The sequence below is a fragment of the Adiantum capillus-veneris genome, chromosome 12, assembly GCF_014529385.1.
Source record: "Adiantum capillus-veneris isolate H3 chromosome 12, ASM1452938v2, whole genome shotgun sequence".
NCBI lineage: Eukaryota > Viridiplantae > Streptophyta > Polypodiopsida > Polypodiales > Pteridaceae > Adiantum > Adiantum capillus-veneris.
This window is the reverse complement of record NC_140942.1, coordinates 155399244-155687601: the sequence shown is the minus strand read 5'-3', so window position 1 is coordinate 155687601 and position 288358 is coordinate 155399244. Positions and strand designations below refer to the sequence as shown.

Sequence of the window (288358 nt, the reverse complement as noted above, 5' to 3'; positions counted from 1 at the left end):
AGTGAATATAGCAGATGGCTCTTCTTGATGTCCAACCATGGTGGAGGATTATAGTTTGAAAATAGGCCAGGTGCTCCATGAGGAACTTCGAATTCAAAATGGATTTACTCCATCCATTGCCAAACCAAAACATACACAATGAGGTTATTCTTTAAATGCAGGTCATTGTTCCTCTATGTGCTTCCATTCCAGAGAATCAGCACGCACCCACATCACATCTATTTGTGGATCTAATGTTTTGACTCCATGTCATCAAAGTTGCTATAGACTTGTACCTGAACATACTATTTATCCTTGGAATGATTGGAATGTGTCTTCTCTATACCTATTTGAACCGCATTTGGAACATTGTTCCAAATACTGGTACTCATTTTGAAAGAGTACACAATCATTAGAATATGCATGGACTTTATTACAATCCATCCCCAAGTTTGTAAGCAATTGTTTGGTGGTAGGTCGGGTAGGGGGTATGTGATTGCCTTCTGGTAAAATCTACTCATTGAGCAATCTGTCAAAACCATTTCAACAATTTAAACAAGAACTTTGGCTTTTCAGTTAAATTAGTATGACATATATATATTTACCCAAAAAGCCCTGACACACTTGTGTCAAACCATCCATAAATAGATTGTAGGTTAAGCATTGCCAAAGCTCTACAAAGAATATAAATTTGGCTCCACTGTAAAGCTGCATGCGGGCAAGCCTTTTTATCATCTCTCCTTCCTCTTCATCATTCTCATGCCGTCATTGTGTATAGGGTGATCGAGGTTGAGAGGTAGCATTGCCTTGATTTTTGGTGCTTTCTCCATCTTGGCTTTCAGTGATGGGGTCCATGTCGAAGAACACATCCAACGTCTATTCCATTTCAACTTCTTGAAAAGTAGCATTGATGGTTGATGGGGTAGACTCCACTGTTTCATTCAATATTTTCCTCCTCTATTGAATCCGTGTTGAGATTGGAGCGATATCGATATCAAATATTTGACCTATTCTCTCTTGAGCATGATATTGATAATGCAGATCTTGTAGCTATTCTACGGGAAAAAGGCCGTTGTTGCATATATGCTGATCACAGATCTTTTGTTTTCAAAAGATTTGATGCTTACATAAAGTACAAGGCCATTACATCCTATCGTCCATAATTAATATAAAGATTGCAAAATAAATTAACAAGTAATAGTGAGTGCACACGGCTTGACTGTTATTAGAGCGTATAACATGAGCTAACAAATAAATTTGAACAAACGGCTAGCTAGACCTAGGCGGAACAATGAACAACCATAAACATCTTGGCACGGCTAATCATAATGGCCAAACCAAAAGCCACTAGCCCTAATGGACCAAACCATAAGCATCTTTGTATGGCTAATCCTAATGGGCCAAACCATTTTTTGATAGCCCTAATCCACCAAACAAACATCGTCTTTGCATGTCTAGCCCTAATTAGCCAAACCAAAAGCAGATAACAACGTAACTTAACAACCTCACATATTCTAGCCATGCTCGATTTCTGCACACCTGAATCTAGAGGTGCACGGAGATCAAGACCACAGGGTAATACTTTTGTCTTTATTAGTCAATGTCTATATTCATGGGTGCGATATAAGTACACACCCACTCTACATGACAGTGCATGTAGATCGATGAAACATGTCATCAAATATCTAATATCTAACCAACCCAAATGATTTTCTCATATTAAACTGATCATTTCATATGGGATAATAAACGGGAACAAGGGTTAGAATATAGACATGTGCTTACGGATCTATCTCAACACGGGGCCAATGGTAAAGGGGCCCAAATGAGAGATGGTTTGCCAAAGAGCAAGGTTAACTAATGAAGATTAAAAGACCTTAGGGTTAGCTTCATTAAAGACCTCCAATGGTTAGTGTTAAAAGTCCTTTTGACCTTAAGCAAGCTAGGGTTGTGCTTGAGGTGAGAACCTTAGGCAAGATAGGTTTCAAACTCGACCACCGAACACTTCGATCATCAACCAACTGCTTTGTCGGCTACCACACATTGCTTTAAACCTCAAATTGGAGCATCAGACAGCTCCTCAGTGGGGGCACCTATTAGCAACAAGCTAACACGGATACCATTTTTCGGAGCTCCCATGTAAAAACACTTGTTATTTTTTATAAATGGGGAATATTGTAACTCCTATTTCTTGAGTAAACCTTGTAATAGTCGAGCCGGGGCTAGAAGCTTCCAAATTGTATCAACCTGTCATTACCTATCTTTAGTTAGAGCTCCCAGATTATTAGTTTTGACCACCAAAAACCTTGGCTAAGGTATAAAAGCCAATTTTTGGTTAGTTATTTGTAAGTTTTGGATAATGAAATACACATCGTGAACTAACGACGCTCACTTCTCTCCTTCTTGCGCTTCCTACTCTCTCCCTGGTTGTCACATTGCAGTTGCGTTTATTGCATTCCAACCATAGGTAAGATCTCTACGCATTGACGTAAATACATCACAGTATTTTGTAGCTTTTGGCGTCGCCGACCCGCGGCATAATTTCATCATACGTAGGAAATTACACTTCAAAATAAAAAACAAAACATAGGTGGGGTACTGGGGCATCATTGCTAAGCATTTAGATGCATTCTGGGTCAAAAACGACTAGGCAAAAAATCCATTGCTGTTAATAATCACGATTTTGGCACTTGACCTAAAGTGGGGTTTGCAAACATAAGCATGTGTTCTTAGGTCTTGTAAACTTTCGTAGAAGTTTCGTTACGTTTGGATGTCATTTGATGCTGTAACGGATGTGATTTGTTTGCCGATGAGCGATTGGCTTTTCGTGATTTCAGTCACTTGGGTGTAGCTTGAGTTAGATGTGAGTTGTTAGTTGTTTTTCGAGAGATTGACAACCTCTTGTAGCCTCTATGCACTAGTTGAGTCAGCTTCGTCCCATGGATTGACAATTTAATCGTGGTTCTTGCTAAAACTGCAATAAGATAGGATAGTGAGGTTAGACTACCGTCCCACGTTTGGCGCCGCTGTCGGGGATCGAAGAGACCTAAACTAGGAAAAAACACGAGCGTCTTGTGAAATTATCCTTTAACTTCCTCTAGGATCTCCTAGAGTAAAAAGTTTCTTTTTAGAAACCGCATAGCTTAAGATTGTTATCTTTTGCTGTGTAGAGGTAGCTTGGAAGTAATCGTACTTGTCGAGTGCCTTTAGGATCTTAAGATTGTAGAACTAGATTAGGATTTTGAGAATAGTTGATAGACGAGACAAGTCTTAGGATCAATGCTCAAGAAACCATAAAAAACAAGAAAACGAGTGTTTGTGAACACTTTCCACAACCCCATTGCATGAGAACCTAAGAGTAGGGTAAGTAGGATCCGAGGTGGATTTCAGAACATTGCTCTCTCCGAAAGAATCATTGTGAGTTGTTATTTGAAGTGTAGAATTTTAGGTCTACGGCTAGAAATAGCACGAAAAGACTCCAAACAACTCAATACGACTGGAGAGTATGCTTAAAAGTTGTATGCACCAGTGGGTAAGTTCAAGGACACTTTGAGGTAAAAATTGTAAGAGTTGACCAAAACTTAGATTATTTGCTTTTTCTTGACAATTTAGGCCAAATTAAGTTTTGACTTGATTCATAGGCTTAAAATAACTCATGAAATGATTGTCCATGGAAAAAGTGCAAAAAATGATTCATTTCAAGCCTGAAGTAAATAATAGTGATTATTTAATTTCAGCCCAAATTTGACTAAGGTTGATACAATGACTCACTGCATGTGTACAAACAACTTTTGTAAAGGCACATTGGATTTGGATCATAAAACTGGCAAAAAACTGGGTAAAAAGTAAAGTTTGTATTGACTTTCTGAAACTTGAGTGCAAATTGGAAAAAAAATTGTCCAAACTCAATGAAATTTGATTTATAGGCTTGTATTGATGTGATAAACATGTGTACATGCTCACTTGACCAAAAAGATGCAAAAAGTTGCCAGTTGTAAATAATCACGATTATTTACATCTATCCCATTTTTTCAACTTTTTTGACCAAGTTAGCATACCACTAGTTTTACCACGTTGTAATAAGCCCACAAACCAAATTTGGTACGATTTGGATCATTGGATTGAAAATTGTGACCAAATTTGCAAAGTCAGCCTACGGATAGAAAACTGATTACCATTTGACCAAAAATAGTCCAAACTTGATGAAACTTGGCTAGAGATCTTAAGTTGAAGTGCTTAACAGATTTATGTCAAGATTGGGGAAAAACTTGCAAAAAATTAGCCAGAGTAAATAATCGTGATTATTTTCATCTGCTTCAAAATTGGTATTCTTGCACATTTGGGCATACCACAAGGTCAAGCATATCAAGTAGACCACACAAATCAATTTTGGTGAAATTTGGATCACAAAAGTGAGACTTAAGCCAGATTCTTGAAATCAGAGTCTGCGAACATGAAACAGTTGATAAACTTGAATAGATTTTGTCCAAACTTGTTGCAACTTGTCCAAGGACCTAACAGGTTGTACACTTGGCAGATCAAGCCAAAAAGTATTAAAAATTGACAAAAGTAAATAATCATGATTATTTACTACTGCTACACAGCGCCACCTATTATAACTTTTGAGCTTGTGCAATGTTAGACCAACATAATACAAGGCCACCAGGAAAGTTTGGGTTCAATCGGATCCAAATTGGTACATGCTCACTCAGTTTTTGAGTTGCAGATTAGTCCTTTGATTTTTGCCAAAGTCCAGTTTGAAAATCTCAACTGCTGACTAAATTAGCTCTATTTGAAGATATACACATAGACCAATCATAATAGCTAGAAAAAACTATACTGTCTTTATAGAAGAATAGCTACCTTGATCAAATTTGTACAGGAATCGGGTTGTAGACAAGGAATTGGTAGCTCTGACAGAAAGTGAAATCCAGTCAAGTGGAAGAAATTGACAACAAGTCAATCCAAAGGTAAGTACTCTATCCAGGGCATCATAAGTCTTTATGAACCTTAGATCTGGTCGTGTACTAGGAAATCAAGGCATACTTGGAGTAACCTCCAGTAGAGTATCCACTGAAGAGAGCGTGAATCAAGGCAATTCCTTGCACACGATTCTTGACGAAGTCTCAGACACTTTTTTAGATTCAACATCTGAAATGTCTTCCTATTTGACTCACTCAAAAACTGGAATGACAATGCGCTATAAGCATATACTCTCTTTTTATAAGACTAATCACCATGGAGCTCAGGTTTACCTGGATCCTAACGAAGAGTATGTCATTCGCATTGATGACCATGGTATTGAGTTTGAAGAAGAGATTAGGGTAAACAAACAAGGAAAAATGTACATGGATAGAAACGAAACTCAGTATTTACAAGTCGAAGACCCTGACATGATAGACAAATGGGGTTTAGAAGTAAATACCATAATTCCAGATCTGGCAGCAAAAGAAGGACCACCAACTTTAGAATTCAAGGGATACGATCAAGTTGATTTGAAGCCTTTGAAACGGCTTAGTACTGATAATCCTAGGATCGGAGTCTATTGTTGGGAGGATAGAAATATCAAAGATCTTCTGTGGACTTTACATGCCAAATCAGGACACTAACAGCCATGGAGATCATCTATATCTTCAAGATCAAGGATAAGGGATCAACAGACCTACCAACCTACCTGTTTAGGGATTGTTATAACAACAAATTTGTTATGATGACTCATGAGGAGGTAGAACAAACCAAATACCAAGGGTATTCATAAGGGATTGGATATTGGGACAAGGACCAGAAACAATTCCAAGAGATGAACACCATGAGATATCATCTGGGAGTAATGTTAAGAAACCAGATACCACCTCATCACGAAGAAAACCGGGTGACACTAAAGCCAGTCCAGGGCCACATAAGTCACTATTTACAACAGACTGGTTTGAAGGACTAGGAAAAAGACCAACTGCTAGGAGACCGGGAGTTGAACCAAATAGACGTGTCAGGCTAGCTGATTTTTAGAAATGGGTCAGAAAATATAGTGGATCAGGGGATCCATATGACCACTTAGCAAGCTTTAAGCAAGTGCTAAGAGCGAAACTCATATTTGATTTCCATACTTAATTCGAGGGGTTTGGAATGACATTAGAAGGAAAAGCATTGACATGGTTCCAAAACATTCCACCAAGGTCAATCATGGACTTAAACACATTAGCTCAAGGATTTGTAGCTGCTTGTTCCAAAACGGGGATCAAACACAATACGGTAGCTCAAATCTACAGCTTTAAACAGAAACATAGTGAGTCTGTTAGGGATTGTGCAACTCGAATGAAACAATATATTGCCAGATGCCCAGGGCTAGGGATACCTGCAGAAGAATGACTAGTGTCATTGTTTCTAGAGGGACTGCTAAACAAAGAACTTCATGCTATACTCTATAGCAAGAAGCACACAACCCTAGAAGAGTGTGTGTCAAATGCTATTGACTTAGGAGACAATTATGATATTTTCAATGAAGAAGATGTTCCTAAGGATAACCAAAGTGAGAAAACAACATCCACTAAACCAGCTCAAGTGGGGACAGCTGCTGCAGCACCACTTTCAGCCATAGAAGACATGCTCAAAAGGATGAATGACATGATGAATAACATGCAAAAAGCACCTATAAGGGGACCAGGACAAGGGATACCTCAATAGGGACAACCAAATAGATCATAGATATGGTGTGCAATTGAGGAATGGACCAACCATGAGACTATTGAGTGCTATTTCCGACCAAAGTATGATGGGAAGGTTCAGTACGTGCCGATGAGGCCACAAGGACAAACCATGTACAAATACCAGCCTAACATGGCACCAACTCAAAGACCACCAATGGGTATGGAAAGACCTCAACCTGTGTTGGGTCAACAACCTCCTTATCCAGGACATAATATAGTACCTGTAAAGTACATGCATTCAAAAGGAGTCATAGATGAACAAAGACTAGTGCCTGTTACACCCTATGCTGAGCCTAGTCCATCTACAGTAATGGTAGAAGGAGACTGGTATAATTCACATCCACCACCAAGGACTAGTGCCTGTTACACCCTATGCTGAGCCTAGTCCATCTACAGTAATGGTAGAAGGAGATTGGTATAATTCACATCCACCACCAATCGAAGAACCTGTGACTTATGCTCCACCAGAGCTTGCACCAATGTATATGTAGATAATCAAGGTGTTAGACCTCCTATGGTAAGACCCATGGTTAAGCCAAGAACGGGAAACTGTCATAACTGTGGTGCATATGATCATTGGAAAAATGAATGCCCAGAGTCTGACAAGAACCTTAAGCCGGTTGAAGCTTATTGCATACAATGTTGCAAAAAGAGAGGACACTTTTTGGAAGATTGTCCAAAAAATCCTTTAAACAAGGGTAAAGCAGTAGTAAACGTAGTCCAAGTGATACCTAGTAGCTCATCTGAGAGTGAACCTATTGTTCCAATCAAGGTAATCACTAGAGCCTAGGCTAAGAAAGAGAAACATAACTCCTCTGATGATTTAGAGAATACAAAAATTGCTTCTCAAAAGACCAAAAGAAGCAGAAGCAAAAGATATGAGATGAGAAAACAGAAACAACGAGCTGAAGTCAAGGAGAAATCAAAACAACTATTCCAGGAAAAGGTGAAAGAAACTAGAAGAGAAGTCAAGGAAACAATCGTAAAATATGGAGGATCAATTTTGGTTGATAAAAATTTTGAGCCTATTAATGCAGCCTTGGAAGCCTACCAAGAGGGACTTAAGGTAGGCCAAAACATGAAAAACAAATGGAAAAACTATCCTTCTCCAGACATGGAAGCAGCTAAGCTTGAAGCTTATTAAAACTTGGTAAGAATCACGCAAGAAATGATGGAAAAACAAAAACCCAAGCTATAAAGTATGGAAAAACCTAAGGAGCTTGTAGTAAGAGACACTAAATAAAATCCAAAGTGGTGGTAGAACCCCACCTTGAAACAAAGGAGCCAGAACTTATAGTGCCAGACAACGAAGATGCCTTAGATGGAATTCCATTCGTAGAGGAAGACTGGCCAGGACACTTATGGAAAAAGTAAGAGAGGTCAACGATGGGAGCCTAACTCTAAAGTCAACTCTTATAGAGAAAGTTTGGTTAGACAACCTACCTCGTGAAATGGATGAAGATGAATCCATAGTGTGCAAGACACTCAAGTAAAAACAACGGAACAGACCCTAGAAGTAGACAACATTCATTCAATCATGTCTACACCCATCCAATGCACTGTTACCTTGGGAGGACTGTTAAAACTCAGACCATATTTACGGAATGATCTACAAAAAACCCTAGAGAAGGTGGGGATAATGGGGCTAGTCGCAAAAAAATTAGAAAAATTGAAAAACGAAATGGACAACAAAGAGATTCGATCTGTTCCAATGAACTAAGTTGGAGAATTTTCGAAGGGGAAGAAGGAAACACAACCCTTCCAATGAGATATAATGACATTGAAACCATGACAATACTGGATAGTGGGGTAGGCATAGCCATAGCCACAAAAGCCGTATGGGAATCCTGGGAACAACCAGCCATTAGACAAACTCGAATGAAATTGCAATTGGCTGACAGACACATTGAAAGACCATTAGGGTTGCTTGAAAAAGTGATAGTCAATTCATGTGGGATTGAATATCAACACACTTTTGCCATAGTAGACTTTGGAAAAAAAACTCAATTACAAAATCATATTGGGAAGACCTTCCATGTGATAGGTACAACTTATCCAAGATTGGGGAAACAACTATCTGTACTTGAAGCAAGTGGGATCTATAACAAGGGTTAATTTAAAAGATCACACTTATAGAGATGTCATGAAAACGCCCATACAAGAGTTTGATTCAGTCTCCTCGGTTGAAACTAAGCTTCCATCATGGTTGAACAAAGACACTCCTATTTGGATGTGTGGATCTTCAGAAGATGGGAGTTTAAAACGAGAAGAATGTATTTTAGAAAGGGATTGCACCGATGAAGCCTATGTGCCTGAACCCTTTCTAGAGCATTTGTTTGAGCCATTTGAGTGGACTCAAATTTTAGCGGCAATGGATGTATGTGTGAATACCTCAATGCCTACTCTATTTTGCAATGAAGACGACTATGACATAATCCTCATCCAAATGATTTCAATCCTCCACATTGAAGATGAAATTGAGGAACCCAAGGACTTGATGAAATCTCAACAAGTCTTTTCACGATGCAACAGATGAGTTAGATGAACACTCAGCTACCTTAGAAGATTCGGGGACAAAAAAAGAACATATGAGAGCTAAGCTACTTCTGAAAGGAGGGGAGGTTGACTTTCCTAACCAGAAACTACGAAGACAAAAATGGTATAGACGAAAAAGGGACACCAAAAATATGAAAGCTAGACCTATGCCATAAGTCTCCAGTAGAACACAGTTCCCGATGTAGATAGATACACATGATTGTGGCAAGGACAAAATCTATGGCAGGTATCCTTCAAACAAAAACCCAGAAATGTCCAAAACATCAAGAAAAACGAGGAAGGATACTCAAGCAAAAAACAAGAAAAGAAGTCAACCATGACACGAGTTGAGCGGGAAAAGAAGTATCAAGAGTTGAAAAAAGCTCTAAAAGAGATATATACAACCGAAATGGAAACCATAGAAGAGGATGGGAGAGATGTAATGAGTGTTCCATCCCATCACAAAAAATATACTCTCCAAGATCAAAAAATCATAGTCGAACAACCTGTTAGAGAACTACAAAAAGAGGGTGAGTCCTACGAAGGGCCCGAAAACGCGAAAAAGATAGATTTGGCTGAGCCAGGAGAAGAGCAGAGGCTTGCCTACATTGCAAATGACCTAACAGAAGAAGAAGAAGAGCTTTTGTTAAACTTGCTAAAAGAATACCGAGATATCTTCGCTTGGTCTTACAAGGATCTCAAGGGTGTTGATCTAGAAATCTGTCAACATACCATACCCATGAGAGATGATGCAAAACCAAGTAGGCAAAGGCCATACACATATAATGAAACATTTGCCAAGAAAATTAAAGAAGAGATTGAAAAACTACAGAAAATTGAATTCATTTATGAAATTGAACACACAGATTGGGTGTCTCCAACTGGTAGTACCCAAGAAGAATGGAAAATTACGAGTGTGTGTCAATCTCAAAAAAGTGAATGCAGCTACCATTAGAGACAACTTTCCTCTTCCAATCACTGAGCATGTGCTAGAACGAGTTGCAGGTAAAGAAGCTTACAGATTCTTAGATGACTTTTTGGGATACAATAAACTTTTGGTTGACCCAAAAGATCATCATAAAACTGCTTTTGCAACGGAATGGGGTATTTTTGCCTATCGGGTTATGCCATTTGGGTTAACTAATGCTCCTGCCACCTTTCAGAGATTGATGAGCCATGCTTTTAAAGAATATCTTAGGAAATTCTTGGAAGTATACATGGATGATCTATGCATACATTCACCAACCCGAGCTGATCATTTTGAACACCTCAAAACGGTATTTGAAAAATTTAGACTTTATAGGATTTGGCTAAATCCTGAAAAGTGCACATTCATGGGTAGACAAGGAAAAATTCTTGGACATATAGTGTCAAAAATGGCATAGCTACGGATATGGATAAAATTCATGTCATTGCTGATTTGCCTAGACCAACAACAGTCAAGGGGTTTCAAGCCTTCATGGGGCATTGTGGATATTACAGATGGTTCATTTACATGTACACTATAATTGCAAAACCCATGTATAGCTTGATTACACACTTTGAGTGGATTGAAGCATGTGAAGAATCCTTCATGAAGCTTAAGCAAGCTCTCACTTCAGCTTCAATATTGAAAGCACCAGATGTTAAGTATGGATCCTGATTTACCCTTGTAATTTTTTGTGGTAAAAGCGCACATTTGTAAGGCCCCCATTATGAGGAGAAGCCATCGTGCGTGAAGGAAAATCACTCACCGGAAACCAAAATTTTCACGGACAAGAATCAGGGGCAACTTTAGAGGCCTCGGGGACGGAGGTCCCCAAGACTTTTTTTTTCGCCGGAATATTCTTTTTCGCCGGAATATTATGGCCGGCCGGCGGTCGGAAAGTGGTCGGAAAACAACCGGTCAGTTGGCCGGTGGCCGGTAGTCAATGGCCGATGGCCGGTGGTCGGAAGTCAATGGCCGGTGGCCGGTGGTCGGAAGTCAATGGCCGGTGGCTGGTGGCCGAATTCAAAAGCGGACTTGTCTTCTCAAGGGCGGCCACACATGGACGGATTGGAGGGTCCGATTTGGACTTATTCGCACAAGGGCGGCTACACATGGCTATCTCTCATAAGAGAGGGCAGCCCTTTTGGCCTATAAAAGGAGGCCATTTCTACACACATTTCATAGTGTGAAGTTGATGCAACAAGGTGAGTGTGAGGTGGTGAGAGTGAAGCAAGGCGGGAGCTCTATTAAGGGTTTAATCCCTTTGTAAACTACTTCTTCTTTTGAAGTGCTAAAGCCATTGAGTGGCTGCTTTCCCGTGGACGTAGCCCACATTGGGAGAACCACGTATATCGTGTGTACTCTCTCTCTCTCTCTCTCTCTCTCTCTCTCTCTCTCTCTTTACTCTATAATCTCTTGTGTGTGAAATCTATCTCTCTCCATTAAGTAATCTACTCAAATATCTATTTAGCTACGTCTTATTTCCTAACACCAGATTGGGATAAGATATTCCACATACATGTAGATGCTTTCAATTTTGTTATTGGTTGTATATTAGCTCAACCAGGAGACGGGAAAATTGATTTTCCTATTTCTTATGCTAGCCAACAGTTGAACATGGCAGAAAAGAATTATACCACCACCGAAAGGGAAGGATTAGGAATGATCTATGCTGTAAAAAAGTATAGACATTACCTACTAGCAAACAAATTTGTGTTCTTCGTGGACTACCAAGCTTTATTGTACTTGGTCAACAAGCAATGCAACACAGGAAGAATAGTGAGATGGTTTATCATTCTTTTGGAATTTGATTTCATTGTGGTTGTAAAAAAGGGCACCACTCATCAAAGAGCAGATCATTTGTCAAGGATTGTTTCAGGGGAATCACCTAAAGGAGTAGATGATGATCTACCAGATGCGTATTTGTTTTTCGTGAAAATGATACCTCGATGGTCAAAAAATATGGTGTCATTGATGACCATAGCTCAAGTGGATTCACAAATACGGCTTCCTGTTACAGTCGGATTAATAGAGCAATCGGCTATGTATCAATTACTAGCTGGTAGGCTATACAAAAGAAACCAAGATGGAATAGTGATCTTATGCATTAATCTTGAAGAGAAAAACCAATACCTAAGTCAAGCACATACTACCATAGTAGGACTTCACTTTGCGAAAGACCAAACTATGTAAAGGATCTTGAGACTTGGAGTATTCTAGCCAAACTATGAGGAGTGATGTTCGCTCTTTTGTAAAGGATTGTCCTCAATGTAGAAAACAAACACCCATACCTCATGTAATATTGTTTCAAATGTCACGTGTTCCTAAGTGGAGTAACTATCTAGTCACTTACTTATCGAGCCGAACATTTTATGAGGATATGAGTAAACACCGTCAAAGATCAATTGAAACAGAAGCAAGAGACTATGCTCTTATTGGAAACCAATTGTATCGGAGAGGTAAGGATCAACATTTGCATCTTTGTGCAAATGAAGAAGGATATATTCCGATCATAGAAAAAGCACATGCTGGATTAGCTGGAGGTCACTTTTCTAGTGAGACCACCGCAAGAGCAATCTTAATGGTAGGCATATGGTGGCCAACACTTTTTGCAGATGCCAACGAATATGTTCAAATGTGTGATTCTTGTCAACGAGCAAAAATGCCAACATGAGTAGATAGCATGCCCTTAAGACCAATGATGGGAGCTAGAGCTTTCGCAAAATGGGGTATAGACTTTTTTGGGCCAATACAGCCACCTGCTTGTAGAACCCAAGCTCAATATATTATTGTAGCTACGGACTATTTGACCAAGTGGGCCGAGGCTAAAGCAACTCAAAAGAATGATGCCAGAATCACTGCCGCATTTTTATATGAGTATGTGTTCACAAGATATGGACTGCCAATAGAAATTGTCAGTGATAGAGGAACTCATTTCCTCAATGAGGTGATCGAGTATTTGCTTAATGAATTTATGTTCATCCATAACAAATGAGCTCCCTATCATCCACAAGCAAACGGACAAGCTGAGCATACGAATAAAATTCTCAGCTCGGTATTGACTAAAGTGGTTAGTTCAAGAAGAACAGACTAAAAAATGAATCTCCATGCTGCTCTATGGGCTTATCGAGTTTCATTCAAAGTAGCTTTAAATGCTACACACTTTAACCTTGTTTATGGTTTTGATGCTATACTGCCAATAGAATTTCTATTGCCGACACTAAGGGTAGCAAAGGATCTTGAGTGGAATCGACATGAATTGTCAGAAAGACTTGAAGATTCAAAGAAGCTAGATGAGCAAAGGCAAATAGTTGTAGCTCACATCTACGCACAAAAGCAAAAACAAAAATAGTTTTTTGACTCCCATCTAATTACAAAAATCTTCAAAAAAGGGGACTTAGTTCTAGTATATTCCCTTAAGCAACACATTCCCAAGTTTAAGAAAAAGGGAAACGGACCGTTTATTATTGAAGATGTATCTCCAAGTGGAGTAGTTAAGCTATCCACCCTAGATGGTGAACTAATGGCTAATTGGATTAGTGGATGTCGATTAAAGAAGTACAATTTGTCTCTAACCAATGAACTGCTAGAAAGAATGCATGCAGCCAAGCAAAGGAAGATAAAACGACAACAGGTTATTGATGAAGCCCAAGAAGAAGCTCGGCTTTGGGTACTCAAAAGGAAAGGTGCTCTCAAGAATCAACATATACCTATTCCTTCAACACCCTGGAAATAGAAGATCGACAATGGGAGTTGCAGAAAGATGCAGTTTCAACAAATGATGAATGGTTAGATGGAATGGAACTTCGCATCAAAGTGCTGCTCAACAACCATAGCACAAATACATTGGTCGATACAGGAGATAGAGTAGATGCAGTCAGTTATTCCACGTACAAGAAGGCTACAAGTCAGTCTTTGACAGCAAGAATAACGACTATCAAGGGATGCAACAAGAACCCAACACCAACATTGGGAGTAGTCAACTTGAATGTGATAGTACATGGATGTTCATGTCCTCATAAGTTTGTATGCTTACCATATGAACACATGAATGAGACGATGATTCTTGGAATTCCATGGATGTGGATATACAAGGCAGTACCAGATTGGGATACGAATCAGCTCAAGTTATCACCTAAAGGCGGACAACTCATTGTTCCAATTGCACCAAGCAAGGAAGAATGGAAAGGAAGCAATTATTAGAGCAAACTATGAGGTTATCAATCTTCTCCATCCTATCGACAAGCAAATACTACAAGTAGCATGCAAGGAGTCAGGAAAATTTGTGTACCAAAAGCACATCTTAAGGACAAACCAATTCAAATCTGGGTGCCCAAAACATCATCAACAATACCAAAGACGGTTCCAAAGGTCAACACAGAGACGAGCATCGCCGAGCAGAGAACCTAAGACGAAATGGATTTGGAAAAAAACAGAGCACTTATCTTCTTCGCAAACGGGAAAACCAATCAAGCAATGGAGAGTTAAGTCTTAGAAACCTAAACCACACCATTCTGACCAAGACAAACCAAGGTATCAATGGCGAGTAAAATCTCGACAATAGTCATTACTGCTACCTAAAGCTCAGGAAATCAGCGTGCTAAAGCATCCTGATGGTGCAATCAAGCAAAGAGCACACAAGCTACAAAATTTTCTCTTTGGAAGACAGCAACAACAAGCCTTGACATCAGAAACCCTTGAGTTAATCACTCAAGACCTAGCTCTTGCACAACATAATGGTTTGAACGAAAAAACCTCCTAAAGAGAGAAAAAATGCCCCGGCGGTCCTAGTGTGTTCACACACATCACTACCACATGTATATGGTAACATCTGCAACCCTAATTTCAACAATTGGTATCAGAGCAGGTTGCGTCCTCCCGGGCATAGTCGCCAACTGGTCCAGTACACGCCTGCTCACTTTCTCCAATTTCAGTGCGCTTTGGCGGGCGTTCACAGGTTGACAAATACTTTGGGAGAACTCAAAGAGCTCAGTCTGCTCAGATTTTTGATTTGGACTCATTTCGGCCTCCGTTTCCACTACAGGCAGTTCTGCACAAGTTATTTCATCATTTTGTGCAGAATTTCTATTAGTGCTGTTTTCTGCATAACAGGTGCCTTATAGTTTTCTACGGTTTGTGCTATATAGCATGTGTTGTTCCCGCTCCTTTTCTCCTATTTTCGGGCAGTTTTCACATCAGGTGCAGCATTTACCATGGCTGACAACAACAACACAGATGTGTTCAAGATGTTTGCTGCTGAGGACAAGTTGGATGGGGACAACTACCCTATGTGGGCTTATATGATGCAACATGTTCTTGTGTCAAAGGGTGTCTAGAACATTGTGTAGGGCATTGATGTACGTCCTGGTTCTCAGGATGTAGGCGATGTTGAGGATGTTGCAGGTCTTGCTGCAAGGATCGCTGCTGTTACAGTTGTTTTGCCTACGGTAGAACAAGCTCGTTGGGATGTTAAGGATGTGCAGGCTCATGCATTGATTGCGTTGTCTGTGAAGCGCACCATTGTTCCTCACATCCGTTCAGCAAAATCTGCAAAACAGGCTTGGGATATTCTAGCAGGTCTTTATGCAAGTCGCAATGAGACTAAAATTGCTTTGCTGCGTAAAGAGCTGGAGTCGAAGATTATGAATGAGGAAGATGATATGGAAACTTTCCTTGCTAGTGTCAAGGATATCAATGAGCAGCTTATTTCTGTAGGTGAAGTCATTTCAGACAGTTCCCTTAAGCAGACTGTTCTTGAAGCCTTACCAGATTCCTACCAGAATTTTGCTAGTACTTGGAGACTAATGACCCAAGGAAATCCTGAAGTTGTCAAGTTTGATGCATTATGCACATTGCTGTTGCAAGAGTCACTTTCTAGAAAAAACAGGACTAGGCAGCGTGCAGTTGAACAGGCCTTTATTGCTTCTCAAAGAAAGGGTGTTAACAGTAATGCAACCACTTCTTAAGGTTCTGCTACGAGTGGCAAAAATTCTGTTCCTAATGCTTCTGCTGACAACACTTCGTCTGGCAATTCTGGTGATAAGGGAAAAAAGAAGATGCATTGCCATTATTGTAAAGCTAATGATCACTTGATCAAGTCGTGTCCTAAGTTGAAGGCCAAAGACGCTAAGAAGAAAGAGGGTGGTTCCATTGCAAATGATGGTTCCACTACGAATGCAACCATTGTTGAGTCTTCTGTGCAAGGAGACTGTAATGCTGATGTTGATGCAGAATGGGCTTTTAGCACAGAGTGCACTTACAATCCTGCTGTCCATGATGCATGCTTGTAAGTTGCTGCAGATTCACATGTGTGGTATTTCGACAGTGGTGCTACAAAGCACATTACCTCACATCGTGAATTGTTTACCTCTCTCGAGTCTGTCCCTCATGGGAATTTAGTCACTTGTGCCAACAACGCCTCTTATCCAGTTCAGGGAGTTGGAAAGTTTGTGCTCACTGCTGCTATGGTAGTTCCTTCACACTTGTTGATGCACTTTATGTACCTGGGATCAAGAAGAATCTCTTGTCTGTATCCGCACTTGCTAGACTTGGACTTGTAGTCAAATTTGTGGATGACAGATGTACAGTTCATGATCTCAATTTTTGTGATGAAATTGTTGCATCTGGCCTTTTGTGCCATGGCTTGTATAAGCTCACTTTGTATGACAAGCGTGGACAAAATTTTGCAAATGCTGTTGCAGATTCAAGGGCTATTTCAGATGCAAAACTTTGGCATGCATGTTTTGATCATCTGAATTTTGCCAGTTTGCTGCGTTTGCAGAAATCTGATATGGTTGCTTCTTTTCCGCCTCTTGAAGCACCTGTCAAACATGTTTGTGAAGGCTGTATTTTGGGAAAGATGCAGCATTCTAAGTTTCCAAAGGATGGTTCAGTTCGGGCCACATGCAGGTTGCAGCTTGTGCATAGTGATGTTTGTGGGCCCATGCAAACTCCGTCCTTGGGCAATTACCTGTACTTTGTGAATTTCATTGATGATTACTCCAGGCATGCATGGGTATTTCCGCTTAAAGCGAAGTCCAAAGTTTTTATGTGCTTCAAACAATTTCTGGCTATGGCTGAAAATGTCTCGAAATGTACTATGGGCACCCTCCGTTCCGATCGAGGGGGGGAGTATATGTCTCATGAATTTAATGCATTTCTAGCTAATCATGGAATAGAACACCAATGTACAGTGCCTTATACACCTCAGCAAAATGGTGTTGTTGAGAGGAAAAACAGGTCACTTACGGAAATGGCATGATGTATGGTCAAAAGTCAAGCTTTGCCGCATTCTTTTTGGCTTGAGGCCATCATGTGTGCCACTTATGTACTTAACAGGTGTCCTACGAAAGATTTGCAGTCTATTACTCCATATGAAGCATGGCATGATAGAAAGCCTTCTATTGAGCACATGCGTGTTTTTGGCTGTTTGGCATATACTTTGGTGCCACAAGTGCAACGCAGAAAATTGGATGATAAGGCTGTCAAATGTATTTTTGTTGGTTATAGTGCTGAAAGCAAAGGTTACAGGTTGTATCATCCGCAAACAAAACGTATTCTGGTTTCTCGGGATGTAGTGTTTGTGGAAGATTCTGTTCAGCCCTTGCTGTCATATACGAGAGACAGTAATGTAAGCTCATAGGACATTTATGACACTTTGTTGCCTCTTTTCAGTAGTGGAAATACGAATGTAAGTTCCAATGAGGCAAATGTACAGCCTCTGGGGGTTTCTGAAAATGTTCTAGATCAGCCTATTACTGATGCAGATGTACATGATGTACTTGATGAGGAAAGGGCTGAAAATGAGTAGGCTAGAGGTATGCCAAAATGGCTGGTGTACATTTTGCGTGACAGTAAATTGGATGCACCTTTGTGTAGTCGTACTCGTTCAGGATCTCGCCATGCATCTTATGCCTCGGATTGCTATGCTTTGGCTGTGTCTAACTTACATGATGTTGAGGAGCCTCTGTCTTTTGATGAAGCACAGAATTCAGAAAATTGGATGGCTGCCATGCAATCAGAATATGATGCACTTATAGAAAAGGACACATGGACTTTATGTGATTTGCCTCCTGGAAAAAAGGCCATTGGTACGAAGTGGGTTTACAAGTTGAAACGCAAGCCGGATGGTGAGATTGATCGCCATAAGGCTCGACTTGTTGCAAAGGGTTATGCACATCAAAAACACATAGATTATGAAGAGACTTTTGCTCCCACTTATCATATGACTACTGTGCATTTCTATGTGCATTGGCATCTCATTTTGGTTGGGATGTACATCAATCAGATATTGTTACTGCTTTCTTGAATGGTGACATATTTGAGGAAGTTTATGTAACGAAGCCTCACTGTTTTTTCATAAAAGGACAAGAGGACAAAGTGTGCAAATCTAACAAGGCTTTGTATGGGTTGAAGCAATCTCCTCGTGCTTGGTATGAGAAAGCTGACACTCATTTGGTCAAACAAGGCTTTCGTAACAGTCCAACAGAAAGCACATTGTATGTAAAGCGTGAGGGTGATGTACTTCTCATTGTGGTTCTTTATGTCGATGATTTGCTGATCACTTGACCAAATGAGAGACATATTGCTGAATTTAAGGCTGATTTGAATGCTACTTTCAAGATGAAAGATTTGGGTCTGTTGCATCATTACTTGGGTATACAGTTTAAGCAGTGTGATGGTGGTATTGCCTTGTGTCAAAAAAGTTACATAGAGACATTGCTATGTAAGTTTGGACTTGAGGATTGCAAACCTATTGCCACTACCATGAAAATAGGTTTGAAGTTGAGTCTACATGATGCTGGCGATCCTGCTGATGTCACTCTTTACCAAACTGCTGTTGGCTGCCTCATTTATGTATGCAACACGAGGCCAGATGTTCAGTTTGCAATCTCACAGGTCAGCAGATTTATGCATAGCTCGAGGTCTAAGCATTGGCAGGCTGTCAAGAGAATTTTCCTCTACCTTAGTGGCACTTTACATCTTGGCTTGTTTTATCCCAAGGGGGGATCATTGCCGCCAGACTTACATGCTTTTTCGGACTCAGATTGGGCTGGTTGTTTTGACACGCGAGTGTCCACAAGTGGTTTTTGTTTCATGCTTGGCAGTTCATGTATATCATGGTTGAGCAAGAAGCAACCGACTGTGCCCACTTCGAGTTGTGAGGCTGAGTACAGGGTAGTCTTCACAGCTACGGTTGAGTGTGTATGGCTCAGACGCCTTATGGCTGATTTGGTTGTTGGACACGACACTGCCAACACTATCTACTTTGACAGTCAGAGCGCATTAGCAGTTGCGAGGAACCCAATTTTTCATGCTCGCACAAAGCACATTGAGGTGCATTACCACTATGTCAGGGAGAGGCTCTCAGCAGGAGAGATCAGCTTGGCTTATGTACCAACACAGGACAACCTTGCAGATCTTTTCACAAAGGCATTGTCTCGTGAGAAGCTTGAAGCTTTCCGCAAAGCTTTGGGCTTACTCCCCTTTGTGGACTGATCATGTCCTCAGGGCATGGCACTTCCCTTTACTCATGTGCCAGCTCTCGTGCACCGCATCACTCCAGGGGGGATTTGTTACCATATATGAGCTTTTGTCCACGATCAAAGAAGATGGAACCGCGCAAATCTCCGACCCACAAGGGAATAAGGTTGAAGTAGTGATTACCCAGGAGATAGTGGCAGAAGCACTCAGACTGCCAATAGAAGGAATGGCAATGAGGGCAAGAGATAGAAAGACGACTGGAACTTTCACCAAGGAAACCGCCGCGGCCACATTTGTCGACCTCATTCATAAATAGGTGGAAGGGCCCGCAAGGTTGTACCACCAACCCTTCACTTCCTTGCCAAAAGACGCCGAGGTATACGACAAGAGATAGAAAGCCGCGGCCACATGTGTCGACCTCATTCATAAACAGGTGGAAGAGCCCGCAAGGTTGTACCAACCCTTCACTTCTTTGCCAAAAGACGCCGAGGTATACGACACCAAATCATGCGGTTGCCACGACCTTTACACAAGTTCTCAAATCAACAACCAGGCAACCAATTGACCATGCACAATATGTTTTGTCCACATTGAAAGGGACAAAGAAACAAGGGAAAATCACACACCTGGGAGCACCAAAGGTTTTGACCAGAATCGCCTACCATGCTATTGGCATGGCCGACAACGTGCCACCTGCCCCATATCAAAATACTTGGATAGTGTCAGCACACCCTTCCCCTCGAGCTAGAAGATCTACCAAGAGAACATACCAGTCAGATGAAGAGTCTACCGAGAGCTCGCCAGAACGGCATAGTAGTGAAAGCTCAGATAATGAGGAAAAAAGAGCATGACAGGAAGAGATGAAGAGAAAAGCCGTGGTAGCACACCAGGAGGAGCCTGTACAAAAAAACAATCCTGCTTTGAAAGAGAAAAGCACTCTTACAAACACAACTACCAATCACAAGGCAAGGACCCAACAAGATGGGTACCTATTGAGCTTAAAGGTGCAAGAACAAAACATCATACCAGGAAACATGCAGAAGATCCCACAGAACTACTTTAAAAGATGTATCAAGAAGAAGAAGCTTTAAAGCTAAAAGAAGCCCAAGAAGCTGAAGAGAAAGCTAAAGAGGCAGCAGAGTAGCAAAAGCAAGCAGTGGAAGCAACGGAACAAGAAGAAGCACAACATGATCAAGGTGATGTATCTCCATACCTTCTTCACCTGCTTCAGAATAGAGTGATCACCCCATGCCAAGTCCACCACCGTCACCAACAAGAAAAGCCATAGAAGCTGAACACACAAAAGAGGAATGGCTGAAACAAAGAGAAGTAGCTGAACCGGCACAGTAGGCAGTTGAATCTACACAAGGGCAACACAAAGAGCAAGAGCTCAAAAGGATAGCGAGTCCTGAACCAAAGGACAACACAAAGTTTGAGGGACCAAGAGAACAAAAGATTGGGGAACACCCTCTACCTCAACACAGTAAGAGAAGGCTGAGGCATCCACGAAGCCTCAGGATGACAAAACGACAAAAGATCAGCCACATCCACAATGGCAACAACAACCAACAGCCATGACGCTACCAAAGGATACACAAGAATCTGCAAAAACATCAAGTTAGCTGGCACAAAACAAAGATTGGAAATCAAATGACGAAGTGATGTTGCAAGTTAATGAGTATGCTAAGCAAAAACAGGACATGACTGAGCGACTTCTCTCAGCAGCACTTAGTCGTAGCACAAGGGCCAAAGAATTAGAAATGGTGATTGACGCACTCCAAGGGGAGTTAGACGACCACTAAATGTCATCACCGATCTACAAAGGCAAGTGCAAGAGTTGAAAGCAGAAGCTGAACAACATCAACTCGCAAGGGATAAGCAACAGAAAGAGATGGAGGAGTTTGGTGAATCGCTTACGAAATTGTCAGATGCATGCAAAGCAAAGCATGAACAACTGACTGAAGTCACAAATGCACTTCTAACTACAACCCTGTCTGTTTAGAAGATTCAGGTTCAGTTAGATGTAGCCAATGCCTCCCTACAATACTCAGAGCAAAGAATAAATGATCAGGCAATTTTCCTATGGCAAATTAGAGAAAATCCCGTAGTGGCCTCAATCAAAGGCACATACGAGTCTACAAGGTATTAGAGAAGAAAAATAAAGACCTCAAGCTGGAGCTTAAATTGGAGCAATCTCAACACAGAGACCTAGCTTTGATGCGGGTCCAGAGAGAAGACGAGCTACTGAAAGAAATAGCAGAACTTAAAAGAGTCAACCAGCTAGAGAGGGACGGCCAAAAACCCAAGAGGAGGCAGGAACTTCTGAGCAACTACATATAGAGATCCCCTGAGTTACTTTCACTGAGATGGAGACACAACCAACTGAAGAGCTAGGTGGTGAGGAGGAATTTCAAGTACATATAACCGAAACGGATACAGTCCCAATGGTCCAACTCTCAAAGGCTGAGGAAGATGCACTGACAGAGAAGATTACACAAGAGGTAGATGAGCAGTGGAAGGTAGCAATGGATTGGGAGCTAAAAGTCCTTCATTCCATCAATGTTATACAACTCACACCCAATCAAATCAATGCGCAATGGCACCAACAATCCCTACCTTACCCTCTGATGAAGGTGGAGTTGCTCCAGGTAAAGGAAAGGCTGTACAAAGACATGCAAGAAGACGACGCAGATCAAGACCACCCAAAGTGGAGGCTGAGCTGGCTTAACAAGAATCCAAGGTATTTGATTGTGTTCACAAGAGAACTTGCAGCCCTACAAAAGGATCCTACCTTCTGTCATGTACCAAGAGAAAGGACTTGGCAAGCACATGAGGCACTAATAAAGAAGCGGCCAACTTGGCTGAATTACCCCAAATTGCTTGCTGTAGAAAAGGGACCGTCGACTAAAGAGTACATGGTGAAACCCCTAACGAGCGCCATGTCCTTCAAAATTCTACCAGATTTATAATGTGTGATGTTATATAAAATCTACCGAATGCTGCTCACCTGCATTAAGTCTTCCATGAGCTAGAGCAAGTAGGCACCCCTTGGATGTCATTCCTCGAGGGTAATAAAGGATTATGCTACGATCTTAGTGGTCAACCTTCCGAAGAAATCCTCTATGGCTTCCACACTAGATGCATGTTTTTACCTTCTCACAATATGCTGGCATTCGAGGAAGCGTTCTACACAGGGTTCTTCACTTGGCGAACAAAAATATTTGGGCCAGTGATCAGCAACCTCACATCAAGGTTTGTAGGCTACTCAGTGGTGGAGCTGAAAAACAGAGTCACTATGCAGTTCTTGCAAGTGCCAGATAAAGAGAGAAAGATCAGATACCAAAAGGCACTAAATGCGCTTAAAAACCGCCTTGCCAGCCCATCAACCCGAAGACTACTTTAGCCCATAAAGCTGTGTCAAGGGACGACACATGCAAGGAGGGGGGGAATGTTAGCAGAAAGCTAACACGGATATCATTTTTCGGAGCTCCCATGTAAAAACACTTATTATTTTTGATAAATTGAGAATATTGTAATTCCTATTTTTCGAGTAAACCTTGTAATAGTTGAGCCGGGGCTACAAGCTTCCAGATTGTATCAACCTATCATTACCTATCTTTAGTTAGAGCTCCTCGATTATTAGTTTTGACCACCAAAAACCATAGCTAAGGTATAAAAGCCAATTTATGTAAGTTATTTGTAAGTTTTGAATAATGAAATACATAGTATGAGCTAACGGCGCTCACTTCTCTCCTTCTTGCGCTTCCTACTCCCTCCCTAGTTGACACATTACAATCGTGTTTGTTGCATTACAACCCCAGGTAAGAGCTCTACGCAAGTGAAATAGCTAACTAAGCATAGGCGGGGTACTGGGGCATCATTGCTAAGCATTTAGGTGCATTCTGGGTCGAAAACGACTAGGTCAAAAATTCACTGCTGTTAATAATCGCTATTTTGGCACTTGACCTAAGGTGGGGTTTGAGACCATAAGCATGTGTGCTTAGGTCTTGTAAAATTTTCCTAGAAGTTTCGTTATGTTTGGATGTCATTTGATGCTGTAACGGATGTGATTTGTTTGCCGATGAGCGATTGGCTTTTGGTGATTTCAGTCACTTGAGTGTAGCTTGAGTTAGATGCGAGTTGTTAGTTGTTTTCTGAGAGATTGACAACCTCTTGTAGCCTCTATGCACTAGTTGAGTCAGCTTCATCCCATGGATTGACAATTTAATTGTGGTTATCGCTAAAACTGTAATAAGATAGGATAGTGGGGTTAGACTACCGTCCCACAGCACCAAACAATGGAGAGGGGAAAAGAGGAACACACCCAGCACACAACACGATGCCTCACTATAGCCCAGGGTATACACAATGCCCCAATCCACTAGAGTTCACCTTCAAAACTCAACACTATCCGCAAGCAAACCACCGCCTCCACACGACCATACGCACACATGCTTTGCAATACACCAAACAGATCCAATCATTCCACTCTACCCAATTCACAGCCTTCCACATGCACACAACCTCTCTTTATCTCTCTTTGCATGACAAACTTCAGGGGGGCACACACACCGACACACGCCCAGAAACACACACACACAAGCAGAGAAGAGAAGGGGGATGATGCCAAGAGACAACAATGATGGTTTCCTTGCATATACACATGTACAACCAATTCTTTGAGCGGGCACAACCCTCGGCCAAAAAAAACCTAATGGCAAAAGCTCCAAGAGAAAAAAGTAGCATTGCCCAAAAAGTCTAATGGCAAAAAAGCCCCTAAAAATTCATGTTCATCCCCTTTCATACAGGGGGCTACGTCCAAAAAAAGAAAAAATGTGAGCTTCCTCATCTCGTGCGCTCAACTTTGAGCTCATTTTAGAATTCTCCTTGCATTGCATACACTTGGTTCACTTCTTTTTGGAAACACTTGCATGGGGGACACCGCCCTTGTCTTTTGTCTGCCCGGCTCAGTCGCCGACTTACTCCTTGAACTTGCCCTTTGGGCCCGTTTGGCTCTCTCTCTCTCTCTCTCTCTCTCTCTCTCTCTCTCTCTCTCTCTCTCTCTCTCTCTCTCTCTCTCTCTCTCTCTCTCTCTCTCTCTCCCCACTGGCATGGGACTACCCTCTTTCTCCCTCTCTGCAACTGTCGCGGGACACATCCCTCCCCGAGCACTATCGATATCGCTAGTGGGGGGAGGGGGGGGGGGGGGGGGGGGGGGGGGGGGGGGGTGACTTTACTCTTCAAAAGGGGACCCCTTAGGGGCCGCGAGAGCGAACCCTTGCGGGTGTGCCACATCTTCACTGCAAAAGCACCCCCAATGAACCACCGGCCATCGGATTCTGCCAACACGCCACCCTTACCAGCCAAAATCGATGCCTAGGCTGTCCCGCGCCACTGCCCGCAGCGCCACTGCAGGCCCGCCATGTCTACCATGAGAGCAAGCTCTCTCTCTCTCTCTCTCTCTCTCTCTCTCTCTCTCTCTCTCTGCCTCATGATTGGAGTGAAAATTGGATCAAACTTTTGCACAAAGGGGGAGATGTAAACAATGTAAACAACTATCGCACTATAATGGTTGGTTCTTTGATGGCAAAGTTATTTGGATGTATCATGGAGATGAAGATAAGTGAATGGGCTGAAAAGAACGGAAAACGTGCGCTAGGCCAAGCAAGTTTTCGAAAGCTTCATAGCACTATTGATCACCTTGTCACTCTTCGAGTTCTTATGGAAGTGTCTCGATTGAAAGGAAAAAAGTTGTATTGTTGCTTTGTGGATTTCAAGAAAGCTTTTGACATGGTACCGCGAGGAAATCTTTGGAGACGTATGCAAAGCCTTCAAGTACCGAGAGAATTTATGCATGCAGTCTTTCGCATCTACCAAAAAGTGATATGTCGACTACGTATGGGAGATGGAATTTCAGAATTTTTTGCAAGCACCATTGGTGTCAAACAAGGATTCCCACTTTCCCCAACTGGGATACTCATTGATGAATTGGCATGCATGGTTCTTGATTTTATGCAACAAGAAGGCATAGAAGAGGTTAATATCGGAAATGCGGTGATCATGCGTTTGCTTTATGCCGATGATGTAGTGCTCTTGGCGAAGATGCACAAAAGCTTATGAGTGTCATGGAACGCTTTTGCCTACGTAGCGGGCTGATCATGAATGGATCCAAAACCAAGGTTATGGTTGTAAAGACCATCAATGATGAAAATCCATGCATTGCGTACAACAATGAGCAACTTGAAGTGGTAGATAGCTTCGAGTACCTTGGCCTTGAGGTTCCATCCAATCATAGATGGAAGGATTGCGCAATGCGTCGCTTGGAAGCCAGAAAGAGGGCTTATTATGCATTTGAGAACATGTGCAATGCTGGATAGATCAAGTGTTGGGCTCTCAAAAAGTACCTCTTTGACACATTGGTGACACCGATGCTTCTTTATGGAGTAGAGGTGTGGGGTGGTAGAATCGGGAAGTCTACTTGGAAAGAGTTTGAGAATGTCCAAAAGCGTTTTCTCACCAACTTTCTCCAAGTCAAGACACAAACACCCTACATGCTCTTACTTCTTGAGTCCGGATCGCTTCCCATTGAGGTCTTGCAAAGGGTTGTGGAGTACATGCTTAAGACACAACATAGCCCCTTGTATTGCCTTCCTAGAATCGCATATGAAGCAAGTCAAAAGGTCCAAAAGACATGCAAGAGCAAAATACTAAGTTCGGGGTGGATGCTTGACATCAAGAAATGGTTTGGAAGATGAGATGCATGTCACTTGGTCAAGGATGCGTCGATCGACTCCCAAGTTAATGAGGCCTTCTTACAACGCCAATGTATCACGGCTTGGGAGAAATCTAGAGGTTCTCGCTTCAGCCATTACACCACATACATTGCCCCAAACTACAAATCTCTCTTCTTCTCCGAACGCGGTAACCGAACCCATCCCTACATCCTTGAGCCCATCCCATTGAGCGCAATCTGCATGATTGCCTCCATTCTTCTTAGCTCCCATTCTCTACGTTGTGAGACAAGACGTTGGGGCACTGGCAAGGAGTCTCATCGACTTTGCACCTTATGCCCTCGTCAAGTGCAAGAGAGTGAGACACTACTTGAGTGCTCAGCTTTTGACCACTTTAGGTCCTCTTTTCCCCATATATTCAGCCATGAGCTCTCCCTACATACCTTCCTCTCCCAGGCACGATGTAGACTCTCTATTGCGACGCTCATTGCAACCATTTTTGAGCATCGACAGTCACTTATGACTTCCACTCACACCACATGACATGTTCATTTGGTCCCATAGGTCATATTTGACCTCCAAGGACAATAATAGAACTATCCATCTCTCTCTCTCTCTCTCTCTCTCTCTCTCTCTCTCTACGCATTGATGTAAAGACAGAATTTTTCTGTGTAATGGAAGGCTTTGCTGTAACAGCATCTCAGAACTGAAAAAACTGTCAAAACTTTGCGTTTTTGTTGCCGACTTGAAGGCAATGTCAGACAAAACTCGCAAGGGTGGGAAAGCCACACTCGCCATGGAGAATGATGCAAAATCTCCAAGGAATTTGGATGCTAATCCAACCACATCGTCTACAACAACGGAAGCAATGATCATGGCTTACTTGATCTCGTTACAAGAAACCGTCAACAAGCAAGGTGAAGAGTTGCGCGCACTTGCAATGGAGAATGGTACTTTAAGAGTTCTCATTGTGGAGAATGAGCACCTCAAGAAGGTTCTTGAAATGCAAACAACGCGCTTGATGCATCTTGAGAATGAAGTTCAAGAATGTAAACGCTCTCTTGTGGACATGAATGTAGTGAAAGAGCGCTTGAGCAAAGTTGAGAGTGATCATGTATTGAAAGAGGAAACGATAGATACAATACGACATGATGTATGTGAGATGAGAAATGCATCCAAATCATGGGCTGATATATGTAAGGATAATGTGGTTTCTACATCTCCTATCACGCAAGCCGTTGTCCAAGCAAAGAATGTAGAGAATGTGGACACTCAAGAATTGCAAGAACGACAAAAACGCTCAAAGAACATCGTCATTCGTGGAATCAAGGAGGAAAGCATGGAAACACCCCAATCTCTTGCGGTTGCTATTGAAGAGTTTTTTGCTACACACTTTGGCATGTCAGGAATCATGGCTTATGGTGCACATCGAGTTGGAAAACAAGGAGTCCCTCGCTCGGGAGAAAGACCTATTGTATGTACCATGGCTGATGAGGTAAAGAGAAAGATCATCCTTGACAATGGTTGGATCTACCTCAAAGGAACGGGTTGTAATGTATATGAGGATCGCACTCTTATGCAACAAAATGTACGTCGCAAAGCATACGAGGAAAGAAGCAAGAAGGTTAAGGTATCATCTCAAGAAGAAAAGGCACTTGAGGAGGATGCAAGTCCACCCAACAAATAGGGACACATGATCTATGAGACCAACTCACGCTTGCGAATAAGCTTTTGGAATTGTAACGGGTATCCATGGAATGCGGGAATTGGCATTGATGAGCTTACCAATGACTCCGATGTGATACTTCTTGTCGAAACATGGGAGCATGATGCGCAACGAATTCTTGGATTTGACAAATACGATGTACATTCTTTGATGTGGGCCAAAAATGCAAAGCAACGAAGAGGCCAAGGAGGCATAGCATGTATGACCAAAAAGGGTTTGAAAGATGTTTCCATTGTCAAAGAAGATAAGTATAAACGCTACTTATGGCTGAAAATCAGCCCACCAAATGGTCAAGTCATGTTTGTGGCCGGCTGCTACATTCCTCACTATGACTCCAACTTTTATGCTCGCTTGAATATGGATAGAGATCAGCCCTTTGTTGAACTAGAGGAAGACATTGCTTATTACAAGGATCAAGGTGAAGTCATTGTTTTTGGAGACATGAATGCTCGCACAAATATGTTACAACACGACACACAACAAGTCGACATGCCGCATGTATCAAGAAGAGTGGATGACTCATACATGTATAATCGAAGTTCTAATGATGCAAAAGAAGTGGATCACTATGGAAAGTCACTTCTACATATGTGCAATAATACCGGAATGCTCATTGCAAATGGTGTATCTCTATGGCAAGGCACCAATGACTTTACATGTAGAAAGCACAATGGTGCTAGCGTGATTGACTATATGTTGTTCTCAGAAGCCACTCTAGAATGCATACAAAGCTTTACACTTGGTGAATGGAATCCGGAATCGGATCATAGGATGTTATGTATTGACCTCAAGTGTGGTAAACGGCCCGAGCATGTAGCCTCCAATCATGATGTGAATCATTTGTACCTACGTCTAGACTTCAAACGAGCACTTATATATGCTGATATGGTGGACCAAATGTTAAGCATGATAGAGCATCAAGGGAGCCCAACATTAGAATGCAAGTGGAAAGTTTTCAAAGAAGTAATTTTCTCTTGTGCGAAGGAATGCTTTTCGGCGAAACACATGTCTTGCAAAAGGTCTAAGAAGGGTAGCACCAAGAAGAAATGGTTTGACATGGAATGTAGTCAAGCCCGAAAACACTTGCTAAGATTGGATGCAATCAAAGACAAGGAAGTTTACTTGGAATGTTCACACACATACAAAGCACTTGTTCAAAAGAAGAGGAGAAGGTGGGAAGTCGAAAAACAACTTCTTTTAGCACAAGAGAAAGCACATGCATGTGGCAAGTTTTGGCAAAATCTAAAAGGCAAGCGCGTTGAGAGCTTTGGTGACTTGACTCTTGAGGATATGTATATGCATTGTAAGAACCTCTATGAGCAACCCAATGTTGATAAGATGGAGGGTTGTAGCTCCCTTCCATTTATGTCTCCCTTCTTTACCATTGAAGATGTATGCCGCGCGCTTGAGAAACTTGCTACTCGCAAGGCAGGTGACCTTCAAGGTGTCAAGGCTGAAATGATTAAATGGACAAGCAAGAAAACACGATATTGGATATGCGATATGTTTAACCTTGCACTTCAGTATGGCATGCCTCATGATTGGAGTGCAAATTGGATCAAACCTTTGCACAAAGGAGGAGATGTAAACAATGTGAACAACTATCGCACTATAATGGTTGGTTCTTTGATGGCAAAGTTATTTGGATGTATCATGGAGATGAAGATAAGTGAATGGGCTGAAAAGAATGGCAAACGTGCGCTTGGCCAAGCAGGTTTTCGAAAGCATCATAGCACTATTGATCACCTTGTCACTCTTCGAGTTCTTATGGAAGCGTCTCGATTGAAAGGAAAAAAGTTGTATTGTTGCTTTGTGGATTTCAAGAAAGCTTTTGACATGGTACCGCGAGGAAATCTTTGGAGACGTATGCAAAGCCTTCAAGTGCCGAGAGAATTTATGCATGCAGTCTTTCGCATCTACCAAAAAGTGATATGTCGATTACGTATGGGAGATGGAATTTCAGAATTTTTTGCAAGCACTATTGGTGTCAAACAAGGATGCCCACTTTCCCCAACCCTCTTTGGGCTACTCATTGATGAATTGGAATACATGGTTCTTGATTTTATGCAGCAAGAAGGCATAGAAGAGGTTAAGATTGGAAATGCGGTGATCATGCTTCTGCTTTATGCCGATGATGTAGTGCTCTTGGCACATACCTTAGAAGATGCACAAAAGCTTATGAGTGTCTTGGAACGCTTTTGCCTACATAGCGGGCTGATCGTGAATGGATCCAAAACCAAGGTTATGCTTGTAAAGACCCTCAATGACGAAAATCCATGCATTGTATACAACAATGAGAAACTTGAAGTGGTAGATCACTTCAAGTACCTTGGCCTTGAGGTTCCATCCAATCATAAATGGAAGGATTGTGCAATGCGTCGCTTGGAAGCCGGAAAGAGGGCTTATTATGCATTTGAGAACATGTGCAATGCAGGAGAGATCAAGTGTTGGACTCTCAAAAAGTACCTCTTTGACACATTGGTGACACCGGTGCTTCTTTATGGAGTGGAGGTGTGGGGTGGAAGCATCGGGAAGTCTACTTGGAAAGAGTTTGAGAATGTCCAAAAGCGTTTTCTCACCAACTTTCTCCAAGTCAAGACACAAACACCCTACATGCTCTTACTTCTTGAGTCCGGATCGCTTCCCATTGAGGTCTTGGGCATGGAAAGGGTTGTGGAGTACATGCGTAAGACACAACGTAGCCCTTTGCATCGACTTCCTAGAATCGCATATGAAGCAAGTCAAAAGGTTCAAAAGACATGCAAGAGCAAAATACTAAGTTCGGGGTGGATGCTTGATATCAAGAAATGGTTTGGAAGATGGGATGCATGTCACTTGGTGAAGGATGCGTCGATCGACTCCCAAGTTAATGAGGCCTTCTTACAACGCCAATGTATCATGGCTTGGGAGAAATCTGGAGGTTCTCGCTTCAGCCATTACACCACACACGTTGCCCCAAACTACAAATCTCTCTTCTTCTCGGAACGAGGTAACCGAACCCCTTCCTACATCCTTGAGCCCATCCCGTTGAGTGCGATCCGCACCATTGCCTCCATTCGTCTTAGCTCCCATTCTCTACGCTGCGAGACAGGACGTTGGGGCACTGGCGAGGAGTGTCATCGACTTTGCACCTTATGCCCTCGTCAAGTGCGAGAGAGTGAGTACCACACACTACTTGAGTGCTCAGCTTTTGACCACATTAGGTCCTCTTTTCCCCATATATTCAGCCATGAGCTCTCCCTACATACCTTCCTCTCCCAACCACGATGTGGACTCTCTATTGCGACGCTCATTTCAGCCATTTTTGAGCATCGAGAGTCACTTATGAACTCCACTCACACCACGTGACATGTTCATTTGGTCCCATAGGTCATATTTGACCTCCCAGGACGATAATAGAACTATCTATCTATCTATCTATCTCTCTCTCTCCCCCCCCCCCCCCCCCCCTTGTATACTCCCTAATGGGTCATGGACCAAGCTACATACCCCGCGTCCAAGACCACTAGCCTGCATGTGGGTTTTATCCGGCCTGCCACGTGGCCCCCTCTGGGGCATTCACCCCAGCCTCCAAAAACCTCTCTTAAAAATATTCAAAAAATACCTCCCAAACTCATTTTCTTTCCCTACTTGCCCTGCCTGCCAATTGTCACCTGTGATCCAACCTCCGAGCCATAAATCGTAGGCAAAAAAGCACATGATTGTCTTCGCCCTCCTCCAACTTTGCCACACTTCGAGATTCCCCAAGACCCTGTACCAAGGCCGCAAAACCGCTAAACCTTATCTGCAACCAATCTTGAGCAACCACACCCGACCTTCCAACTGCTATAACTTTCCGCTCTGGGTTTCGTTTGACAAGCAATCAATTCTTGTTAGCTCCATACACTGCATGGCACCTTTTTGAACTTTGTCATGGCCCAAAAAATTTCAGATGGCTCGACTCCCCATGCGATCAAGTGGGCACCATTGCCAAAACTTCAAATGGCCATATCCTACAGTCCATAGGTCTGATCTGCAATCTGAAAAGATGGGTATGATCCATAACTCAAGCACTACGTCCCTATATATTGACATTCCCTTGGGCCACCTGTCCCCAACTGCCCTATCCGGCTTGGATCTGCAATGCACTACACCTTCAAACTCAAATATCTTGGGCTCCATAGATCTGTTTGATGAGCCTTCTGGACCTGCTCCTTCAACACTTCAAGCTTTACATATCTAGGCCCAAAGACTGCACCTTAAACCTCCTTCATCTGCCTCCCAAATTAGTCCCTTCTGGAGCCTTTCTTGGCCTATAAACCGCATCAACCATACATATCCGATGCTACCTGTCTGCCCATGATCTTCATAGTTGCTCTAGCCCTTTGCCATGCATCTGCTAGCCTACACATACCTGCCCATGCCATCTTCTATGGTCGACCAACTTTGGATGCACCAACACCCATCATTCTATGCTAGATTATCTTTCCATTGTGCACTAAGCAATATACTCTCTGTTGTGTGTGTCTTGAGCTTCTTCATCTTCTCCAAGCTATGTGTCTTTCCCTACAACCCTAAATCCAATAGGGCACCCAAAAAAGATGCAATGTGAATGGTGTAATGACGGCATTTTCCATTCATTGGTTTGTATCACAAACTTTAGAATGAGCATGGGAAATCTGAGCCCTGCCTTAGGAAAACATTTGCATATGACATGGAAGGGAGAGGAGGGATCAATGGTGGGTGGCAGATTGTGGATGTATGGAACCCCCCCCCCCCCCCCCCCCCCCCCCCCCCCCTCACTTTTGATTAAATTAGATAGATGTTTTGTAAGGACCCTTTGATTTTTATTACAATAGGTGTTTTGTAAGATTTTCTTTTAAGAAACCCAATTTGTGACACGTAAAAGTCCTCTCCATGCTTGAAATTTTTAAGCTACATAAAGAAATAGTAGATATGAATATCTTCCATGTAAGCTTATATCCTTATGAACTAGAATCTAAGACCCTCACTAGAATAACCCAGACAAGATATCTAGCCTGCTTGTGTGACCTTGAGAAACTCATAATATGTGCTGCAAATTATTACCTAAACACGAGCATGGTTACATACACCCAACCATCCAATGGCTCAAATCTGCTCATCTTCCCACCATCATTGATCCCTCCTATCATTTCATTTATAGACAAGGGTGGTCATATGAGGGTAGTTTCATGGAGTTTAGCCCCTACTTACCTTGTCACTATCTTGCATAGGTTTGAGCAAGAGAATCTACGGACCAAATTAGGTGATATGGAGGGATTGCTCATGAGGTGAGCTAGAGTGAAGTAGCTTTGTGGCTAAGGTGAAGTAAAACATACACTAGGGTAGCGTATACACCCGCCCATTCCCAATGGACAAGTGATGCATGATTGCATGCTGGTAAGGCTTTCCCATGGGAGTTATGTTCAACCTCGGGTGATGTGAGGCCATTGAACTAGGATTGGCCTCGGCTATGAATTGGGTTTAAGATACTTTTAAGGTAGGGGTGACATTTTTTCCCCCTTTGATGAATTTGAAAGTCCCAAGTTCCTAAAAATCTAGCATTTATCCCCCCACAACACCCTATGTTAGGTAGAGTCGCGATCCCACCTCTCACATTATCTTCTTCTCTATCCACCCCTCTCTATGTAACTTTTTCAATTAGGGCGGAGTTATTTTTAAAGGGTGAGGATAGAGAGTCAGCTATCTTTTTTGAATTTGAATTTCACCATTAAAGGTTAAGGACAAAGTTGTCGAGTATCATTATAGACATCCTTCCCTGGGCAATCTACCTATAGAATCTGCTCGCACAAGCAAAGTTGTTGTTGGAAATAGGGTTGCAGAGAAACACACACAGCTTGGAGAAGACGAAGGAAGCTCAAGGCACACAATAGAGAGTGTGTTACTTAGTGTGCAATGGAAAGATAGATAGCCCTAGAGTGATGGGCGTATATACAATGCACGGGGGAAAAAACCTCCTAAAGAGGGAAAAAATGCCCCGGCGGTCCTAGTGTGTTCACACACATCACTACCACATGTACATGGTAACAAATCCCCCCTGGAGTGATGCGGTGAACGAGAGCTGGCACATGAGTAAAGGCAAGTGCCATGCCCTGAGAACAGGATCAGTCCACAAAGGGGAGTAAGCCCAAATCTTTGCGGAAAGCTTCAAGCTTCTCACGAGACAATGCCTTTGTGAAAAGATCTGCAAGGTTGTCCTGTGTTGGCACATAAGCCAAGCTGATCTCTCCTGCTGAGAGGCTCTCCTGCTGAGAGCCTCTCCTGCTGAGAGCCTCTCCCTGACATAGTGGTAATGCACCTCAATGTGCTTTGTGCGAGCATGAAAAATTGGGTTCCTCGCAACTGCCAATGCGCTCTGATTGTCAGTGTAGATAGTGTTGGCAGTGTCCTGTCCAACACCCAAATCAACCATAAGGCGTCTGAGCCATACACACTCAATCGTAGCTGTGAAGACTGCCCTGTACTCAGCCTCACAACTCGAAGTGGCCACGGTAGGTTGCTTCTTGCTCAACCATGATATACATGAACTGCCAAGCATGAAACAAAAACTACTTGTGGACACTCGCGTGTCAAAACAACCAGCCCAATCTGAGTCCGAAAAAGCATGTAAGTCTGGCGGCAATGATCCCCCCTTGGGATAAAACAAGCCAAGATGTAAAGTGCCACTAAGGTAGCGGAAAATCCTCTTGACAGCCTGCCAATGCTTAGACCGTGGGCTATGCATAAATCTGCTGACCTGTGAGACTGCAAACTGAATATCTTGCCTCGTGTTGCATACATAAATGAGGCAGCCAACAGCAGTTTGGTAAAGAGTGACATCAGCAGGATCGCCAGCATGATGTAGACTTAACTTCAAACTTGTTTCCATGGGAGTGGCAATAGGTTTGCAATCCTCAAGTCCAAACTTACATAGCAATGTCTCTATGTAACTTTTCTGACACAAGGCAATACCACCATCACACTGCTTAAACTGTATACCCAAGTAATGATGCAACAGCCCCAAATCTTTCATCTTGAAAGTAGCATTCAAATCAGCCTTAAATTCAGCAATATGTCTCTCATTTGGTCCAGTGATCAGCAAATCATCAACATAAAGAACCACGATGAGAAATACATCACCCTCACGCTTTACATACAATGTGCCTTCTGTTGGACTGTTACGAAAGCCTTGTTTGACCAAATGAGTGTCAGCTTTCTCATACCAAGCACGAGGAGATTGGTTCAACCCATACAAAGCCTTGTTACATTTGCACACTTTGTCCTCTTGTCCTTTTATGACAAAACCGCGAGGCTGCGTTACATAAACTTCCTCAAATATGTCACCATTCAAGAAAGCAGTAACAATGTCTGATTGATGTACATCCCAACCAAAATGAGCTGCCAATGCACATAGAAAACGCACAGTAGTCATACGACAAGTGGGAGCAAAAGTCTCCTCGACATAATCTATGCCTTTTTGCTGTGCATAACCCTTTGCAACAAGTCGAGCCTTATGGTGACCGATCTCACCATCCGGCTTGCGTTTCAACTTGTAAACCCACTTCGTACCAATGGCCTTTTTGCCAGGAGGCAAATCACATAAAGTCCATGTGTCATTTTCTATAAATGCATCATATTCTGATTGCATGGCAGCCATCCAATTTTCTGAATTCTGTGCTTCATCAAAAGACAGAGGCTCCTCAACATCATGTAAACTAGACACAGCCAAAGCACAACAATCTGATGCATAAGATGCATGGCGAGAGCCTGAACGAGTATGACTAGAAAAAGGTGCATCCAATTTACTGTCACGCAAAGTGTGCACCAGCCATTCTGGCATACCTCTAGCTTGCTCATTTTCAGCCCTTTCCCCATCATGTACATCATGTACATCTGCATCAGTAATAGGTTGATCTGTAACATTTTCAGAAACCCCCATAGGCTGTACATTTGTCTCATTGGAACTTACATTCGTAATTCCACCACTGAAAAGAGGCAACAAAGTGTCATAAATGTCCTGTGAGCTTACATTACTGTCTCTAGTACATGACAGCAAGGGCTGAACAGAATCTTCCACAAACACTACATCCCGAGAAACCAGAATACGTTTTGTTTATGGATGATACAACCTGTAACCTTTTCTTTCATCACTATAACCAACAAAAATACATTTGACAGCCTTATCATCCAATTTTTTGCGTTGCACTTGTGGCACCAAAGCATATGCCAAACAGCCAAAAACACGCATGTGCTGAATAGAAGGTTTTCTATCATGCCATGCTTCATATGGAGTAATAGACTGCAAAGCTTTCATAGGACACCTGTTAAGTACATAAGTGGCACACATAATGGCCTCAAGCCAAAAGGAATGCGGAAAAGCTTGACTTTTGACCATACATCGTGCCATTTCCACAGTGACCTGTTTTTCCTCTCAGCAACACCATTTTGCTGAGGTGTATAAAGCACTGTACATTGGTGTTTATCCCACGACTAGCCATAAATGCATTAAATTCATGAGACATATACTCCCCCCCTCGATCGGAACGGAGGGTGCCCATAGTACATTTCGAGACATTTTCAGCCATAGCCAGAAATTGTTTGAAGCACATAAAAACTTCGGACTTCGCTTTAAGTGGAAATACCCATGCATGCCTGGAGTAATCATCAATGAAAGTCATGAAGTACAGGTAATTGCCCAAGGACGGAGTTTGCATGGGCCCACAAACATCACTATGCACAAGCTGCAACCTGCATGTGGCCCGAACTGAACCATCCTTTGGAAATTTAGAACGATGCATGTTACCCAAAATACAGCCTTCACAAACATGTTTGACAGGTTCTTCAAGAGGCGGCAAAGAAGCAACCATATCAGATTTCTGCAAACGCAGCAAACTGGCAAAATTCAGATGACCAAAACGTGCATGCCAAAGTTTTGCATCTCAAATAGCCCTTGAATATGCAACAACATTTGCAAAACTTTGTCCACACTTATTATACAAAGTGAGCTTATACAGGCCACGGCACAAAAGGCCAGATGCAACAATTTCATCACCAAAACTGAGATCATGAACTATACATCTGTCATCCACAAATTTGACTACAAGTCCAAGTCTAGTAAGTGCGGATACAGACAAGAGATTCTTCTTGATCCCAGGTACATAAAGTGAATTAACGAGTGTGAAGGAACTGCCATTAGCAGCAGTGAGCACAATGTTTCCAACTCCCTGAACTGGATAAGAGGCGTTGTTGGCACAAGTGACTGAATTCCCATGAGGGACAAACTCAAGAGAGGTAAACAATTCACGATGTGAGCTAATGTGCTTTGTAGCACCACTATCGAAATACCACACATGTGAATCTGCAGCAACTGACAAGCATGCATCATGGACAACAGGATTATAAGTGCACTCTGCGCTAAAAGCCCATTCTACATCAACATTAGCAACACAGTCTCCTTTCATAGAAGACTCAACAATGGCTGCATTTGTAGTGGAACCAGCATTTGCAATGGAACCACCCTCTTTCTTCTTAGCCTCTTTGGCCTTCAACTTAGCACATGACTTGATCAAGTGATCATTTGCTTTACAATAATGGCAACGCATCTTCTTTTTGCCCTTATCACCAGAATTGCCAGACGAAGTACTGCCAGCAGAAGCATTAGGAACAGAATTTTTGCCACTCGGAGCAGAACCATAAGAAGTGGCTGCATTACTGTTACCACCCTTTCTTTGAGAAGCAATAAAAGCCTGTTCAACTGCACGCTACCTAGTCCTGTTTTTTCTGGAAAGTGAATCTTGCAACAGCAATGTGCATAATGCATCAAACTTGACAACTTCTGGATTTCCTTGGGTCATAAGTCTCCAAGTACTAACAAAAGTCTGGTAAGAATCTGGTAAGGCATCAAGAACAGTCTGCACAAGGGAACTGTCTGAAATGACTTCACCTGCAGAAATAAGTTGCTCATTGATATCCTTGACACTAGCAAGGAAAGTGTCCATATCATCTTCCTCATGCATAATCTTTGACTCCAGCTCTTTACGCAGCAAAGCAATTTTAACCTCATTGCGGCTTGCATAACGACCTGCTAAAATATCCCAAGCCTGTTTTGCAGATTTTGCTGAATGGATGTGAGGAACAATGGTGCGCTTCACAGACAACGCAATCAATGCATGAGCCTGCGCATCCTTAACATCCCAACAAGCTTGTTCTGCCGTAGGCAAAACAACTCTAACAGCTGCAATCCTTGCAGCAAGACCTGCAACATCCTCAACATCGCCTACATCCTCAGAACCAGGACGTACATCAATGCCCTACACAATGTTCCAGACACCCTTTGACACAAGAACATGTTGCATCATATAAGCCCACATAGGGTAGTTGTCCCCATCTAACCTGTCCTCAGCAGCAAACATCTTGAACACATCTGTGTTGTTGTTGTCAGCCATGGTAAATGCTGCACCTGATGTGAAAACTGCCCGAAAATAGGAGAAACGGAGCGGGAACAACCTGTGCTATATAGCACAAACCGTAGAAGACTATAAGGCACCTGTTATGCAGAAAACGGCACTGACAGAAATTCTGCACAAAATGACGAAATAGCCTGTGTAGTACTGCTTGTAGTGGAAACAGAGGCCGAAATGAGCCCAAATCAAAATTCTGAGCAGACCGAACTCTTTGAGCTCTCCCAAAATATTTGTCGACCTGCGAACGCTTGCCAAAGCTCACTGAAATCGGAGAAAGTGAGCAGGCGTGTGCTGGAGCAGCTGGCGACTAAGCCCGGGAGGACGTGACCAGCTCTGATACCAATTGTTGGAATTAGGGTTGCATAGAAACACACACAACTTGGAGAAGACGAAGGAAGCTCAAGGCACACAATAGAGAGTGTGTTACTTAGTGTGCAATGGAAAGATAGATAGCCCTAGAGTGATGGGCGTATATACAATGCACGGGGGAAAAAACCTCCTAAAGAGGGAAAAAATGCCCCGGCGGTCCTAGTGTGTTCACACACATCACTACCACATGTATATGGTAACAGTTGTATTGATTTTTATTTGAGAAATAGGTAATTTGCAAGTGATGGACAAATTACTCATAGAGGCTAAAAGGGATAAGGTGTATAATACAATGTAGAATTCATCCTAATAATATAATTAAGAAATTACACCTTGTTGAGTGGTTTGCATAGCTAGGAGGCCCTTCTGAGATACAATCTAACATTTTTACTTATGAATATTTAGCTGGTAGAGTGATAGGTAATGACATATTTTCTAATGTTTTACTTTTTTAGATGTCGTTACATACTGTACCACTATGTGTGACATGGTATAGATGCCCTTCCCATAATTTGCTTCACTTTATTTATGATTGCCATTCATTATGCTTACTACTATTGTCTTTTTGGTTTTTGCAAACAGGCTACCTTCTCTGCACCAATGGTGGAGCCACCTCCATCGACTAGACCCTCGACGTCAATAGTGCTCACCACTACTCACACAGCTTCACACGTACACTCACTCTCATATGGTATTAATAATTACGAGATACTATTTGAAATTGAATTCACAAATTGTATGTTGTTGTGTTTTATGTAGGTTGACCACTCTTTGGAACTCCGCATAGCCCCATAGAGGAGCTCACACGAGAGTTGATCACAGTGCAACAGAGGGTTAGAAAGTTGGGGTAAGCAATCAGAGAGACTCAATCAGCTTTGGGGGACTCTACCACTGAGCAGCACATTGCCTACTTTTGAGCAGATCACTTTGCACATTGCCATGCCTACCTTAACTGCTCTCCTAGCATACAAAAAATATAGCCATCGATACCACTATACCCTTACATGCTTGACTGGGTAGGTGGGAGCATCTTATGGGTGTATTCGCTACATTGGGAGACCACACTGAGTGTTGCATTTCCATAGAATTTTGTGATGATGGAGGCTTCTACAGCTTGGGTTTCATCCACTGCTTCCACCTTTACTGCCTCGTCCACCATAGCATGCCAAAAAATCCTCACCGCCCTTATTAGAGGTCAAACAGTAGACTGACGAGGCAATCATTGAAGTGCTGCTAGAGATGGGGTATGAGAGGAGAAGGCATTGCAGATGGCAAAGTTTATGGGTTCAGTGGAGCCAGGGGTTACAGAGGCAGAGAAGGTGAGACGAGAGTGCTTTCGACAGTCGGACATACTCATAGAGCGGTCTAGAGAGCGAGCACTAAGGAGGCCACCCGATGGTTCCTCATTCTCCACAGAGGTAGACTTTGCAGACCTAGCACTTGTTGTAGAGCTCCAAGCAGTAGAGGAAGTATATGCAATTTTTTTGATTTGGGAGATGGGATGGTAGGTCCATCGCATGCTAGCCAACCAAGAGATGGTTCTTGCTCAAATTCAATTCCAATGCAACAAAGCTCGAGTAGATGTTGGAGAGTCTTCAATTGCAGATGAGTCCTATGTCGAGCTAATTGCAGCAACTAGTAGTCAACACACCATAGCACAGAGAGTGGTGTAGGGTCCCCACACTAGGATGCAGTTGTCACCGAACATAGACAATGTAGATTGAGATTCTGATTAACACTGATGTACTTGTATATATTTAAGTGTTTGTTGGATTTTTTATGGATTGTAGTTGCCATGTTATAATTTATATAGTCCACTTTTATCACACTTTTCGTATGCTTGAAGCCGATCTCTCCTTCCTTGCTTAGGAGAGAGAGAGAGAGAGAGAGAGAGAGAGAGAGAGAGAGAGAGAGAGAGAGAGAGAGAGAGAGAGAGAGAGAGAGAGAGAGAGAGAGAGAGAGAGAGAGAGAGAGAGTTTGCATCAAATCCCCCTCGTATCCCCTTCCAAAGTTTTGCGACCATCCATTTCCGTCTCATTGGTGTGGCACTACCTTGGGAGGTGCACTATGTAAGCATGTTAATGTACCACGTGAGTTCAGCAAGAGGGGTAATGCAAAAATTTTAGGCAGTTTGTCAGAGTTACATTAAAATAAGGGGGTTTTCTATTCCAGTTTGAAAAAAAAAACCTAAAATAGGGATCATTTATTCATTCAAACATGTTAAAAAATGGAAATTTTAATTACCCCACGAATGCACATTCTATAGGGGAGTACTGAATAGTGAACCCCCCAAGGATGCTACACAATCTCCAATTTTTTGCCATAGGGCTCACTAAATTGTGTTTTACCTTCAATATTCAACACTAGCAATGACAAGAGACATGCACGTCAAATTAATTAAAATTTGGTAAACATGGACACCCTAATCCATCGACTATAAGTACACCATCATCAAAATACATCAACCATAATGTCTCGTTTAAGTGATCACCATAAACTATTATTTACAGGTATACAATCATAAAGATAAATCTAGCAATCTCTCTCTCACTCAACCTTGGCAAAGATGAAGAGAGAAGGAAGGGAATCAAGGGAAGTAGATAGGAAGTAAGGGCAACAAAGGGGACATCTCAGTAATGGCTCTCTCTCTCTCTCTCTCTCTCTCTCTCTCTCTCTCTCTCGACTTTGGCAAGTGGGAAGCTAACATATGTGGAAGCTCTCAAGGTAGTCATGGTCGTTTAGAATCTTGGGAAAAACAACCAAGGTTAATTCTATCATTCTCGACCATATTTTTGGGAGATTTAATCTCTCATAGGTTCGGGATTGTGCCAGCAGTGCCATTAACGACAACCTTTGTAATTAGATTTTATGTTGGCTAAGCTTGTTGATAAGAGGCATTCCAGGTGTCATTTTTAAGTCTCCCAAGAGTCGTTCGAGTCCTTATTCTTGTGTGTGGCTTATCTCGTCTCATTTTTTCCCTGTAGCAAGCAGCCCAGTGCTGGCCTGGCTCACCTTGTGAACCCATTATGCCCAACACCATCACATTATTGAAATTGTATTGCTTGCATTAGTGGATTGTCCACTTTTATCATGTATGATATGTAGTAACTTGTTGCACCAAGTGCATTCAAGATGAATTGAATATTAATGTTTCCATCCCATAGTGTTGCCTTATCCGTGTACACATTCTTTACAAGTCATTTCAGGTACAATGTTCCAGTTGATACCATGCCATTAATTTCCAAAGTGTATTCCTTTAAAGATAATTGTAATCTCTATAGCCAATGTTCAAAATCCATGTCATTTTTTGTGGCAAGCATGTGAAGGTTGTTTTTAATGTGTTTAAAAGGTTTATTATTTTAAGTTTGATTATGGTGGTCATTGGCAGTGAATCAATGGTAGTGGGTCTCAAAATGATTATGAAAGGCACAAAAAATATTGAAAGACTGAAGCGACTACAAATGCAATAATGGTGCTATCTGTGTCACGATCAAATAGAGAAGCTTTTTCAACTCATAAAAGAGCATGTTCATGATATTGAGTTCCATGGCTTTGGAACTTTGTGACAAAGAAGCAATCTTTCTTTTTTTGGCATAATGTCAAATATTAGACATCAAGGAGGGAAGACGCTGATTGAGACAAGCCTCAAGAGGTCATTCAATGGAAACAATGCTATGAGAAAGGCTTCTATTGTTAGGGTGAAGGCCAAGACCTTCCTGGGTTTCAATGGGAAATAGGTAAGGGTGACAGCATTTTATAGTACAACCCATGGAAGGCCCTACACAATGTTTTGGACCATGGACTTGATGGAATATCCAAAAATCAAAAGGCAAAAGTGTGGGAAACCTTGGATGCAGGCTCCTCTTACCTATGATAAAACTCATTGGGAAAAGAATGACCACTCCAACTTCAAGAAAAAGATCAAAAAATTTAACCAAGCTATGACAAATGCTTGGAACTCAAAGCAATTCACGCACTATATGGTAATAATTATTAATTAAGATTCTACTAATTTAGTTTAACACTTTTGCATAAAATTCTAATTGAATTCTCTTTTCTATATTATACACAATTAAACTTCTTGACCTTCTCAATGAATTTATCAACTTATGTATCAAATACTACAAATGTACATGGTGTGTAGTCCACAAACCTAGAATTTACTAGTTGTAATAAGGAGATGTCATATGCATGTAGAAAATTTGCCTTATTGTTAGGAGATTCACCACCTCATGTTGTATGTGGTTAATTCATCCCCTTAATGCTTCTATTCCTTGATTGGTCACTAGACTCGAGAAGCTGCCTATCATCAACAACTCTTGACCGCCCATTTCAAGAAGCCGCCCCCAATACCTTGGTCGCCCAATTCAAGAAGCAAAACCTTATTCTTGGTAGGAAAACTTCAAAAAAACCCTTTGCCAGAATGTACCTATAAAAGCTTCATTTAAATCCCTTCCACCTAGGATCGTCAAAAACTCCTCAAGCTCCACAATTCCCATTGATCGAGGATCTCGTCGATCTACATGTCTCATTTGAAATATATTGTGAACCCAAAATAATTTGCCAATTGCTATTGCCACTAGGGACAAGGGAGTTCAAACTCCATACAAAAATTCAAATTTTTCGTAGATCAATTGCTCAATCGATTGCCAAATCTCAATCGTGCCTGGGTACTACACTTTTAAACTGGAAGTCATCATCAACCATCGAGCTAAGTACAACTTAATTTATTTATTTTCTTTATATTCTCATTATTCTGCATAGCAATCATTTACACCAGTATATATAACCATTTCAAAAAATATATATATATATATACATACACACACACACACACACACACACATATATATAAATAGAAAAAAAGAGAGAGGGAAAAAAGAAATCACACCATCATGGCCCATCTTCCGTAGCCACCTACTATTTCTAAATAGCTCGTAAATTTTCATCAATCACTTGCATATGAATGCATTTGAAGGTAGAAAATAGAAGATAAGTTGTTGCACGTTGCCCACATTGAATCTCCACCTGCTCCAAAGAAAAATAAAATTAGCAAAAAAGCTTTCACGTTTAAAGATTTGGCACTAAGGATGCTAGCACAGTACTAGCATGAGTTAATCAACTAGACAACTACTTCCATGATGAAGACTTCCTCGAGTGTGACATCGTCAAGTGTGCATCAAATCACCTTATCAGTAGCAATGCACTATGGTGGAATGCCACCAAACAACATGATAGAAGACCTCGCACGTGGCATGTATTCAAGAAGTTTCTTTTACCCTATTTCTTACCCACACAATACAAAGCTTAAGCACGTCGCCAATGGGACTTAATTTTCCAAGGTAGAAATGAAGATGTACAAGCTTACACTGACCGTTTTTGGAATTGTCTCATTCAGCTTCAAGCTATCGAACATGTTAGTCGCAGAAACTAAAGCATAAGTATATATATGGGTTAACACTGCAAATTGGTGCTGAAGTGGACGTGTTTGAACCAGATTTGCTGTCAAAAGCCATGAATTTGGCACTCAATGCGGAGAAAAAGAAATGTGTACATCAACTTCACGTTGATCAATCTACTAAGCCTTAACCGTGACAAGAAATTTCCTTCCTCTCCTAACTTTGATTGGAACAAAATCCAAAGTCATACTTTCTTTAAGAGACGTAGATTTGACAACTCTGCTATCTCTTCTCAACATCATGGCAACAATAACAACCACATGCAACAGAGAAGCAACCAAAATCCTTCCAACAGTTAATGCGCAATGCTTTCAGTTTGGTCACTATGCAGATAAGTACACAAACAACCTTGCTGAGAGCAATGGTCATCCCAATGGCCAACCTAATGGAGTTGCACGCAACCACAACCAAAGACCATTCAACAACAACCGCCCAAATGGTGCACAACTTAGCCTCATCGAAGATGTTAATCCCAACGACAATGAAGTTGAGGTAAATTATGGTGAGGGCTACGATCATGAGTATGATGCCAATGAAGTATTCTCCAAGTATTCCTATATCTCCACACACTCTACTCAAAGTGAAAGGCATAGTTAAAGGGGGAAGGCATCACAATTATCTTAGATGATGGTAGTAGCCATTATTTCATCTCTACATGATTGGCACAACAACTTTCTCTTTCACAAATCTCTTCACGCCACAAGATAAAATTTTTCTTTAATGATCAACATTTCAACTGTAAAACTCAAATCAATGGTGAAGTTTGCATTGGTGAATTTTCTCATACACGTACATTTATAGTTGCACCAGTGCATGGTATTGATATGATTTTGGGGATGCCTTTTTGACATGAATTTAATCCACCAATCAATTACAAAACATGTACTTTAAATCTTATCCATGAAAACAAATCCTACTCCATCCAAGAAATCCTAGAACATAAAAACATTTTGCTACTCTCTCATGCTCAAGCCAAACGAGCAATTCTAAGGCAAACAAAAACATATCTAGTGCTTGTAAACCAACTCTCTGCTCAAACCGAAACTTCTCAAGACTTTTCACATGAATTTCTCTCACAATTTAAACATTGTTTCATGCACAATCTTCCTCCTGGAATACCACCATGATGCCCTAAAGACCATAAAATTGATATTATCTCGGGTAGTGAACCTCCTTGCAGAGCACCATATCGTGTGAACCCAACTGCACACAAGGAAATACAAAATTAAATCATAGAATTACTTGACTAGGGACTTATTAAACCTAGTAGTTTACCATATGGAGCTCCAGTTCTTCTTGTTTACAAGAAAAATGGAACCTTTCGTATGTGTATTGACTATAGAGGTCTAAACAAGATCACCATCAAGAATAGATTTCTTATTCCTAGAGTGGATGATCTACTGGACAAACTGAAAGGGGGCAAACATTTTCAGCAAAATTGACCTTAAATTGGGGTATCACCAAGTTAAAATGTTTGAAGAAGATGTTTACAAAATTCCATTCAGAACACAAACGGAACACTATGAATTTCTTGTCATACCATTTGGTCCGACAAATGCACCAGCTACTTTCACCCATATGATGAGCCGAATTTTTATTGACCATCAAAACTTCATTATGGTTTTTTCTAATGATATTCTTGTGTTTAGCAAATCTAAACAAGAACATAGGGAACATTTAACACGTGTCTTTGACCTTCTTTCACAAAACCACCTATACCTGAATCCCAAAAAGAGTTATTTTTCCAATCTAACATTACATATTTGGGATATATTGTATCGGGAAAGGGAATACACGTAGATCCCAAGAATATTGAAGTTATTCAATCATAGCCTAACGAGCTACTTTCTTTCATTGGTCTATGCAATTATTACAGGAAGTTTGTTCATAATTTTGTTTACAAATCTCATTACTTGACTCTCTTATTAAAGAAAAACACCCCATATGCATGGACTCACTTACAAGAAAACTCATTCCTTTTGAGGACCCCTACCTACACATCATATATATGAGGAACCACCCACACTTGTAGATCAAGAAGAGAAACTCATCCTTGACCAAATAGTTGATCATGAGACCACCACTACATGCACTGGCATGGTTTATAATTTTTATCTTTTGACTTTTAAAGGTCACCTAGAGAAGATGCTAAATGGATGCCTGAAATTTTTTTCGACACTTCCCAGATCTTTTCCACACATTTCATCACTCACGGTCTAGTTGATTCTCTGTTGAGCAACTGAGGACCATTTCTATCCCTGGAGGGAGGGATGTTACGAGATTGGGCACCCTCCTGTTGTATGTGGTTAATTACAGTTGGGATAGCTAGCATGTAATGGATAATTATTGTGATGTCTTTATATTTTTACTAATGGTGAGTTGATGACATGTAGATTGGGACTCTGGGAGTTGAGGAGATGGCATTGGCAATAAATTATTCTCGACCATTTTCATTTGCATAGTGTTATAGTTTATTTTTCCAATAAGCCACTATGGCTCCTTGTAAATAATAAGTGAGAACTCACCCTTAAGAGGGTCATGCAATAAGTGGTAGCCACCACACAAAAACTAAAGTTGAACTAAGTGTAAAGAGGGGCCTACAATTTTTGGCACCAATAAGCAATAACAAATATTAAATACCAAACTCCACAAGAGATGCTGTGGAGTTTGGAGCTACAATCTTTAGGCCATTGATTTGCAAAATTCCTCTCTCTCTCTCTCTCTCATACTATGCTATGATGTGTACTCTCTAATCTTGCAGACGTCATATTCCCCTTATGATATTTCAATATCAAGTCTATACTTTGTGTGTGTGTATGTGTGTGGTGTTATAATCTAGGTGTGTTACTTGGGTTTTGGGAGAGATGGTTAGAGGTTGATAGGTAAGTGTGTGAGTAGATTGGAAGTGTGGAAGCAGTTGTTGTCCCCTTCTCCTCCCAACACTTATTTACAGATTCACATGGTTCTCTCCTTTGTAAAATCTATCTTTTTTCCTTTAAAAATCCCCATATTGTAAACTTGTGTGCCATCATATAGTATCCTTTAATGAATACCAAGGGTCCACAAACTCTTTTCCATGCTCTGTCTACTCTCTACAAGAATGGCAAAGCGGTAGTCCTCTCCCAAATCAAAGAGAGTTCATATATCATGAAACGGTACAAACTTCTTATCGTTTATCATGTAGGTAGGTAATTTTGCTATGCATAGCAAGGAATGAAGCTCATCCTCGGAGATATCAATGGAACCCTCTACATTTGTGATGTTATTTTTACCACATCCAAAATCTCCTTGCTTTGGATTTATTTCCTCACTAAATCCTCAATCGTTTCTTCAAACTCTATATCATTTTCATCTTTTGTTATTTGTTGCAAGGGTTTGGACTCTCTCTCTTCTTTTGGAAGAAGACTCAGAATAACCAAAGTATCCAATGTCTTCACTCACAAGATTGCAACTCTGTTTGCCATGCCACTGACAAGGGTTATGTACCACCTTCCAATCATCTAGGAAGGTTCCCTACTTTTGAACTCGCTGCTCTTTGTTAAAGTTTCATGCCAGAAAATTGTACAAAGGTTCCAACCTTGTGCTCGTTTGTAAGGTCTATGTATACCTTCTAAAGATACGAGATTACTAATATTCAAGAAAGCTATCCAAGTGAAATGGAACATTGAAGATTTCTCTGACATGGGAAATCTTTGATAACCAATTCACTTGGTAAATTAGGACCATCAATCTATCATCACGTCTCTTCAGCATTCAAATGTCTATGCTTCCAGACCCCTCATGCCAAAAGGTTATCCTAGAAAAGAAGAAACTCTTTTTTAGTACTATCCTACCTAGTTATCTCACAATCCCTCATTTATCACAAACATATACTATAAAAGGTTCTCTTTATTTCATCAACACTTAACTATTCCAATAGTTCATTGCTCGTTCATTGTCAGCAACTTTAGTATACATGAAGGGCCATCCGTTAACACTAAAATCATGTAAGGAGGACACTGCCCTATTAGTGGAGAACATTATCCTTGTTGGTGTGATTTGGTACATGGTTCCCTTTTTATGAAATTTTAGTATGCATGGAGGCTCCACGATGCATACTAAAATCATGCAAAGAGGACGCCATGCTACTATCGGTGGACACTGGTCTCTATTGATTTGATTTGTTGTATGTAAGAAAGTTTTAGTTTACACAAGGGCCTTTGGCTAATAAAAAATTTGAGAGGAAACTTAATGACAAACAATATAAAAATACTACACACCTTCATGTCCTCTTAGCATCTTCTTTAGATACTCTAGCTCAAAATTTGAAGAAAAAATATGTAGAGTAGATGAGAAGGACGCTCAAAGGATCTTTGATATTTATATAGTCCCTCATTATGCTCCTCAAATTGTAGGTCAAACGATCAAGTCCAACGGCTAGTTTTTGTCTCAATTTGAGTGCCCATGCAAATCATCGTCGTCCAGGTATTTGTTTAAATCTATATGACAAGGAAGACGTCTTTGAATTTTAAGGAAGGCATTCACCATTTTGTTTAGTTTTTCATTAGTTTTGCTTATCTAGTCACCATTTCAACCAGATTTTTTTGAGGCGATGCGTATAATACTCTCCCAATCATCTCAAGGCAATGCTCCAACACACATCGAGTCAACTCAACTTGTTTGGTAAGAATTGATTATTTTCATTCAACTTTTCCTCACGTGAATTGAAGTATGATGAATGGCCCTCAACGTACACTTTTTCTTGCATGTGGGATACCTTTTGTTCAATACACCCTTTCTTTTTGGTGATGTTGTCCTTGCACAATTTATACACAACTTTTATACACAAGGGACAACCTCTATAGAACACAATAATTTTTTCTTGGTGTCGCTCTTGCACAAATTTGGCTTACTCGGATGGATCTTCAAGTACACTATTTTAGTGCGCAGGGGACACCCTCTATACAACACATTTTTTAACTTGATATCATTCTTGCATGGAATTAGGCTAGGTGGATGGCTTTTCGACTGCACTATTTTTGCATACTGGGGAAATTACTACCCAACTTAATCTTTACCCACACAAAAGGAAACCACCTAAGAAGGATACAAAAGATTATTCAGAAAAATTAAGTGACACTAGATCCTAATCAAGCATGTTCCAAAGAAGAGAAGGTTTTCTTAGATAGTGACTTGCATTGAGGGAGATTAAAAGAGCACAGAAGGTACTGAGCATGGCAATCCCTAAGGTTCTTTCTCAAAGATTTTGTAGACAGGTTGCAAAGCAATTGAAAATAGGTATGAAATGGACAAGGAATGCCTCGGATTGCATGCAAGAGGCTGCTAAAGATTTCTTAATCGATCTCTTCCAAAATGCATGTACATTTGTGTAACTTACTCCCATAGGGTTACTCTTTTGGATAAATACACCATTATCCTGATGAGGCTAAGGTACAAGTTTAGCAAAATTCTTGAATGAGTGCTACATCAATATGAGAATACCTTTAATATCTTTAACATATCTCTAAATATAAAATACAAAGACCATAATGTAGTAATTGAAAAGGTCACAAAGAAGGATGAGGAGGATCTGAAGAAGGAAACGGAAGAGATGAAGATTGATAGGGAGCAGGTGGAAACCAAGGACCTGAGGGAGATTGAAGCCAAACTCCCATCATTGTTGGGATCCGGAAATGGCAACCCTAGTGGCTTAATGATGGCTTCTTTTCTTAATAATGACATCCACCAAAGGAAAGACAATGTGGATCTACATGCTGAGTGTGTTAGCATTCTTCAAGAATGGAAAAGGAAAATCAATTACAATATATCATTCTGCCATCTTTAAGGCTAAAAGTTGATAATTAAACTTCGTATCTTTTTGTAGATTGTTGATGTATAACTATGATCTAGATATCCACTGAAGGTGGTGGTTTTTACCGTCTCCCACTTTTTGAGGATTGATTCATCTGTCAATGAACTCAAGAAATGGTTCTCTAATGTTGATGTCGAGACCTTTGAGCTATCTCCTTGAGAAAACATAAAGTGAATACATGAAAGGGGAACCTTTCCAAGTTTTGCAGCCATAAGCAAGCACTGCCCTTGCTTCCATATGCAACACTTTTGTTGGGTGTGAACTTTTACGCATATCCCTCAAAATTGCTTTTCTGTTTTCCATTCTAATGCCATTTTTGGGAAAAAATTACCCTTTTGTAGCATAAACAAGTAAAAAGACCTTGAAAAATCCCTTCATTTGTGGAATTCTTTTTTAGCTCAAATTTCATATCAAACATCAGTTTTCCACTTGTCATAATCTCTTGACACATCTATGATGATCACACATGTTACTTCCTATTTTTGCTAGTTTCTACGATGGTAAAAACACTCACTTGCATTCAAAAGCCACCATATGCATGATGTAGAATCACAAAACACTAATAGTTCCACATCCAAGGCTCCAACTACCCAGTAAAGTATGTTCACATGAGCACTATTGCCAACAAACACACCTACATTATGTAGATCGTGGCATCCATGCCCTGAATCTAAACCCATGAGACACATCATCTTACATTATGTGTGCCATAGAATGACAAGGCTGAAAAGCCAACAACACTTCTTGTTCACCTCGAGGGGGGGGGGGGGGGGGGGGGGGGGGGGGGGGGGGGGTTCATCCATGTTTTGGTGGTTCTAAAAACCCGCTTCTTTTCTTTTTCCCAATGATATTTAGACCTTTTTTCCCAAAGATGCATGGGTGAAGCATGGGAAGAGGGGGGGAAATCGCCCGTATTTTGGTAGTTCTGAAAATTTACTTCTTTGTTTTTGGCGAGTGGAATAGATCTAGGGTGGATGTTTAGTTGGCTGCTTTAACCTTAGCTCAAGGAAAACTGATCACTCAATCATTTGCCCAATTTTGATCTCTTGAGAGCATCCTTCCCTTTCTCGATCATGATTAAAACAATGATATGGTTTCTTTGTTCTCCCCTCTTGAGGCACCATTGAAACATGTACATGAAGGGTGCACTCTGAGAAAACTAAATCATTTCTTAAGGATGATCTTGTGTAGACTACTCACTCAATGCAACTTGTCCATAGTGGCATTTGTGGTCTTATGCATACTCCATCCTTTGGGAATCATTTGTATTTAATGACTTTTATGGATGATTACTCCAAGAATGCATGAGTGTATGCACTTAAGGTCGTAAATGTATCTGGATCTTGGGAATCATTTGTATTCAATGACGTTTATTGATAATTACTCCAAGTATGTACAAGTGTATTTGCTTAAGGCTGAAAATGTATCTAACTGTATTATAGGCACCATTCATTTTTTTATCAAGGAGTGGAGTTTATGTCAAAGAATTCAATTCATTTTGGCAAGGCAAGAGATTAAACATCAATATGTAGTACTATACATCCCTCAACAAGATGAAGTTGTTGGGAGGAAAAATAGATGACTTATGGAGATGGCATAATGTATGGCCAAACGCTAAGATTTTTCACTTACATTTTTTCTTGAGGCTATCATGCGTGCTAATTTTTTAATGGTGGTAGTACGAATGTAATTCCTCATGACGCTCTTGAAAATGAGCAAGGAAGAGGCATACCAAGATGGCAAGTGCAAACCTTGTGTCATGGTAAATTTGGTGCACCTCTATCTAATCGTACGCGTTCAGGTTCTGAACGTGCCTCTATGCATTTCATTGTTATGATTTGGTTGTGCTTAGTATGTGATGAGAAAGAAACTTCATTTGATGAAGCACAAAATTCAAACATTGATTGGCTATAATGCAATTCAAGTATGATGCTATCGTGAAGTATGATGTTATTGTGAAGAATGTCCTATGGTCTTTGTGTACTTTGCCTCTTGGAAAAAAGTTCATTAGTACTAAGTGGGTTTTCAAGTTAAGATGTAAGACAACAGTTCTGAGAAAGCATTGAACTCATCTTTTGAAGCGTGCACTATGATACCTAATGGGGTTATCAGGTTCAGCCAAAATAAGGATTTGAACAATTATGTGATGAATGTGAAATTTTGTCCAAAGATAGCTCTACAAAGCTTGGAGGCTTGCCTTTGCTAAATCAATTGTGATTTTCAAGGCCTGTGGGAATGGGCTTCTGTAGCACTTAACATTAGAAACACAATCAGCCACTTCACAGCGATGGAAAAAGGCTTTTCTGTGGCAGAGAGTGCCTTCGAGAAAACAGCTCATGATCTTATCATCAAAGGAGGTGTTTGGGGGGCTTCCTACGTTGTGTATGCCATGCCATGGATGTCGAAGTTCTTCCTAAATGAACAAGTTATGGATTTTTGTCCTCCATGGGTTATGCTAGAAAGCCTCCTTCTTTGCCTTTAGGATCATGTGCACTCGATTACCTCTGTGTTGGGCCGATTGTTGTTCGTACCAAGGCTGCAATGCGTTGGATGTAAAGATATGCAAATTGTGGAATATGAGCAAACCTATTCTCAAATATTTGGATCTCAACATGGTACGCTTTGGAGATTTTTGACAAGAGAAGGCGTTTTCTTCCTTCTCCAACGCATATTACAAATGTCACAGAATCAAACACTATGCGAGAAACTGCCCAGAGGTAGTGATTGTCAACAAACCGATGGTCAAATCCACTTGGAGGCGTGTCTCTAGAGATGTCTAGATCCTCACGAATGTAAGTAGGTCAAAGAAGGATGAAAATGATCATGTTATGGCTGAGGACAAAGTTATTGAGGATGATGGTCATCCTCAAGTAGAAAAACAGGAGGGAACCACTAAGCCAATTCAACCTTCACTCTAGGGTCTGACCGCCGATGAAACCTTCAACCTTGACTTCATATGAGAATCCACTCAGGAATAAAAAATAGATCTTCTTAGCACCTGGTTGATGTATTAGGTTCTCATAACGATACCAGTCAAATAAAAAAGAAGAAAAAATTGAAGAAGTGAACCCCGTGTTGGCTAAATAGGTAATTTTCTTCATGGTTGCTAGCTCCTTGTAAAAGTCAGGCACTTTTAGTCCTTGGATCCCCATGGCAAGGTAACTTTTCATGGGCTAACTTTGTATCTTTTTTGTTTCTCTTGATACAAATATCCCACATAATGTGGAAAATAAAAATATGTAAGCCCGATGGTAGTGTTAATCTCTGTAATGCTATACTTGTGGAAAAAAGGTATGGTCAAGAGAAGGGCATTGATTCTTATGAGACTTTGGCTCCCACTTGTCACATGACTAACATTCATAGCATTTATGCATTGGTAGATCATAATTGTTGGATATGTGCAACAATTGGATGTAAGGACTACATTGTTTTATTGATAATTTTCTTGAAAATGTAGGTAGGTATGTGGATTTGTTAAAAAAGCAAAGGAAAACAAGGTGTGTGGTCTTAAGAGGGCTTTGTATGGTTTGAAGCGAAAAGAATCATGGTCACTTGGCTCCACATGGTCTTCACGATAGTGCACCTGAGAGCACTTTGTCTGTCACACTATGGAAATTATTTTTATCATTGTTCTCGCGAATGATGATGATAGGTTACTCACCAGACCAAATGAGGGGCATATAGTTGACTTTAAGGGTAAATTTGAATGCCTCTTTTGAAATGTTAGATCTTTGCTTTGTGTAAAATAAATACATTGAGACATTGTTGCGTAGAGTCGGCCTTGAAGGTTTCAAGCCTAATGCTATACTTATGGAGATAGGTTCGAAGATTACTCTTGATAATGCTTAACCCTACTTTGATGTCACTCTCTTTTGCTAAGATATTGGTGGCTTGATTTATGTATTCATTATCAAGCTAGATGTTTAGTATGCAGTCCTGCAAGTAAGTAGATTTGTGCATAGCCCAGGCTGTATGCATTAGAAGGCAATTAATCGAACCTTTCACAACTTGAACCTCTACATCTTTGGTTGTTTTATCCAAAGAGATGATCATTTCCACCATGGTTACATGCTTTTTCATAATCCAATTGGGCAGGTTTTTATGACACCTTTCATGCTCAACATCCCACAGGCATCTTGGTTGAGCAAGAAGTAGCGTACATTGGCCACTTCTAGTTGTGAGGCTGAGAACATGGTATCTTTCACAACTACTGCTGAGTGTGTTTTGCTCAAACACGTATTGAATTACTTGGGTAGGACAACTCTCTGCTTTGGCAAAGGCAAGGCACCATGTGTTCCATACATGGACAAAGCACATTGAGGGAATTATCATTGTATCAGAGTGAGCCTCTTTGCTGCAAGAAAGGGTAGCTCAGCTTATGTGCCTATGCAACACAACCATGCTAATTTTTTCACAAAGGCCCTACCTCTTGAGAAGCTTCATGCTTTTGTAAAGCTTTGAGCTTACTCCCCTTTGTGGATTGATCACATAGGGTTTTTCATTTCCCTATCACTAGAATGGTGCCATGACACTTTTATGTCCTTGGACACTTTTGTGTCTTGTTAAGTGACCATTTTGCTTGAATTATTTGAAGAGTATGAAAATGAATTTCTAGGTTCTATATATTCACAAAGTTGCCTTATGAGTTAAAAAAAACTTGACATTTTTTTGGGAATATCGATCTTACCATTAACCATACTCTTGCATAACATTTTTGAACCTAAACAGCGTAAAAAAACGATTCTTGTTTTTTGTTTTCTCTCAAAATTTTGCAACCATGCTACTCTAAACTTCATGTTTGTGAGGTTTAGATTGCTCTAGGATAAGCCTTTATAGTTCTCAACATGTTTTGATGCTTCTAGGGAGAACTAAGTGTTAAAATTGAAAGTTATGACCAACTTACAAGAATTTCATAATTTTGTTTTTTGGCCAAAATTAGCACTTTTATGATTTTTTGGATGGCTTTCTTGATATCCAGATGCAGTTTTGATTGTGTAAGTGGCATGTATAACATAAATCTAATCTTCCTTGAGTTTTGGGGGACATAATACGCTATATAGCATAGTATATGATAATGATTGAGTTTTTTGATTGTTGGAGAATGCAAGATATTTTAGTGTAGCAAGTATAGCTTTCTCAATATTGCTAGTTTCTTAGGCCAATTGTGTGTATTTTGTAGGTAGTAACCATATCTAATCATAAACTACAAATTTGGCTAGATATTAAGTAGTTTCTATAGGATTCTAGAGGTCATAATGTTCAACCAAGTTTTGTCATGTTTGTTGTCCCCAAGGTTCCACACGTAGTAAGAGATTCATTATTTTTTTGACATGCTCCATGGCTCCTTTTGAATCCAAAGACCCAAAGAAAACTAAGAAAACGTGTATATAGTATCAGTATTGAGCGTGACTATAAAAACTTTGATGATAGGTCCGCAAAATGCAACTTTTTTGTACCTATTTTCTTTGCCCAAAAAAAATAATAGTGAAGCAAAAGAAACCATATATTTTAATCACCAACCCATTGAAGTTAACGGGGCATTTTATCTCATGTCCTACAAAAATCCCCACTCTTATTTATATGCAATCAATCGTAAGATGATAAATGCACTGGTCCATCAACTTTGGAGGCTTGTTGTGACCAGGAGATGATAAATTTTACAAGTTTCTCATTTTAGTCATATGTAGTAGTCCTTGAACTTAAGCTCATGAAAGGATTTTCCAAAATGAGCGGATCTACTTGTTACCATATACATGTGGTAGTGATGCGTGTGAACACACTAGGACCGCTGGGGCATTTTTTCCCTCTTTAGGAGGTTTTTCCCCCCGTGCATTGTATATACGCCCATCACTCTAGGGCTATCAATCTTTCCATTGCACACTAAGTAACACACTCTTAATGTGTGTGCCTTGAGTTTCCTTCTTCTTCTCCAAGTTGTGTGCGTTTCTCTGCAACCCTAATTCCAACAATTGGTATCAGAGCAGGTTGCGTCCTCCCGGGCTTAGTCGCCAACAGCTTCAGCACACGTTTGCTCACTTTCTCCGATTTTAGTAAGATTTGGCGAGCATTCGCAGGTCGACAAGAATTTTGGTTGAGTTCCTAGAGCTAAGTCTACTCAGATTTCTGATTCGGGCTCATTTCGGCCTCCGTTTCCACTATATGCAGTACTGCACATGCTATTTCGTCATTTAGTGCAGAATTTTTGTCAGTGCCTTTTTTGCATAACAGATGCCTTACATGCTTCTACGGCTTGTGCTATATAGCACGTGTTGTTCCCGCTTCATTTCTCCTCTTTTGGGACAGTTTTCACATCAAGTGCAGCATTTACCATGGTTGATAACAATACAGATGCGTTCAGGATGTTTGCTGCTGAGGACAGATTGGATGGGGAGAATTACCTTATGTGGGCTTACATGATACAACATGTTCTTGTGTCAAAGGGGACTAGTCTGGAATATTGTGCAAGGCATTGATGTATGTCCTGGTTCTGAGGATGTAGGCGATGTTGAGGATGTTGCAGGTCTTGCTGCAAGGATTGCTGCTATTAAAGTTGTTTCGCCAACGGTAGAACAAGCTCGTTGGGATGTAAACGATGCACATGCTCATGCATTGATTGCATTGTCTGTGAAGCGCACCGTTACTCCTCACATTCGTTCAACAAAATCTGTAAAACAGGCTTGGGATATTCTAGCAGGTCTTTATGCAAGCCGCAATGAGGCTAAAATTGCTTTGCTGCGTAAAGAGTTGGAATCGAAGATTATGCATAAGGAAGATGATATGGACACTTTTCTTGCTGGTGTCAAGGATATCAATGAGCAACTTATTTCTGCAGGTGAAGTCATTTCAGACAGTTCCCTTGTGCAGACTGTTCTTGATGCCTTACCAGATTCTTACCAGACTTTTTCCAGTACTTGGAGACTTATGACCCAAGGAAATCCTAAAGTTGTCAAGTTTGATGCATTATGCACATTGCTGTTGCAAGAGTCACTTTCCAGAAAAAACAGGATTAGGCAGCGTGAAGTTGAACAAGCTTTTATTGCTTCTTAAAGAAAGGGTGGTGACAACAATGCAGCCACTTCTTATGGTTCTGCTGCGAGTGGCAAAACTACTATTTCTAATGCTTCTGCTGGCAGCAATTCGTCTGGAAATTCTGGTGATAAGGGCTAAAGAAAGACGCGTTGCCATTATTGTAAAGCTAATGATCACTTGATCAAGCAATGTCCTAAGTTGAAGGCCAAAGAGGCTTAGAAGAAAGGGGTGGTTCCACTGCAAATGCTTGTTCGACTACAAATGCAGCCATTGTTGAGTCTTCTGTGAACGGAGACTATGATATTGATGTTGATGCAGAATGGGCTTTTAGTGCAGAGTGCACTTACAATCCTACTGTCCATGATGCATGCATGTCAGTTGGTTGTTGCAGATTCACATGTGTGGTATTTCAATAGTGGTGCTACAAAGCACATTACCTCACATCGTGAATTTTTCACCTCTCTTGAGTCTGTCCCTCATGGGAATTCAATGACTTGTGCCAACAATGCCTCTTATCTAGTTCAGGGGGTTGGAAAGATTATACTTACTACTACAAATGGCAGTTCTTTCACACTTGTTGATGCAATTTATGTACCTGGGATCGAGAAGAATCTTTTGTCTGTATCTGCACTTGCTAGACTTGGACTTGTAGTCAAATTTGTGGATGGAAGATGTACAGTTCATGATCTCAGTTTTGATGATGAAATTGTTGCATCTTGCCTTTTGTTCCGTGGGCTGTATAAGCTCACTTTGTATGACAAGTGTGGACAAAATTTTGCAAATGCAGCTGCAGATTCAAGGGCTATTTCAGATGCAAAACTTTGGCATGCACGTTTTGGTCATCTGAATTTTGCCAGTTTGCTGCGTTTGCAAAAATCTGATATGGTTGCTTCTTTGCCGCCTCTTGAAGCACCTGTCAAACATGTTTGTGAAGGCTGTATTTTGGGTAAGATGCAGCGTTCAAAGTTTCCAAAGGATGGTTCAGTTAGAGCCACATGTAGGTTGCAGCTTGTGCATAGTGATGTTTGTGGGCCCATGCAAACTCCGTCCTTGGGCAATTACCTTTACTTCGTTACTTTCATTGATGATTACTCCACGCATGCATGGGTATTTTTGCTTAAAGCGAAGTCCGAAGTTTTTATGTGCTTCAAACAATTTTTGGCTATGCCTGAAAATGTCTCGAAATGTACTATGGGCACCCTCTGTTCTGATCGAGGCGGGGAGTATATGTCTCATGGATTTAATGCATTTCTGGCTAGTCGTGGGATAAAACACCAATGTACAATGCCTTATACGCCTCAACAAAATGGTGTTGCTGAGAGGAAAAACGGGTCACTTACGGAAATGGCACGATGTATGGTCAAAAGTCAAGCTTTGCCGCATTTGTTTTGGCTTGAGCCCATCATGTGTATCACTTATGTACTTAACAGGTGTCCTACGAAAGCTTTGCAGTCTAGTACTCAATATGAAGCCTAGCATGATAGAAAGCCTTCTATTGAGCACATGCGTGTTTTTGGCTGTTTGGGCCACAAACACAGCGCAGAAAATTGGATGATAAGGCTATCAAATGTATTTTTGTTGGTTATAGTGTTGAAAGCAAAGGTTACAGGTTGAATCATCCGCAAATAAGGCGTATTCTAGTTTCACGGGATGTAGTGTTTGTGGAAGATTCTATTCAACCCTTACTGTCATGTATTAGAGACAGTGATGTAAGCTCACAGGACATTTATGACACTTTGTTGCCTCTTTTCAGTGGTGGAAGTTCAAATGTAAATTCCAATGAGGCAAATGTACAACCTATGGGGGTTTCCAAAAATATTATAGATCAGCCTATTACTGATGCAGATGTACATGATGTACTTGATGAGAAAAGGGCTAAAAATGAGCAGGCTAGAGGTACGCCAAAATGGTTGGTGCATACATTGCGTGACAGTAATTTGGATGCACCTTTGTCTAGTTGTACTCGTTCAGGCTCTGGCCATGCATCTTATGCATCAGATTTTTATGCTTTGGCTGTGTCTAGCTTACATGATGTTGAGGAACCTCTGTCTTTTGATGAAGCACAGAATTCAAAAAATTGGATGCTGCCATGCAATCAGAATATGATGCACTTATAGAAAATGACACATAGACTTTATGTATTTGCCTCCTGGCAAAAAGGCCATTCGTACAAAGTGGGTTTACAAGTTGAAACCCAAGCTGGATGGTGAGATCGATCGCCATAAGGCTCGACTTGTTGCAAAGGGTTATGCACAACAAAAAGGCATAGATTATGAAGAGACTTTTGGTCCCACTTGTCGTATGACTACTGTGCATTTTCTATGTGCATTGGCAGTTCATTTTGGTTGGGATGTACATCAATCAGACATTGTTACTGCTTTCTTGAATGGTGATATATTTGAGGAAGTTTATGTAACGCAGCCTCACGGTTTTGTCAAGAAAGGACAAGAGGACAAAGTGTGCAGATGTAAGAAGGCTTTGTATGGGTTGAATCAATCTCCTCGTGCTTGGTATGAGAAAGCTAACACTCATTTGGCAAACAAAACTTTCGTAATAGTTCAACAGAAAGCACATTGTATGTAAAGTGTGAGGGTGATGTACTTCTCATTGTGGTTCTTTATTTAGATGATTTGCTGATCATTGGACCAAATGAGAGACATATTGTTGAATTTAAGGCTGATTTGAATGCTACTTTCAAGATGAAAGATTTGGGGTTGTTCCATCATTATTTGGGCATACAGTTTAAGCAGTCTAATGGTGGTATTTCTTTATGTCAGAAAAGTTACATAAAGACAATGCTATGTAAGTTTGGACTTGAGGATTGCAAACCTATTGCCACTCCCATGGAAACAGGTTTGAAGTTGAGTCTAGATGATGCTAGCGATCCTGCTGATGTCACTCTTTATCAAACTGTTGTTGGCTGGCCCATTTATGTATGCAACATGAGGCCAGATATTCAGTTTGCAGTCTCATAGGTCAGCAGATTTATGCATAGACCAGGGTCTAAGCATTGGCAGGATGTCAAGAGGATTTTCCACTACCTTAGTGGCACTTTACATCTTGGCTTGTTTTATCCCAAGGGGGGATCATTGTCGCCAAACTTACATGCTTTTTTGGACTCAGATTGGGCTGGTTGTTTTGACACGCGAGTGTCCATAAGTGGTTTTTGTTTCATACTTGGCAGTTCATGTATATCATGGTTGAGCAAGAAGCAACCTACTGTGGCCACTTCTAGTTGTGAGGCTGAGTACAGGGCAGTCTTCACAGCTACGGTTGAGTGTGTATGGCTCAGACGCCTTATGGCTGATTTGGGTGTTGGACAGGACACTGCCAACACTATCTACACTGACAGTCAGAGTGCATTTGCAATTGCGAGAAACCCAGTTTTTCATGCTTGCACAAAGCACATTGAGGTGCATTACCACTATGTCAAAGAGAGGCTCTCAGCAGGAGAGATCAGCTTGGCTTATGTGCCAACACAGGACAACCTTGCAGATCTTTTCACAAAGGCATTGTCTCGTGAGAAGCTTGAAGCTTTCCGCAAAGCTTTGGGCTTACTCCCCTTTATGGACTGATCATGTCCTCAGGACATAGCACTTCCCTTTACTCATGTGCCAGCTCTCGTTGACCGCATCGCTCTAGGGGGGATTTGTTACCATATACATGTGGTAGTGATGTGTGTGAACACACTAGGACCGTCGGAGCATTTTTTTCCTGTTTAGGAGGTTTTTTCCCCCATGCATTGTATATACGCCCATCACTCTAGGGCTATCAATCTTTCCATTGGACACTAAGTAACACACTCTTAGTTGTGTGCCTTGAGCTTCCTTTGTCTTCTCCAAGCTGTGTGTGTTTCTCTGCAACCCTAGTTCTAACAATACTATGGTTTGGGATTTTTTTTTTCCAAAACCCTGAAAGGACACTTTTATGTCCTGTTAGGTTACCAAATTAGTGTCTATATATGAGCGCCAACTTTCAAGGGGATTTTATCATATTATGGTCTCCATAGACTTTTGTGCTTATAATAGTTAAGAATTGAACCCATAACGAACACTCTCACAAAATTCTATGCAATGCTATGAACCTAGATACCCTAAGCTTGGGAAAAAAATGCAGTGACTCTAGCACAAAAAAAAGACTACTTCTTTATTCTTTACTACATATTTTACAAGCTTAACCTAATAGGGTAGGAGATACCATCTGAAATTAAATTTTCAAAAAAAGGGAATCAAGTGAGATTTGGGGAGTAAGCATAGCTTGCAAGTGTTGTGCAATGACGCGAAGGTGTAGGGACTGGTCGCCTATTGACCATTTTCGTTAATCATGGGTGACCGACGGAGGACCGGAGCCCTGATTATAGGAATGGTTAGTAGGCGACCATACCCGATCAACAATGGTCGAGGGGAGGGGGGCCAATCATTATAAGGAGGTCAGTCGCACAGTCTCAATCATGGTGCTGAGTTTAAGGCGCCAATGATTGGCTGCAACATTACCGTTACGCATGCTGCACCTCACCTACCATTACCCCGAATCCTTTGCTGTAGCCTCCTTTGAAACTGTGTAGCTCCTCTTCTCTATCATGGTCGTCTAGATCTCCCTAGCTCCAATGCTCGGTCTATGAGAATGCCAGATTGTCTCTCTCTCAAACATGTCAGAGAGAACAAGAGAGAGAGAGAGAGAGAGAGAGAGAGAGAGAGAGAGAGAGAGAGACTTGCTCTGGCATGGTTTCTCTCTCAAACATGTGAGAGAGATGGTCTCTCTCTCTCTCTCTCTCTCTCTCTCTCTCTCTCTCTCTCTCATCCTGTCTCCGGACACAGACAATGGAGACAATGCTGTTAGGCCTGCTCTGCAGCACACGATCATTTTTACACATTCGTCCATGCATTCGAACATGTTTTTTATGTAAGCTAAAGTTGCAACATGTTACATAGACATTCCAAATGATTGCAATACGAGTTATTGAAGCTAGACGCTACATACATCTCACTTATTTTGCAAATTGCTATCAATAAACACAACCTTAAATTTTTTTTTGTCAATGTCCGCAAGAAAATGCTGAATTCCGCAAGAAAGTTTAAACCTCAATTACATGCTTGTTTGGTGACTAGTTCATGTGTTTGACGTATGTTACTTGATTTGAAAGATTTTACCCAAGATTCAATCACTAATTGAACACTTTTAATCATCGTTATGCACTAAAATAATATCAACTCTTGTGAGTGAGCCTCGAAACACCAAGATATGCCTCCAATCAACATTCGCAAGCACATGATTTCTTTACAACAGTTTGATATAGTTTTTCCTTCTTTAGTACTCGTCATTGTTTATTATAAAGGACTCATAAATATGAGAAATCCAAAAATGCTCAATTTTCTTCATGTGATCTCAACCACATCATGAAAAACACCTCAAAATTTTGTTTCCACGTTCAAAATTTTCATAGGATCACTTAGTTTCTCAGGACACTTGAATGCCCAATTACAAACTAGTGTTAGGGAATGGGCATCTCGATAGCTTTGAGAAGGAGGTTTGGTTACAAGACACTTTAGTTTCTCAAGACACTTGAATGCCCAATTACAAAAATAGTGTTAAGAAACTGGGCACCTCACATCTCATTAGCTTTCAAAATGAGGTTTACATGATGGTGAATCTAAAGAATGTAAAGTCATGATTTCCCAGAGTAGATCGAAGAACAAGATAATAAGACATAGACCAAATAGACACCATAGATTTTGCTACCAAAAAGAAGATTACGAGGACAAAAGTTCATTAAGGTGTTGATGGAAGTAGAGGGCAAGCAAAGACATATTGCACATGTGAGTTGCAGTGAGTTTTTATGCTTGTGCTCAAAGTAGTGAGAGGCTGTGAACACTGAGATCAAATAGCCAGTGAGAGTGATATACCAAAGTAGAGACACATAGGTAGAGAGCCAGGGCAGCAGGTTGTGGGTCACTTACTAGTAGTTCTTTAACTGAAACATCAGAAAATCCTTGTGGTACCTTTGCATCTTCTTCTCTGCCTGCTGATCCTAGCTGGATTGTGCAATGGTTTCAGGACTCTCAACAAGTAGATTTTCGCTAGGTCCTGCCCGTTGGCGATGGCTATGGTAGCAGCTACTCTCCTTGGGTAAAAAGGGCCAACATAACCCTCAGAGAGGGCAACCAAATTATATGGAATTTTCAAAAGTCATTTGTCCTAAGCTCCAGGCTTGGGTGAATCATGAGGCATGACACCGAGTGAGACAAACATGTCTTCATCTACTCCATAGAGCATCACAGCAGCCACTAACACCAAGGTTTAGAGGACCTCGAGAAGCAAATGCACCCCGTGTTTAGGACTCAAGGAGAAGGGACCAACTGGAGCATGGCGATAGCTTGGAGAGAGCCTGAAGCTGAAGTGCTGGAGGATTAAAGCAACAGTGACCTTTGCTTCCATCAAGGCAAATTGCTGGCCAATGCAGATACGAGGGCCGCTGCCAAATGGCATGAAGGCTGATGGGTTCTTGCAAGCCTGAGACACCCCTTCAGCAAACCTCTCAGGTCGGAACTCATCGGCATCTGCACCCCACATGTCCTTGTCCATGTGTATAAATGGGCACGCAATGACAATTCCCATCCCCTGTGGCAATACAGTTCCGTCGTCCAATCTCACATCGTTGTGTAACTTCCGACGGCCAAGCTCCGGCAGAATTGGGTAGAGCCGCAATGTCTCATTCAGGATCATGCCTACCTGCCCAACACATCCAAAACCGACACAAGTCAAAGTTTGTCCTCCGGATATCAAGAGAAAAAAGATAAAACAAAACACAGACAAGCGCTTACAAGTTTAAGCTTGTTAAGATCATCTGCCTTTGGTGTACCTTGCTTTCCACACACTTCAAAAACTTCTTGCCTGGCTTTCTCTTGCCAATCTTGATGCAGTGATAGCTGCACCATTGTCCATGCAAGCAAATGTGCTGTTGTCTCATGGCCAGCAAAAAAGAAGGTTTTGCACTCATCAACCACTTGTTGTATCGTGAGGCGGGGTCCTCTCTTTCCAAGTTTCCCTTCTTCTTCCATGGCACTCAGGACGTACCCTAGTAAATCAGTCCCATATGGAAAATTAGAATTTGTGTCTGTATTAGTATTTACTGCTGTAGTCTTTCTCAGATCTATGATTTCACTGAGCTCCTCATTGTTCTGCTTGTCCATAGCCCACATTTTGCGATTTTCAGAAGTAGGAAGGTATCTGCTCACGTCAACATCAATGAAAAATTGCTACTGCATGAGAGTTCGAAAGTAATTAAACCTCCCTAAAAAGAGTGGAGTCATTATTTATTAAACCCACACAAAAGCAATTCCTTCACATCTTTATGAACCAAGAACTTAGAAAACGCTCTTAAAGGTTACTTGCTATTACTCATCTCAAAAGATATGGGAAGGTTCTTCAGACTGTTATTCATTTTACATGATAAAGTACAAGTTCTCTTGCTCAGTAAGTACTGCAGCACTCATTCACAAGCTGTCACAGTTATCAGTGCATTGACTATAGTCCTTAAGCCGGTGTCCTTGAAGCTACCCACAACAGTTGGTGGTGATAAATGCAGCATCATTGAAAGAATTTTACCCACCGATTGCTCCAAAATTGATGCTATGCCTACAATGCAACCCCCATCAATTGATGCTATGCCTACAGTGCAGCCCCCTTAATGATGCATTTAGTTTGTAAGCAGCTCAAGGGCTGGGAAGAAGAATTTATGTTAATTAAAACTCCTTTGAGGAGAGCAGGTGGTGACAATCCGTGGAATTTCCACCAATTACTCCCATTTTCTCAGTCTTTGCAATTCAAATACTTTGGATCAAAGAAAATTGGAGCCTCGCCCACACACACTCATTGAGGATGGCATACTTATGCAAGTAGACTCTAGCATGCCAAGGACAATCACCGATACTCCAAAGCCATGCACAGCTCTCCAATTAGCATCTGCAACCATGTTACCTCACGTTGCCACTGTAACACTTGAACCTGCTGGTAGCTTGCACATAAGATAGACTATCAGCCCAATCTACATCAGCTTGCACCTTCAAATTCCCATCCAAAGGCATAACAATAGGCTTACAATCAGCCATACCATACTTGACAACATATCCAATGCATATTGCCTTTGTGAAAGCCATATGCCCTCTCTCATGCGTATAATTTAACGCCCAAGAAATAGTATAGCTCTCCCAAATCCTTCATGTCAAACTCGGCTTTAATAGGCTCTTTAGATGCTCAACTTCAGCGCCAACAACAATCAAATCATAGACATACACACATATGGCAGTCCCTGCCTCATTCTCCTGCACATACAAAGAACCAATGGTTTTTAAGTGTGCTACAATCCTCTCATGCCAAGCTTTGAGTGCTTGATTGAGCCCATAAATTGCTTTCCTCAACTCACATACATAAGAGAAGAAATACGGGTTATCAAGGAAGGTGAGGAGAAGAAGTCATGGGCCGCGGTCATCCCCGCAACACAAAAGAAAGTAGAGGAGGCCGAAAAATGGATTGAGTTGCCAAGAAAGGGAAAGGTAAGGAAGCTCCTTGTACACCCACTCTTATTAACATGACCCTCGAAGAGGAACAAAGGAGGAAGATGCGGGCTCTACATGTGAGGGTAACCGGCCTCAAGGACATAAACAATGTGGAAAAAGAGGTCACAAGCCTCACATCCATGATGGGGGTGGACAAGCCTTAACACACAAAGGCATGGAGAGTGGGCAAGAAGAGTGATAGCTTGGGAAAAGCTCTCATACTACACTTCCCCTCCTTGGAAGAGAAGAAGGAATTCTTGAGAAAGGGGCCTACTCTCAAGAAGACGGGTATTTTCCTCGGTGATGATTTCACTCTCTCACAGCTTGCGCATATGAGAGGTAATGTCAGAGATTACGGCGGCAAGGGAGAAGGGAGAGATGGCCTTTTAAAGAGATGGTCGGGTGGTGATTGTAGAGCGACGCTCTACATGACGGTGTGAGACCTATGGGACCACATTGAAGATGGCTACTTGGAATTCTAATGGATCTATGAGGTTGGACGTTGGTGCCTTTGAGGACAGTTTCAGAGACAGGGACATTGTTTTCTGCTCAGAGACTCATCAGGCCCCTAGACAGCTTATGCCACATGTGGTGGGATACAGATGGGAGACAGACCACAGGACAGTCGCGAGATCCGAGCATGGGAGTAGAGGTTCAGGAGGAGTAGCAGTGCTATTTAGGGAGGAGTTACAGCCACTACCAGTGTGACATAAAAACGCGTTTCATGCAAATGAAACCCTGAAACCTAGGAGACTTTTTGCCGAAACGCATGAAACGGACAGACATTTTTTATTAAATGTTTAAAATTGGGGCTTTTTTTCCAGAAACCCAACGCTGTCCATAGCGAAGTGCGTATTGCTGCCGCTAGCTTATGTATTAGAACTCAGTTTTCATTGGACAGGATTGCTATTATGGAGTCTGGACACATTTTGATGTGGTTTCATTGCTTGTTTTGATTTTAGGCTTCGGTTTTATGCATTGGTTTTTCATTGAAGTTTGAGGTCTAGCTCCAGTTAACAGATGATTGTGGTCCCTAAAACTTATGGTTTGTGACATTGTATTAAGTTTGAACTTTGTTCAATAGAAGTACTTTGCTACATGAATCAATGATGCATCAGTTATGATTCATGAAACTAGTGGTTGTGTTTTAACTTTCATCCATACTGAACATCTCTTTGATCGTGCTCGCTTGAAGTCGCTTCTAAGCAGTGAGCACTGAGCACGTCTCTCTCTCTCTCTCTCTCTCTCTCTCTCTCTCTCTCTCTCTCTCTCTCTCTCTCTCTCGTGGACATTAAAGTCTAGAGTCATGTGTGCTACATTGTGTACATATTTATCATATTTTATTAATATATAATTTACTTCGTTTATGAAACCTGTTTCATTTTTTTGATGCTATGAAACGAAACGTTTCAAAACCTCGAAACCCCGAAACGACCGAAACCACGAAACGTTTCATGTCACACTGATCTCTGAGCAGAAAACAATGGCCCATTACTACATATTGTACGGAAGGTGATCATGCTAGATACATGTGGATAAGGCTGAGAGCTGACACAAGCCGATTTCTATACATTACAATATGTTACTTCCCCCCCAGTACGTCAGTATATGCTGCATCCAAAGGACAGTCGCCTTTCTCTATACTAGATGATGATACATGGGAGTTTTCTAGGGATGGTGATATCATCCTCCTAGGGGATTTCAATGCCCGAACGGGAAACTCTCAAACACTCTTCTACGACACTTAAAATGAGATGCTTTGAGAGCAAGATGTGGGTGAATTGGGGCTTGACAGATGCTCACATGACAGAGAGAAAACGGAGTATGCGAGATACCTCACGGAGATGACTGTTGGGTTAAAGGCCTAAATAACCCCTTTTATACATTTTTATACTTTTTATACATATTGAACCTGGACACATTTTTTAAAAGTCACTTATAATAAAAGTGGGAAAACCCAAAACTGACTTATTGAGTTTTTTCCAAAAACATGAGCTCTCTTTCTCTCCCTCTTCGTTTTGCTAGCGCTTCCCTTCTGCATCACAGTGCCTCTGCTTCAAGCCTCAAGGCCTGCACATCTTTGCATGCTCTATCACTTGCAAACACCGCCACGCTCATCAACTGGTATCAGAGCCAAATTAGGGTTTCAGAAGCTTTGCGCAGGTGGCTGGACAGCAGGCAAAAGGCTTCTCTCGCGTCAAATTTCCGCTTTCATCGCGAAGCCCCTTGCTTCCGGTGTCACCTAGGGTGATTAGGGTTCCCAAAACAACCTAAAACAGGCTGAAATTAGGTCAAAACAGGTAAAAACCAGAAAATTACAGGTCAAAACAGCAAAACGCAGGTGTTCTAAGTCGATTCCCGTAAATGCCCCTTGCTTTTCCCACTCAAAACAGGTCCATTTGATGCAAATTGATGCGCCAAAACAGTAAATTTGCAGAAAATTCAGAATTGGACTGTTTTTATGTACACAAATTGAGGTTTATGTACGTCTTTTGTGGGATTATGTAAGTACGCATTGGGGATACTTGTTAATTGCTGAAATTTTCAGCACATTGTATGCAACGTGCGGTACATTGTGATCACTGGAAATTTTCAGATTTTGTGTAGACACTATCTGCTGCATTTGTATTTGTGCAAATGGCCTCTACTTCTTCGTCGTCTGATGCCAAGAGCTTGATGGAAATCGTTCCATCAAGCGATTTGACGATACAAGTTTCGACCTATGGCAAGACAGGATGCAGGAGATTTTGTTCCTCAAGGATTGTGAGGACGCCCTTTTGGTTGTAAAGCCTGAGGATATGCCGGATAAGGATTGGGCCAAGCTCAACAAGAGGGCAAAGGCCTACATCAAAATGGTTGTGACCGATGACATTCTGGTGGACATAAAGGGCTTGGACAATGCACATGCAATTTGGCATAAGTTGAAGGCCACTTATGAGAATGCCACCCTTGTGAATCAGGTGCATTTGATACGCAAACTAGTGAACATGATGCTTGACGAAGCCAAGTCGGCTTCTGAGCACTTAAGTGCTTTCACCAGAGTTATAAGTCAGCTACAGGATACTGGGCTTCAACCTTTTGATGACAAGTTGAAAGCCATATTTTTTGTTGATGACTTTGCCAGACTCTTGGGAAACGCTTGTGGTTTCTTTGAGTAATAGCCCCAACCTCACATATGATGGAGTGCGAGGCTCCATCTTAAATGAGGAAATTAGACGCAAGTCTAGTGGTGGGGAAGGTGGCAGTTCTGCTTACAATGCGAGAGGCAGAAGTCAAAAGCAAAATACAGGTACCAAGACTCAAAACAGGAGCAAAAGCAAGTCTAGGGATAAGGATGTGACTTGTTATCAGTGTGGCAGAAAAGGCCATAAGAAGCTAGATTGCAGGTATTTCAAGAAAGAGCAGGAAAGAAAGAAGGAATCACAGGAGAAGAAGAAGACAGAGGATAAGAAAGGGGAAAAATCAGCAGGTACCTCCTCCAAGGATTCGGAGACTGTCAATGTATCCTCTAGTGTGGTTACACAAAGTTATCCGACAGTGAAGAGATCTTGGTTGCAGCTTCATGCCCCTCATATTTTGTTGTAGCAAATGCAGAAGACATGCTTATCTCACGTAGAGATGTCATTGATGCATTGCTAAGTGCAAATGATGGCCTTACACAGTTTTGGATAGTAGACTCGGGTGTCTCATTTCATGTGACTCCATCTGTGGAGTGTTTTGCTTCTTATCATGCAGGCAAGTATGGCAAGGTTTACCTTGGGGATAACCATGCTTGTGACATTGAAGGAATGGGCACTGTGCGCTTGGCATTAATCAATGGCCAAGAGTTTATGCTTAAAGATGTCAAGTATGTACCAGGCATCAAGAAGAGTCTATTGTCTGTTGGCCAGATGGATGCACAGGGTTATACAACGATTTTTGCTGGGGGTTCATGGAAGTTGCTTAAGGGATCAATGCTAATTGTCAAGGGATGCAAGAGTGGTACATTGTACTATTTACATGGCAAAGCTTTGCCTGGCAAGTTTCTTGCAGTGGCTGAAGTTGCTTCTCATTTGGAGTTGTGGCACAAAAGACTTGGCCATATGAGCCAGAAGGGACTTGATGTGCTCTCCTCTTTGAAGAGGGTTGATGTAAAGGGCACCAAGTTAGATTTCTGTAATGACTGTTTGTATGGTAAACAAAAGAAGTCTTCTTATTATTCTGGTGTCTCGTGCAAAGCTAATGCTCTTGATTTAATTCACTCCGATGTATGTACAATGCCTGTTAAGTCTTTTGGTGGTGCATTATACTTTGTTACATTCATTGATGATTGCACTAGGAAAGGCTGGGCATATTTGTTAAAGAATAAGAGTGAGACATTTAATGCATTTAAGAGGTTTCATGCTTTTGTGACCACGCAAAAGGGTAGTAAGCTTAAATGTCTGAGATCTTGTAGCAGGGCTACAGTCACTTCACAGGACAGGCAGTTGGACAGTTAGCTACAGTTGGTCTGGTTCACACTGGACGGACCCTTTGGGCTCGGAGTGACACGTGGTAGGGTACCTACGGTGGTCTAGTGGACATCATGGCCAGGTCACCACCACCACTCAGTTTGGAGATAGACTTAGCTGGCTGGACATTTATGGGCCGTTGGTGGCTCTTATGGTTGTACATATGAGTAGTCGTGTTTTGGGGGCAGTTCTATCTTATCTTGCACGTAGTCGTCTAGAGGAGGTCTTACACAGAGCACTGCTTTACCATCCCTGCACATCTGAGCCTCGACACCCCATTTGTACCTGTGAGTCCTGGGCTGGAGCGGAGTGTGCTGCCACGCCAGAGTCTGTACATGGTTCTTTGAGCTAGTCGAGTCCACATGTTCTGGTCCACTGTTGTGTCTCTGTTGTTATCCATTGTTTCTGTGTTGTTATCCGTTGTTTCTGTGTTTCATTCTGTTTGAGAGAGTTTTCATTTGTTTGAGTGAGATTGTCACGCACATTGCACTGAGGGGCACCCACACTGTAGAGAGCACGACGCATTATCCGCGCTACAGGTGCTCTCATTTTGGCGATCACGGTGGGACCTCAACTGAAGTCTCACTCTGTTGAGTAGCTGGTTTCTTCGCTTCGCCTGTGCAGTCTAAGTCTCTCGCCTTGCTGGTCTGGTCCCCTCTCGCCCTGGTCCAACTTTCCCTCGTCTCTGGTCTAGACCCCCTCGACCCTGGTCTAGCTGGTCTAGTCACTTGTCTGGTCTAGACCCTTGTCTAGTCCTCCTCGTCCCTGGTCCAGCTGGTCTACACACTCGTCTGGTCTAGTAGAGTCTAGACCAGTCTTCAGCTAGTTCAAGGTTTTCTTGCCCAAAGCTTGGTTGGTTTGGAGGTCACTGTATGACACATAAAAGGAGGTCAGTTGAGCGTCAAAGCCCACTACTGAGCCCTCTGAAGTACTATCACAGAAGACGACCTTTGACACCTTGTAGAAATCCTTCAACCTCATCACATATACCTCCACATATCACATCACCCATTCCTTCATCAGGTTCCCCATCTTCGCGATCACCTTCTCCAGAAAAGCTCTCTCCTATTCTTCTACAACAAGCTATTGTGCAACAGACTCAGCAAGGAATCATGGAGCCACTAGCTAGTGTTTTGGCCAAGGTGAACATCAAGTTCCCTACATTCAAAGGGCTGTCTTCAGAAGATGCTGACGACCATGCAAGAAGATTTGTATCTCTCTGTAGGGGACGTGGGCTGAACAGAGAAGATGCTTACTTGGTACTATTTCCATCCACCCTGGATGGCCTAGCAGATAAATGGTACATCCAATTTGCAGAGAACCATTTTGCAACTTGGGCAGCCTTAAGACAGCAGTTCTGTGCAGCTTTCAGGCCAGGTGACTACCAGGAGAAGGTGTTGGATGAGTTGGCCAACATGGTGCTCAAACCTGAGGAGACTTTTGCGGAGCTTATGACGAAAACTAAGTCGCTGGTGGCCAAGCTTCCCCAACAACCCGGTGAATTCATGGTTAAAAAGTGGGTGGAGAAGGTGCTTCCCAAAACTTATCAGCAAAAACTCCGAGAGAGTCTCCGACCCGACGCCACTCTCGACGAGTTCATCACAGCTGCTACTAGAATAGAGGGAGCTAGGAAGCTCTTCAACAACTCTCCTCAAATAGATACTCCCTCTGTGTTCTCGGAAGGTAGTCCTACTGATCCTTTAACTTCTTTACGTAGGGAACTGGAAGCCCTAAAGCTACAACGAGCTCTTCAAGAGGAGAGGTCCTTCTCTCTTAGACAAGAGAAGCCTACACATAATGAGGCATTGGAACAAATTAAGCGCGAGTTAGAAGAGCTCAAGTGTCAGCAAGAGACTAAGGCTATGGTTTGGTGTAGCTCATGCCGCTCTCCAAGGCACCCACCACAGGAATGCCCCCTTCGGTTTTATTGCCACTTCTGTGAAAAAGCTGGACATGAGGATAAGGATTGTTACTACCTCAAGGGATTGCGTCAAATACAACAAAATCTTGGTCCTTCTCTCCAACAAGGGCTAGCACCTGCATCCAACATGGTCTCACCCTACGGCCATCAAAACCAGTTGCCTCCTCTGCTGACAACACCCCCTATGCAGCAAGGTATGCACAACAACTTTGCACCCCACAATTTTTATCATGCCAGTACTCCCTCAGTTCCCCAAAGTTTCTACACCTCAACCTCAAATTCCATGCAGCAACCACCTCGTCCCCCGTTTCGTCCTTCCAATCGGCCCATACTCTGCTACAGATGCGGAGAATATGGGCATTATCAGAGCAAGTGTCCTTTACCCGAGGGGTCCCCTCCTTGTCGTCATTGCCCTGATTCGAAGGATCACTACAGTAAAGATTGTCCCAAGCAAAGGGCATCCACGTCTTCAGGCTCGACTCAGAACCAGCCCGAATTCACCTTTCCGAAGATAAATTTGATTACTCTGAACACCGTGCCTCAACCTTCACCTGCTACTCATGTGGTTAAGCCTCTGCAAGTGGAGGAGCCTGCTGGTGTCCTTACTCGGGCACAAAGAGCAGCTCTTGGTCTCAATCTACCCACAGGTCCACCTCGCCAGTCTCCACTTCCTCACTCTGGTCTACCTGACCCAAAGGACAAGTCCTTCCCATTTGCTCAGAGCAATCCAACTTCCTTGTTATCTGACATTGATGGAGCCTTCTTAGAAGCAGTGGCTGACTTGGAACAGATTAAGGTCACAAAAGGAGCCCAGTTCGAAGGCGCCAAGCCTACATCAGAAGCCATCTTGAAAAATACTTTTCAGCAGGTGTCACTATACGACATGCTAAGGCTTGATGCAACACTTAGAAGTGACACCCTGTTAGTCATTCAGTCTCTGTACCCGGGGGCTGGGCCTAGTGGCGGGCACCTCCCTGTACAACCCTCAAAGTCCTATTTGATTTCCTATCCATTTGCTCCCCTCACCGATTATAAAAGTCCTCGCCTCACTGTATCTATTCTTGGGCACCAGCTATCCGGCGTCATCGTTGATGGAGGATCTGGAATCGATTTGATGCCCGAATTCACTATGATGGCCTTAGGTCTAAAGCCTACCCGACCTGCTCCTTTCATTGTTACATTGGCTGATCAGAGAACAGTCTACCCAGTGGGCATAGTCGACAAGGTGCCTCTGAAGGTACAAGATTTCCCTTTTAACTTGGATTTTGTGGTAGTTAATCTTCCCCTGGTAGAGGGAGGTTATCCCTTGTTGATTGGTAGGCCATGGCTGCGACATACGAAAGCACTTCACAATTGGGGAACCGACGCCATGTGGATACATACTCCTGGCTCTCCAATGCAACAAATTCGTCTCGAAGGAGGTATGGATCCGGTCGTTCAGCATAGCTCTTTGTCAGTAGAGTCCAACCCTGACTTGGAGCAGCCGGTCCCTCCCGGTGGGTCCGATGAAGACTTACTGCAGTGGTTAGAAGCCACCTCTTCGATGCAATGCTATGTAGTCTCTCTTCAACCTTTGCCAACAGATTCACCCTATCCCCCTGATCCTACATCTGAAGCTACACCTGAGACCAAGAATCCCAGTCAACCAAGTGAGCCAGAACCAAGTGGACCAGTCTCAAGTGAGTCAGAACCAAGTGGACCAGTCTCTGGTGCCCATCCTTCAGAGGGTCCCTTGATGGAAACCGTCGGCCTGGGTGAGCCTATAACCCACCATAGAAGGGGAAAAAAGTCTCCCTTGCAAGAGTTGGCCAACACCCCAGCTCCCTCCTTAGCCTCTACTCCATCTGACTCTCCACCCATGCCGGAGCACTTTGAGGTATCTGAGGATTTACCATTTGCAGAGCTTCCATCAGGTTGGTTGCAGGAAGAGTATGCTGATTTCAACATTGATCAGACGCCAGCTCATAATGTCCAAAGGCTAACAGAGGCGGCACAATCTTCTCCACCTGACGCAGCCTCGACCACTGCACCGCCTGACCCAGTCAGAGAGGTCAACCTAGGAGGCCCTGACAGCCATCAGCCCATCTTATTAGCCACTTGGTTATGGGATCACCCCGCTCTACTCAACCTGGTAATCTCCTTCGTGCGCTCTTTCAAAGATGTGTTTGCCTGGTCTTACCACGATTTAGAAGGAATCCCAGCAGAGCTAGGAGTCCACACAATTCCTCTGGTTGAGGGGGCTAAGCCGGTCAGAGGACGTGCTTACAAACTGAATCCCAAGTATGCAGAAGCAGTCAAAATCGAGTTGGAAAAAATGCAAGAAGCAGGTATTATTGTACCAGTAGAGCACTCAGAATGGTTGTCTCCTATGGTTATTGCCCCAAAGAAGCAGTCCAACAAAATTCGAGTTTGTGTCGACTATCGGGCTCTGAATAAGGTCACAATCCCGGATGGATTTCCGACACCTTTTACTGAGAGAGTCCTCGAAGATGTCGCTGGCCATGTACTGTATAGTTTTATGGACGGGTTCAGCGGCTACAATCAGTTAGGAATACATCCTGACGACCAAATCAAAACAGCTTTTGTGACTCCCTGGGGTATTTTCATCTACACTAGAATGTCTTTTGGGCTTAAAAATGCACCGTCTTCTTTCAATCACATAGTATATCTCATCTTTTGTCCTCTGCTTACTGATCACCTTCGCATATTCATGGATGACTTTTCCACCTTCTCGGGTGCTCAATGTTCGACCCCAGTAGAAAATCTAAAGGAGCATCTTGCTCAGCTCTCTGCAGTCTTCCTCAGGTGCAGAGAGGCACGTTTGAAGCTCAATCCGAACAAATGTCATTTTTTGGTCACAGAGGGCACACTGTTGGGCCATGTGGTGTCTGCACAAGGTTTGGCACCAGACTTAGAGAAGATAGTGGCCATCTTGAAGTTACCTCCTCCCATAAATCCCAAAGGTGTTCAGAGCTTTGTGGGCCACACCGGCTATCATCGCAGGTTTATACGTATGTATGCACAGGTGGCTCAACCATTGACCTAGCTCACCAGTGCTGCTGTTCCCTTCCGGTGGTCAACACCTGAGGCCGAAGCATTTGCATACCTCAAAAAACGTCTCACTGAAGCGCCTATTCTAGTTGCCCCGGACTGGGCCCTACCTTTTCATGTGCATACAGATGCCAGTCTGCTGGCTGTGGGTGCTGTGCTGACTCAGCCTAGCAAAGAGTTCAACTTGGATCGCCCTGTACATTATGCAAGTCGCCTGCTCACCAAAGCAGAGCGAAACTATAGCACCACAGAGAGGGAAGGATTGGCTATAGTGTATGCTCTACACAAATTTCGTCACTATTTGCTAGGGGTCCACTTCACAGTTATCACTGATCACCATGCCTTGCGCTATCTGCTTAATAAGCCACAGGTTGCAGGTCGAGTATGGCGATGGCTCCTCCTATTCCAGGAGTTTGATTTTGAAGTGGTACTCCGTCTTGGTAAGCATCATGTAATGGCTGACCACCTCTCTCGCATTTACACAGGCGAAGAAGCTACTGGGATTGCGGATGATTTTCCAGATAGCAGTCTTTTTAAAATAGATACAACACCGGAATGGTACGGCGAGGTCCTACATTTTCTATCTACTGGGCTGTACCCAGAGAGGGCATCCCCACTGCAAAAGAGGAGATTGCTGTTGAAGTCCAGGCCTTTCACTCTGATCGGGGGCTAGCTCTACAAAGCGGGACCAGATGGTGTTCTGAAGCGTTGTGTCTCGCCTCATGAGGTGGAGCATATTCTGGAGGATGCCCACAATGGTCACTGGTGGCCATTACCCTGGTCACATCACTGCTCAGAAGATTCTACAGAGTGGTCTGTGGTGGCCCTACATTTTTAAGGATGCAATAGCATATTCTAAGGTTTGTGATGTGTGCCAGAGATGTGGGCCGAAGCCGAGTAAGCAATCCAACCGTCCTTTGCAGGTCTCGATGGCGTGGCTATCTTTTGAGAGATGGGGTTTGGACTTTGTGGGACCAATATATCCCCTGGCTCAACCAGGTAATCGCAAATATCTGCTAGTGGCTACAGACTATGCAACAAAGTGGGCAGAGGTACTAGCGACAGTAGATTGCACCGGCAATACAGTGGCCAAATTTTTATATGAAAATATTTTATGCAGATTTGGATGTCCCTTAGAGATCACCAGTGATAGAGGCAGTCATTTTGTCAATGACATGATCTCAAATTTGCTGGCCAATTACAAGATTTTTCATCGCAAGTCGTGCTCTTATTACCCTAGAGCCAATGGACAGGCCGAGAGTACCAACAAGGTTCTGATCGCTCTACTGAGGAAAGCATGTCATCTCCATCCAGCATCGTGGGCTCAGGCTGTGCATGGCACTCTTTGGGCATACCGCACATCTTTCAAAGCAACAATGAATCAAACGCCTTTTCAACTCGCTTTCGGTTTGGAAGCCATAGCTCCATTTGAGTTCAACTCCGGTTCCCCTAGGGTGGGCAGTCTGCGTGCAAGTTGGGGCATGGAATCTGCCTCTATCTCCCGTCTCACCTTATTGGATGAAAGCCGCCTTTTAGCTTCTCGTGCTCTGCAAGCGGAACAACTTCGTCGCAAAGCGTGGCATGATCGCCACCTCAGAAAGCCAAAAATAACGCAAGGCACATTGGTGCTACTCTATCAGGCAAAATATTTGAAAAAAGCAAAGAAGCTGGTTCTAGCTTGGCAAGGGCCCTTTAGAGTACAGGAGGTTTTGCCACAGGGGGCTGTCCAGTTAGTCACTTTGGAAGGCGTTCCTTTGCCACTGGTAAATGGCTCCAGAATCAAGTGCTATTACTCCTCTGAGTAAAGGGTCTGCAACTATCCCGCCATCTGTATGTTCTATGTCCCATCTCTCTCCTCCCCACTATCTTTCCATCAGAACGGGTGTTTTGTTACTGTCTCAGTTATGCTCTCCTCACGACTAGCTTTCCACTAGAATGGATGCTCTGTTACTGTCTCAATTTCTGCTATGTCTTGTTATTTGCGGTTAAGTATTAAGGTCCTTCCAGTTAAGCTTTCAGTCAAGCTTCTCGTCGGAGTGGTTTTGTTCAGTTTGACAAGTGGAATCTGCTTGGGGACTCTGCTTAGATGGCAATTGGGATAATGAACAAGGTGTAATCAAGGACTTGACTTGATGAGACTCCCAATGCCATACTGTCTAGGGGAAGAATATGGCAGAGTTTATGTCAAAGAACTTTGATTCCAATAGCAGAAAAAACCTTTGGTGCCATTAAACTTTCAGCTTTGCTGTAGAACCTTAATCTCCTAATGAGTCAAAATTACCCTCCCTTTTATCTGCTCGAGATTTGTAGCTGCTCAAAAATTAGCACTTTGTACCTTCTCTTTGCTTCTGCTATCACTTTTATCACTTTGTACCGAGTGTGATCGTCGCGCCCTACCTATCCCAACCCCAAACCCCTCGTCCCTAACCTCTCCGCAAACACACTCATCCCTACTCTATACCAACCCCTCGCCCCTACCCTCCCTTACTTCCCTCGCCCTTACCTGCCCTCAACCCCCTAGCCCCTACCCACTATCTCCCCCCTCGCCCCTATCCACTTATTCCCCCTCGCCCCTATCCACTATTTTCCCCCTCGCCCCTACCCACCCTCAACCCCCTCACCCATACCCACTCTCTCCCCCCTCGCCCCTATCCACTATTTTCCCCCTCGCCCATACCCACTCTCTCCCCCCTCGCCCCTATCCACTATTTTCCCCCTCGCCCCTACCCACCCTCAACCCCCTCTCCCATACCCACTCTCTCCCCCCTTGCCCCTATCCACTTATTTCCCTCACCCTCATCACCCTCGCCCATACCCTCTCTCCCCCCCTCACCCCTATCTACTATCTCCCCCTCGCCCCTATCCACTTATTCCCCCTCGCCCTTACCTACCCTCAACCCCCTCGCCCCTATCCACTATTTTCCCCCTCGCCCCTACCCACCCTCAACCCCCTCGCCCATACCCACTCTCTCCCCCTCGCCCTTATCCTTTAAATATCCCTCGACCCTACCTCCCTTACTCCCTCGCCCCTATCCTATACGCATCCCCTCGCCCTTAACCTACCTAAACCCCTCGCCCAATTCCGCCTGCATCCATCGATTAGCAATCAGAACCCATCGTTTTCAATCCATCGCGTGCTTTAAAACAGCCATAGCTTTTTTAACTCCACATCCGCTGCCTCCATCGCTTTGAAAGGACAAGCTATTCGTTTCTTGCGTATTCAAGCTTTTTCAGAGTTAGCACTGCACACTGCAGATTGACACAACCAGGAATTCTCTTTACAATGGCTGGAACAAGCAAGCAAGTAAGGAAAAAAAAAGCTCTCTCTCCCGAGAGGCCAACTGAGACATCCCAAAGTTCTGCAGAGGCAGAGCATGTGGATACATCCAGCCATGGCCTCACTGATGTGTCCTCCACTGATCACAGTGATGAAAATTACAAGGAGTCCGAATCAAGCTCTACTTCCGACTCCGAGTCTTCGAGCAACGAGGAAGAGGAAGAGGATGATGAAGAAGAAGCTGTAAAGAACCAAAAGAAGAGAAAAGCCATCATGCAGATACTGGGTCATCCAATTCCTCGGCCTCCTTCTTCCAAGACCCAAACCAAGTTCACATTGAACTTCCATCTGCAACAGCCTCATCCGTCGCTTCGAGAAGTCCTATCAAAAGACCAGCTACACAAGCTAGGATTGTCAGCATTAGCAGACATCGATCTGCCTTCGGATATTCCCATAGATATGGTGCATGCACTCCTCAAGTTTTTTCCCCAAGTCAGAGGACACCCACTGAGTGCTACACGAATAGGTAACGCCTTGGGGATGACAACTTTTCCTGCAGTGAAACCGGCTACGCGCACCTATTCCCAACTTTCGAAAGATGCGACAATCGAGGCATGCAAAGAACTACTCAGTACGAATCATGCTGGCTATGCAAGGAATAAACAGCTCTGGTCCATTTTCAAGTATTACTTTTTGGACAGAGATCCTAAAGTCGGCAAGGGCAAGGGCAAGGGCAAGGGCAAGGGCAAGGCCAGATGTGACGTGCCTACTATATTCTCGCACTGCGAAGGCCTATACTGCCTCATCCACACCATCCCATGTGGATTTCATCAAATTTTATTTACCTCTTTACAGTCTCGGGCTAAAAGATTCAGAGCTCAGGTGCAATCTGTGCAATCTAGCTTTCAATGCTTCGCAGCTCCGATGTTGGCCTGGGTGATTAATATACCTGTTAGTCCTATGGATGTGGATGCGGCGATGCAGCGTAAAAGCTCTAAGAAAAAAGGGAAAGATATTGAACAAACAAAGGATCTATCTGAAAAGCCAAAGAAAAAGAGGGCAAAGGTAGTGAAGGACACACTAGCATCTTTAGTATCCCTGCCAATCTCCGAAAGCCAACAGCTTGGAGTGAAGCAACCAGTTCGACGTTCCTCGCATACGGTCACTACTGATTCGATGGTAAGTTCAGGTGGTCCAGATCACACTATGCATGTCACAGCTGTGACTTCTACAGTGTGTGTTCCTCTCTCTACTGCTGCTATTTTTACACCTACCACAGTGACTAGCTCCCATGTCCCAGTGGCAATTGCTTCTTCTCCTATGCCTAGTCCTGCGGCAACCACTCCTACCATCTCTACTTCGACAGAGAGGCATGCTCCTAGTCCACCGCGAGCAGTGCCACTTGTCACACCAGTCCCACCAGCAGTCCCACCAGCTGTACCACTCTCCAGCTCTCCACCCTGACACTATTACAGGACCTTCTACAGGATCGGACTCTACATCATTTTTTCGGCTATCGGAGGATATATTGCAGGAGTCTAGGCAAGCCATTGCCACCATTGAGTTGGGAGCAGAGCGTTTAGCAGCCACACACCAGCGTCACGCAGCTACTTACGCAGCTATGGAGGGAGCTCTGAAGGTTGCTGAGAGCGCCATCGCGGATAGGGATGCCACTATTTTCACACTCCAGCAGGCCCTGAAATTAAAGTCTCAAGTGATTAGTGACCTTCAGAATCAACTCCAAGGATTTAGAGAATTGCTGTTACAGGAAAATAGGGCAACGCAACCTACGATGATGGGTATGGGATATGGGTGGAATGGAGCGGGTACACCAGTGCAGCATGCAGCAACGGCTCCTTCTCAACAGTTTATGGGACTTTACTCACAGACTCCAGTTCCCGTTCAGTACTACAACCAACAACAACAGTATCCTCCTCCTCAGGGGTTTCAGTCTTCACCATTGCATCAGATGCAACATATGACTTGTTGTGATGGAGTTGCTGGAGCACATCGGCATGGCTGTGTTACTCGACGTCCTCAGTACACTATAGGACAGGTGCTACCATCGGCTCAGCAGCAGGTGGCTGGTCATTTCTCAGGAAACACACTTACTGACAGGAGAGCTCGCATACAGCAAGGCCCCACAATCGATTTGATGGCCCCACCTCCAAAAGCTGATCCTTCGGATGCAGCAGTAGCCACCACTCTATCTCTTGGATGACAGATCCAGGAACTCACCATTGTACATACTAGTAGTTTTCTTTCAAAGTTTCAGTCTTCCTCTCACCGAGACGGTGAGCGGTCTTGTGGCGGGCAATCTGTAGCAAGGCTACAGTCACTTCACAGGACAGGCAGTTGGACAGTTAGCTACAGTTGGTCTGGTTCACACTGGACAGACCCTTTGGGCTCGAAGTGACACGTGGTAGGGTACCTACGGTGGTCTAGTGGACATCGTGGCCAAGTCACCACCACCACTCAGTTTGGAGATAGACTTAGCTGGCTGGACATTTATGGGCCGTTGGTGGCTCTTATGGTTGTACATATGAGTAGTCGTGTTTTGCGGGCAGTTCTATCTTATCTTGCACGTAGTCGTCTAGAGGAGGTCTTACACAGAGCACTGCTTCACTATCCCTGCACATCTGAGCCTCGACACCCCATTTGTACCTGTGAGTCCTGGGCTGGAGCGGAGTGTGCTGCCACGCCAGAGTCTGTACATGGTTCTTTGAGCTAGTCGAGTCCACATGTTCTGGTCCACTGTTGTGTCTCTGTTGTTATCCATTGTTTCTGTGTTGTTATCCGTTGTTTCTGTGTTTCATTCTGTTTGAGAGAGTTTTCATTTGTTTGAGTGAGATTGTCACGCACATTGCACTGAGGGGCACCCACACTGTAGAGAGCACGACGCATTATCCGCGCTACAGATCTGACAATGGGGGAGAGTACACGTCTGCTGAATTTCAGCGTTATTTGGGATTAAAAGGGAGTTGACAGTCCCTTATAATCCATCTTCTAATGGTGTGGCTGAGAGGTATAACCGTACTTTATGTGAGAGAGTGCGTTGCATGTTGTCCACGGCTAATCTCCCTCATGGGTTTTGGGGAGAGGCTTTGAAAACTGCAGTTCATGTATGCAATTGCTCTCCTAACAGTACACTGAAAAATGACATTCTAGAGGAGGTTTGGTGTGGCAAACCTGCCTCTTATGATCATTTGAGAGTGTTTGGCTACGAGGCTTTTGTCCATGTTCGTAATGACTTGAGGACAAATCTAGATGCCAAGTCCATCCAAGGACTCTTCCTAGGTTATGGGTAAGAGGGTGAAATGGGCTACAGGATATGGTTGCCTCAGTTTAAGAGGGTAGTACGCAGCCGAGATGTAGTGTTCAATGAGGCTAAATTGCTGAAAAATGCTACATCTTCTGAAATTGACAAGAAATCGGCAAATTTCAGCCTCTCTTGCCACCTATTGATGTTGAAAAAGAGCCTCAGGATGCATTACCGCAAGCTGAAATTGATAATCAGCCGGTTAACCTTGAGCCAGAAGAGGTAGGACATGATTTAGATGCTCCAAATGAGGATGGACTGCCACCTGTCATGGCTGAAAATGATTTTCAGCAACATGAGCATGCTGAAAATGAGTTGCCTCCTGATGTAGAACTTGTGCCCGAGAATGTAGATCATTGGGTACATAGGTCTAATCGTGTCAGAAGGTTGATACAGCACTTTGAGCCCTCTTTGCATCATGCTATGTTGACAGATGAGGGAGAGCCTCTTACGTATAAAGAGGCAAAGACATGTGAGTCAAGCAGTAAGTGGGAGCTTGCAATACAAGAGGAAATGAAATCCTTGTATGCAAATGATACTTGGGATCTTGTGCCATTGCCTAAAGGGAGAAAGGCTCTTCCTAACAAATGGGTATACAAGATTAAGATTGTGGATGAAAAACCCAAGTACAAGGCAAGATTGGTTGCAAAAGGATATGCACAGAAAGAAGGAATTGATTTTCAAGAAATCTTTTCTCCCGTTGTAAAGCTTACAACTTTACGTGTCCTTTTTGCTCTCGTTGTGGTGCTTGATTTGGAATTGAATCAAATGGATGTAAAGACAGCGTTTTTGCACTGTGACATTGAAGAGGACATATACATGAAACAACCTGAAGGTTTTGTAGTTCTTACACGTGAGGAACTGGTATGCAAACTGAACAGGGCTTTGTATGGTTTGAGACAATCATCACGGCACTGGTATAAGAAGTTTGACACTTTTATGTTGTCTCAAGGCTTGAAACGCAGCCATGCAGATCATTGTTTGTATACGAAAAGGGATGAAGATGGTAGTTCCATCATACTTGTTCTCTATGTTGATGGCATGTTGCTTGCCGGGAAACATAAGACTAGTCTTGATGCTCTGAAACGTAAGCTAAATTCAACATTTGCTATGAAGGATTTGGGTGATGCAGAGCATATTTTGGGCATGCGTATTAAAAGAGATAGAAAGCTGAAATTGTTGTTTTTATCTCAAGAAAGGTACATTGCAAAAGTACTTGATAGGTTTAATATGGCTGATGCTAAGCCTCTTGGAGTACCTTTACCTCCATACACTCAACTTAGCAAAGCAGATTGCCCAAAGGATGAGGTAACATTGAAAGCAATGAAGGGAATCCCTTATGCATCAGCTTGTGGTTCTCTTATGTATGACACGGTTGCCACTCGTCCTGACATTGCTTATGCAGTGGGAGTTGTTAGTCGATACCTATCGAATCCTAGCAAAGCGCATTGGGAAGCTGTCAAATGCCTTCTGAGATATTTGAAAGGTACACAATCAAAGTGTATCTGTTATTGCAAAAGTGACATGATTGTGTACCTTGCAAATATCTCAGAATATCTCAAAAATGCCATGTTTCATTTGAAAGGTACTCAAAATATCTGTTATTTGAAAGGTACACAATCAAAGTCTATCTGTTCGCATGAAAGTTGCAGGGATATTGTGATGCAGACATGGCAGGTGACATGGATACCAGGAAATCTACCAGTGGATATGTATTTGCCATTGCTGGTGGTGCAGTCTCTAGGTTACAGAAAATTATGGCATTGAGTACTACTGAGGCTGAATATATTTCAACCACAGAGGCTTCAAAAGAGGCCATTTGGTTGGGCAGACTTGCAAAAGAACTTGGCATGCCTGCTCATACACCCGTGTTGGGTTGTGATAGCCAGAGTGCTGTCTATTTAGCCAAAAATGCCATGTTTCATGCGCGTTCCAAACACATAGATGTGCGGTACCACTTCATACGACAGGTATTGGAGGATGGTCTAGTTAGCTTGACTAAGATCCATACACAGGATAACCCTGCAGATGTTCTCACCAAGAGTCTTGCTAAGGCTCAACATGAGCATTGCATACAGTTGGTGGGAGTTGGTTAACTTAAAGGTGTCATTTATGCCTTTAAGTGGGAGGTTGTTGGGTTAAAGGCCTAAATAACCCCTTTTTGTACATATTTATACTTTGTCCAGGTTCATATTGAACCTGGACAAATATGAACCTGGACACATTTTTTAAAGGTCACTTATAATAAAAGTGGGAAAACCCAAAACTAACTTATTGAGTTTTTCCCAAAAACGTAAGCTCTCTCTCTCTCTCTCTCCCACTTCGTTCTGCTAGCGCTTCCATGCTGCACCACAGTGCCTCTGCTTCAAGCCTCAAGGCCTACACATCTTCGCGTGCTCTATCACTTGCACACACCGCCGCGCACTCATCAATGACGACTACACATGGGTTAGTGATACTTAATGACTTACAACGATTTCCTAGAGCAGCCGGTTTCACATGCTTTCCACACAGACACGGGGCTAGTACAGTGGACTACGTTATGGCACAGCCGAGCAAGATTTCATAGTGGGAGCCAGACCAGTGGGCGTAGTAGTGGATCATGCACTTTTGACATTGTCTGTTTCATTTCAGTATAGTACAGCCCAGACATCAAGGGGCAGTTCACATACCTGTTATACATTTACACCAAAGACTGACTCGGTTTATACACAGGAGATCTATAACCGTCTATGCACAACTGGTCATGGGACGTTGCATGGTGTAGCATCAGAGGCATACCCACACACTCAGCCGAGTCAAAGGCGATATTCTAGGAGCATGCCCTAGAATAGTTGATATAATGAGGAGTGCAGAGAAAAGAGAGCCCAGCTTCAGAGGGATCTTCTTTTAGGAGTCATCACTTACAAGAAATCTCAGATTGCTTCCCGGCGCCTTGTGCGACGAAATAAACGAGCTTACTTGGCCTAGATGGAGCGAGACTTGTATCAACTGTTCTTGAGTAGAGACTCAGGAGAGGCATGAAGATTCTTTCATGAGCACTCTCCTTCCCCGGTGATTACTTCTCCTGATGTGTGGGGCCAGTATCGTTATATATGGTTCCTAGACAGGACCCCCTTCCAGATCCTATAGAGCCATGCCCACCTACCAACACCTTCTTTACCACTGAGATGGTAAATAGAGCCATTGGCAGGATGAGGACCAGCAGGATGATGGTCTAGTAGCAAAGCACTTTACATGCTAGAGATATGCTGGTAGAGGTTCTTGCAGTGTTGTTCAATCATGCCATGTGTGAGGGGTTACCTGAGACTTGGAGGTTGTCTACTATTGTGCCTATCTTCAAAGCAGGTGATCCTACAAAGCCTGGGAATTACCACACTATTATGGTTGGGCACACATTGCACGGTTGTATGCATCCATTCTTGAGCAGCAGTTGAGTAATTGGGCAGAGGGTGAGGGTGTACGAGCAAAGGGCCACGCGGGTTTCAAGAGGGGTTTCTCCACTCTAGCAACTATGATCTCTCAACTAATCAGAACCAAGGCCTCCGTACCCCACGCTATCATTCGAGCAGAGCTAGCTGCCCCTCCTATGGAGATTGAGGCGCTTACCAGATCAATCTCCTTTGTGCACAGCTTGTGGGATACTACTAGAGACAGATATGCTAGACTGGTCCTTGAGTCTTCCAGACAATTAGCTCTTGAGGGGGACACTTCATGCTGGTATGCACAAATGACATTATGGTTTCAGACGCATGGCTTCACCATGGACAGGCTGCCCCCTTTCCAATACTCTCTTCACGCACCCTCGATGTCTCTTACACAGGTGGAGATTACTAGACTCATTCGTCAGAACCTGATCCAGCTGGATACCAGGAGGACATGGATAAAGCCACCACAGGAGTTCGGCACGAAGATGGCTTTCTATAGAGAGCATCTTCTCCACCTCACAGAAGATGGGTTTGTGATTCGGTCCAGCTACATGGATACACATATGTCTCATGGTTTGCGGTGTGCCATTGGTTAGATACGCACATCCTCACATTAGCTGGAGATTGAAACTGGTAGATTCAGAGGGATACCAACAGACAGCAGGATATGCCGCTTATGCCAGCTAGAGCCAGAGACAGAGCTACATTACATACGTCATTGCACAGTGTACTATGAGATACGGGGCCGTTTCCACTACTTATTCAAAGAGGGTTTCAGTCCTTTCTCTAGGGTCATGAGTTATGAGGATTAGAGATGTCTTGGGATATATCTACTTGAGTTACACAGACATAGAGACTCTTTACTGGAAGAAATAGAGAGAGATAGTCCCAAAGACAGATTACAGATTTCTTTTCACTAGATATGGGACAGCCAGAGGAGCAGCCATCACTGGAGAGCTCGGCCTCCACTTATTCGACCACTACCGGCACTCTCATCGACCGAGCACTAGAGCTACGAAAATCCAGACGGTCACGATTGAGGAGAGGGCCTACACAGCATCGACAAAGACTACATCAAAGGATTCGAACCATACTCTCTCGACATCCAGAGTGCAGATGAGGATGGATTCTAGTAGTATTATCTTTGTTCTAATTCTTTTGTACCCAGAAATGGTATTAGATTCACCATTTTGTAACAGATTGGTCTCATAGGTCATTTTGGCCTTTTGAAGACGTTTATATAACATTTCATTTCTTTCTCTCTCTCTCTCAGGTCACACATTCGCTATACATTTACACCAAAGACTGATTCCGTTTATACAGAGGAGATCTAGGACCGTCTATGGGAAGGCACAACTGGCACAGGTGACATAGGCCTCTCTGTGGAGGAGTGTACCACTCTACTGACTGAGACACTGCATGGTGCTGCATCAGTGGCATACCCACACACTCAGCCGGGCAGGAAACGACATTCTGGGAGCATGCCCCAGAATAGTTGGTATGATGAGGATTGCAGAGAGATGAGAGCCCAGCTTTAGAGGGATCTTCTTTTGGGAGTAATTACTAACAGACAGTCCCGAATTGCTTTTCGACACCTTTTGCGACGGAAGAAGCGAGCTTAACTCGCTCAGATGGAGCAAAACTCAGATGTTCTTGAGCAAGGGCTCAAGAGAGGCATGACGACTCTTTCATGAGCACTCCCCACCCCCAGCGATTACTTCACCTGATGTGTGGGGCCAATATGCAACATCGTTATATACGGTTCTTGGACAGGAACCCCTTCCAGAGCCTACAAAGCCATGCCCAACTATGAGCACCTTCTTTAGCACCGGGATGGTACAAAGGGCCATCGACAGGATGAGAATCGGGAGGGCATATGATCATGACGGTCTAGTAGAGGAGCACTTTATACATGCTACGGATATGTTAATAGAGGTTCTTGCAGTGTTGTTCAATCATGCCATGTGTGAGGGATTACTTAGAGGTTGTCTACTATTGTGCCTATCTGCAAGGTAGGTGATCCTATAGAGCCTCGGAACTACCGCACTATTATGGTTGGACACACATTGGCACGGTTGTATGCATCCATTCTTGAGCAGCACTTGAGTAATTGGGCAGAGGGTGAGGGTGTACGAGCAAAGGGTTAGGCCGGTTTCAGGAGGGGTTTCTCCACTCTTGATCATATTCTGACACTCAGAGCCATCATTGAGGAGGGCGGGTTTATTGTAGACGGATTTATTGTAGCTTTGTGGATTTCCGCAAAGCATTTGACATGGTACCAAGAGCTCGATTGATGCGCATACTGTAACAGACTTGGACACTCCAAGTCGAGAATCTACCGCGACACCACAAATAATCACTTCAAAACAGTTCACAGTTCACAATTTGATTCGACATTGGCCTGGCGGAGTTCCGTGCCTAGAGATATTGGCCCCAAAGACTGGCGTCCCTTTTGGTATTTCTTTTTGTATTAATATGAACTCAAAGTACAATGCGAGTCTTCGGGACTCACTCTCCGACTCTGCGTCCAAATGCTCTAGGAAGTGAGAGCCCAAAGACTCTTTTAAAGAGTTTACAAGGGATGCCAAAAGCAGAGACCCAAAAGCTGTTCTAAAAGCTGGCCAATAAAAAGCATTTAAAAATAATGCTCCACCTCTCACAAGGCTTGGTAAAAATATAAAGTAAGCTTTAAAATAAAAGCTTTGTCCCTTTTCTCCTCTTGCATAGAAAAGCAGCCACGCAAAAGCTGGCCCAAAAATCTGCCGAAAACTGCACCGCGATTTGCAGGCGTCCATACAGCTGCCACGTGTCAGTTTCCCCGCCATTTCCGGGGCTGCTGTACAGCCAGCCACGTCAGCATATCAGATTTCCCTGAGCTTGTCTATGCAGGTGTGTGTACACATGGGCAGCCACGTCACCAGTTTGTGACACAAACTGCAGGAGATGAGGGTTTGCGGGCGTCCATACAGCTGCCACGTGTCAGTTTCCCCGCCATTTCCGGGGCTGCTGTACAGCCAGCCACGTCAGCATATCAGATTTCCCTGAGCTTGTCTATGCAGGTGTGTGTACACATGGGCAGCCACGTCACCAGTTTGTGACACAAACTGCAGGAGATGAGGGTGCTCATAGAGTTCATTTGGGGGATTATGGCTTTGTACAGATCAGTGATGGGACATGTACGCACTCTGAAAGGGGTATCTGATTTAGTTCACTCTCCTATTGGGGTAAAACAAGGCTGCCCATTGTCTCCTACTCTATTCGATATGTATGTTGATGAGGTGTCTGATTACATTGACAGAGAGGGTGACAGAGGTGCCCAACTGGCAAGGACGTGGATCCCATTGTTGTATATGCTGATGATATTGTGTTGATATCTGACTCACCAGAGGGTATGCAGCGACATTTGGATGCACTACACAATTTTGTAGAGGATAGTGGATTGTGTGTAAACCAAGGTTATGGTGTTTAACACCACACCACAATGGATCGGGAGATCAGCACCTGCTTTCACATATGGTCAAAAGATTGTGGAGTATACAGATGCATACACTTACCTGGGGGCAGTCTTTACTGGGCCGAGATTTTCTTTGAGAAGAGCAGCAGAGACTAGACTAACTAGAGCTTATGCGGCTTTGGGAGCATTGGAGAGGATGTGTCCGCACGTTCAGTTCCAAGAACCTAGGAGAAAGTTATGGCTCTTTGATACTTTGGTTGCCTCTACTATGCTATATGGGGTGCAGGTTTGGGGACCTTCTGTAGGCCAGGATGGTTGGAAACGTATGGAGAATCCCTTGGTATCTATGATGTTTCGGCTGATTAGAGCCAAGGCCTCCGTACCGCATAAAATCATTCGAGCAAAGTTAGCTGCCCCCCCTATGGAGATTGAGGCGCTGACCAGATCAGTCTCCTTTGTACACAGCCTATGGGATACTACCAGAGATACATATGCCACGTTGGCCCTAGAGGCCTCCAGACAGTTAGCTCTACAGGGGGATACATCATGCTGGTATGCTCAGATGACATCATGGTTTCAGACACATGGTTTCACCATGGACAGGCTGCCTCCTTTTCAATACTCTCTACAGGCACCCTTGATGTCTCTGACAAGGGTGGAGATTACTAGACTCATTCGTCAGGATCTGATCCAGCTGGACACGAGTAGGACATGGCTAGAGCAGGTACAGGAGTTGGGCACGAAGATGACATACTATAGAGAGCATCTTCTCCACCTCACAAGGGATGGGTTTGTGATTCGACCTAGCTATATGGACACACATCTTTCTCATGGTTTGCATTGTTCCATTGGCCAGATACGCACATCCTCACATCGGCTCGATATTGAAACTGGTAGATTCAGAGGGATACCAGCAGTTAGCAGGATATGCTGCTTATGTCATCTAGAGCCAGAGACAGAGTTACATTACATATGTCATTGCACAGTGTACTATGAGATACGAGGCCGTTTTCATTGTCTATTTAGAGAGGGTTTCGGGCCTCTATCTAGGGTCATGAGAGGATCAGAGATGTCTTGGATTGTATCTACTTGAGTTACACAGGCATAGAGACACTTTACTGAGGAGAGCTGGAGAGAGACAGTCCCAGAAACAGATTACAGATTTCTTTACACTAGATATTGGACACCTGAAGGAGCAGCCACCATTGCAGAGCTCTGCCCACCACTACTGGCATTCTCATAGACCGAGCATTGGAGCTAGGGAGATGTAGACAACCGTGATTTAGGAGAGGAGCTACACAGTATCGAGGGAGACTACAACAGAGGATTCGAGCCATACTTTCTCAACGTCCACAGTGTAGATAAGGATGGATCTCTACCCCCCCCCCCCCCCCCCCCCCCCCCCCCCTTCCCCCCCTTCTCTCATTGTACTACACATTGTACTGGGAACCTTTTGTATTAGCTAGCACATCCATACAGTCCCAACTTGTAGTAGTTGTATTTTTTGTTTCAGTTCTTTGATTCCGGACATGGTATCAGATTCACTATGTTGCAACAGCTTGGTCTCATAGGTCATTTTGGCCTTTTGAAGACGTTAATATATCATTTCATCTCTCTCTCTCTCTCTCTCTCTCTCTCTCTCTCTCTCTCTCTCTCTCTCTCTCTCTCTCTCTATGAGGAGGGGGGCCACGCAGCACCGGCGGAGATTGCGGCAGAGGATCCACAGGATTCTAGCACGACACCCAAAATGTTGATCGGGATAGGCTTCATGCTACTGCTATATTGTATCATGGTGACACTTATCCCCACTTTGTACCTTTATGGCATGATACCATTGCTCAGCCTACCAGCCACCCATAGGAGTCGGTAGCACTTCTATCATTTCTTTGTTTGTAGTTTTCTTGTTTGTACCCAGACTTGGTACTAGACTCATCATTGTAATCAGTTGGTCTCATAGGTCATTTTGGCCTCTTGTAGACGTTAATATATCATTTCATTTCATTTCATTTCTCTCTCTCTCTCTCTCTCTCTCTCTCTCTCTCTCTCTCTCTCTCTCTCTCTCTCTCTCTCTCTCTCTCTCTCTCTCTCTCTCTCTCTCTCTCTCTCTCTCTCTCTCTCTCTATATGAGATTCGGGGACGCTTTCATTGTCTATTCAGAGATGGTTTTGACTCGTTAGACACAGTCATGAGATATCAGGATCAAAGATGTCTCGGATTATTCCTACTTGAGATTCAGAGACATAGAGACGCTCTATTGAATGGGCAAAGACAGAGACAGTCCCAGAAACGCATCTCAGATTTCTTCAGTCTGAGTACCACAGAGTCAGAGGGGACACCACCACCAAAGAGCTCGGTTCCCACCCATACACACATCAGCGGTACTCTCATTGATCGAGCTATAGAGTTAGGGAGATCGAGACGACCGCGACTGAGGAGGGGAGCCACGCAGCACCGGCGGAGATTGCGGCAGAGGATCCACAAGATTCTAGCACGACACCCAGAATGTCGATCAGGATAGGCTTCATGCTACTGCTATATTGTATCATGGTGACACTTATCCCCACTTTGTACCTTTATGGCATGATACCAGTGCTCAGCCTACCAGCCACCCATAGGAGTCGGTAGCACTCCTATCAGTTCTTTGTTTGTAGTTTTCTTGTTTGTACCCAGACTTGGTACTAGACTCATCATTGTAATCAGTTGGTCTCATAGGTCATTTTGGCCTCTTGTAGACGTTAATATATCATTTCATTTCATTTCATTTCTCTCTCTCTCTCTCTCTCTCTCTCTCTCTCTCTCTCTCTCTCTCTCTCTCTCTCTCTCTCTCTCTCTCTCTCTCTCTCTCTCTCTCTCTGCCATTTCCCTCTTGAATAACAGGTCTTGAGTTCAACTCTCCTCGTCGGATAGATCTTTAAGGTCTCTTGGGATAGTTTCCTACGACGTTAAACAATCTCTCTCTCTCTCTCTCTCTCTCTCTCTCTCTCTCTCTCTCTCTCTCTCTCTCTCTCTCTCTCTCTCTCTCTCTCTTTTCTAGTTCTTTTCTAGTTCTTTTGTACCCAGACATGGTATTAGATTCACTATTTTGTAACTGATTGGTCTCATAGGTCATTTTGGCCTTTTGAAGACGTTAATATAACATTTCATTTCATTTTCTCTCTCTCTCTCTCTCTCTCTCTCTCTCTCTCTCTCTCTCTCTCTCTCTCTCTCTCTCTCTCTCTCTCTCTCTCTCTCTCTCTCTCTCTCTCTCTCTCTCTCTCTCTCTCTCTCTCTCTCTCAATGTTCAGTGATTTTGAAGTTTCTGTTTGCGTGATGCTATTGATTTCTCGCTTGGAGTGTCCAAGCCTGTAACAGTGGTATCAGAGCTCACAAAGATTCCGGAGGATCGGATCCCTTCTATAGCACACGCAAGTTTTCAAGGAGAATCTGACAGATTAGTCAAGATTTTGTTTGTGAAAGAATCTTCGTGTCCGTGCCCCTAACTTATTAGCCACCTCACCCTTAGTCCATCCCGCATCGCGCTCCCATCTTCATTCCTCTGCCTTATGGGGCATAAGGCATAAAGAACCCAAGACCACACATGGGTCTCGTACAGAATCTGACAGAGATAACACCTCTCAGCGAGAAGGCAAAGAAAATTTGAAATCCAGTACGGGAACTGAAGAAGAGAATGAAGAATTGGACAAATTTTCGGTGAGAAAGTTTGCTCGAGCGGAGTACAAACATTAATTGCAAGTTGACACGAGTGTGAATAGATTAATGAAGTACTCCCAGAACCCGAAATATGTGAAGTATCTGAAGACTTACCCAATGGATGAGATTCACGCGAGATGGCGAGAGGCCATTGATTCTCCTCTTAGGTCAGGAAGAAAGCTAAAAGGACAAACGAGTGCAGAAAAGTGGAAATTAAGCTCATAGAAAGAGCTACACAGAGCTCTTGAAAAGAAGATGAACGAGATAACGAAAGGCTTGAAGCACTCCGAAAGAAGAAGAAATCGTTGGATTTCCTCGGTTATTTGGGCCGAAGTCGACTTTCGAGGTGGCAAGCAGATCCAAGAAGCGTGCTCGTTTCGAGGAGATTTTTCTTTATCTTCACAGAGTTCCAACAGTTCCTCGTCCTCTAATTCTAGTGAGGATGAGAAAAGGCGGAAGAAGCGAAGAAAAAGCAAGGAAAGCAAATTTCTGAAAAAGTCTAGAAGGCATGGAAGGCCATCTAGCAGTTTAGAGGAGGAGAGCTGGTCCTCTTCTGACATTGAAAAAATGTGCAAGGAGACCAAGGAGTTCAAGGAAGGGGGTCAAGGCGTCAAGTTTGAGACGTTTTCAGGCTACAAGGACACCCATCGAGCCCTTGAGTTTATACAACAATTTGACATCGCCTTCTCTAGAGGGTGCGAAGGGTGGCATTTTACTTGAAATGGTGGTCTACTCTGTTGTTACCCTGAGAAGCACCTGCAACGTGGCTAAAATTCAAGAAAATTTTCACGTCAACTTCAATATCAGAGGAATATGAAAGAGATGTCATCACGGCTTGGCATCATTTGGGAATGACTAAGAAAGATTTATTCGGTGACTACTGCCAGAGGTTTTGGGATACTTATTTGCCAATGTCTTTGTTTCGGAAGATTACTTTGAGGGACCAAATTGAGCAGTTTTGTTGTGGTTTGCCAAAAGAGATTCCAGAGTATTGTCTAGAACAAAAGTCTAACTCTACTCAGAGACTTATGGGACGTGCTATCAAGGATTTGAAATGCATGCCAGCTCATTGACTTATCCTACGGACAAGATAGTATCCACCTCACTAGGGCAAGAGTCTTCCAGAATCCAGTGAAGAGAATGAATCAGAGGAACCAAATGACAGCTCATCACACGATTTTGGAGCAATAAGAGAATCAGATGGTAGCACATATGAGGGTTCCAATGAACTAAGGGAACCAAATGCAAGCTCATGTGGACTCCGGAGAAGAACAAGGATCAGATGATAGTCCGTCTCAGGGGATAGGGGAGGCTAGCGAGGCTACCTACAGGTCCCTGGGCACAAGGAAAGAAAGGAAAGCAAATTAGCTGCAGAGTTCAAGCTTCTGGTTTTTAGGGTATTAGGGCCCCACGGCCAGTGCTCGTTAGTTATTTGCGTTCAGTTCTCTTGTCCACTCCGTCATTCCTCTTTTTGTTGGGCATGCCATGTCATCACTGTGTGACACAGAATGATCCCTCTATTGGTGAAGCTTTCATTGCCAGGGTTACAGTTGGCACGAGGGCTTCTATATCATGGCTCTTCAAGGGAGTAATGTGCTCTTGGGGATGCCTTGGCACCACAAGAACAAAGTTATAGTGGATTCCAGGGCTAGAAAGCTTCAGGTGACGAATAGCAAAGACAAACATGTGGTCTTTGAATTGAAACTTAAGGGCGAGTCAATCGTTGTTGTATCGGCTTCAGCCATTTCCAATCGTTTTGCTCACTCATTTTTGTCAAACCAACAAGTGAATCTGAGCATTCAAATTCAATAGAGCTAAATTCAGAGCATCTCGTTTCCTTCAGTCTCATGCGGATAGTTTCTCAGAGAGCTTATCTGGACAATTACCTCTAGAGAGGCCAGAAGATGATACCATCAACTGGAGTATCTCTCCAAACCAAGCACCGTATAAAACTCAACAAGAACGTATAACCCAAGCCAACGACTTAATAGAAAAGGGCTTAATCCAACCAAGTTATTCATCTTTCTTTTGACCAATGTACTTGTGCACATTGCACAAGAAAGCCTGATCTTGGAGGATGTGTATAGACTACACGGCTTTTAATAAGATTACCATCAAGAATAGGTTTAAAATACCCAGGATCGATGACATATTTGTTAGATTGCAAGGTTCTACTTGTTTCAATAGAATCAATCTTAAAAGTGGCTATCATAAAATTGGGATTACTCCTCAAGTCTCAAGAACAAGACCACGTTCAAGATGGATTTCGGGTTGTACGAGTTCCTAGTGATGTTGTTTGGGCTCGCTTATGCTCTACAACGTTCAACATGATGATAAGCAAGATGTTTCAAGAGCATAGACACTATGTGGCCGATATCATTGTTTTCTCCAAGTCCAAAGAAGAACATAGGGACCATGTGACACGAGAGTTCAAAGCGCTGTGGGAACATAGATTGGTGGATCAATTGAAAGAAGAGATTTCTTTTTCGCAGAGATACACATCATGGCACATTGTTTGTCCAAGGGTGTCAGCATAGATCCAGCAAAGGCTAAGAATATTCGCACTTGGTCTACATTGGGGAATATGTGTGATGTAAGGAGCTTCTTGGGCTTATGTTCTTACTATCGGCCATTCATCAACAGACAATTTGCAAAGTTAGCTTTGACGTTGCATATCCTTACTCAGAAGGGGTACCATTCCCTTGGGAAACTTCACATAATACGGCATTTGACGGCTCAAGCAGAAGTTGACTACAAGGCCAAGGTTGATACACCAATGGATGGGCGATAGGCACAGCTCGCAGACTTCTTTTATAGAGGTACTCCATTCCTTTACATTACTTTAAAAATTCTGTTGTGTGATCATCTTTCCTTGACACCTATTGCTTAACAAGGGTTAATTCCACCTGTAGTTTCTTGAGCTCTTGCTTTAGGAACGATTCCTAAGCTGTGGGTTTTGTAACGGGTGGAGGGATGCAACTTGGTTGCGTTAAAGAATCAACGAAGATTTTCTTCTTATCGCGTTCTATGGGTGGATATATGTGCATGAAGAGGGGGGTGCCAGGGGTTTTGGGGTCTTGAATCAGCGGTGAAGGGCTGAGCAGTGTCGAGACGATTTTGTACCTTATCTAAGGGTGATGAACAATACGTGTGTCATATCTATACCTAACGTACATAACTACCTTGGAAGAGCCCCTGTAGCATAGTAGCAAGGTCAACGCAGGCCACTCTATCTCCCTTTGATTGATCTGCTGAAGTCATAGTCGAATCTCTTGGATGGCCATTTGATGTACTCTCTGGGCCTGGTATCTTCGTGCTATGCTACACGGATGGGCCCAGACAAGGCTTGCTTTGGGGTAATCCCTCTCCAAATGCTGGTGGGTGGGGATGGAGCAGCTCTATAAAAGAAGCCTGCGAGCTGTGCCTATCACCCATTATTGGTGTATCAACCATGGCCTCATAGTCAACTTCTGCTTGAGCCCTCAAATGCCGTAATATGTGAAGTTTCCCAAGCGAATGGTACCCCTTCTGAGTAAGGATATGCAACGGCAAAGCTAACTCCGCAAACTGTCTGTTGATGAATGGTTGATAGTAAGAACATAAGCCCAAGAAGCTCTTTACATCACGCATATTCCGCAATGTAGGCCACGTGCGAATAGTCTTAACCTTTGCCGGATCTATGCTGACATCCTTAGATAAGGTACAAAAGGCTCTCCACACTGCTCAGCCCTTCACCGCTGATTCAAGACCCCAAAACCCCTGGTGGGCAACCCTTAGAAAGCACCCCCCTCTTCATGCACATATATCCAACCATGGCAGGCGATAAGAAGAAAATCTTCGTTGATGCTTTAACCCAACCAAGCTGCATCCTTCCACCCGTTACAAAACCCACAGCTTGGGAATCGTTCCTCAAGCAAGAGCTCAAGAAACTACAGGCGGAATTAACCCTTGATAAACAATAGGTGTCAAGGAAAGATGATCACATAGCAAAAGATTCCCTAGAGTGGTACCACTAATTGATCTAGTAAAGCCGATCCATGGGCAGGTCAAAAGGAAAGAAAACAAAGATGTCCTATTATGACGTGAAGGAGAAGGTAGCTGTCATGAAGCAAACGAAGTCTTTAAAAGAAACATCAATTTGGATATCCGATGAGCTCGCCCCACTTCAACTAAAGAACATATCATCAGAGTTAGTAGCAATATGGCTGACATATGTTTGTGACAGTATAGATGGTATATGTTTGTAATGATAAGCTCATGGCCATGGAGTTTTGAGCTAATGAGTTTTCTTTCTTTTTTTCTTTTACTGTGGAAGACGCTAAAAAGAATGATGATTTGATTTTGTCCCATATATCGAGTTCGCCCCATACTGGACATCTCTCTCTCTCTCTACTAGACATCTCATTCGACCACTACCGGCACTCTCATCGACCAAGCATTGGAGCTACGAAGATCCAGACGGCCACGATTGAGGAGAGGGGCTACATAGCATCGACGGAGACTACAGCAGAGGATTCGAGCCATACTCTCTCGACATCTAGAGTGCAGATGAGGATGGATTCTAGTAGTAGTAGTATTTTTGTTCTAGTCTTTTTGTAACAGTTTGGTCTCATAGGTCATTTTGGCCTTTTGAAGACGTTAATAAAACATTTCATTTCATTTCTCTCTCTCTCTCTCTCTCTCTCTCTCTCTCTCTCTCTCTCTCTCTCTCTCTCTCTCTCTCTCTCGGGTATGCAGCGACAGAGTTGCACTACACATGCCACTGCCCCGTCTACTACGAGATACGAGGCCGCTTCCATTGCTTGTTCAGAGAGGGCTTTGGACCATTCTCCAAAGTCATGCGGTACGAGGATCAAAGATGCTTGGGTTTGTTTTTGCTCGAGCTGCACAGACAGAGAGAGCCTGATGAGAGGAGAGGCTAGCCAGTCTCAGAGACAGATCACAAACTTCTTTAGAGCTGCCACTGGACACCCGGAGGAGTTACTACCACAGCAGAGCTCGTTGCCTCACACCAGAGGCACATTGATCGACCGACCAACTGAGCTCGAGAGATCTAGACGCCCACGACTGCGAAGGACTACACAGCATCGACGGAGGCTGCATCAGAGGATTCGGATCACTCTGGCCCGACATGCACGACGCCCGGTCAGACTACTGACCATGAAGGAGATTGATGAGATTCACAAGCGACCGATGCTGGATCTCTTGTGATCTAGCTATCCCAATTAGCTGCTTAGTTCACACCTAGCAGTTTAGGATTCCATAGTATTTTATTTTGTCATTTTGTCATCTTCTTACTCTGACTTTGTATCAGATCCACCACATTGGAACTTTCTGGTCTCGATGTTTAACCGTGCCATGTGTGAGGGCTTGACTGATACTTGGAGCCTATCTACTATTGTACCTATCTTCAAGTCGGGAGACCCTATGGAACCTGAGAATTATCGCACTATCATGATTGGACACACATTGGCACGGTTGTACGCATCCATTCTTGAGCAGCAGCTGAGTAGATGGGCAGAGAGGGAGGGGATACGCGCAGCCAGGCAGGCAGGGTTCAGGAGGGGTTTTTCTACTCTTGACCATATCTTGACACTCAGAGCCATCATTGAGGAGGGTAGATCGCGTGGGAAACGGATCTATTGTAGCTTTGTGGATTTCCGCAAAGCTTTTGACACAATGCCTAGAGCTAGATTGATGCGCAGATTACAGCAAATGGGAGTACCCACAGAGCTCATATGGGGGGTCATGGCATTATACAGGTCAGTAGTGGGGCAGGTACGCACCTCAGAGGGTCTATCCACCCCGATTCACTCCACTATTGGGGTGAAACAGGGCTGTCCGCTCTCTCCTACTCTATTTGGTATGTATGTGGATGAGGTTTCTGACTACATTGAGAGAGATGGTGATAGAGGTGCACAGATGGCACGGACATGGATTCCATTATTGTTATATGTTGGTGATATTGTGTTGATCTCCGACTCTCCGGAGGGGATGCAACGTCACTTGGATGCTTTGAATAGGTTTGCTCAAGAAAGTGGTTTGTCCGTCAACCTTGGTAAAACCAAGGTCATGGTATTTAATACCACCCCACAGTGGATCAGGAGGTCAGCACCAGCATTCACATACGGCCAGGCGACTGTGGAGTATACAGATGCGTACACTTACCTCAGAGTGGTTTTTAGTGGGCCAACATTTTCATTGAGGAGGGCAGCAGAGAATAGACTGACGAGAGCCCATGCAGCATTGAGTAGATTGGAAAGGATGTGTTCACAGGTTCAGTTTCAGGAGCCTAGGACGAAGCTCTGGCTCTTTGACACTCTGGTGACTTCTGCATTACTTTATGGAGCTGAGATCTGGGGACCTTCATTAGATCATCACGGGAGGACAGGCCGCAGTGATGGATGGGGGGACATGGAGAAGCCTCTGGTCTCTATGATGTCGCGGCTCATTAGAGCCAAGGCCTCAGTACCACGTGCTATTGTTCGAGCAGAGCTAGCTGCCCCCCCACTAGTGGTGGAGGCGCTCACCAGATCGGTCTCCTTCATACACCGCATGTGGGAACTTCCCAGAGACAGATATGCTCGCCTTGCACTTGAGTCCTCTCGACAGTTAGCCATGCAGGGAGATACAGCATGCTGGTATGGGGAGATGACATCATGGGTTCAGCATAGACAGATTGCCTCCCTTCCAGTACTCACTGGATGCACCCTCTCTGACTCTTACACAGTCCGAGATCACCAGGCTCATCCGCCAGGACTTGACTCAGCTAGACACCAGGAGGACATGGATACAGCCAGCACAGGAGCTGGGCACGAAGATGGCTTTCTACAGAGAGCATCTCCTCCAGCTTACGGTTGATGGCTTTGTGACGAGGCCGAGATACATGGACAGCCACTTGTCTCATGGGATACGATGTGCTATCAGCCAGATACGTACATCTTCACACCAGCTGCGGATCGAGACTGGGAGATACAGTAGAGTACCGGCAGAGGACAGGACATGCCCCCTGTGTGACATCGAGCTTGAGACAGAGTCGCACTACACATGCCACTGCCCCGTCTACTATGAGATACGAGGCCGCTTCCATTGCTTGTTCAGAGAGGGCTTTGGACCATTCTCCAGAGTCATGCAGTACGAGGATCAGAGATGCTTCGGCTTGTTTTTGCTCGAGCTACGCAGACACAGAGAGAGCCTGATGAGAGGAGAGGCTAGCCAGTCCCAGAGACAGATCACAGATTTCTTTAGAGCTGTCACTGTTACTACCACAGCAGAGCTTGTCGTCTCACACCAGAGGCACACTGATCGACCGAGCGACTGAGCTTGAAAGATCCAGACGCCCACGACTGCGGAGGACTACACAGCATCGACAGAGGCTGCATCAGAGGATTCGGATCACTTTGGCTCGACATGCACGACACCCGGTCAGACTACTGACCATGGAGGAGATTGATGAGATCCGCCAGCGACCGATGTTGGATCTCTTGTGATCTAGATATCCCAGCTAGCTGTTGTTCACACCTAGTAGTTTAGGATTCCATAGTACTTTATTGTGGCATTTGTCATTTCATTTTTGTCATTGTTGTCATCTTGTTACTTTGACTCTGACTTTGTATCAGATCCACCACATTGTAACTTTCTGGTCTCATAGGTCACTTTGGCCTTTTGAAGACATTAATATAAGATTTCATTTCATTTCATTTCTCTCTCTCTCTCTCTCTCTCTCTCTCTCTCTCTCTCTCTCTCTCTCTCTCTCTCTCTCTCTCTCTCTCTCTCTCTCTCTCCAGAGGGTATGCAGCGACACTTGGATGCATTACATAGTTTTGCATAGGATAGTGGAATGTCTATAAACCTTGGTAAAACCAAGGTTATGGTGTTTAACACCACACCACAGTGGATCTGGAGATCAGCACCGACTTTCACTATGGTCTAGAGATTGTAGAATATACAGATGCATACACTTACCTTGGGGTTGTAGCAGGCTACAGTGTCACTTTCGTAGGACACACAGTTAGTACAGTTGGTCTAGGCTGGTTCACACTGGACGGACTCTCTGGGCTGGGCAGTGACACGTGGCAGCAAAGATACGCACTGGTCTAGTGGACATCGTGGCCAGGTCACCACATGGCTGACATTTATGAGCCATGGGTGGCTCTTTATGGTGGTACATGTGAGTAGTAGCTGTTGGGTCAGGATCATCATCTTCTTCATATATTATCTTGTACGTAGTCGTCTAGAGTGAGTCTATACACAGAGCATGTCTTCACCATCCCGGCACACCTGAGCCTCGACACCCCCATTGTACCTGTGAGTCTTGGGCTAGAGCTGAGTGTGCTGCCACGCCAGAGTCTGTATCATTTCTTTGAGATAGTCGAGTCATATGTTCTGGTCTGTTGTTGTGCCTTTGTGAGCTCTGTTGATGTCTATTGTTCCTTTCTTTTCAGTCTGTTTGAGTGAGATTGTCACGCACATTGCACTGAGGACCACCCACTGTAGAGAGCACGACACATTATCCACGCTACAAGTGCTCTCATTTTGGCGATCACGGTGGGACATCAACTGAAATCTCACTCTGTGAGGTACAAATCTTGAAGCTAGTTGGGTCTATCTAGCTTCGCCTACCTTGCCTTGCACTGTTCTCCTCTCGCCTGGTCCAACTGGTCTAGTCCTCTCTCGCCCTAGTCATCTCTCGCCCTGGTCCAACCAGTCCTCATCCTTGGTCTAGTCCTTCCTTGTCCCTGGTCTAGGTCTCCCTCGTCCTGGTCCAGCCAGGTGGTCTAGTCATTTCCCTGGTCTAGTAGAGTTTAGACCTGTGTTCAGCCAGTTAAAGGTCTTCTTGCCCAAGGCTGGTGTGGGCTTTTGGTTACTGCATGACACATACAAGACAGTCAAAAGAGAGACAAAGCCCACTACTCAGTCCTCTAAAGTACTACCATAGGAAACGTCAACCCTTCGTGACAAGTAGAAGTCCACCAACTCCAGTGCCCCTACCTTCCCCTACAGCTACCTCCATTCCCTCAACGAGTTCTACACCTCCCCAGTCACCCCAATCAATAAACTTCTCATCCCCTGTAACAGCTATGGAGGAGCTCACAAGCGTTCTAGCTAAGGTGAATATTAAGTTTCCGACTTTCAAAGGTCTCTCCTCAGAGGATGCGGACGACCATGCTCGGAGGTTTGTTTCTCTCTGCAGAGGTCGTGGCCTCGACCGAGAAGATGCCTACTTAGTACTCTTCCCATTTACATTGGATGGTTTGGCAGACAAGTGGTACAGCCAGTTCACAGAGAACCATTTTTTTTTTTTCCGCGAAAAAGATCCTTCTATTAGTTAATGAAAGCTGCCCATAGGGCTACATCCACCTCTGCAGGAGAGGGCTACAACAAACATGATGGGGAGACTCTCCCACTGAAAAAACAGCATATATACAATAGGGCTAAATCAAGAGATGGGAGGAGGGAAAAGCCACACAGGTGGACAGTAGTGCCATCTGAGCACCCCCTCGACCATGGAGTAAAACGGCCCAGGGCGCCAGCGACGAAGGAAAGCCTCGCGGCGCTCCCGCATGCAGTCAGAGAAGCCCTGTAGTCCCTCAAGCTGTCCTCTGAGAGTATGGATCAGCTCTAGCCAAAAGTCACGAACAGTCTCTGCTGGTGGTACAAGGCGAGCCTCAAAGATGCGGAAACAACGGGCCCGCCAGATGAACCAGAGAGCTAGGCCGTTGATGAGCTCCCAACACTCCGCTCTCTCACTGCTCCACTCCTGTGGAGTAAGGTCTGTAGCAGGCTGGAGTGTAGGTCGACCCCCCTGTATCACTATCATCCTGCTGGTGGAAGATAGCTCAAACTAAAGTGCCGGGCCCGTGAGGGTGGACCAAGCCGCCGCCCCCCAAGTGAACTGTCGAGCCGTGGAGAGGGCAGGCATCAGCCGAAGAACTCGTAGCCACACCTGCTGGGCCGAGGGACAGTCCCAAAGACAGTGTCGCTGACTCTCCACCAACTGGTCACAGGCTGTACATGCGGCCGAGAGACCACAATGTACAAGCTAGCTCCCTACTGCTGTGGCTCTGTGTGCAACCAACCACTGGAACAAGGTGACGTGCCTCGGCTGTCTGGAGTCCCACAGCCTCTGCCAAAAAGCTGCCAAGAACTCAACTGTGAGACCCTCCTCCTGCCAATGACGTGCTGCAGTGGGGCGGGCCTCTCTCTGTGCTGCAAGTATATGACGTCCAAGCCGAACAGTGTGCTGAAAGAAAGGGACTCCTGGGCGGTCTGCAGAAGAGAATGGGTCCCTCCATAGCCACTCACCAGGATCCCACTGTACTCGTGCCAGTGGACAGCACTCCCAAGCCCATAGCCTCCAGTGTCCTGTCTCAAGAGCTGCTGGGTCAGGGTCTATGACGCAAGTCCTCCCACAGATGCCCACAACTCGGATCCTCTGGAAACAACACTCTGCTACCTGCGGGGCCTCTACTGCAACTCTCTGTAATCGTCCCCCACCCTGAAGCTCGAAGAACAGGGCTGGGACAGTCTCTGAGCAAGCCCTGACTGAAATAAGAACCTCCAGTCGTGTGAAGGCTCCCATCCACCGGGGTGCTACTGGCTCGAGAGGCGTGAGCCAATCAGCTGGAACTGACTCTGAGATGTCCTGACACATGCTCTGAACCCCTCTCATGCCCTGTAGCTGGACAACCTGCACCTCCTCTGACAGACCTGTGAACTCTAGCAAGTCACCTAGAGAGCGCGCTGGACCTGCTGCTATGGGACCCCAGGAAACATGAGGCCTACTCCCAACCAAGTGGCCTCTCTGAGTGCTAACCATGGGGTTCCAGACGAGGGGCTGCCGTAGGCGCTCCTCCGTGCACGTCGGCTGTCGCTGCTCTACGCCACGCCGCAATAGCTCCCAAGACCGAAGCAAACTCACAGCGAATCGGTCCTCCAGTCTCCTGCTCAAACCAACTCGGCGCAACTCTGTAAAGATCCATCTGGTCGAAGGTTGCCAAGGGCCTCCTGCCTGAGGCACCCTAGCACGAAGCCTCTGCAACAAGAACTCCTTCCAGGGCTCCTCGCCTGGAAGAAGTCCTCTAACGACGAACTTCCCAAGAAGGGCTCTGCTCTGCTGTGCTGGATCAATGATCCCAAGCCCTCCCTGAGAACAAGGAAGTGTGATGACCGACCAAGCCACCTTGGCTCGGGCAATCTGAGTGTCGCGACCAGACCAAAGGAAGTTCCTGATCAGCCTCTCTACCTGGCTGATACAAGAACTCGAGAAGATCCAGCAAGAAGTGATGTACCACATAGTCGCCAACAACACCTAGTTGGCAACTACTACTCTACCAGTCAGCGAAAGTCGTGCTGAGCTCCAATGTAACAGCTTTCTCCTGATGGACAGGAGAAGAGGAGCAATCTGCTGCTCGGGGGACAAATCCAAACCAACCTGACAACCCAGGTACCGAACTGCAGTCCCTGGAGGAATCCACCTGAAACCCTCTCCTGGCATCCAATCTGGCACAGGAGCACTACCAACTGAGAAAGCCACTGTCTTTTTCCAGTTGATCAGTGCGCCCGATGCACAGCAGAAGGTCTCCAAAGCCTGCCCACATCTGTGTAAATTGGCCTCCTGGCCCTCTAAGTACAAGGCTGAGTCGTCGGCAAACTCAGCGTCCAGAAGCTCATCTCCCCGTATAGGGAGTGCTAAGCCCCTCAAACCAACCTGCTGTGACACCAAAAATCTGCTCATCACCTCCGCATAGAACAGAAAGAGAAAGGGGGCAAGAGGACAACCCTGTCTGACCGATCGTGTGAGCATGAAGCGCTCACCTCTACCTCCTGCCAAAAGCACCTGACTGTGGGCCTGTCTGTACAAAGCTGACACCCCTCTGATCCAAGCCTCTGAGAAGCCCATCCTATGTAGCGTGCCCTCTAGAAAGTCCCAGTCAACTCTGTCGTATGCCTTCTCAAAATCGAGAAGAAGAATCACAAGGTCCTCCCCACGGAGCCGTGCAAGGGCAGAAGCCTCCCAAAAAGTGAAGATGTTGTCAAGGATACTGCGTTCCTTGACAAAACCTGTCTGAGTCCCATGTATAAGGCTCTCCAAAAGTGGCTGAATCCTCAAACTCAGAGCCTTGGCAAGAATTTTGTAGACTGAGTTGAGAATGGTGATGGGACGCCACTGTCGAATCTCATCCAAGGAGCCGCCCTCCTTAGGAATGAGGTAAATCAGGCCCTCACTCATGCTATCCGGCATCACTCCTGTGTGCAGAATGTACTGAAAGGCACTACAAAGATCTGGGCCAAGCAGGTCCCAGTACTCCAAGAAGAAGCTGGGAGTCAGCCCATCCTCACCTGGACAGCTACCACGAGGGAGGGCCCTAAGAGCCGTGTGCAGCTCCTCAAGCTGAAGAGGTAACTCAAGCCTCTGCCGCATCTCCTCAGTCACAAGACAAGGCATCTGTGCCCAAACCTGCTCCCTGCATGCATCCTGCCTCTCTGACTCAGGCTCAGCCGACAGCAACTCACGGTAAAAGTCAGTAGCAACTGCACGCATATCCTCTGGCTCGCAAACAACTGACCCATCGGGTCTCCTCAACTGAGTGACCTTGGCATGCGAGTGCCGAGGTCCCACTGTCTCAAAAAAAACACCTGTCACTCTGTCACCCACCTGAGTCCACTGAGATGCATGCCGGTGGAAGGCAAACTCATGGCGCCTCTCCTCTGTGCAAGCAAGCTCCTGTCGAGCCTGCTGAAGCTGCTCCTCCAACCATGGACTGTCTGGATGCTGCTCCTGCATCCTCTGTAGTGAAGCAATGCCTCGTCTGAGACGCTGCTCCTCCTCTCTCACTGCAGCCCGTCGAGCCAAAGACTCCTGGAGAAAGAAGTGGCTGAGCTGAGCTAGGCCTGAGGCCACTCTGTCTGCAGGTGGAGCCTGGCTGTCCATGCCCTCTGTCCATAGAGCCTCGACCCTCTCTCTGAGTGCTGAGTCCAACAAGACCCGCTCTGGGATGCGAAGCATCGTGCTCCCACTCCTCTGCCTGTCTGCCACTGTGAGGATCACTGGTGCATGGTCCGAGAAGGATGTCCCTGCCAGGATGCCCACTGATCCCCCCAAGTCACTGAAGTGGTCACTAGTGTAGAAGCGATCTATGCGCGATAGATTCACTCCTCCCACTCGGCGGTCCGATCTAGATAAGGCAAGACTCTCTGGAGGCCTCACAAAGCCAGAATGCTGCCATGTATCCGAGACCCTCAACGTCATACAAAACCTCTCCCAAGCTGCTAACTCGACTCCATGCACAGTAGCATGGCTGCCTCCGATTCTGTCAGAAGGGTCCTCCAACATGTTGAAGTCCCCTCCTACACACCACTGGTCAACCTGTGGCAAAGACTCAACCATCTGTGACCAAAACTCTGCACGAGCACTCGCCACATTGGGCGCATAGATGTTCAGGAAACCCACAAGGCTACCCTGAACCTGCATAGTAATCCACTGAGCCCTGCCTGGTACAATAATCCCTCTGCCCACAATGGCTTGCTGTAATGAGTCCGCAATAGTCATACATACCCCACCCTGGATGCCTCCAGGTCCAAAAGCAGTTGACCAAAAGGTATCATAGCGTCCACGCAAAATCTGACCACATCACCGAATGCGGCTCTCAGACAAATGGTGCTCCTGAAGCATAAGGAGATCAATCTCTCCTCCCACAAGGCATCGCTGAAGCTCCTGACGCAATCAGCCCCGTTGTCGCTGAAACTGGGGCCCACCGAGTCCCTGCACGTTCCACGAGACGATCCTCATGGGGAGCGAGAGAGAACAGATGCTGCCGCAGCAGCAAGACGAGCTATCTTCGAAGCAGGCTTGGATGGGGAGTAATCCGCATCCGAGCGTCCTCTAGATAGGCGAGACTGCAGTGAGTACCTGGTCCAAGCCCAAGTAGAGCGAGCCGTGCGTAAAGCAACCTCCTCTGTCCAGGAGTCCTCATGAATGAATACATAGCAAGGCAAACACTGCGTATCAGCAAAAAAGTATACCACAATGTGTCTACATCCTGCTGAATCTGGGGGTGTCACCGCAAACTTGGCCAGTGGCCACAAAGTCTGCAGCAGATCTGTAACGCCAAGTTCTCCCATGTGGTGAGAGAACTCGAGAACCTGTGTATGCAACCATCCCACCACTGAGTCGAGGGACCACTCTGTCTCAGTCCTGCCACAGAGGGGGAAGGAGAAACCAACTGCTGAGTCCAAGGCCTCTGTCCCCCTAGCGGCGAGGAACAGAGCGTGGACTCTGAAGCAGGCTGCCTTGTGGTCTACTGCGGAATCGCCAAGAAAACGAGTAAACCCGTAATCGAAGAAATCCCAGCGGCGTCGGAGGTCAAAGCTCGTCAAACCACGAGGGATAGCTGCAAGAGGAGATGTCTGAATCTGACTTGTGGCGAAGGCACTGCCAAGAGATCTCCTGGCCGCAGGCAAGGGTCCAGTCTCCAGAGCCGACTGTGGTACTGAAGCAGGAGGAGGGGGAGAAGGGGCTGGGGGGGGGCGGGGGAGAGGAGAAGCGGGGTGGGGCGGCAGAGACATGGGGGGGGCGAGGTGGGGAGAGAGCGGTAGCAGAGGGCGGGGGAGGGCATGAGGAGGAGGAGGGGAGATCGGAAGGCGGAGCGGCTAGCGAGGGTGAAGCGGAGGTGGAGGCTGGCGTAGGGGGCTCCTCCTGCTCAAGAGGACCAAAGCGGTTCCCCGTGGGAACCCACTGCTGCTGAGTAGGCACCTGGGGGCCACTCTGAGTGCCAGGCTGTCGTTGTGGCCCCTGGCGTCGACGGCCACGGGCCTGTTGCCACCCCTCCTCCGCTGGAGCCCCAGGCTCGAAGGGTGGCGCTGGATTTGTGCTCTGCGTCGCTGGCTGTGGCTACGGCCCAGCCTTGGCAGGCTGGGGCTGAGGCTGCGGTGCGGGTCGTGGTCTCCTCCGTGGACAGGCCTTCGCTAGGTGGCCCATCTGTCTGCAAATGAAACACTTGTTCGGGAGACCCGAGTACTCCACACTCTGTCTAAACCAACCCCCACTCACCCGAGGCAGAAGGATGACCTTCGGGAGCAAGCGTGTGGGTATCTCTGACCAAAACTCGAACTGAAGGGATGCCAGCCGCCTTGGCAGCTACTGATGCTGCCGTACGAGGTGTCTCCAGGACAGTTCCGATGGCGGAGCCAATCTTGGAGAGAAGTGGAAGGTACTCCCTCCGTAAACCCGGAAAGCAGACTCATATGGGGATGTCCGCCTCCTCTACTAGCACATCCGAAGACGGGTCAAAACCATGTCGCCACTGGCGAAAGTGGGCGCGTGCTGCTCGGATGGCCAATGGACTCATAGCTATGACCTTGGAGGCCATCTCGGAACTCTCGAACTCAATCTGGTAGTACCCCCGTCCGAGAATCTGGATATCCAAGATCTTGCCCACCTCTGCGAGGAGGCGGGCCTGGAGAAGATCTCGCAGCTCTCCTCGGCTGGGACGAGTGCCGAGAACCTTGCAGATGACAGAAGTCGCCTGCAAGCGTTCTACCTCTGTGGCAAGGCTCGCTTGCTTTGCCGGCGTAAGAGCAAGTCGAATGGTGGGCTCAGCGAGGTCGGGCGAGGGGGCTTCAGGCGAGTCCCTCTGAGGTGGAGCTGGAGCCTCCATCTGTGTCTACTGCTGAGTCGAGAAGCGGGCGATGAAGAAAATCTGCGAACGAGTACGCCAAGCACTTGTCCGAAGAGAAAGCGTTGCCGAGCCAGGTGCAGAAGACCTTCGGGAGCAAAGAGGACGGGGGGGGTGGGGTGGGGATGGCAACGCGAGAGGAGGGCAGCGGGCAGCCTGTGGGGCAGCGCGAAAACAGGGGGGGGCAGCGGGCGGGCAGCAGCGCGCAGGGGCAGCGGGTGGGGGGGGGGGGGGGGGGGGGGGGGGGGGAGAGGTTAGCGCGCAGGGGCAGCGAGTGGGGGGGGGGGGGGGAGGGAAAGGGCAGCGATGGCGCAGCAAGGGGGGGGCGAGCAGCAGTAGCGAGCAATACCCCACAGAGAACCATTTTGCAACTTGGGCAACTTTAAGACAACAATTCTGTGCAACATTCAAGCCAAGTGACTATCGGGAGAAGGTTTTGGATGAGTTGGTCAACATGGTGCTCCAACCAGAGGAGACTTTTGCAAAACTCATGACTAAAACCAAGTCTCTGGTCGCCAAGCTTCCTCAACCACCATGTGAGTTCATGGTCAAGAAATGGGTAGAGAAGGCGCTTCCAAAGACTTCTCAGCAAAAACTGAGAGAGAATCTCCAACCTGATGCTACCTTCGAGGAGTTTTTTGCTGCTGCTACTAGGATAGAGGGGGAAAGGAAGCTATTTACCGACTCTTCTCAGGTAGAGACTGCCTCGGTACTCTTGGAGAGTCCGTCTGACCCTTTGACTTCTTTACGTAGGGAACTGGAAGCCCTAAGGTTACACAGAGCTCTTCAAGAGGAGAAGTCAATCTCCCTCAGACAGGAGAAGCCCCCACATCACGACGCTTTATAGAGCTTAACCATATTTGCAGTGTTACTACACCTTATGGTCATTCCCCATTTCGAAAACAGTGTTGTGCAGAAAATGTTGCGAGGTTCATCTGCAAGTATGGACCAGGTCATTTTCCTCTCACTATCGTTAGGGACGATAAAGATGTGCTGGATCCAAACTCAGCATATCTCTTTGCAGTGGAGCCTCATTCTATTTTGCTAATTGGGATTCTTCGACTATGCAATCATACCGGGTTCCTGCCTATTCAAAGGCTTAAGGCGTTTGCAAGCAATGCAGTGTTTTTAACTCCACTTTTTGAGGCATGTAAGGTCATGATTGGGCCTAACCCTACTTCACGAAAGATATACGGATGCAGTACCTATTGGTTTTTTTTCATAGTTTTTTTAGTATTCCTCTCACCGGGACGGTGAGCGATCTTGTGGCGGGCAACCTGTATTAGCAGGCTACAGTGTCACTTTCGTAGGACACACAGTTAGTACAATTGGTCTAGGCTGGTTCACATTGGACGGACTCTCTAGGCTAGGCAGTGACACGTGGCAGCAGAGATACGGACTGGTCTAGTGGACATCGTGGCCAGGTCACCACATGGCTGACATTTATGAGTCGTGGGTGGCTCCTTATGGTGGTACATGTAAGTAGTAGCTGTTGGGTCAGGATCATCATCTTCTTCATATATTATCTTGTACGTAGTCGTCTAGAGTGAGTCTATACACAGAGCACGTCTTCACCATCCCAGCACATCTGAGCCTCGACACCCCCATTGTACCTGTGAGTCATGGGCTGGAGCTGAGTGTGTTGCCACGCCAGAGTCTGAATCAGTGCTTTGAGATAGTCGAGCCATATGTTCTGGTCTGCTGTTGTGCCTTTGTGAGCTCTGTTGATGTCTATTGTTCCTTTCTTTTCAGTCTCTTTGAGTGAGATTGTCACGCACATTGCACTGAGGACCACCCACTGTAGAGAGCACGACACATTATCCGCGCTACAGAAGTTGTCTTCACTAGGCCGAGGTTTTCTTTGGGGAGAGCAGAAGAGACTAGATTGACGAGAGCTTTTGCAGCCTTGGGAGGCTTGGAGAGGATGTGTTCATAGGTTCAGTTCCAGGAACCTCGGACAAAGTTATGGCTCTTTGATACTTTAGTAGCCTCACCTATGTTGTATGGGGTGCAAATATGGGGACCTTCTGTAGGCCAAGATGGTTGGAGACGTATGGAGAGGCCCTTAGTATCTATGATCTCTCAATTGACCAAAGCCAAGGCCTCCTTACCCCACGCTATCATTCGAGCAAAGGGCCGTTGAGTCTACCAGACAATTAGCTCTTCAGGGGGACACTTCATGCTGGTATGCACAGATGACATCATGGTTCCAGACGCATGGCTTCACCATGGACAAGCTGCCCCCTTTCCAGTACTCTCTTCACGCACCCTCAATGTCTCTTACACGAATGGAGATTACTAGACTCATTCGTCAGGACCTGATCCAGCTAGATACCAGGAGGACATGGATAGAGCCCCCACAAGAGTTGGGCACGAAGATGGCTTTCTATAGAGAGAAGCTTCTCCACCTCACAGGAGATGGGTTTGTGATTCGACCCAGCTACATGGACACACACATATGTCTCATGGTTTGCGGTGTGCCATTGGTCAGATACGCACATCCTCACATCAGCTGGAGATTGAGACTAGTAGATTCAGAGGGATACCAGCAGACAGCAAGATATGCCGCTTATGCTAGCTAGAGCCAGAGACAGAGCTACATTACATGTCATTGCACAATTTACTATGAGATACGGGGCCGCTTCCACTCCTTGTTCAAAGAGGGTTTCGGGACGCACTTCCAGCTGGCTGCTTAGTTCACATCTAGCAGTTTAGGATTCTATAGTACCACTTTTTCAATACCTATTGATTTTTGGTACTCAGACATTGTATCACATTAACACCATTTTAACTTTTTGGTCTCATAGGTCATTTTCGCCTTTTGAAGACATTAATATAACATTTCATATATCTCTCTCTCTCTCTCTCTCTCTCTCTCTCTCTCTCTCTCTCTCTCTCTCTCTCTCTCTCTCTCTCTCCATTTTGTCTACACATTGTACTACTTAGTTCACACATTTCACGCCTTTCACCTTTCACACCTATCAGCTTAGTTTAGGATTCTGCAGTATTTATATTCTGTTATCCTAGTTTAATTTATTTTGTTAATCTGACTTTGTATCAAATACACCGCATTGTAACTTTCTGGTCTAATAGGTCACTTTGGCCTTTTGAAGACGTTAATATAACATTTCATTTCTCTCTCTTTCCCTCTGTCTCTCTCTCTCTCTCTCTCTTCCCCCCCCCCCCCCCCCCTTACGGAGGATGGTTTTGTGATGAGGCCCAGATACATGGACACCCACTTGTCTCATAGAATACGATGTGCTATTGGCCAGATACGCACATCTTGCGGATCGAGACTGGGAGATACAACGGAGTACCAACAGAGCCTTGGACATGCCCCCTCTGTGACATCGAGCCTGAGACAGAGTTGCACTACACATGCCACTGCCCCGTCTACTACGAGATACAAGGCCGCTTCCATTGCTTGTTCAGAGAGGGCCTTGGACCATTCTCTAGAGTCATGCGGTACGAGAATCAGAGATGCCTCGGTTTGTTTTTGCTCGAGCTGCGCAAACACAGAGAGAGCCTGATGAGAGGAGAGACTAGCCAGTCTCAGAGACAGATCACAGACTTCTTTAGAGCTGCCACTGGACACCCGGAGAAGTTACTACCACAGCAGATCTCGTCGCCTTACACCAGAGGCACATGGATCGACTGAGCGACTGAGCTGGGGAGATCCAAACGCCCACGACTACGGAGGACTACACAGCATCAACGGAGGCTGCATCAGAGGATTCGGATCACTTTGGCTCGACATGTGCGACGCCCGGTTAGACTATTGACCATGGAGGAGATTGATGAGATCCGCCACTGACCAATGCTGGATCTCCTGTGATCTAGCTATCCCAGCTAGATTTTTAGCTGCTTAGTTCACACCTAGCAATTTAGGATTCCATAGTATTTTATTTTGTCATTTTGCCATTCTGTCATCTTGTTACTCTTGTTCCTCTAACTTTTTATCAGATCCACCGCATTGTAACTTTCTGGTCTCATAGGTCACTTTGGCCTTTTGAAGACATTAATATAACATTTCATTTCATCTCATTTCTCTCTCTCTCTCTCTCTCTCTCTCTCTCTCTCTCTCTCTCTCTCTCTCTCTCTCTCTCTCTCTCTCTCTCTCTCTCTCTCTCTCTCTCTCTCTCTCTCAGACACTACATGATGCAGCATCAGAGGCATACCCACACACTCAACCGGATCGGAGGCGACATTCTGGGAGCATGCCCCAGAACAGTTGGTATGATGAGGAGTGCAGAGAGATGAGAGCCCAGCTTCAGAGGGATCTTCATTTAGCACTCATCACCTACAGACAGTCGCGGATTGCTTTCCGGCGCCTTGTGTGAAAGAAGAAACCAGCTTACCTGGCCCAGATGGAGCGAGACTTGTATCAGTTGTTCTTGAGTAGAGACTCAGGCGAGGCATGGCGACTCTTCCATGAGCACTCCCCTCCCCCAGTGATTACTTCTCCTGATGTGTGGGGCCAGTATGCGACATCGTTATATACGGTTCCTGGGCAGGATCCCCTTCCAGATCCTACAGAGCCATGTCCACCTACGAGCACCTTCTTTACCACTGAGATGGTAAAGAGAGCCATTGACAGGATGAGGACCAGGAGGGCTTACGATCATGACGGTCTAGTAGCGGAGCACTTTATACATGCTAGGGATATGCTGATGGAGGTTCTTGCAGTGTTGTTCAATCGTGCCATGTGTGAGGGATTACCTGAGACTTGGAGTTTGTCTACTATTGTGCCTATATTCAAGGCAGGTGATCCTACAGAGCCTGAAAATTACCACGCTATTATGGTTGGACACACACTGGCACGATTGTATGCATCCATTATTGAGCAACAGTTGAGTAACTGGGCAGAGGGTGAGGGTGTACGGGCAAAGGGACAGGCAGGTTTCAGGAGGGGTTTCTCCACTCTTGACCATATTCTGACACTCAGAGGTATCATTGAGGAGGGCAGGTCACATGGGAGACGGATTTTTTGTAGCTTTGTGGATTTCCGCAAAGCATTTGACATGGTACGGAGAGCTCGACTGATGCGCAGACTGCAGGAGATGGGGGTGCCCACAGTGTTGATTTGGGGGATTATGGCTTTATACAGATTAGTGATGGGACATGTACGCACCCCAGAGGGGATATCTGACTTAGTTCACTCCACTATCGGGGTGAAACAGGGTTGCCCATTGTCTCCTACTCTATTTGGTATGTATGTTGATGAGGTGTCTGATTACATTGACAGAGAGGGTGATAGAGGTGCCCAGCTGGCAGGGACGTGGATCCCATTGTTGTTATATGCTGATGATATTGTCTTGATCTCTGACTCACCAGAGGGTATGCAGCGACAGTTGGATGCATTACACAGTTTTGCAGAGGATAGTGGATTGTCTGTAAACCTTGGTAAAACCAAGGTCATGGTGTTTAACACCACACCGCAGTGGATCAGGAGATCGGCACAGACCTTCATGTATGGTCAAGAGATTGTGGAGTATACAGATGCATACACTTACCTTGGGATAGTCTTCACTGGGCCGAGGTTTTCTTTGGGGAGAGCAGCAGAGACTAGACTGACCAGAGCTTATGCGGCCTTGGGAGGCTTGGAGAGGATGTGTTCGCAGGTTCAATTCCAGGAACCTCGGACAAAGTTATGGCTCTTTGATACTTTAGTAGCCTCAGCTATGATGTATGGGGTACAGGTATGGGGACCTTCTGTAGGCCAGGATGGTTGGAGACGTATGGAGAGGCCCTTGGTATCTATGATCTCCCGATTGATCAGAGCCAAGGCCTCCGTACCTCACGCGATCATTCGAGCAGAGCTAGCTGCCCCCCCCATGGAGATTGAGGCGCTTACCAGATCAGTGTCCTTTGTGCACAGCCTATGGGATACTACTAGAGACAGATATGCTAGACTGGCCCTTGAGTCTTCCAGACAGTTAGCTCTACAGGGGGACACTTCATGCTGGTATGCACAGATGACTTCATGGTTTCAGACGCATGGCTTCACCATGGACAGGTTGCCCCCTTTCCAGTATTCTCTTCAGGAACCCTCGCTGTCTCTTACACGGGTGGAGATCACTAGACTCATTCGTCAGGACCTGATCCAGCTCGACACCAGGAGGACATGGATAGAGCCGCCTCAGGAGTTGAGCACGAAGATGGCTTTCTATAGAGAGCATCTTCTCCACCTCACAGGAGATGGGTTTGTGATTCGACCCAGCTACATGGACACACATATGTCTCATGGTTTGCGTTGTGCCATTGGTCAGATACGCACATCCTCACATCAGCTTGAGATTGAGACTGGTAGATTCAGAGGGATACCAGCAGACAGCAGGATATGCCGATTATGCCAGAGAGAGCCAGAGACAGAGTTGCACTACATATGTCATTGCACAGTGTTCTATGAGATACGGGGGCGTTTCCACTGCTTATTCAGAGAGGGTTTTGGTCCTCTATCTAGGGTCATGAGTTATGAGGATCAGAGATGTCTTGGACTATATCTACTTGAGTTACACAGGTATAGAGACACTTTACTGGGGAGAGCTAGAGAGAGGCAGTCCCAGAGACACATTACAGATTTCTTTTCACTAGATATGGGACAGCCAGAGGAGCAGCCACCACTGCAGAGCTCGTCCCACACTCATTCGACCACTACTGGCACTCTCATCGACCGAGCATTGGAGCTACAGAGATACAGACGACCGTGACTGAGGAGAGGAGCTACACAGCATCGACGGAGACTACAACAGAAGATTCGAGCCATACTCTCTCGACATCCAGAGTGCAGATCAGGATGGATCCTCACCATTTCTTCCATCTTTGTTTCACACACTGTTACATCCAGTTTACCGGGTACCTATTGTATCAGCTGCTACACCCACGTAGTTTTAGATTGTAGTAGTAGTAGTACTATTTTGTTCCACTTCTAGTTCTTTTGTACCCAGACATGGTATTAGATTCACTATTTTGTAACTGATTGGTCTCATAGGTCATTTTGGCCTTTTGAAGACGTTAATATAACATTTCATTTCATTTTCTCTCTCAATCTCAATAGGGGCTATGTTCTATGTACAAGGAATGCTCAAAAGCAAAGCCCCAAAAGCATTGTAACCAAAAGCATATGCTCCAAAATTCCCATACAAAAGCTACCAGCAACGCAAAATGCGAAAATCTGTACAGCTTGCCACGTCAACATCAGCAGCGCAAAATCCGAAAATCTGTACAACTTGCCACGTGTCATGTGAGCGCGATTTACGGGCAGCTGAGCCAGAGATCAAGCTTTTGATTTTTAGGGTTTTAGGCCCCTCGGCTGGTGCTCCATATAGCACACTTCTATGCTTGCAAAAAACATGCCCTACTACATCTTCTTAAACAACTTAGGGCTTATCATTAACTTGTTATTTATAAAGTAGCGGGGACCCACAACCGAAGGAAAATAGGAGGATAATTATGGGTCCATTATCTGCGTAAGAATACCCATGAACGTTGGTTCTCTTTAGTGGAGATCTAGAATCTAGATCGTTTCTTTTTCCAAAAGAGGAGAGAGGGAAAATAATTGATTGTTCACAGAGAATGCCCATCAATACGAGGTCTGTCTAATGGACATCTAGGTCCTATTTCATCCTTTGTGCCTCGAAAGCAACCATAGTTTTCCATTTTACCTTCATGATCCACGACAAAATTTCCTTTTGACAGAAGCAATACAGAGATAGACTCTCTTATTGTATGTAATGAAGTGTACCCTACATATGCTTTTGTTAAAGATCTGTTATTCAGCTAAGGAGGTTCCAATCAACAAACTTAAGGATGAGTTGCTCCTGGTTAAGTGATCCATACAGATTATTATATTAGGTTTGAATAGATCAGTTCCGTACCACACCCAACCTTAACAGCTCTGCTCACATATTCACATAAAACCATCGCAACATATAGTTTACCAAAATGAAAGTATGTTGACTTATGTACCATGCACAAGAGGTTGACTTATTTTTTGATGTGTAACGTAATGTGAAGGTTAAATCATGTGTTTTCTTGTGTGGGCTGTTGTCATTCATGTAATGGCTTGACTCTCAAAAAGAAGTGTTCCATTCCACATTAAAAGAACATACTTAAAAAATGGGATTGCAGCTAGTTGTAAACTGTTTTTGGTGATCAATTGCAGGAGCCGCTCTTGTCTCTCAAACACGGACTTGCCTTTGACGTAGCTTGTCCCAAACATAGTATGAGATAAAATGTCAGCTGCAACATTCTTTAAGTCCTGTGCAACCTCCACCTCTACAGCTTCCATATGTCCTCCCTTGCTGACGTGCGTCTCCCACAGGTGTATCATGTTCAAAGCACTGGTTGCCATATCCTTAACCATACCCTGCAGAGACCAACAGTGTTTGTCGATAAACTTAAAAATTCATGTGTCTTATCACAGCTAGTAATAACTGACATAAAGATTTTTGGGCTAGAGCTGGTAGTTATCTACCTTACCATGATAAATAAATCCTCACAAAATTTTCTGCACTGGATGATGTTTACAAATCAAAAATGCTCAAAACCTTGTTTCAACGGCCTGAAAAATAATTATGTATTGAATGGAGAAACTTAGCAATTAATGACAACAACAAACATTCCAAGTTCTGCAGATACAAAACAGTAGACATATGATATGGAAAGGAATGTTTTGGTGAATTTTGAAAAATTCTGCTTTCAAAACCTTTGACCACTTGCTAATACCATGCATGTTTGAGCTTTTGTTTCTCTCCCTCTCGTCGCTCATCGGCCTCTCTTAGGCACATGTGCGTCTCTATCATAAAATCTAATATCTAACTAACCCAAATGATTTTCTCATATTAAACTGATCATTTAATTTGCGACAATAAACGGGAACAAGAGTTAAAATATAGACATGTGCTTATGGATCTATCTCAACACGGGGCCAAAGTCAATGGGTCCAAATGAGAGATGGTCTCTCAAAGAGCTAGCAATGGAGCTTAAAGACCTTAGGGTTAGCTTCATTAAAGACCTCCAAAGGTTAGTGTGAAAAGTCCTTAGACCTAGGGCCTTAGGTTAAGCTAGGCCCATGCATTTGGTGTTTAATAATTAAGATGTTAGGCATGCTTGATGACTACGGTCCTTGGCCAAGTTGGCCCTGTGCTTAAGGTGTTCCAAAGTCAACAAGCAACCATACAAAGGGGGGGGCGAGCCTACAAGCTAGGGGCATGAGAGAGAGTGAACCCATGCTCATGCTAAGCCTATACTTGCTGAATCAGGTGCTTGAGAAGCTTCCCATGCTTGGAGAGTAAGATACTTGAGACGCTTGAGTCAAAGAGATGCCCTACAAAGCAGGAGGCGAGTCCCAAAGATAGGGGAAAGTTTGACCAACCTCTCACTCACCCAAAGGGCACCCCTTCCTCAACGGGCACAAGCACACATGTCAAGTTCTCCCTATGCTTAGCCACATGGGGTGCTTGAATCCTATTGGCTAGGCTAAAGAGGGGTCCAATGAGCATTTAGTTAGTTAATTAATTGTCTGATGCATTTTCCAAGCCCTCTCTCAAAGAGGAAAGGAGGACACTTGTCCAAATGCTACCATGGTTGCTTGATATGCACTATGCATGTGATTGGCTAGGATTGTAGGGTCCAATCAAATGCAGGCATTAGCTACAATGAGGGCTTGACCAAAGCAAGTTGGGGGGGTGCTTGGGGGGTATACTGTCTCTCACACACACTCACAAGTTCATTTTCACTTGGGCAAAGTGCAAGAACTCCATCTCCTTCTCCAAGCTTGTTCAGAAGTTGAGAGCCTACATCAATACTCTTGGCTATGGAATGCAAATCCAACCAAGAGCCATGCTTCAATGCTTAAGGTTTCCATCTTCTCCATCTTCATTACTATGCTATTATGCTATGCTAAGCAAGAAGAGTGATGTTAAATGAGGAACTATTTCTTTCTCTTATGAATGTTTCTTCTTTCTCTTCCCTATCCTCATTCCCTGCTAACTCTCTCCACCTTCGAAGGTGTTTGAGGCCTTGGGACTGAGGCCAGGGATGGTTAATGCTTTTACAAAGGTTATGTTATGCTTGTGATGCATAAAGCTTTCCATCTTCATCGCATCACCTAGGTCACAAGGAAATCAAAGATTGTATTGTATCAAGTCTCTCTTTATGGGAGAATCTATAATACAAAAGCCTATTGGAGGGGGGACCAGGGCTCCACATAGATCCAGTCCTCAACTATTGTCAAGTTCTCTAATTCTCTCTCTTGCAAAAGTATTGTTCATGGCATGTCAATTAAGTATAATGGTTATGTTGCTACCGCTAATTAAGTTCACCCTAAATGTTCTCAAAGTAGTCTCATAAAAATGCTCACTCTAATTCTTTTAATTCCTCTCTTCTCAAAGTTCATAGTCCATTTCCATTACATTGGTATCAGAACTATTGATTTCTCTTTTCTTGCTTAAGAAGAGAGGTCCTTAAGTTGTCCATGAAAGGTTTGACTTGTTCATTGCAATAGGGTAAGTGGGATAGGGATCTATTATCTTGGTTGAAAAGGACTTAGTTCGAGGTACACCGTTGGGAACTATAGTCTTAATAATGGAGTCTCTCGGGGCTTGCCTTTGGCTTAACCATTATTAAGCTACTAACAAGCTCAACAAAAACCATAATCAACCAAGCAATGTTAGACCCTCTCCACTAGTCTTTGCAATCAACAGTCTCTAAACCACGGGTGTGGTTGCTTGAGAACTAATTTTCAAAGGTAAAGAAGAGTAGCGACTAAGGTTTCTGAGGGTACCAAAGCACAAAGTATTTTATACATAAGTTTAATTAGCATGGCTGATAATAGTCAAGAGAGTAGAATGATTATTGAAAACTTTGATTTTGCACATGAAGGTGCTAATGATGATGCCCCCACGTTCGTTGATTATCTTGTTACTGGGTTGCAACGAGCTATGGGCAACCTTGCTTTGCAAGCCGAAGTTACTCAACAACTTCGTGCTTATGGGATTTCCCTTCGTCTCCAAGAGGAGAGAGAGTTTAGGAGGCCTCTTGATGAGACTCCCAGAAGAAGACTCTCTCCCATAGGAGAGGAGGAATCCAAAGAACGAGAAAGAAGTGAATCACTAAGTTCCTCTGAAGATGTGGCTCCACGAAGACGGCGGTCTAGACGATCACCAACTCCTCCCAAGAGGAAACGGTCAACCCATAGTCCTTCTCCTCGTCACTCCGAAAGGGAAGAGAAGACAAAGGAAGAAAAAGGAAAGAAAGAGATCACCCTCTTCTCCTTCTTCTTCACCTTCCTCCTCTTCCAACGAAAGCAACAACTATTCTCCTAGAGAATACAAGAGGAGAGGACATCGCAAATCCTACCCTGCGTGGAGAAGGTCCCGAACGCTCAAGAAATTCAAAGAGGGAGGAAAGAGTATCCCTTTTCTTACCTATGATGACACTTTTGGTGCTACTAACAAAGTATTAGCCTTCATCCAACGATTCGACGGGGCCTTTGGAGACAAGGGCTTTACAAAGACCTCCAAGCTACGCCATGCAGCTATGCACTTCCAGAAATCTGCTCGTCAATGGTGGGCTAGCCTTCGTGGCAAGACATGGAAAACTTACGTGTTTACATCATGAAGCAATTCCTTGCAAGCGATGCAAAGGACAAAGTGCTTACCGAACGGCGGAGTTTGAAGATGCTCTCCAACGAGTCTTTCCACAAATACGTGGACAAGTTTTGGGATTTACATCTCAAGGCTACTGTCTTTCAAAAGATAGACTTCGCCGAGCAAAAGCAACAATTTTGTGCGGGATTACCTGAAGAAATGGCCAAGTATGTCAACTGCCAACGGTTTGGTTCTATCACCGAAGTAATCCACCACACTATGGTTGCTTCGTGCATCAATTTGCAACAAGGGGCTAAAAGGAATGCCAAGCCCATCAAAAACAAAGATCAAAATGAAGCAAAGGGGAAGAACAATGCCAAAAACTCTTCCCAAGGCAATTCCAACAACAACAACAATCGGTCCAAGGAGAAGGGAGTTTACAAAGGTAAAAATAAACTCTCTCCTGAAGAGCTAGAGCTTTCTGTAAGGCCCACAAATGTTGTAAGTGTGGAAAGCAAGGATATGGCTATCATTCTTGCCCCAAAAGAAATGCCCGCATTGAGACTCCTAGAGCTTCCACGATTGAAACTCCAAAAGAGAATGCTCATTGCAAAGGATCACCTCTCTCCTATGCTTGGGAAAAGGTAAGGGATCATGATGTATTCATCCTATTTAACCCTGGTTCTACTCACAATTTCATATCCACGGAGTTGGCCACCAAGTTAGGCATTCAAGCTCATGAGATGGGAGATGTTGTAGCCGATGGAGTCTTCAAGGGGCAAGAAGCGGCGGTTAGTCCCTTGATTGGGAAATTGAGGCTTCATGGCCAAGGCTATGTTGACAAAGAAGATTTTATCATCTCTCCTCTCAAGAATGAACATGTCATTCTAGGGGCACCATGGTTTGATCGTATGGCTGTTAATGTAAAGTTCCCTCAAAGAAGGTTGTATTTCAAGTATAGCGAAAAGAACATGTACATAAATGTTAATGAGCTTGGTCGTACCATACCCCTTGTAAATTCTCTTGCTTTTGACAAATCAATGAAAAGCTCAATTCATGCGTACACGATTTTTATCAAACAATCCATAAAAGGTCCTTATGTTTTATCAAATGAAAATGGTAGAATTCAAGAAGAATTAGACTTGTCTAATTTTCGAAATGGATTCCAATATGTTTTTATCGATGATATCCCTATGGACTTACCTCCAAAACGAGGGGATGATGACCATCAAATTGAGCTCCTACCAAGAAGCTCATCGCGTAACAGACCTCCTTATCGAGTTTCCCAAACTCAACAAGAGAAGATCATGGGGCAAGTACAAGAATTGGTAGACAAAGGGATGCCAGTCCTTTTAGTGCAAAAGAAAGATGGTACATACCGCATGTGTGTGGACTATCGAGCGCTAAACCATATCACTATCAAAAACAAATTTCTCGTACCACAGGTAAAAGATCTGTTTGATAAGCTACAAGCTTCGATCTACTTCAGTAGGATTGACCTTAAAAGTGGCTATCATCAAATAAGGATAGTGAATGAAGATATCCTAAAGACCGCGTTCCGTATAACGTTTGGTCTTTATGAATATCTTGTCATACCTTTTGGTTTGACAAATGCTCCAGCCACGTTCAATCGTTTAATGGAGAAAATCTTTAGACCCTCCCGTAAATTCATTGGAGTGTTCTTTGATGATATCATCATCTACTCCAAGTCCTTGGAGGAGCACAAGCAACATCTCCAGATAATTTTTCAAGCTTTAAGGGCAAACAAGCTTTTTATCAATCAAAAGAAGAGTGAATTTTTCCTTCAAGAGATTCAATACTTAGGTCATATTATCTCTCAATATGGTATCCGTATGGATCCATCAAAGTTGGACATCATAAAAGCATGGCCTAATCCAAGGAATCTACATGAGCTAAGAAGCTTTATTGGTATGTGTGTATACTATAGACGCTTCATAGCAAAATTCTCTCAAATAGCAGGATCATAACATGACTTAACAAAGAAGAACGTTAAGTACTCATGGACTGCTAAAGAGCAAAAAGCTTTTGACAAGTGTTAGGTGCAGCGGAATGAATGTTTGCGCTTTGCTCAGGATGAGTGCTCCGAACTGTGCTCAAGGTTCCTTTTGTTCTTATGGAAGGTAGAGCCTTCCGTTCTTAATGAGAGAGTGCTATGATCACAAACAAAGTGAATGGACACTGTGCGTGCAAGTGTATGAGACTGAGAGATAGAGAGAGAAGAGAGAAACGACACCAGAGACGTAAAAACCCTCCTCTAAAGGCCCCACTCTCGTCGGCGAGAGTCGTCTACTTATGATTACACAATTTGGTACAATGGGCATGCATGTGACTGATGCAAGTCTAGGCTATGTTGACGGTGACGACGAGGCCGACACTAGGGCTGAAATCTGCAATCTTTCTACTGCTGTCCAAAAACGCTATGGGTTGAAATCTGCGACTAGTCCAAAAACGCTGATTTGGGGGCTGTTTTTGTGGGTCTTTGACATTGAAAATATGCAAGTTTAGGGCTGAAAACAGAGGTGTCTTTAGGCTGAAAACTGATGGTCTTATCGGGCTAAATCTGCTACCTTTTTAGGGCTGATCTTGCAGGTCTTCTAATGATGAAAAACGCTGCCTTGCTGAATCTGAAAACATTGAATCTGGGACAAAAACGCTAGAGGCTGAAGTTGAACCAAAAACGCTAGGCTAATGTTTATGCTGGCAAGGATGCTGATGCAAAAACGTTGTATGCTGTGTTCTTCTGGCGAGGACCTGCTGATGCAAAAACGCCAATGTTGAGGATGGCTGGCGATGGTTCTTGTTGGAAACACTAGGCAATGGAGGGATCTGCTGCTTGGAGGGAACCACCAAGGCTTGGTCTTGCTGAGAAGTGGCCTGCTGAGCTTGGCTCATGTTGCCTCTTCTGCCATTTAGTGCTAGCTTTAGTTTGCTTATATATTTTCTTACCCAAATTGCCCTACCTACTTTCCAACAAAAGTCACTTAAAAATAATAAGTGAAAAATGTCAAAACTAGGTAAAATAGGCTAAATACACTCGAAAATTTCCCTGAAGGATTCTGATGGATTCTGATGGGAATGCTTATGAGCATGTTGTGTGCAACCAGAGGAAATGCATCTACAATAAGTGACTGGACATGCACGGTCTACGAATAGACTCACAAAAGTGCCAGATCACTTCTAATCTAGATTGACTTGACCGACTGAACCCTTGCTATGTTGTAGCTCGTCCACGGACACATAGGGTTAGATGTGTCACGTGACATCCCCTCCTTTTCAATGTGAGGTACTGGTACCAAACTCTATGGCGTCGAGGAAGATCGCCAATAGCATCCGGAATCCTGGAAGGGACTCTTCGCCGGCCCACTCTGATATGTGGGTCGTGCCGTACTTGAACTTCATAAAGGTCTGCAACGCTTGCTTCTTTGGGCCGCGCGCAAAGCGACACAAAGTCTTTTATGGCTCCTTCAATGCTTCAACTTCGTCGAGTGTCATGCTTCTTTCTTCTTCAAGAATCTCCATGGTTGAAAATTCCTGAAACCATTTCCAACACAAAACCATGAACATACCTATTCCATGTAAAGTGAGTGGAAAAAATCTTATCTTCGCTAAAGACTGTGTATGCAATGTAGATGAACATAGAGACGGAGGGACAACCCGTTCATCAAACACATGCAAACAATGAGATCGAATCTTTCTCTTATGATCTAGAGCAATCAACTATGGCAAAACACAATGGAAATGCCCATGCTTGGTGCTCATACTTTCATGTGCTCGTTCAGAAACTGTGTCATGCCAAGGAAGAGACATGGAATGTGACTTCCTTACATACATACTTTTCAACTTTTCATGAAAAATCCGCATACATTCGTGCTCATCCATGAGAGAAACGTGCTCAACATACAATATGTCATGCCTAGGAAAAGGGATCACATAAAGATGCTGACTATAATACAGGAAACGATCACGAAGCCAACATTCAAACAATGCATGCTATCAATCATGCGAACACATAATACTTCCTGTGATGGTTCCTTGGACCTAGGCTCGAGAGCCAAGATCGATTCTTCTTGAAGGGTCGAATCGTCCTGTGGGGGTTCTTTGGACCTCAACTCGAAAGCCAAGATCGGTTCTTCGTGATTGATCGAATCTACAACGAGGTTAGCTTCGCTAACAAAAGCATCAACTAACACATCATCCTAGTGAACAATCACATCTTCTTCATGCAACTCATTATGCTTGTGAGAAATAACATCTTGATCATGCAAATCATCATGCTCGTGAGAAATCACATCTTGATCATACAAATCATCATGCTTGTCTTTATCATCCAAATCATCATGCTGATCATTGTCAATCAAATCATCATGCTGCTTACAATCATGCAAATCCTGTGTCATGCTTTGGAGAAGAAGAGACTGAGAAAGTCTCCTTCTCATGAATCCGTTGAATCTTGTCCTGCATATTAGCAATGAAAGATGGAGAATGAACAATGTCCTCTCCATGAATGACAATGGGAGAATCATTTTTGGCATTGAGAGTGAAAGTGTTAGCCACCCAATCAATGAGAGGGTTAGCATCACAAAACCATCGAATGCCCAAAATCATATCACATCCTAAGAGAGGAGAGACAACAAATCTTCGAGTGAAGGCAGCTTTTTGATTGCAAACAACACATCAAGGCACTCGTTCGTGATGAGAGCGTCCATACCGGAAAGAAAGCCAAAGACCTCGATAGGAGATCTCTGACCAACTTCGAGGCGGGCCAGTGTGACATAAAAACGCATTTCATGCAGATGAAACCCCAAAACTCCGAAACCTATGAAACGTTTTGTCGAAACGCATAAAACGGACAGGCATTTTTTATGAAACGTTTAAAATTGGGGCTTTTTTTTCCAGAAACCCAACGCTGCAGTTAACAGATGATTGTGGTCCCTAAAACTTATGGTTTGTGACATTGAATTAAGTTTGAACTTTGTTCAATAGAAGTACTTTGCTAAATGAATCAATGATGCATCAGTTATGATTCATGAAACTAGTGGCTGTGTTTTAACTTTCATCAATACTGAACATCTCTTTGATCGTGCTCGCTTGAAGTCGCTTCTAATCAGTGAGCATCTCTCTCTCTCTCTCTCTCTCTCTCTCTCTCTCTCTCTCTCTCTCTCTCTCTCTCTCTCTCTCTCTCTCTCTCTCTCGTGGACATTAAAGTCTAGAGTCATGTGTGCTACATTGTATACATATTTATCATATTTTATTAATATATAATTTAATGTCGTTTATGAAACGTGTTTCATGTTTTTGACGCTATGAAACGAAACGTTTCAAAACCTCGAAACCCCGAAACGATCGAAACCACGAAACGTTTCATGTCACACTGAGGCAGGCTCTCTCAACAAGAGAGGGACTGATCACATCATGCATTCTACCTGGGTCAAACAATATGACAAAACGTTGCCCCGACGTACGACCATAACATTTAAAGAGAGAATCATCAATGGGAGGGTCATGAGAAACTTGGGGCACACTCGTGTTATCATTAATTGCATTAACAGAGGAAGTGGATTTTGTGGATTCTTTAGATTCATTCGATTCAAGCTTAGGACATGTTCTTTATATGTGACCCTTAATGTGACAATGAAAACAACGACCTTCCTTAGAATAAGTGCTTTGCTCTTCCGACGTGATGTATCCTCCTACAATTCCTTGTGCTATGCGCCTTGAGCTTGTCTTGGAAATCAGCCCAATTGAAGGAAAGGGACGTGAATTTGTCGGCTTCCTCTAGGTGCGCGGCTAATTGTGCCTCTTGCCATGCGTGGTACCAATTAATGGCATCACCAGCAAGGTACATAGCTGTTGTCAAAACTTTGCTATTTCCTGTCTTCTTAGTTGTCGCAAAATAAGCATTAAATTGATGCAACCAAGAATGAATAACCGTAGCATCCATCTTACCATCATACTTACTGAAAGTCAACTTCTCTGTGACTGGATGGTTGGAATCCGCATCGTGGCTTGCGCCACTTGAGGAACTCCCATAATCTTTGGCTGGTTCGGACTTCTAGGCTAGCACTTGTCGAAGAAATTCTTGAGTGCGTAGCTCTCTTTGAGCCTCTCGCTTGGCCTCCCTTTCTGCTTTTCGTTCGTTTCGTTCATCGCGCTCGCGTTCGAAAGCAAGGCGATTTGCTTCTTGTTGTGCCAACGCAACTCGATTCGCTTCTTGTTGTTGTATAGCATTTCTTTCATTATCGTTCTTCGCGCTCACGTTCCAAAGTAATGCGAGTCGCTTCTTGTTTTGCCAACGCAATGCGATTTGCTTCTTGTTGTGTCGCCATCATGTCCAACATTGACTTGACGATGGGAGTTGGTACAACTTGTGGCGTAGATGGAGAAGGGAGAGGGTCGAAAAAATCTCCTGGTGGGGAAATATCTTCGTCGCCTCTCTCATGCTCATCACCTATATGCGAAGTATCCATTCCGCTTCGGGTGACGACCATGCACTATGGTCTTTGTTTCTTAACTCCACGAGGAACTTGGGTTCTTGAGGGTCTTGAGGTTCTTGAGGTTATCTTTCGCTTGCAAACCGTGTTTGAAAAGGATCTTCTCTTCACCCGAGTTTTACTCGTTTCTGCGGGCGCACCCCTTGGTGGCCTTGCGCTCACACCAAGGTTGCTTTTTCCCACCTCACGTCGATTGGCTGGTGTAGCAGGGCTACAGTGTCACTTTCACGGGACAGACAATTGGTACAATTGTTCTAGTCTGGTTCACACCGGATGGACTCTCTGGGCTGGACAGTGACACGTGGCAAGATACGGACGGTGGTCTAGTGGACATCGTGGCCAGGTCACCACCATTCAGTTTCGGGATAGACTTAGTTGGCTGACATTTATGAGCCGTTAGTGGCTCTTTATGGTTGTACATATGAGTAGTGGTTTGGCATTATTAGTGGATTATCTTCTGCACACAGGGCACTTCTTCACTCTCCCGGCACATCTAAGCCTCGACACCCCCATTGTACCTGAGAGTCCTGCGCTAGAGCTGAGTGTGCTGCCACACCAGAGTCTATATCAGTTCTTTGAGATAGTCGAGTCATTTGTGTGGTCTACTGTTGTTGTTGTTGTTGTGTATGTGAGCGTTGTTGTCTATTGTTTCCTGTTTGCAGTCTGTTTTGAGTGAGATTGTCACGCACATTGCACTGAGGAGCACCCATTGTAGAGAGCACGACACACAATCTGCGCTACAGGTGCTCTCATTTTGGCGATCACGATGGGACCTCAACTGAAGTCTCACTCTCTGTGAAGTGCAACTCTTGAAGCTAGTTGGGTTTATCTAGATTCACCTACTTTGCCTGGCACTGTGTAGCCTGGTGGTGAATTCCTCTCTCACCCTGGTCCATCTGGTCTGGTCCTATCTCGCATTGGTCCAATTGGTCCAATTGGTCTGGTCTCTCTAGCCGAGTCCAATCCCTCCTCGTCCCTGGTCAACCTGAGTCTAGACCTATCTTCAACCAGTACAGGTTTTCTTGGCCAAAGTGAGGTTGGATTGGTGGTCACTGCATGACACATACAAGGCAGTCAGTCGAGCGTCAAAGCGCACTATTGAGCCCTTTGAAGTACTACAACAGAAGGCGACCCTTGGTACCTAGTAGAAGTCCATCAACCTCATCAACCATTCCTCCATCCGGTTCCACCTCTTCCAGATCACCTTCTCCAGTAAAGCTCTCTCCTATTCTGCTACAGTGGGCTATTGAGCAACAGGCTCAGCAAGGGGCCATGGAGCCGTTCGCTAGCGTTTTGGCCAAGGTAAACATCAAGTTCCCTACCTTCAAAGGACTCTCTTCAAAAGATGCTGATGACCATGCAAGGAGGTTTGTATCTCTCTGTAGGGGTCGTGGTCTTAACAGGGAAGATGCTTATTTGGTACTCTTTCCATCCACCTTGGATGGCTTAGCAGACAAATGGTACAGCCAGTTTGCAGAGAATCATTTTGCAACTTGGACAGCCTTAAGACAATAGTTCTGTGCAGCTTTCAGGCCAGATGACTACCAGGAGAAGGTGTTGGATGAGTTGGCCAACATGGTGCTCCAGCCAGAGGAGACTTTTGCAGAGCTTATGACCAAGACCAAGTCTCTGGTTGCCAAGCTTCCCCAGCAACCCGGTGAATTCATGGTTAAGAAGTGGGTGGAGAAGGCGCTTCCCAAGACATCGCAGCAAAAACTCCGAGAGAGTCTTCGACCCGACGCCACTTTGGAGGAGTTCATCGCAGCTGCTACTAGGATAGAGGGGGCTAGGAAGCTGTTCAACAACTCCTCTCACATAGAGAACCCCTCTGTGTTTTCGGAAAGTCCTGCTGATCCATTGACTTCTTTGCGTAGAGAACTTGAAGCCCTAAAACTACAACGCGCTCTTCAAGAGGAGAAAAATATCTCTCTTCGCCAGGAGAAACCCCCACATCTAGAGGCTTTGGATCAAATCATGAGAGAGCTAGAAGAGCTTCGGTCCCAACAGGAGACTAAAGCTATGGTATGGTGCAGCTCGTGTCGCTCTCCAGGACATCCTCCGCAAGACTGTCCCCTTCGAGCTTATTGCCACTTCTGCGAGAAGTCTGGGCATGAAGACAAGGATTGCTATTATATCAAGGGATTACGGCAGATACAACGAAGTCTAGGTACGTCTCTCCAACAAGGGCTAGCACCTGCATCAAACATGATGGCACCATATAGCCATCAAAACCCGATGCCACCTCTGCTGACAACACCTCCTATGCAAGGTATGCACAACAACTATACATCCCCCAGCTTTTATCATGCTAGTACTCCTTCAGTTCCCCAAAGCTTCTACACGTCAGCATCCGGTCCCATGCAGCAAGGGCCGAGACCACCTCGCCCCTCAAATAGGCCAATTTTGTGCTACAGGTGCGGGGAATATGGACACTATCAAAGCAAACGTCCCTTACCAAAAGGGTCCCCTCCTTGCCGACATTGCCCTGAAGCTAAGGATCACTATAGTAAGGATTGCCAAAAACAACGAGCGTCCACATCTGCAAGCCCAAGCCAAAACCAGCACGAGTTTACATTTCCAAAGCTTAACCTAATCACAGTAAACTCCATTCCACAGGCCCCGCCTTCCACGCTTGTAGTTGCCTCTCAAGATGGGTCGAAGCAAGTGGAAGAGCCAACTGGTGTGCTCACACGGGCACAGAGAGCTGCTCTTGGCCTCAGCCTCCCTGGCGGTCCATTCTTTCCATCTCCTGTCACACAAATGAGTCAAACTCCAGTAGTAGCTGACAAACCAGCAGGTAGTGTCAAGAGCCAACCTACCTCGCTTCTATCAGATATTGATGGTGCTTTCATGGAAGCAATAGAGGACTTACAGAAGCTGAAGATACCAGAGCAAGATCTAATAAAAGGAAACAAGCCCATAGCAGAGTCTATCTTGAAAAACACTTTTCAGCAAGTGTCACTGTACGACATGCTTCGACTTGATGCAAATTTTAGGAGTAACACCCTTTCCATCATCCAGTCTCTGTACCCGAGTGCAGGGCCTAGTGGCGGGCACCTACCTGTGCAGCCCTTGGAGTCCTATATGATTTCATATACAACTGCTCCCCTCACCGACTACAAAAGTCCTCGTCTCACTGTGTCTATTCTTGGGCATCAATTCTCAGGCGTCAGTGGATGGTGGATCTGGGATCAATCTACTGCCAGAATTTACTATGTTGGTCTTAGGCCTGCAGCCTACCCGCCCTGCTCCATTCACTGTTACATTGGCAGACCAGAGGACAGTCTACCCATGGGTATAGTACAGAAGGTGCCGTTGATAGTACAAGGCTTCACATTTAGCTTAGATTTCGTGGTGGTCAGTCTTCCTCAGGTGGAGGGAGGATTTCCGTAGCTGATTGGTAGACCATGGTTGTGGCATACTAAGGCACTGCATGATTGGGGAAATGACGCCATGTGGATACGTACTCCTGGCTCCCCCATGCACTCAATCCGGCTCAGAGGAGGTATGGATCCCGTGGTTCATCATAGTTCATTGTCAGTACAGTCCAACCCCGACCCTGAGCAGCCCATCCCACTTGACAGGTCTGACGAAGACCTGCTGCAGTGGTTGGAAGCTACCGCCTCGATGCCATGCTATGTTGTCTCTATTCAAAACTCACCTGTGCCGGTGACACTCTCTCTCCCAACTACTCAGGCGGACATAAATGTCCCTAGTCCTACAGCAGACAGTGGACCAGACAATGGACCAGTCGAAGAAGTCAGTAGTGTATCAACCCCAAATTCTCATGATTCAGATGATCCTCCTATGGAAGCCCTCGGCCTCGGGGAACCTTTAACACATCACCGAAGGGGGAAAAAATCTCCTCTGCATGAACTCGCCAATGATCTCCCCCTCCGTCTAGCATCTCCCAGGTCGGACACCCCGCCCCCTCAAAAACACTCGATCATGCATGTGTCTGAAGATTTACCCTTTGAGGAGCTTCCACAAGGATGGTTACAAGAAGAGTATGCGGAGTTTCATATCGATCAAACACCAGCACATGAAGTCTCAAAGCTCCAAGAGGCAGCTCAGTCCTCAACTTCTGAAGTACCCTCCACTGTTACATCTCATGACCCTGTCAAAAAAGTCAACCTGGGCGACCTTGACGACCCTCAGTACGTCCTCTTAGCAGTTTGGTTATGGGAGCATCCCGCATTACTAGATCAAGTAGTTTCTTTTATTCACTCTTTTAAGGATGTTTTTGCTTGGTTCTACAAGGAGTTGGAAGGGATCCCACCAGAAATGGGTCTCCACACTATCCCCCTGGTTGAAGGGGCTAAGCCTGTCAGAGGCCGAGCTTATAAGCTCAACCCAAAGTATGCAGAGACTGTCAAGTCAGAGCTCGAAAAAATGCAAGAGGCAAGAATCATTGTACCTGTGGAGCACTCTGAGTGGTTATCACCCATGGTGATAGCGCCTAAGAAGCAGTCAAATAAAATTCGTGTGTGCGTAGATTACCGCGCGCTGAATAAGGTAACTATCCCAGATGGTTTCCCCACACCTTTCACTGAGCGTGTGCTCGAGGACGTAGCAGGGCATGTTTTGTACAGTTTCATGGATGGGTTTAGTGGATACAATCAGTTGGGCATCCATCCAGGTGATCAGCTGAAAACGGCCTTTGTGACTCCCTGGGGTATTTTTATCTACACTAGGATGTCTTTTGGGTTGAAAAACGCTCCACCTTCTTTCAATCGGACGGTATATCTCATCTTTTGTCCTCTGCTTACGGATCATCTTCGCATCTTCATGGACGATTTTTCGACCTTCTCAGGTGCTCAATGTTCAACCCCAGTGGAAAATCTAGAGGAACACCTCGCTCAGCTCTCTGCTGTCTTCCTCCAGTGCAGAGAAGCACGCCTAAAGCTAAATCCTAACAAATGTCATTTTTTGGTCACTGAGGGCACACTGCTAGGCCATGTGGTGTCTGCTAAAGGGTTAGCACCTGACCCAGAGAAGATTGTGGCAATCTTGAAGTTACCACCTCCCATCAACCCAAAAGGGGTGCAGAGCTTTGTAGGTCACACAGGCTATCATCGCAGGTTTATACGCATGTATGCGCAGGTGGCTCAGCCCCTAACACGCCGAACCAGTGCTACTGTTCCCTTTCAATGGTCGAATCCAGAGGCTAAAGCTTTTGCATATCTCAAAAAACGCCTAACTGAAGCGCCTATCCTAGTAGCTCCCGATTGGTCTCTCCCTTTTCATGTGCATATTGATGCCAGTCAATTGGCTGTGGGTGCTGTGCTGACTCAGCCTAGTAAGGAGTACAACCTGGATCGCCCTGTTCACTATGCAAGTCGCCTACTCACCAAAGCAGAACGCAACTATAGCACCACAGAAAGGGAAGGTTTAGCTATTGTGTATGCTCTGCAAAAATTTCGGCATTATTTATTAGGGGTCCACTTCACAGTTATTACTGATCACCATGCACTTCGCTATCTGCTCAACAAGCCGCAAGTTGCAGGTCGAGTATGGAGATGGCTACTCCTATTTCAAGAATTTGATTTTGAAGTGGTACTCAGGCCCGGCAAACATCATGTCCTTGCCAACCACCTCTCTCGCATTCACACGGGTGAAGAAGCAACAGGGATTGCAGACGACTTTACAGATAGCAGCCTCTTTAAGGTGGATACCACTCCGGAATGGTACGGCGATGTTTTGCATCTACTTTCTATTGGCGTGTACCCAAAAAACGCTTCTCCACTGTAGAAACGACGACTATTGTTAAAGGCTAGGCCATTCACACTAATTGGGGGCTAGCTATACAAGTCAAGACAGGATGGTGTTCTGCAGCGGTGTGTCTCCCCTCATGAAGTGGAGTTTATTTTGGAGGATGCCCATAGTGGTCCCACTGGTGGCCATTACCCTGGTCATATTACTGCTCAGAAGATTCTACAGTGTGGCTTATGGTGGCCCTATATTTTTCGAGATGCAATTGCCTAAGTAAAAGTATGTGATGTATGTCAGCGCTGTGGCCCCAAACCAAGCAAGCAGTCAAACCATCCTCTACAGGTCTCTATGGCATGGCAGCCCTTTGAGAGATGGGACATTGATTTTGTGGGTCCAATTACTCCCTCCGCCCAACCAGGGAATCGGAAGTATCTACTAGTGGCTATGCAACAAAGTGGGCAGAGGTACTGGCAACAACGGATTGCACTGGCACTACTGTAGCCAAGTTTCTCTGCGAAAATATTTTGTGCAGGTTTGGGTGTCCCTTGGAAATCACCAGTGATAGGGGTAGTCACTTTGTGAATGAAACAATTTCAACCTTGCTGGCCAACTATAAGATTTTTCACCGAAAATCTTGTTCCTATTATCCTAGAGCAAATGGGCACGCGGAGAGCACTAATAAGGTTCTGATAACACTTTTGCGAAAAGCATGTCATCTCCATCCTGCGACTTGGGTTCAAGCTATCCACGGCACCCTTTGGGCATATCGAACTTCTTTCAAAGCCACAACCAATCACACCCCATTTCAATTAGCTTTCGGTTTGGAAGCGATAGCACGCTTCGAATTCAATTCAGGATCTCCGCGAGTAGGTAGTCTGCGTGTCAATGGAGATTTGGGATCAGCATCTGTCTCTCGTCTTTACCTTTTGTAGGAAAGCCGAAGTTTGGCTTCCCGGGCTATGGAAGCAGAGCAGCTTCGTCGCAAAGTATGGCATGATCGCCATCTCCGAAAGCCGCAAATAACGCAAGGTACACTGGTGCTACTTTATCAAGCTCAGTATCTGAAAAAGGCTAAAAAACTGGTTCCAGCCTGGCAAGGGCCATTCAGGGTGCAGGAAATTTTGCCACAAGGAGCAATCCAGTTAGTAACTTTGGATGATATTCCATTGCCTCTAGTAAATGGCTCCAGAATCAAGTGCTATTACTCTAAGTAAGCAATCTGCAGCGAATTCGCCATCTGTAGGTTCTAATATCCCATCTCTCTCCTCCCAACTATCTTTCCACAAGAACGGGTGTTCTGTTATGTCTCTATTGTTATGTCTTTATCTCTGCTAGGTTTGTAGAAGTTTCCATCTTTCAGCCTAAAGTATCCTTTCTCCACTCAGTCTCCACTCTCGGTAATTGGGTATTGTCTTCAACTTCTCACAATCCACTTACTCTTTCTGTGATTGTTCTATCATCAATGTTATTTGACATTAGCACTAAGGTATTTCCAGTTAAGCTCCTAGTCTCTTTTGTTATATTTTCTTTTAAGTTTACACGCTTCTCTGTGTAGCATAGAGTTGTCTGTTGTCTTTGAGACAAACTTAGGCAGATACTTACCTCAAGGAGCTATGGTTGGAGTCTCATCCCAACCGACTAACATGACTAACAGGGTCTACAATCCAGAAGAACAACACTACCTGCAAGTCAGTCACCCATTCGACATGTACTCCCATATAGGCATAACCAAGGATGTCTTCGTTAACCCGGCCAAACCTAGTAGACAGCATTTGCCCGATAATGTAATCACGTCATACAATTGTGCTTCATTGGCATTGGGATCAAGGTCTCCCACACATAAGGCGATTGTCAGTAAAGATTTGGTAAGTAAATTCTTAAGCCTTGCTCGGGCTTCCTCAAACATGGCGCGCTGCATTGTTCCCACTGTGGTCACAATGAGTAAAATTCAAGGACATTCTTGGACAATCAAGCAGGGGTAAGCTCCTTGGTGTATGCCTCTCTGAACAGTGATGTATGGTATCCTCACCGGAGGGGGCACAGTCTCAGAATTGCGTCTTCATAATTGGCTGCCGATCATCCCATTTTTCCAGTTCATCCCATTTCTCCAGTTCGTCCCCCTCCCCTGTCTCTTAAATTCGCCCTCCTCTGCTCTCTCCCAATTCGCCACCCTTCCCTGCCAAATTCGACCATGCTACCGAATTAGTCCCTGCCAGATTCGCACTTCTCCTGCCCATTTCAACCCCTCCATTCCAAATTCGACCCCCTCCCCTATTTCCCAAATTCGCCCTCTGCCTCTCATTCGTCCCTCCCAATTCGCCCTCTGCCTTCCAATTCACCCCTCCCCTTTGTCCCAATTAGTCCCCCCTCCCCTCCATATTCGTCCCCCTCCCCTTTGTCCCAATTCGTCCACCTACCTTTCTCCCAAATTCGCCTCTCTGCCCTCCCAATTCGTCCCCTTCCCTTTCTCCAATTCGCCCTTCGCCCCTTTCAACTGCCAAATTAGCCCTCTGCTGAATTCGCCCATGCACAATTTCGTCCCTGTTGCCTGCTGCCCGAATTCGTCCTTGCCATATCCGCCCTCCTCTGCCCTCTCCCAATTCGTCCCAATTCCTTGGCCAAATTCGCCCTCCTAAATTCGTCCCTGCTGCCTTTTTCGCCCCTGCTGAATTTCGCCAGTGCAGCCGGAAATTAGCCCTACCCAAATTCGCCCCCTGCCCAAATTAGACCCTCTACCCATTCGTCCAACTCCCCTCCATCCCCAATTCATACCCCCAGTTTTTTCCAAACTCGACCCTTGCTGCCCAATTCGCTCCTTCCCCATTCCAATTCGTCCCTTTGCCAATTTCGGCCCCCCCTCAAATTCATCCTTGAAAATTGGGCCCTCTCCTCCCTTCCAATTCGTCCCCTACCCTCCCCTACCAATTCGTCCCCCTCCCTTCCTCTTACATTCGCCCATCTTCCCCTTACTAATTTGTCCCCCTCCTTTTTTCTAAAATTGGCCCCATCTCTCTTCCAATTCGTCCCCTCTCCTCCCTTCCAATTCGTCCACCTTCTCTTGCCAATTTCGCCCTCCCTCCCAATCCCTCCCTCGCTACCAATACACCCTACCTTCTACAATCTCGTCCCCCCTCTCCTGTCCTTTTTCGCCCCTCTCTCCTTATTTGCCCTCTGCACAATTCGCCCCTACTCATATTCGTCCCTCCCTCCCTATTCACCCTGCCCTCTCCCAATTCGCCCTTTCCACATTTGGGGCTCCCCTCATATCCACCTAATTAGAACGTGCTTCCCTTATTTCAAAGTTCGCCCACCGTTCCCAATTCGGAAGCTTCCAAATTCGCCCACCTCCAAACTCGAAACCACGTCGCCTTGACCATTTGTGATCCCATCTCGGGTTCAACCAAATCAAAGATGGTTATGTGACAATCTAGATATGTAAGCAGTTGCTCTGTATTGGATAAATTTCAATCTCTTTGCACGAGGGTGCACATCAGTAAGTTCAACAAGAATTGCAAGTATCATGGCGGGTACCAGCAAACCCTCAAGAAAAATAGTCAAGAAACCACCACCTCCGCAGCTGAGTTCTGCTGAAGAGGAGGAGGATTCGAAAACGAACAGCCAAGATGTGGATGACTTCACTTCAAGTGATGCCAGCGATGAAAGCTATAAAGCATCCCCAACTTCGGAGTCGGAGTCAGAAGATGTCTCTGAATCGGATGCATCAAAAGAAACAAACTTGAAGACAGCAGGAAAAAATAAACGCAATTAGGAAATAATCCATCAAGAATTGCGAGGCCGGCTACATCTAAAAGTAGCACACCATTCTCCTTGGCTGTTTATCTACAACCACCTCGACCATCTCTCAGCCAAATCCTCTCCAAGGACCAGCTACAGAGTATGGGTCTCACAGCACTGGTCGAAGATCTCCCAACCACTGTTCCTATAGAGATGATTCATGATCTTCTGAAGAACTTTCCCAAGGTCAGGGGTCATAAACTCACAGCTACAAGGTTAGGCCATGCTATGGGTATGAAAACCTTTCGAGCTGTGAAGCCTGCCACTAGAACCTTCTCTCAGATTTCTAAGGAAGCCACAATTCAGTCATGCGAGGAAATGCTCAGTACAAATCATCCGAACTATGAAAGAAATAAACAGATCTTGACAATCTTTAGATACTACTTTCTAGTTAGAGATGCCAAAGAAGATAAAGGGAAATGTGAACTGCCCACTACAGTATCTCATTGGGACGGTCTTTACTATTTACTCCATGCCCAACCTTGTGGATTTCACCAGATCCTTTTTTCATCTTTACAGGCTCGGACAAAAAGATTTCGGACACAGGTGAGATCTGTACAGCTCAGCTTGAAATGCTTTGCAGCCCCTCTCTTTGCCTGGGTTGTCAGTATTCCTGTTACACCAAACGAAGTAGATGATGATACGCGAAGTGTGCAAGGGAAAAGGAAATCACTAAACATTCATGCTGATCCTGCAATCCACAAAAAAAAGAAGATAAAAGCAAAGGTGGCCAAAGATACAGCAGAGTCTCTAATCTCCTTGCCAATATCGGAGAGCCAACAGACTAAAGTAACACATCTTCCGCGGCGGTCTTTGTCTACCAACCCTCTCTCGCCACCAGTGTCAACTCCCGAATTTCACGACAAATCGGTGGCTTCTCCCTCGGAGATTCCTCTACCTTCTTCCCCTATCTTCACCCATACGCATCTAACTCCACCGGCTACTACCATCTCAGATCCCGTCTCAGCTCCTACTTCAGCTCCTACTCGACCAGTAGTACCTCCTCATAATGACCCACTTGTGCCACTTGGGACGTCATCAGAGGTGGCCGACTCTACTTCTCTGATACATCTTTCGGAGAAATTATTACAAGACTCCAGGAATGCTATCGCCACCATATAGCTTGGAGCGGAACAGTTAGCTGCTACCCACCAGCGCCACTCTGCCATATATGCAGCTATGGCGGGATCTTTGAAGGTGGCCAAGAGTGCCATCTCGGATCGGGATGCTACGATATTCACGCTACAGCAAGCTTTGAAGATAAAGTCGGACATCATTGAAGACCTTCGGGCACAGGTACAAATGTTTAGGGAAATGCTTCTACATGGAGATCGGCAGGGGCAGGCTCAGGCTCAGTTTGGATGGACTGGATCCGGGCCACCATTACAGACCGCAGGTCCTTCTCAGCACTTCATGGGACTATACACACAGCCTCAGCTTCCAGTTCAGTACTACAGTCCACAGTACCCTCACGCGTTTCAATCTTCATCGTCCCACATGCATAGCGTTCCTTGCTGCGACAGTGTTGCTGAGGCTCACCGCCATAGCTGTGTCACTCGTCGTCCTCTGTTCACTTCTGGACAGGTGGTCCCCTCTGCCGTGCAGCAACTGGCGGCTCCTTTCACAGGGGGCCAGGTTATGGACAGAGCCCAGTAGCCTCTACCAGCTCAGCAATCCCTACAAAGAAGTTCCACCATTGATTTGATGGCTCCACCTCCGGAGACCGATCCTTCAAGTGCAGCTATAGCGACTACTCTTTCTTTGGGATAATGAGTGACAGTCTTTTCACCATGACAGTACGGTAGTCATTTATTATTGCAGTTCAGTGTTTTAGCAGTTTCAACGGTTCTCTCACCGAGACGGTGAGTGGTTTCGTGGCGGGCAACCTGTAGCAGGGCTACAGTGTCACTTTCACGGGACAGACAATTGGTACAATTGTTCTGGTCTGGTTCACACCGGATGGACTCTCTGGGCTGGACAGTGACACGTGGCAAGATACGGACGGTGGTCTAGTGGACATCGTGGCCAGGTCACCACCATTCAGTTTCGGGATAGACTTAGTTGGCTGACATTTATGAGCCGTTGGTGGCTCTTTATGGTTGTACATATGAGTAGTGGTTTGGCATTATTGGTGGATTATCTTCTGCACACAGGGCACTTCTTCACTCTCCCGGCACATCTGAGCCTCGACACCCCCATTGTACCTGAGAGTCCTGGGCTGGAGCTGAGTGTGCTGCCACGCCAGAGTCTGTATCAGTTCTTTGAGATAGTCGAGTCATTTGTGTGGTCTACTGTTGCTGTTGCTGTTGTGTCTGTGAGCGTTGTTGTCTATTGTTTCCTGTTTCCAGTCCGTTTTGAGTGAGATTGTCACGCACATTGCACTGAGGAGCACCCACTGTAGAGAGCACGACACACTATCTGCGCTACAGCCGGCCGCTAAGTGCACGGTCCGCTCCCAATGAGTGAAAGAGACACAAGGGGAGACTGGAAAAGCCCTTCTTTCTTGGGATTCTTGTCACTCTTAAAAACAATATTAGGAATCAAAACGCCCAAGCGAACTTGGGTTCGTGCGACCGCAACAAGCAAAAAAATTCATGTGATTCTTGTGGTTCTTTTCTTGAGTGATACAGAACACTGCCAAAGCTCTGATACCAATGTTAGGTGCAGCGGAATGAATGTTTGCGCTTTGCTCAAGATGAGTGCTCCGAACTGTGCTCAAGGTTCCTTTTGTTCTCACGGAAGGTAGAGCCTTCCGTTCTTAATGAGAGAGTGCTATGATCACAAACAAAGTGAATGGACATTGTGCGTGCAAGTGTATGAGACTGAGAGATAGAGAGAGAAGAGAGATACGACACCAGAGACGTTGTAAAAACCCTCCTCCGAAGGCCCCACTCTCGTCGACGAGAGTGGTCTACTTATGATTGCACAATCTGGTACAATGGGAATGCATGTGACAGATGCAAGTCTAGGCTATGTTGACGGTGACGACCGTGACGACGAGGCCGACACTAGGGCTGAAATCTGTAATCTTTCTACTGCTGTCCAAAAACGCTATGGGCTGAAATCTACAACTAGTCCAAAAACGCTGATTTGGGGGCTGTTTCTGTGGGTCTTTGACGCTGAGAATCTGCAAGTTTAGGGCTGAAAACAGAGGTGTCTTCAGGCTGAAAACTGATGGTCTTATCGGGTTGAATCTGCTACCTTTTTAGGGCTGATCTTGCAGGTCTTCTGATGATGAAAAACACTGCCTTGCTGAATCTGAAAACACTGAATCTGGGACCAAAAACGCTAGAGGCTGAAGTTGGACCAAAAACGCTAGGCTGATGTTTATGCTGGCGAGGATGCTGATGCAAAAACGTTGTATGTTGTGTTCTTCTGGCAAGGACCTGCTGATGCAAAAACGCCAATGCTAAGGATGGTTGGCGATGGTTCTTGTTGGAAATGCTAAGCAATGGAGGGATCTGCTGCTTGGAGGGAACCACCAAGGCTTGGTCTTGCTGAGAAGTGGCCTGCTGAGCTTGGCTCATGTTGCCTCTTCTGCCATTTAGTGCTAGCTTTGATTTGCTTATATATTTTCTTACCCAAATTGCCCTACCTACTTTCCAACAAAAGTCACTTAAAAATAATAAGTGAAAAATGTCAAAAATAGGTAAAATAGGCTAAATGCACTCGAAAATTCCCATGAAGAATTCTGGATTCTGATGGGAATGCTTATGATCATGTTGTGTGCAACCAGAGGCATCTACAAAAAGTGACTGGACATACACGGTCTATGAATAGACTCACAAAAGTGCCAAATCACTTCTAATCTAGATTGACTGGACTGACTGAACCCTTGCTATGTTGTAGCTTGTCCACGGACACATAGGGTTGGATGTGTCACTTGACAACAAGCTCAAAGAGAAGCTTACCTCCCAACCAGTGCTTATGCTTCCGGATCTGTCAAAGCCATTTGAGGTCCAATGTGATTATAGTTGCCACGGAGTTTCGAATTGTTTTGTTTGAAACGAGTTTTGTCCGAGAAAGAAACGCCAAAACGGTTTTGTCCGAGAAAGAAACGCCAAAACAGAAGTTTCGTGCAAACTAAAGAAATGTACGTAAGTTTAAGTGGTATAAGCTGAGATCTATGTTTTAAGCATTACCTTAAAATTAGACATGAAAAAGAGGGAGAATAGGACTAACTTTCATCATTAGAAGCAAGACAGAAGCTACAGTCATGACATTGAGGATTTCATGACCGAAACAAAGAACAAGAGGCTTCAAGGTTTACATGTAACATGAGCCTTGAATTTACCTTTGAAACGTCCAAACTCATACAGAAACATTTTTGAAACGTTTCGTATGTTTCATGAGTGAAGAAACGCGTTTCTTGGAAACACTGAATGTGATGCTTGTCGTGATTGCCTTCGAGCAGTCTTGCTTTAAGAAGTGCATGCCATAGCATATGAGAGCCGAAGGCTCAATACCGATGAATAGGTCTTGGGCATATACGAAAAAGAGCTTTTAGCTGTTCTACATGCCCTAGACACTTGGAAGCACTATCTAATGGAAACTCCTTTTATTTTGCGAACGGACCACCAAAGTCTCAAGTACTTCATGACGCAAACCAAGCTTTCCGATAAAATCTAATATCTAACTAACCCAAATGATTTTCTCATAATGAATTGATCGTTTAATGTGGGAGAATAAATGGGAACAAGAGTTAGAATATAGACATGTGCTTATGGATCTATCTCAACACGGGGCCAGAGTCAATGGGTCCAAATGAAAGATGGTCTCTCAAAGAGCTAGCAATGGAGCTTAAAGACCATAGGGTTAGCTTCATTAAAGACCTCCAAAGGTTAGTGTGAAAAATCCTTAGACCTATGGCCTTAGGTTAAGCTAGGCCCATGCATTTGGTGTTTAATAATTGAGATGCTAGACATGCTTGATGATTAAGGTCCTTGGCCAAGCTGGCCCTGTGCTTAAGGTGTTGCAAAGTCAACAAGCAACCCTGCAAGGGGGGGGGGGGGGGGGGGGGGGGGGGGGGGGGGGGGGGGCAGCCTACAAGCTAGGGGCATGAGAGAGAGTGAACCCATGCTCATGCTAAGCCTATACTTGCTGACTAAGGTGCTTGAGAAGCTTCCCATGTCACAAAGTCATGACGTGGCTGCTCGCTATAAACCCTAATCCTAACCCTAATTGCTGATGTGACGGGCTGACACGTGGCAGCTGTACGGATCCCCACGAATCACGGCGCATATTGCGGAGCTGACGTGGCAGCCCTGGCAGATTTTGAGCGATGCTTTTGCGGCAGTTTTGGGCAAAGCTTTTTTGGCCTTGCTTTTTCCCACGCAATTGAGAGAGAGAGAGAGAGAGAGAGAGAGAGAGAGAGAGAGAGAGAGAGAGAGAGAGAGAGAGAGAGAGAAAGCCTCTTTGCTTCATATTATTAAGCGAGAGAGAGAGAGAGAGAGATAGAGAGAGAAACATCTTTTGCTTTATCCAAGAGCTCAAGAGACAACTTGAGAGAAAAAGTGGAACTGCTTTATTTTTAAAATCTTTTGATTTTTCAGCTTTTGGGGCTCTGCTTTTGGCATCCCATGTAACCTTTAAATAAACGGGCTGGCCTCTCACAACTCAGAGGATCTAGCTGCAGAGTCTGAGTGTGAGCGCCTACCCGCACTCTTGTACTTTGAACTCAGATTAATACAAAAAGAAATACAAAAAGGGGCGCCAGTCTTTGGGGCCAATATCTCTAGGCAGGGAACTTCGTCGGGCCAGTGTTGAATCAATTGTGAACTGTGAGTTGTTTTGAAGTGGTTATTTGGTGCTGTCGCGGTAGATTCTTGACTTGGAGTGTCCAAGTCTGTTACAGTGGTATCAGAACACGGCCAATTTCTCTTCTACTAGAAATCCGATCCCAATTTATTTTTTCCGCGGCATCTATGGCTTCAGGAAAAGATCAGTCGACTCCCTCTGCATCCGGAGATGCGGGAAGGGAGCATAACAAAGATTCTGGCAAGGAGTATGCCCGCCTCGACCTACTCAGGCGGACCGTCGAGAGATGGAGCGTCGTCAATTGATCGGCGATGCAACAAAGATGATGCTCAATTTTGCAAAGGACCCAAAATTTACAAAATATATGAGCGAGACTTCTTTCTAGGAGGTGCACGAGCAGTGGCAAAAAAACACAACACCACCTCCAAAACCCACTCTCAAGAAACCTTCTGCTCACAAGAAATATACAAAGAAGGAATTAGAAGAGTTGGTTGATGCACGAATTGCTCAGCTTTTTGACGCGCAAAACAAAGCTCAAAACCACGGCAAAAAGCAAAAGAAAGGCACTGACTTCCCGGGTTATTTGGGTCGTCAGTCGACATTTGAAAAAGCAAAGAAATAGAAGAAGAGTGTTCGATTTGAAGGAGTACCAAGTTCTTCTTCTTCTTCTTCTTCTTCTTCTTCTTCTTCTTCTTCTTCTTCTTCTTACAGGTCTTCTAGCTCATCTGACTCGAGCGAAGAAAACCGAAAAAGCAAAAAGCAACGCTTCGGAAAGGGCAAGAAAAAGGCAAAGAAGTCTAAATCTCGCCCTGTGAGTGAGTTCTACAGAGGACTCGTCTACAGACAGTTCAGACTTTGATGACAACAACTTTTATGCAAAGAAGAAGAATATTTACAAAGCCAACCCATATGACTTTCTGAAAGACAAGCAAGAAAGTCCGAGAGTTTAAGGAAGGTGGACAGTCAATTAAATTTGACACGTTTTTGGGATATAGAGATGTTTCGAAGGCTTTGTCTTTTGTATAGCAGTTTCACATCGCTTTCGCGACGGGACGTTACTCAGAGCACTGTAAGATTCGCAGAGCTTCCTCTTACTTTAAGGGGAATGCTCGAACTTGGTGGTCCACGCTTCTATTAAGCAAGATTGCGCCAGTTAAATGGCTGAAATTCAAGAGGCTTTTTATTTCTTCTTGGCTGACTCGAGAGTATGAACTTGATATACAAACTGCCTGGAACCATCTTCGGATGACCAAGAAGGATACGATGGACGCTTATTGCGAGAGATTCTGGAGCTCTTTTCTACCCGCCTCTTCATTTAAGAAGATCTCGTTCAAGGAACGGATTGAGAGGTTTACCATGGGTCTACCTACAGAGATCCGAGATCACTGCTTGGAACAAAAGTAAGCTTCTATTCAGGAGTTGATGAGTCATGCAAAACGGGGTTTTGCCATCCACTCTGGCAGTCTGACTTACCCCACCAATGAGATCATGACACAAAGAGCTGAACATACTTCGACAAATGAAAGTAGAAAGAGGAAGAGCAACCCAAAAAAGAAAGATGCACGACCCAAGCTTACTCCTCAGGAGCGGGCTCGCTTCATCAGGGAGGGGAAATGATTTAGATGCGGGGAAATTGGACTTATCTCCGCGAAGTGCCCTAAAAAGGCACAGAAAGAACAGAATGACAAGGACGGCGAAAGGCCTGAGAGTTAGAGAGCAGCTGAGGAAAGTAGAAGAAAAGGCAAGATGAAAACACAACTGGTTCCAGATTGCGTGGGTACCGATCCCAGCATGTTGGACGAGAGTACAGAACTTTGCCGAGCTTGGGGCAAAGTGAAAGACCAAGAGGCCCTGATCTTCTTTGATGGAGGAGCCAAGGCCAACTTCATTTCACCGGAATTAGGGGCGCGGCTCGAGATCACTCCCGATTGGATGGGACCACTTGCGGAGGCAGTTCTAGAGGCACCCAACAGGGACGTAGCCATTACACCTGTCATTGGCAAACTTCGTTTGCATTGTTAGGGGTATTTGGGGCATGAGGACTTTTACATAATGCCTTTGGAAGGTTGTGATGTTTTCTTAGGAATTCCCTGGTACCACAAGAACAACGCCGTGGTCGACTATCGGGCGAGGAAAGCGACATTGACTACAGAGAAGGGCAGAACAATTGTACTTGACATCAAACTTAAGGGCGAGTCTATCCCTATTGTATCGGCTTCGGCCATTTTTAAATTAATGAAATCCACTCTGTTTGTTTACTTGATCTCTATAAAAGATTTAAGTGATGAGGATAGGACAAATATGTCTAAACTTGATAAAGAACGCCAAGATTTTCTCCACTCTCATGCCGATTGCTTCTCAGAGGGCCTGCCAGGCGAGTTACCACCTACTCATTCTGAAGATCATACCATTGATCTAATTCCTGGAAGCACACCACCGAACCAGCCACTTTACCGTATGAACCAAGCACAGAACGAAGAGATTATGAACCAAGTGAAAGACCTCTTGGTAAAGGGTCTTGTCCAGCATAGTACTTCACCGTATTGCTCTCCAGCGTTCTTGGTTTTGAAGAAAGACGGATCTTGGAGAATGTGCATCGATTATAGAGCTCTCAACAAAATCACCATCAAGAACAGATTTCCAATTCCTAGGATCGATGATACACTCGACAGATTACAGGGATCCTCGTGTTTTAGCAGGATTGATTTGAAGAGTGGATATCATCAGATCAGAATCGCACCGGGAGACGTCTACAAGACAACCTTTCGGACGACTTTTGGGTTATTTGAGTTTTTGGTGATGCCTTTTGGCCTAACCAATGCTCCTGCGACATTTAACCGGATTATAGACAGGACTATCATGCCATCAAAGAATGTGCCAACAAAATTTTGATGCGAGCGGAAAATCCGAACCCCGGTCCATCATCCTATTGAACCTATCAGGAGCATTTGTAAGACCAAATGGCATCACTAAAAACTCATAGAGACCAAATGTCCTCCTAAACGCAGTCTTGTGCACATCCTCTGGCCTTATACGAATCTGATGGTACCCACTCTTAAGGTCTATCATGTTGAAAATTGCAGCACCCTCTAAACGGTCAAGAATATCATCAATCCTTGGGGAATATGCAGATGCAACCTTTCAATGATGGGAGTAACACACTCTGAGTGGCCAGGACATGCCAACCTTGCCTTTGCCGTGTACCCCATCTCTTCAGCTCTGATGCCCAGCTTCATAGCTAACTCTGGTGAGACAAAGTTCGCTTTGGCACTTGGATCAAAGAAAATAAGTGCCGTCTGGTCTCTGACTTTACCCCATGCTTTGCATAACTCGCTGGCATTCGTGCTTGGCCTGTCACCCACCATGTCTGGCACTAAACCTGCCGTGGGTTCGAGCTTCTTTTCTTTCTTGTCCTCTTTATCATCCGAGTCAGCTTGTCTTTTCCTTTGTAGACAATCTGTAGCAAAGTGACCAGGCCGCTCGCGCTCGCATATAAAGCATTTGTTCTCAGCCATCAAAACCTTCTTTTCCTTGAGCGACTTACGCACAAAAGGATTCCTTTTCTGTTTCTTTGCCTGCGCTCCAGAAGTCCCGACTAAGTCCTTATCCTTGTTGACCTTTTCTGACCCCTGTGACGCTTTAGGAGTCGTTTTTACAAAGGGCTTCTTTGCTGAATTTTTCTTTTGCTGCCCCCCTTTCATGTGCTCGGAAACTCACTGTCCTCTCCCTTCAACAAGGCAAGACCAGTGTTGGCAACTTCCATAAGCTGAGTGAGGGTAGCCACTCTATTCTTTGTACAATAATCTCGAAGCCCTTTAGGCAGCCCACAACAATACTTCTCAATCTGCTTTGTCAGTGGCACAAACCTTACTGAGAGCAACGCTTTGCAAAACCTCCGATTGTACTCTTGTAGGCTCTTGCAAGTAGTGGCAATGAGTTGGTGCCAATCCGTCATGACATCAGCTTCAAATTCATTTGACATCCATGCAAATACAAACATTTTCTTGAATACCCATGTGGCGGGTGCCTATCCTTGCATCAACAATGTTCTCCACCATGTAAGCGTATTGTCTTTCAAGAAAGTGGCAACTTACCTGACCTTAGAGGCCTTTGTAAAATTCCCTCCTGCATAAGCTGCATCAAACTGCTGGAGGAAAGTAAGAGCCTTTGCCTTATCCTCAAAGCCATTGAAAGTGCTAAACTTTACAGCTGCACCACCTTCTTTGTAAGATTTTGGCTTTTGTAGTGTCCCCAAATTGTCATAGGAAATTGTCTGCAACATGGGCACTGTAGTAGCCTGTAGGGGTCATTGGCATTCATTGGCCATTGACATTTTGTGTCAAAAGTGCCAATATATATGGCAGCTGTTTAGAAAAACCAGCCATGCCAAAATTTCCCTATGGCACCCCAAATTGGCTGTGATTGCTCTGAAAGCCTTGCTGCATGCCGATATTACCTATACATGGGGTTTGCCAGAATGCCTTGCATACCCCCAAACACTGTTCCTTGCATATATTGCTAGTTTCCAGCGCATAACCAGCCATGCCAAAATTGCCCTGTGGCATCCCAAATTGGCCCTGATTGCTTTGAAAGCCTTGCTGTATGCCCATATTACCATACATGGGGTTTGACATCATGCCTTGCATACCCCCAAACACTGTTCCTGGCATATATTGTTGGTTTCCAGGTGCATAATTAGCCATATTTTGGAACACAGATCCACCCCCGAAATACCCAAGATGCACCGTAGGTGGTGGAAAAACCTAATGCATTGCGTGGAAACTGGTTCCTTGTCCATTTAATGCAACATGTGGACTCTGAAAGGTGGCAGGCTGAACTGAAAAAACCTGTGGAATTGGCGTCCTAACCACCTGTTATGGTGGACGGAAGGAACCTATCTTGGAGCCCCTGGCTTCGCAACGTGCGAGTGCTCCCTATCCTGCTGGGACACATGAAGTACTTGGGCTTGAGCTTCATTGGGCTCTACTGGCTGTGTGAGTTGCCTTGTCTATTGTGGCATTGGTGGCGCTTGCAAAAACTCCATAAACCTTGGGTTCTCCACCAGTCGAGAAAACACATTCACAGCGGCAACCAACTGAGTCCTCAATGCATCATCATCAAGTTGCCCAGTCATAAATCCTTGCACTAGTGGAGCATTCACATCAACGAGAGGTACAGATAGACGTGGCCGTGAACTCTCTCCAACCTCAAACGTTGTAGAAATTGCCTGCCTGTCGCGTGAAGAGGAACTTTCTTCCATGATGCCTTTCCCTTTGTCAACCATAGTATAATCCCGCGTTCCTGTACTCTGTGTCTTCGCCGCAAACCAACCAAGGCTCACTTCTTGAGAAAAAAGTGATTCTTCCCCGGCAACGGAACCATGAAATTGGCCCGTAGGGCGGTAGAGTTTGGCTTTCACCCGAAACTTTACTTTAGACTTTAGGACACACAGAAACTTTGCAAATAAAAACCTGTAACGGGAATTGACACTTGAAACACACACGGCTTGGAATCTAGAGCGCTACCAAGCAGACGCCAACACCTATTGGCCCCAAAGACTGGCGCCCCTTTCTGTATTTCTTTTTTCTTAGTGCAAAGAAATGATTCGATCACTTTCACCTAACTCCCACCAAGCTGTCGGGACTTGTCCATGACTATAATCGCAGGTTTTTGACCCAATTTCGCCAGCATAACGGCGCAAAATCCCTGTAGGTCAAAAGTACACACCTAGGATGCTTTTGGCCGCATTCTGCAAGCTTTACGGTGAGTTGCAGGTCAATTTCAGCGTACTTTAGTTTTCTGTTTTGCCACTGTTAGGTGCCTACAGCCCTGTACACGCATCTCAAGGCCTTTTCGAGGCTTCCCTAGCAATTCCCTGCAGTTTAGGTACAAAATCCTAAACCTGCAGAAAAACACAGCAGGCTGTAGTTCTCTGTTTTGGACCGTTTTGAGCGGAGCGAACATATCTACATGTGTCTCAGACGCTTTTGCACGCAATGGGACAGTTCCCCTTTGAATCGGACGAGTTTTTCACGCGAGAAAACTCTCCTATTTCGCAATCCTTCGCAATGGAATTGTGCGTACGTGTGTGGGATTAGCAGTTAGCTAATCCGGTTCCTGCAAGAGCATAAACCCTGATAACTGTACATGTTCAACTGAGTAGCCCATCTAGTGGGGCATTACCATAAGTGCCAAAGGGGAGAGAGAGATACGCAAGAGCAAGTCATCGCGTTGCATGAGACAAGGGAGAAGGCAAGCTTTCCATTAAAGCTGTGATCACCTGCACCCACTACTCACCCACACACTGTAAAGCACAATGAGCTGCCAATCAGCCTCCTCTCTCAATTTGGGAGCTGAAAGTGGCAAATTGCTGCAGAGCCGCCATGTGTCCAGTTTGCCTCTTTAGAGTTAATTCCTAGTACCCACCGACTTATAAGTGTAGCGAGGGGATCTAAATGACTTTGAATTGAGCCTAGACACCCTTTTATTGCTCGGATTCCAGTGCTGACTGGCCCAACCATCTCGTGGTAACCTGCCCTTTCCAATTGCGGGTGAAACTCTCGGCCGTCTGCCGTTTCACACTGGCCACGCAATGTCCGGCCATTTGTGACTTCAAAAAGAGGGTCCCAAAAATTAAATAAAAGTCATCGAAAAGAAACCAACAACTAAGGTTAGCAGTTGCCAAGTCCTCGTGACAGTAATTAGCAGTTGCCACGTCCTCGTGACACCAACAAACTCCGAACTCAATGGAACTCGACTAAGTCATGGAACAAGTATAGACTCTGGTTGGCAGCACACGCAGCTCCAAGCCTAGGACTTACATGTACAATAGGGGTGTCTAGGCTCCAATTGTGCAGGGGGCTTGTAGATGTGCAGTGCTAGACTGAACACCAGACTCAAGACTCTAGACTCATAAGAGTCTAGGAAGCCTACGAAGACACTAAACCCAACTGGGCATATGCACAACCATGAAGAGCAGCCAACAACCAACACAAATATCCTTGATAGTCCAACTATGTCTATCTCCAAACTGTAGTGGTGGTGAAGCGGCCAGGATGTTCACTAGACCACCACTCCATGTGTCTGCCACCTAGTGTGAACCGAAGACCAACGGTAATTGCCTATCTAGTGCAAGTGACATTGTAGCTTGCTACAACTTGTTGACCACAGCTAAGAGGCGGGCTTGCACCAAATCTTGAACCTCCCCTTGATCATGGCGGATGCAGACAATCTTGCAAATGAGAGATGTCCATTGTAGCCGATCAACCTCCACCTCAAGGCTCGCTTTTTCTTCTTACAATAGAGAGTCGAATGGAGGCGTCCATGGGGACGGGCAAGCGAGACTTCCATGGAGTCCTATGGCGGAGCCAACATCTCCATTTGTGTCCTCCTTTCCCCTTTGAGAGAGAGGGCTTGAAAAATGCTTCAGACAATTAATTAAATAACTAAATGCTCATTGCACTCCTCTTTAGCATAGCCAATAAGATTGAATCACCCCATGTGGCTAAGCATAGGGAGAATTGTCCTTGTGCCCCTTGAGGAAGGGGTGCCCTTTGGGTGAGTGAGAGGTTGGTCAAACTTTTACCTAGCTTTGGGGCTCGCCCCCTCCTTTGTAGGGCATCTCTTTGACTCAAGCCTCTCAAGTACCTTACCCTCCAAGCATGGGATGTAACAGACTTGGACACTCCAAGTCAAGAATCTACCGCGACAGCACCAAATAACCACTTCAAAACAGTTCACAGCTCACATTTGATTCAACACTGGCCCGACGGAGTTTCATGCCTAGAGATATTGGCCCCAAAGATTGGCGCCCCTTTCTGTATTTCTTTTTGTATTAATCTGAGTTCAAAGTACAAGAGTGCCGGCAGGCGCTCACACCCAGACTCTGCGTCCAGATCCTCTGAGTTGTGAGTGGCCAGCCCGTTTATTTACAGGTTACATGGGATGCCAAAAGCAGAGCCCCAAAAGCTGATAAATTAAAAGATTTCTAAAATAAAACAGTTCCACTTTCTCTCTCAAGCTCTCTCTTGAGTTCTTGGATAAAGCAAAGATGTTTCTCTCTCTCTCTCTCTCTCTCTCTCTCTCTCTCTCTCTCTCTCTCTCTCTCTCTCTCTCTCTCTCTCTCTCTCTCTCTCTCTCTCTCTCTCTCTCTCTCTCTCTCTCTCTCTCTCTCTCTCTCTCTCTCTCTCTCTCTCTCTCTCTGTGTTGCTTAATAAAATAAAGCAAAGAGGCTTTCTCTCTCTCTCAATTGCGTGGAAAGAAGCAAGGCCAAAAAGCTTTACCCAAAACTGCCGCAAAAGCATCGCTCAAAATCTGCCAGCGCTGCCACGTCAGCTCCGCAATATGTGCCGTGATTCGCGGGGATCCGTACAGCTGCCACGTGTCAACCCGCCACATCAGAAATTAGGGGTTAGGGTTAGGGTTTATAGCGAGTAGCCACGTCATCACTTTGTGACATACCCCCCTCTTGAAAGCATTGTAATCGCCCTTGATTACGTCTGCAAAACAGACAAAGGCCATAAACCGTCTTAGCAGACACTGACTGTTAGTACCTACATACTAGGAACACACATCTAGCACATGTACCAATCGACAGTCACATCACACGACATCACAAGACATCACTAGACATCACAGGACATCACATGACATTCAACATTCATTCGGATCTTAGACCATGATTTATCAGCAATGTAGCTAGCAATCGCATCTAGATCCAGTCGGAACCTCATAGACGTCCGATTGACTAACCCCTATTGCAACCATGTCTATTCGAGATCATTTAGACCAAAATGTTGTACTCATTTCGTCTATCAGTTCCTGCACTTAAAACGAAGTCAAGAACAAATCAGTTTCATATTTTGGAATTCCATTTCTCAAAGTCATACATCAGAATACTGCCAGCTCTCAGTATCCCTGAAGCTCAAAGAGACATCAGTGACTAGTATTCTAAATTCAAGGCATCTGTTGACAAAGGAGCGGAGTAACTCCCCTCTTGTGCATCCCACTGCACCAGATCTGCGGCCAAGCTGAATTCTGGGTTCCATTTGGAAGAATAGACTATGCTAAACCAAAAGCTTCAAGGTAAAGGTTCACAATCTGAGGAGAATCTGCTAGGTCCTCCTCTTCCATCCACTTCGCATCCAATGCAGGATAGTTCTTGAATTTAACCAAGAACTGCCTTCTTACTTTACCCTTATTCTTTGTCCTTATGTGCCAAAATCTGTTCAGAAACAAGGATCTCCTCGTTTTCCTCCACTTCGGGTTGCTCATTGGGCTCCCCATCATTAGGCATATCACCTTTGAAAGGTTTCAAGAGACTCACATGAAATGCATTGTGAATCCTCCAAGTGTCAGGGAGTTTCAGTCGGTAGGAGACATCATTGATCTTTTCGGAGATCTGGAAAGGTCCGTAGTATCTCATACTAAGCTTTGGAAAAAGCCTCTCCTTTCGCTTTTTCTTTCTTAGGCGTGCCTTCTCAAAACGTAAGAGCACCCAATCATCCTCCTTCGATTTCAAATTGCGACGATGGCGATCCGTTGCCTTTTTTTATCGTTCTTGAGATTTCTGCAAAGCCTCGCGAACCTTGGTAAAAGCCGTGTCTAAGTTGCGCGTATACTCATCAGCTTCAAAAATCTTATCTTTTGTGCTTAGGAAGGGTGGAACCTTCGCAACACCTTCAACAATCTCAAATGGTGCCTTCCCTGTTGAAGAGTGTATCATGTTATTGTAGGCAAATTCCACCAAAGGTAAAGACTTTTCCCATTGAGTCTTCTGATCTGAGATGTAAGACTTCAATAAATCTAAAACCATTGAATTGGCAATCTCAGATTGCCCGTCAGTCTGCGGGTGGAAAGATGACGAGAACTGCAACCACGTGCCAATGTTCTTCCAAATTGCCTTCCAAAACAAACTCGTAAATCTGGGGTCCCTGTCGGAGAAAATAGTCTCAGGCATGTCATGTAATCTGAAAATCTGGGCCACAAACAGTATTGCTAAGTGATCCGGCTTGACTGTTTTCCTCACTGGAATGAAATGAGCTTGCTTGCTAGATCTGTCAATAACAGTCCAGATACCATCGTGACCACTCTGTGTTCTCGGGAGATAAAAAATGAAATCCATTGCAATACTTTCCTAGGGACGGGTGGGTATGGGCAAAGGCTGTAACAATCCCTATGCTTTATGCCTGTCAAACTTGACCTTCTGGCATACCAAGCAACTGTGCACAAACGCTTCCACATCCTTCTTGAGTCTCGGCCAAAAGAAATATCTCTCTACCTCTATGGTGGTAGCAATGCCGTGGTGACTCGTAAAAGGCGGACAGTGGCATTCAGTCATAACCTTTCACTTCAACTGCTGTGTAACGCACAACATGGTTTTCCTCATCAAGTAGCCATCCCGAATGGAATATCCTGCTACTACTGTCTCCCCATCCCGTATCCGTGTGAAAACGTCTGTAAAATCTGCTATCAATTCCGGCCTTGAGAACAATCGGCTCTCGTAAGCAATGACATGGCCTTCTTGCATTAAGACCGCACCGAGACTACGACCACAAGCATCACAATATACTTCAAATGACTTCTGCAAGTCCGGCAAAGTCAAAACTGGTCCCGTAGTCAATTCTCTTTCAAATTTTGAAAGGCAGTCATCTCTGTGGGTCCCCATGAGAAAGGGACTCCTTTCTGTGTCAAAACATGCAAAGGGGAAGCAACCTCTGCAAACTTTCGAATGAACCGCCTGCAGTACGAACACAATCCCAAGAAGCTTCTAATTTCATGGACATTCTTCAAATCGGGCCAATCACGGATAGTCTCTATCTTGGTCGGATCCATCTGCACTCCTGCCGCTGCTAAGACAATGTGTCCCAAAAAGTGTATCTCTGGTTGGAAAAATTCACTTTTCTTCGCATTAATCACTCAGTTGTGATCTCGTAATGCCTGAAAGACTCTTCAAAGAATGACGAGGAGCATAGGCGTCACTTGACCATTGTGTTCGAAGAGTTACACAATCACAGGTTACTTGTCAATCCTAAGAAAAGTGAATTCTTCTTGGAAGAGATCCACTTTCTTGACCACATAGTGTCAAAAGATGGTGTCCGAATGGATCCCACAAAGGTTGAAGCTATTAAGACATGGCCAAACTTAAAGACTGCGATGTCCGAAGCTTCTTGGGATTGTGCTCATACTATAGAAGTTTTATCAAGAATTTTGCAGAGATAGCTTCACCTCTTCACGCTTTGCAAAAGAAAGAGGTCACTTTCAGATGGACCCAAAAAGAGATTTCAGCTTTCAGCCTCTTAAAGGAAAGGTTGACTTCAAATCCCGTGATTGTTTTACCAGATCTCACGAAGTCATTTGTGGTCCAGTGTGACGCGTGTGGCAATAGCATCGGAGCGGTGCTGATGCAAGATGGTTGGGTAGTAGCTTATGAGAGCAGAATCTTGCAAGGGCCAAAAAAGACTGCAAATCTACGAGAAAGAGCTTTTGGCCGTCACTCTCTAGCTGGAAGTAATACCTGTTAGGTGCTGATTTTGTTGTCCAAACAGATCATCAGACCTTGCGATACTTCTTGACACAGTCAAAGCTATCCGAAAGATATGTGATGGGCAAACATTCTTTCTATGTTCCACTTCTAGATTATGCATGTGGAAGGCCAGAAGAATGTTGTGGCTGATGCGTTATCAAGGAAGCCACAAATTTCAGCTGTGTCAATTCCTTATTATCATGAGCTTGATAACATGAAGGAACAGTATGCTACTGATGAAGATTTTGCAAGGATCTTTGAACAGTTGCAAGATGGGCAACGTCATGAGCACTACCTCCTCAAAGGCGCTTTTATGGTGATGCATGGCAGACTTTGTGTCACTAGGCCATTGTGACATAAGGTCATGATAGAAAGTCATGTCCCACCGTATGCAGGGCATCGTGGAATTGATGAGACAGTTAAGCAGTAGAGACATTCTTTTATTGGCCTACTTCGAGGAGAGATGTGGATGCCTTTGTGCGAGTATGCGTGATTTGCCAAAAGGTCAAGTTCGACAGGCAAAAAGCACCAGGGTTATTACAGCCACTGCCGATTCCGGATAAGCCATGGGAAAGCATTGCCATGGATTTTACCTGTGATCTTCCAAGAACGCCGACAGGGAATGATGGTATATGGACACCATTATTTGCAGGTTCAGCAAGCAAGCCCATTTTATTCATGTCAGGAAGAAGTTAAAATCTGACCAGATGGCACAATTGTTCATGTACAATGTGTTTAAGTACCATGGTATGCCACAATCGATTGTCAGTGATAGTGATCCTTGCATGACGAGTTTGTTTTGGAGAGGATTATTTGAGAACATGGGCACTACGCTCAAGTTCTCGTCTTCGTTTCATCCACAAACTGATGAACAGTCGGAAGAGGCTAATTCTATTGTCTTGGACTTGTTTCTTTGTATTTGAGCAAGCCACACGAGGGTTTTCACAGTTTAAGGAAAGCTAATCTGCAAAAAGGAAACACAGTATCTTTTATTTGTTTCCGCTCTAATAGTGTGTATACATGGCGTGTGGCAAATTCTGAGCCTATCAATAAATACAAAGCCCACATGATACTTGAAGTCTGTTTTGACCCAAAAAGAAAGTGGACTCTCTATTCTATTCACATTTGGAAAAAGGTACCAGCATTAAGAAACATTGTACATGTCCTAACCCATGCTAATAGCATTCATATTATCTAAGAATCATACTTGGCCACAAGGAATGGCTAGAAATCATTTAGTACCCAAATAGCAGCACAAACATCTGTAGTATCTACAGGATCTATTTAGAGGTTGCAACGCCACAAGAGTGGGTGTCGTAGGCTTCAAGGGTTGTTCTGTTCCCGCAACTTAAAGCCAGCACTGAGCATGGAGAAGTGATCTAGGAGCTATTGTAGGTGGCACTTAAAATGGTTGATTGCTGTGACTTTAACAGAGAAATATTCCAGAACATCTGAGCTCAAGCAAACTTCCTATTTTAATATTGTCTACAGAATTCTGTGTAGAGTAATTTTACACAGAATACTTGTTTTTACCTTGAGCTTCTCCAGAAAAAACGCAGGCCGAAGAATGCTGCGTTGTAGATGCCAATCTTCACCTTCAGCCAAAATCAGCCCATGCCCCATCAATCTATGAAACACCCTGCGAGAACCAACAGGCCTCTGCATATGTTTTACATCTGAGGCTAATACACATCTAGCATCATCAGCTTTGGTGATCACCAACATAGGTAGATTTCCGAACCAACAAACCACTCGTGAACCTGGGGACATGTTTCAAAATGTTAAAGGACCACAAGAAGGTGCAACAGCTGCTCAATTTGAAAAAACATGAAAATTGGCAGACAGAAAACCAATGCTAGGCATTTCGAGGAAAGTTCATGTGCATGTTTTTAGGACCCATACTTACCTTGAGACAAACCTGTGAAAGCACGTGGTCTCTCTCTCTCCGCCAGCAATCAATGATGGATCTCCTGTGATTTAGCTCTTTTGAGGATTGTACACCCTGCTCATCTTGTATCAGCCTTTGTATCAGCTCTCACCCATTATATTCCCACACGCACACCCACATTGTGTTGTATTAGCCCCCAGTCACTACTTTCACCCCCCTACTCATATCCTACACAGTTCCAGCTAGCTGCTTAGTTCACATCTAGCAGTTGAGATTTTAGTTTTTCACTTTACTTCATTTTATTTTTGTACCCAGACATTGTATTAGATCCACCAAGATTGTATCAGTTTGGTCTTATAGGTCATTTTGGCCTCTTGAAGACGTTAATATAACATTACATTTCATTTCATTCTCTCTCACCTTACGTATATTCGAGAGATTGTGGAGTATACGGATGCATATACCTATCATGGGGTAGTCTTCAGTGGCACAGTATTCTCCTTGAAGAGAGCAGCAGAGACGAGACTGACCAGAGCTTACGCAGCATTAGGGAGACTGGAGAGGATGTGTTCGCAGCAGAGTAACAGGGAACGGGCGAAATGGCGCCCTCCCATTCTCGGAACGTGTTCCCACCCCCCTCTGGCATCCGAAACGGGAACGGAACCGGAATGGCGTTCTGCTGCAGGTCAAAACCGGAACGGTGGCGGAACGGCGTTCGGAACGGGCCGAACGGGCGTTCAAAAAACGTGGCCGTTTTTAGATTTTTTTTAAATCTTGCCGTTTGGGCCTTGGGCGCCTTGTGAAATTTGAACGTTTGGGGAGAGGGTGAGGGCTCTAGCCTCCTATTTAAATCCGCTTTGTAGAGTGTCAAAGTGCAGTGCGGCAGCTCTTCATCAGTATAGAGTTTGTTGAAACTCCCCATGCAAGTACAATTGCAGGGATCATTTGTACAGGGAAGGTAGAGGATCCTGAGTTTTAGAGTCTTGACTATTGACAAAATGGTGAAACCAATGATCCACTTGCTTAGAGTGATGGATGGTATGCAACCTTGCATTGGCAAGGTCTATGAAGCAATGGATCGTATGGTCGAGGCGCTTAAAGATCTTGAGAAGGACCCAGATAGGCTCGAAGAAATCAAAGACCTTTGCAGTAGCAGGCGGAATGCCTATAGTTCACCTCTTCATGGTGCAGCTTTTGTGTTGAACCCAGAGTTCCAAGGTACAGGACAGGAGCATGATTTGGAGGTGAACACACATTGGAACACCACCTTAAAGAAGCTTCACCCTAATCCTGACATGCAGCGCAAAATGAAGGATCAGCTTGCATTTTACAGGGATATGCGAGGATCATTTGGGACAATCGATGCGCAAATTGATCGCACCAAGATTTCCTCCGTCTTATGGTGGCAAGAAAATGGTTCCCGATCTTCAGCAACTTGCCGTCCGCATTCTCAGCCAAGCAGTTAACTCTTCTTGCTTAGAGAAATTGAGTGTATATAGCCATATTGCATCTAGAAAGAGAAACCGACTTGGAGTGGAGAAAGCAAATGACCCTGTTTTTGTCAGCGCAAATTTAAGAATGCTTTGCAAGTCAGCATCCAGAGTGAGATCCTTTTCTACAGTGGGAGATGGAGACAGAGGTAGAGGTGCTTGGAGAGACGGGAGGATCTACACATGAGGATCAGCCTATGCAGGAGGATTGGGATGATATTCATGACGTCCAAGATACCACTACAGATTCGAAGGTGGGATACTCTTCTTCCCCTACCCAGAGGTGAACATCAGGCATGACTCATGACTCATGACTCATTGCTCATTGATTTTTTATATTTGTTTCCTTTGTGGCTGCCAGCTTTGCCCCCTTTTTGTATTGCACTACCACATGAGTGATTGAGTCTTGACATGTCTCCTAGTGACTCTTACAGTTGTTATTTAGCACTTTAGCCTCTACATGTCTTTTTGTAGCGCCTTCGCTGGCCTTGTAAGTCATTTTTATAATCTATCATCTATTTGCTCCAAGCTTTTTTGTAGAGTCTGGACTCTGTTCAACTTTGAGTTAATGTTCTTTCTATGCAAAATCAAGATACTTTTGTAAAGGATGATCCCAAATCATGTGTTGTGTGTAGTGCGCAATCGCGTGCAAGCCTTAAGATTGAAGAATCATTGCAAAGCATGCCTAAACAGGATTCTACTTGGACTAATGGGTGTGTATGGCTCTCTACTAACATATAGGTTAAATCCAACCTAATTTAAGTATATTTTAAGCTTACCATTCCGGCCCCTATTCCCGTTCTGCTTTTCGGGAGGGGATTCCAGAAACGTTCCGGAGGCCCCCATTCGTTCCCGTTCTGTGTAATTTTGGTTCGCAGGTTCAGTTTCAAGAACCTTGAACAAAGCTCTAGCTTTTTTCCTCGGATGATTCGAGCTAAGGCCTCAAAGCCATATGACATTATTTGAGCCCTCGCGATCGAGACACTTACTAGACCAGTATCCTTTATGCACAGTTTATGGGACCTCCCTAGAGACAGATACGCTCGGGTACCCCTTGAGTCCTCTAGACAGCTAGCACTGCAAGGTGATACAGAATGTTGGTATGGGTAGATGACATCATGGGTTCAGTTACATGGGTTCAACATGGACAGATTGCCTCCGTTCGAGTACTTTTTGGATGCACCCTCCCTGTCTTTCACACAGACAGAGATCACTAGACTCATACCTCACGATCTGATTCAGCTAGATACAGGGAGCACATGGATACAGCCGATATAGGAGTGGGGCACAAAGATGGCTTTCTATAGAGAGCATCTTCTCTTCTCCAACTCACGGAGGACGGATTTGTGACTAGGCCTGGCTACATGGATACACACTTATCTCATGGGATATGGTGTGCTATTGGCCAGATACACACATCCTCGCATCAGCTTCAGATCAAGACTGGTAGATTTCGAGGAGTACCAGCAGAGGCCAAGATATGTCATTTATGTCATATTGAGCCAGAGATAGAGCTGCACTACATATGTCATTGCCCAGTGTACTATGAGATCCGTGGCCGCTTATTCACTGTTTGTTCAGAGAGGGTTTCGGACCACTTTCTAGAGTCATGAGATACCCAGACCAAAGATTCCTAGGGCTGTTTTTACTCGAGTTGTGCAAACACAACGAAAGCTTGCTGAGGACATCAGGGGAGAGCTAGTCTCACAGGCAGATCACAGATTTCTTTAAACCAGACAGTGAGCAGTCAGAGGAATGCTCACCACAGCAGAGCTCAACTTCAGATCACACCCACACCAGAGCCCACTTCCCTCCCTTTTTTAGTTGTACTCAGACATTGTACTAGATTCACCACTTGTAACTTTTTTGGTCTCATAGGTCACTTTGGCCTTCTGTAGACATTAATGTATCATTTCATCTCTCTCTCTCAGTACAGTGGACTATGTTATGGCACATCCGAGCTTTATTCCTTGTATTCAGGATTTCATAGTGGAGCAAGACCAGTGGATGTAGTAGTGGATCACGCTTTTTTGACATTGTCCGTTTCATTTCAGTATAGTACAGCCCAAACATCATGAGGCAGGTCACATACCTGTTATACATTTACACCAGAGACTGACTCGGTTTATACAGAGGAGATCTATAGCCGTCTATGCACAGCTAGTCCTGGTCTCTCAGTGGAGGAGTGCACCACTTTATTGATTGAGACACTTCATGGTGCAGCATCAAAGGCATACCCACACACTCAGCCGGGTCGGAGGCGACATTTTGGGAGCATGCCCCAGAATAGTTGGTATGATGAGGATTGCGGAGAGATGAGAGCCCAGCTCCAGAGAGATCTTCTTTTAGGAGTCATCGCTTACAAACAGTCTCGGATTGCTTCCCAACGCCTTGTGCGACGGAAGAAACGAGTCCAGATGGAGCGAGACTTGTATCAACTGTTCTTGAGTAGAGACTCACAAGAGGCATGGCAATTCTTTCATAAGCACTCTTCTCCCCTAGTGATTACTTCTCCTGATGTGTGGGGCCAGTATGCGGCATTGTTATATACAGTTCCTGGACAGGACCCCCTTCTAGATCCTACAGAGCCATGCCCACCTATCACCACCTTCTTTACCACTGAGATGCATCTTCTTTACCACTGAGATGGTAAAGAGAGCCTTTGACAGGATGAGGTCCAGGTGAGGGGTACCTGAGACTTGGAGGTTGTCTACTATTGTGCCTATCTTCAAGGCAAGTGATCCTACAGAGCCTGGGAATTACCGGACTATTATGGTTGGGCACACATTGGCACGGTTGTATGCATCCATTCTTGAGCAGCAGTTGAGTAATTGGGCAGAGGGTGAGGGTGTACGAGCAAAGGGCCAGGCCAGTTTTAGGAGGGGTTTCTCCACTCTTGATCATATTCTGACACTCAGAGCCATCGTTGAGGAGGGCAAGTCACATGGGAGATGGATTTATTGTAGCTTTGTGGATTTCCGCAAAGCATTTGACATGGTACGGAGAGCTCGATTGATGCGCAGACTGCAGGAGATGGGGGTGCCCATAGTATTGATTTGGGGGATTATGGCTCTATACAGATCAGTGATGGGACATGTACGCACCACGGAGGGGATATCTGATTTAGTTCACTTCACCATTGGGGTGAAATAGGGTTGCCCATTGTTGATGAGGTGTCTAATTACATTGACAGAGAGGGTGATAGAGGTGCCCAGCTGGCAGGGACGTGGATCCCATTGTTGTTATATGCTGATGATATTGTGTTGATCTCTGACTCAACAGAGGGTATGCAGCGACAATTGGATACATTACACAGTTTTGTAGAGGATAGTGGATTGTCTGTAAACCTTGGTAAAACCAAGGTTATGGTGTTTAACACCACACCACAATGGATCAGGAGATCAGCACCGACTTTCACATATGGTCAGGAGATTGGAGAGTATACAGATGCACACACTTACCTTGGGGTTGTCTTCACTGCCCCGAGGTTTTCTTTGGGGAGAGCAGCAGAGACTAGACTGACTAGAGCTTATGCAGCCTTCGGAGGCTTGGAGAGGATGTGTTCGCTGGTTCAGTTCCAGGAACCTCAGACAAAGTTATGGCTCTTTGATACTTTAGTAGCCTCAGGTATGTTGTATGCGGTGCAGATATGGGGACCTTCTGTAGCCCAGGATGGTTGGAGACATATGGAGAGGCCCTTATCTGGTAAGCGCCTCAATCTCCATAGGAGGGGCAGCTAGCTCTGCTCGAATGATAGCGTGGCGTACGGAGGCCTGGGCTCTGATCAGTCAAGAGATCATAGATACCACAGTCTCCTTTGTGCACAGCTTGTGGGATACTACTAGAGACAGATATGCTAGACTGGCCCTTGAGTCTTCCAGATAGTTAGCTCTTAAGGGGGACACTTCATGCTGGTATGCACAGATGACACCATGGTTTCAAATGCATGGCTTCACCATGGACAGGCTGCCCCCTTTTCAGTACTCTCTTCAGACACCCTCAATGTCTCTTACACGGGTGGAGATTACTAGACTCATTTGTCAGGACCTGATCCAGCTGGATACCAGGAGGACATGGATAGAGCCGCCACAGGAGTTGGGCACGAAGATGGCTTTCCATAGAGAGCATCTTCTCCACCTCACAGGAGATGGGTTTGTGATTCGACCCGCTACATGGATACACATGTCTCATGGTTTGCGGTGTGCCATTGGTCAGATACGCACATCCTCACATCAGCTAGAGATTGAGACTCGTAGATTCAGAGGGATACCAGTAGACAAAAGGATATGCCGCTTATGCCAGCTAGAGCCAGAGACAGAGCTACATTACATATGTCATTACACAGTGTACTATGAGATTCGGGGCTGTTTCCACTGCTTATTCAGAGAGGGTTTCGGTCCTTTCTCTAGGGTCATGAGTTATGAGGATCAGAGATGTCTTGGGCTATATAGAGTTACACAGATATAGAGACACTTTACCGGGGAGAGCTAGAGAGAGACAGTCCCAGAAACAGATTACAGATTTCTTTTCACTAGATATGGGACAGCTAGAGGAGCAGCCGTCACTATAGAGCTCCGCCCACACTCATTCGACCACTATCGGCACTCTTGGAAATCCAGACAGCCACGATTGAGGAAAGGGGCTATACAGCATCAACGGAGACTACAGCAGAGGATTCGAGCCATACTCTCTCGACATCCAGAGTGCAAATGAGGATGGATTCTAGTAGTAGTAGTATTTTTGTTCTAGTCTTTTTGTACCTAGGTCCCAGACATGGTATCAGATTCACAATTTTGTAACAATTTGGTCTCATAGGTCATTTTGGCCTTTTAAAGACGTTAATGTAACATTTCATCTCTCTCTCTCTCTCTCTCTCTCTCTCTCTCTCTCTCTCTCTCTCTCTCTCTCTCTCTCTCTCTCTCTCTCTCTCTCTCTCTCTCTCTCTCTCTCTCACACACACACATATCCGACTATGCTATATAGACCATAGGTATATATGATCTCCTGCTTGTTTTGAGGCAAGCACACAATGTCGCAGGACATCATCAGGGTGGAGCTTTTAACCGCCCCCCCCCCCCCCCCCCCCCCCCCCCCCCCCATGGTAGTGGAGGCACTCTTTCAAATGGTTTTCTTTATCCAAAGAGTGAGAGAGTTCCCGCTTGACAGACTCACACAACGAGCATTTGAGTCATCCATACACATAGCAGAGTCTGGATATGACAGAGCTTGGTACACCCAGGTTAGAGCTTGGTTCGGAGCACATGCCTTGATGTTGAGACTTGCCACCATTCTAGTATGACCCCGACTCAACCCATGTTCATCGCTCACGTAGTGAGAGAAACATAGTGCTCCCACAGGATCTCTGGTAACTATATATCAGACAAACTTGGATCACATCTCCCCTTCAGTGGAAGATGTCACAATACAGAGATCATTTCCTTACCATACTCGAGGAAGGATTCATACAGTGACCATGCTATATGGACATCTACATGCCACATAGCTCAAGGGTGGTCATTGGTCAGCTCAGAGTATCATCACACAGACTGGAGATAGAGGTGCGGCGAGCTCATGACATTCCCAAAAGAGGAGAGAGTTTATCGAGTATACAGAGAGGAGGTGGAGAGTGAGGATCATTTTGTCTGCAGATGCAAAGCTTATGATGATATTAGAGGCAGATACGAGTCATTATTCGGAACCCTCCGCAAGATCGTGCACTCTCGAGATCAGAGATGGTTGGGACGCTACCAACTATAGATATAGAGATGCACTTTTGTAGCCACATACAAAGACACGCGGGGGGGGGGGGGGGGGGGGGACAGTCACAGTTTACAGATTTTTTCCAAAGAACCACACCTCCTCCACTCCCAGATCCACCGAGGGGAGTGACTCTTTGGCAAGCTGAGATGGGGCCAGACGACGTCCGCGTGTTACCAGATGTCGGGTCTCCACGACTCCACACAAACAGATTGAGGAGATCCAAACCCGAGAGCGTCGAGTTGTTGAGGAGAGACGTGTCCAGATGATGGCTCACCCAACTACGTTCATCCGAGCAGTCCTTGCTCCCAATCCTCCCGTGTACCACATTCTACAACCCCCCTATTAGCACAGGATGGAGCTAGCTAGCTTGATGCATCTGCATGGTTGTACTACTTTGAGCATATAGACATGCACACATCTCTAGTACTAGAGGTCCATCCCTCCCCCTCCCCCCCCAATAGATCCCATCATACACCAAGGTTTTCTCTTTATTTTATGCCAATTTAGATTGTTTTGTCTTTTCCAATAGATGAGAGACATACACACATGTATACTTGATTTGTCTCATAGACCGACTATGCCTCACGTAGACGTTAAAATCTCAATCTCTCTCTCTCTCTCTCTCTCTCTCTCTCTCTCTCTCTCAAATACATATCAAGACACCCACGTCCTACTGTGCAACACGGGCCATCACCTTGATGCGGACAAGATCACACGCTCAAAAGTGAAACGGGAGGATGGCTGAATATTGATGCAAACATGAGGAGATGCACTCAATGCAACTTGAATTCATTAAAAAATGAGGCACATGTAACTCTTGAATGTCCAGCATATGCGCACATTCGGGTCGACTTTCCTCAACTTATTCAAGGATGTACTACATTTGAGGAGCTTATCTCAAGAACACATCCCTCTCTAGTAGCACTAGGCATCTATCTTGCCAAAGTGCTAGAACATCACACCACACTCACAAACAAGATCACCACATAATCATGACACGCCCCCTCCTTCACATGGGAAGGGGGGAGTCTCATATATGATATTTTGGGTCCCAGGAGTCATTCTAGCCTCCCGAGGACGTAAATACTACATCATCATCATCATCTCTCTCTCTCTCTCTCTCTCTCTCTCTCTCTCTCTCTCTCTCTCTCTCTCTCTCTCTCTCTCTCTCTCTCTACCACAGAGGTAGAGGGGCCACCACCACCACAGAGCTCGGTTCCCACCCGTACACACACCAGTGGTACTCTCATTGACCGAGCTATAGAGTTGGGGAGATCGAGACGACCACAACTAAGGAGGGGAGCCATGCAGCACCGACGGAGATTGCGGCAGAGGATCCATAGGATTCTAGCACGACACCCAGAGTGTCGATCAGGATAGGCGTCATGCTACTGCTATATTGTATCATGGTGACACTTATCCCCACTTTGTACCTTTGTGGCATTATACCATTGCTCAGCTTACCGGCCACCCATAGGAGTCGGTAGCACTCCTATCTCAGTTTCTAGTTTGTAGTTTTCTTTGTTTGTACCCAAACTTGGTACTAGACTCACCATTGTAATCAGTTTGGTCTCATAGGTCATTTTGGCCTTTTGTAGACGTTAATATATCATTTCATTTCTCTCAAACAGTCTGTATTTTGTGTACAAAAGAGACCTCTGGAGATTCTCAATGGCTTGTCACCTAGAGGAAGTACATAAGTGAGAACAATGTGAGGGCTATGTAAACATCAAGGTGGCTTGTACTATGAGCGTAAAGTGAACTACTTGAGAGGTACATAATGCCATGTGGTGTGAGCATGGTCCCAATTGAAAAGAAATGACGATGGGGTCCCAAGGGGAGCGACCTCCACGTGGTGGACCCTGAACGCAATGGATTGATTTTCCACTGTGACAAACGGCTCCCCACCTTAAGCAACCACCGTACTTTTAACTATAGTAATTGCTGAAGGTTTACAAAACCCCAAATGCTCTACTTGACCATCGCTTCACTTAGACTGAACAACTTTAAACACTTCAAATAACAATTGAACTGAAAGAGATGCACGACAGAGACGGGAAGTGGCAAAGTTCCACCCCAAGAGAGCACTGGCCCAAACAAGAGAGCACTGGCCCAAACGCTGGCGTCCCTCTCGGTATTTCTTTATTATTGCTGATTCACAAAGTACAATAGCCAGAAATCACCTCCTCTGCAATCAGCGCGCTGAGAAGAGTGTCAGAGAGGGCTAGCAAGGCTCATATTTAAAGGACTAAAGCCTAAAAGCATCAAATATGAAAAGTTGGCCCCAAAAAACACTTTTCTAAAATTTTGGAATTTCCCTAAAAATCCACCGTGAATTTTGGGATGTCCGTACAGGTGCCACATCATCATATTTTGTTGTGCAAAGTCTTTTGAGTGTGTTTCTGCTTTATTTAATATCTTTCTATCACTTGGGCCCCATCAGACGGGGTCCCTTAAGTTGGTAAGACTTCTTCTACTACTTCTTCTAAGGTTTAGGCCCCTCTGCCGGGATCTCAAGTTGGCAGTGGCTTGACATGTCAGCAATTGGTGACAACAATTTGTTGAGGTAGGTATATATATGACCCCTTGCCCCCATTGTACATTGTATGAGTTATTCATTGCGAGGGTTGATTGGTTCAGGAGACTCTCTCTCTCTCTCTCTCTCTCTCTCTCTCTCTCTCTCTCTCTCTCTCTCATGCTTTCTCCCAATGGTCTAGCTTCCGCATCGTCGACTTTGACAACAAGAGTGTGCAGCCATTGTGTATCCAACTTGGATTTTGCCTACTGATATTTCATGCTATCAAAAGATACTCCCTGCATGGAGATTGTAGACCTTGACTAAAGGGCAAAGACCCAGCATTTGTGACTTAGCGCATATGCAATTGGCTTTTCTTGGAGCATACTCAATCAAACCACCAAATTGCTTAGAAAAGTGTATCCACTTGGCTTGACGGTCACTCCAATGTGCACTAGACATAGACTGGAGTCACTTGAGGGCTTGATGATCAGTACGAACTACAAACTTTCTACCATACAAAAAATGAGGGCTTTAGAGAATGAATGACAGAGAGAAGTTGCTTATCATAAAAACATGGTATCAGAGCTTCAGGAGTGTGCTTTTCTGAAAGCATACCAGTCCTACCAAAGAGCAGACAAAGCAAGATGGCGCTTCTAAGTTTCATCGCGAATTTTCTATAGAATCTTCGTGCCCCAACCTGGAACTTATTAGCCGCTTCCACCCTTATTCCATCGCGCATCGGGCGCTCTCCCGTCTTCATCGCTCTGTCTTATAGGGCATAAGCATAAAGATAACTTGAAGAGAAGGATCAAAACTTTTTCTTTCGAGTTGCTGATTTTCTCAGAGGCAGTGCCATGCAATGGTGGATGTCTATAGCTACCAAGCTGCACACTCCAAGGACTTAGCAAGCTTTCAAGAGAATCTTTGCCCGAAGTTATATGGTTTCTAGCAGCTTCTGGCAAAGTGGGGTATTTCGAAATGCTTGCCACGGAAACCCTAGCATATTATAACTTGAAAATTTCTCAATATCTCTCAGTAGGTGTCTCTTCTCGAAGTGATGACCTTAGAGGTCCAGTGTGATTGCCATGTCTTGAGACTACCATCACCGCCACATGAACGTTGTTTGTCGAGGCTTGTTTCAACTATTCAAGAGCTTATGGACCATGCTGCGATCAACTACAACCTTATGGAAGAAAACTAACCCTAATCTTGTTGCAGGTTTCAAGATGGAAAGCCAGTCGTCTTTTCGAGCTCTCGAGATTGCTTTTTAAGTTTGAGTTCTGTTTGAGAACTTGTTTGGTGATCCTGTTTGGAATTTGTTTGAAATGGATGGTATCTGTTTTGAACCTGCCATGGTGCCAATTTGAATTGTTTGACTCTGGTTTTTATACTGGTTTCAATGATTGGTGATTTTACTCCCGGGTGGAGTAGTCAGAAATGATGTTAGAGAATGCTTGCTCATACTCATAGCCCAGACCTGGATGGTTATTTACGGGGGGAGTATTAAGAAGTCTGAGCAGTGGTTACTCTCAGCACCTCCAAACGACGCAGGCTGCGGTCTAAGGGGCGTTTGATTGTAACAGGCCTCTTTATATCTCATGGCCCGGACCTTTTTAGGTTATTTACGGGAGGAGTGATGAGGGAGTCGTTGATGGTTATTTGCGGGGGGAATGTTCATCGGCGACTTTATGTTTCTATGTCTTGTAACATGCATATGTCAGCATTTGTGTTGCATTGTGATTTGTCAACCATTGAAAACTCCTTATTGGATGAGATTTTTCTTGGAAGCCAACAACCCAAGATATCAAGAGCTCCAATCTGGAATGAAAAACTGATTGTCCCTCGGAATGATCCTCGGAAATTTTTTATCTAACTTAAGTTGTTTTGCAGATATGTTGTAATCGCGGACAATCACTTTCTTTCAAGAAGGCGGGATGTCACAAATTGCTGACGTGTCAAGCCATTGAAGAACGGAGACAACTTGCAAATCTCAGCCAAGGGACCTAGACCCTAGAAGAAGCAACAGAAGAAGTTTTACCAACTTAAGGGACCCCGTCCAATGGGACCCAAGTGACACAAAGATATTAAATAAAGCAGAAACACACTCAAAAGACTTTGCACAACAAAATATGATGATGCCGCGGGATTCGGGGCGGATTTTTAAGAAAATCTCAAAATTTTTGAAAAGTGTTTTTTTGGGGCCAACTTTTCATATTTGATGCTTTTAGGCTTTGGGCCTTTAAATATGAGCCTTGTTGGCCCTCTCTGGCACTCTTCTCAGCGTGCAGATTGCAGAAGAGGTGCTCCCTGGCTATTGTACTTTGCGAATCAACAATAATAAAGAAATACCGAAAGGGGCGCCAGCGTTTGGGGCCAGTGCTCTCTTGGGGTGGAACTTCGCCACTCCTCGTCTCTATCTTTCAATTCAATTGTTATTTGAAGTGTTTAAATTTGTTCAGTCTGTTCTTTTCCGTTGGCACGTGGTCCCCGTCCTCGTGACAAATGTCCTACCCAGACTTTGACAAATAAGTAAAATATATACCTAACAGCCAAAATAAATAATGGGATTACTTTGGGCAAATTCACTTGAGATGCCAAAACTCTAACACCCTCTTTGCAACTCACAGTGGACATAAATAGTGAGACCAAGTGTCACGTGACACATCCAACCCTATGTGTCCGTGGACAAGCTACAGCATGACCAGGGTTCAGTTTAGTCAAGTCAGTCTAGATTTAGAAGTGTTCTGGCACTTTTGTGAGTCTGTTCGCACACCGTGCATGCCCAGTCACTTAGTGTAGATGTATATCCTCTGGTTGCACACAGCATGATCATAAGCATTCCCATCAGAATCCTTTAGGGGAATTTTCCAATGCATTTAACCTATTTTCCCTATTTTTGACATTTTTCACTTATTAATTTAAGTGACTTTTGTTGGAAAGTAGATAGGGCAAATTGAGTAAGTTTGTATAAGCAAACCTAAGCTAGCACTAATTGGCAAAAGAAGCAACAGGAGCACCATTGCTCAACAGGCAACTTCTCAGCAAGAGCCTTGGTGGTGGTTTCTCCTCCAAGCAAGAACTTCAGTCCCTAGCAGTTTTCATCAAGATCCATCGCCAGCATAACCTCAGCCTTGGCGTTTTTCCCTCCAAGCAAGCATCGCCAGAGATCCCCAGTCTGCTTGCGTTTTTCATCCAGGAAGGCATCGCAGCCCTAGCGTTTGCAGAATCACCATCGTCCCCTTTTGTGCATGGCGTTTTCAGCAATAAGCATCAGTAGATACCAGCCTTGACTAGCCCTACAAACCTGCAGTTTTGTAGCGCGGATAATATGTCGTGCTCTCTACAGTGTGGGTGCCCCTCAGTGCAATGTACGTGGCAATCTCACTCAAACAAATGGAAACTCACTCAAACAGAATGAAACGCAGAAACAATGGATAACAACAGAACAACAGAGACACAACAGTGGACCAGAACATGTGGACTCGACTATCTCAAAGAACCATGTACAGACTCTGGCGTGGTAGCACACTCAGCTCCAGCCCAGGAGTCACAGGTACAAATGGGGGTGTCGAGGCTCAGATGTGCAGGGTGAGTGCCGAGGTGCTCTGTGTAAGACTCGCTACCAAGACGACGACCAGACCATCCATGAAAGATCCTGATAATGACCCAACGGCTACTACTCATAGATACAATCATAAAGAGCCACCAACAGCTCATAAATGTCAACCAGCTAAGTGTGACCTGGCCACATGTCCACTAGGCCACCATCCATATCCCTGCCACATGTCACTGCTCAGAGTGTCCGTCCAGTGTGAACAGACCAGACCAACTGTACTAATTGTAACTGTGTCCTGTGAAAGTGACATTGTAGCCTGCTACAGGTTGCCCGCCACAAGACTGGTCACCGTCTCGGTGAGCCAAACACTGAATGAAACTGCAAAAGTAACTATATGTACAATGAAAGGTGGGGCAAGAGCACAGTCCTGTCACCCAAGGGAAAGTGTCGTCGACACTGCTGCTCCAGAAGTATCCGGATCGGGAGGAGCCATCAGATCGATTGTGTAACGATGCGGTTGCTGGACTGTGCTCTGCATAACCTGGCTCAGAGTTACCGGGGAACGCCAGAACGGCGTTCCGGGGGGGTTACATGGTCCGGAACGGCCCGGAACGGCCAGACGTTCCGCAAGGACTTTTGGTACCGGAACGGCAGGCCCGGAACGGCCCGGAACGGCTCGAAACGGTCCGGACAACCCGGAACGGCTGGGAATGGGCAGATTTTCAGATTTTGGTGATTTGTCTTGTGAGCCTTCCTCTTGTTAAATGTCCCTTCCCCCACCCCTTACCTTCACTATGCACACAAGCTTTCAAGGGCCAAAGCTAAAGCTCTACCCTCTCGACTCTCGACTCTCAAGCTCTAGCCTCTTTCAAGCTTTGAAGTCTAGACTCTAGAGTCTACAAGGCTAAAAGCTCTCCCCCTCTCTCTCAAGCTCCCTCCCTCTCTCTCTCAACTTTAAGCTCTCTCTCGAGTCTCTCCCACCTTCCCTCTCTCCCCCTCTCAAGCTTTCAAGTCTACACGACACACGTTTGTCATAGTAAGACTGAATGGTCTTCAAATCAAGTGTTTTGTGAGTGTTAAGAGTCAAAGGACTCTGATACTACTTCTATTCAATCACAAAGAGCTTGAAATTGCATTATTTGGGTGTTTTTATGCCTCCCGTTCCGCGCCGTTCCCGTTCCGGGCCCCTCCCCGTTCCCCCGTTCCGCGGGGGATCCCGTCGCCGTTCCCGTTCCGCGTTCCAGGTAACTATGACCTGGCTTCCTGTGGTTGGAGCAACCATCTGCTGCACAGCGGATGGAAGCACCTGCGCTGAAGTGAACTCCGGACGCCTAGTAACACAACCATGGCGGTGTGCACCAGCAACACCATCACAGCAAGGAACACTCTGGCTCTGTATGTGTGGCATCTGGACCTGAGACCCCTGCTGAGTAAAGTACTGGAACTGGGGCTGTGGGTAGTGTCCCATGAACTGCTGAGAGGGCTGAGAGGGACCTACTGGTGCTGCAAAGCCTGCTGGATTTTGGACCTGTATCCTAGGGAGCTGCTCAGGTAGGGGGCGAGGATACTAGAAAAGCCAGTGGTAGGGACGATTTGGGATTGGGCTAGGCAGAGGGGTTGGACAGAAGGTGAGCTAGGGCGAATTAGGGTGGGGTTGGGCGAGAGGATTCGACTAAGGCTAGGCAGATTGGTTAGGGTCTAGGTGCATTGGGTAAGGGCGGATCAGTGGGGTAGGGGCGAGTTTAGGGTATAGGGGCGATTGGGTAGGTAGGGGTGAATCAAGAGGTTAGAGGCGAATGAAGTTAGGGCTGGGGCGAATGCAATAGGGTAGGGGCAAGTAAGTGAGTCTGAGGCTGGGGCGAATTTTCTTGGGCTGGGGCAAATCCAATAGGGCTGGGGCGAATTTAGAGGGAACTTGGTGGGGCGATTCCAATAGGGCTGGGGCGAATTGAGAGGAAACTGGGTAGGGGCGAATTGAACTCGGCGAATTGGGCGAATTGAAGTGGGTAGGGGCGAGTTTGAATTGGGTAGGGGCGAGTTAGATGGGTATGCCTAGGTAGGGTGGGCTAAGGCGAGTTTTACAAGGTAGGGGCGATGGCAAAAACTCAGGCAAAAGTTAGGGGCTAGGGCAGAAACTCAGGCAAAAGTGGGTGGAGGCGAGGGACGTTAAGTTTATCAGATGCACTCTTACGTATAGAACTCTCTCAGAGAGTTAGAGAGTTAGAGAGTTAGCCAAGAGAACTCAAAAATCATATGCTTCCATAGATTTAAGGAGTTTTACTTAAAAATCAGCCCAATAGAACTCAAAGATCGGTCTGACCGATTGTTGAACTTAGGGAAAGTGAATGTTCCTACTCAGAACAGAGCTGATAATATTCCACAAGAACAGCCTTATCAAAGAAAAGAGTGGAGATGGGATTTCCTCTTTTGAAGAACTCCACAGGGAAGAGAGAGACTGATACAGAGAAGCAAAGATGCTGAGAGTGGAGATGAGACAATTGGATAACCGTGGATTGGAAAGAGTGGAGATGTTTCCAAGTTAAAATAAATCAAAAGACACGCTGAATCCTGGGGCAAAATCAAGTGACTTGTTGAATGAAATGAGAGCAGATCCGAGATCCTTACTGGGAGTACAGTCGAGATGAGAAAAAGGGAATTAGAAGATCAAAGAGAGGATTGATTTTTGCTTACAACTTAGATGGGATGGAAAAGACTCGGTGACAGTTGGAAAATAGTAGAAAAACGGGAACATGAAGAGGAACAATAATAAGGCTACTGATGAAGGGATAATACCACCATATTCAATGAAGTATACTATCACCACGGCCACTGATGATGGCAAGTCAGCTCTAGTGATGGTAAATCTTGAGTCTGGATCCATTTACCAGCGGTAGGGAGACACCTTTTAGAGTGACTAACTGGACTGCCCCCTGTGGTAAAATCTCTTCCACCACGAAGGGCCCTTGCCAAGCTGGAACCAGCTTCTTTGCTTTTTTCAAATATTTTGTCTGATAGAGTAGCACCAGTGTGCCTTGCGTTATTTTCGGCTTTCTGAGGTGGCGATCATGCCACGCTTTGCGACGAAGTTGCTCCGCTTGCAGAGCATGTGAAGCTAAACGGCGGCTTTCATCCAATAAGGTGAGACGGGATATAGAAGCAGATACCATGCCCCAACTTGCACGCAGACTGCCCACCCTAAGGGATCCGGAGTTGAACTCAAATGGAGCTATGGCTTCCAAACCGAAAGCGAGTTGAAAAGGCGTGTGATTCGTTGTTGCTTTGAAAGATGTGCGGTATGCCCAAAGAGTGCCGTGCACAGCCTGAGCCCACGATGCTGGATGGAGATGACATGCTTTCCGCAGGAGAGCGATCAGAACCGACTTTTTCCCCCTTCTATGGTGGGTTATAGGCTCACCCAGGCCAACGGTTTCCATCAAGGAACCCTCTGAAGGATGGTCATCAGAGACCGGTCCACTTGGTTCTGGCGCACTTGGCTGACTAGGATTACTGGCTTCAGGTGTAGCTTCAGGTGTAGGATCAGGGGGAGAGGGTGAATCTGTTGGCAAGGGTTGAAGAGAGACTACATAGCATGGCATCGAAGAGGTAGCTTCTAACCACTGCAGTAAGTCTTCATCGGACCCATCAGGAGGGACCGGCTGCTCCAAGTCAAGGTTGGACTCTACTGACAAAGAGCTATGCTGAACGACCGGATCCATGCCTCCTTCGAGACGAATTTGTTGCATTGGAGAGCCAGGAGTATGTATCCACATGGCGTCGTTTCCCCAGTCGTGAAGTGCTTTCGTATGTCGCAACCATGGCCTACCAATCAGCAAGGGATAACCTCCCTCTACCTGGGGAAGATTAACTACCACAAAATCCAAGTTAAAAGTGAAATCTTGTACCTTTAGAGGCACCTTGTCAACTATGCCCACTGGGTAGACTGTTCTCTGATCGGCCAATGTAACAGTGAAAGGAGCAGGTCGGGTAGGCTGTAGACCTAATGCCATCATAGTGAATTCGGGCATCAAATTGATTCCAGATCCACCATCAATGATGACGACGGATAGCTGGTGCCCAAGAATAGATACAGTGAGACGAGGACTTTTATAATCGGTGAGGGGAGCAGTTGGATAGGAAATCAAATAAGACTCTGAGGGCTGTACAGGGAGGTGCCCGCCACTAGGCCCAACCCCCGGGTACAGAGACTGAATGACTGACAGGGTGTCACTTATGAGTGTTGCGTCGAGCCTTAGCATGTCGTATAGTGACACCTGCTGAAAAGTATTTTTCGAGATGGCTTTTGCTATGGGCTTGGCGCCTTCGAACTGGGCTCCCTTTGGGACCTTAATCTGTTCCAAGTCAGCCACTGCTTCCAAGAAAGCTCCATCAATGTTAGATAACAAGGAAGTTGGTTTGCTCTGAGCAATTTTGAAGGACTCGTCTTTTGGGTCAGGTAGACCAGATTGAGGAAGTGGCGACTGGCGAGGTGAACCTGTGGGCAGACTAAGACCAAGAGCTGCTCTTTGTGCTCGAGTAAGGACACCAACAGGCTCCTCCACTTGCAGTGGCTTAACCACATGAGTAGCAGGTGATGGTTGAGGCACGGTGTTCACAGTAATCAAGTTTATCTTCGGGTAGGTGAATTCTTGCTGGTTCTGAGTCGAGCCTGAAGACGTGGATGCCCTTTGCGTGGGACAATCCTTACTGTAGTGATCCTTCGAATCAGGGCAATGACGACAAGGAGGGGACCCCTCAGGTAAAGGACACTTGCTCTGATAATGCCCATATTCTCCGCATCTGTAGCAGAGTATGGCCGATTGGAAGGACGAAACGAGGGACGAGGTGGTTGCTGCATGGAGTTGGAGGCTGAAGTGTAGAAGCTCTGAGGGGTTGAGGTGGCATTAGCATTATAAAAACTGATTCAAGAAAGTACTTGACATACCTTGGACAGCAGGGGTATTGAGCAAAGGTGGCATGTAGCTGGGATGGCCGTAGTGGGAAACCATGTTGGATGCTGGTGCTAACCCCTATTGGAGAGTAGGACCAAGACTTTGTTGTATTTTGTGCAATCCCTTTATATAGTAGCAATCCTTATCTTCATGACCCGATTTTTCGCAGAAGTGACAATAAGAGCGAAGGGGACAGTCCTGTGGAGGGTGTCCTGGAGAGCGGCATGAACTACACCATACCATAGCCTTAGTCTCCTGCTGAGACCTGAGCTCTTCTAATTCTCTTTTAAGTTGATCATAAGCCTCTTGATGTAGAGGCTTCTCCTGTCTGAGAGAGAAGGATCTCTCTTCTTGAAGGGCCCGCTGTAACTTTAGGGCTTCCAATTCCCTTCGTAAAGAAGTCAAGGGGTCTGATGGACTGTCCACAAGTACATGGGCAGTATCTAACTGAGGAGAGGTGAACTGCATTCTTGCTCCCTCTATTCTAGTAGCAGCAACAACAAAGTCCTCCAGACTGGCTTCACGACGGAGACTTTCTCTGAGCTTTTGTTGAGAAGTCTTAGGCACAGCCTTCTCTACCCACTTCTTCACCATGAAAACCCCTGGTTGCTGAGGCAGCTTAGCGACCAGGGACTTTGTTCTGGTCATGAGCTCTGCAAATGTCTCCTTGGGCTAGAGCAACAGGTTGACCAACTCATCTAGAATCTTCTCTTGATAATCCCATGGTCGGAAAGCTTCACAGAACTGCTGTCTTAACATGGTCCAAGTAGTAAAGTGGTTTTCAACAAACTGACTGTACCATTTATCTGCAAGACCATCCAAGGTGGACGGGAAGAGCACCAGGTATGCGTCTTCTCTATTGAGGCCACGACCTTTGCAAAGAGAGACAAACCTCCGAGCATGGTCGTCTGCATCCTCTGTGGAGAGACCCTTAAAGGTAGGGAACTTGATGTTCAACTTTGCCAAAACACTTGTGAGCTCCTCCATGGCGTTGCTCCTAATTCTGTTGCTCACTAGCTTGCTGTAACAAAATGGGGGAGAGCCTTACCGGAGAAGGTGACCTGGAGCCTTGGAGGATGTAGAATCGGTCGAAGGAATGGAGGTAGCCGTATGAGTAGGTATGGGTGATGGGGTTAATATGCTTCTACTAGGCACCAAGGGTTGACGCCGTCTGTGGTAGTACTTCAGAGGACTCAGTAGTGCACTTTGACGCCCCAATGACCTCCTTGTATGTGTCATGCAGTAACCGCCAACCCCACCAAGCTTTGGACAAGAAGACCTTCACTTGGGCAAGGCGACCTTCACTTGGCTGAACATTGGTCTAGACTCTACTAGACCAGGGCGAGTGACTAGACCACCTGGCCTAGACCAAGACGAGGAAGGACTAGACCAAGACGAGGACTGGGTGGACCAGGGCGAGAGAGGACCAGACCAGCAAGGCGAGAGACTAGACCAGCTAGATTAAGCTATCAAGGGTAAAACTAGACCAGACCAACAGGCTGCACAGGCGAAGCGAAGAAAACCAGCTACTCAACAGAGTGAGACTTCAGTTGAGGTCCCACCGTGATCGCCAAAATGAGAGCACCTGTAGCACGGATAATATGTCGTGCTCTCTATAGTGTGGGTGCCCCTCAGTGCAATGTGCGTGGAAATCTCACTCAAACAAATGGAAACTCACTCGAACAGAATGAAACACAAAAACAATGGATAACAACAGAACAACAGAGACACAACAGTGGACCAGAACATGTGGACTCGACTATCTCAAAGAACCATGTACAGACTCTGGTGTGGCAGCACACTCAGCTCCAACCCAGGAGTCACAAGTACAAATGGGGATGTCGAGGCTCAGATGTGCAGGGTGAGTGCCGAGGTGCCCTACGTAAGACTCGCTACCAAGACGACGACCAGACCATCCATGAAAGATCCTGATAATGACCCAACGGCTACTACTCATAGATACAATCATAAAGAGCCACCAACAGCTCATAAATGTCAGCCAGCTAAGTGTGACTTGGCCACATGTCCACTAGGCCACCATCCGTATCCCTGCCACGTGTCACTGCCCAGAGTGTCCGTCCAGTGTGAATAGACCAGACCAACTGTACTAACTATAACTGTGTCCTGTGAAAGTGACACTGTAACCTGCTACAAGTTTTCAGCCCTATACACCAGCAGATTTCAGCCCGCAAGAACCAGCCCACATCAGCGTTTTTGGTGCCAGACAATCTCAGCCATTAGCGTTTTTGGGATAGCAGCAAGGCGACAGCAGAATTCAGCCATCAGCGTTTCTGGACAGCAATACCAAAGCATCAGTTTTCAGCCCTTAGATCGGTCTCGCCATCCCCGTCGTCGTCATCAATCTAGCCTAGACTTGCATCAGTCACATGCATCCACTTTGTACCAGTTTGTGCAATCAATAGTAGACCACTCTCGCCGTCGAGAGTGGGGCCTTCGGAGGAGGGTTTTACAATGTCTCTGGTGTCGTATTCTCTTCTCTCTCTATCTCTTAGTCTCACACACTTTCACGCACAGTGTCCATTCACTTGCTTGTGATCATTGCACTCTCTCATTAAGAACGGAAGGCTCTCCCTTCCATAAGAACAAAAGGAACCTTGAGCACAGTTCGGAGCACTCATCTTGAGCAAAGTTCAAACATTCATTTCTGCTGCACCTACACCAAGTCAATGAAGAAGTGACCATGGACACCCCAGCAGCCTGCAGACTATTGGTTACACCTCGAATTTGCTACCCTCAACTCTATACCGTAGAAGTTGCCATCTTGAGCATCGGTTGCCTCATAGAAAATTGAAATGTAAACCACACTACATCCAAGAATCCCCGTTCGTGAACTGTGAACACATCACGTCCAAAAATACTCCTAGATAATGAACTTTGAAACACATCCTGCCCATAATCCAACCAACAACAATGGATTGGTGCACTCATCCATAGTGTTTTAGATACGTTTAATTGGTTCCCTGCCAGATGAACTCCGACACAAGGGTCCAAATTAATTATACGGAGCACTATTTGCCCCTCTCTGCCACTCACAAGCCTCTCTCTGGTTAAAGCTAGTGGTGACAACTGCCCTTTGACTAGAAATATGGTGTTGTGGCGTTGCCACCACATGTGCTATATCGATCTCCTCTGTCAAATCTCTCTGTCCATCTTGCCTTTGTCTTTGTCTCTTTGTGAGTACCTGCTTTTGTCTTTGGCTTCAAACTCTCGAGCCAAACAAAGCGTCATGTCACATTTATAACAACTGTGGTCGGACCTCGTGGGTATTGAGACAGCTAGCCGAGTACTGGTATAGCCATCCTTGTCAAGCTTGCCTTTGCCTTTGTCCTCTCGCGACCTCGTACATTTGCTTTTGGCTTCACAATCTCAAGCCAAACAAAACAACGGTTTCCTTGAGAACTTTTGTGGAGCATAGGCCACTAACTGGATGGTGGTCGATCCACTTTCCATAGCCGATGGTCGGTGTTGGTCATGGTTCTCATTGGTGCTCGAGCAAGGGGGTGTCATCTCGTGGGTACTAGTCCTCGAAAACATTGGAATTTCTCCTCACTCTAAAGAGGCTTCACAAAGTGTCCAAGCTTTTGGCCTCCCAATCCGTACCAATAAAAAAGGTTCTCGTTGCCTTTCCAAGCCGGTCAAAGAAATCTTCTTTTTGATGCCCCTTTCTTGGGCTCCAATATCCCTCCTTCCAATCCTCCAAAACAAAGTCGCCACAACCCTCTCTACTACCATAGTGTGCCCACCACTTTGAGCTCACAGCGTTTTAAAACACTGGCTCAAATAGCGTGTGAAGCGTAAAAGTCAAGGAGTTGTTGCTAACATCGTTTTGAAATGCATAGGGACCATCACCTTGCTGCCTGCCAATGGTGTCCCTAGTTGATGTCATCTGTGCTGCAGATGCGTAGCATTTTGAAATGCAGGCTACAGCGAGAGCGTGACATCACTGGAAGGCAGCAGGTAAACCACAAACACCGCAGCGTTTTGAAACGCAAGATGCGAAGGAGATGGGCTTTGTTTGTAACAAACTTGGACACCCCCAAGTCTGCTATCTGTCACGACACGAGAGAGAGAGAGAGAGAGAGAGAGAGAGAGAGAGAGAGAGAGAGAGAATCACTTCAAACACTTCACAATTTATATCACAGTTCAATTCGAGTTAACAGGGCCCGGCATAGTTCCCTGCCCAGAAAGATTGGCCCCAAAGACTGGCACCCCTTTCGGTATTTATTTTTGTATTAACAAATGCCCGTAGGTCTTCTCTACTCACCGGCTCGTCATCACTAGCCACAGAGAGCCTAGGGGTCTTATTTAAAGGCCCTTGGCCATGGAAAAGCAGTTACACCAAAAGCTTTCAAACTCCAAAAGCATAGGCTCTCAAAAGCTAGCACTTAATCCAGCCAGCGCTTTTCACGGAACTCCGTACAGTCTATCACGTCAGCACAGCCAGCCAATTTCACGGAATTCCGTACGATCAGCCACGTCAACGATCAACGCATTATTCGGACGTCCGTACAGCCAGCCGCTTGTGGTCTTCATTATTTTCTCTAGTGTCCCTCGGGGCCCCGTTAGCAGGATGCCCATAAAGTTGTAACAACTTTATTAGTTGGTCATGCCACGTCATTAGTTTGTGACATACCTCCCTCTTGAAAGAATTGTAATCGCCCTCGATTACGCCTACAAAAGAGACAGAGGCAATAAACCAGTTCAATACACACTGACTCTAAGTACCGACACACTAGACCAACACAAATCTAGCACTTGGACAAAGACAACACAGTCAGTGCAGATTCACATCAAATCAATCACATAGAAATTGATTCCAGATCTAAGACCATGATTCCTAGCAACGTATTTAGCAATCGCATCTAGATCCATCCAATACCTCATTGATGTCGGATTGGTTGATTTCTATTGAGATCATGTCTATAGATTCTCAAGACCGAAATGCTGCAATCATTTCGTCTTTCATTCTTGCACTCAAACAAATCACATGAGAGGGTACACATCAATCAGGTTTAAGTTCGGGAATTCCCATTTTCAATATTCATAAAGTCATACAGCAGAATACTGTCAGCACAACAGTATCCCTGAAATCCAAAGCGAAAATCAGTGACTCTATTTCATCCAGGTAATCTATGACAAAGGAGCGGAGTGACTCCCCTCTTGTGCGGTCGCGTCTGGACCAGATTCAACCCTGCTAATCCGCGGGATCTTTTGGACTAGATGCAGCTAATCCAAAAGCCTCAAGGTAAAGTTCCAAAATCTCAAGAGTGTCTGCTAGGTCCTCATCATCCATCCACTTCGCATCCAATGCCGGATAGTTCTTAAATTTCACTAAGAACCGTCGAATCACTTTACCTTTCACTTTTCTTTCCTTTTGTGCCAGAATCTGTTTTGGAACGAGTATCTCCTCGCTCTCTTCCACTTCGGATTGTTCACCAGGCTCCCCATCAATTGGCACCTCATCCTTTAGGGTTTCAACAGACTCACATGAAATGCATTGTGAATCTTCCAAGTATCTGGCAACTTGAGTTTGAAGGATACATCATTTATCTTTTCTTTAATCTGGAAAGGGCCATAATACCTCATGCTAAGCTTTGGAAAAATCCACTCCTTTTCCTTTCGCTTCCTTAGGCGTGCCTTCTCAAAACGTAAGAGCACCCAATCATCTTCATTCAACTTCAAGTCACGTCGATGTCAATCTACTGCCTTCTTGTGCCGTGCTTGAGACTTCTTTAGAGCCTCGCAAACCTTGGCAAAAGCAGTGTCCAAGTCCCTCGTATACTGATCGGCTTCAAAAATCTTGTCCTTGGTGCTTAAAAGGGGAGGGACCTTCATAGCACCTTTGATTACCTCAAATGGCGCCTTCCCTGTCGAGAAGTGAACCGTGTTATTGTAGGCAAATTCCACCAAAGGCAAATATTCTTCCCATTCTATCTTTTGATCCGAGATGTAAGACTTCAATAAATCCAAAACCACTGAAATGGCTTATCTCGGATTGCCCATCTGTCTACGGTTGGAATGATGACGAGAACTGCAACCGTGTGCCAATCTTATCTCAAATAGCTCTCCAAAACAAACTCGTGAATCGGGGATCTCTGTCGAAGTCTATGGTCTCAGGCATGCCATGTAGCCGAAATAAACAACCAACAGTCAGCCACAAATTCTGCTCCCATCGGGTGTGCAACCCCAAGATATTTACCGTGGTGCCATACGCAGCACACAATGATTCAAATCGAATCGCATTGCTATCAGATTCTCAGGACGAGCGAGCTGGGGCATCTCCAGCTCTAAGTATTCCCACCAGCCTTCATGACATAAGATTGCCTCTTCATACAAATTTGGTACCTCATAGTATGAAGTTTTTAGTGACAAATAAAACACAATGTGGCATGTAGAGCTTTGTCCTTTTGTAAGTGGATACCTTCAAATAATTGTTTTTTCCTTTAATGCCAAATCTTGAGATTTAATAACCAGACAATTCTCTTTGCATTTGCACTCATGTATTGAGAACTCCCTCCCCCCTCCCCCACCTCCCTCCCTCTCTCTCTCTCTCTCTCTCACATACACATCCTTAACAATACTATTCTTTATTCTTTGGCAAGCCATCTGTATTTTATTCAAAATTTGAAAAATGGAGATTGAAATTTGATATGTACTGAACCGATGAAAACAACTGGTCTGAGTGGTCTACAAGTATGGCAAACGAGGCACCAAGACAGACAAGACAGGACGAACTGTACCTGGATGTTGAGAATAAAGCTTGTAGTAGAAGGGCAGGATGTAGGGCAGGAAGAGGTGGTGAGAGGACGAGAGAGGGAGGGGGGACAGTTGGGCTTGCGACTCCAACCGCCTGCGGAGGGGCAGATCACCCAGAAAGGGCCGGTAACTTGAAACCACCATACCCTGGTGCACCAGCGCTCTCCGCAACCTTACAGGCCTCCACCATAGCCGGTACCCCATCGCCAGCAGCAGCAGCACCACCACCACCCAACAACCTTCCATCGCCAACCCCCTGTCACCTACCATCAACATGCAGCCTGCGAGCTATCGTGTGTTTTCCCCAGGAGTGTAGAGAGAGACTGTGTGTGTGTGTGTGTGTGTGTGTGTGTGTGTGTGAGAGAGAGAGAGAGAGAGAGAGTGTGTGTGTGTGTGTGTGTGTGTGTGTGTGTGTGTGAGAAAGAGAGAGAGAGAGAGAGAGAGAGAGAGACAGACAGAACGCATGGTTCACAAATCATCTTTACTGTCATCAGCTCACGTTCGGACATCACTTTCAAAAAAAACGGACCTTTTTGAAATTGGGTGCGTTCAGACTGCGCGAGGTCCCTGAGCAGGCTACACCCACCTTTATTGTCATCAGCTCACGTTTGGACATCACTTTCAAAACTAGTCTTGCTTGGTGGACGTTGCTAATAGCTATAGAGCATCTATAGAACATAACAGGGCACTAGTACAACGGCATCGCCTCCGGTGGTGTTATGTGAATGCATCTGAGAGACACCCTTGCGACCAAGGTAGTGCCAAGCACGAGATTTTCTTTCAACGACCCCTGCTTGACAATATCAACATGAATTCTTTGGCCCATATCAGCATCTTGTGCAATGCCACGTAAAGGCTAACAATTGCCGCTCTTGTCTCCTTCCTATCTGTTTTGGCTTCTTTAGCTCGTGCAAGGACTTGAGCAAGGGCTCTCTCTCTCTCTCTCTCTCTCTCTCTCTCTCTCTCTCTTTCTTTCCGCCTCCCATCGAGGTGCATAACAGAGGTGCATATTCACCTCCCAGCTCAGGTAGCCTCTTCGTCTGCTATTGTGGTGCTTAGTAGAGGTGCCAGCTTGCATCAACTTTCGGTTCACCAGCCTGCTATTGCCAAGTTCCAGCTTAACTTCGGCCTCCTCAAGTATCACCTCGCTGCCCCCTTTCTCTATTTGCAACCGCGTGGCATTGCCTAAACGAGGCTTGCCATATTAGAGTAGTGTAGATAGAGGTGCCAGGTTGCATCAACTTTTGGTTCACCACCCTACTATTCCCAAGCTCCACAAGGTGCAAGTGTACGTGATTGCATTTGGAGAGATGCCCTCTCTGTTTATCTACCGAAAACAGCGATCAGCTTCCTAACCCTGACATTGCCTTCGAGTTGAGAGCGTATGTGATTTCATATAGAGAGTCACCCCTGCTTCGCATCCATCGAAAACAGCCCAAAGCTTCTAGGGCTTGCCCAAGTTGGGCATATCCCGCAATCAATGCATTCCAAGAGACGATATCCCCGATAGGAAGCTCCTCAAGCACTTTTTGTGCTTTAAAGATAGTTCATTGCTAGACATAGCCATGAGACAACATTGCGAACACGAAGCTCATTGAGGACCTGTTGCGCCCTGAGAAGTGCACCGCCTTGTCTCTGCACTTGCTGAAAACAACCCAGAGCTTCTTGACCCCTGACCCTGTTGGACATATCCTGCAATCAATGTAGTGCTCTGTGTGTGTGTGTGTGTGTGTGTGGACACATAGCCGATGATGCAATATTAAGCAATCATGAAAGGCTGTGTGTGTGTGTGTGTGTGTGTGTGTGTGTGTGTGTGTGTGTGTGTGTGTAGCTGTTTAAACTAATAAGACATAATTGAATTTTTACATTCAAAAGACAGTTGGCCAAGGAACAATGAACAGATAAGTACAAAAATAACTCAGTATCAAAATTATTTAGGTACAATGATTGTAGGAAAGAGATCCTCTTTCAATTAGACTAGTAGTAAAAGAACTTCCCCGTTCCTCAGTGAGTACTTCATTTAAGTAAGGTTGCTTGCCAAAGAAAAGAAAACCCTCCAAGATAGAATAGAGTCCTTACCTGCATCCATCCAAACAAGACAACAATTCAGTTAGCCTTGGATGTGTTTTACAGGTATCAATGGACCATATTAGTTGTTATCCATGTCCATCTTATAGGATTTAATTACTTTAGACAAGCTAGGTTATTTATTAGAACTTATATGTTAGCAGTCTTTTCTTATTACTTCAAAAATGAGTGGTACAATCTACTTTCTAATCTGAGTGGTGAAGTCCACCAAGAATCCAAACATTTCAAGAGCCATAGCTCGGTAGCTATGCTTAAGCCCAAAATAGCAACCATATACTTACCTTCAGAATTAGCAATCCCATGGTATCATTGGTATCCCTTTAGACAAAGAGAGGTCATGTCCGACTTTTTCTGTATAAGATGCCTAATCATTTAATTTCTATTTTTTGACAACCAACGGTATCAGATGAGGGTAATGAATACCTCCTTTTTATAAACACTAGTATAGCCAGTCAGCAGAGTAGCAAGACTCCCTCTTTTTAATATGGAACCTCATTTTACGAGCCATAGCTTGGAAGCTATGCCAAAGCCGAAAATACCAGCCATATACTTACCTTCATAATCCCAAGATATCCACAAGTCATTAGCAACCCTTAAAGAACGGTAGTGTCCGGCCCTGACTGAGTAAGATACCTTACTTGTCCAACAACCAAAGGTACTAGATGAAATAAATAACACCCCAACCAGTTGCTTCATATGAAATTTCAAGTGACAAACTGGACTTAAGCCCAGTAGCTTATCAAGCCAAGCTAACAAAGACTGTTTTAAACAAATAACGTCCAACCGTGCAAATCATGCAACATGTCATACTGCTTAATAAAGAGAGTAAATTAACGTCCTACAGTGGCTAAGAACAGAGCCCATATAACAACCAGTCTGCGCACAAGCGTCAATCTTACAACCAGTAGCGCACAACCTGCAGCGGCTGAAAACAGAGCCATAACAACCAGTAGCTACAAACCTGCAACGGCTTGAAATAGAGCCAGTACAACAACCAGTAGCAAAAAAACAGTCCGTGCACGTGTTCAACAGCAACTCAGTCCCATTTTATGCATAAGAGGTCTTAAGGCACAAGCTAAACATGCCCCAGCACAGTAGTTTAATTCAAGACCAATTAACAGTGTTTATACCAACCGGCTCCCAATCGAAGCCAACCATGCATAGTACCATAACCGAAAAACTAAAACTGGTAAAACAAGGCACCTGAGATGTTTGAGCAGCAAGCTCCATCGCTCAACAAGTTCAGACAGTAACGACACGAAGCAGAGAGAAAAAACCTAATCCAAGGCTAAGTGAGGGCCAAGGTGTGCCCTCACCTCTGTTTAAATATGTAGGTGTGCACACTTCCACAGAGGTGGAGATGAATGCACCTGGCCGCCCCTTACTATGAGAATCCCACACTCGGCCCACAATTGCCATTGCCTAGGAGGTCCATAGTCAGAGAGTAGACAGGACCGCCTTCCCCGTATAAAGATATCAATAAATTCACGCTTCGATTATGCAAGGGCTTAGCCCCACTATAAGGAAAGTATTTATAATGGCAGAGCAAAGAAAGCTCTACAATCCCAATAGGGGGGGGAAACCGAAGTGGGGGGAGAAAATTGAAATATAGCAAGCAAAAACCAGTACTTTAGTGTGTGTGTGTGTGTGTAGCTATTTAATCTTAGATGATAAGACATAATTGTACTTTTATAATCAAAAGACAGTTGGCAATGGAACAAAGAATAGATAAGTACATAAACAACTCAGTATTAGAATTATTTAAGTACAATGTTTGTAAGGAAGAGGTCCCCTTATACAGATAGTAAAAGAACTTCCCAAGTCATAAGTGAGTATTCCATCCAATGTAGGTCAGCTTTGCCAAAGTCAAAAAAACCTTCCAAGATAAGATAGAGTCCTTACCTGCATCCATCCAAACAAAACAACAGATAGTTAGCCTTGGATGTGTTTTACAGGTATCAATGGACTATACCAGTTGTTATCCATGTCCATCTTACAAAATTTTTTTACTTTAACAACCTTAGTCCAAAGTAATTTATGTGTAAAAAATGTTCTTCTTTTCTCTTTTTTATATACCCAAGTTCCTAGCAAAAAATATTATTCTGATTAGAAGGACACCACCCCTTCTAATCCAAGCGTCTTAATCCCCCATCAAAATATCCTTCAAGATTAATGAAACTCCACCATATAAAAAATTCCATTTATAGTTCAAAAGGTATCAAGCTTGTTTATGTTTGTTTAGGTCAAATAAAGTTTATGCTCATAATGGTACATGGAATCCAAAACTTCCCTTAGTTTGTATATCATTTACCTTATATAGGAACCCTTGTAGTATTATGCCAGTCCTCATTTTAAACCATGAAGTTTAGAGAAATAAGTGCCATTATGGTTTTTGTTTCCAACTTTACTTGTCTTTGTGATAAAAAGTACTGTAATACCTTAGCAAGTCAACTAGTAACGAAATAGGCCCAGTATTCGTAAGCATTCGGGAGAAATCCAAAAAACCAAATAACTAAAAAGCTGTCCAGTACCCATATGCAGTCGGCGGACCACGCCTTCCAAATTTTACCATAAGCCAGAACAGAGCGTTCATATGTAACCAGTACCGATTCTAAAACAAGAAGATACCTGGCACCATATTATTCCTATGCCAAGCCAAGGGGTACATACCATATACCCACATGTTATGGTGCAGAAAATAATGCACTCCAAAAATAGTCCACCAATGTATACTTACCTCAATTGGTAGAGGTTCCTTAGTATGAAAAAGGTGTTATTAAGTAGTAGGTGCAACAAAACTTTGATTATTGTTTAAGAAATTACACCCGCCAAGCGAATGCAACAGAAGCATTGCTCTATCTCATCAAAGCAGCCTAGTTAGTGAGTTGGTACATCATTCATATGCAGTCGGGCCAGCCATCCCCTCAAACCATAATAAGCAGTGCGCAATAAGTCGAAACCGTACTCCTCATATTCACATAGCCCACCCGATGGGTCTTAGCAGGTTTTTAAATTGACAGTGATCCATGAAGCCATGCTTATGTGACAATATCAAGCCAATCCCAAACTACACCTGCTCATGCAATTACCTCATTTAAGCCAGTCAAGTGATGAACTAGTACAAAATTGGTTAGCACCCCGAAAAAACACCCTTTTAATCCTATTAGAGAAAACTGTTAATATTCGTGTATAGTAGGTTAAAGCAAGTGTATCCTAGGCTAAGCCAGCCAAGCGATAACAACCCCAATTTTCATTTTCCACTACCAATGGATGTACAGTGAAAATATTTACCGACCATCTTTAACAACTTTTACCATGTTGAGTAAAAAACAACACACAGTGAGCATTTGTATGCAGCAGGGCCAACCATCCCCACATTAGGTTAAAGCAAGTGTAACCAAGGCCAAGCCAGCCAAGCGGCAACAACCGTAAGTTTCATTTTCCACTACTAGTGGATGTAAAGTGACAATATTTACCGACCATCCAATTTCTCGCCACATTTACCATGCTGAGTAAAAAAAAACACACAGTGGGCCAATGCATAAGGCAGATGATGTCATACTATTCTTACAGTAGAACAATCATTTTGCAATAAAAAAGTTATGGTAGTTAAGCAAAGTAACCAACCACCCTTTCCTTGCACTCTACAACGAAAAATAAAAGAGGCCAACAGAGCAGACCTATGTATTAGAAGTGGTGAGTTCCATGCTTCAATGTCAAGACACAACAGAGTTTACACTAGACACAGTAAAAACCAAGCAAAGCTAAGTGAGGGCCTGAGAAGAGCGCTCACCTCTTTATATAGAGGAAGGATGGAGTTGGCCCGCCAGATCTTGGTTTATGAGTGCAATCGCCATGAGTGAATAGACAGCATTACACGATGGTGAGGCCGCCTATGATTTGCAGAGAGAGCCACTGCACCATCACGGCAAGTAGATGGTAATACGGTAGTAAAAACCCCATGTGTAGATAATAGATACGGGCCTAGCCCCATGGTGAGGCGGTAAAAAACCCAAAAAAGCTATAGCTTAAGTCCCACATTGTGTGTGTGTGTGTGTGTGTGTGTGTGTGTGTGTGTAGCAGTTCTAAATATATACATATATGCAAAAGAACATAAACTGTTCACAGACAAGAAATTCTAGGTAAATACAATGGAATTGTACAATAATTCATTTGCTGTTGAAAATAAATTTTGTACAAGGTAGTGTAGAGAACAAAGTATAACAAGGGAAAAAGTAATCCCCAATTTAGAAGTGATGTTGCTTTAAGGTAAAAGATAATCCACATGTCATCAACCACGTCGAACAATATGTTTTAATCAAAGAAGGTAGCCCTCACATGCACCCATACTAAACAAGAAAACACTTGGTTAGCAATTGTTACTGTGTACAGGTGATGCATGGGCATCCCAGTTGTTATCCACGTCCCAATGAAAAAAACAACTATTGTAATTTGATATAAGAAAGAAAAATTATCTTGTAAAGTTCTTACTGTAAGAAAGTTTTAGGTATTTAAAAGCTCAGATTTCCCATAGTAAAAGCTCCTACCAAAGTATTTCCCGATTTTTAAATACAAACTAGAGCCTATTTTATGATTTTTGAGCAGATTCAATCATATTTACTGCCATCATCAAAAATACCTTTGTCTCTTAGTTTATGTCATGTCCGACATACATTTGACACAGCCTGTTACAAATTACATTTTATTCCATGTTACCATATACTACTCAATCCTTCCCTCTTTTAAAAAAAAATAACAAGAAAGTGACAGTTTTAATCTTTTTGGTAAGGAAAAAGAAGATATATATGTGTATTGATAGTGTAAGCCGCCGTGCTACTATTATGAAAAACAATAGCCAGGCAAGTCTAAGCAATCAAGAAAAGCATTACCCAGAACCAGCACAGAAGCAAACAGAGAAAAGTTCAAGTAAGGCTAAAAAGCCGGGACCAGCTAAAGCAAAGTCGACAAAATCTGTTACACTAGAGAGAACCTATAAACCATCAACCCATATAGGGTATCTAACACTAGCAGAAGAAACCAGTTTAAAATTCCTTGTAGCCGCATCAAGCGGGTAGGCGATCAACCTCCTACATATTAAGCTGAGATAAAGAAAGAGCAAATACTGGCAAGCTTAGTTTATTGTATAGCGGAGGGTCCAAACTAAAACCAGACAAGCAGTAACCAGTCAACAAATCGTGCGGGTGGTGAGCCACAAAAAACTGTCAGCAATCTTACAGGTAGGTATGTAAGAAGGTAAAAGAGATCAAGTAAAAATGTAAAAATTACTACATCAATAGGGTAAGTGATGTTATTCAACATTTACAAATCTTTTCAAGATAGGGCAGCTCCTCAGAAACCAGTACTCAATATGATAGTGAGCTTACAATTATCTCAAAAATTTTGGTGAAATAGACCCCGGAACTGAGCCACATTCGATCTAAAGTCTGTCCAATTAGCCAGAGTAACTCAAACCAAGATTTTACTAATTACCCAAGCATTTTTACAGTCATATAAAACCGGCCCAGCACCATCAAGAAGGTCTTGAATTTTTTTTACCCTTCCAAACTTTTCAAAAACTTGCAGTACCTCAGTACCCAACACATAATCAATATTGAGCAATTATTTTACGAAAATCAGCAACAACAACCCACATAGAATCACGACCTCCAATCCATCATAAAACCATCCAATGAGCAGTAGTTAAAACCATAAAGCATGCTATCTAACTTAAGTTTATCCCATTACTCATAAAACCTAACTAAATCCGCTCAACCCCATCTTAAAAGCAAGCCGAGTGACAACGATTTTCAGAAATAATTCACCTATAAACTCGGAGGAGATGACAACTCCACCACCGCAATCTCTTTAATTTTAGCCATGTTGCAGTCCCCACAGTTTATAGTTTAGAACGCACAGTCACATAACAATTGCTAAGTGAGTTTAGTACTCACCTGATCACCATCCGAGTGGGATTTCTAGACGACACAGTCCAGTTGTAGGTGATAAGACCCGACAGTAGCCAGCTATCACCGCAATCTTGGTTATCGTTTACAGCCCGGGTCACCAGGGATTGTAATAGCGCAAGATCCGTGGGTCGTAAGTGCAGTAGTCGCTAGTTAGTGTAAACACCTTTCTTAAACAAAAGGTAGCGTGCGACAAAGCATACAAAAGGACAGGGTTACAATATGTAGGCGGTAGCAAGAACACGCTATACAGGACATACAAAAGGTTAGGGTTAGTAGGCAACAAGGACTCACTAGTTTGAATAATTACAAAAATGAGGCTAAAAATGAATCCCATTATCATTTACTGCTAGTGAAGAAAATAAAAGAAATAGTAAGTGAGTGGCAGTAGCTAGTTAAGACTTTTTTTGACTAAACCGAGGCATGCCTCAAAAGATTTCTTAAGAGGTAAACACTCCGACATTCGAAGGATTCAGACGAATAATTACCAATATTATCGACATTTTATAAGAGGCTAATACCAGTCGGATGGCCAAATAGGTATGTTCCAAGGGGAAATATACGTCATGAAAAGAAGTTACAGTGTTACAATATTCAAGAAGTGAGGGCACATAAGGAGGGTATTGAGTACGGATAACATCCAAAAACAGGTTGCAATGAGGGTCTATATAATACAAGCATATCCTATCACAAAATGCATTGTAACCGACTTGGGTACTTCTTATCTCAACAACAGCTTACAAGTTTCTTCCATAGCTTGTCTTTAGCTATGTCTTTATACTTTATCAGCTACGGCTTATATTCAAGAACAGGCATTAGCGATATCTCTTGATCTGCAGCAGTCAAGAGAGTCCATCCGGGAGACCACCATACTCCGTTATGAGCGTCTTCAATTCCCTCAATTAGGAACATCAGTTGCACAGACGAAATGGTGGACATATTAGAATAGATTAACACGGGTGACCCTTTGGGGTCGAGAACACTTCAGGAATAACATCCGTCTGGTGATGGTCAAGGAAGCCCTAGGTATAGGGCCACAATATTATTATGTGGGACACTTAATAAAGCGTGGATTTTCTAATCGGTTATATTTGCTAGCATAGTTTCTACCACATCATAAAATATATTTGTATCCCCATTTTGGCCTACCCTTACGAGGATACTTTAACCAGACACCCCATACCAGGGAGTTAGGAGTGATTTTAGTTAACCGTATCTTACCTTTGACTCAGCGCCCACACATTTGTTACTATTGTGACAGCTGCCTCTGTGATCATGTAATGGATGGGTTAAATGAGATGTAATGGTGAAAAAGAGAAAAAAGGTTTTATAGACTCAAGACATGCTTTTTTAGTCCAACTATTTGTAGTGAAACATGATTAAGGACCCATGCAATTGTGTGTGTGTGTGTGTGTTTGTGCCCACCCATTCCCAGGCACCATATTCTAAGAGGTAGTAGACCCAAAGAATATGGGCCTGCTACCTTGACAAGAGAGAAAAAAAACTTTCGGAAAGAAAGGGTTTTCTTTACGAATATACTTACTGAAGAGTATTTTATTCTGGTTTAATGAGACTAATCAAGTTTTGTAGGTCATACTTAAGGCCGGACCATTTATGCATTTTTAAGGAATTGTAGATACATGCAACAAAGTCTTTTTTTATGAAACCCATTATTGATAAACTTGGTAATCAGAGTGTTGATTTCTTCATACGCTAAAAAATTGTCTGACGAGGCATACACTATAAGAAACACCATTCCTAGACATGTGTGTAAGGAGTTTTTAAAGGGTCTATTGCTTTTCCTTTTGGTAAATACAGAGGATTTGATCTTGAGATTTTCTCTTTTCCAGAAGAAACGAGTATAAAAACTTCCCAAGAATGGGGGAGTTAAAGTAATCTCTATATTCATGAAGTGATTCCTAGAGATAAACCATTTATCAAGCCTCATTATTCTATCTGAGAAGGTAGGTTCAATATTAAGACAGGTCAGATAAATCTCTCTAAGCGTTTCTTCGAACATGGGATTGTTCAGGCTATATAGGTCATCCATAAACCCAAACATATGAATAAAGTGTGAAAGTAACGAAGCCCTGGCAGGGTCACTCATCATTTTTAAGAGCCATTGGAATTCAAAGTGACAAAGATAAAGATTACACATAACAGGAGAAAAAGAAAATCCCATTGGGATCCCTAAAATTTGTTTAAAGCAAGTATTCCCAATTTGGAGACAACAATTATTAAGGAGCCAAAAGATATATTTATATAGATCGTCTTCTCTAAAAACGACAGGTGTCATCACTTTAGATGTTTTTACCCAACTTGTATTCCTTTTTGTCGAGATACAAGTATAACCAAGCGTTGCTCTGTAGGAGAAAGCAATCTTTATAAGATTTGATAGGGTATTAAATAGACCAATAGACCCTGATAGAGGGATATTTTCATAACATTGTGTTATGTCTGTCATAAAGATAGAGAAAATTTTTTCTGGGAGGTTAATAGAAACCTCGGCTGCATTCTTAACAATCCAAAACAGAGAGCAGTCAAGATTCACAAATTGTCTAGATCATTACGCTTAATGGCACAAATTGCTTTGATTTCTGATAGAATAAATAAGAAAAAGGTGATGTCATTTGTAATACATGAAAACATACTATTAAATGTATTAGAGATCCACCTAAACTTATGTTTATGAATTTTATAAGTTGGGAAGAGTACAAGTATTTTCTAAAAGATAGGAAAATAACCAAGTTCTGATAATTCATCATTTAGAAGTGTAGAAGTTCTAACATGAGAGGTATCAAGTTTAAGAAAATTAATTCCATTAAGTCTGGAAAAAGCAGCATCAAATGCTAGTTTTTTACAGATAAAGGAAGCAGTGTTGGATGCTTTATCAAGGCCTACAATGAACCATCTCTCCTTAATATCAGAGATGAACGTCTTAATAGTGGGAATTAGCCAGGAAGACTCAATACTTAACCACTCTTGTGGTAAAAGACTGATCTTTTTCCAAAAAATTTCTTTAAGTGTAGATGTAAGTAGAAAGTGATCATCAACCTCCAGTTGGAGTTTTAAGGCCAAGTCGCCCAGACATTCGAGTAGAGCCAAAAAGGCAAGCTGAGGATTTAGCAAAAATGGAGGGATATGATTCAAGCCCTTACCCAGGAGGCTCCTTACATGTGTATCAACTATAATTTCTAAGTTCGAAGTACATACATGTATGCCAAAGTTAGTAAAAGACTTACAAAACTTAGGATACAAGTGACAAACACAGACATGAACCTCTTCATTGTGGAGGAAATCATTAGAATAAATAAGATTTTTGATAGATGGCAAGTACTTCCAACCAATCATAACATCTTTTAGCAATAGATTAGGTCCAAAAACATGTCTAAAGCATTCAGTAAAAATAGATTAGGGAGTAAAAAATTCAAAAATCTTGCTAGTAAATAAGCAGTGTGTAAGTATTCTATTACATGCTTCTTCCTTTAGAGGTAGGAAAATCCTGCCACATGCGTTCCTTCGTATCTGCACATCACATATCCAAAAGAGTGTTGGGGCATTTGGAGACTTGCGTATCTTCATCATCAATATTCGGCTTGATTTGCCCAACCATACCTTTGATTCCTTTATAGCCTCCATAAGTGGTTAACATTGTGCCACAACCTTCAGAGCCCAGCTCTTGGAGGGTGTCGCACATAAAAGATATGTAATGTATAAAGGCGATTTGAGCTAAGACCAGATCCCTAGCTTGTCCACCCAACCACAAACAAAAGAGGGATAGATGAAACTCTTCAGCTTTGTCGTGAAAGATATTTGGAAGATTGTTGAGGGCGTACCAAATAGCATGGTCAAACCAAATGATGCTCGGCTCACAAGCAACTTTCGGATCTAAAAATATGCATGCACACTTAACACTAGGTTGGTAATGGGACACTTTTATGCCCTGGGACACTTTTATGTCCTGTTAAGTGACCATTTTCCTTGAATTATGTCAAGAGTTTCAAAATGGATTTTGAGGTGCTATCTATCTAGAAAGTTGTCTCATGAGCTGAAAAAAACTTGACATTTTTTTGGAATATCAATTCCATCTTTAACCTTGTCCTTGCACAACATTTCACAACCTAAACTGTGTGAAAAAACAGGTCCTATTTTTTGCTTTTTTCAACTTTTTGCAGCTATACCACTCTAGAATTCATGTTTGTGAGGTCTATAATGCTAGAGAACTATCTTTAGTAGTCCTCAACATGTCCTGATGCTTCTAGGGAGAAATAAATGTTAAAGTTGTAAGTTATGACCAAATTACAAAAATTATCAAATCCTGTTTTTCAGCCAATTTTAGCTCTTCTATGATTTTTTTGGTGGCTTTCATGATATCCAAATGTAGTTTTGATTTTCTATGTCCCATATTGTAACATAAAGCTAATATTCCTTGAGTTTTGGGGCACCTAATACCCTATTTTGCATAGTACACAACGATGGTTGATTTTTTCAATTATAGAAGAAAACGAAACATTCTAGTATATCAAGTATAGCTTTTTCAATATTGCTAGTTTCTTGTGACAACTATATGCATTTTGTAGATAGTAACCATATCTAGTCATAAGGATAAAATTTGGCTAGATATTCAATAGTTTCTATGGGATTCTACAACTCATAATGTTGAACCCAGTTTTTTCATGTTTGCTGTATTTAGCACTTCATCTTTGTCCCCAAGATTCCCCTTGGTAAGAGATGTATTATTCTTTTGACATGCTCCATGGCTCCTTATGAACCTAAAGGACAATAGGGGACTAATAAAACATTCATATATTATTTGTATTCAGCGTGGCTATAGAAACTTTGATGATAGGTTTGCAGAATGGTAAAAATTCAACTTTTTTGTACCTATTTCTTTTGGCAAAACAAAAAATAGTGAGTGAGAAGCAATCATATGTTTAGATCACCAACCCATTGAAGTTAACTAGGGAATTTATCTAAAGTCCTACAAAAATCCCTAATCTTATTTTTATACAAAAAAACGTAAGAAATGGCTGTTTCGATGAAAATGTACTGGTCCATCCACTTTGGAGGCTTGGTGTGACCAAAAGATGAGAAATTTTACATGTCTCTTATTTTTTCCATGTGTAGTAGGCCTTGAACTATAACCTCATGAAAGGATTTTACAAAATGAGTGGATCTACTATGGTTTTGGAGGTTTTTTTCAAAACCCTGAAAGGACACTTTTATGTCCTTTTAGGTTACCAACCTAGTGTTAAGGTAAGGTCTGAACACATTCCACACCGTTTCAGTGTAGTAATCAATATTATTTTTGCTAAAGGTCATCACGCCTTTAGTTCTTGCATATAAACCTGTATTAGATCCACATTTTTTTCGTCAAGGAAATTCATATTGAACGGAGATTTAATTAGATCACCTTTGTCCAAAAGTTGAATCCCTTTAATAACTTTAAGCTTGCATTCTTCTATAGTGGCAGGTGCGAGGTTGGCAAGGAAGACACAAGTTTCCATAGAAATGGGAGCGAGAAAGCCTTTATTAGGGAACAACCAAAGTCTGTGTTCTACACCCAAGGATTCAACTTCAATCTGACGTGAAGCTAAAAAAGGAAAGGCTCTAGAGACCTTAGGCACCATATCCAAAAGGGAATCTCTCTAAGTGAACAAAGGTCCTTTTGAAATTCTTTTACAACTTCCAAAGCCGTAGCATCTCTACAAAAAAGGCTGTTAGGAGGATGGACTTTTGGAGTAGAGGGAGCAGTAACAAAGATGGACTAAGCCCACAAAATTTTTTGAGGAGATTGGATAATTCTGAGCCTTTAGAAGAGAAGGAAGCCAAGTCCTGAATATGCACTTTGGATAGACCAGCCAAGTTAGAAGTAAATTCCAGCAGCAGGTTGATACCCTCGGTTTTATTCTTAACGAGGAGGGCTAGAGCTTTCACCCACCCATTGGTCAAACGAAATAAGTTGAACAAGTGACATACTAGAATCTTTTGAGGTATCAACAATTAAAGCTGAAGCTTCGCTATCTTGGATACATTTCAGCACAAGTAAAGAAGCAAAGGAAAGGGGTTCCATAGGGAGAGTAAGACCTTGGGAAAGAGAGATAATCTGCAAAGATTTTAATACCAAAAATTAGATCAACATCTTATTGACGAGAATAGTAGACAGACCAACATAGATTATATATAGAGCAACTTCTTTTTAAGTTTTATAGCCCTATGAAGATAAGGCCTAATCCGAAGTGAGATACTTGGAAAGACGTTCTCTAATTCTCTAGAAAGTCGTAATTTCTCCGAGGTCAGGGCCCTTTTAACTAGGTCACAACAGACCTTTCATTCTTGCAGTGAGTTTTCGAGTATCCTGGTGGACAGAGATGTTAAAAATATTATAGTGAAAAGTCAAGGCAAAAAGGTCATTAGATAGAGAGAACGAGAACAATTTGAATAGAATGGTTGTGCTAGAAACCTTTCACTAGTCAGGTCAAAGAGGACCACTACGACTGTGTGATAGCACCCCTGCCTATTAGAATATAATAAATCATATTGTAACAGGTGCTAAGTCCTAGAACTAAAGTCTGATGAGAGAAATAGACAAGTCAAACTCTCTTTTGCGTTTATTGTGCGTGTAGTAGTTCTAAATATGTACATATACACAAAGAACAGAAACTGTTCATAGACAAGAAATTCTAGGTAAATACAATGGAATTGTATAATAATTCATTTGCTGTTGAAAATAAATTTTGTACAAGATAGTGTAGAGAACAAAGTATAGCAAGGGAAAAAGTAATCCCCAATTTAGAAGTGATGTTGCTTTAAGGTAAAAGATAATCCACATGTCATCAACCACGTCGAGCAGTATGTTTTAATCAAAGAAGGTAGCCCTCACCTGCACCCATAGTAAACAAGAAAACACTCGGTTAGCAATTGTTACTGTGTACAGGTGATGCATGGGCATCCCAGTTGTTATCCATGTCCTAATGAAAAAATAAATGTTGTTATTTGATATAAAAAAGAAAAATTCTCTTGTAAAGTTCTTACTGTACGAAAGTTTTAGGTATTTAAAAGCTGAGATTTCCATAGTAAAAGCTCCTATCAAAGTATTTCTCAATTTTTAAATACAAACCAGAGCCTATTTTATGATATTTGAGCAGATTCAATCATATTTACTGCCATCATAAAAAATACCTCTGTCTCTTAGTTTATGCCATGTCCGACATGCATTTAACACAGCCTGTTACAAATTACATTTTATTCCATGTTACCATATACTACTCAAACCTTCCCACTTTTTTAAAAAAAAAACAAGAAAGTGACAATTTTAATCTTTTTGGTAAGGAAAAAGAAGATATATATATGTGTATTGATAGTGTAAGCTGCCGTGCTACTATTCTAAAAAACAATAGCCAGGCAAGTCTAAGCAATCAAGAAAAGAATTACCCAGAACCAGCACATAAGCAAACAGAGAAAAGTTGAAGTAAGGCTAAAAAGCCGGGACTAGCTAAAGCAAGGTCGACGAAATCTTTTACACTAGAGAGAACCTATTAAACCATCAACCCATATAGGGTATCTAACACTAGCAGAAGAAACCAGTTCAAAATTCCTTGTAGCCGCATCAAGCGGGTAGGCAATCAATCTCCTACATATTAAAATGAGATAAAGAAATACTCGCAAGCTTAGTTTATTGTATAGCGGAGGGTCCAAACTAAAACCAGGCAAGCAATAACCAATCAACAAAGCGTGCGGGTGGTGAGCCGCAAAAAACTATCATCAATCTTACAAGTAGGTGATGTAAGAAGGTAAAAGAGATCAAGTAAAAATGTAAAAATTACTACATCAATAGGGTAAGTGATGTTATTCAATATTTACAAATCTTTTCAAGATAGAGCAGCACCTCAAATACCAGTACTCAATATGACAGTGAGCTTACAATTATCTCAAAAATTTTAGTGAAACATACCCCAGAACTGAGCCACATTCAATCTAAAGTCTATCCAATTAGCCAGAGTAACTCAAACCAAGATTTTACTAATTACCCAAGCATTTTTACAGTCATATAAAACCAACCCGACACCATCAAGAAGGTCTTGAAGTTTTTGTACCCTTCCGAAACTTTTCAAAAACTGGCAGTACCTCAGTACCCAACACATAATCAATATTGAGCAATTATTTTATGGAAAATAGCAACAACAACCCACATAGAATCACGACCTCCAATCCATCATAAAACCATCCAATGAGCAGTAGTTAAAACCATAAAGCATGCTATCTAACTTAAGTTTATCCCATTACTCATAAAACCTAACTAAATCCGCTCAGCCCCATCTTAAAAGCAAGCCGAGTGACAACCATTTTTAGAAATAAAGAACCTGTAAACTCAGAGGAGATGATAACTCCACCACCGCATTCTATTTAATTTTAGCCATGTTGCGATCCCCACAGTTTATAGTTTAGAACGCACAGCCACATAACAATTGCTAAGTGAGTTTAGTACTCACCTGATCACCATCCAAGTGGGATTTATAGACCACATAGTCTAGCTGTAGGTGATAAGACCCGACAGTAGCCAACTATCATCGCAATCCTGGTTATCGCTTACAGCCCGGGTCACCAGGGATTTTAATAGCGCAAGATCCGTGAGTTGTAAGCGCAGTAGCCCCTAGTTAGTGTAAACACCTTTCTTAAACAGAAGGTAGCGTGCGACAAAGCATACAAAAGGACAGGGTTACAGTATGCAAGCGGTAGCAAGAACACGCTATACTGCAGATACAAAAGGTTAGGGTTAGTAGGCAGCAAGGACTCACTGGTTTGAATAATTACAAAAATGAGGCTAAAAATGAGTCCCATTATCATTTACTGCTAGTGAAGAAAATAAGAGAAGTAGTAAGTGAGTGGCAGTAGTTAGTTAAGACTTTTTTTGACTAAAGCCGAGGCACACCTCAAAAGATTTCTTAAGAGGTAAAGACTCCAACATTGGAAGGATTCAGACGAATAGTTACCAATATTACTGACATTTTATAAGAGGCTAATACTGGTTGGATAGCACAGTTTCTACCACATCATAAAATATATTTGTATCCCCATTTTGGCATACGCTTATGAGGATAATTTAACCAAACACCCCATGCCAAGGAGTGCCCAAACATTTGTTACTATTGTGACAACTACCTGTGCGATCATGTAATGGATGGGTTAAATGAGATGTAATGGTGAAAAAGAGAAAAAAGGTTTTATAGACTCAAAGCCATGCTTTTTCAGTCCAATTATTTGTAGTGAAACATGAGTAAGGACCCATGCAATTGTGTGTGTGTGTGTGTGTGTGTGTGTGTGTGTGTGTGTGTGTGTGTGTGTGTGTGTGTGTGTGTGTGTGTGTGTGCGCCCACCCATTCCCAAGCACCATATTCTAAGAGGTAGTAGACCCAAAGAATATGGGCCAACTACCTTGACAAGAGAGAAAAAAAACTTTTGAAAAGAAAGGGGTTTCTTTACGAAAATACTTACTGAAGAGTATTTTATTCTGGTTTAATGAAAAGAAAGGGTTTTCTTTACGAAAATACTCACTTAAGGCCAGACTGTTTATGCATTTTTAAGGAATTGTAGATACATGCAACAAGGTCTTTTTTAGGAAACCCATTATTGATAAACGTGGTAATCAGAGTGTTGATTTCTTCATACGCTGAAAAACTGTTTGACGAGGCATACACTATAAGAAACACCATTCCTAGACATGTGTGTAAGGAGTTTTTAAAGGGTCTATAGCTTTTCCTTTTGGTAAATATAGAGGATTTGATCTTGAGTGTATACTAGTAGTTTAGCTAGTAGCACTCACTTATCGACATATTTTACTTTAAGTGAGACGTTGTTTGGGTAAAGATGATGTGCCTTACTCCAACCCAAACATTGTATTCAACCATCGACTTTTTCTCCTTATTTATTGTATATATACAAGGAATAAGGAGCACTCTCTCTCCCTTCTCTTGAGAGGTAGCCCAAACGACTCCCTATGTCATCTCTCCACTTCCCCTTCCTGCTTCACATATGCATGCATACTCACATGTAAAGCTAGCTTGGAAGGCAAAGAAGAAAAAGCAGGTAGATGAGTTTTCTCTATGAGAGTAGCTAGGGCATGTACCATTGTTCATCATATCATCAAAACTATTGCCAACATTTGAAGAGTAGTTGGTGAAATAAATCAACAAGGAAGCTAACTAGAGGCTATCAAAGTTGGTTAAAGGAGAAGTATAGCCAGCAGGGAACCATGTATATGTTGTACCTATAATTGTATATGATGAGCAAATGCATGTGGTGGCAGTCAACATCCAAGGGGTTGCCAATGGCCATGCCATTTGAGTGAAGATAGCCTACATGTCATCTCTAATTGCTATAGTGGCTTTGAGAATGGAGGATATAAGCAACACTTATTCATATTATGGGGTAGACCTTAGCTTTGGCAAGGTAGGAACAAGAAAGATTGGGCAACAAATACCTTCTTAATAAAAAAAGATATGGAAGATAAAAGTTTGCATGCATGCCTGCATGAATGATGCATTGCAAGTTGTCAAGGGAATATATCTAGCATGGCGGGGGGGGGGGGGGGGGGGGGGGCTAGAGGATTATGAATAAGATCAAGACATGGCTATGACCACTAGTTTTGGGCCTATTTGAAATAGATCTTGCCGAATCATTGTTGAAGCGGTATTGAAAGAAGCTTGAGAGGAGGTAGATATGTGTGAGAAAGAAAGTGCCGACTCAAAGAAGTCTAAAGTGAAGAAGAAATATAAGGAATGGACCAAGATGAAACTGGTCTAGCTAACACTTTTAGATACAATTGATGGACCACAGTCAATTATCAACAAAGATGTCTAGAGCACTTCTAATGCAAAGATCTTGTATTGGGACAAGATTTTGGTGAAGAAAATTCTTTTTGGAAAGAACATGCATTCTCCAAAAGGGTCAAGGAGGAGGAGCTAGTGGACTTGAATCTCGATATTACTAATGATCTCAAGCCATCTCAAATAGGTGCAGGTTTTGATGGGGAGTTAAAAGCACATGTAGAAAAATCTCTTAAAAAAGACTTCAAGGATGTATTCACCTAGTCCTACATAGACATGAGATCTCTAAAGCCTTCATTTGCATAATAGCGAATTATGTTGGTTGAAGATGCCAATCCCATTTGGAAACAAAGGTACTGAATGAACAGCAACTATGAAGTTAAAGTTAAAAAAGAAATTGATAAGCTACTATGTGTAGCTTTCATCACACTAGTAGACAAAGCTACATGCATGTCTTCGTACTTTGTCTTGCCTAATGCCAATGTGTTTCTAGATGATGCTGTAGGCCATAAGATGTATTCATTCATTGACGGTTTTTTTGTGTGTATAACCATCTAAAAGTGGTTCTTGAAGATAGGGAGGGGATAATCTTTAAAAGTGAATGGGGTGCTTTTATATATGAAGTGATGACTTTTGGCTAAAGAGTACATTATGAAGGGAGTGGGGTCTAAGGGGGCATTTTTATTTGCCATGGGATTAAGAATGAGATTATGGAAGGGGCAAATGCATGGATGCCATGTGGATTAAAATGGTGGGTATGGCAGGGCCTAAAAGTAAGTGGTCAAACTTGTAGTCCTTTTAAAAATATAAAGAGAAAATATCTTTTAAATTCAAAAAATTGGAAATTTTCTCTTAAATGTTGGGGTTAAAACCAATCCTTTCTCTCTCTCTAGTGGCTACCAATTTCTCCCCTTCTCTCCCCTAAAAGGGGGTCCCTCCAAAACGTGCTGATCTTTCCCTCCCTCTCTCTCAACTGTACCATCTCTCACTTCTCTCCACTCCACCTTGCAAGTTGCATCTCTTTCCTCAATGTCACTTTTCCCTCCCAAAAAGCTATGCAACAAAAGTTTGAACTTCATCTCCCTCCTCAAGCTCGCTATATTCTCCTCAAGCTTACCTCTTGCTCAAGCTCTCCATTGCTCTATGAACCTCACTACATACCTCTACCTAAAGATGAAGATCTGCAACATATCCTTTTGTTAGATCTTCCCTTTTTCTTTCCTAAATATGTTTCTTGCTCCTTCTCCATTAAGCTCTCTACAGTGGACCTACTTCCCTCTATAGCTTCTCTACATCATCAACTCTCTGCTCGACCTCAACAACCCTAGCAAGCTTGTTTTCTTTTTCCCCCTTGCCCATTCTTTGGCACGCAAATCATCAAACCTTCAACTGCTTCAAATCATCAAACCTTCAACTACTTCAACTGCTTCAAATCCATGTTTGTTTATCACCGATTATCAGCTTGCACAGCCGTGCATTTTTGTACACTTAACCCCCTTGCATGCCTGTAGCTGCCATTTCTCTCTATGAATCCCTTGGTTGGTGTCCTTCAATAGCCGTTACAACTCCTCTCATCATCGGCCTATTGAACTATGCCAACATCAACTCAGACTTCACAAATCTATTGGCTAAGCTATATATGCCCTTGTTGTTCACGCCACCTACTATATATGTTGCCAAGGTGTCGCATCATTGTCAAAGCTGCACCATCATCATTGCCATTTGCACCCCAATATACCGCCACCTGTTTGCGCTCTAGTGAGCCACCATCAACCATCATTTCCAACTCGTTTTGCAAGCTCATTCTTAGCTCCCCTTGCAGCTGCTATGCCTAGATCAGCTCTCGTCTTGCACTTGCAATGATGAAATCAGCATGTTGTCAAATCTCTTACACTCGTAGCCTTGTAACAAAATTTGCAAGGTTTTGCATTCGATATTAATAGGCCCCCCTTCCCATGGCGAGTTTGATCCGAAAGGCCTTTTCTTTGAGCGCTCAATTGAAAGCGTTTTTCACATGCTGAAAAGAGATTTCCTCTTCACCACAATCAATCCTTCAAGCTTTGACTAAGTGGGCATCCACATGCTATCCAAGACCCTAATCTCCGAGCTAGCACCAACTCTATTTCATGCTCAACAATGCTCATGAATACACAGGTTAAGACACTACCGACAAAAGACTGGTAAGACCACCCTTTCACACGAGCGCACGCGCACGCGCGCGCACACACACACACACACACACACACACACACACACACACACACACACTCACTCTTGCAATGTATGCGTACTTTACAATGTTAGCCCCATGAAGGCTACCAATGACATTAATTGAAGATCAAGAAACTCAAGACCATGAAGACAAAGATGGAGAACAACCGATGATGATAAAGCATGAAGGTACTATAAAACTCGATCCGCTGCCTGACATCAACGGATGAATTAGGCGTGAGCCGCATTGCTTTGTTGCGATGCCTTGCGAGAGTTGCGCGGCATGGTGCAGGCAAAGAGCGCAGGCGAGGGAGGCGCAGGAGCCGCGGTGATCATAGGCATGGGCGAGATTGCTGGTGAGAGAGGCAGAGTGTCTCGCTCTCTCATTCATCTACAGCCTGCGAGATTGGAGGCGGGTAGGGACTGCACTGGACAGGAAGCAGGCCAGCAATCTATCTCTCTCTCTCTCTCTCTCTCTCTCTCTCGGCAAGAAGGTGGGGCGCCTGGCTCGACCACCTGCAACCAACATAGAGTTCGCCATGGCGGCAGTGAGGGGGAGGGCTTAATGCCTGTAGAAATGGACGAGCCAAAAGAATCTGGGCTACTATTAAAAATCCAATTGGTTCCAGACTTCTTTCATAGGCAAAAATATTTTTCATACATTAAACATCCTTGCAAGTTTTTTACAATAAGAATTTTGTAAACCTATAATCATTAATGTTTTTGCCAAAATGTCATATCCATTAATCAGAAATTGGTCCAAGCATAAATAAATGAATGTATTATTGTGTGATTACGATTCTGAAAAGGCCAATTTCCATGTTTCGAGTTTTCATACGAGGAAATGTTGTTGAATAAGAAGGTCACATCGGCCTTATGTGTGTTTATTTAATTTCAGAATTACCTACGACTTTGAAATCACAACACACACACCCAACCCTTGGAGGTGGAGGGAGCCCGCCGACTCTTAATGTTTTAGCTCTTAGGGGTGTTTCCATGTGGTTTGACCAACCTTATGTGGTCGGGAAGCCTTATGTGTTTTGAGAAAGAGACTCAATATGTTTTAGAAGGATATGGACAAGCCTAATCATTGTTGTCCATCATGCTTATTATTTGAACCTATTCCAATAACCCTCATCTTAGAGATAATCAAATAACCTATTACAAAGAAGTTATTAGAGAGAGTACAAAGTACTACAACAAGGAAGAACTCTCATTGTTTACGTGTAAGAATTTCACCTGAATTCAAACCGGCCTTCGGGTAGGCCAAGATCATGTCCTTTTGTTCTAGGGTTAGTCTCTCCCTTGCTAGTGAAGAAGATGTAGGATGCAATAAGTATGGCCAAAACAACTACTCCGGAAACTGACACTCCTATAATTACAGCAACATTGATACCCTGTTTTTTTTTTTTTGGTAAAAGAGAACTAGGCTCCCTAGAACTTGGAGAAATTGATGGAGAGATCTCACTACAATCCACATTTTCATTGGCATTGCACATAACCGTATTCCCATAGAATCTATAGTGAATGGAGCAAACAAATAATTAAATTTGTTAAAGACTCTACTTTAGAATTTTAATTCTAACTTTAAAGTAAAAACTCACTCAAATTTCAATGTTGATGCCTTCTTTCGTTCCAATAGGATGGTAGGTATTTGTTCGAATAGGTCATTATTGTGAACATACCTAGTGCAAGGAATCAAGGAAACTACTTAGTTTATATGGTTCTCAAAGGAGCTTTTCATTTGACAAGAGTAAGATTTCCACCACCTCTGGCACCAGTGTCACCTACGGTGGCAAAAAGAGAGAATCTTGAGTCTTAGCTTGCAGTAGGTATAGTGCATTCCAAGAGACAAGAGTCTAGATAGAAAAAGACAACCTTCCAAGTAATGGGGTATTTCTCCCTCACGTTCTCAAAGTGACCCAAATGACTACATGCAATTAGCATATCAAACAAAAATGGTTGCCTTTAAGGTGCAACATCCATTAAAAGTTTTTGAGAGTTTTTGGAGCAAGCGGCCTATACTCTATGCGGCCTGCCAGCACACGCTAGTTGAAAGCTCTTAGGTGCTTTTGTGGCAGGGCAAGCAACTGATGTCGCTTCGTTGGACTCTATGGCTCATTTTGAGCATGGAGGAGATGCCTGTTTAGTTTTAATATATTTCAACTCACTTAGTTGAGTGAGTATTGCAGCAAAAAAGAAAGGTATAACACAAATAGTTGTGAAACTCACAGTTCCAAAAAAAATAAAATATAACACAAATAGTTGTGAAACTCACAGTTCTTTTAGATTTTTCAATGTGGTCAAGGATTCCGAAATAATCCCACTCAAACTATTGTTGCTTAAGTCCCTGCATAGACAAACAAAGCGCTTCAACAAGTTATCATCTCTTTATCTACGAAGCTAAAAAAAGGACAAACAATGAATAATCCCACTCAAACTATTGTTGCAGTTGCACTAGTTTTTTTTGTTTTGGCCTTGCAATCAGAGAGGTACGCGTAAATGTACACCTATGGATAATGGTTTTCCATTGACTTGTTTTGGCTAATACCAAACTTTTTTTAAAAATTGTCCAAGATATATTACTTTAAGGTTGGACAAAAATAGGACATATATAATCAGGATATTGAGTGAATAATAGGATTCAAATTGCCTCAAAAGCAAAAGAGGATCGAAAAAAAGACTTACAATACCTCAAGTCTCTCCAACGAGCTTACATCAGGAATAAATCCTTCTAACTTATTTCCATCCAACAACCTGTGGTACATGTCTCAAAAGGTGAGATAGCTTCAAACGGAGAATCTCCCAACAAAATGTGGGTAGATGAAACTTACAACACAGTGAGCAGGGAAAGGCTATTAAAGCTTGTAGGAATAAGACCACCTGTACCATAGTTGGAGAGAGAACTACGACAATATAGTAAAGCTATATTTAGCTTAACCTTCATAAACAAACTTCTCCAAGAAATCTTGAAATAGATTTCAATACAAAGGAAAGGTCTTGCTTTCAAGCTGAATAAAAGAAAACATCAATGAAAAAGGTCTATAGTGAATGTAATGAGGATTCATCTTACATCTTCGTAACTCTTGTCGATGGAGTTGCAGTCAAGAGACATTCAAGCTATGGGTATTTGTAAGCTTTTGGAAGACAAGGATCTACCGTGAATCTTGTGAGGTTCATACTTGCCTTTATATCATCAATGACACTCACTATGGAAATCACAAAGTCGATTGCATTAAAAATACATATCATCATTATCAATATCAAACAAATAAAAATAAAGCAATCTAAATTATGAGAAGTTTAAAGGTACTTCTTCTTTTAGTTTGACTTTGTGAATAGAATTTGATGAGGTATATTTCCAAGACTTCTTTCTTGTTTTTCTATACTCACAATTGTGAGTGGTAGACTTATATTATCTCAGAAATGAATGTACAATAAACCTCGGGCACAATCTGTCCCCTGAGGAGCCAAAATATACAAAAGGGTGTAGATTTTTGCCTTTTCATAATTACTTATACAGTTCCAATTGGGAATGTGTTTTGCCTAGTAGCTGGTAGCCCAAAATTAGCTTTCTGAGAGTCTATTTTAGAGTGTTTTTTTCCAGTCATCAACATCCTTGTTTGTTTTTGCCGACAAAAAGAATCCATTCCCTGCTTTCCTATATGATTAAGTCCTTAAATTTGGCTATCACAAGTTTTCTTTTGAATACTCAAAGGTTTTGTTAAGTATGGAGCTTGATTTACCCATGTAATTTTCTGTATTAAAAAAGCAAATTTGTAAGGCCCCCGTCATGAGGAGAAGCCATCATGCGTGAAGAAAAATCACTCGCCAAAAACCAAAATTTTCAAAGCCAGTCTCAAGCTTTGTCGGAATATTCCTCGAAATATTATGGCCAGACGACGGCCGAAAAGTGGTCAAAAATCGGTCGGTCGTTTGGCCAGTAGTCAATGGCCAGTGGTCAGAAGTCAATGGTCGGTGATAGATTTCAAAGGCGGACTTGTCTTCTCAAGGGCGGCCACACACGGGCGGATTGGAGAGTCCAATTTGCACTTGTCTATGCAAGGGCGGCTACACACGGCTGCCTCTGATGAGAGAGGGCAACCCTTTTGGCCTATGAAAGGAGGCCATTTCTACACACATTTTGGAGTCTGAAGCTGATGCAACAAGGTGGGTGTGAGATGGTGAGAGTGAAGCAAAGTGGGAGCTCTATTAAGGGTATAATCCTTTTGTAACCTACTTCTTGTTTGAAGTACTAAAGCCATTGAGTGACTGCTTTCCTGTGGATGTAGCCCACATTGGGTGAACCACGTATATCGTGTGTGCTCTCCCTCTCTCTCCCTCCCTCTCTCTCTCTACTCTATAATCTCTTGTGTGTGAAAATTTATCTCTCTCCATTAAGTAAGCTACTCAAATATCTATTTAGCTACGTACTATTTCCTAACAGGTTTCTTGTTTTCAAGGTTTGTTTGAGATAGATTTTTAAGACTTCTTCAGTAGATAAATAATTGGTGAGGACATTTATATGACGAAACTCTCTTTAACTAACTAAATGTCCACTACCAGCAAATAGCTAGCACACTTTAAAGATGGTATAGCTAATGATTTACACAACCTATTCAATCAAATATATTGAAGCAAAGTTAGATCTTCAAACTTTTTGGGTGTTATGTCTCAAACAATATAAAATTTATGCATCTTTATTAAATACTAATTCATCTAAATTAAAAACTACCAAAAGTGAAGCTAGTTGAGGATAGGGATGTGGCAAAGAAACCCTAGTTTTGTATTCATACTCAAGTACAAGGATTTTCCCTCCACAGTGGATGATCTACTTTCAATTTATATTCTCTTGAGTGTCTCCATGCAATCTATGGTGAATTCTCAGTTCTGTATTTTCTTGTTTGTTTGTTTCGGAAGTTACCAAGGTCCTTCCTAGGTTTTTGATGAGGGATAGATTTTGTTTTCTTCTAGAAAAAATCCCATAGGCAAGTAGAGCTTAAGGATTTTGGTACTTATGAACACCCATGGGATTTTGGAAATAGAAACAAAGAAAGAAAGTGGGTAGGGAAGAGATCACATTGAGGAAGATCAATATCATTTACATGCAATAGATGCATATGTACCATCTGGGCATGTGGTAGCGAGTACAACTTTGTGCACATGTACAAAAAGAGCATCAAAGGTTGCAGGGGTTGCAAGTTCAGAGAGAGAAAAGAGTATCTTCAAGAATATATACAAGGATGACAAAGCAAAATGGTGGTTTGAATTTGTGATTCAAGCTATCCCAAAACCATATTGTTCGTAGGCCGTCAAGAGAGTGGCGCCAAATAATAGAATGGATGAATTAGGTGATACAATTGAGGGGAGAGACGGAATATATCACCGAATTGTCCTAGGCAAAGGCCAGAGCCATGAGGTATTACCCTAGTATTCAAAATAACTAGCTATTTGAAATATTATAAATGAAATTATACTACCAATCAAAATGCAAGGTCAAGCACAATTGCAAAGACAACACTGAAAGCTTTTCAAGTTATGGGTATGATGAGGATTAAGTTTTGCTTAGTAAAATAACTAAACCTCAAATATTGAAAAATGAGTAAACTTCGAAGGAGTCAAAGTCCAAAAAGCTAAGTTAAGGCATGACTAAATGTAAAGAGAAGAACTAGAGCTCAAAGAGGAGCAATCAACATCTCATAAAGGATGTCAATAAAGTCATAGCACGCATGTTGTAGTAGAGATTAGAGATTATACACAAGCAAGAGTAAAAAGGATATAAAGAGCAATGGAATTTTTTTAGCTTTGATCCACTACCTTTTCAACGGCTGAAAAAAAGGATGTTGATATAGCATATGAAAAAATATTACACTTGAATTCAAGTATGTGGAGACATTGCTAGAATCTAGCTATTGTTAGGAGGATGAAGGTAAACTTGCTGGAGGTGCATGTAGTGCAATGACTCAAGCTAAGTGAGGTATTTACCTATGCTTCATGGAAGAAAGGTGAATAAGGTCTACATGGATGGAGAATTCTAGAAGTCTGTGTCTGTGTAATTCTAGAAGATAACATGCATTGGCATCAAGAAGCTCACAAGAAAGTCCCTTTTTAGTGCCAAAATGGCTAGCAATAGTATGATCACATGCTTGGTAGTACAACATGATTTGGAGCAAAGGGTTGTCATGGACATAAATTTTATGCTAGCAAATTTTGTAGTGTATCCAATCATTCTTTGGGAGCCCATGGTTGTTGGGTCTGCAAGGCTATGGAGGATGCCGATGTGAAGAAGCCGGCAAGAGCAGAGATAAATGGGAGAGAAGAGAAGAAAATTGACACAAGAAGAATAAAACCAGGCTATTATTTTTTGAGAAGCCTTTACATAGTTGTAGCTTTAGGCACGTGAAAACTCCATGCACACTAGAGGTTTAACTGCATGCCAAAAGGGTATTTCCCATGGGTAATGGTCTTGAATGCAATGTTGGAAATAGGGTTGCAGAGAAATGCACATAGCTTGGAGAAGACGAAGGAAGCTCAAGGCACACAATAGAGAGTGTGTTACTTAGTGTGCAATGGAAAGATAGATAGCCCTATAGTGATGGGCTTATATACAATGCTCGGGGGAAAAAACCTCCTAAAGAGGGAAAAAATGCCCCGGCGGTCCTAGTGTGTTCACACACATCACTACCACATGTATATGGTAACAAATCCCCCCTGGAGTGATGCGGTGAACGAGAGCTGGCACATGAGTAAGGGAAAGTGCCATGCCCTGAGGACATGATCAGTCCACAAAGGGGAGTAAGCCCAAAGCTTTGCGGAACGCTTCAAGCTTCTCACGAGAAAATGCCTTTGTGAAAAGATCTGCAATGTTATCCTGTGTTGCCACATAAGCCAAGCTGATCTCTCCTGTTGAGAGCCTCTCCCTGACATAGTGGTAATGCACCTCAATGTGCTTTGTGCGAGCATGAAAAACTGGGTTCCTCGCAACTGCCAATGCACTCTGATTGTAAGTGTAGATAGTGTTGGCAGTGTCCTGTCCAACACCCAAATCAGCCATAACTAACTGTCAGTGTAGATAGTGTTGGTAGTGTATGGTGTCTAAGCCATACACACTCAATCGTAGCTGTGAAGACTGCCCTGTACTCAACCTCACAACTTGAAGTCGCCACAGTAGGTTGCTTCTTGCTCAACCATGATATACATGAAGTGCCAAGCATGAAACAAAAACCACTTGTGGACACTCGCGTGTCAAAACAACCAGCCCAATCTGAGTCCAAAAAAGCATGTAAGTCTGGCGGCAATGATCCCCCCTTGGGATAAAACAAGCCAAGATGTAAATTGCCACTAAGTTAGCGGAAAATCCTTTTGACAGCCTGCCAATCCTTAGACCCTAGGCTATGCATAAATCTGCTGACTTGTGGTACTGCAAACTGAATATCCGGCCTCATGTTGCATACATAAATGAGGTAGCCAACAACAGTTTGATAAAGAGTGACATCAGCAGGTGAGCATCATGTAGACTCAGCTTCAAACTTGTTTCCATGGGAGTGGCAATAGGTTTTCAATCCTCAAGTCCAAACTTACATAGCAATGTCTCTATGTAACTTTTTTGACACAAGGCAATACCACCATCACACTGCTTAAACTGTATACCCAAGTAATGATGCAACAACCCCAGATCTTTCATCTTGAAAGTAGCTTTCAAATCAGCCTTAAATTCAGCAATATGTCTCTCACTTGGTCTAGTGATTAGCAAATCATCGACATAAAGAACCACAATGAGAAGTACATCACCCTCACGCTTTACATACAATGTGCTTTCTGTTGGACTGTTACGAAAGCCTCGTTTGACCAAATGAGTGTCAGCTTTCTCATACCAAGCACGAGGAGATTGCTTCAACCCATACAAAGCCTTCTTACATTTGTACACTTTGTCCTCTTGTCCTTTTATGACAAAACCGCGAGGCTGCATTACATAAACTTCCTCAAATATGTCACCATTCAAGAAAGCAATAACAATGTCTGATTGATGTACATCCCAACCAAAATGAGTTTCCAATGCACATAGAAAACGCACAGTAGTCATACGACAAGTGGGAGCAAGGGTCTCTTCATAATCTATGCCTTTTTGCTGTGCATAACCCTTTGCAATAAGTCGAGCCTTATGGCGATCGATCTCACCATTCGGCTTGCGTTTCAACTTGTAAACCCACTTTGTACCAATGGCCTTTTTGCCAGGAGGCAAATCACACAAAGTCCATGTGTCATTTTCTATAAGTGCATCATATTCTGATTGCATGGAAGCCATCCAATTTTCTGAATTTTGTGCTTCATCAAAAGACAGAGGCTCTTCAACATCATGTAAGCTAGACACAGCCAAAGCATAACAATCTGATGCATAAGATGCATGGCGAGAGCTTGAACGAGTACGACTAGACAAAGGTGCATCCAATTTACTGTCACGCAAAGTGTGCACCAGCCATTTTGGCATACCTCTAGCTTGCTCATTTTCAGCCCTTTCCCCATCAAGTACATCATGTACATCTGCATCAGTAATAGGTTGATCTGTAACATTTTCAGCAACCCCATAGTTTGTACATTTGCCTCATTGGAACTTACATTCGTGTTTCCACCACTGAAAAGAGGCAAGAAAGTGTCATAAATGTCCCGTGAGCTTACATTACTGTCTCTAGTACATGACAGCAAGGCTGAACAGAATCTTTCACAAACACTACATCTCGTGAAACCAGAATACGTTTTGTTTGCGGATGATACAACATGTAACCTTTGCTTTTAGCACTATAACCAACAAAAATACATTTGACAGCCTTATCATCCAAATTTCTGCGCTGTGTTTGTGGCACCAAAGCATATGCCAAACAGCCAAAAACATGCATGTTCTCAATAGAAGGCTTTCTACCATGCCATGCTTCATATGGAGTAATAGACCACAAAGCTTTTGTAGGACACCTGTTTAGTACATAAGTGGCACACATGATGGCCTCAAGCCAAAAAGAATGCGGCAAAGCTTGGCTTTTGACCATACATCGTGCCGTTTCTGTAAGTGACCTGTTCTTTCTCTCAGCAACACCATTTTGCTGAGGTGTATAAGGCTCTGTACATTGGTGTTTTATCCCACAACTAGCGAGAAATGCATTGAATTCATGAGACATATACTCCCCCCCTCGATCGGAACGGAGGGTGCCCATAGTACATTTCGAGAAATTTTCAGCCATAGCCAAAAATTGTTTGAAGCACATAAAAACTTCGGACTTCGCTTTAAGCGGAAATACCAAATGCATGCCTGGAGTAATCATCAATGAAAGTCACGAAATAAAGGTAATTGCCCAAGGACGGAGTTTGCATGGGCCCACAAACATCACTATGCACAAGCTGCAATTTGCATGTGGCCCACACTGAACCATCCTTTGGAAACTTAGAACGCTGCATCTTACCCAAAATACAGCCTTCACAAACATGTTTGATAGGTGCTTCAAGAGGCGGCAAAGAAGCAACCATATCAGATTTCTGAAAACGCAGCAAACTGGCAAAATTCAGATGACCAAAACGTGCATGCCAAAGTTTTGCATCTGAAATAGCCCTTGAATCTGCAACTGCATTTGCAAAATTTTGTCCACACTTGTCATACAAAGTGAGCTTATACAGCCCACGGCATAAAAGGCCAGATGCAGCAATTTCATCACCAAAACTAGGATCATGAACTGTACATCTGTCATCCACAAATTTGACTACAAATCCAAGTCTAGCAAGTGCAGATACAAACAAGAGATTCTTCTTGATCCCATGTACATAAAGTGCATCAACAAGTGTGAAGGAACTGCCATTTGCAGCAGTAAGCACAATTTTTCCAACTCCCTGAACTGGATAAGAGGCTTTGTTGGCACAAGTGACTGAATTCCCATGAGGGACAGACTCAAGAGAGGTGAACAATTCACGATGTGAGGTAATGTGCTTTGTAGCACCACTGTCAAAATACCACACATGTGAATCTGCAGCAACTGATAAGCATGCATCATGGACAACAGGATTGTAAGTGCACTCTACGCTAAAAGCCCATTCTGCATCAACATCAGCAACACAGTCTCCTTTCACAGAAGACTCAACAATGGCTGCATTTGTAGTGGAACCAACATTTGCAGTGGAACCACCCTCTTTCTTCTTAGCCTCTTTGGCCTTCAACTTAGGACACGACTTGATCAAGTGATCATTAGATTTACAATAATGGCAACGCATCTTCTTTTTGCCCTTATCACCAGAATTGCCAGACAAAGTGCTGCCAGCAGAAGCATTGGGAACATAAGTTTTTTCACTCGCAGCAGAACCATAAGAAGTGGCTGCATTACTGTTACCACCCTTTCTTTGAGAAGCAATAAAAGCATGTTCAACTGCACACTGTCTACTCTTGTTTTTTCTAGTAAGTGACTCTTGCAATAGCAATGTGCATAATGCATTAAACTGGAAAACATCTAGATTTCCTTGGGTCATAAGTCTCCAAGTACTAGCAAAAGTCTAGTAAGAATCTGGTAAGGCATCAAGAACAGTCTGCACAAGGGAACTGTCTGAAATGACTTCACCTGTAGGAATAAGTTGCTCATTGATATCCTTGACACTAGCAAGGAAAGTGTCCATGTCATCTTCCTCATGCATAATATTCGACTCCAACTCTTTACGCAGCAAAGCAATTTTAGTCTCATTGCTACTTGCATAAAGACCACCAAAATATCCCAAGCCTGTTTTGCAGATTATGTTGAACGGATGTGAGGAACAATGGTGCGCTTCACAGACAATGCAATCAATGCATGAGCCTGTGCATCCTTTACATCCCAATGAGCTTGATTTGCCGTAGGCAAAACAACTCTAATAGCAGCAATCCTTGCATCAACACCTGCAACATCCTCAACATCGCCTGTATCCTGAGAACCAGGACGTACATCAATGCCCTGCACAATATTCCAGACGCCCTTTGACACAAGAACATGTTGCATCATGTAAGCCCACATAGGGTAATTGTCCCCATCCAACCTGTCCTCAGCAACAAACATCTTGAACACATGTGTGTTGTTGTCAGTCATGGAAAATACTGCACTTGATGTGAAAACTGCCCGAAAACAGGAGAAACAAAGCGGGAACAACACATGCTATATAGCACAAACCGTAGAAGAGTATAAGGCACCTGTTATGCAAAAAATGGCACTGACAGAAATTCTGCACAAAATGATGAAATAGCCTGTGCAGACCTACCTGTAGTGGAAATGGAGGCCGAAATGAGCCTAAAATATTTGTTGACCTGCGAACGCTCGCCAAACCTCACTATAATTGGAGAAAGTGAGCAGGCGTGTGCTGGAGCAGCTGGTGACTAAGCCCGAGAGAACGTAACCTGCTCTGATACCAATTGTTGGAACTAGGGTTGTAGAGAAACGCACACATCTTGGAGAAGACGAAGGAAGCTCAAGGCACACAATAGAGAGTGTGTTACTTAGTGTGCAATGGAAAGATAGATAGCCCTAGAGTGATGGGCGTATATACAATGCGCAGGGGAAAAAACCTCCTAAAGAGGGAAAAAATGCCCCGGCGGTCCTAGTGTGTTCACACACATCACTACCACATGTATATGGTAACATCCAACAATCTCCCCTCAAGTCGGAACTAGAATTAACCAATCTCATGAGATAAGAGTTTTAGGTCTACTTTGATATACCCATAACCTGGTGCTACCACAATGAACCCCCCCTTGAACACATAGGGTGCAGGTCAAAGTAGCTACCGGCATATAGAGTTTTTGGTTTACTCTCAAACCTTGGGTTTAGGTTTACCCAATAACCTCATGAGAAGTGGTACAAGAGGCTAAGAACATATGATTTTTTTGGGAGGTCTTACCACTTATATGTGGCAGTGTCTATAGCCCATATAGTTTTTGGGACAATTTTTGGGACATGGCAATAATTGACAAGTAACAAACATGACAAACATGGCAATAATTGACAACTGACAAATATATGACATAAGCAACAAGAAAACCAATATTTGGAAATTTGTGTTGATGGACTGAATTGTCAAAGAAACTATTAAACTTGGGAGATGATTTCATACCCCAATTGCGTATCAATCCCATAGTAACCTTGCCCTTGAAAACCCACACAACTTGCTCAAACAAGATTTTTACTGGGTTCACCATGAATTTTCTTGTGATTTCAAAAGCCTTTGAGGAATGCTAGTTGAGAATACTCCAAATTCGTAGTGATCGACAACCTTTTTGAGAGGCAATGCTTGTTGAAAATAGATGCTTTGTTGAATTTACTGCCCACCATTGTCAGGACACAAAGGTCTACTACACCACTTTGGGTAATTGCCGATTGACTTGTGTAAGCACCACCTACGGATGGCATTTGAATATGCCCCACTAGGCGACCTCTACTATTGTAGCATTTGGAGGAGCCCTTGGATGGTCTGCAAGCACCACAAATGGTGTTTTAAGATGCCAAGAAAAGCTACAATTGAGCTATAGATCTGCAATAGTATCTTGATAGGGCCCAAAAAATTACCAAAAAGCTCAAACAAGCACGTTTGCTTGTAACTCCAACTGTGGTTCCACCTCTGCACAAGCGTTGTGATATGCTCTGCACAAGAGTTCTGATATGCTCTGCACAGGATTACGTTAAGGGTAGTGTTTTGATATGCATGCAAAAATTTCACCTGCCTCCAACTTTGCCTAGGAAATTTGAAATGCTATTCGTTGATTAGCTCAATTCCGGGCCTTTTGAGATGCCCTTCCCAATGTGGACTTTGTTCATGATGATGTGTGTGCAGGGTAGATAGCCACGGCTTGCACCAGTAGTGCTTGAAGATTCTCCCACACTTTCCAAGGAGTTCCTAGGTCTGCAACAATTTTCGATGGCATTTTACAATGCCTATCAATATGTTGCACTACCTAGGTTTGCAAAAGGAAGCCGCTAATGATGGAATTTTGAAACACCGTATGTAGGAGCTCCTTGCCACCTTCTAGTGCCAAACACCCAAACATCAACATCGTTTTAGAACACCTAGGATTAGCAGCACTTGTAGATCTGATAACACACGTTGGGTCTGCAAGGCTATGGAAAATGCCTACGTGAAGAAGCCATGGGAGATGTTGCGTGCAGCAGCGGAGATAAACGAGAGAGAAGAGAAAGCAGATCAACACAAGCAAAATGTACTTGGGGAAAGGTAAGGGAGCATGTTGCCTTCATATTGTTTGACCCTGATTCTACTCACAACTTCATATCAATGGAGTTGGCCACCAAGTTGGGCATTCAAAATTTTGAGATGGGAGATGCTGTAACTGCCGATGCCGCTTTCAAGGTTTAGCAAGCCTCCGTTACTCGCTTGATTGGGAAGTTGAGGCTTCATGTCCAAAGCTATAGCGACAAAGAAGACTTCTTTATCTCTCCTCTCCAACATGAGGATGCTATCCTAGGGGTACCATGGTTCAACCGTATGGCTGCCAACATGAAGTTCCCTAAGAGGAGAATCTACTTCACCTACAGGGGAAAGAATATGTATATAGATGCTAATGAGTGTGGTTGTACTATACCAATTGTAAATCCTCTTGCCCCGATAAAACAATGAAAAGCTCAGTTTCTGCGTATATGATTTTTGTGAAAGAATCCCCGAAAGGTCCTAACGATTCATAAAAGGTGAATCGTAGGAATGAAAAAGACTTAGGCTTGTCTAACTTTCTAAAAGGATTCCAAGATTTGTTCATCGATTGATATCCCTATGGAATTACCTCCAAAACGAGGGGATGATGACCATCGAATTGAGATCCTATCAGGAAGCTCACCGCCTAACAAACCTCCCTATCGAGTTTCACAAGCTCAACAAGAGGAGATCAGGAGGCAACTACAAGAATTAGTAGACAAAGGGATGGTGAAGCCTAGCTCCTCTCCCTTTTGTTCTCTAGTCCTTTTAGTGCAAAAGAAAGATGGTACACACCGCATGTGTGTGGACTATCGCTCACTAAACCATATCACTATTGAAAACAAATCTCCCATACATTGGGTAGAAGATTTGTTTGATAAGCTACAAGACTCTACCTACTTCAGTAGGATTGGCCTTAAAAGTGGCTACCATCAAATAAGGATAGTGAATGAAGACGTCCTAAAGACCACGTTTCTTGGCCTTTATGAATATCTAGTCATGCCTTTTGGCTTGACTAATGCACCAACTACATTCAATTGATTGATGGAGAAATGTTTAGACCCTACCGCAAATTCACAGGAGTGTTCTTTGATGATATCATCATCTACTCCAATTCCTTGGAGAAACACAAGAAAGATCTCCATGTGATTTTTCAAGCATTAAGGGAGAATAAGCTTTTTCTCAATCAAAAGAAAACCAAATTTTTCCTTCAAGAGATTCAATACTTAGGTCATATTATATCTCGAGATGGTATTTCTATGGATCCGTCAAAGTTGGAGGTAATAAAAGCATGGCCTAATCCAAGAAATCTACATGAGCTAAGAAGCTTTATTGGTATGTGTGCATACGAAAGACGCTTCATAGAAAAATTCTCTCAAATAGTAGGACCATTACATGACTTAACAAAGAAAAACGTTAAGTATTCATGGACTGCTAAGGAGAAAAGTGCCTTTGACAAGCTCAAAGAGAAGCTTACCTCTCAACCATTCCTTATGCTTCCGGACCTCTCAAAGCCATTTGAGGTGCAATGTGATGCTTGTGGTGATTGCCTTGGAGCAGGCTTGCTTCAAGAAGGGCATGCCATAGCATATGCGAGCTGAAGGCTCAACTCGGATGAATGGGTCCTAGGCATTTATGAGAAAGAGCTGTTAGCTGTTCTACATGCCCTAGACACATGGAAGAACTATCTATTGGAGACTCCATTCATTTTACAAATAGACCATCAAAGTCTCAAGTACTTCATGACGCAAACAAAGCTTTCCGACAAACAAATGCGGTGGGAAAATTTTCTTTCACAATCTAATTTTCACATTTTTCACATTGTTGGCAAGCACAATCAAGTGGTCGATGCACTTTCACAACGACCAAGGGTAAATGTGGTGTCTATAGCAACTCACAATGATCTATCTTTTATGATAGATGAGTATGCACTGAGACTTTAAGTATCTAACTACAGCCTTTGCATTAGGGAAGAAAAAAAGAACCATTGACCTTGAAGGATGGTTATCTTCCAAACGGCAATAGGCTATGTGTTACTCACCCATACAATAAAAAAATCATGTATGAATCACATACTTCTTCTTATGTGGGGCAAAGAGGGAATCCATAATCTACTCTTCAAGGAGTAGAAATGTATTTCTGTTGGTCTACCATGAAAAGTAAACAAACAAGCGTATGTTTCAAAATGTGTGGTATACCAAAAGTTGAAATTTGATAGAGGGAAGAAACTTGGATTATTTCAGTCAACATGCTTAACAAGAAAACACACTTTATGCCTATCAAAAAGACTATTAAGGCACATCAAATGGCAACCCTCTTTAGATCTCAAATTTTCAAGCATCCTGAATTTTCAACATCCATAGTGTCGGCCAAAGATCCTAGAATGACCGGTAATTTTTAGAAGGGTCTCTTTGAGAATCTAGGAAGTAGATTAAATTTATCTTTTGGCCTATCATCCACAAATGGATGACCAAAGTGAAATAACCAATCTAACGATTCTTGATCTACTAAAAGCCTATGTCATGGAAGTAGATCAACGTTCTCAATGAGAGAAAAACCTACGTCTTATAGAGTATGCATACAATGATACTGTACATACTTCTATGGGGAAATTACCTTTTGAGGTTAAAGAAGGAACATCCAAAAGTCCCTTACTACTTAAAGTACACGGGAAGATCTTCGCTGCTGATGAATATAGCGGAGACCTACAAGAATCTTTTCCAAAGATTAAAGGGGTTCTATCCATCTCACAGGAAAGGCAAAAAGGGCTGTTGCTAATAAGCACGGAAGAGCCTTAGCCTTTAAGGAAAATGATTGGGTCTTGCTAAAGTTTCTCAAGTCTCATCTGAGGCATACTACAGGCAAGAGTCCTACGGACCACCAAGAGTATGATGCTAAACTAGCAAAAAGATACTACGGTTCTTAAAATTCTTAAGCCAGTCAATAAGATGGCTTATCAATTGAAGTTGCCCAACCATTGGCTCATGCACCATGTTTTCCATGAGAGCCTACGTAAGGCTTACAAAGGAACGCCATCAAAAGAAGCAATAGTTGTTGCAGACTCTCCAAAAATCGAAGATCAAGAAGAAGTACTTCAACCTGAGTCCATCCTATGACATGAAGACAAGGTATTAAGAAACGGTAAGATTATCTGATGATATCTTTTTAAGTTTAAAAATTATCCTTTTAAATATGCTAAATGGATGCAAGGAATCTAGCTTAAGGATAATATGAACCTTGTCAATGCTTACAATGTTGCACTAGAGTAAGCATATGAAAATGCATTTTAAATGAAAAATGTTTTTGTCTTATAAGACTAGTTCTCTTTTTATTATGCACAAATTTAAGAAGTATGCATGCTTGAAATCATGTTTCTGGTGACGATGTCTCCCAAACACCAAGTAGAACTTGTCACTCTACTTTGGAAGTATGATATGGACTAAAGAGCAGAGATGCTTGCGACAGCTACGTCTTCCAAGCACCAAATGGATTAGTCATCCATCTTGGAATGATGTCGAAGGGTTAAAAAGGGATCCTCTACCCGCTAAGTAACTTGGACTAATGACTAAGCTTTATCTTCTCTACCTCATAGTTGAGGACTACTATGATTTCAAGAGAGAGGTAATGTCATAAAATATAATATCTAACTTTGCCAAATGATTTTCTCATAATAAATTGATCATTTAATGTGGGAGAATAAATGGGAACAAGAGTTAGAATAGAGACATGTGCTTCTAGACCTATCTCAATACGGGACCAAAAGGAGAGATGTTTGCATCTCAATAGGGGTCCAAAAGGAGATGGTCTATCAAAGAGCAATGTGCAATAAGTGTCTCTAGACTTATCTCAGCAGGGGACCAAGAGGAGAGATGGTTACATCTCAATAACGGTCCAAAAGGAGGTAGTCTATCAAAGAGCAATGTGCATCTAATGGAGCTTAAAAGACCTTAGGGTTAGCTTCATTAAAGACCTCCAATGGTTTGTGTTAAAAGTCCTTTGAACTTAGGCAAGCTAGGACTGAGCTTGAGGTGGGAACCCGATCTAAGCTTGAGGTGCTTGTCGTGCTTGATGACTAAGGTGCTTGAGGTTCTTGTCATGCTTGATGACTAAGGTACTTGATGTGCTTGTCATACTTAATGGTGGGTAAGGTGCTTGAGTAAAAAAGAGACCCTACAAACTTAATGAGGAAGGTGCTTGAGAAGCTTCCCATACATGGGGGATAAGGTGCTTGAGTCAAAGAGAGACCCTACAAACTTAGTGAGGAAGGTGCTTGAGAAGATTCCTATGCATGAAAGTCCCAAATTTAGGGGAATCTTTGACTTAACTTTCCAGTCACCCAAAGGGCACCCCTTTTTCAAACGGCACATGGGACACATGTCAGACTCTCCCTATGCTTAACCACATGGTGTGCTTGAATGCTATTGGTTGGGCTAAAGAGGGGTCCAATGAGCTTCTAGCTCCATCCAACAAATATCTAGATATTTTCAAGATCTCTCTCTCTCTAAGGGGTAAGGAGGACACTTGTCCAGAGACTACCCATGTACGTGAATGCATGCTGCATGTGATTGGCTAGGGGGGAGAGGGGTCCAATGAGCTTGAAACATGTGTAAAAGCTACAACTCACCCCAAGCAAGAAAGGGGGGTGCTGGGGGGATATACACCACACACACACACACACACTCATTTTGTGGATTCATTCTCACTTGTTGAAAGTTGAGGAACTCCACCTCCTTCTCCAAGCTTGTGAGAAGTGAGAGCCTACACCAACACTCTTGGCTATGGAATGCAAATCCAACCAAGAGCCATGCTTCAATGCTTAAGTTTTCCATATTCTCCATCTTCATTACTATGCTATTATGTATGCTAGCAAGAAGAGTGATGATAAGTGGGGAACTATTTCTTTCTCCTATGGAATGTTTCTTCTTCCTCTTCCCTATCCTCATTCCCCGCTAGCTCTCTCCACCTTCGAAGGTGTTTGAGGCCTTGGGATAGTTAATGCTTTAGAGAAATTTTATGTTATGCTTGTGATGCATGAAGCTTTCCATCTTCATTGCATCATCTAGGTCACAAGGAACACAAGGATTATATTGTACCAAGTCTCTCTTGATGGGTGAAACTATAATACAAATGCCTATTGGAGGGGGGATCATCTCCGTATGAATCCGGTCTTCAACTATTGTCATGTTCTCTAAACTCTCTCTCTTGCAAAAGTATTGTTCATGCCAAGTTAACTAAGTACCATGTTTATGTTTCTACCATCAATTAAGTTCACCCACTATGCTCACAAAGTAATCTCACAAAAGTGCTTCATCTAATTTCCTAATTCCGCTACTCTCAAAATTCATAGGCCATTTTCATTACATTGGTATCAAAGCATTTCGTTTCTCTTTTCTTGCTTAAGAAGAGAGGTCCTTAAGTAGCCTATTAATGGTTGTTTTTGTTAATTATATAGGGTATGTGGGACTGGGATCTATTATCGATTTTGTTGAGCCCACTATGTGGGATATGGTGCACACCTGGGGAGATTTGGTCTTAAAAATGGAGTCTTTTTAGACTTGCCTACGGCTTTACCATTATTGAGCCATAAGAAGTCCGAAAGGAGCTATCCCTCGGCAACTTCGCTATGTTAGACTCACTCCACTACTCTCTATAATTAACCATTTTGAGCCGTGGGTGTAGATACTTAAGTGTCTATTTTCAAAGGCTAAGAGGAGTAGCAACTAAGGTTTTTAATTGCCAAGCATACACTAAGTAAACACATAAGTTTAATTAACATGGCTGACAATAACCAAGAGAGTAGAATGAACATTGATAACTTTGATTTTGCACATGAAGGTGCCAACGATGATGCCCCCATGTTTGTTAATTATCTTGTCACTAGGTTGCAACAAGCTATGGGCAGCCCCACTTTGCAAGACAAAGTTACTCAACAACTTCATGCTTATGGGATTTCCTTTCCTCTCCAAGAGGAGAGAGAGCTTACGAGGCCTCTTGATGAGACCCCCAAAAGAAAACTCTCTCCCATATGAGAGGAGGAATCCAAAGATCAAGAAAGAAATGAATCCCTAAATTCCTCCGAAGATGTGGCTCCACGAAGTAGGCGGACCAAACGATCGCCAACTCCTCCCAAGAGGAAACGGTTAACCCATAGTCCTTCTCTCTGTCACTCGAAAAGGGAAGAGAGGAAACCAAGGAAGAAAAGGGCAAGAAAGAGGTCACCCTCTTCTCCTTCTTCTTCACCTTCCTCCTCTACCCAAGAGGAAACGGTTAACCCATAGTCCTCCTCCTTGTCACCCGAAAAGGGAAGAGAGGAAACCAAGGAAGAAAAGGGCAAGAAAGAGGTCACCCTCTTCTCCTTCTTCTTCACCTTCCTCCTCTACCGATGAAAGCTATGGCTATTCTCCTAGAGAATACAAGAGGGGAGGACATCGCAAATGTTACCCTGCATGGCTAAGGTCACAAAAGCTCAAGAAGTTCAAAGAGGGAGGAAAGAGTATCTCTTTTCTCACCTATGATGGCAGCTTTGGTGCTACCAACAAAGTATTGGCCTTCATCCTACAATTTGATGCGGTCTTTGGAGACAAGGGATTCATGGAGTCCTCCAAGCTACGCCATGTAGCTATGCACTTCCAAAAACCGGCTTGTCAATGGTGGGCTAGCCTTCATGGAAATGCTGAAGCCCCAAAGACATGGAAAACTCTACGAGTTTCCATCATGAAGCAATTCCTTGCAAGCGATGCAAAGGACAAAGTGCTCACTGAATGGCGGAGTTTGAGGCTTCTCTCTCATGAGTCTATCCACAAATATGTGGACAAGTTTTGGGATTTACATCTCAAGGCTACTGTCTTTCAAAAGATAGACTTTGCTGAGAAAAATGAACAATTCTGTGCGGGATTACCTGAAGAGATGGCTGAGTATGTCAACTCTCAATGGCCTGGTTTTATCAGTGAAGTATTCCACCATACCATGGTTTCTTCACGCATCAATTTCCAACAAGGGGTTAGACGGAATGTCAAGCCCATGGAAAATAAAGACAAAAGTGATGCAAAGGGAGAAATTAATGCCCAAAGCTTTTCCCAAGGCTATTTCAACAACAACAACAACAATCGTGTTAAGTATGGAGCCTGATTTACCCTTGTAATTTTCTGTGGTAAAAGCGCACATTTGTAAGGCCCCCATTATGAGGAGAAGCCATCGTGCGTGGAGGAAAATCACTCACCGGAAACCAAAATTTTTACGGACAAGAATCAGGGGCAACTTCAAAGGCCTCGGGGGTGGAGGCCCCCGAGACTTTTTTTCCGCCGGAATATTCTTTTTTGCCGGAATATTATGGCCGGACAGCGGCCGGAAAGTGGTCGGAAAACAACCTGTCGGTTGGCCGGTGGCCGGTAGTCAATGGCCGGTGGTCGGAAGTCAATGGCCGGTGGCCGGTGGCCGGTGGCCGAATTCAAAAGCGTACTTGTCTTCTCAAGGGCGGCCACACATGGGCGGATTGGAGGGTCCGATTTGGACTTATTCGCACAAGGGCGGCTACACATGGCTGTCTCTCATAAGAGAGGGCAGCCCTTTTGGCCTATAAAAGGAGGCCATTTCTACACACATTTCATAGTGTGAAGTTGATGCAACAAGGTGAGTGTGAGGTGGTGAGAGTGAAGCAAGGCGGGAGCTCCATTAAGGGTATAATCCCTTTGTAAACTACTTCTTGTTTTGAAGTACTAAAGCCATTGAGTGGCTGCTTTCCCATGGACGTAGCCCACATTGGGTGAACCACGTATATCGTGTGTACTCTCTCTCTCTCTCTACTCTATAATCTCGTGTATATAAATCTGTCTCTCTCCATTAAGTAATCTACTCAATTATCTATTTAGCTACGTCTTATTTCCTAATAATTGGTATCAGAGCAAGGTTTGCTCGTAGCTAAATTATCTCAAGGAAAGGATTCCTTGAATTGAGTGGGAGTTATGGCGGAGGAAGGGAAGCTCAAGATTGAGAAGTTCAACGGCAAAAACTACCAACATTGGAAGATGCAGATTGAAGACTATCTCTACCAGAAGGACCTCTATTTGCCACTAGGCGGTCTTGCGAAGAAGCCCGCAACAATGGTAGATGAAGCATGGATTGTCCTTGATCGAAAGGCACTGGGAACAATCTGGTTGAGCTTGGCGTCAACGGTGGCCTTCAATGTTTCGGAGATGAAGGCCACGGAGGACTTGATGAAGTCACTTGACGACTTCTACGAGAAACCATCGGCATCCAATAAGGTATTTCTTATGAAGCGCTTGTTCAATCTAAAGATGGCAGAGAATGGTTCAGTTGCAGAACACCTAAATGACTTTAACACAAACATAAGTCAACTTCGATCCGTGAAAATCAATTTCGATAACGAAGTACGAGCTCTCCTTATACTATCATCTCTACCGGATAGTTGGGACAGCCTTGTGATGACTGTAAGTAATTCTATCACTGGCACAAATAATCTTAAGTTTGATGATGTTGTGGGTGTTCTCCTAAGCGAGGAAATGCGAAGGAGAAGCACAGGAGAATCATCAAGTGCTGCACTATCAATGGAAACAAGAGGAAGGCTTAAGGAGAGGTTCAAAAACCAAAAGGGTCGTGATCGCTCAAGGCGGAGCAAGTCACGCACAAAGTCAAGTCTTGAATGTTGGAACTGCGGCAAGAAGGGCCACGTCAAGAAGGATTGCTGGTGCAAGAAGAAGAAGGAGACAGAGTCTCAAGACAACAAGCCAACATCGGAGGCCAATGTGGCAGGTAAAGTAGAGCAAGATGCTCTAATTCTCTCATTAGACAATGTGTCTAATTCCTGGATAGTAGATTCCTGGGCTTCATTCCATGCGACACCACACAAGCAACATTTCCAAGACTACACCAAAGGTAATTTTGGGTATGTATACTTGGGAGATGATGAAGCTTGTGAGATTGTCGGCAAAGGTACAGTTTCTGTCAAAACTGCTAACGGAAATGAATGGAAGCTTAAAGATGTTAGGCATGTTCCTTCTCTTCGCAAAAATTTGATCTCTACAGAACAATTGGACGATGAAGGTCACAACATTGCATTCGGAAACAAACGGTGGAAGATCTCAAAGGCATCTTTGGTGGTTGCCAAGGGTGAAAAAGTCGGTACACTTTACTTGTGTACTATTAGCACGCAACCTTCAGCTTGTGCAGCAACTACAGAAGTTGACAGTGCGGTGCGGCACTACCGACTTGGGCATATGAGTGCCAAAGGAATGCAAATCCTTCAAACAAAGAAGCTTCTACCATGTTTGAAAGAAGTGGACTTAGAGTTCTGTGAAGATTGTGTTTATGGTAAACAAAAGAGGGTAAAATTTCAAAAATCAGGAAATGAAAGAAAAAATAAAAAACTTGAGTTGGTTCATTCTGATGTTTCGGGTCCTGCAAGTACACCATCACTTGGTGGCTCATTGTACTATGTAACATTCATAGACGATGTGACTAGAAAAACATGGGTTTATGTCATGAAGAATAAATCCGATGTATTTTCCATATTTCAAAGGTGGAAAGCCTTTGTGGAGAATGAAACAGGTACCAAGGTTAAATGCCTCAGATCCGACAATGGAGGCGAATATTGCATCCAAGCTTTTGAAAGCTTTTGTGATAGAAATGGCATTTGGAGGCAAAGGACAACCCCAAGGACACCTCAACAAAATGGGATTTCGGAAAGGATGAACAGGACAATCATGGAACGAGCACGAAGCATGTAGCTACATGCAGGCCTACCGCTTGAGCTTTGGGCGGAAGCTGTAAGTACGTCTGTGTACTTAATGAAACGGCCACCCTCAACGGCATTGGATGGGGGAGTTCCAGAAGAGGCATGGACAGGTAAACTGGTGAATTATGCATTTGTCAAAGTGTTTGGGTGTGAGGCTTTCATGCACATAGATAGAAGCCTAAGATCAAAGTTTGATGCAAAGTCCAAAAAGTGTTTCTTCATTGGCTATGGAGAAGGAGACTTTGGGTATCGCCTATGAAATCCTGAAGATGGTAAAATCTTAAGGAGTAGGGATGTAATTTTTAACGAACAAAATATGTACAAAGATTACTTGGAAAGAAAACAAACAAAAGAAACAGGTGATGAGTACATGGAGCTTGAGGACGGTGAAGACTCAAGGACTGCAAACGATGACTATGTGCAACAACGTCAACCAAATGAGGAGCCTCAACCTATTCCCCGAAGATCTACAAGAGCAAGTAGACCTCCAGAAAGGTTTGTTCCTTTCTTCAACCATCTCTTGATCTCAGATTCTGGAGAGCCGGAATCATATGAAGAAGCTATGCAACATGAATCCAAAGAAGAATAGAAGAAGAGCATGCAAGTGGAGATGGACTCACTACATCGCAACCAAACATGGGAGTTGGTTGAGTTGCCTAAAGGTAAGCGGGCACTTCAAAACAAATGGGTGTACAAGCTAAAGGAAGAAGAAGGTGGGAAGAAAAGGTACAAGTCTAGGCTTGTGGTAAAAGGTTTTTCTCAAAAGAAAGGTATTGACTTCAATGAAATATTTTCTCCTGTTGTAAAAATGAACTCAATTAGGCTTGTCTTAAGCCTTGTGGCTGCTCATGATCTAAATCTCGAGCAAATGGATGTAAATACGGCATTCCCTCACGGTGACTTAGAGGAGGAAATCTACATGCTTCAACCAAAGGGGTATGAAGTAAAAGGTAAGGAGAAAATGGTTTGCAGATTAAAGAAGAGCTTGTATGGTTTAAAGCAAGCATCAAGACAATGGTACTTGAAGTTTGATCGATGGATGTTGGATCATGGATTCACAAGATGCAACTCGGATCACTGCGTCTACACGGAGAATTTGGGAGATGGTAAATTCATCATCCTAATGTTGTATGTTGATGACATGTTGATTGCAAGTGCTAACATGCAGGACATCAAAGACCTAAAAGAGGAGCTGTCCAAATCTTTTTCAGTGAAAGATTTAGGTGCTGCAAAGAGGATACTTGGTATGAAAATATCAAGGGACAGGACGAAGAAGACAATAAAGCTATCTCAAGAAGATTACATCAAGAAGGTACTAGAAAGGTTTGCAATGCAAAATGCAAAACCAGTTTCTACACCTTTGGCTGGTCATTTTAAACTAACGAAGGATATGTGTCCAAAGACACAAGAGGAGATAGCCTATATGTCTAAAGTTCCATATGCTGCAGCGGTAGGTTCTCTAATGTATGCTATGGTCTGGACAAGGCCAGACATTGCACATGCAGTGGGAGTTGTGAGTAGGTTCATGGACAACCCAGGTAAAGAGCATTGGCAAGCTGTGAAGTGGATACTTAGGTATCTAAAAGGGACAACAACAAATGCTTTGTATTTTGGAGGAACTGATATTTTTCTAGAAGGGTATGCTGATGCAGATATGGCAAGTGAGAAAGATACTCGAAGGAGCACTACTGGCTATGTGTTCACGGTTGGAGGCACAGTAGTAAGCTGGGCTTCAAAGCTGCAGAAAGTGGTTTCACTTTCTACCACGGAAGCAGAGTATGTAGCAATGATGGAGGCAAGCAAAGAAATTCTGTGGCTTCACAGATTCTTAGAAGAGCTTGGATAGTGATAGCCAAAGCAATATCCATCTTGTGTCTTGTATAGTGATAGCCAAAGTGCTATCCATCTTGCGAAGAACTCAGCCTTTCATTCAAGGACAAAGCACATTCAGGTGAGATATCACTTCATACGCACTCTTTTGGAAGAGGGACAACTAAAGCTAGGAAAGGTGCATACAAGTGAAAATCCTGCAGACATGTTTACAAAGGTGGTCAACAAGGAGAATTTGAGCTTTTGCTCATCTTCAATCAGCATTCAAGGATAAGAAGCCAGAATGGAAAGCAGTCACAGGTTTGGTTTGGAGATCAGTCTCCAAGTGGGAGATTGTTAAGTATGGAGCCTGATTTACCCTTGTAATTTTCTGTGGTAAAAGCGCACATTTGTAAGGCCCCCATTATGAGGAGAAGCCATCCTGCGTGAAGGAAAATCACTCACCGGAAACCAAAATTTTCACAGACAAGAATTAGCGGCAACTTTAAAGGCCTCGGGGACGGAGGCCCCTGAGACTTTTTTTTTCGCCGGAATATTCTTTTTCGCCGGAATATTATGGCCGGCCGGCGGCCGGAAAGTGGTAGGAAAACAACCGGTCGGTTGGCCGGTGGTCGGAAGTCAATGGCCGGTGGCCGGTGGCCGAATTCAAAAGCGGACTTGTCTTCTCAAGGGCGGCCACACATGGGCGGATTGGAGGGTCCGATTTGGACTTATTCGGACAAGCGGCTACACATGGCTGTCTCTCATAAGAGAGGGCAGCCCTTTTGGCCTATAAAAGAAGGCCATTTCTACACAAATTTCATAGTGTGAAGTTGATGCAACAAGGTGAGTGTGAGGTGGTGAGAGTGAAGCAAGGCGGGAGCTCCATTAAGGGTATAATCCCTTTGTAAACTACTTCTTGTTTTGAAGTACTAAAGCCATTGAGTGGCTACTTTCCCATGGACGTAGTCCACATTGGGTGAACCACGTATATCGTGTGTACTCTCTCTCTCTCTACTCTATAATCTCGTGTATATAAATCTGTCTCTCTCCATTAAGTAATCTACTCAATTATCTATTTAGCTACGTCTTATTTCCTAATGAATCGGTCCAAGGAGAAAGGAGTTTACAGAGGTAAAAATAAACTCTCTCTTAAGAGATTGAAACTTTTCACAAGGATCACAAATGTTTTAAGTGTGGGGAGCAAGGACATGGTTATCCTTCTTGCCCCAAAAGAAATGGTCGCAATGAGACTCTTAGAGTTTCCACTATTGAAGCTCCAAAAGAGGATGCTCATTGTAAAGGACCACCTCTCTTCTATGCTTGGGGAAAGTTAAGGGAGCATGATGCCTTCATCTTGTTTGACCCTGGTTCTACTCACAACTTCATATCAATGGAGTTGGCCACCAAGTTGGGCATTCAAGCTTTTCAGATGGGAGATGTTGTAACTGTCGATGCTACTTTCAAGGGATGACAAGCCTCCCTTACTCCCTTGATTGGGAAGTTGAGGCTTCATGTCCAAAGCTATTTCGACAAAGAAGACTTCTTTATCTCTCCTCTCCAACATGAGGATGCTATCCTAGGGGTACCATGGTTCAACCGCATGGCTGCCAACATGAAGTTGCCTGAAAGGAGAATCTATTTCACCTACGGGGGAAAGAATATGTATATAGATGCTAATAAGTCTGTTCATACTATACCACTCGTAAATCCTCTTGCCCTTGATAAATCAATGAAAAGCTCAGTTTCTGTGTACATGATTTTTGTCAAAGAATCCCTAAAAGGTCCTAATGATTCATCAAAGGTGAATGGTAGGAACCAAGAAGAGCTAGACTTGTCTAACTTTCTAAAGGGATTCCAAGATGTGTTCATCAATGATATCCCTATGGACTTACCTCCAAAACGAGGGTATGATGACCATCGAATTGAGCTCCTATCAGGCAGCTCACCGCCTAACAAACCTCCCTATGGAGTTTCACAATCTCAACAAGAGGAGATCATGAGGCAAGTACAAGAATTGGTAGACAAAGGGATCGTGGGGCCTAGCTCCTCTACCTTTTGTTCTCCAGTCCTTTTAGTGCAAAAGAAAGATGGTACATACCGCATGTGTGTGGACTATCTCGCACTAAACCATATCACTATCAAAAACAAATTTCCCGTACCTCGGGTAGAAGATTTGTTTGATAAGCTACAAGGCTCTACCTACTTCAGTAGGATTGGCCTTAAAAGTGGCTACCATCAAATAAAGATAGTGAATGAAGACATCCTAAAGACCGCGTTTCGTATAAGGTTTGGCCTTTATGAATATCTAGTCATGCCTTTTTGCTTGACTAATGCACCAACTACATTCAATTGATTGATGGAGAAATTTTTAGACCCTACCGCAAATTCACTGGAGTGTTCTTTGATGATATCATCATCTACTCCAATTCCTTGGAGAAACACAAGCAACATCTCCAAGTGATTTTTCAAGCAGTAAGGGAGAATAAGTTTTTTCTCAATCAAAAGAATAGCAAATTTTTCCTTCAAGAGATTCAATACTTAGGTCATATTATATCTCAAGATGGTATCCGTATGGATCCATCAAAGTTGGAGGCAATAAAAGCATGGCCTAATCCAAGAAATCTACATGAGCTAAGAAGGTTTATTGGTATGTGTGCATACGAAAGACGCTTCATAGCAAAATTCTCTCAAATAGCAGGACCATTACATGACTTAACAAAGAAAAACGTTAAGTATTCATGGACTGCTAAGGAGAAAATTACTTTTGACAAGCTCAAAGAGAAGCTTACCTCTCAACCATTCCTTATGCTTCCGGACCTCTCAAAACCATTTGAGGTCCAATGTGATGCTTGTGGTGATTGCCTTGGAGCAGTATTGCTTCAAGAAGGGCATGCCATAGCATATGAGAGCCAAAGGCTCAACTCGGATGAACTGGCCTTAGGCATTTATGAGAAAGAGCTGTTAGCTGTTCTACATGCCCTAGACACATGGAAGCACTATCTATTGGAGACTCCATTCATTTTACAAATAGACCATCAAAGTCTCAAGTACTTCATGACGCAAACAAAGCTTTTCGACAAACAAATGCAGTGGGAAAATTTTCTTTCACAATTTAATTTTCACATTGCTCACATTGTTGGCAAGCACAATCAAGTGGTCGACGCACTTTCACAACGACCAAGGGTAAATGTGGTGTCTATAGCAACTCACGATGATCTACCTTTTATGATAGATGAGTATGCATCGAGACTTTAAGTATCTAACTACAGCCTTTGCATTAGGGAAGAAAAAAAGAACCATTCATCTTGAAGGATGGTTATCTTCCAAACGGAAATAGGCTATGTGTTACTCACCCATAAAACAAAAAAATCATGTATGAATCCCATACTTCTCCTTATGCGGGGCAAAGAGGGAATCCATAATCTACTCTTCAAGGAGTAGAAATGTATTTTTGTTGGTTTACCATGAAAAGTAAACAAACAAGAGTATGTTTCAAAATGCGTGGTTTACCAAAAGTTAAAATTTGATCGAGGGAAGAAACTTGGATTATTTGAGTCGACAAGCTTAACAAGAAAACACACTTTATGCCTATCAAAAAGACTATTAAGGCACATCAAATGGCAACCCTCTTTAGATCTCAAATTTTCAAGCATCATGAATTTTCAACATCCATAGTGTCGGCCAAAGATCCTAGAATGACCAATAATTTTTAGAAGGGTCTCTTTGAGAATCTAGGAAGTAGATTCAATTTCTGTTTTGGCCTATCATCCACAAACGGATGACCAAAGTGAAATAACTATGCTAACGATTCTTGATTAACTAAAAGCCTATGTCATGGAAGTAGATCAACGTTCTCAATGAGAGAAAAACCTACCTCTTATAGAGTATGCATAGAATGATATTGTACATACTTCTATGGGGAAAGTACCTTTTGAGGTTAAAGAAGGAAGATCCAAAAGTCCCTTACTACTTAAAGTGCACGGGAAGATCTTCGCTGCTGATGAATATAGCGGAGACCTACAAGAATCTTTTCCAAAGATTAAAGGGGTTCTATCCATCTCACAGGAAAGGCAAAAAGGGCTGTTGCTAATAAGCACAGAAGAGCCTTAGCCTTTAAGGAAAATGATTGGGTCTTGCTAAAGTTTCTCAAGGCTCATCTGAGGCATACTACAGGCAAGAGTCCTACGGACCACCAAGAGTATGATGCTAAACTAGCAAAAAGATACTATGGTCCTTAAAATTCTTAAGCCAGTCAATAAGATGGCTTATCAATTGAAGTTGCCCAACCATTGGCTCATGCACCATGTTTTCCATGAGAGCCTACGTAAGGCTTACAAAGGAACGCCATCAAAAGAAGCAATAGTTGTTGCAGACTCTCCAAAAATCGAAGATCAAGAAGAAGTACTTCAACCTGAGTCCATCCTATGACATGAAGACAAGGTATTAAGAAACGGTAAGATTATCTGATGATATCTTTTTAAGTTTAAAAATTATCCTTTTAAAGATGCTAAATGGATGCAAGGAATCTAGCTTAAGGATAATATGAACCTTGTCAATGCTTACAATGTTGCACTAGAGTAAGCATATGAAAATGCATTTTAAATGAAAAATGTTTTTGTCTTATAAGACTAGTTCTCTTTTTATTATGCACAAATTTAAGAAGTATGCATGCTTAAAATCATGTTTCTGGTGACGATGTCTCCCAAACACCAAGTAGAACTTGTCACTCTACTTTGGAAGTATGATATGGACTAAAGAGCAGAGATGCTTGCGACAGCTACGTCTTCCAAGCACCAAATGGATTAGTCATCCATCTTGGAATGATGTCGAAGGGTTAAAAAGGGATCCTCTACACGCTAAGTAACTTGGACTAATGAGTAGGATTTATCTTCTCTACCTCATAGTCGAGGACTAGTATGATTTCAAGAGAGAGGTAATGTCATAAAATATAATATCCAACTTTACCAAATGATTTTCTCATATTAAACTGATCATTTAATATGGGAGAATGAACGGGAACAAGAGTTAGAATAGAGACATGTGCTTCTAAACCTATCTCAACACGGGACCAAAAGGAGAGATGTTTCCATCTGAATAGGGGTCCAAAAGGAGATGGTCTATCAAAGAGCAATGTGCAATAAGTGCTTCTAGACTTACCTCAGCAGGGGACCAAGAGGAGAGATGGTCAATAAGGGTCCAAAAGGAGGTAGTCTATAAAAGAGCAATGTGCATCTAATGGAGCTTAAAAGACCTTAGGGTTAGCTTCATTAAAGACCTTCAATGGTTAGTGTTAACACTAGTTCTGTAATGGGACACTTAAATGTCCTAAGACACGAAAGTGTCCTGTTTTTCTAGCAACTTGTCATAATTATTTGATGAATCTAGAAAAAAAATTAATAGTTCACGTTCATAGCTTAGGTCAGCTATGAGGTGAAGAACTTAGCAAAATTTTACTTTTGCCAAAATTAGTACCAAATTAAGATTATAATGATAAGTTTTAATATGAAAAAATCATAGTACTTTAGTGCAGTTTTAACAAAATTTTCATAAATTGAATATAACTTCTCATCAAAATAAGATTTTGCATAGATTTTAAGGTGTATGGATATGAAAAAACTTATTATAGCAAGAAATTGAGCTTCATAACCTAGTTATGGGACTAGATTTTTGTTATAATCAAAAGACCAAAATCTTGAAAATGCTAACAAAGAGAAAAATTTTGGTCTTTCGAGGCCTCTTTCATTAACATGATGAGATTATGGGACAAAACCTTAGGTGTATAATGTATCTATAGGTCAATACTCGTCAACTAATCATTTTTGAAGGGTTCAAACTCATAGGCATCTTGTAATTTAATCTTGTTTGATAAGATTTATAGTGCGTAATTTCTTGTAGAAAACACATTGCTGTGAAAACTAATGAAAGTGTGTATATAGATCTCCCAATTGTGTCCATATGAGGTATTTATATACAAATAAGTGAGATGAATGGAAAAATCCAAAAGTGAACTTTATTCTAAGGATTATCTTCGATAAATTAAAAAATCATAATTACAATATGTGCAGTTTTTTGCATATGCCATAAATCACCAAATGTGGCTTGCATAACCATTGAAAATTATCACTTTATGTAATGGAGTCATAGATCTAGTATATATGCATCATAAGTCATTGTAAATTTAGATGAACTAAATGTTTTTTGTGATCATTAATTGAATTTGTGAGAGTTGCATATTTGACCCACAGGACTTTCTATATGTAATTCTAGTCACAAAGGATTTTTTTATCGCATGAAAATTTCAAAAATATCAAACACATATATAAGTAGTTACCACGGATTATTGCATGCACCCTGCTCATTTTTTTCTTAGGCTAGAGTACGAGTTTTAATGAAACATTGAATGCTATTTTGCGTAGGTTCTTTTCATGAGTGTAGTTAGTATTGAGGTTATGATCAAAACTAAGGGATTATAATTTCCTATGAATACTTTGAATAACATTTTATAAGTTTGCAAAAGCATTTCTTGAGATGTGCTCTAGATTTCAGGTACTGTTTTATTTAAGTTCGCAAAAAAAGGACACTAAAGTGTCCTTTTTGGTACCAAACTAGTGTTAAAAGTCCTTTGACCTTAGGCAAGCTAGGGCTGAGCTTGAGGTGGGAACCCGACCTAAGCTTGAGGTGCTTGTTGTGCTTGATGACTAAGGTGCGTGCTTGATGACTAAGGTGCTTGAGGTGCTTGTCATGCTTGATGACTAAGGTACTTGAGGTGCTTGTCATACTTAATGGGGGGTAAGGTGCTTGAGTCAAAAAGAGACCCTACAAACTTAATGAGAAAGGTGCTTGAGAAGCTTCCCATACATGGGGGATAAGGTGCTTAGGTCAAAAAGAGACCCTACAAACTTAGTGAGGAAGGTGCTTGAGAAGATTCCTATGCATGAAAGTCCCAAAGTTAGGGGAATCTTTGACTTAACTTTCCACTCACCCAAAGGGCACCCCTTTTTCAAAGGGCACATGGGACACATGTGAGACTCTCCCTATGCTTAACCACACGGTGTGCTTGAATGCTATTGGTTGGGCTAAAGTGGGGTCCAATGAGCTTCTAGCTCCATCCAACAAATATCTAGATATTTTAAAGCTCTCTCTCTCTAAGGGGTAAGGAGGACACTTGTCCAAAGACTACCCATGTAATTGAATGCATGCTGTATATGGTTCGCTGGGGGGGAGAGGGTCCAATGAGCTTGAAACATGTGTAAAAGCTACAACTCGCCCCAAACAAGCAAGGGGGGTGCTAGGGGATATACACCACACACACATACACACTCATTTTGCGGATTCATTCTCACTTGGTGAAAGTTGAGGAACTCCACCTCCTTCTTCAAGCTTGTGAGAAGTGAGAGCCTACACCAACACTCTTGTCTATGGAATGCAAATCCAACCAAGAGCCACACTTCAATGCTTAAGCGTGCCATGTTATCCATCTTCATTACTATGCTATTATGTATTCTAGCAAGAAGAGTGATGATAAGTGAGGAACTATTTCTTTCTCCTATGGAATGTTTCTTCTTACTCTTCCCTATCCTCATTCCCCGCTAGCTCTCTCCACCTTTGAAGGTGTTTGAGGCCTTGGGATTGAGGCTTGGGATAGTTAATGCTCTCTATAAAGTTTATGTTATGCTTGTGATGCATGAAACTTTCCATCTTCATTGCATCACCTAGGTCACAAGGAACACAAATATTGTATTGTACCAAGTCTCTCTTGATGGGAGAAACTATAATACAAATGCCTATTGGAGGAAGGACCGGCTCCGTATGAATCCGGTCCTCAACTATTGTCATGTTCTCTAAACTCTCTCTCTTGCAAAATTATTGTTCATGCCAAGTTAACTAAGTACCATGTTTATGTTGCTACCATCAATTAAGTTCACCCGCTATGCTCACAAAGTAATCTCACAAAAGTGCTTCATCTAATTTCCTAATCTCGCTACTCTCAAAATTCATAGGCCATTTCCATTACAAGATTGTTATCAAGAACCTGGAAAAGAAAAACTTCCATGCTTGGAAGTTCAAAATGACCAATTTTCTTATGGAGAAAAGTTATTGTAAGTACATTGATGTGTCAAGCATGAGACAACACCAATGTTGCTAGAGGCAGATGCAACTGCTGTGCAAATAAAGGTGTTTAAAGATTGGAACCAAAGAGCTCGCAAGGTCTTGTATTGGCCTTTTGTGAGTGTGTATGACACTTTGATTGGGCACATACAAGATAGTCCATCCCAAGGAGTCTTGTGACACTTTACTATCATTGAATGTGACCAACATAAAAGTGAGGAAGCTACAATTGAAGACTGATGTGAATACAAAAGCTATCTACCAATGACTATCCATTGACGATAAAGAATATATGTGAGTCCCTTGTATCAATTGGTATTACAATTGACAATGATGAAAAGGGGCTACAAAGTTTGAGTCTAGAATACAGACAGTCGAAGATTGGTATCCAACTTCAAGAGAATGTTTCCATGTTTACAAATTTAGTGTCCTTACTAGTTGTGGAAGATGTGGCACATATCTTTGCCAATGATACTATAGCTGGACTATGTACACCAATGTGGTATACCTATCGAAGTGATGTCACACTTATCCACCAACAGACTTCACTAGTGGTTCACAACATTAGACCATTGTAGTAGTTTCCCCTTATGTTGTATTTTGCCTTCTTTTCTTTAAAGATTTCTTACCCTAAATTAGTGAAGAAGAAGAAGAAGAAAAGGTTTTGTCTCCATCTTTGTGTGTGTGCGCGCGCGCTTGAAAGAGCTAAATCTCTCTCATTCTCAATCTCTTAACATTATCTTCTTGCTTATTCTAGAGTACTAGGATGCAACACCACACTCTTGAAGCAGAGAGATGCAGTAATAAGTAGCTCAATGGGATTATTCACAAATGTAAATTATACCTTACCCACTTGCACAATCTTGATGGAAACTAGTAATGATTGTATGCTTACACAAATGTAAATTCACAAATGGGATTATTCACAAATCTAAATTCTACCCTACCCACTTGCACAACCATGATTACAACTAGTAATGAGTGTATGCATACACATTCAACAAGATTAGCATGCAAACCAAAGCACTTTTCTTGTTCAAGACAATTATTGGATATTTAATAGAATCAAGAATCATTGCTCAAGGGAAGCAAGAGAGAAGAATGTTTTCCAGTGGAAAATTCTCCAGGGAGGGTCAATTTTTTGAATGTGTATTGTATCCTCTAGTTTAACCAAGGAGGGTTATACATAATCCAAAAATGTACATTTTACCCATATCATAGAGGTGGGTGAGTGTTTCTTGTTGTTAAAGATGCCACATGATGTACCTGAGTTTTTTAAAGAAAATTTTGTGTGCACTCAAGACTATATTTTTAAGTTTAGGAGTATTATTGAGTATGTTATTGATTTGGGATGTGTCTAAAGTAATCGATTTTGAATTAAAAAATTGCATGTAAGAGTTATGTTAGTTTTTGGTTTTAGAACTTAGGAAATTAAGAAGGCTATGAAGTCCCTACTTTTAGGAAATTGTGCATTGAATATTCTTTGTGGTCCTTGAATAATGGAGATAAGAAAACTCAAAAAAGAGAGGTTGATATAAACCCTCGAGGGAGACACTTAATATTTATGTGAATATCATGTGAGTGCAGTAGAATGGGTTATTAAATTTTAGAAGATAGAAGAGGAAGTAGAAGAGAAGGTACAGACATACTTTGGGCCAAATTTCATTATCTCAATGTGGGGCTCCTCAAATTGCCAAGCCTCGCTATCGTCTGGTAGTGACAGTGAGAACCACAAATATAAATGTCATATTGTGGGACAGAGTCGACTTGACTAGTGCATAGAGGCTACAAGAGATTTTCAGTCTCTCAAAAAACACACTTAATCCCTATCTTACTCAAAGCTACTCTCAACTGCATGTTAGGCAGCAAATGTTAATTATGACACCGCAAGAAAATCTCATGGATTCACTAAGCAAACAAAATCTAAACGAGATAAGACTTATAAGATGGGTAGGCAACATCTAAAGACGCATGCCCATGTAATTATTTAATACTCTCTAATTATAGATGGGTAAGGTCTGAGAAGCTAAGTTGTAAAGCCTATAATGGAGTCCAAGTCTTGTAAAGTTGGCCAATGGCCAAAAGAGCACTAGGTATAAAGTCTATTTTGTAAACTGGAAAAAGGACACATTATCATTATCAAGTTTTGAGTTTTGAAGCATAAGAGTGAGAGTGGCTACTCTCTTGAAACTTGTAATTATCATAACTCAAGCTCTGATAATCACATTTTAGATTCTAAAACTTGCATTGTGTTCCTTGCCCTTTGCTCTTTCATTCAAGTACATTCATTGTCGATTCTGATGTGATTTGTGACTGTGTGTTAGTAGGCTAAATCTACTATTTTGAGTGCGTTAATGAATGCTCTTTGACATTTTGACCATAGGAGAGTGTTCCTAGACCCTAGCACGACCTTTTTGGTACGTTTTATTGCAAGTTCTAGGACCTTGATCAAGATGGATTGTGATTTTGGTACCTCCTCTGATTGCGCTGAAACTTGGTAGGTAAGTGTCCCTAAGTGTCTTAGACCTCCTCCTAAAGTTTTGTAGCATTTGGAATTTGTTCGAGTGCCAGAATAGGTCGATGACTGAGTGCAATAACATAGGATATAGGCAGGTTACCAGATCTTAGAGTGATAGATTTTCATGTGTAAGACATATAGCCTTCTTGTAAGTTCACTTCTTGAGGTTGACACCCTCAAAGAGTATCTGTGCCCCATTTTAGTCGCTTCCCTGAGTATTGACATTATGTTAGTGTCAGAAAGCTATGCTATAGACGTGCATTGCGGTGACCTGTTAACATTGGCGCCGTTGCCGAGGATAGCGATCCTTAGGTGGTAAGTGCCCGAGTTGTAGCTTTTTACTTAAAGACTTTGATTATGATTTCCACTTCATTTACACTTTAGCAGTCAGGCAACTAGACATGGGGTTTAGTGCTTGGTAGAGTCCAAAAGTCGAGGACTTGCTAGATTTATTCTCGAGAGATATAGAGGGTTCTGAGTGAGATAGCCAAAAGCATTTCATTCTTCAAATTTCTTGCTACTTTTAGAGTGTTGTATCGTTTTTCACTTCGACCTTATTTTGTATCGTTGTGTTTGTTTTTGTTTCATGTTTCATTTCAATACTTAGGAGTAGGGTAAGAACAAACTACCATCATCAAAGTTGGGCAAAAAGATTAGCGAAAAAAAGAGTGAAAACCATATTTTTGGGCAAAACGACCATAAACTTTGAAAAACTGGAAATTTGATAGTCAAAACTCCAAAACTAATCTAAATTCAAAAGTAAGTGCAAAAAGAGCACAATCAACCTACAGGGAGTGAATTTGGATATTTTTATGCAGATTGGTGCAGGAACATGGGTTGTGATCGATGACCCCCTGTAACTTTTTGAGGGGAACTTGATACCATTGAGTCTAGAGTGGTTATAGATCAAAGAATATACACTTGTGGTGGAAAAAATTGACACAATAAAGAAAATTAGGCAAAGACACCAAAAAACCTTAGAAATAGACAAAAATTGAGGTTTTTTGACTTTTTGATGTACAAATTCAAAAATAAGTGAAAATCTGACCTCTATAGGGTATGGACATACAACTGACCACATTCCATGTCAAGATGCAATGTAACATCAAACATGATCCATGACCCCGTAAAGCATTTGAAGTTAGGATTTGGACAATAGAAAGCTGATACCATTTGGAACAACTTTTGTGAAGGTCATCATAACAAAAAAACAACAAGAAGTTGACCCAAACCTCAAAATATAGGCTATAAGTCAAAACCCACAAGCAACCACAAAACTTTGCTTCTGGCAAGGTGGAATGGTTTCAAATCCAAAAATAAGTGGATAGGTAGACCCCACCGACTTCAAGTAACAAACTGACCAAGTTTGGGGTCCAGACATGGAGAAACATGGATCGAGGTCCATGACCCCCTGCTAATTTTTGGGAGTGTAACCTTACAAAATTGTAACAGAGAACAACACAAACATTTTTTCCAAAAGCGAGGGTAGCAAAAACATTAACAAGAGGCTCAAACCAGACCAGAGGCATTCTAGCCCAAAAATTGCAAAACAGATTGACAAAGTGACTTTTGGGAAACTTGAAGAGGATCAAACCAGTTGAGAATCACCTAACAACTATCAAGGATTTGGGGAAGACCTATGTGTCAAGTTTTAAGAGAGTTTGGCGCACTGGGGTACATGGATGGCGATCCATGATCCCTTGACTCATAAATTGTCCAGACTGGTACTAATGATAGCATAAGTTATTGAGAGCATAGTGGTGCTTTAGAAATTCAATTTGGAGTTGGATTGTGCAAGTTGCAAGCAGAACAAGAGTTGTGTCAAAAGTTCGACAAAATTTTTATTTTGGTAGATTTTGACTAACCCAGCGACTGTAAAGCTATAGCCACCAAGTGAATTTTGTTTAGGTTATGTGTATCACAGTTGCAGTGAGTCTCCTTTGGTCGGAGGACTGAATGCACCATAAAAGGGAACATGTTAGGGTTTTGCAATTTGTTTTTTGTTTTCTTGATATATTTGTAGTCAGGTAAATTTCATCAAAGTAGAAACCCTAGTAATAGAGACCAATAAATCCAAATTTTGATCGAGGATAGTGTCAATCAAGTGACTAGCCCACCTTAGAGCCAATCTTTGAGGAGAGTCTTTTTGATACCTCTTTGAAGAGATCATACACCTATATGGCTGAGGATCCAAATGTGTGAGTTTCAAAGGAGACACCAAAATGGGAGCGGGACCATCACAGCCTGCATTGAACGAGAAACTTTTGCACTTTCAGTATCAGTTTGAGAATGAGCAAAGTGTTCAAATCTATAAAGATGGTATGGATTGTTACCGCATTAAGGTTTAAGAGAGATCTAGTGAGCCTAAGCTCGTAGTGCCCGTAGAATATAGTGGTGATTGATATTTTGATGAAGAGGGAAACATGCATATCGTTGTGCTTAATCCTTTTATTGTGGACAAGTGGGGATTAACAAGCACCAAAGAAAAAGTTGATGTAGAGTCTGAATAGAAGCTGCCTAAGCTAAATATTCCAAATGTCAAGATTAAACGAGTAAATGTGGCTACACTCGTCAACAGAGACAACATGCATGTGGGCTTATACAAGTATGATAACAGAGAGAAAATGCTCTATTGTAGGTACGAGGAGCCCAAATGAGAGGGAGTTGACATAGCAAAAATACTTGTACATATTTACATTTGAGGTTAAGAGAGATACGCAAATAGTCATGTTAGCCAAGTATGGTAAAAAATATTTGACAGTAAGCCATAATGAGCTCAAGGGATATACATACTTTGGGGGACCACTCTATTAGTACTATGTCACCCCTAGCATACTCAGACCTACAGTCTCAAAAACCAAAAAATCGGGAACTACGAGAGTGAGTCCTCTAATATCTCATGTGGAAGACTCATTCAATTGATCGCATTTTTTTGTACCAAGACTGATGGGATCCCTGGATTCTCGGGCTCACATGTCTACACATCAAGGTAATGACATTGCAGACACGATTTTCAGTACAAGGGTGTCGGATATCAGGACTAAAAGCCGAGATGTAAGATCCGAAGGAAGAGAGATTGATCGAACCCCTTCTAGAGAACCTATCAATGGATACGAGACGAAAGCTATAATGGTGGGAGAAACTAAGATGATGAGGATGGTTACAAAAACTCAAAAAATGCGAGATTCTCAAGTGGCTAAGTGCATGCCAAAGAAGTATAGCGGATTGGGAGATCCATACGTGTATATCTCCATTTTTAAGCAAGTTTTAAGAGCGGAGCAAGTGGAGGATTCCCACACACAATATGAGGGATTTGGGTTGACACTGGAGGGAGCAACACTGACTTGGTTTCAACCACTAAACAATAGAGATTTCCTGAACATTGATCAACTTCTGTGACAGTTTGCGAAGGAATTCTCTAAAAGACGAATCAAGCACAACACAGTTTCTTAGAATTATGCTTTCAGACAGAAATAAAATGAAAAGGTGAAGGAAGCTTTGCTTTGTTTCAAGCAATACATTAAAAGATGTCCGGTGCGAGAGTTACCATAGGATGTTTGCTTATCATTTCTCTTTATTGAGGGCTTGAGAAACAAGACTCTCAAAAACGAATTAAACTTATGGAATTACCCTTAACAAGAGTCCATTTTGGGCTAGTGCCGATGAAACTATCGAACCTTCCTATGTGGATCAAACATCTAGAAATCAATTCACAATGGACAAAAATATACTCATGTTCATAGCAAATCAAAACTACAAGTCTAGGGGTTACTCGCCAAGGGTAGGACAGCCAACGATGGCACCATGAGCAATCCGCCCCGAGGGCCCATGTTATGAATGTGGAGGCGACCCTTGGGAGAGATAAAGGTCAACAAAAAAAATCCTTTGGATTTTGTGACGGCTGTGGGAAAGACCACTTGATTAAAAATCCAAGAAATGAAACTATCAATGTCATAGGAATTTTACAATGCAAAAGCGTATTGGAGTCTGAGCCAACAATACCAGTCAAAGTGGTGACTAGATCTCAAGCTCAAGCCTGCGGCAAAAAATCAGCCTATAGCGGATGATGGTTTAAAAATTTCCGAACAAACCAAATTTGAAAGTGGATCAATCAAAACTCAAAGAAAGTCATGGAAGGCCAAACGTTACAAAATGAAAGCAAAGAGATTGAAGGAGAAAATAGCCTTGGAAACGGAATTGCACCAAACAAAAGAACAACCTAGACACAAGCAAGAGAGCAAGAAAGAAGAAAAGGAACTAAAAGAGTCAAAAACTGACTCAGGCGGTTTAGTCTTGGTGGAAAAAGTGAACGAGCAACTAGAAGCAATGTTGCAAGCCTACGCATCAAGGTTCAACAACAACCAAACCTTAGAACAAAGACAACTAACCTATTTGCACCTTGAAGACAAAACCAAAATAATGGAAGTGTGCAAAAGGCTGGTAGAATTGCTCAAGCCATGATACAACCTAGAGGTCCAAAAATTCCTAAGCCTGTAATACATGAGCTGGGAAACGAAAATACAAGGACACAGGAGGAAACCAACATAGGTGAAAAGTATACAACTCAAGGATTTTGTGACCGATGTAGAAGGGATCATGTGCTCATAAATTGTGCTCAAAATCCAGACAACAGTATCAAACCCAAAACAACAAACAAGGAAGAATCAAGGACTACGAAGGTGGTGGAAAACACGACAGATGAGGGTAGATCCTTGAAGATGCAACCAATATTGGAAGTAGATGGGCCATGTCCACAATCACTATGGAAAAGGATCAGAAATAAACAATACATAAGTGCCACATTGATATCTGCACTAATCCTTGAAATAAACATGGACCATGAGATCTATTTGGAAGACATTCAATCATTATATGGGGATGTAGGAATGGATGTTTCTATAGAGAGAAAACTTGCAACCATAAGAATTTTACCGTCCTTTATAGGACAATATGAGACAAAGTCTAGGGTAAGAGTTGTGCCATCACAACAAAATTCTATTCTACAAGTGACAGATACAAAGAGCTTGCATGATTTATTGTCTTCTCCTATAAGGTGCACAATCACCCTCACAGAGCTGCTAAAAATCAAACCATATTTATGGGAACAAATGAGCACAGACGTGGAAATATGGGAGTGAAAATACAACCAAAAGATGATCTAGTGGAGGAAATTTAGAAAACAAAACATCGTGAGAAAAAAAAAGCAGAACTCGTTCTAGTGAATAAGGTAGGTGATTATTGTGAAGGCGAAGAAGGAAACACCACCTACCTTTGGAATACAAGGGAGTAACCACCATTGCAATACTTGAAAATGGAGCTTGCATGAAATTTCAATTAGCCAATGGTATGTGGAAAGACCCTTGGGGATGCTAGAACAAGTGATAGTATCCTCAGGTGGGATAAAATACAAACACACCTTTGCCGTAGTAGATTTCAAAAAAGGCAATAATTTTGAGGTTATTTTGGGATGACCCTTTATGCGTCAACTCAAAATGGTTCAATACTGGGGCTATGAACATCTCTATTACGGCATAAGGGAGTCATAATCAAGGTAAACAGCAAGGACCATAGTTACAGGGACAAAAACCAACACCAATAGAAGATTTTGTTGTGACTACGGACGACAAAATACAGTCTTTTTCTTGGCTAGTAAAGGATGCTCACAATTGGATGTGCGGGACATCAGAATGTGGGGATCTTAGAAAGGAAGATTGCATCCTAGAGCGTCTAGTAGATGATGACAACTACATGAAGGCACCATTTCTAGAGGAGTTTCTTGAATCCTTTTGATGTGACAAAATACTGGCAACTCTTGATGTCTATGTAAATGGGGTGACCATTACTATGTTTTGTGACAAAGATGGATATAATATAAGGCCCTTTCTAATGGTGTTCAAACCACTGTCCATGAAATCGAAGACATCTCTAACACAATTGAGATGGAAAAGACAAGAGATTGCAAACAAATTGTGGACGAAGTTTCCATACGAGATCTTTCAGAAGATGATGAGGATGAATACATGATTCGAGGAGCGATAAATTATAAAACAATACGGGGGATGAACTCTCAAATGGTTTTGAAAACAAAAATGCAAAAGAACATATGTAGCCAATTTTCTACGAGTTTCCTAAGCAAAAAACACGAGATAACACAGATATCAAAGGAGACGAACAAAGAAACAACAAAACAAAATTGAGAATCCAATGCCAAAACTGATGACCAACATGCAATATCTTATGCTCATAGGAGTAGATGATCGTGTCTGAGAAAAAATCACACAAGAACCTTTAAAAGTGACTAGTTTTTTGCAAACTCAATGAAACATAGCAAAAAAAATCAAAAGACAAGATTAAAAATACACCAACAATGTCCAAAATCGAACACAAAATGAATATCAGAAGTTAAAACGGACATTGAAGAAGGTTTGGACTATAAAAATGGAAAGTGAGGAGGACTCTAACTCAAAAACATTTTATGCACTCTCTCACTTCAAAAAACACACGATAAAGACCGACATATTGTGGTGGAACAATCGATGCGAGAGCCTAAGGAACTGGGAACATCGTATAATGGACCTGAAATGCAAAGAAGATTGATTTGGTGGAACCAAGGGAAGAACCGAGACCAGCTTACATAGCCACATATCTTACCAAAAGGAAGAGGAACGACTACCATAGCTACCCTCAAACAATATAAAGATGTGTTTGCCTGGTCTTAAGAGTGCTGACACTGTCCATACACTTAGAATAAAACTTTTGCGAAGAAAATTAAGGAAGAGATAGAAAAATTAAAAGAGGTAGAGTTTTATCTACGAGATTGAGCACACGGAGTGGGTGTCACCAATTGTAACGGTGCCCAAAAAGATCAGTAAATTATGAGTGTGCGTAAATCTCAAACATGTGAACGCTGCTATAATCATGGACAACTATCCTTTACCTATCACCAATCATGTGATTGGAAAGTTGTTGGAAAGGAAGCCTACAACTTTCTAGATGGCTTTTCAGGCTATAACCAGCTCACGATCAAGTTAGAGGATCAACACAAAATTGCCTTTGCTACAAAATGGGACATATATGCATATCAGGTGATGCCATTTTCTCTAACCAATGCGCCTGCCACATTCCAAAGACTGATGAGTACGACGTTTAAGGAATATCTAAGATACTTCTTAGAAATTTATATGGATGACTTGTGTGCGCATTCTCTTCACCAAAATGAACATATCAAGCATTTACAAAAGGTCTATAAGAAATGCAAGACATATCGTATCTGCATGAACCCTGAAAAGTGCATTTTCATGGTAAGACAAGGCAAGATTCTGGGACATATTGTGTCCAAAAACGGCATTTCTTCTAACCCTGCAAAGATACAAGTGATTGTTGCTCTTCTAGGTCCAAAAATAGTTAGAGAGGTACAAGCCTTCATGGGCCATTGTGGATATTATTGTAGGTTCATTTATATGTACGCAATCATTGTAAAACCTCTCCGCATGAATCATGAGGTTTGAATGGAATGAGAAATGTGAAAAAGCATTTCAACAATTGAAGCAAAAACTTATTTCTATTTTGATTTTGAGAGCTCCTGATTGGAACAAGATTTTCCACGTCCATGCAGATACATTGGCTTATGCTATCGGATGTATATGGGCTCAACTTGGAGAAAACAACATGGATTTTGACAGCTCAATAGTGCGAAAAGGAATTACACTACCACAAAAAGAGAGGGCTTGCGAACGATCTACTCTATCAAAAAGTTTAGACATTACCTTCTGGCAAACAAATTTGTGCTCTTTGTAGATCATCAGGCACTATTATACTTGGTAAACAAACCATGCAATTCTGGTCGCATCGTTTGATGGCTCCTTATATTGTTCGCATTTGATTTATGGTGGTGGTAAAAAAGGGGACAACACACCAGAGAGCAGACCATTTGTCACAAATGCTACATGGGGAAGCTTCTTTAGGAGTTGAAGATGATTTACCTCACTCATATCTCTTCAGCATCCAAATGGCACCAAGGTGGAGCAAACAAGTTATACCATTTGTCACCATCGGTTCGCTTTAAATTGAGACAACCATCAATTATCAAGCAATCTTGCAACATGGTGCTGATTGCAGGATAATTATACAAACAAGGACACGATGGCATACTCAAATTATGTATTGTACCATCCAAAAAAGAGGTAAATCTCAAACAAGATCATGTATAAACAATGGGTATAGAGATCTATAACACAACAACACAAACATATCAGATACTAATGCGACTTGGAGTGTATTGGCCTTATATGTAGAAAAGCATACACGTCTATATTTGCTTATGCGATGATTGCACAATCTACAAGCCAATCAAGCATGCTACACTGTTTAGGGTAGCAACAACATCCAAGTGGGAAAAGTACATTCTGGAGTACTTGGAGCAAGCAAGACTACCAAAAAACTTGAGAAGATCCAGATATGATCGATTCAATTCGAAGCTGATAACAAAGGAGTGGATGCTAACTAAGGCTTTGTGCTTCAGAACATGAGTACCTAACCATTATTGAGCAAGCTCACATTGGTCCCAGTGGAGGACACTTCTTGGAAGAAAAATTGTAAAAGCAATACTCCTAGCAGGGATTTGGTGGCCCACTCTGTTCATGGATGCTAGATATTATGTGAAGCGATGTGATGCATACCAACATACTAAAGAACCACTGTGACATGATGACATGCTATTGAGACCAATAATGGGAGTACGTGCTTTTGCCAAATGGGAAATAGACTTTGTAGAGCCTATCGTGCTATCGACATATAGGATGCATGCTCAATACTATATCGTGGCAACGAACTATCTGACCAAATGGGTTAAGGCTAGAGCAACACAGAAGAATGATACTAGAACCACATCATAATTCTTGTACAAGAGTATTTTCACGTGATAAGCCTTCCTATTGAGATTGTGAGTGACACTCCTTTCATCAATGCTATGGTTGATTTTATGTTGCATAAATTTATGATACTTCATTCTAAATCAGCTCCATACCACCCTCAAGAAAATGGATAGGCCAAGAGCACCAACAAAGTATTGTGCATAGTGCTCACAAAGATTGTCAATGAATCTAGATCTTATCGGGAATTGAACCTACATTAAACCATATGCGCATATTGGGTAGCATATAAATCGCCACAAAATATAACTCCTTTCAATTTATTATTTGGGATAAATACCATATTTCTGGTATAATTCTTAATTCCTACACTATGTGTAGCCCAAAACTTGGGATGGACACGGCATGAGTTCTCTGAAAGAATAGACCAACTAATGTATTTGGACGAGTCAAGACATCAGTCAGTTATAGCAATGTATGTGCAAAAAAGACAAATGAAACAATTTGATGACAACTATGTGAAAAACAAGAAATTTTAGAAGGGTGACTACGTCTTAGTCTATCTCCTTAAGAAATATTTTAAGAAACTTAAAAAGCAGGGTAATGACCCATATGTGATCAATGATATATCTTTTAGTGGGGCCGTCCAACTTGCAAAATTAGAGGGAGAGGTAATTTCTAACTGGTTAAATCGTTGCAGATTGAAAAAGTATCAACAACCTTTCACCATAGACATGCTAGAAAAGATACACTTAGCTAAGGAGCGATATAAGAGAGTTAAAGCAACAAAAGATCAAGCACAGAAGGATGCTAAATTATGAAATTTAAAACGGACGGAACAACATCAACTACCACCTTCCATTTTAGTAGATCAAGTCGGGAAAACTTGGCTTGGTAGTATGGATATTTGGATCAATGTTTGGCTAGTTTGATAGAACAACCAAAAAGGGCACTTGTGGATACTGGAGCATGTGTCAATGCTATGCAATATTCAACCTACCTGAAACTATCAAAATCAATGATTGAAACGACCCAAATTGAACTTAAAGCCGCCAATACGTAAACCATGGTTAGTTTGGGACAAGCCAATGTCTCAATTAACATTGATGGAAACCAGTGCCCACATCGGTTCCACATTATGACTGACAAAAATTTCAATGAGCACATCATTTTGGGAGTTTCATGGATGTGGACTTATAAAGCTGTTCTAGATTGGAATGAAGACACTCTTCATTATTCTCTTAAAGATCAGTCTTATGTTAGGTCATTTGTACAAACATATCACATCTAGGATGAACAGAAAGATTCAATTGAATGTGAGCCTAAGGAAGAATTACGTGGTTCTACAGCAAAACAACCTACTAGAAAATGCACAAACAACATTACCAAAGTATGGATCCGGAAATCAATCATGGCATCAAAACCAACTCAGCTCTATGAATCCCAAAGACAAAGCTTGTAACTAGATCCTTGGCCTTACCGCCAAATAGATTTTCAAGTGCCAAAACTAACAAAGCTAAGCAAAATAGACAACATAACTTAAATCGACCAATTCAGGCTTCAACAAGATCAACCAACTGCAAATGGATTCCAATATCCAAAGTGGACACACCATAGAAATCAACAACATCCCGATGGGAATAACGACAAAAACCAACAAACAACTTGATCTTGTCACAACCTTGGGAATCAACCCTAAAATGAATACCTAAAGAAAAACCAATACTCTCTTGGCCACACGACGGCTAGTCACAAAAACAAGCATCAAAGAAAGGGCAGAAAAGCTTCAAAAACTTTTATTCAAAAAACGTGCACAAAATGAAACCTTGCCGGAAAAATCCACTTAACAGTTGGTTCGATACCCACATCTTACACATCATTCTGTTTACTCAATGCATCTCTTCTCTGAGCATAATAGGGCCACCTTACACGGTCATGCATAGACACCTTGTTTTCGTCCATGCACACCGTACAAACCTTCATCCGAAGTGACTCAGAATGGGAAGGGGGAAGTAATAAGAGTCGTTGCAGTAGCTAACTTCAACGTATTACAAGATAATAAACTGCAAGATATTGAGAGATTACATGTACAATATTTAAAGTGTGTTTGATGTTTAAATTTGACAAGCTTTTAGCAAATTTTTACTCTTATTTGACAAAGTATTGAGTCATATCAACAAATTTCAATGGAAGAGATATTAAGAGTGAGAGTATGTATATACGAGTGTGATGAATAATTTTGGCAAAATGAATTTTAATTTTTAGTAATTATCTTTGCTTTTTAATGTGACATAGATCAAAAATCAATAATTAGAGCCATGAATTTTGGATTTGAGATATGAAAGCAAACGCTGAACCTACAAAGCAAGAGCTTTGAGCATGAAAAATATGGACTGATTTGACACAAATCAAATATCGGGCTAACTTCAAACATACTAGAAGTGTAAAACCAAGAGTAAATGATGACCAAAAGTCAAAACGACAAGCTGTCTAAGTCACAGGTGGCATGACATGAAAAATGTGGCCAACTAAGGTAAGTATGCAAATTGCACTCGGGGTAAGTTGGACACATATAGGCAAAATGGGCAAATTAGACCTCATTGTAGTCTGACACTTTTAGAGAGCGCTAGAGAGAGAGAGCTTTCTGACTTAGAGCTCCTTACTGCACTTTTGCTTGCTGCTGCCACTTTGGACTTTTAGACCACACCAGATTTCACAGCTATGCTCTTTATCAATACATAAACAGTCGTATATGGTCACAAGTGCTCAAAAACTATCAGAAAAACTGCATCAATTAAATCAAAAGAAGAATTTGGGGCAAACTGACAGAGAACTTTTGGGAAGGCAGACCAACATCAAATTTCAAAAACGTACATGGAAAGGCTCCTCTCACTTGACAGATTTCAGCCCTATAATCACAGTCAAGAGATGGGGTGGAACATGGATCGCAATCCATGACCCCCCACCTCCATTTGCAAGAAAAAGTTGGGCAAATCTATCCTGGTGAAATTGTTGTTTCACTACTACAGTTATAACTTAAAAATGTTCCAAAATATGGATCATGATCCACATCCCCAACATGGCCTACTGTGGAAAATTTCAATGCAAACAATTTGGTACTGCCTTGGGAAATGTGCCCTACGAATTTGGCATGAAATGGACCTTGCAATCATAAAAAATCAAGAGAAATTTGGTTTTTAGTTAGCAAATGGCCATTTTCACCCATGATGGGAAAAATTTGACCCAAATTCAATAAGAAGTGACCCAGTATCTTGGGAAAGATGCATGGAAACTACCCTATTAGTCTTGTGAAAAATAGTGTAAGAACATGGATCGTGATCCATGCATGACCCTCTGAAGCAAACTGGTCAAGAATGAGTCCAGACTGCTTGCAGTGATCTTAAAGTTGGAAAATATGTAAAATTCGTACTGTTTTCTCACTCAAATAGGTTCAATTGTCAAGATAAGCAAAGGCAGAGTGTTAAGTGCAGAAATAGTGATTCTCGGCAAGTTGCAGGACCAAAGAAGCTTGGGAACTTATTTGTGACTCAAGTAATGTTAAGTAATGCTTGAGGAGTGACTCAAACTTGATAGAGGGTCTAGAGTGTCCAAACACACTCCAAATGGGATAGAAATCAGCAGGCAGCTGGGGTTGGGGTTCTTCTTCAACTCCAAATAATCAACAAAGCCAAATATCACACAAATGGACCATGATCAAAGATCCAAAGTGCCACCCAAAATCAAATATGCAAAGTTAGACCAAATCATACCATAACTTGGGAAACTAGAGATAAACTTGTCCAAATTTGGAATAACTTTACCAGTTGTTAGGGTAGAATATAGGAACAAGCTCCAAAGTTTCATCCTAGATGGTTGTCCAACATTATCAAAGTCAACCTAACCCTAGAGAAGTCATTTGGATTGCAAACTCTTTGCCAAGGTGCCAAAAATCTCTAAGTCAGAGAAGAATTCCAAAATCTAGCTTAAAATCACAACCGACAATCCAAATTCAAAAATAAGTGAACCATAGCATCCCCAACTCATGCTTCATCAGATGGTAACCAGAAGTTCAAAATGTTGTCCAACATGGATCGCGATTCATGGTCCCGCGAGCCAGAATTGACTTGTAGCAATTTGACATGGTGACTATCTACGCTAGATGCACTAGTGAAGTTTGGGAAAATTTGGACTTGTTTTGATAAATTTATACTCATTTTCACTTTATTGTTAAAGTTTGCATTTTTTTTTACTTTATCGACAACTTATAGGCCAAGTTCTGAATCTAATTTATGGGATGTGTGCTCACAGAATGCCTCACAAATGGCCAAGGAAACAGTGGGAGGCACCACCCTACCAAGTGATAAATATTTCTTCAAACGAGAAAGCCCATGTGTTAGATGAGGAGCTGGCATTAATACAAGCAAACATTTTCATCAATAGGTTTGAAGAAGCCGATGGCATTTAAGTAAAAACAACTATTTTTCCACAAGAGCTCTGGAACTTGCATCAGTAATATGAATTGCTTGAGGGAACAAGGTCCCTACATATGGACACCTCCTTTTGGCCACAACCATGGGGCACAAATTTCCAAAAAGGGTCCATGAATTGATGTCATCAATTTAGTACAATGATGAAGCCACTCTAATAGATAAAGATGGAGAGATAGTAAAAGTCAAAATCACTACAAATATGATCAATCAGGTATTGCATCTACGACCAAACAACCACAACCTACTGCTAAAGACAAAAGTTATAGATAACGACAAAGACTTCATCAAGAAGCAAGGGCATAAGTTTACCTATAAAGATATGGTGTATTCAAAAACTGAGTTGCCATTGCATCTGATCTCACAACACTTGAAGGTCTAGAAGCCACCAAGATACATTGAACCAAATTTACACATTGCTATGGTGATGGTCATCAAACTATCAGAGTAGAGGCTGATCAAATTCGATCTTGACACTTACATACTAGAGAATCTAATAGAAGCAAACATCAAGAACAATGTCTGGAACAAGACATATATGAATGGGCGACCAATGCTAACAAAAATTTCATACTAGGCATTATGCATGATAGATGAGCTACCCCCAACAGAAACATAGTTGGATTTACTCCATAGATCAAAACATATGGTTAGGCCAGTGGCAAGGCCATCAACAATGCAACCACCAAAGAAAGCAACTGGGCAAAGATCTAGGAGAAAGAAGTCTGACAATGAGTAGACGGAGTTTGACACAAGATTAAGTGGAGAAATCAAGCCAAAGAATAGGGATACTCCTTCTGAGTCTCTGACAATGTTGAAAGAAGATGATGAGGAGAAAGAAGAATACAAGCTCCGTCAAGTACGTCTAAAACAAAGATCTACGGAGAATATAGATTACATACCGGTTTCTTAGACACAAAGGTCTATGGAAGAGGCTCAAGCACCAAGGAAGGTGCTCAGCAAAAAGAAATCTAAAGAAAAGAAGAATCTAGGAGTTGAGGAGGATGATGAAGGGGAGGATGATGAACACAAGCCGCTGGAGAAACGCAAATCAGAGACACTAGAAAAGATCAAACATTATAAAATAAGAGTGGCCAAAGGAAATGTGGATATTGTGAAATGTGGTAAAGTATCCAAAAAAACTCAAGAAAAAAGCACAACAAAGAGCACAACAAGACACCAAGAGGCAACAAACTAATGACCTCGAGTGATCGGATAAATCCACACACTTTGAAGGCAAAGAAGAAAAACAATAACAATCTTAGAAAGAGTCCAAGGACTAGACAAAAGAAGAGAAGATCGGAGAGGAGGATGGTGTGGAGCCATTGGAAATACATAGTGATATTCCACCAAAGTCTAATCAACCACTCAAGAGTCGAAGGCTCAAGCAATCTATCAAGGAAATGAATAGCAAACCATGTATAAACCAAAGGAAACAACAGAGAAAGTGTTAACAACACCACCTACAAATCAAGCATTGGGCATGACTAAAGACAAAGAACGGAATGAGCATACCTAGCCGGCACTTCAAGATCAAGGAGATAAAGACAAGAGGGTGGCAGAAACAGAGAAAGAAGCAACCGACACATCTAGACAATCACAAGATACAAAGACAAGGCAAATGTCTCCTCGCTCTAAGGACAATATAGAAGAATGCAAGCGGTTAATCAGCTCATTTGACATTGATGATCATTTGTATCAAATCAAACTTCAATTTCAATGTCAAAGAGCACTCAACAACTTAAGTGGAGCTAGAAGAGATCAAAGCGGAAGCAATAAAGGCAATTGGAGGAAATCAACAACTACATAACAAGATGAAAGAATTACAAAGAATACAAATAGAGCTCCAATCTAAACTGCAAATAGAGCTCCAATCTAAACTGCAAATAGAGCTCCAATCTAAACTGCAAATAGAGCTACAAATGTGGCCCATAAATTTCGAGAATATTTAGCCTTTAATGAATCAAATACCAATCTACAGGTTGAGCAACAACGGCTGGAGCAGAAGATTGAAAAAGAAATGCAAAAGAATGTCAAGCTAGGGGAGTCTTATGGGGTGGTCAAAACTCGGGGGGTTCACTATGTGTAAAACTACCATATCATGTGCGTTCAAGACATGTTTGTAAAACACCTTATCTGTGAATTTTTTTAAGAATATAATGTACCCTTTTCTTTTAAAATCTGTAAGTTTTTTTCACATTTGAAAAAATAATGCCCTTCTGTATATATATTTCTATAAGTTTCAAGAACTTTAAATACCCTTCTGTTGAACTCACGTGATAGGTTACATTTTTATTAGAAGACCTCCCCGGGGGTCAAAACCACACTCACCCAAATCTTGTCAATGCAAGACACCCCAACCCCTATTTCTACCTCATCAACACCAGCCTCAATTATACAAGAGCTCAATGATATAAAGGAGGCCTTAGCTCACGAAAAGTATGACCGTCAGATCATGACCGCAGGACACAATGCAATTCAAAGCTAGAAGGATGATGATATTAACTCGGGGGGGTCACACCGATAAAAAAATGCCTATCACGTGAGTTCAACTATAGTGATTATATTATTCTATATTTTATCACATTTTCGCATAAAAAAAGGTGTTGAAAAAATGAACTTGATATTTTTTAAATAGATTGGATAGGAAAAGGGTCCCCTTTATTTGTGAAAAATTCATAGCCAAGGGGTAAGCCTTGAGCGCACACAATATAGAGGTTTTACATATAGTGCCCCCCCCCCCCCCCCTCCCTTCGAGGAGATTAAGCTGCTCAAAGAGAAATTGGCTAAAGCAAAGGAAGAGCTAGAATCACAAAGCACCACACATGCCCTGGTTATAAAACAGAAAGATGTGGCCATTAGTGCCATAAGGACTCATCCAACCGTAGTAGAAGTCCCTCTGATAATGGGTAAAGAGCACATAAGCATGGACCTTCCCCCTGTAAAACTACGAAACACATCTATAGAGGTAGGGATGCATGATTATGAAGACACAGAAGATAAGAGGAGATTCAAAGGTGGATCTCAAAAGTGCACGACCCTTAGCACAAGGAGTGCAATATGAACTCAAGGTACTGGATGAGGTCGTCAAAAACCATGGGCATGAAATGATATCTCTACCAATGATGAGACAAGAGGCCCTCCTTTGGAAAAAGAAGATGCTACCTAATCTCGAGCCCAACCATAAGGGGGATTACAAGGATGTTCTTGTCATTGCTGATCAAGTCCTGACATTCCTCAAGAACCAACCCTTATGGAGGAAAAAGTGGTTTGAAAATCACCCAATAGATGAAACATACTATACAAATGCGCCACAACACCTTAGGATTGATCCAATGTTGAACTACCCAGTCCTCACAAAGTGAACATGAAACTTCCCTCTATCCGAAAAGTATATGGTGAACATGCCAAATGAAGGATGTTTTGGATCTATGCCAAATGATGGTGAAGATTTCCAAGATGCTAATCACATGCACCACCGCATTTGAAGATATCAAAGTAGGAAAACATCAATGTTAGGTCTTCCTCAAAGGAACCAAAGGCTTGTGCTGGAATCTGGAGATAGAGATTCCCAACAGAAATGTGATGATGGGGTTGTATGTTTGCGTCATATTTTTGCCATCTCACTACATGCAAAAATTTGAGGAGGCATTCATGATTGGGTTCTTTAAGCTTGATTCATCCATCTTCAACCCCATGATAGAGAATCTACCTGCCAGACATATAGCTTGTCAATGCAACATCATCTCTCACACCAAAGAAGAACCTACATCAAAATAAAACTCATCAACAAATTCAATGACAAATGAAGACAATGAGCCCATCAACAACCAATCAAAACCTTCCATTGCCTCCACAGACACTTCTCAACAGTGCCCAAGGACGGGCACTAAAATCGGAAGGTGTGGAATGTTAACTGAGCCGACGTTAGTTAACAGGAGCTGCTAAAGATGGAAGCCTTATGAATGCACATCGAAGATGAATATGAAGAAGAAGTGAAGGTTGGATTTACACTCTTTTCACATTTTTCCAAAATGGTCATGTACTGTAATTTTCTGATTCATTTAGCCATTTTGATAATTATAACGTGTTACGGGCTTAATAAGAGTTCCAAGATATAAAGAATGGATCAAAGGTCTTCGGTGTCGGGACATTACACATTTTAAACCTTGGCTAAGGTATAAAAGCCAACTTTGTAAAGTTTTTATTAAGTTGTTGGATAAGAAATACACAACGTGAGTTAATGGTGCTCACTTCTTCCCTTCTCATGCTTTCGTCTCCCTTGTCGGTTGTCACATTGCAGTGCCGTCTGTTGCGTTGCAACCACAGGTAAGAGCTCTATGCATTCACGTGAACATATCATGGTAAATTGTAGATTTTGGTGTCGCCACCTTGTGGACTTATTTCATCATAAGTAGTAATTTAAGCTAGGAAATAACAAAGTAAGCATAGAAGGGGTATTGGTGAATCATTGCTACGCATTTAGATGCATTCAGGGTAAAAAATGACTAGGTCAAAATCTCACTGTTGTCAATAATTGCATTTTTTGCACTTCGCCAAAAGTGAGATTTGAGACCATAAGCATGTGTGCTTAGCTCTTATATACTAGCTAGAAATTTTATAACATTCGGATACAGTTGTTTGATGCTATAATGGTCATGTTTTGTTTGCCAATTAATGATTATCATTTGATGACTTAGGTCAGTTGAGTGTAGCTTGAGTTAGATGCGAGTTGTCAGTTGTTTTCCAAGAGTGACACCCTCTTGTAGCCTCTATGCACTAGTCGAGGCAGCTTCGTCCCATGGATTAACAACTATGTTTTCGGTTCTCGCTATGTCTGCAATAAGATAAGAGTGAGGTTAGGAAACCCATCCACGTTTGCTCAAAGGAAGCACCATATACTCCCACATCCACATCTTTATCTTTATCCTATCCAAGACCAAAAGGAATCTTTGCTTGTGGGTAATGTCGGCCCCTAGAGGGGACCCTAGGTGCCAAAAAACATTCCCTTTTGATACTATCTCCTTGGACCATAATGATGGATCAAACGAGTTATTTTCTAATAAAGAGATCAATCTTGATTTCTCAATACTTCACTTTGACCCTGATGCAATGGCATAGGTTTTCACAATCTTCAGAGCCCTCCTAATCACTTGAGGGAAATATTTGAGGAAGAGGAGAGTATCATTTGCAAACAAATTTGCAAGGAGTTGGTCATATTAGGAAGAGACAACCCTTGAATGCCCCCCCTAGTAGCATTTTTTTAGAGCAATGCCACCAAGGGATGAGAGCCAATGATGAATATTAGGGAGCCTAGAGGAAAAACCTCCATGATGGATCTTTTGACCTTGAATGCACCCACAATTCTTTCATTGAATAAGAGTGCAGATTGACTACTAGCACAGAAGGTGTTGACCAACCGACACATCCCCGGTCTAAATCCCAGTGCTTTCATAACATCTTCAATGAAAGACCATGTGGTCCTGTCATATGCTTTATCTAAGTCTATTTGCAAAGAAATACACTCTTCTTTAGTGGATGTTGCATACTCTATGCCAATCATTGCTAGTAGAATTTATCATAAATTGACCTTCCCTTTATAAATCCATGCTGGTGGAGAGGGATAACTTTGTCTAGGTGGGGAGGGTGTATGCATGATAAGGTGTACCCAATTTCAGCAGTTGCCCCCACCAAGATAGCCCAAAAACAGTCTCTTTTTTGCCACTCCTACATACATTTGACTTGCTTGCACTTATTTTGAAGAGGCAATATTTGGTAGCCACACAAAGCACATAGTTGCAAACACAATACAAATCTCTAATCTTCATTTTTTCACATCTAAATAGTCATTTTATTGGGCAAGGACTAATTTGGTTCAGCCTGTCATGCCTTGTCACAACATTGTGACCTTGATGAAAAATTACTTATAGTTTTTTATGGGCTTTTACTATTTATTTACCCTTTTGCACGTCAAATGTTCACTTGGCAAACAATTTTACTTGATTTATTGAATATTTTATGAATCTTTGTATAGTTATTATTCCTTTTTAATTCGAATTTCTATTTACAAAAATATGTATTTTTACCACAGATATTTAATGATGTATAACTTATTTTGCAAGATTTGATGATCATTTGATAGATTATGACCCAAGGAATGTGATCATGCAAAAAAAATAAACTTCAACGGTTCATTTTTAAAAAATCTACCTTCAAAAATAACAAATACTGCTTAGAGGACCTTGATATAGTTTTTTAACAAAATCTAATAAATAATGTACATTGCCACTCATTTTGATTTTCATATATGTCATAAATCTTAATGTTAAGTTCTCGTAAAAAAACAATTGAGTCAGTTTGAGTAAGAGAATGACACTTTTCCATTGTTTTACTTCTTTTCAATTGCACCATTCACTTGAGGTGTGCCTCCTTAGGTTTGGTAGAATACCAAACCTAGAAATGTTGACACTTGTCAACCAAACATGGCTTGGCTCTACTCTCCCAATCGTAGTTGGCTAGTCCACCTCATACAAGGAGGCCGCCATGTCACCAAAGGTCCATGTCATCACCCCATCTCACCTTCCATATCACCATACTCAACACTTTGACCTTAACACGTGGAGAGAGAGAGAGAGAGAGAGAGAGAGAGAGAGAGAGAGAGAGAGAGAGAGAGAGAGAGAGAGAGAGAGAGAGAGAGAGAGAGTCTTTGGCTTCCTTGTTCAAGCATGAGAGAAATAGAGCGTGGCTTCTCCTCCTCAAGGTTCCAAACAAGAGAGAGCCTCCCCTTCCCTTGATCAAGCACGAAGAGAGAGAGAGAGAGAGAGAGAGAGAGAGAGAGAGAGAGAGAGAGAGAGAGAGAGAGAGAGAGAGAGAGAGAGAGAGAGATTGCCCATGTAGCTCATGCAATAGCTCATGCCACAACTCGTTGAGTTCTTTTCCTCCTCAATAATACCCCCTTGCATGTACTTCCCCTGCTATATATAACTTTCCCCCCTCCCTTAGCAACGACGGATCCGTCATTGCTAGGGAGCATAAAACTAACCCTGGATGATGTAGCATCCGGAACTGTGGGTGGCACGAAATTCAATGGTAGTGGCTCCGAATGTGGTTGCCACGGGCTTGTGAGAAGTTTTCCCTTCATGGCCACTACAATTCGATCACCATAGCGCCCGGCACGAGCGATTTTCTCTCTCTCCCCTGCATCCCTCGTTGCATGCATGGCATGGATTTCTTTTTCTTTTTCTTCCCGTTGTCAACACCCGTTTTATTAGTTTAGGGTGGCCATTGAGCCAATCACCTTGGGTGGCCGGCTCCCCTTTGGGGTCATTCGGTTTCCACCTTGGGCCCTTGGGCACCACATTTGGTATACATATCGGGAAAGCCAGTTCCTAGCACAACATTCCATATTTTTAATGACAATATTATCATGAATTCTATTGCTCATATCAGCTTCTTAGTGCCATATCCCTTCAAGATGCAAGTATACGTGATTGCATTTGTAAGAAGGCATCCCCTTTGCACTCGGTGAAAATAGCCCAGAGCTCCTTACCACAGCCGTTTTGGGAATTCCCCGCAATCATTGCATTCCAAGAGACGACATTTTGGACACGAAGCTCTTCAAAAACCTTATGTGCTTCCATACGAGCACCACATTTAACATATTTAACTTCCAAAGCATGTGTATCCCCATTAGCCATATGGCCTACAGCTCAACTAAAGCACTACCAAGCACGACATTGTTTTTCAAAATTCCTTGGTTGAAGCTCAAAAATTCCCAGATTGCACACTGATTGAGCCAACCAGACTGGTACAAAACAGGCCCCCGGTGAATTTTAATATGGTGATATCTTGGTTACAATAACTCCGATCGCTGATCTAAAAAGACCGACGTGCTCCACAAAGTGAGCACTTCTGGCCCATGCATTCATTTCATTTCTATTTCCTCAGCTACAATTGCCAAATCTGGTAAGGATCTACAACTAACTCAAACTTCAAACTGCCATAAGTTTTTCATTGTATCTCCAATCGACGATCCGCAAAGAGAGGCCAGTGGAGCACTTCAAGCACTGCACTTCCAGATCATAAAATCCCATCTATGCTCACTTTAAGCATAGCATCATTAAGGAATCTATTGGACCTTTTAAGTTACATCTGGCATACATTCCTCATAAAGGTAGCTTGTTACCAAGCCCTGAACATTAATTGATAATTAGGTAACCTTCAATTAAGCTCAATGTGCAAGGGAAGTCAAGGGCCATCCTATGTGCTAAAATGTGAGATATGGATCATACAACCCATTTTAGCTCTTCTATCATGGATTAGGATATGATCATATGGTATGGTTGGATCTTTGGTCATGTACATGAGTCTTTATATGGTTGTCTATATTATCATCTATATGATTATCTTTATGGCTATATATGTGGACCTTTATATGATCACCTACATTGGTATCCTTTATATATGTGGACCTTTGGCTTTATGGCCATATATGTATAGCTTTATATGGTTATCTACATTGGTATCCCTTTTTAATGGATTAGGATATGCTTGTCTATATAGTTTCTATATATGTGTGTATATGGTTATCTACATTGGTATCCCTTTTTAATGGATTAGGATATGCTTGTCTATATAGTTTCTATATATGTGTGTATATGGTCCTCTACAATGATGTCTGTATGGTCATCTATACAACTGTCTACATGAACATATACATAATTAACTTTACAAAGATTGGTTGTCTATGTAGATCATGAATATTATCGGCTAATGTCATCAATAGGTTCATCTTCTGTAAGATTCCCAATTTTTGAGTCTCTTCTAAAAATAAGAAAAAAAAACTTTCAATATCTATTTTGCCAAATTTTTAATTAAGATGCTTGATTGACAGTATTGGAAGGTTCTAAAGTGAAAAGCAAGGTCGTTTCCATATTCCAGTAGGTTAGACGGACGTTGGTTCAGTTTTGGAAAAATCCGTTGTTTTGAGCTTTTCGTGCTTTTTGGCATCTTTGAAAAGTAATATGCTTTTTATGATGACCTAAATATAAAAATATTAATTTTAGTCTTCGAGGATTTTAAAAATGATCACCCGGAGCAAAAACGAGATCAAAAAATATTTTTACGCAAAATGTTTTATAAAAAGAGGTACCGTAATTACGCCAGGGAGTACGGGAAAGTCATAATTATGTCGGGATATTACGGTGTGGCATAGTCTAGCTACGGTTTCCATTAGTTGGCCAAATACTGCTCGGATGGTCAATTTTCTGTAAAAAGTGAATGGTAAGTGGGAGAGTTGACCACCAAAAAGTAAAGGCTTGTTTTTAGGAAAGAAAGAGTCTTTTTAGAAAAGGGGGGAGGAGTTTAGTTTAGAACTCTTTTCTTGGAAGCCAAGTTTCTTCTTAGAGACTGGATATCACACATCGAAATCCATGTCCGCTAGAAGACGAAGACAAATACCGAAAAAAATATAAAAATTATAATAAGCTGAGAACGTGCGTGAACTTGTCTCTCTTTGCTCAGTCTATTCTTAGCTTGTGATTTTGGCCTTGAGAGCCTATATAAAGACCTCCCTTCCTTTACTTTGTATACACATAGATACACTCTCGGAGGCAGAAGCTCTCTTTCCTTGATGTCAGCATTACCTATCTATTATACGGAGTGTTGCAAGCTCTTCATCACCATCTCCATAAGCTCTTCTCTCTCTCAAGAAGAAGAAGAATAAGGATACTCTCTCTCTACTTGGTTATTATCTTCTCTCTCGTTTCACGGTGTATGCGCTCTTCGAAAACTTTTGTGGCCGATACCTCTACGTAGCTCTCATCACTGCTCTCTTGCGGCAAAGCAAGAAGCCTTTCGACATCCCCTAATTGATTCTAAAGCACGGTAAGAATCCCTAAACTCCACAATCATCATCTCTCTCTCTCTCTCTCTCTCTCTCTCTATCTCTCTCTATATATATATATATATATATATATATATCTGTTTTTCTGTATAGTCACCCTCTTGGTGATTGTTTTTTCGCATATGAGTGTATGTATGGATTAACCAAGTACATACGAAGTTGTCCCATGATTAGTTTATCATGTTTAACACGCTGATCTATGCACATGATACGTTTATGAGCATGTGCGTGCATAAAAAGCGCTTTTTGTTCACGTCATAGAGACGATAGGAACATTGTTTTGGTCATAAATCACAAACCGTTATGAATCAATCCAAAACCTTTTTACCAGAGATAAAACACGTCATTTAGAATATTTTTTCTCTTTGGTGTCATGTGAAAAACACGCATGAGCTAAGAGATATGGTCAAAAAACAGTTTGCTGCACACTACACTTCCAAATATTTTTGACTCGAGGCTCCTTGGAGAACCACTAAATAGATTCACCGGATGGACAAACCCACTTAACCAATTGAAAATCTTGATGAAACTCGATGATAAATGGTATTAGGTCTCCGTTATCACTTCAGGAATGCGCGTTATTAATCACTCTATAACCGGTTTCACCTACAGGCGGAGGCATGCTTTCAAGGGGGGATACATATGACGTCGTGAATTAACCGAAGCGTTTTGATATGTTTTATGGTTTGTTTTGGTGATTTGATTTCAATTATTAGATGGGCATAAACTTATGTGGGAGTATATGGTTAAACATCATGAACCGCAAAGGCGGATATGAATAAAGTGGCTTTCTTTTGGGTTATTGTTTGTTGTGTGAGTACCATATGGTCAAAGTGATGTGATGGAGTGATAGTCTATACTATGGAGCTGAACTTGATGCATTTTTTTGAGGTCAAATACTTTCATTTTCATGTTTTGCATGCTCCCGAAAATGTCAAAAAAGTGTTTTTTGCATACGTGTGAAGTTATGGTTTATGGTTGACCTAAAGGTCGGAGTTGTTTTGGATCATGTTTATGGTGGTGGAATGTTATCATATGATGTATGGGAACTCATGGATTGATGTGGATGCCGCATATGCATGGTTATGACTGCTTTCCATCTTTCTAGGCCAAAAACTAGCTCTATGTGCTAGAGTGGCGAAGTGCAGACGTGATACATTAACTTTGCATGATTGGATGTTGTCAAAATTGGATTTTTATATCATGATTAGTTGCTGGTGGGACTCTTTTTATTCATAAAAGAATCACTTATTAAGGGTCACATGTGTGTAGACTCTGATTGATTGCAGTAGATGGATCAATCTCAAAGTGTGGGAGTTGGTTCAGTGTGATTATGATTTATGGTTAAGGACTAATATTCCCTCATGGATTATGTTTGAAATTTTATGGTGGAATCCGATGTGGCTTATGGTTGTTTTTTTTGGATTGGATTATGCTACCGAAATGTTTGCAGCCATGTTATGTTCTAAAGTGGTTATGCAGGATTGGTCGTGCCTCACCCAAGTTGGGTGGAGTGCTCACCCGTGTGATGAGATTGGATTATGGTTTATGGTTGTTTTTGGATTATATCATGAAGTGATCAAGAGGGTTTATGGTCGACGTGTAAGGGTAGAGACCCTGTGCAGTCTAATTGTTTGGAAAATGATTGTTTGTGCATTTGGGAAGTTCTATTGTGATTGGACTCATGTGTTATGTTTCTCATGGCAACGTCGCTACAAGACTAGGATCACCTACATCACTTAGCCTTAGACTAAAGGGTCATTCACCTGGGGCTTTGCTAGATCGGGGGTGTTGCCTAGGTCTTCTTCTTTTTTGTTAGGCTCATCTACACGATTAGTGCGTTGGGGGTTGAATGACCTACACGGTTAACGCATCGGGGATTTTTCCTTGGCTTTGCCTAAACACCCGGTGCTGGGCATCAAAGAGGTGTGGCATGTAAACTGGTATGGTTGGTGTTGATACCCTACCATCTGCTGGTATTTGGGATCCTTTCAGAGCTCGGGTTCATGGAGGAAGGCGAAGCGGCCTCATCCTATGTCTGGCTCAGGTAGGTTGGAGGTGTTTTCGATCGCTCTCCTTGAAGTGAAATTCTCTCTGTCCGTAGTAGATCGGAAGTGGATGGGTGGACCGATCGATCCCTCCATAGGGTCCGGTGCTTTGCTAGTTGTTTTGTCATAAACTTTTTGATGTTATGGTATACCCAGATTTTGTCATTGCATTAATATATGGTGTCCTGTTCCATTTAGTTGGGCAATTAAAGATTCACTGTTGTCATCTTCTCATGTCTTTGTGCACTCTATTTCATCCTCCACTATATTCTCTCTCTCTCTCTCTCTGTGTCTCTCTCTCTCTCTCTGTCTCTCTCTCTCTCTCTCTCTCTTCCTGCAAACGGGGTGTACACATATATTCACCCTCCACAATGTTTTTTTTTTTTGAGTATGCTTTCATTCATAACACCCATTCAAGGGTAGCACTCGTTGATAGGTACCTCTGGATGCAGTCCAGCTCATGGTCTAATCTCCATGCTTGGTTGGGTGTTGAGAACTCCTATCCTATGCAAATGCTTCTGCAACCCTGATTATATTGAAAATTGTATAAAAGTGTAAATTGTATATTTTGTGCATAGACCCCAGGGGAGGGGTATCTCTAACCTAGTATTAGAGCCAATGCTTAAGGTTATGGGGATAGCCTAATTCCTGATACTAGTCACGTTAGTTATGCATCATGCACATATTTATGCATGCTTTTTGAGAAAGGATATTGTATTCATGATGCATCTATAAGTGACATTGGTCAATGTTACTTGTTTGACTTGTCTTCTTGAGTGGAGGTGTTTGGTTTGAGTTATGATGAAGTGGTTGAAGCGTTCAAAAATGGCCATGTAATTTTATTTGAATATTTGTTTTATAGTAACCAATGGCTCCCAAAGTGACGTCTGAATGCTTTATCCAAGGGAATGAGGTTTTGGCCATAGTGTTTAACAATATGGCAACACGATTGTCCATGGATGAATGGGAACTCTTTTACTTAGAGATCGGGACCAAAGTCTTTGGCATACCAGGAAGCACAACTTGTTGGAAGAGTGTTGACCATAGTTACCTTACTCGTCACCAGGAACCTTTCTGTCAATTCTTCATCTACATTAATGATAGTCCAAGAGATTGGTTTGCCAACCTCAGACTACTTCAGCTCAGAATATGGCTACTCCTAGAAGACATGTTCTACTAGTTGGCGATGCATTTCCAAATGTTAAGGATTGCCGAAGTTGCCAAGAAGTTTGAAGCTCTTGCAGCTGTCATAGGAAACAAAAAGTTAGAGGATAACTACAGATCAGGTTGTCACGTTGGTGCAGCCAAAGTGTGTCGACTCTAGAAAAAACATGGCAAAGGGATGGTGCAGCTAGGAAGTTCATGGGATGATAGGTAGCAACGGAAGTGTATGCATGATGCAGCTTATAGGCCAAGAAAGGCTACATAAGGGGCTAATTGGGGTAGTAGGTGAAAGAGATGCAAAGTAAAGCATTTGGATCCAGAAATGGAGAGCTTGAAGTGTTGAAGGAGCAGGTCGAGACGGCTCATCAAACCGAGCTATGGAGCCCAAGTTGTTGAAGGTTAAAGTTTTGGTGGTTTGCAGATTCTTGCCGGACAGGGCAACTGGAGATAGGTTTTCCAAGTGGAACTTAAGGTACAGGTGTGTAGAGCTTGATTTATGGAGCCTACCCGTCTTTTCGGATTGTGGATCGGAGCCACGGTTTGCAAGATATGGTCAGCTGAAGTTTTTTCGAGGGTCGGGTCTGAGCCCATTTGGCCGCATTGGAGAATGTGCCATCTGGAATCTTTTGGGACTTGAAGAAGTTCTAGATCAGGGTGTACGTCATACGGAGCCAACAGGAAGTGACTGCATACCAAACGGAGTCCGGAGCAAGGAGTTACAGCAGTCGGCGCCTTTGTCCAGGGTTGGTCACATATGATTTTTTCCATTTTTGAAGCCCTTGGTTCGAGGATGCCGGCGGGTCGAAGTGCGGATACAGAGAGGGTGATGGGAGCCGAGGAAGTGGCATTTCAGGTGGTGGTTATAGCTTGGTAGTAGGACCTGAGAGCAGAGAATGGAGGCCAGATGAAGGCAGGCCAAAAAAAAGGTTTGTGTTAAAAATGTAATGGGGTTTGTTTTGGGGAGCCCAAGGCTTTTGAGTGAAGGGCCACCATGTGGCGTGCATATAAAACCCACATGCGCAGTAGATCGCAGGCATGCCGCGCTATATATAGCAGGTCGTGAGGCCTTTTGGTATCACAAGAGGAAAGGGTGGGGGAGCTCGTGAGCTCCTAGCCATGGCGTGGGTGGAATGTGGCGCTGCCGGGCGCTGTGCGAGATATGGTGGCGCCTGTGGGCGGCCGCATGGCGGTGGAATTTGGTGATGATGTGGCAAGACCTTGCTAAAGGCGGGTCTCGCGGCCCCAAGGGGCTCCAAAGTTTTGAGAAGGAGAGGAAGGGCAATAGAGACATCGCTATTGCCTCCCCCCCTCGTGTAAGGGAGAGGCCCCGCAGCAGCATGCAAGGAGAGCGAGAAGGGAAGTCCGGGAGCAAAGAGGTGGACAAAGCCAAATGCAAAGGCACCAAAGTGGGAAATTCGGCTGGCCAAGGTGGAAGGACCAAAGCCCAAAGTGTGCACACCATGTAAAAGTTTCCAAAAATACACTAGGCTAAGTGTTGGCAATGAATAAAACTTCTAAATAGAACTCCAAAGGGAGTGCACTACATGGAATCACACCACCATTTTTCTTTTTTAATATTTCTAGGCACACCCCTATAAAAGGGTGCTTATGTTCATTTGTAAGGGTCTTTTGGCTAAAGAGGGTCTTTCGACCAAGGTTTTTTTTGGTAGGAGGTTTTTGCCAAGGCTTTTGACCCATTGTTTTGGTTGCCAAGGTTCATACCGGCGGGGTGTTGGATGTACATGCCATTGCCTATGCTAGTAGATGATTCCCTACTGTTTCAAGGCGTCATTCCCCCTTCCCCCTTCTCTTCTCTGCTTGTGTGTGTGTGTTTCCAGGCGTGTGTAGGCGCGTGTGCTCCCCCGAGGTTTGTCGTGCAAAGAGAGGTAGAGAGAGGTTGTGTGAGTGTGGAAGGCTGTGAATTGAGCAAAGCGGAGTGATTGAGTCTGTCTGGTGCATTGCAAGGCGTATGTGTGTGTGGTTGTGTGAAAGCGGTGGTTTGTTTACGGGTAGTGTTGAGTTTTGAAGGTGAACTCTAGTGGATTGGGGCGCTGTGTATACCCTGGGCTATAGTGAGGCATTGTGTTGTGTGCTGGGTGTGTTCCCCTTTCCCCCTCTCCAACATGGGAGGTCTGAGAGAATACTCTGTTATGAGAGTTACAATAATATTTAGAGAATTAGCTCCAAGACACCCATAATATTGTAATGAAATCATAAAGATCAAATTTTGATGAATAAAAAAAGCATAGACTTAGTTTTGATTCACATGTGTCCTAAGTTTTCTCTCTCCCTCATTGTCTTGTTTTAGATGGATCTTTGTAATTATCTAGATGAACTCCCGAGTGATTTTGTACAAAGAATCTTTTTCAATTACGGGCCTGGATTCAGTCTCCATTGGGGAATTGAAGTTGTTGGAGTTTCAAAGGGAACTAGCAATTTCCTTATACCCAACACTTACGTAGCATGGGAGTTATATGTTGAATCTCAGCTTGAACATCGAACACAAGTGCCTGCTAGGTTCGTGAGGACCAACCCACATCTTTGGGTGAAGGAAAAGATCCAAGAAGGCGATGTTAAAGTGCAAGGATATGTTCTTTATCTTTACTTATGCTCTCATGGACATACCGAGTCGTGAACTCATACTTAGTAACAAGGCCCTTATGCTAAACCAAAGTAACAGCTTTTGTGAGAAGGTCATAATCAAAGTATGGAAGAAGTCAAATGGCGGCAACCAATTCTATTATGTACCCCAACATTGGTTCAATAGAGTCTATTGACATATTCTCAAATACAACCCTCACAATGTTACCATTACCTTTGATGACTACGAGAAACCAAGGTGCATTAGTGACTTTGCCCGAGCACAACCAATAGCAGTGAACTCAAGTAGATATTTCTATAGAAATGATGTAAATGAACGACATGCCCATGTCAACTGCTTTAATGGATTATCAGCCAAGGATGTGTCATGGGGGGAAGAATGGTACGAAAAGAAAGACGTGACTTTTAGTGCACAAGTACAGCCAAGATGTGAACAAATATAGGGGTAGAACCTCAGTTGTAAGAACCAAGAATTGGTTCATTAAACCCTTTCATATTTATGTATCTCCTTAGAAACACTATGTATCTTTTTGATCTTCTGCAGTTATAAAAATTTGATTTTGATAGAACACATATTGTTTTGAGGATATAATACTTGAGTTTGAATCTTGGTTTTCATCATTCTAACTAGCATGAGTGATGGGGTGTGTGTGTGTGTGTGTAGATATTAACATCTTACCTCAAGGATATGGACGGATATACTCTCTCGCCTTATGGTGGAGGAGCATTTCCAAACTGGAGTGGAAGTACAAAGACTTGTCACTACCACGCATAACGGAGAAGAGAAGAAAAGGTTGATGTCTATGGATTTCATTGTACCAAATACCTTCAGATCTTGGAATCATTATGCTATAGGAAATTCCAAGTTTATACCACCTCAGCATAAACCCTTGCCTGTTGGGACTATCGAGTGGATACAATCTAAGTTGGGAGTGGAGATTGTAGTCACTAATCGATGTTGGAATTAGGGTTGCATAGAAACACAAGTAGCTTGGAGAAGACAAAGGAAGCTCAAGGCACACAATAGAGAGTGTGTTACTTAGTGTGCCATGGAAAGATAGATAGCCCTAGAGTGATGGGCGTATATACAATGCACGGGGCAAAAAACCTCCTAAAGAGGGGAAAAATGCCCCGGTGGTCCTAATGTGTTCACACACATCACTACCACATGTATATGATAACAAATCCCCCTTGGAGTGATGCGGTGAATGAGAGCTGGCACATGAGTAAAGGGAAGTGCCATGCCCTGAGGACATGATCAGTCCACAAAGGGGAGTAAGCCCAAAGCTTTGTGGAAAGCTTCAATCTTCTCACGAGACAATGCCTTTGTGAAAAGATTTGCAAGGTTGTCCTGTGTTGGCACATAAGCCAAGCTGATCTTTCCTGCTGAGAGCCTCTCCCTGACATAGTGGTAATGCACCTCAATGTGCTTTGTGCCAGCATGAAAAATTGGGTTCCTCGCAACTGCTAATGTGCTCTGACTGTCAGTGTAGATAGTGTTGGCAGTGTCTGTCCAACACCCAAATCAACCATAAGGCGTCTGATCCATACACACTCAACCATAGCTGTGAAGACTGCCCTATACTCAGCCTCACAACTCGAAGTGGCCACAGTAGTTTTCTTCTTGCTCAACCATGATATACATGAACTGCCAAGCATGAAACAAAAACCACTTGTGGACACTCGCGTGTCAAAACAACCAGCCGAATCTGAGTCCGAAAAAGCATGTAAGTCTGGCGGCAATGATCCCCCCTTGGGATAAAACAAGCCAAGATGCAAAGTTCCACTAAGGTAGCGGAAAATCCTCTTGACAACCTGCCAATGCTTAGACCCTGGGCTATGCATAAATCAGCTGACCTGTGAGACTGCAAACTGAATATCTGGCCTCGTGTTGCATACATAAATGAGGCAGCCAACAGCAGTTTGGTAAAGACTGACATCAGCAGGATCGCCCGCATGATGTAGACTCAACTTCAAACCTGTTTCCATGGGAGTGGAAAAAGGTTTGCAATCCTCAAATCCAAACTTACATAGAAATGTCTCTATGTAACTTTTTTGACACAAGGCAATACCACCATCACACTGCTTAAACTGTATACCCAAGTAATGATGCAACAGCCCCAAATCTTTCATCTTGAAAGTAGCATTCAAATCAGCCTTAAATTCAGCAATATGTCTCTCATTTGGTCCAATAATCAGCAAATCATCGACATAAAGAACCACAATGAGAAGTACATCACCCTCACGCTTTACATACAATGTGCTTTCTGTTGGACTGTTACGAAAGCCTTGTTTGACCAAATGAGTGTCAGCTTTCTCATACCAAGCACGAGGATATTGCTTCAACCCATACAAAGCCTTTTTACATTTTCACACTTTTTCCTCTTGTCCTTTTATGACAAAACCGCAAGGCCGCGTTACATAAACTTCCTCAAATATGTCACCATTCAAGAAAGAAGTAACAATGTTTGATTGATGTACATCCCAACCAAAATGACCTGCCAATGCACATAGAAAATGCACAGTAGTCATACGACAAGTGGGAGAAAAAGTATCTTCATAATCTATGCCTTTTTGCTGTGCAAAACCCTTTGCAACAAGTCGAGCCTTATGGCGATCAATCTCACCATCCAGCTTGCGTTTCAACTTGTAAACCCACTTCGTAGCAATGGCCTTTTTCCAGGAGGCAAATCACATAAAGTCCATGTGTCATTTTCTATGAGTGCATCATATTCTGATTGCATGGAAGCCATCCAATTTTTTGAATTCTGTGCTTCATCAAAAGACAGAGGCTCCTCAACATCATGTAAGCTAGACACAGCCAAAGCATAACAATCTGATGCATAAGATGCATGGCGAGAGCCTGAACCAGTACGACTAGACAAAGGTGCATCCAATTTACTATCACGCAAAGTGTGCACCAACCATTTTGGCATACCTCTAGCCTGCTCATTTTCATCCCTTTCCTCATCAAGTACATCATGTACATCTGCATCAGTAATAGGCTGATCTAAAACATTTTCAGAACCCCCCATAGGCTGTACAATTTCCTCATTGGAACTTACATTCGTATTTCCACCACTCAAAAGAGGAAACAAAGTGTCATAAATGTCCTGTGAGCTTACATTACTGTCTCTAGTACATGACAGCAAGGGCTGAACAGAATCTTCCACAAACACTACATCCTGAGAAACCAGAATACATTTTTTTTGCGGATGATACAACCTGTAACCTTTGCTTTCAGCAATATAACCAACAAAAATACATTTGACAGCCTTATCATCCAATTTTCTGCGCTGCACTTGTGGCACCAAAGCATATGCCAAACAACCAAAAACACGCATGTGCTCAATAGAAGGGTTTCTATCATGCCATGCTTCATATGGAATAATAGACTGCAAAGCTTTCGTAGGACACCTGTTAAGTACATAAGTGGCACACATGATGGCCTCAAGCCAAAAAGAATGCGGCAAAGCTTGACTTTTGACCATACATCGTGCCATTTCCGTCAGTGACCTGTTTTTCGTCTCAGCAACACCATTTTTCTGAGGTGTATAAGGCACTGTACATTGGTGTTTTATCCTACGACTAGCCAGAAATGCATTAAATTCATGAGACATATACCCCCCCCCCCCCCCCCCCTCGATCGGAACCGAGGGTGCCCATAGTACATTTCGAGATATTTTCAGCCATAGCCAGAAATTGTTTGAAGCACATAAAAACTTCGGACTTCACTTTAAGTGGAAATACCCATGCATGCCTAGAGTAATCATCAATGAAAGTCACGAAGTACAGGTAATTGCCCAAGGACGGAGTTTGCATGGGCCCACAAACATCACTATGCACAAGCTACAATCTGCATGTGGCCCGAACTGAACCATCCTTTGGAAATTTAGAACGCTGCATCTTACCCAAAATACAGCCTTCACAAACATGTTTGACAGGTGCTTCAAGAGGCGGCAAAGAAGCAACCGTATCAGATTTTTGCAAACGTAGCAAACTGGTTATTCAGATGACCAAAACGTGCATGCCAAAGTTTTGCATCTGAAATAGCCCTTGAATCTGCAACAACATTTGCAAAATTTTTTCCACACTTGTCATACAAAGTGAGCTTATACAGACCACGGCACAAAAGCCTAGATGCAACAATTTCATCACCAAAACTGCGATCATGAACTTGCCCCGCTGTGTGTCCCTTTTCCTCTCCTCCACTCAAAAGGTCAACCCCCTCTCTCTTCCCCTTGTCCTTTCTCCTTTCTCTCTCCCCTCAAGCTACCCCACCCCTGTCCTCACCAATAATACATTCTAACTCACATGCCACCTCTCCTATCTTACAAAACAATATACCCCACCCCCCTTTTCTCTCTCCTATCATATCCCATGACCCAAATATCCCCACCCCTGTCCTCACCAATAATACATTCTAACTCACATGCCACCTCTCCTATCTTACAAAACAGTATACCCCACCCCCCTTTTCTCTCTCCTATCATATCCCATGACCCAAATATCCCCCTCTCTCTCTAAAGGGCACCATGTATCTTGTCCTGTAGCCAGATAACCTCCCCCACACTCACACACACTCAGTTTCACGTTCCAATTGTTTTCAATTATCTACTACTAAATTCACAGCCTCAAATGGTCAAAAGGTACATGGATCGTGATGCATGTTTGACAACATTTTGACATCAAATTGTGTGAACATAATGCTTAACCCTTGTAGGGACCAATTCTCACCGCTTTTTGGATTTGAATCTCTAAAAAAAAAGGTCCAAATTTTGGTCAAATTTCAAGGTTTTTTGTGCAATTTTCCGAATTTGTTTTTTCTGAGGATGTTTCAGTGTCAATTTTACTCCAAAAGTGTATATCAGTGACTAGGAGCCACCCTGGATCTAATGGTATCGGTTTTGGTTCAAATAGTCGTACGGGCACATGGATTGTGATCTATGTTCCTTCACCAAACTAGATGAAACTTTCCACTTTACTTCTCTTGGGTTTAGTTTTCCCCTCTTTCCATTGATTCTTGGGTTCTAATTAACATTTAGGGTCTGACCATCAAATTCTCCTTTTCTCAGAGTTATGGTCTCACTTACCAAAATATGGTTTTTTGTAGTTTTTTTCATGAACCTTTTAGGTCAATTTGATGGGTGTAGTTGCTACCTAGCCTACTCCTAGGTATTGAAATGAACAAAGAAACAAAAACAAGCTAACAATGCAAATTTGAAGGTGAAATGGATGATGGATCAATACTTTCAAAGCATCAAAAAAAATGCAAACTAAATTTTCTTCCATATCTCACTCACAACTCTCTATACCTCTCAAGAATAGATCTAGTAAGTCCTCGACTTCTAACCTTTACCAAGTACTAAATCCTATGTCTAGCTACTTGTCTGCTAACGGTTAAATGGAACGAATATCAAAGTCTAAAGACAAGAAGACTATGGATACAACTAGGTCACTCACCACCTAAGGATCACTATCCTTGGCTATGGTACCATGAACGAACGTGTCCAACATAGCTATCTGGCACTAACATAATGTCAATACGCAAGAAAGCATCTCGGAGGGGGCACGGAGACTCTTTGAGGGTTTCAATTTCAACTTGGATTACTAAAGCTCGAGAAAAGCTGATTACAAGTTTCTAGAGAGATGTGAAGCTCCAATAAACTTTAGATAATGATAAAAAGGGTGCCCTTCAAACTCAAAAGTTTGAGTTTACACCTAGGGCTCTTTTGGTCAATGGACGTCTTACAAGTCACAATTTGCATAATCAAGCATTAAAACTTAGATGTACAAAAGCTGGGCTCAATATTCACTCAACTCAATAATCATAGTTTCTCATATTTAGAAATCTTTTCTTGAAATTCTAATGGGATTACGTGGATTTAGGATGGCCAACTAGGAGGTACCCGTCTGGTTCATCCACGAAATGTTCTCACGAGCGAAAAGAGGCAACAAATTGTCATAAACTTCATGTGAGCTTATATATTGTCTCTAGTACACGAGAAGAAGGGCTGAACAGAATCTTCCACAAACGCAATACCTTGTGAAATCAAGATACACTTTTTTTGTGGATAACCTATAACCTTTTCTTTTGGTACTATAATCAACAAAAATGCATTTGACAACCTTATCATCGAATTTTTTGTGTTGTGTTTGTGGCACTAAAGCATAAGCCAAACAACCAAAAATGTGCATGTGATCAATAGATGGTTTCTTTTCATGCCATGCTTCATAAGGAGTCATAGACTACAAAGCTTTTGTAGAAAACCTATTAAGTACAAAAGTGCCACACATAATATCCTCTAGCTAAAATGAATGTGGAAAACCTTGACTTTTCACTATACATCATGCCATTTTTGTAAGTGACCTACTTTTCCTCTCAACAACACCATTTTATTGAGGTTTATATGGCACTGTGGATTGGTTTTTTATCCCACGATTGTCCAAAAATGCATTAAACTCATGAGACATATACTCCCCCCCTTGAACTGAATGGAGGGTACCCATAATACATTTAAAGACATTTCCAACCATAACAAAAAAATTCTTGAAGCACATAAAGACTTCAAACTTTACTTTAAGAAGATACACCCATGCATGCCTGGAGTAGTCATCAATGAAATCATAAAGTAAAGATAATTTCCCAAGGAAGAAGTTTCCATGGGCCCATAAACATCACTATGTACAAGTTGCAATCTACATGTAGCACTAATTGAACCATACTTTGGAAATTTCAAATGTTTCATCTTACCCAAAATAAAACCTTCACAAACATGCTTTGCAAGTGCTTGAAGAGGCGGGAAAAAAGCAACCATATTAGATTTTTTCAAATGCAGTAAACTAGAAAAATTTAGATGCCCATTTAAATGTGCATGAAAATTCCTCCAAAGAAGTTCTTGAATCCACAACTACATTTTCCACATGCAACTTTTTCATCACAAAAGGTAAGATCATGAATTGTACATTTTTTATTCACAAATTTCAAAAGAAGACCCCTAGCAAGTGAAAATATTATACAAAAGGTTCTTTTTTATCCCATGTACATAAAGTGAATCAACAATTGTGAAAGAATTTCCATTCACAATAGTTAGCAGAATCTTTCCAATTCCCTTGAGCGGATAAGAGGCATTGTTGGCACGGATGATTGTATTTCCATGAGGGACAACCTCAAGGGATGTAAACAAATCACGATGTGAGGAAATGTGCTTTGTAGTACCATTATCAAAGTACCACACACATGAATCTGTAGCAACTGACATACATGCATCATGGATAGAAGGATCATAAGTGCATTATACACTAAATGTCCAGTTTATATCTACATTAGCATCAAAATATCCTTTCACTAAAGATTCTACAATTCCTACACTTGTAGTGGAACTAGCATCTTTCTTCTTAGCCATTAGGAAGAGGATGGGGTGTAGGAGGGCCTCTTTATTTGCCATGAGCTTATGGAGGTGATTAACATTTTGATGAATAGGTATACGCCATGTGTGCAAGAATGGTGGGTGTGTAAGAGATGTGTAAGAGTGGTCAAAGGATGCACTTTTCCCCCCAAAAAGGAGGTGGACAATTTTATGATTTTTGGCCTTCCATAACTTCAACAGATGTTCTCTGATTTGAGCGGAGATCGTAGATCTACAATCTACGCACCAATCTCTTTCCATAGATATGCTACATGATATGGTTTTACTCGCTAGATTTTAAATTCCATTTTGGGGGGAAACTTTGGATTCGAATAAATTAGCCGTTTTGCCTGTTTCAATTCAAAAGCTGTCCTTTAAGTACTTTCTTAATACAAAAGGTTTGACTTCCTTAAACTGCCAGATAAAGAGGCTCCCCTAGACCCCATTCTCTTCCTAATGCCTCTTTTGCCTTCAATTTTGGACATTGCTTAATCAAGTGATCATTAGCTTTACAATACTGGAAATACATCTTCTTTTTTCTTTTTCACTAGAATTACCAGATGAAATTCTACCAGCAGAATCATTAGAAGTAGGTGATTTTCCACTCGCAAAAAAACCTGAGAAGTGTCACATTCTTGTTACCTTTTTTTATTTGAGCAACAACAAAAGATTGTTCAGCTACACGTTGTTTAGCCATATTCTTTCTTGAAAGTGACTCTTGCAAGAGATGTGCATAATGCATCAAACTTGACAACATCAAGATTTCCTTGGGTCATAAGTCTCCAAGTACTAGCAAAAGTATGGTTAAAATTTTGGAAAACATCAAGGGTAGTCAGCACAAGGTAACTATTACAAATTTCTTCTGCAAAAAATGGAATTGACAAAAAATCTCCACAAAAGGAAAAAATTGCCTACACAGTACTACCCATAGTGGAAATAGAGACTGAAATGAGCCTGAATGGAAAATCTGATCCGAATAAACTCTACAATTCTCTTGAAGTATTTGTTGACCTAATGATGCACACCAAATCTCATCCAAATTAGAGAAAATGAGCACGTGTGTGTTGGCATTGCTGGCCACTGAGACTAGGAGGATGCAGCATCCATACACCAGCTTAAATGGTGTCATGTCAGTAGTCACTTTATATGTTGTTCTGAAAGCCCAAACTCATCCCAGTCTGTCTTGCTTTGATTGACCAGCTTCCTGATAATCTTGACCAAAATATTTTTGGTAATTTTTGCATGTGCATTGGCCTGGGGATAGTACACTGTTGATTTCTTATGCAATATCATATGCAGTTCTGTCACTTTATTGATCATGTTGTTGATAAAATGTCCTCCCTGATCAGAAACTAGCTCAATGGGATAGCCAAACCTGGTAATAATGTTGATGTATAAAAATTTGGCTATACTTCTTGCTTTATTATCTCTTAAAGCCACTGATTCTACCCACTTTTTACAGTAGTCATTTGCAACGAATATATATTTGTTCTATGTAGATCTTGCAAGTGGTTTGATTGGACCAACAAAATCCAATCCCCACTTCTGGAATGGTTCCAAAGGCAAAACAGGTTGCAATGGAATTCTATCCACATTCAGTGGCCCGCCATATCTTTGTCACAACAAATAGTTCTTACTAAACTCTTGAGCATCTTTAATTACTATTGGCCACCAAAGTCCTACTTGGAATACTTTCCTTGCAGTTACCTCTCCTGAAAAATATCCTCCTGCATTACCTGCATGAGCCTCTGCTAGTACTGCTTTCTACTCAAACTGAGGGACACATCTCCTTATCACCTGATTAATTCTTCTCTTATACAAGAGTCCTACTATAGTTGTAAATGGTTTATTCCTCAATGCCATTCTCTTCCTATGATCTTTGGTCATTGTTTCAGGTAACACCCCTTCAGTCAAAAACTGAAACATGTCATCATACCAATCCCTTGACTGGTCAGTCACCTGAACTAAAAACAATTCTGCATCAAGTACTCCTGAAGAATCAATCTCACCTGTTTCCAATCTACTGAGATAGTGAGCCAAAACATGAAGTCTTCTAGGAGTATGTATTACCACATATTCAAATTCCTGCAAAAGTAGTATCCATCTGGCTAACCTTCCTGACAAATGTGGTCTTTTCACCAAATAAATAAGATCATGATGATCTACATGGAAGATTATCCTATTGGTTAAAAGATAATGTCTAAATTTTTGTAATGCATAGATCATTCCCAAGCACTCTCTCTCAGTCACTCTATAATTCTTTTCTGTAGGTGTCAATATCCTGTTTGCATAGTAAATTGGTCTAAACCAGCCTCTTCTGGTTTCTTGCATCAATGCTGCACCCACTACCACATGAGATGCATCCACAAAAATATGGAATGGTAATTTCCAATCATGAACAATTAAAATTGGTGGTACAGTCAACATCTTCTTCAAAACCGTGAATGCTCTACCCTCGTCTTCTCCCCATTCAAATATTGCATCTTTCTTTGTAAGATTTGTTCATGGTGTACAAACATGTTCTAAATATCTCAAAAATTGCTTATGCCACCTCACTTGACCCAAAAATCTACCCAATTGCTTAATTGTCCTTCGTTCTGGTACCTTACTAATTGCTTCCACCTTACTTGGATCTATAGATACTCCTTCTTCAGAAATTACATGTCCCAAGAGAACTCCTCTCTTAACTGCAAATGCACACTTGACTGGGTTTAGTGTCAGTTTGAATTCCCTGCATTTCTAAAAACACAACCTCAAGACCTAAAGATGCTCCTTCTTCTTTCCAAAAACACTAAAATCATCCAAAGAAACCCTCACAAATGTCTTAAGGAATGCAGCAAACACACGTTGTACCACCATCTGAAATGTTGGTGGACCATTCTTAAGGCCAAATGTCATCACATTGCTAGCATAAACTCCCCACTCAGCAACAAAATTTGCTTTCTCCCTGTCTTGAAGTTCCATTAAGATCCGATTGTATCCACTAAAACCATCCAAGAAACTATAAAGATCATGTCCAGCTACTGCATCCAATAGTGTATCACAAAAAGGTAATGGAAATGGATCAGTTACTATAGCAGCATTCAATTTCCTATAATCTACCCACACCCTGATCTTTCCATCCTTCTTGGAAAAAACAACAATTGATAACAACCAAGTGACCTTATCCTCTGGGTAAATGAAACCTACAACCAACAGTTTGGCATAGTTAGGATTCATCCTGTACCTTTGTTCTACAACTGTAAAATGCATCTGCTTTCAAGTTAATTTTGTGTTGACAAAAGCTAGCATCTACTCCCTTCATATCTGTACATTTCCATGAAAAAACATCTTTGAATTCTTGCAACAACTCCTTCACTTTCTCCCTAAACTCTTCATCCAGTTCTGCTGACACCTTCATTGTTTGTGGTTCCTCATGAGTGTTCCGGTTCAGTTCTTGCAGTTCATCTTGAATGACCCTAGCAATTCTTTCCATCTGATGTTCAAAAGCTCTTTTTGCCTGCTTTACTGCTTCAATAGCTTCCAATTCCTCTTTGTTTCCAATCTACAAATGTTTCAACAACTCATTACCCAATTTGATAGTTGACTGATTACCACGAGCAATCAGTGCTTCCTGAGTCAAAGACCAACCCATCATCCTCATTCTGCAAAACATACTTAGTTGCTAGTTTTTGCACGTCCACTTCAAAAATAGGTACCACTGATGAAATGGTTCTTAGAAATTCTTCTTCTATATCCTCTCCAATTCCTCTACCATGTTCAGTCCTTCTGCATGTAGTGCCCTGAAACCACGTGGTATTACGTTTCTGGCATCCATTTGCATTTCAACCTTATTCTTTTCTCTTTTGATCACAATGGAGTATGCTCCCCATAATTGTTTTACTCTTTTTGCTCTTAACCATGTGTTAAGTATGGAGCCTGATTTACCCTTGTAATTTTCTGTGGTAAAAGCGCACATTTGTAAGGCCCTCATTATGAGGAGAAGCCATCGTGCGTGAAGGAAAATCACTCACCGGAAACCAAAATTTTCACGAACAAGAATCAGGGGCAACTTCAAAGGCCGGAATATTCTTTTTCGCCCGAATATTATGGCCGGACGGCGGTCGGAAAGTGGTCGGAAAACAACCAGTCGGTTCGCCGGTGGCCGGTAGTCAATGGCCGATGGCCGGTGGTCGGAAGTCAATGGCCGGTGGCCGGTGGTCGGAAGTCAATGGCCGATGGCCGGTGGCCGAATTCAAAAGCGGACTTGTCTTCTCAAGGGCGGCCACACATGGGCGGATTGGAGGGTCCGATTTGGACTTATTCGCACAAGGGCGGCTACACATGGCTGTCTCTCATAAGAGAGGGCAGCCCTTTTGGCCTATAAAAGGAGGCCATTTCTACACACATTTTATAGTGTGAAGTTGATCCAACAAGGTGAGTGTGAGGTGGTGAGAGTGAAGCAAGGCGAGAGCTCCATTAAGGGTATAATCCCTTTGTAAACTACTTCTTGTTTTGAAGTACTAAAGCCATTGAGTGGCTGCTTTCCCATGGACGTAGCCCACATTGGGTGAACCACGTATATCGTGTGTAATCTCTCTCTCTAATCTATAATCTCGTGTATATAAATCTGTCTCTCTCCATTAAGTAATCTACTGAATTATCTATTTAGCTACGTCTTATTTCCTAACAACTGGTATTAGAGCAAGGTTTGCTCGTAGCTAAATTATCTCAAGGAAAGGATTCCTTGAATTGAGTGGGAGTTATGGCGGAGGAAGGGAAGCTCAAGATTGAGAAGTTCAATGGCAAAAACTACCAACATTGGAAGATGCAGATTGAAGACTATCTCTACCAGAAGACCCTCTATTTGCCACTAGGCGGTCTTGCGAAGAAGCCCGCAACAATGGCAGATGAAGCATGGATTGTCCTTGTTCGAAAGGCACTGGGAACAATCCGGTTAAGCTTGGCGTCAACGGTGGCCTTCAATGTTTCGGAGATGAAGACCACAGAGGACTTGATGAAGACACTTGACAACTTCTACGAGAAACCATCGGCATCCAATAAGGTATTTCTTATGAAGCGCTTGTTCAATCTAAATATGGCAGAGAATGGTTCAGTTGCAGAACACCTAAATGACTTTAACACAAACATAAGTCAACTTCGATCAATGAAAATCAATTTCGATGATGAAGTGCGAGCTCTCCTTATACTATCATATCTACCGGATAGTTGGGACAGCCTTGTGATGGCTGTAAGTAATTCTATCTCTGGCACAAATACTCTTAAGTTTGATGATGTTGTGGGTGTTCTCCTAAGCGAGGAAATGCAAAGGAGAAGCACAGGAGAATCATCAAGTGCTGCACTATCAATGGAAACAAGAGGAAGGCTTAAGGAGAGGTTCAAAAACCAAAAGGGTCGTGATCGCTCAAGGCGGAGCAAGTCACGCACAAAGTCAGTTCTTGAATGTTGGAACTGCGGCAAGAAGGGCCATGTCAAGAAGGATTGCTGGTCCAAGAAGAAGAAGGAGACACAGTGTCAAGACAACAAGCCAACATCGGAGCCAATGTGGCAGGTAAAGTAGAGCAAGATGCTCTAATTCTCTCATTAGACAATGTGTCTAATTCCTGGATAGTAGATTCTGGGGCTTCATTCCATGCGACACCACACAAGCAACATCTCCAAGACTACACCAAAGGTAATTTTGGGTATGTATACTTGGGTGATGATGAAGCTTGTGAGATTGTCGGCAAAGGTACAGTTTCTTTCAAAACTGCTAACGGAAATGAATGGAAGCTTAAAGATGTTAGGCAGGTTCCTTCTCTTCGCAAAAATTTGATCTCTACAGGAGAATTGGACGATGAAGGTCACAACATTGAATTCCGAAACAAACGGTGGAAGATCTCAAAGGGATCTTTGGTGGTTGCCAAGGGTGAAAAAGTTGGTACACTTTACTTGTGTACTGTTAGCACGCAACCTTCAGCTTGTGTAGCAACTACAGAAGTTGACAGTGCGGTGTGGCACTACCTACTTGGGCATATGAGTGCCAAACGAATGCAAATCCTTCAAACAAAGAAGCTTCTACCAGGTTTGAAAGAAGTGGACTTAGAGTTCTGTGAAGATTGTGTTTATGGTAAACAAAAGAGGGTAAAATTTCAAAAATCAGGAAATGAAAGAGAAAATAAAAAACCTGAGTTGGTTCCTTCTGATGTTTGGGGTCTTTCAAGTACACCATCACTTGGTGACTCATTGTACTATGTAACATTCATAGACGATGCGACTAGAAAAACATGGGTTTATGTCATGAAGAATAAATCCGATGTATTTTCCATATTTCAAAGGTGGAAAGCCTTTGTGGAGAATGAAACAGGTACCAAGGTTAAATGCCTCAGATCCGACAATGGAGGCGAATATTGCAACCAAGCTTTTGAAAGCTTTTGTGATAGAAATGGCATTCCGAGGCAAAGGACAACCCCAAGGACACCTCAACAAAATGGGATTTCGGAAAGGATGAACAGGACAATCATGGAACGAGCACGAAGCATGCGGCTACATGCAGGCCTACCGCTTGAGCTTTGGGCGGAAGCTGTAAGTACGTCTGTGTACTTAATCAATCGGTCACCCTCAACGGCATTGGATGGGGGAGTTCCAGAAGAGGCATGGACAGGTAAACAGGTGAATTATGCATTTTTCAAAGTGTTTGGGTGTGAGGCTTTCATGCACATAGATAGAAGCCTAAGTTCAAAGTTAGATGCAAAGTCCAAAAAGTGTTTCTTCATTGGCTATGGAGAAGGAGTCTTTGGGTATCGCCTATGGAATCCTGACGATTGTAAAATCTTAAGGAGTAGGGATGTAATTTTTAACGAACAAAATATGTACAAAGATTACTTGGAAAGAAAACAAACAAAAGAAACAAGTGATGAGTACATGGAGCTTGAGGACGGTGAAGACTCAAGGACTGCAATGGTGACAATGTGCAACAACGTCAACCAAATGAGGAGCCTCAACCTATTCCCCGAAGATCTACAAGAGCAAGTAGACTTCCAGAAAGGTTTGTTCCTTCCTTCAACCATCTCTTGATCTCAGATTCTGGAGAGCCAGAATCATATGAAGAAGCTATGCAACATGAATCCAAAGAAGAATGGACGAAGAGCATGCAAGTGGAGATGGACTCACTACATCGCAACCAAACATGGGAGTTGGTTGAGTTTCCTAAAGGTAAGCGGGCACTTCAAAACAAATGGGTGTACAAGCTAAAGGAAGAAGAAGGTGGGAAGAAAAGGTACAAGTCTAGGCTTGTGGTAAAAGGTTTTTCTCAAAAGAAAGGTATTGACTTCAATGAAATATTTTCTCATGTTGTAAAAATGAACTCAATTAGGCTTGTCTTAAGCCTTGTGGCTGCTCATGATCTAAATCTCGAGCAAATGGATGTAAATAGGGCATTCCCTCACGGTGACTTAGAGGAGGAAATCTACATGCTTCAACCAAAGGGGTATGAAGTAAAAGATAAGGAGAAAATGGTTTGCAGATTAAAGAAGAGCTTGTATGGTTTAAAGCAAGCATCAAGACAATGGTACTTGAAGTTTGATCGATGGATGTTGGATCACGGATTCACAAGATGCAACTCGGATCACTGCGTCTACACGGAGAATTTGGGAGATGGGAAATTCATCATCCTAATGTTGTATGTTGATGACATGTTGATGGCAAGTACTAACATGCAGGACATCAAAGACCTAAAAGAGGAGTTGTCGAAATCTTTTTCAATGAAAGATTTACGTGCTGCAAAGAGGATACTTGGCATGAAAATATCAAGGGACAGGACGAAGAAGACAATAAAGCTATCTCAAGAAGATTACATCAAGAAGGTACTAGAAAGGTTTGCAATGCAAAATGCAAAACCAGTTTCTACACCTTTGGCTGGTCATTTTAAACTAACGAAGGATATGTGTCCAAAGACACAAGAGGAGATAGTCTATATGTCTAAAGTTCCATATGCTGCAGCGGTAGGTTCTCTAATGTATGCTATGGTCTGGACAAGGCCAGACATTGCACATGCAGTGGGAGTTGTGAGTAGGTTCATGGACAATCCAGGTAAAGAGCGTTGGCAAGCTGTGAAGTGGATACTTAGGTATCTAAAAGGGACAACAACAAATGCTTTGTATTTTGGAGGAACTGATATTTTTCTAGAAGGGTATGGTGATGTCGATATGGAAAGTGACAAAGATACTTGAAGGAGCACTACTGGCTATGTGTTCACGGTTGGAGGCACAGCAGTAAGCTGGGCTTCAAAGCTGAAGAAAGTGGTTTCACTTTCTACCACGGAAGCAGAGTATGTAGCAATGACGGAGGAAAGTAAAGAAATTCTGTGGCTTCACAGATTCTTAGAAGAGCTTGAATTCAAACAAGACAATTGTGTCTTGTACAGTGATAGCCAAAGCGCTATCCATCTTGCGAAGAACTTAGCCTTTCATTCAAGGACAAAGCACATTGAGGTGAGATATCACTTCATACGCACTGTTATTGAAGAGGGACAACTAAAGTTAGGAAAGGTGCATACAAGTGAAAATCCTGCAGACATGTTTACAAAGGTGGTTAACAAGGAGAAGTTGAGCTTTTGCTCATCTTCAATCGGCATTCAAGGATAAGAAGCCAGAATGGAAAGCAGTCACAGGTTTGGTTTGGAGATCACTCTCCAAGTGGGAGATTGTTAAGTATGGAGCCTGATTTACCCTTGTAATTTTCTGTGGTAAAAGCGCACATTTGTAAGGCCCCCATTATGAGGAAAAGCTATCGTGCGTGAAGGAAAATCACTCATCGGAAACCAAAATTTTCATGGACAAGAATCAGGGGCAACTTTAGAGGCCGCGAGGGCGGAGGCCCCCGAGACTTTTTTTCGCCGGAATATTCTTTTTCGCTGGAATATTATGGCCGGACGGCGGCCGGAAAGTGGTCGAAAAACAACCGGTTGGTTGGCCGGTGGCCGGTAGTCAATGGCCGATGGCCGGTGGTCGGAAGTCAATGGCCGGTGGCAGGTGGTCGGAAGTCAATGGCCGGTGGCCGGTGGCCGAATTCAATGGCCGGTGGCCGAATTCAAAAGCGGACTTGTCTTCTCAAGGGCGGCTACACATGGGCGGATTGGAGGGTCTGATTTGGACTTATTCGCACAAGGGCGGCTACACATGGCTGTCTCTCATAAGAGAGGGCAGCCCTTTTGGCCTATAAAAGGAGGCCATTTGTACACACATTTTATAGTGTAAAGTTGATGCAACAAGGTGAGTGTGAGGTGGTGAGAGTGAAGCAAGGCGGGAGCTCCATTAAGGGTATAATCCCTTTGTAAAGTACTTCTTGTTTTGAAGTACTAAAGCCATTGAGTGGCTGCTTTCCCGTGGACGTAGCCCACATTGGGTGAACCACGTATATCGTGTGTACTCTCTCTCTTTCTACTCTATAATCTCGTGTATATAAATCTATCTCTCTCCATTAAGTAATCTACTCAATTATCAATTTAGCTATGTCTTATTTCCTAACACCATGGTCTCCCCAACATTATTGGATAAGAATGAACAGATTCTTGTAACCTGAGTACTACAAAGTTGGCTACAAACTGCAGCCCCCCAACTAAGATCTGCAAACTTCCCAAAATTCCCAAAGGTTGAATCCACCTTTGGTCTACCATTTTCACTTGAAAAGGAGGTTGATCCCACTTCAAGAGATTCAAACATTTGCAGATTGACTTCGGGAGGATATTAACCCCTGATCCCCCATCCAATAGTACACCGGGGAAAAAAAACTTTCCAATGGAAGCCCCAACTTGTGGTACCTTGTAATCAACATCCGAAGGTTGGACCTCACAAACTTCCCCATAAATAGTTTCCTCAGTATACATTCCTGCTTCCTGATTCTTTCATGTTACTTGCTTAGTAAGTCTCTTCAATAGTTTTTGTGAAGATGCAGATACTAGCCTCAACATTTGCTTTACTATGATTGATAATGGAGCTGACAAAAAAGCTTCATAAAATTCATCACCACCAACTTGTAGAGAATAGATGGATTGTGGTTTGAAGTTCCAATCCTTAGGTGGTACACCCCCTCTTTGAGAGTCTTGCACTTCCTTGAGTGTCCCTGTCCTTACTGCTTTTTCATCTTTCCAGTTCAAACTATCCAAGTTGTCCACTTCTTCCAAGGTGAACTTTCCAACCCTGTCCTTTGACCTAGTGACCACCATGGCATCAATACATCCACTAGGTTCTCAATTAGGATACAAGCCATGCAGTCACAATTATAATGTCTACGTGTTTCCTGAGTAAGATTGCTCTTCTGCACTTGATGATCAATTCTCTATTTCTCTTTGGGAAACTCTTCCTTTTTCTCAATCCATTCTTCCTCAGTCCATGCTTCTTCAATCCATTTTTCCAAAATCACTAAATTAGCCTGACCTGGAGGTCTTTGCTGTTGTTGTGCAGATGGAAGTGGTTGATTATGTTCTAGAGGTCGATTATTATTGTTATTAGTTTTATTATTGTACCCGATAATAGGGATTCCCCTATCATTTCAATGTCTACACCAAAGTTCACAATTAGGTCCTTGCCTGTGTCCCATGACCCCACAATAATTGCATGGTGACTGTTGCACATTGTTCTGGTTCCTATTTTGATATCCCCAATTATTAGGATTCTGGAACCTTCTTTGAGGTGTAGGTCCTTGATATCTCCTGTTAGCACTATGAGAAGCTACCACATTTGCAACTGCCTCCCTCATTTTTTGAGTAATATAGTCAGGTCTTCTTTCCCTGAAATCTGGATTATAGTAACAGTTTTCATATTCATGACCAAATCTTTGACAAACCTAACAATATGGTTTTCGTGACATTCCACACTGATTCATTCCAATTGTCTACAATTTCTCTTGAATGATTTTGTTGATTGCATCTGTAGTTACTGCTTCTTTTTCTTGCTTCTTTTAATTATTGTGCTTATCCTTATCTTTCTTCTACTTCTTCTTCTTTCTTTTCTTCTTTTCTAACCAATCTTCCTCCTCATCACTATCAGTATCAACTTCAATATCCTGATCTGAATTATCAATTTCTGACTCTCACTCTTCTGACTCTAAGTCTGAATCCTCAGTCTTATTCTTTTTCTTCTCCTTTAGTTCTACCTTACCTCCATATCTTCTTTCATCTCTTGCAGCTGCTTCCACCACATTAGTAAAATCCTGCGCATTTGTTAATGGGGGTCTCCATGTCACTGCACTTCTGAACTCTTTTTTGAGTCCCTTACAAAAATAGTCTCCCAAATGCTCCATAGAAGGTTGTTGTGCTGCTTTCAACCTATTATTCAAGTTTCTAAACTTCTATGCATAATCTTCAACGAGCAAATCTTTTTGCTTCAATTTTCTCAACTTCTTCAAAATGTCTATAGGTGTTTTATCCTCCCTCAACCTTAATAAAAATTTATGTCTCAAATCATTATAATCAGTAAAAGATACCATGCCATACTGCAAAAACCAATCCATGGCCTTACCTTGTAATGTTGTTGCAAAATGATCTTTGTTCACTACATTCAGATGTAGTGAAACTGACCAACGTGCTGGCAGCATCTTGGGACTTTTTTTCCGTTGAAATTTGCCGTGCCCACTTTTAGATCTGGTGCAACCATTGGAGGTATCAAAAGTTTTTTGAGTACTCTTATCGGGAGTGGATTGAAAGGTAAAGTACATGTTCCTAGTGGTACAAACTGCAATTGTCTTCTTGTCCTTAAAATTGTATGAGTGAGCATTACATTAACCAATTGTCCCCAAAGTGAGTCTGCTATGGGAGGAGTTGTTTGTTGGCCTCTTTGGTTTGCATGTGGGGTCTCGTGCAGCCTTGTTTAGGTTCTTGCAGTTCAGTCCCCGCCCCAACAGTTTCTTCTCCTTCAACAAGCCCCCTTAAAGGTTCTTCTTGGTCATCACTACTCGACTCTTCTTCTTGTCTTCCCCTTGTAGTAAACTCTCTCCTTAGTCAAAACCTTGTGCCATATGAGTGTTGTGGTAAATTGGACCCTTGCCCTGACCCACTCATACATGGTTTCTTCTTTTCTGTCTTAAATATTGTATCCGTTAAGTATGGAGCCTGATTTACCCTTGTAATTTTTTGTGGTAAAAGCGCACATTTGTAAGGCCCCCATTATGAGGAGAATCCATCGTACGTGAAGGAAAATCACTCGCCGAAAACCAAAATTTTCACGGCAAAAAATTAGGGGCCTCGAGGACGGAATCCCCCGAGACTTTTTTTCCCCTCGCCAGAATATTCCTTTTCACCGGTATAATATGGCCGGACGGCGGCAAAAAAGTGGTCAAAAAACAACCGGTCGGTTGGCCGGTGGCCGGTAGTCAATGGCCGGTGGTCGGAAGTCAATGGCCGGTGGTCGGTGGCCGAATTCAATGGCCGGTGGCCGAATTCAAAAGCGGACTTGTCTTCTCAAGGGCGGCCACACATGGGCGGATTGAAGGGTCCGATTTGGACTTATCTACACAAGCGCGGCTACACATGGCTGCCTCTCATGAGAGAGGGAAGCCCTTTTGGCCTATAAAAGGAGGCCATTTATACACACATTTCATAGTGTTAAGTTGATCCAACAAGGTGATTGTGAGGTAGTGAGAGTGAAGCAAGGCGGGAGCTCCATTAAGAGTATAATCCCTTTGTAAACTACTTCTTGTTTTGAAGTACTAAAGCCATTGAGTGGCTGCTTTCCCATGGACGTAGCCCACATTGGGTGAACCACGTATATCATGTGTACTCTCTCTCTCTCTCTTTCTCTCTCTCTCCTCTATAATCTCTTGGGTGTGAAATCTATCTCTCTCCATTAAGTAATCTACTCAAATATCTATTTAGCTATGTCATATTTCCTAACAACTGGTATCAGAGCAAGGTTTGCTCGTAGCTAAGTTATCTCAAGGAAAGGATTCCTTGAATTGAGTGGGAGTTATGGCGGAGGAAGGGAAGCTCAAGATTGAGAAGTTCAACGGCAAAAACTACCAACATTGGAAGATGCAGATTGAAGACTATCTCTACCAGAAGGACCTCTATCTGCCACTAGGTGGTCTTGCAAAGAAGCCCGCAAAGATGGCAGATGAAGCATGGATTGTCCTTGATCGAAAGGCACTGGGAACAATCTCGATAAGCTTGGCGTCAACGGTGGACTTCAATGTTTTGGAGATGAAGACCACGGAGGACTTGATGAAGTCACTTGACGACTTCTACGAGAAACCATCGGCATCCAATAAGGTATTTCTTATGAAGCGCTTATTCAATCTAAAGATGGCAGAGAATGGTTCAGTTGCAGAACACCTAAATGACTTTAACACAAACATAAGTCAACTTCGATCAGTGAAAATCAATTTTGATGACGAAGTGCGAGCTCTCCTTATACTATCATCTCTACCGGATAGTTGGGACAGCCTTGTGATGGCTGTAAGTAATTCTATCTCTGGCACAAATACTCTTAAGTTTGATGATGTTGTGGGTGTTCTCCTAAGTGAGGAAATACGAAGGAGAAGCACAGGAGAATCATCAAGTTCTGCATTGTCAGTGGAAACAAGAGGAAGGCATAAGGAGAGGTTCAAAAACCATAAGGGTCATGATCGCTCAAGATGGAGCAAGTCACGCACAAAGTCAGTTCTTGAAGGTTGGAATTGCGGCAAGAAGGGCCACGTCAAGAAGGATTGCTGGTCCAAGAAGAAGAAGGAGGGTGAGTCTCAAGACAATAAGCCAACATTGGAGGCCAATGTCGCAGGTAAATTAGAGCAAGATTCTCTAATTATCTCATTAGACAATGTATCTAATTCATGGATAGTAGATTCCAGGGCTTCATTTCATGCGACACCACACAAGCAACATTTCCAAGATTACACCAAAGGTAATTTTGGGTATGTATACTTGGGAGATGATGAAGCTTGTGAGATTGTCGGCAAAGGTACAGTTTCTGTCCAAATTGCTAACGGAAATGAATGGAAGCTTAAAGATGTTAGGCATGTTCCTTCTCTTTGCAAAAATTTGATATGTACAGGACAATTGGACGATGAAGGTCACAACATTGCATTCAGAAACAAATGGTGTAAGATCTCAAAGGGATCTTTGGTGGTTGCCAAGGGAGAAAAGGTCGGTACACTTTACTTGTGTATTGTTAGCACGCAACCTTCAGCTTGTGCAACAACTACAGAAGTTGATAGTGCAGTGTGGCACTATCGGCTTGGGCATATGAGTGCCAAAGGAATGCAAATCCTTCAAACAAAGAAGCTTCTACCAGGTTTGAAAGAAGTGGACTTAGAGTTCTGTGAAGATTGTGTTTATGGTAAACAAAAGAGGGTAAAATTTCAAAATCAGGAAATGAAAGAGAAAAAAAAAAACTTGAGTTGGTTCCTTCTGATGTTTGGGGTCCTGCAAGTATACCATCACTTGGTGGCTCATTGTACTATGTAACATTCATAGAGGATGCGACTAGAAAAACATGGGTTTATGTCATGAAGAATAAATCCGATGTATTTTCCATATTTCAAAGGTGGAAAGCCTTTGTGGATAATGAAACAGGTACCAAGGTTAAGTGCCGTAGATCCGACAATGGAGGTGAATATTGCAGCCAAGCTTTTGAAAGATTTTGTGCTAGCAATGGCATTTGAAGGCAAAGAACAACCCCAAGGACACCTCAACAAAATGGTATTTCGGAAAGGATGAACAGGACAATCATGGAGCGAGCACGAAGCATGCGGCTACATGCAGGCCTACCGCTTGAGCTTTGGGTGGAAGCTGTAAGTACGTCTGTGTACTTAATCAATTGGTCACTCTCAACATCATTGGATGGGGGAGTTCTAGAAGAGGCATGGACAGGTAAACAGGTGAATTATGCATTTCTCAAAGTGTTTGGGTGGAGGCTTTCATGCACATAGATAGAAGCCTAAGATCAAAGCTAGATGTAAAGTCCAAAAAGTGTTTCTTCATTGGCTATGGAGAAGGAGTCTTTGGGTATCGCCTATGGAATCCTGACGATTGTAAAATCTTAAGGAGTAGGGATGTAATTTTTAACGAACAAAATATGTACAAAGATTACTTGGAAAGAAAACAAACAAAAGAAACAAGTGATGAGTACATGGAGCTTGAGGACGGTGAAGACTCAAGGACTGCAATGGTGACAATGTGCAACAACGTCAACCAAATGAGGAGCCTCAACCTATTCCCCGAAGATCTACAAGAGCAAGTAGACTTCCAGAAAGGTTTGTTCCTTCCTTCAACCATCTCTTGATCTCAGATTCTGGAGAGCCGGAATCATATGAAGAAGCTATGCAACATGAATCCAAAGAAGAATGGACGAAGAGCATGCAAGTGGAGATGGACTCACTACATCGCAACCAAACATGGGAGTTGGTTGAGTTTCCTAAAGGTAAGCGGGCACTTCAAAACAAAT

At 42.9% G+C, this 288358-nt stretch overlaps 1 protein-coding gene across 1 annotated transcript; it reads right to left on the bottom strand.

Annotated features, from left to right (window-relative positions):
• Positions 1–63004: 63004 nt before the first annotated feature.
• Positions 63005–180463, bottom strand: LOC147446724 (cytochrome P450 72A397-like). The gene is made up of 5 exons (XM_086525888.1): positions 179972–180463; positions 154583–154809; positions 116270–116526; positions 64118–64523; positions 63005–64025 (listed from the first exon to the last, which is right to left on the bottom strand). Exons 1-5 carry the CDS (start codon positions 180261–180263, stop codon positions 63594–63596), a joined length of 1614 nt encoding a protein of 537 aa, XP_086382014.1. The 5' UTR covers positions 180264–180463; the 3' UTR covers positions 63005–63593.
• Between the last annotated feature and the right edge of the window lie 107895 nt (positions 180464–288358).

Coding starts and splice junctions, on each gene's coding strand:
- LOC147446724 (XM_086525888.1), bottom strand. CDS start 180,263: ATGTTGATGGTAGGTGACAGGGGGTTGGCGATGGAAGGTTGTTGGGTG. Junction 154,810..179,971: donor GCTTTATTCTCAACATCCAG/GTACAGTTCGTC, acceptor ACATGTCCCCAG/GTTCACGAGTGGTTTGTTGG. Junction 64,026..64,117: donor ATCTTAACAAGCTTAAACTT/GTAAGCGCTTGT, acceptor TGTGTTGGGCAG/GTAGGCATGATCCTGAATGA.